General features: G+C 41.1%; 2 protein-coding genes across 2 annotated transcripts; one reads left to right on the forward strand and one right to left on the reverse strand.

Annotated features, from left to right (window-relative positions):
• Window positions 1-48,479: 48,479 nt before the first annotated feature.
• Window positions 48,480-142,905, reverse strand: LOC126418511 (peroxisome biogenesis factor 2). Its single transcript, XM_050085310.1, has 6 exons — window positions 142,692-142,905; window positions 93,251-93,391; window positions 86,908-87,078; window positions 74,484-74,678; window positions 59,498-59,713; window positions 48,480-48,639 (listed from the first exon to the last, which is right to left on the reverse strand). Exons 1-6 carry the CDS (start codon window positions 142,731-142,733, stop codon window positions 48,556-48,558), a joined length of 849 nt encoding a protein of 282 aa, XP_049941267.1. The 5' UTR covers window positions 142,734-142,905; the 3' UTR covers window positions 48,480-48,555.
• A 214-nt stretch (window positions 142,906-143,119) lies between these two features.
• On the forward strand, window positions 143,120-197,713 carry LOC126418512 (chromatin modification-related protein MEAF6). Its single transcript, XM_050085311.1, has 4 exons — window positions 143,120-143,211; window positions 176,991-177,194; window positions 190,200-190,236; window positions 196,348-197,713. The coding sequence occupies exons 1-4, from the start codon at window positions 143,134-143,136 to the stop codon at window positions 196,737-196,739; spliced, it is 711 nt and encodes a 236-aa protein (XP_049941268.1). The 5' UTR covers window positions 143,120-143,133; the 3' UTR covers window positions 196,740-197,713.
• Window positions 197,714-287,075: the final 89,362 nt, after the last annotated feature.

The following is a 287,075-nucleotide window of genomic DNA, read 5'->3' on the forward strand; positions in this document are numbered from 1 at the left end:
GTCTTATTACAGTTACTGCTTCCCTATTCCTCCAATATACATCAGTTGGCGATAAAAGCCACATCGATACATTGGAATCCTAACTCAGCAGTTCGCGTTGTAGCGTCCCTATAATAATCATGTCTGTACTATTTCCGTGTAGCAATCTTTATACCACTGCGTGGAAGATAACACCAAGAAGCAAAATTTGACCAGTATTTTCTCAGTTCACAATAGGACGGTAAACACGCGGTAAGACCGCGGTTATAAACTCGCTATTCGTGTTCGCAATACTGGATAAGCACCAACCGCCCACACATAACTGCGTCCACTCATTGTTATATCGAAACTAACCGCCTATCGACACGCATCGAAATTCTCGTAGAATATTATTACAGTTGAATCTTATTAAACGTTTTTCAGTTAAAACATACACAAACTATTTTAAAGTAAACATGCAGTATTTTGATATTGAATAGCAAATATAGCAAAATAAAACCCATTCATTTCCTCTTATAAAAGGTGCAGAAACTTTTATTCATTATATTATACATAGATATTAGTCTACGAATCAAATATATATAGTGTTATCTTTGCAAATACATTCCTTATTCTTTTTACTTTTCATGACAGACATCATTTAACATCTCTTCAAGATGCTATCTATTGCGTTTGATTGATCTTGCAAGTCCTTTGCCGCCTCTGGCTGAATTACAGTGACATCAGCAAATATCAAACTATTTATTTCTTTTCCCTGAACGCTAATTCCCTTTCCAAAAGTTCTCCTTCACTTCCGTTACTGCTTGCTAAATGTACAGACTGAATAACATGGGGAACAAGCAACAACCCCGTCTCACTCCAGTCTCAACAACTACCCCCTTTCATTTTCTACGACTCGTGCAGCAGCAACCCGGTTTCCGCACAAATTACCTCTCGACCCGTATGTTTTATTCCTGACACTTTCATAATTTGTGCTCCTCTGTAGCTGGGTGGTCAGCGCGCCTAACTGCCTTGTGGTAGGCCCAGGTTCGATTCCCGGTTCAAGCAGTATGCTGATCACAAGTCCCTCCATGCCGCATGGAGCCATTTGCAGAGAAAGACACGACGGTCGGTATGGTCCGATTGGCCCGTCTAAGGACAGAAAGCAGAACTTCACTTTTTACCTTAGCTTCATAATTAAAAAGTAAACGCCACTGACGGATTAAGTGCGGAATTTCACCATTTCACTTTACCTTCAGAATTTAGAAAGTAAACACCACTGACGGATTGGGCCTTCAGCCTGTTCCGACTGGTCGATTGCTGCCTACAAGTTATGACGAGTAGTGATCAATGATCGTTGGACAAGTGATCAGCACGTCACCAATCCCTCCAGTACTTAATGTAGGTAGATTCATCTACCTTCAGAACTTAAAAGCGATTATTCCAACCAACATTGTCACAAGCTTTCTTTAAATCTGAACCTGCTATAAATGTAGATTTCCCTTTCTTCAGTTTAAGATAAGTGGTAGGGTCAGTACTGCTTCGTGCATTCCAATCTATAAATGTAGATTTCCCTTTCTTCAGTTTAAGATAAGTGGTAGGGTCAGTACTGCTTCGTGCATTCCAACATTTCTCGGGAACTCAAACTGATCTTCGCCCAGTTCTGTTTATAACAGTCTTTCCATTCTTCTGCAATGAACTGTTCAGTGTGCAGCTGTTGCATATTGAACGGATGGCTCTGTAACAGTCACACCTGTCAGGACCTGCCTTCTTTAGATCTGAAATTATGACACATTTCTTGAAATCTCAGGATATTTCGACTGTCTCACCTTTCCTTCATTTCAAGTGAAACAGTTTTGTAGTCTGTTCTCCAAATAATCTAAAAACAGCGGCAATGGCTTCTACTCCATGTGCCTTATTTCGACTTACATCGTTTAGTGTTCAGCCAAATGCTTTTCGCTGTATAATATCTCCAATCTCTTCATTTACTTCGTCTTCCCGTTCCATAACGTTGTCTTCCAATCCATTTCCTTTTTACAGTCCTTGTGTATATTCTAAGTATTCAAAACACCTGAAAATGCAAACAGAAACATGTGTAGTCAGAAGATAAAATAATTCGAAAATTGGATGTAAAAATCTCGCGAAATTAAAAAATTCCTGTTACCTTTTGATCACACCTCGTATTGTTAAAAGTATGAATGTAAGAAAGGTGATTTTATTTAGAGAATTTTCTGTTTATGGCGAGCGGCATACCATTCAGTCTGTTATTAAGTAGTGAGAAAGCGTGTGACACCGGGGCCTCAGCGCGAGTTTCCTTCATCAGTGACTCATTCTCTCTTCCACATTATTGAGGTCGCCGCGGAACATAAGAAGATGAAAAAAGGTGTTCTCTTGCGGCTTAACGACTTCTTTTATTGCTGTCTTACACATGTTGTTGTCAAGCTGGCTACGAGACATATCCAAGGTGATGGAGTAATCAAGTTTCTTGACGAAGTTTTCTAACATAATCAACAATAGCTCACATGAATCAATGGTTGTCTTCACAGCAGACACACACAAATAGCTCCACTCTGAAATTTACAGCAACCTAACTTGAGCAACATTTATAGCTAGTAAACAATAGGCAAACATTTGGAAAACAAACATAAATACTGAAAAAAACTTAAGAAATTTCATTTATGAACAAGATAATTTCAGGTTATGTAAGAGTCACAAACTATATCGTTCCAGATAAACGTCCTAATTTTTTTATTAGTTCTAAAGTATGTTTATCGATGGAAGCCGTAATACTGACAGGGCTCAACAACTTTGGTCTTTCGAAGGTTAATTTTGAGATCTGCAGCCTATTAAGCGTCTTTGAGTTCTCAAATAACTTCTGACAGTTCGTTTGTGCCACTGCTAAAGAGTAGGATATCATCTGCAAAGTAAAGGTGGTTGAGAAATGTTCTGTGATGATACCTGTACACCCACAGAATAGACACTTTACCACATCCTCCAGGGCAAATATGAATAACGTAGGTAAAACTGTGTCTCCTTGTCTGACGCCACTTCTCACGGAAACCTTTCCATCTTCCTTTATTTTCACATGCCGAGTGGCATTCTTGTTGATGTAGCGTATCAATTTGGTATATCTATAGTCAACGCTTCTTCGTATCTTTCCCAACTGTAAGCATCTTGCACGTGATCTGATCTTCTCCTAGCGCCTTGCAGTTATTGAGTTGTTTCAGAGTTGTTTCCATTTCATTTTCATCGATAGGTTCCAGTTCTTCCGATGTCACACTCATAACAAAATCTTCGTGATTCGTCTTGCACCCTATGGCTTGACATTGATTGACTGTAGAACTTCCGATAAAAGTGCTCGACAGTTTTTGTAATTTCACATGTTCACATTCATTTTGATGTTCTCCTCGGTAAGTCTTGTCTTGTGCATTCACTGATCTCTTCTGATCGCCTTCTTTACGTTTTTGTTGAGGTCTCTGTATTTAGGTGCATCTCTGTCAGTGTTTCGCCTTTCTTCTACAAGATCTGTTTCGAGCCTGAATCTCAGAATTTTTTTTTTAAGTGCACTGACTTTCTTTATTGCTCTTCAAATACTGCCGGCAATTTCTGTTGCGAGTTCGCGCAGTTCCATTCCTCTTAACTTTTCTATTGGTAGTCTGTCTATGCATTGGTTGAACACATTTGTTTTCTCTTTTAACTCATTTATTGCTGGTCAGATCTTCTTTTCCACCATATGTTACTTTCGAGTTGAGTGTTAATATGGTTCCTGGCTCTAAACAGCCTATAGTTGCTACCTGTATAGACGCGATTAATGCTTGACGCATCTAAGCAAATCCGACTGTTTGATGTGACGATATAATCTACTTCATTCTTAAGCAAACCCCCATGGCTTCTCCAGGTCGATTTCCTTTTGGGATTTTTCCTGTATAATGCGTTAATGTAGTATGAAGTTCTTTACTGCTATTCGAATACTGCTGGTAGTTTCTGATGAGAGTGCATTCAGTTTCATTTCTCTTAACATTACGTTGGTTGATAAGGAAGTTCGCCATCATTTTTCCTCTCTGCTTTCGCGTTGGAAGCCCAAATCTGCAATGAAGAGATGGTCTTCTGTGGACTTCATTCCTACTTTAGTATTAAAATCATCAGATACTACGGAAAATTTGGTGGTTTCTAAATTTTTTGCTGTTGTCAGCTCTTTATACAATTGTTCTGGATCTTCATTGGCTGAGGTGGAAGTAGATGCATAGCCAAAATTGGTTTGAAGACTAATCTTAGTATTCACGCCAAGGATCATTTAGATCACTCTGTCTGAAATGGATATGGTCTTCACAATAAGATGTTCCATCCTATTGTGGAGTAGCAGAGCTACGCTGCCAATATCCAATACGCTGAGTTATTCTGAAACAGGAACTGCCCAGACTTTGAACAGTAATCGGTTCACTTTATAGCTTTGCCTCACTGGCTCCCGTTTGATGTTTTGTAATTCAAGTTCCAAACAGCCAAGATGTTCAAGTTTCATGGTGCAACTACAGGATGGCTACACCGAAATTCCCTGTTTCGTGAGACTATTTAAAAATAGTAAATCTCTCTTTGTTCACGTCTGACGTGTCCGTTGGGTGCAGAAAGACTTTTAAGTTGCTGTCTAAATTTTTTTCAACATCTGGCGCAATTTCATTGTTGAATTGTTGTCCGTAGAAGAGGAAATGGCCTCAGTTCAGGAGAAGGCACAAACTGTGCTTTGGTATGCAGAGTTTAAATCCACTGTTATGATGCAAAGAAAGTTTAGTGATGTTTACAGGAAAGCAACACCAGGCGCCAAGAGCATAAAAGCACGGCACAGTCGATTTCTGGAAACTGGCAGCAATGCAAAGGGGCATTGAAGAGGTCGAGTGGTCTCTGAAGAACAAGCTGAGAATACTCGCCAAATATTCCAACTAAGTCCACGAAAATCAGTTCGTCAGTCTTCACGAAAACTTCAGGTGGCTCGTGCAACTGTTCATGAAGTCCTCCGAAAGCGGTTGCGTCTGTATTCATACAAGCTCTATATACTGCAGGCCATAACACTTGATGACAAGCAGCGACGATACGAATTTGCATGTGAAATGCTTAACCGAATCGACCGGAATCCTGCGTTCCCATCTGTAATGTTTTCTGACGAGACCACATTCCATGTCTCTTGAACAGTGAACAAGCATAACGTTCGAATTAGGGGGTCGAAGAACTCACACAGTGTACGGGAGAAGGTACGAGATAGCCCGAAAGTGAACGTTTGATGTGGCCTCATGTATGACAAGAGAAATGGACCATTCTTCTTTACTGAAACAACCGTCACAGGAACAACGTACCTAGACATGCTGGAGATCTTTTTCTTTCCCCAGGTTGAAGACTTGCAACCAAACCTTTGGTTTCAGCAAGATAGTGCCCCACCTCACTGGTCGCTGGATGTTCGGCAAGCTCTAAATGCAACATTTTCAGGATGCTGGATTGGATGAGGTGTACTCATGAATTGGCCTCCACGTTCTCCTAACACCACACCGTTAGAATTTTTTCTATGGCGCTACGTCAAGGGCAGGATGTTCGCCACTGCAGTGCAGGACGTTCAGGATCTCCATACTCGGATTTTGGAAGTCACTGACACCATTCCTTCGGACATGTTGCAGCGGACCTGGATGGAAATTGAAAACAGACTCGACATTCTTCGCGTCACTGCAGGGGCTCACGTGGAAGCATTTTGATTTGTTATCGTATTTTGTTTTTTCAAAACTTATCTTCACATCGAACCTATTTTTGCGAAAAAAAATCAACTTATTTCATTTAGTTTTTTATATGGAACACATTTAGAATAGGGACTTTCGGTGTAGACACCCTGTATTATATGCACCTACAAAGAAAGTTTTGTTCAAGTTGGTCCTACTTTCTTTGTGCTTATTTTGGTTTTTAATTTGAGTAATCGATATTTTGCCCCCCGTCCCACCCCCATACTCCTCAACTCCTCCAGAAACCATGGAGCAGACTGACACTCTAGTGCGAGATTCTGAGCCTCCAGCTCAACTTGCCTGGGGTGTGCTTCATTCAGGGAAGATTTGGACCATATCTTCTCATGCTGGTCTAGTGTGGGTTGAGACAGGTGGAGGCTCGTATATGAGCTCAGAGATTTGAATGGATTAGGGTTTTTGAGCATGTTCCCCTCAGGATATAATTATAGGTGAGAAAGAACAAGGGCTCACTTCAGCTACAGTTGCCATTACCTGAGATCATTCTGCTCTCAACAGTCCATGAGAGGGAACCACCCACTATCACAGCCATACCAAACACTTCGATAATTCTCACATGAATGTTGTGAAACCTAGAGGCGTCATTTGCATCAGACCATCAGGAACTATTTTTTTAAATAAACTCTGTGCCAACTTTGTAGCGCTGCATAGAAAATTAGCACCATGCTCAGTTTGGTTCTCACTGCAAGCTGAAAAGCTCTTCAACATAGATGTTTTTTGCTTTTATTGACTAAGCACAAAAGAGTTAATACTTTAATCATTATCAGTAGATGTTTTTTGTTGTGCTTTCAGTATTTACACACTGAATGAAGATTCGCTTATTCAAGTCAATACCGTCAACATTCTGTGTTCCTTGTTCCACATTCTGGTGACAACAGCTTCTCCTTTCATGTCATCTGGTTTGTGTTTTTTCCATTTTTTTCGTTGTGGTATACAGTTCTTTGTACACAGTAAACTTTATTGATTTGGAACTTAATGTGATTTCTAGCTTACAAGGTCGTCTGTGGATGTTCAGGTTTTGCAGTCAATGCTGTGTTGTTATCTATTCATTTGTTTTCCCGTGTTTTGAGGATAGTGCCAATGATAGCATTCTCAAGAAAAATGTTTTCCAGGGCTATAATGATCAAAGGACATGTAGCCTATTCACAATGTTTACAGTATAACCCAGGAATGCGCCAAAAATGTGAATCCCATGTGGTGAAAGAGTTTTTTAGTGTGCAGCACGCTTAAGACAGAAAAAAACAACTAATTATTACAGTTTTTGATTTGTGATGCCTTTGAGTATTATCAGTAACAACGCTCTAGTCCCTATACCTAGTTACAGAAGAGCAACTAGGCACATCGACAGCCACATCTTTCAGACGTAAGTTGTAGTCACTTCCTAGCCCGCTTAAGGAACTCATCAGCTGGAATTTTTCTTGCTAGTAGTATAACTGAATCTTGGCAACAACACAATATGTTTGGCAGCTCTGTGAAAGACGAGCTACTTCCTGGTTAGCACGGAATTGTCCCTAACTTCATTTGATTTTTCGTGACTTTTCATTAAATACTAAGAGTAATTTTCACTTATGGTGTGGCATGGGGTTATCAATTGATGTCTTTGAATCCAGGAAAGTCATTCCACATGGAAACTGCAACTAATTTCGTCTTTTACATTACGATTTATCTGTCCTAGCCATCACTGGGACAGCAAGGGAAAGGTGAATATTGCAGCTCTTCGCTATCTCTGAAGTAGTATGGTCGCCTGGAAAGGCTGCTTTAGGTCATGGTTACAATCTCTAGATCTTTAGCCTTTCTGTGACAAAGTGACAAGCACCCAGATCGAAAATCAATAACGAAGCCTTAAGACATCTTCTTCATCAAAAGTTGCCTCACTACTTCCAGTAATCCATAGTGTAAGGCTGAAAAACTTTTGATACTGCACAACTGATAATGTCTCTTCTGCTTCCGCGTACAAAATTTTTGGTAACTCTGAATATACAATTTTATTTGTGAAGTATCACATTTTCATTGTACTTCAGTTTGACACCTGACAGAAAGTAAACAAAGACCATTTCGAAGCGAGTAACACGAGGGTGAGTCAAATGAAAACTTTAAATATTTTTTAAAATATTATTTATTGTGCAGAAGTGGTACAAAGCTGTATCACTTTTCAACATAATCTCTCCCACTCTCAATGCAAGTCCTACAGCGCTTACAAAGTGCACAAATTCTTTTAGAAAAAAATTCTTTTGGCAGTCCGTGCAACCACTCATACACTACGTGGCGTACCTCTTTCATCAGAACGGAACTTCTTTTCTCCCATTGCGTCTTTGAGTGGTCCAAACATATGGAAATCACTTGGGGCAAGGTCTGGTGAGTATGGTGGATGAGGAAGACACTCAAAATGCAGGTCTGTGATTGTTGCAACTGTTGTACGGGCAGTGTGGGGCCTTCCATTGTCACGTTGCAAAAGGACACCTGCTGGCAGCAATCCATGTCACTTCGATTTGATTGCATGCCGCAGATGATTTTTTAGGAGATCTGTGTATGATGTACTGGTGACAATGGTCCCTCTAGGCATGTAATGCTAAAAAATGACGCCTGTTTCGTCCCAAAAGAGAGTCAGCATAACCGTCCCACTTCTTTGGTTTTGGTGATGAGGAAGGGCGCCATTCCTTGCTCGCTCTCTTCGTTTCCAGTTGATGGAAGTGAACCCAGGTTTCGTCCCCAGTAACGATTCTTGCAAGGAAACCATCACCTTATCGTTCAAATCGCCGAAGAAGTTCTTCACAAGCATCAACACGTCGTTCTCTAATTTCAGGAGTCAGCTGCCATGGCACCCATCTTACAGACACTTTGTGAAACTGGAGCACATCACGCACAATGTGGTGTGCTGACCCATGACTAATCTGTCAACATGCTGCAATGTCATTCAGTATCACTCGGCGGGTTTCCTTCACTATGGCTTCAACTGCTGCAATGTTCTGTGGAGTCACAACTCGTTGTGCCTGACCTGGACGAGGAGCATCTTCCATTGAAGTCACACCATTTGCCAACTTCCTACTCCATTCGTAGACTTGCTGCTGTGACAAACATGCATCACCGTACCGAACCTTCATTCGTTGGTGGATTTCAGTAGGTTTCACGCCTTCACTACGCAAAAACCGAATAACAGAACGCTGTTCTTCCCTGGTGCAAGTCGCAAGTGGGGCGGCCATCTTTATACTGATACTGCGACGGTATGTGTGCATATGCAGTATGCTGCCATCTACAGGCCATTCTGCACGCTGTTTGTAACACGCTTACCAACTTGCAGGATAACGGCGCGAAATTTCGATTTGTTATTACAAATTTAAGGTTTTCTTTTGACTCACTTTGTTTTATTAAAATAGAATTTGATCATTAGGTTACTGTGGTACAGTAAATATTTTAAAAGCGTTTCCCATTTGTTTCTTGAATGGTAAACATCAGAGAGAAATTAACTATCAATAATACAGGAATGGTCAATATTCAGGGATACGGAAGGAACGATCAATTGAAGACAAGGAAAAGAGTCCAGTCAAGATTGGCTCCAAAGTGCATACCTTAAGAGCTATGAGCACTTGTTCTACTATGAAACACACTTCTGCTAAATAAGTGCTCATGTCTCTTAGGTATGCATTTTAGAGCCCATGTTTACTTAACAATCTTTTCTTGTTTTGGTCCACACTACATCCTTTCAAAATAAGTAGAACAGATTTGAATTACAGTATGGAAGATGAAGGAGTGGTTATAGCTCTAAAGGTATGCGTCTTACAGCCCATGTCTACACTTTTTTGCTTTGAATGATTGTTCTTGTCATACCCCTGACTACTGCCCATTCATCCTGGGACACTGCATATTCTTTCACGTTATCTATCTAAAACAGTCTGACAATGCTCAGGTAGTTTACCAGTTCCACACATATAGAAACCTAATGGTTCTGCGTTAAAAATGCTGCCCAACAAAGGTTTGAACTGCATTTTCTTCTGGAAAGAAATTTTTTTGATTGTTGTTCGAGAAGGAGCAGGAAAGAGAGACACTGGACAGCATAAGATCAGAAGAATAAATGCATGAGGAATCACTTCCTAAACAAACTCATAGATAGTTTTGTTTGTGACATCAGCAGAATGCGTTATCACGTAGTAACAACAACTGATACAGATGCATCGATTGTTTTTCTTAAACTACGACCAAAAGGTTTCTGTTACCAGCTAATAGCAGTTGCGACTGAGATACCTAGCGAGAAGTTTGTAGGGCACAACACCCTTTTTAAGCCAGCTAATGAAAAGTATTATGTTGATACGCCCTTTGCTCGAGTATATATATTTTGTTAGGGAGTAGCTATGAAGTTAATATACACACATCTTAACTCTATTACATGAATGCATGGTGTCTGTTCTTTCAAGATGTCCAAAAGAGCAGACAACACGCAGACATAGTGATTCGACTTGATGGGCAATGATCCAGCTTCTTCAGTGAGGATGCTCAAGTACGTCCGAACTTCTGCTGGAATCTCAGAGTAGCAAGCATGGAGAAAATGGACGGAGACTGCAGATAAGTGGTGCTCGGTGGGAATGTGTGTCGGCTGTGTGGTGTGCCGAGATTTTCCTCGCAGTTGTGATAACACTGTGTCCTAGATGGCACAATGGTTAACGCACCTGCCTAGTAAGCAGATCCCAGGTTCGAATTTCCACTTGTCACTGCTGGGTCCACGTAATATCCCGATGACCTGGCATCAGTAATCCCTCACCTTTCCTTTCCTTTCTCCTCCTCCCTCCACCAACAATTTACGTAACATTTTAATTTGATTTTAATTTGTCACCAGAAACAATATTACTTAGGAATTATCAGTGACTGAACTGATGATGTTCAAGCAAATTTGCCTTAATAATCACCCTTCTGTTTTTGTTGCTTAGAATTACAACACGCAATGCTCCAAAACCCAACGTCCGAACCTTGCCTATTGAGCGCAAATGCGCAACGGTTACAATGTCACAGTTTATCACATACATCATTTGTCAAGACTTCTTGAATGTTGAAAATCAGTCATGCCAGGACGATCTTTCCTGAAACAAGCAAATCTGTTTCTGACTTCTTTTGCCCAAAACCACTCCCCTCCACACATAGTACAAAGGATTCGAGCTGCCACCGCTGCCTTCTCCTCCCTATTAAACCCAAAGCAAAGAATATGTCACAAATGTTAGACTTTTTTCACTTGCGATTCCATTTTAAAACGTTTAAACAATATTCATAACTTTCACGTATGCAAAATGCAATACATAACGGCAATTTAATAGTTGATCTTCAAACAGGATAACACAGTGCCGCACTGCAGTCGTCTGGTCTGATGGGGCTTGACGTGAGACTTTGGGTGGCTTGTGTCTGGTAGCAGGTGGCCACAGTAGGGCGCAGAAATTTTTAAGCATAAACTATTCTGGTCTTGACGCAGTGACGAGTTGTTTTGCGGAATTGTTTCTGGAAATTTTTCCTATTACTGATGGGTTAGAAAGTGAGGTTCCCTTAGACTGATAACTTTAACATACACCCGAAATTCAATTTAAAAAAATAGGAGAGTATGTGGACTTGAACTCGCGAGTTCGTGTCTACTTTTTTCGATGTTTGTCACTAGACCTCGAGCTCATACAGTACTGGAGCAGCTAAGAGAGACAACTCTTCCGCCAGACAATTCCGCATTCCATGGCGTTATAAATTAGTGCGTGTGGCCGGACTTAGTGTCTACGGCAGCTGGCCGGTGGCCAGGTTTTGTGTCTTGAGACTGTACAGTGCGTGAGTGGTTGGTTGGTTGGTTGGTTGCTTTGACAGAGAGGACCAAACAGTGAGGTCATCGATCCAATCGGATTACGGAAGGATGGGGAAGGAAATCGGCAGCGCCCTCTCTAAAGAACCATCCCAGCATTTGCCTGAAGCGATTTAGGGAAATCACGGAAAACCTAAATCAGGATGGCTGGACACAGGTTTGAACCATCGTCCTCCCAAATTTGAGCCCAGTGCGCTAACCACCCCATCACCTAGTTCGGTATGCGTGAAAGCTGAGCAAATTTCATTGTGGTTTGCAGGTTGTTCGCAGAGGAAACTTGATTGATGCACTGACCCCAAATCAGCGATGTCACACTAACACCACCTTGCATTTAAATTCCGCAAGGAAACGAATGCTTGCACAACTCATTAGCAAAATCATTATATGCAAGCAGGACAGCACCATCCTAGTAATAATACCACCTGAACAAGACTTTCTTTTAGGACAATGGTCGGTGAAAAATACAGAGTACATGTGGTACTTTTCGATAATAATTTCGCTAATTTCATATGTAAGAGTAATGAACCTGTCAATAATTCAATGGATAATATGCACCACTTATAAATATCCTGTTAAACTATGAGAATAATTTTTGATAAAAAAGAAGTGATGTTGTTTCCTCTTTAAGAAACATCTGACAGAGATGAAACAACTTCTGATGTGATATAACTGAAAATCACCTGTAAACTACAAAAATTAATCAGATAAATTTAACTAATTATAGGACTGGCTCTTATCACTGCAGGATCAACTTAAGACCCGAGAGCATGGAAAGGATGGGAAGAGGGGGATAAATTTAAATGTACGATAGTTCTAGTTTAAAGGTCATAGATTTAACTCAATACTGCAATAAACAACATTTTGAAAGCTTTGCTGTCAAATCAGAAATGGACACTCAAATCCCTCATAGTTGTAGAAGTTTACATGGAACCTGCAGGGACAATAAAAAATTGCCAGCAGAAAAACAGGAAATGGTCACATTCTAGCTGAACATGTTCAAACAATAAATACTGAAGCTACTAGTACAGTTAAAAATATTTTATGGCAGGAACAGTGGAACAAAGTTTACTGGGCTGATATAAAGGGTGACAAATTCAGTTCGTTCTTGAACTTATTTCTCAAACACATTAAAGCTCACATTCCTCAAAACATAATTATGTTTGACATTACAAGTGGAAGGAAAGAGGGGTTAACAACTTGGAGTAAAATATCACAAGCCACAAAGAGGAATATGTGTGTGGAACACTGGACTAATACAAGCCTCTCAGTGTAATTATATTACAGAAAACATTGTAAACTCTTAACATGTTAAAGGTGCATACCAAAAGCATGTATTGAGCACAATAAATCAGCAGAACGACCAATTAAGTAAAAACCATGTGGAACATTATAAAATGTGAGACAAACAGGAAAACAAAATCAGAAGAAATAGGAATACCAAAGATCTCTGTGAATGGAATAGGCTAAAATAATCCAAAAGAGTCACCTTTGAATTCAATTAATTTTTTCTCATTGTAACTGAAAAAACAGTAAAGCACAAGAGCATCTTCTAACGAAACTGTAAATAATTCTTAAAATCGTACAATGATGACGATAAATAAAGTACGGTTTTCAGATCACATGTAAGTTTAACCAGTCACATTTTGCTATCTGTGTAACCAATCGATGAAACCTGTGGTATTTCCTGACAGACTGAAACATGTGGTAGTGTCGCCAAGCTGTAAGGTAGAGAGAGGCATATAATATCCAAATATCAGCCAATCTTTCTGTTGCCAATATTCACAAGCAAATTTGAGAGTATATTTTACTTCAACAATAAGAGACAAGAAATCGTCCTAACAGGCAATGTTGTAATAATGCATTAACAATGGGAAATGTAAAGTACGGATCCTCCTGGGCCCAATTCTTGGACCATTAATTTTCTTTCTCTACATTAACCCTTTACACTCCAACGCTGACTAGCGCTCGACATTTTCCACTTCGATGCCAAACCTCATTCAGTATGACTTTTCGTAGCTCTCACATGCCCCATTCTCGAATCTGACTGTTCTGTCATCAATGGTGCATACAGCATAGTACTGCCATCTACAGAAGCCTATATTAACTCGTTAAATTGTAGTGGTTGTGATGAAAGGCTATAATTATTATGTTCAAGTGAGTAGGAGCGAAATGGATAGTTCTTCGCACACTGTCCTTTCTGAGGTAAAGAGTGTAGAGCTTTTATAGTAATGTCTGCTAGTTGACGACGATACTACTGGAAATGTGAGTGACGGCGTTTCTGTCCGTATATCATGAGTCAGTGCGTTGACAACAGGATTGCCAGGTACCCCGATTTTGCTTTTGAAAAACCCGACTCCCATTTAAGTCTTGTCAGGATACATAAACACCGCGATTGCATCGGAATGGATAATATTTCATACAATATAGTCTGTTCATTATACGAGATAAGAGGCACTCTTGTAAACGTAACTGAACTTAAAAATGCATCTCTTTTTCCTAAAAGATTTGCATTCAACAGTCGTTCAGTCTAACTATAAGTTGGCCGATCAGCTCCCTATACCTCAATCGCTCTATGACCATGACCAAATGTCAATTTAGGACCAAAAAAAAGTCCTCAGTCGGTATAAGTCGATAGGATTCGGTCGGCAGTCATTTGTTTTTGGCTGCAGCCAATGTTACCAACATAGTTGACAGTACTGTGTGAGGCAACCATTCTCTGCTTTTTTAAGCCTAGTTTACATGACGACATTGGGTTGCGCCACTTGCTGCATGGAATGAGTTGCATGTAAGTGGTTTCATATATGACTGTAGACATGGCGACACCAGTATACACTTCAGTTTCGTCGTTTTGCATGTCCTTGAGTCATGTCTGAAATGAATGTTTTGGCAGCTGCACGTCGCACGAGTTGCGATGGAGTTAAAGCTTGTTGCGTGGAATCGCTGCACAAGAAAAAAATAAGAAACGTGTTTCGATTCATGACTGGATGAAGAAAAGACATCAATTCGGTTGCTCAGCATCCGTGCTCAAATAATTTATAATGGAAGATCCAAGAAGTTCTTTTAATTATCTTAGAATGTCACCAGAACTGTTTATGTTTCTTCTAAATTGAGTTAATTATGCGATAAGGAATAAAGTTACTGTAATGCACGAAGCACTGTCGCCAGAACTGAAATTACATATCATATTGTGTGCATTACAATCGAGAACAATCGGCATGCTATAAGATACAGTTTTTGTTGGTGATGTTATTTCATTAACACCAATAATTATTAACATTAACATCATCATCATCATCATTTATTGCCTTATCGGGCCTTTAAGGCCTACAGCAAGAAGAACAAAAGGACAAGTAAAGACAAAAAGACTTACAAAAGTACTCTATACAGTAGTAAAAGTTACATATGTACATTACAGCTTAAAGAAAAACGAAAAAATAAACAGGGCATTCAATCAAAGGTTTAAAAGGCAAGAGGGATACATTACAGAAACAAAAAAACAAAAAAAAACACACACGCAGTGTCTGTCAATTACACGAGAGGAGGGAGCTGTTGCAGATGGCAGTCCATCTCATCCGGTCGTTGGCGTCCTCCTCCACGGCTGCTGGTTCCACTTCTTTCAGGATCGTTGTTATCCTATCCTTCCATCGAGTTCTTGGGCGTCCTCTAGGGCGTTTTCCTGTGGGTTGAGAGTGGAGGACTCTGTTTGGAAGGGATCCGTCTGCCCGTAGGATGTGGCCAAACCATTGGAGTCTCTTCTGCGCCAATATTCGTCCAATGTGTGGCTTTCCATACCGCTGGTATAAATCTTCTTTTTTTCTTCGTTCCCATTTACCTTCCATGGCATTGTAGATGGGTCCATATATCTTCCGAAGTACCTTCCTTTCAAATGCACATATTGCTTCTTCTGCTGTTGCTGATGTTGCCCAAGTTTCACAGCCGTATAAAAGTACTGGTCTCACCAGTGTCGTGTATAGGTGGATCTTGTTCTTCTGCGATATCAGCCGAGATCTGAAAAGATTGTTCAGGCTAAAGAACATGCGATTAGCATTTGTTATACGTTGCTGTACTTCTTTCGTTACTTCACTTCTATTTGTTAGTTACATTAACAGTAATAATTATTAACATTATCAACAATAATTATTCGAGGCAGGCTGCATTAAGAAGAGAATGGTTTGCGAACTACTCTCTTGAAGATAGATCTGTACAGTGACAATATTTCAAAATTCTAACATATGGGAATGGGGAGCGCTGCAGCGACGTTTTAAATAGATGAATATTGAATAAAGAATGCGGCTTCTTGAATTTGTATAGCCTTCCCTCCTGTCAACAATATTCCTTAGCAAAGAGTTGGCCAACTCGAACGATGGGATTTTAGTCTTGTAGACGAGAGCATTGCCACAGCTAGAATTACACTTGCTTGTACTTTTCTTAATTCAGTTGTATATGTGCTCCTAACTCAATAAATCTTGCCCTGCAACTCAGATATTGTCAAACCATCTATGTTATGATCGCACATAACGGTCTCAGCGGCAGCAATACGTTGCTTATTTTTGTAATCAGCATCACTGAAATCCCACAAACACCTATGCAAAGCACAGACATAAAAAAAGCGAACATTATTCACCGTTCACCATTTCATATTTCGGTTTGTCTACACTCTGCGAACACACATAACCTCAAAACTCACGCAACTAGTGTCGCCAAAGTTGGAACATGGAGAAAGTGTTTAGTTTCACCAACAAGCTGCGCAAACGCGTGGCACACAAGCGCAGTGGACGGTGGCGCAGTTGCCTGCAACCTAGTGTCGTCGTGTAAACTAGGCTTTACTGTGTGTTGTACTTCACTCTATTTCAAATGTTTCCTGTCCTTGTGATAAGTGTACTAATTATTGCAGTTACGATCTTTATTAAAAATACCGATACATATGACGATTTTAGTTTCGATTGCGAAAATCATGTAGCTGATTTTTACCTCTGACTTCTATTTGCAGAAACAACTGTGGCTTGTTCACACCGCACTTTGGCGGTGAATGTGGAGACACAAATTCAGTAGCGAGTCAGAAATCGATCGTAATAGTTGGTTACTGTTACTTATGATGAAGTATTTTCACAATATTGTATTCGACGTCAGCGAAACTAATGAAGTATCATTGCCAAAAAGGAAGCAAAGAATGAAATTAAAAATCCAATTTTAATGACGAATGGTGTAAGGTTTGCTCATAGCTTCACAAAGGTAAAGACGATTAGCTAAAATGCTCAATTTATTGTATGCCTCTCACAGTTTAGTGTCTCACTGAGGCGAAACTGAAGTTTAAAACACATGTTAAAAATCCAGATTTTGTTCAGTTTAAAGGTATCGTAATCGACAAAAAAATTCCTACTTTGGTTCAGGAAACCTGCCAACCTGGCTGACAATACGTGCACAACTGGCCTGAAAGCATTGACAGTGCGATGGGTTCTCCTCAGTCAGCACTGGAATGTCACCGCGTGTTTCCACTAACAGCCAAGTGCAATAATATCATGGTTCAGTAGTAAGTGAAAACGAGAGTGACAATGATTTTGATGATGACAGTGATTCATTTGTAGACAATTCAGTGAAATGACGACGGGAACAGCCCGACCTGGAGTATTTCAAAAAATGTCACACAATGAAAACTTTTGTTTTGTAAATGTAAATGTATTTGAATGGAAGAGCACTTTTTGTTTTAACGTATGGTCAGTTGTCTCATACTGTCCATAAAGGGGCTCGCACAAATCTTAGTAGCGCGCCCAACCGCCCGGGCAGTGGCTGTTCAAATAAGAGTACATTCTGTGTCTGCTTACAGAGGGGAAATCGTTAATGATCTACCAGTTATAAAGTATTAACATAGCAAAAATAGTGATGTTTTCTGATGCACAAGTATTCTAATCAAAGAGCCCAACTCCACAGTGCAAGTTGCAACAAAGACAGACATAAACCAAGTATATAACACATCACAGCAAATAGCCTAACACTATTTTGTTCAAAAAAACTAATATCATGCGGTTTCGGATGATAAATAAAAAACTTAAAGCTCATACAAACAAACTGAAAATTAATGAAAACCTATATACGAAATTCCTAGTGATCTGGTCAGCCCATCAATTAAGATCCAACGGGCAAATCGATGAGTTACTCAAGAAACTTAACACTGCGTGTTTCCCATTGACTGTCATTTCTCTGTCATTTGACATATTTTTCATATCTCCATTCTATACTGTCCTGTCGCATAATCTGTTGAAATGCTGCATGAACTGAAAAAATGTTCAAACTTCAAAAACAAGCTCTTTTGGGATAAAGATGTGGAAATTGGTATCAGTAACCATGACACAATTATGATAACAATGATTAATAAAGTACAAAGGGCAGCGAAAACAAGGAGGATGATTTCCATGTTCAGTACGCTTGATAAATAGGAAGTCATGTCATATCTCAAAACATATTCTTCTGTCAGGAGCGTGCAGAGGTATTGTGACTTGACCGAGAGCTGGATAAATATGTTACTTGAAGAACAGTTCATGATGGGAGCGACCCTTCACAGCATACAGTCACCGTAAAGGAACTTCTGAAGAAACAATGACTGCTGTATAATATACATAAAACGAAGTGCGGTGCTCTAGAGACAGAGATTCTGAATGAAATACATTTTGCTGCCAGGAGGCGATACATGAAGTCTTGGTGTCTATCACAACAGAATCTTATTGAAATCTCTCTCACAAAACACAAAGAGATTGTGATCAAATGTAAAGGCTGTCAGTGGCACCGAAGTTTTGCCCAGGCACCCATGGATGTTACAGGAACTGAAATTGATATTAGCAAAGCAGAGAGATAATGAACTCTGTTTCCCAAACTTTATTTACAAGGGAAGTTACGACAGTTCTGGTGCAGTTTAATCTTCACTTCATTGCAAAGACGAGAAATAAAGATATTAGTGTCACTTACATTGGGAAGCAGCTGAAATAGCTTGAGAGGCACCCACATGCCTTGCTCATACTGTGGCATCCAGCAGTCAGGCCTGCAAGATGAGTGGTCTGCAGAGCGAGTGGATTCATTCTTATTTATCGAGTAACATGAACTCTCGTATTCACAATTAAGTTACAAATTATCCTCCTATATGAATAATACGCAACGGAAACGCACATCTGACTATCAGTAATTTACAGAACTCTGACTGTTCACTCTGCACTGGCAGTACCACATTTTCTTTTTTTTTTTTATTTAACGGCTTTTATCAACACGTGGCCATCGCACTGAATATGAGTGGCGCACACATTATAAATTCTGGATATCATGACAACATACAATTCGAAGGAAAAGGCTATCAACCTTTTTCTTTTCACTATCTTATTTATTCCGATAAATTCTATAACCTAAACACACAAATTCTATAACCTACAACAATAACACATGTGAAATTCCGCCCAGTGGGCATGGCTTTACATTGGTGATTCTCTATCTTATGGTCTCGTAATTATTTAACGCTACCGTGCACTTTCTGGGTAGGATGGTGGATCTTTTGCTATATCTCACACTTCGACTCTCACAACCATCATCACGAAACTTTCCTCCAGACCGAGCGGTACAAAAGGAACACGCATAACCCACTACCTCTGAAACTACCTTGCTACTCTCCCACGCAAACCACACATACTTAAATTACATGACATATACCACACTACAACATGAAATACAACACAGGGAATAGTCACAACATTATCACTTTCAGCTTTCCCACTTCAATTAATATTTATCCCAGTTTCACACGACATTGCCCCACTTCGTAATTCTACTTTCCTACTATGAACTCTGGAGATATATGCACGTCTTCCTGTGCAATGCAAGCCAAGTGACGTTGCTGGATAGACGGCTGACTCACCTTGTTTCTCTCTCAGAGTATTATAGTTTGAATCAAGCGTCACACGGAAACATATCTCACAAAGTAATATTAAAAACATATTCATCACACACACGAGTCCTCAACTGATACCATGGATGAGTACTTCTCTTTATCCTTTGTCTCATACACAGATTGAGACTCACACAGTACTCACCACGTGGAAGTACTCGCCTCTAATTTCAAGTCCTGCACACGCTATTTCTTAAATATTTCAACTTATAGTACACACACTAGTAATTCAGCTTAACTTAAGCACACGGAAGTGTTTCAACTTATTGCTACACGTGGTATCATTGTGACCGTTTGTCACTTCCGAAGATTACTACGATCCCATTAATATTACCTCCCTGACATTTAATTCTCCCCACAAAAGTTCCTGAAATAGAGAAATTATTATTTCAAACTACTCTTAAATATTCCACATGCATACCATGTCTCCACTCTTTTGTCTTTACGGAGCACACCTAAGACAGGTCTTAACAGCACAAGATCCAGCGGCAGAGTGCTGAAACATGGCCGAAGTGGGGGAGCACCTTGCTACCGTATTGGTCAGCCATATTTCAGGCGCTCAAAGCTCAGGTAAATTTCATCTCTTTGGTCCCACCAAAGGTGGCCAAAGGATCGTCTCAAAGATGATCATATATTCACATTCACTATCTGCGGTTAGCAGACGACCATACATTCATTCATTTCACAGATCTCACCGAACTGGATGTAGGGATTTATTTTGTGGGAGTGCACATGTGATCAATTAAATAAACAAATTGTCATTCTTTCCTACACTGGTAACCGGTTTCGCTGTATTAATTGAAATTGAGTTATTTTTACAAAAAATGTGTTGTTCTGACAAGAATAATGAAGTATGTTGTACCTATTTTCAATGTCAGGCGGTACTGTAGCCTTTCAAGCTAACTTAAAAAACGTTCTACAGTACAATTAAATCCCTGTCATATTTTGCGTAGGTTTTATTGCTTGCGTAGCTTCTTTGTTAACTTTAATATACAATATGTCCCTCGAACAAAAAACTGTGCCTTGTGATTGGAAGAAAGCACGTGCCACACGCATCTACAAGAAAGGTAGCGGAAGGGATACGCAAAACTACCGTCCAATCTCATTAAAATCCATCTACTGGTGAATCCTAGAACATTTTGTAAATGATCTATGAATAAATAAATACTAACTACTAACTAACATATTCTGTGCTCCAACATCGTGACAGATCTCGAACATAACGATCTCCAAGCCAACTAGCATTAGTTTCAAAAACACTGTGCACTGTATCGGAATAATACCTACTTCGTGCACCATTTTCCAAAAAGGGGATCTTGGCCGTGGTGACTAAAAATACATCATCCCAGAACAAGTTAAAGAATTTCTTAATTTTAATTCGGAAACAATAACGCAACGATCGCATCTGAGCTGCTATTGCTAATTTCCAAGGAGATACATAAACTACATAGAGTAGCTATCGGTGAGGTAACAGCGCTCCCAGCGGCAGCAAAAAGCAACACCGGCCGCCATTTTTTGAAACGTCTACATGTCAGTATATTTACATTTGGTGTATAGTACTGGCGTTAGAAAATCACTGTTTTCAGGTTGTAATTTGTTTTAAAAGTCTTATTGACCGATCACGAATCATGCCCAGTGTATGTGCAGCGTACAATTGCGCTAATAGAAGTGATAAAACAACTGGAATATCATATTTCAGGTGAGTATCTAAATGCGTGTTGTACTTACCATCTTGTGCATCATTTTCGTGTTTAAGCTGTATACAAAATGTAAATAAGCTACTGTATACACGTCTCTTTATTTTTAGATTTCCTCTGAAAAAGAAAGAGCTGTTAAGTCGGTGGGTAGCCAATATGAGGCAAGATAAGTGGCAGCCAACTCAGTATAGCTACATATGCTCGTTTCACTTTGAAGATAGATACATGTATAGTACAAACGAGAAAAGGCGACTTCTGGCAAACGCAGTACCGACAATATTTACGTTTCCTGACCATCTGCAGAAAACAGCTATAGTATAGATACAACCAAGGAAACGGCTTGTCAGTGAAGAATCAGCTTCCTTATCAAATGAACCAGGTAAAATAGTTTTCCCGTTATTTATTTGCTATATGGGTTATGTGTGAATTTTACTATTAATCAATGTATGTTTAAAGAAAAATAAAGCTTAATGATAATACTTCATTTTTGTACGTGAAAGAGTGAATCAGAATGATCATACAGATTATTCATATTTTTTGCCTAGCTCAAAAAAATTGAAACAGAATTATGAGGCACTACAGAAAAGGACTGAGAAGCTGAGAAAGCAAGCAAGGCAAAGTGTTTCAAGAAAGAAGAAACAAATTGTGACATATAAAACAGTGGTTGTAGGCCTAAATAAGAGACTTCAAGACTGTGCTTCTGAAGTGATAGGATGTGAACAAAAATAGTGATATTCTGAAGCACTTTTTGCAGTGCAAAACAAATGTTCAATTCCTGAATATCCTCAAGAAATAAGACAGTTTGCCCTTACACTCAATTTTTACTCCTCCAAAGCTTATAATTATTTGAGGAAGTTTGTTAAATTACCCCATCCTCAAACACTCCGCAGGTGGGCAACTACAGTAAATGCCAGTCCTGGATTTACAGAAGAAAGCTTAAAATAATTAGCAGATGAGGTTCAATGTAGTTCAGGACCTATTTTAGCTGCACTTATGTTCGGTGAGGTGGCTCTTAAAAAAGACTTAATAAGGGCTGGTAATAAGGTATGGGGTTATGTTGACTTAGGGCAAGGATGTGAGGAAAGTGATGATAGCCAAATAGCAAAAGAGGCACTAGTGTTTATGGTCACTGGGATTAATAGGAGTTGGAAAATTCCTGTTGGCTATTGTTTTCGTAATGGTTTAACAGCAAGTGTGAAACTTAATTTACTGCAGCAGTACCTCTGTAAATTGGAGGAAACTGATGGAAAACATGTTTCATTGTAATAAAATGCATCAAAAATAGTTTTTATACTGCTCCAAATGGTGTATTCAAATTGTTAACAGTGACAGAAAGGGTTCTCAGGGACTGTCAAACCTTAATATGGAAAAAGAACTTCCTTCTGTAGTTGTGTGTGGAATTGTTCAGAATGTTGTGTGACAGGCCGAATCTATTTCTTCGATTTTGACCATCTAATGGTGCCAGCTAAATTTGGAGAAGAGTCACATTACTCTTTTCTAGTCAGGATGCTGCTAAAATAGTATTTCAATTGTAGGTTACACCATTTGTGCAAAAACCAGGCCAATGGAATAAAGAGGGAAATATATTCTGCAAATATATACAAACTCATATTGTTTAAGGGACAATGAAAGGTCCTGCGCTGTCAATTGGTCGTTTTTGGACCTACTGATTTGAAATTGTTTTTGACCTAATCTATATGGCATTGCAGCAAAATGAACTGCAACATTTCGAAATAGACCTTTCAATTAATCGATGTCAGAAGTGAGCTTCATTTCTTTTAGCCTTCATCACTATATGTTTTATAGTAAAGAAATCAGATTGTCAGTGCAGATTGGCTATTTTTTTACGCCATGCGTAGTAAACAATAACAACATTCAGTATTAGCAGACGACGTGTAGGCTGCACCTTACGTTACAAGATATGGCGGCTCAGTTTTCAAGTTGCATCAAAGATGGCGGTGCCATAGCCAGTCTCTGTTGTTTAGGCTGGTATTACACTATCAAATTTCTTTGTCAAAGATTTGATCAAAGATGTGATCAAATATCCCATCAAATATATTTGATAAAGATCTTTGACGTAGCGCTAGAAGGGGTATTACACTGTCATCAAATTTTTTGTCAAAGTTCAAGATGGGTGACAACAACTTGTTATTAACTGCAGCAGTTGAATGTACCGCAATAAGATTGTGTGCACATGCGGAAAAGAAGTGGGGAAAAAAAAGGAACCATACATACAAGGCTGACAGTCTTAAATTCCTGGAATTACAACTTGATAATAAATTCAGTTGGGAGGAGCACACCACAGAACTGCAGAAACGCCTTAACAAATCTGTATTTGCAATTCGAGTGTTAGCAGACATAGGCAATATAAAAACGAAAAAGCTTGCATACTTTGCCTACTTTCATTCCATAATGTCATATGATATAATATTTTGGGGTAAATCTTCAAGTCAAACAAAAGTTTTCAGAGTCCAAAAGCGTGTAATACGTATTATTTGTGGAGTAAATTCACGGACGTCCTGCAGAAACCTCTTCAAATAACTAGGTATACTAACTACTGCCTCTCAGTATATTTACTCCTTAATGAAATTTGTCCTAAATAATATATCTCTTTTTGCAACAGACAGCTCAGTTCATACATACAATACCAGGAACAAAATGATCTGCACAAGGACTTAAAAGCACTTAGTTTAGTTAAAAAAGGGTTCCACTACTCAGGAACACTCATCTTCAATAATTTGCCAGCAAACATAAAAAATTTAGTTACAAATAAAGATCAGTTTAAAAGGAGCCCTAAAGACTTACTAGTGGCCAACTCCTTCTACCCCATTGACGAAATTTTTAATAGAAACAAATGATGTATTGTATTTATTCATACTATTAGTGTTGTTACTTCAGCTTTAAAAAAAATTGACGTGTTCCACATCCACGAGGATCTCCTCAGCACGGATTTATGGAACGAAAAACTAATATAATCTGGGTGAAGCCGTGGGTTTTACGACGACACGATAAAAGCATTCAACAAAACTTGTTACGTGAGCTTACAGTGGAAGACTTCAAGTCGTACATCCATTACTTAAGAATGGATGAGCATACATTTCTGTATGTGATCAGTGAAGTGTATCCTCACATCACAAAGCACAATATTCACTTACGAACTGCTCCATCTTCAGAAGACAGGCTCACTGTAACACTCCGATTCCTTGCTACAGGAGAGGGTTATGTTGGGTTAGGTTAGGTTAGGTTACGTCAGGTCAGGTCTCCGATCTTCTTAATCTATTTTTGTATTCAGGGTGCCTCACATTGTAAAGCGCCTCATCAGCTTCATACATCTCTATTAATTTTGTAGTTGTCGGCACACACAAATTATATTTACCGGCAATGTTTATAAAAACACTACAGACGACAGAACACTGCAGCGATGATAGCGCCCCATGTGGTAACATGTCACATTGCAGTGAACAGAAGACAAGCGATTTCTTTGATCAAATCAACAGCGAGGCCCTAGATTTGATCAAATATTGGGCGACATTTGACAAAGTTCCTATTACACCATCAAATATCTTTGACAAAGATTTTTGACAAAGATATTTGACAAAGAAATTTGATAGTGTAATACCGGCCTTATATAGGTCGTTGCTAAGGCCGGTATTACACTATCAAATTTCTTTGTCAAATATCTTTGTCAAATATCTTTGTCAAAGATATTTGATGGTGTAATAGGAACTTTGTCAAATGTCGCCCAATATTTGATCAAATCTAGGGCCTCGCTGTTGATTTGATCAAAGAAATCGCTTGTCTTCTGTTCACTGCAATGTGACATGTTACCACATGGGGCGCTATCATCGCTGCAGTGTTCTGTCGTCTGTAGTGTTTTTATAAACATTGCCAGTAAATACAATTTGTGTGTGCCGACAACTACAAAATTAATAGAGATGTATGAAGCTGATGAGGCGCTTTACAATGTGAGGCACCCTGAATACAAAAATAGATTAAGAAGATCGGAGACCTGACCTGACGTAACCTAACCTAACCTAACCCAACATAACCCTCTCCTGTAGCAAGGAATCGAAGTGTTACAGTGAGCCTGTCTTCTGAAGATGGAGCAGTTCGTAAGTGAATATTGTGCTTTGTGATGTGAGGATACACTTCATTGTTCACATACAGAAATGTATGCTCATCCATTATTAAGTAATGGATGTACGACTTGACGTCTTCCACTGTAAGCTCACGTGACAAGTTTTGTTGAATGCTTTTATCGTGTCGTCGTAAGACCCACGGCTTCACCCAGATTATATTAGTTTTTCGTTCCATAAATCCGTGCTGAGGAGATCCTCATGGATGTGGAACACGTCAATTTTTTTTAAAGCTGAAGTAACAACACTAATAGTATGAATAAATACAATACATCATTTGTTTCTATTAAAAATTTCGTCAATGGGGTAGAAGGAGTTGGCCACTAGTAAGTCTTTAGGGCTCCTTTTAAACTGATCTTTATTTGTAACTAAATTTTTTATGTTTGCTGGCAAATTATTGAAGATGAGTGTTCCTGAGTAGTGGAACCCTTTTTTAACTAAACTAAGTGCTTTTAAGTCCTTGTGCAGATCATTTTGTTCCTGGTATTGTATGTATGAACTGAGCTGTCTGTTGCAAAAAGAGATATATTATTTAGGACAAATTTCATTAAGGAGTAAATATACTGAGAGGCAGTAGTTAGTATACCCAGTTCTTTGAAGAGGTTTCTGCAGGACGTCCGTGAATTTACTCCACAAATATTACGTATTACACGCTTTTGGACTCTGAAAACTTTTGTTTGACTTGTAGATTTACCCCAAAATATTATATCATATGACATTATGGAATGAAAGTAGGCAAAGTATGCAAGCTTTTTCATTTTTATATTGCCTATGTCTGCTAACACTCGAATTGCAAATACAGATTTGTTAAGGCGTTTCTGCAGTTCTGTGGTGTGCTCCTCCCAACTGAATTTATTATCAAGTTGTAATTCCAGGAATTTAAGACTGTCAACCTTGTATGTATGGTTCCTTTTTTTTCCCCACTTCTTTTCCACATGTGCACACAATCTTATTGCGGTACATTCAACTGCTGCAGTTAATAACAAGTTGTTGTCACCCATCTTGAACTTTGACGAAAAATTTGATGACAGTGTAATACCCCTTCTAGCGCTACGTCAAAGATCTTTATCAAATATATTTGATGGGATATTTGATCACATCTTTGATCAAATCTTTGACAAAGAAATTTGATAGTGTAATACCGGCCTAATTTCCAAGAATGTTTGCCTATCGAAGCCGCACGGTACAAACAATATATATATTGAATGTGCGATCTAAATCGAACACGCGAATGTGATGGCGGGCGTTAAGATAAATTGTTTGTGAGATGCTAGGAAAACAGAACCGATTTATGACGGTAGTGCGTGGTATGTCTGGTATTGTAGACGTTTCTTCGGCCTCACGTGGAAGAATCAAAATCCATACTTCTGCAATGTAGATAATTGTTTGAATTTTTGTCGGAAATGTGACACTCTACCCATACTTTTGCGTGCCATTGGCAGAGTCTACCCAAATTACGGGAAAAGGGAATGCTTTTCATAGCAACACATCAAATGGACTTTCTCATGATGACAACGTCGACGATAAGTGAAGTAAGTCGTTTCCTTTGTAATTATAACTATTTTAGTAACACTCTTTTGTCGTTGCTGTAGTGACCGCTATAAAGATGCTCATTACGCCCGCCACCACAGTCGCGTGATCGATTTAGAATTGTACGTTCGGGTACCTATCGTTTGCACCCTGCGGCTTCGATTGGTAAACATCCTTGAAAATTACCTGCCTATTATCCCACCCATGAATCATGGACCTTGCCGTTGGTGAGGAGGCTTGCGTGCCTCAGTGATACAGATAGCCGTACCGTAGGTGCAACCACAATGGAGGCGTATCTGTTGAGCGGCGTGACAAACGTGTGGCTCCTGAAGAGGGGCAGCAGCCTTTACAGTAGTTGCAGGGGCAATAGTATGGATGATTGACTGATCTGTCCTTGTAAAACTAACCAAAACGGCCCTGCTGAGCTGGTACTGCGAACGGCTGAAAGCAAGGGGAAACTACAGACTTAATTTTTCCCGATGATGATGGCATCCTCTTGGGTAAAATATTCCGGAGGTAAAATAGTCCCCCATTCGGATCTCCGGGCGGGGACTACTCAAGAGGACGTCGTTATCAGGAGAAAGAAAACTGGCGTTCCACGGATCGGAGGGTGGAATGTCAGATCCCTTAATTGGGCAGGTAGGTTAGAAAATTTAAAAAGGGAAATGAGTAGGTTAAAGTTAGATATAGTGGGAATTAAGGAAAGGCAAACCTATGTTTATAACATTTGTAGACTTAGAGAAAGCTTTTGACAATGTTGACTCGAATACCCTCTTTCAAATTCTGAAGGTGGCAGGGGTAAAATACAGGGAGCGAAAGGCTATTTACAATTTGTACAGAAACAAGATGGCAGTTATAAGAGTCGAAGGACATGAAAGGGAAGCAGTGGTTGGGAAGGGAGTGAGAGAGGGTTGTAGCCCCTCCCCCATGTTATTCAATCTGTATATTGAGCAAGCAGTAAAGGAAACAAAAGAAAAATTCGGAGTAGGTATTAAAATCCACAGAGAAGAAATAAAAACTTTGAGGTTCGCCGATGACATTGTAATTCTGTCAAAGACAGCGAAGGACTTGGAGGAGCATTCAACGGAATGGACAATGACTTGAAAGGAGGATATAAGATGAACATCAACAAAAGCAAAACGAGGATAATGGAATGTAGTCGAATTAAGTAGGGTGATGCTGAGGGAATTAGATTAGGAAATGATACACTTAAAGTAGTAAAGGAGGTTTGTTATTTGGGGAGCAAAATAACTGATGATAGTCAAAGTAGAGAGGATATAAAATGTAGACTGGCAATGGCAAGGAAAGCGTTTCTGAATAAGAGAAATTTGTTTACATCGAGTATAGATTTAAGTGTCAGGATGTCGTTTCTGAAAGTATTTGTATGGAGTGTAGCATGTATGGAAGTGAATCGTGGACGATAAATAGTTTGGACAAGAAGAGAATAGAAGCTTTCGAAATGTGGTGCTACAGAAGAATGCTGAAGATTAGATGGGTAGATCACATAACTAATGAGGAGATATTGAATAGAATTTGGGAGGAGTTTGTGGCACAACTTGACTAGAAGAAGTGATCGGTTGGTAGGACATGTTCTGAGGCATCAAGGGATCACCAATTTAGCACTGGAGGGCAGCGTGGATGGTAAAAATCGTAGAGGGAGACCAAGAGATGATTACACTAAGCAGATTCAGAAGGATGTAGGTTGCAGTAGGTACTGGGAGATGAAGAAGCTTGCACAGGATAGAGTAGTATGGAGAGCTGCATAAAACCAATCTCAGGACTGAAGACTACAACAACAACATCAGTAGCATCAGGTGTCGTTACGCAGTTCTTAGTAGCTACGTTGTTGGACGTTTATGTACCGATAAGAGTTGATAATGTTGCTACCGTACAGTATCAGGTAATTACAATACCATCTTGATATGTGTGTAAACTTCTTATGACAAGTGATTTACTAAATGACAGAATTACTGTCATTCTTTCACTTTTGTGTCCAATAAGGAACACTGTAGGGCTACTGATACGCAATACAGGGCGAAGCGAAATTCGCGCACTCTGGCTTTCCAGCGCGACTCCTCACGTGCCAGCGATAAAGAAAATGTCTCTCACAAAATTTCGCCCGGCGAATACATCCGGCTCAAAAAGGACGTTAAAGAGTGGCAATCTGGAAACACAGTAACCACATGTTTGGTAACTACCTCTGTCAGCACGTTTTATCCGTGCTGTACAGTTTGTGCAGTGGATACTGTTTTAGGTTATCATGCAGGAAGTTAAGGGTTTGGTCCTGGGTTGGGGAGCATTATTTTTATTTGCTAATTTCATTCTGACATTTAATACTGTAATATACACCGTTTCTTAGGTCAAATGCACCCTAAATTTACTACCTTTTTTAAAGTTGAACATAACAAATACGTGATTAGACAAATAAGAAATAGTTGAAACAAATGACCTGTCATAGGACAGAATAACTACAAAAACAATATCAATTTCGAGATGCTCAAGATGATAGCACTGTACAGAAACACATCTACTTGTCATTTATACTACATGTAATATGAGCGCTCAGACGTCGCAAATTAGCAACCAGTGACAATAATAACGTCCATATTAATGATCGTTTGACCTTCACAGGCCGGCCATTGTGGCCGAGCGGTTCTAGGCGCTCCAGTCCGGAACCGCGCTGCTGCTACGGTCGCAGGTTCGAATCCTGTCTCGGGCATGGATGAGTGTGTGATGTCCTTATGTTAGTTAGGTTTAAGTAGTTCTAAGTCTAGGGGACTGATGACCTCAGATGTTAAGTCCCATAGTGCTCAGAGTCATTTGAACCATTTGAACCCTCACAACAGAATATGTTTTCCTCAGAACAACGGAAGCTCAAAGCGACCTCCCTGCACGCCCAAACATTGCGCAACGCACCGGATCATACAGCTCTGGACTCTTTGCAGTAAAGCTGGGTCCTCAGTGACAAGAACAGCATGAACACGCGCTACCAATTCTTCCATATTCGTTGTCGGAGTAGACTACACGTGGTCCTTCCACAGAAAAGAATCCAGGGGATTTAGGTCAGGTGAACGCGGTGGCCATACAACTGGACCTCCACGAGCGAGCCAATTCCCTGTTCTGTCCAAATACTGTCGCAGATTAATTCCAGGGGGTGAGGGTGCACCATCATGTTGGAACCATATCCTCCGGCGAAAATGTAGTGGAACATCTTCCAGCATCTCAGGCAGATAGATTGAGAGGAATACATAATGCCTTCGTGCAGTCAACCTGTCAGGCAACATGTAGGGGCCCGAACACCTGTCGCCCATTATTCCGGCCCAGACACTGATACCACAGAGAACTTGATATCCACGGTGCGGTTGACGTACGGGTTAACCTCACACCAATGGTGGGCATTGTGCATATTGAAGACAGCCTCACGAGTGAGTGCTGCTTCATCCGACCATGTTACGGTGCTCACGAAGTCGTCGTTGGCTTCCTGTTGTTGTTGGAACCATTCACAGAATTGCATCTGCTGATGGCGATCTACCGGATGCAGGTGTTGCGTGAAAGCATAATGATAGGGTGCAGCCATGCTCGTGCAAGCACGTTAACGAACGTGCGTTGCGAGACACGCAGCTGCCTTGCTAGCGCTATGTGTACTTCGCTGAGGTTCTTAGTGTATGACCTCCAGAATAGCTTTCTCAGTAGCTGGAGTACGGCGAGTCCGTGGATGACCTATCACGCGATGGTGGAAGGAGAGAACCTGACTACAACAGGCGCAGCTCCAGACGATGAAACACGGTTTTATCTGGATGGCGTAGACGACGATATCTACCAACATATTCACGAGCACCAACACCGGACCGGTTATCACATGCACCAAAGACAGTGGCATATCTGCATATTCATTGTTTGTGTATGCCATATATCTGCCACACTAGTTTAGAGGTCTACAGTGAGCAAATTCGATACGTGTACGCATGTATATTGGAGTCTATCATAGGCGCGTTACTCCGCTTGGCAACAATGCCCTCTGGTGGACAACGCATACCATATAAAAACGTCGTCAAGCCGGCGCGCTGTTCCATCTAACACGCATTACCCCTCTGACATATTTTTTTGCATAATTCATCCCGACACCGGCAATTGTGAAATGTTCAGTTCAAATTACACTGTTTCCGTAACGGTAATAGACGTGGTGTTACCACAATCTCATCGATAGAATAAGAATGATGATGATAATAATAATAATAATAATAACAACAACAATAATGCATTGAGGTACGTACTAAACAGCATACAGTTACCAGACTCAATGTTGAAAGACATAATTAGCGGGACTATGGTGATAACACATACAAATAGTAACAGACTGTTCCATTATGTTTCGGGTGTGCAGCCGCAAGAAATCTCCTTTTTCTAATATTTCGGCCGTATAACGTTCAGCCACCTTCAGAGTGAGCCGCAAGACTGCCGCTCCAGTGCTCGCTTCGTGCCTTTATAATCGTATACAGCGCGACTGCGCATGCGGCCACAGATGCAAATGCGCCAGAGACGTTGGTCGGCGGCAGAGACGTGCATAATGCGCGAGTTGTATCTATGACTTCGCAGTCGATCTGTGTTGGCATATCGATGTTTCATTGTGAGCTGCGCTGTGACGACGTCTTTGTGAGTTTATTACAGCAAGTGCCGGATTCCATGATTTATCAAGATTGAAACCACTATCTCTATTTATCAAATTCGTCGTCAAGCGAATTTCAATGGCCTTCTTCACTATCGAGTCCCAAAAGGATGATGTAGTTGCCAAAATTTCGACGTTGTCATACAACATACTGTGACCATTATCAATACAGTGCTCTGCCACTGCCGACTTGTTAGGTTGTACAAGCCCTGTGTACCTCCGGTGTTCTGTACATCTTTCCTGGACAGTACGAGTTGTTTGTACGATGTAAGAAAGGCCACATTCACATGGAATTTTGTAAACTCCAGATTTTCGGAGCAGCAAATCATCTTTGACGGAGCCCACGAGTGCAGCTGTCTTGGGTGGAGGACGAAAAATCATTTTTACTTTGTGTCTGCCGAGAATCCGTCCTATTTTTGATGAGAGGCTACCCACATATGGCAGGAGGGCCATCGATTTAAAGGTTTCTTCATCTTCTTCTGCTTTCTTTGTGGCCTCTTTCGGTTTCATTTTCATTGCCCTCTGTATTTGTTGTGGAGAGTACCCATTGTCTTCAAACACTCTTTGTAAGTGGGAAAGTTCATCTTGCAGACTGCTTTCGTCAGAAATAATATGCGCTATGTGGGTCAAAGTTCGGAGAACACTCATTGTCTGGGCAGGATGGTGGCAGGTATTTGCACGTAAATACAGATCGGTGTGCGTCGGCTTCCTATGCACTTCATGTCCCAAAGTGCCATTCTGTCTGTGCCGAACCAAAACATCCAAGAATGGAAGGCATCCCTCCTTTTCAATTTCCATTGTGAACTTTATTTGATCGTGGAGGGAGTTCAGATGTCTTAAGAAGTCTTGCAAGTTGTCTTCACCATGGGGCCAAACTACAAAGGTGTCATCAACATACCTCCAGAATACCATGGGTTTCAAGTCAGCAGATTCAAGCGCCTTCTTCTCGAAGTCTTCCATGAATAAATTGGCCACCAGAGGGGATAAAGGACTACCCATGGCGACTCCATCCGTATGTTGAAAAAATTCGTTGTTAAATAAGAAATATGTGGAGGTCAGAACATGTTTAAATAAAGCTGAAATCTCTTTGTCAAAACTTCTTTCAATAAGTTGTAGAGATTCTGGAAGGGGAACCTTTGTAAATAAAGCCACCACATCAAAACTAACTAATATATCAGACGGGTTCATTTTCAATGATTTCAGTTTACTACTGAAGTCAGCAGAGTTTCTTATGTGGTGAGTACATTTTCCCACAAGAGGCCTCAATAGTGATGCCAGATGTTTGGATCGGTGTGATTACTGAGCTCTTTGAGTTTTTTACTAAGGTGCCATGACCAGGGCATAATTCCGAACTTTGCCAGATTAGTGCATTTTATAAAAACGACATCTATGAATAAGATTTTAACAAACGCTGGTTTTGGCTGTTGTTAAGGAGAGGATCCACTTTACTCGCCGGAAATTAGACCTGGTTTCTGAAGAACTTTATCGCCTGCACCTGAAGATGTCTGTGGACATACCCTACGATTCTTGGAATTGGATTGATGGTACAACTTGGGCCAAATCAGACTGGATTCGTGAGGTGGCCACATCCCGACAGACTGCAAAATTTAGTTGACTGAAGACGACATCGCAGCGAGAAACTGTTATTCGACACCCTGTTATTAATATGACAGGTAGAGATTTGGACGATGCTATGATGATGGTTTTGAGTAAGGGACTGAATTTTGCACCCACGCCACAGGTTCTGCCATTGCCTTCGTTTATCAGAGCCATTGAAGAAGCTGTCCGACCACTTCCCTCAGATTCAGCAGAGGAAATAAGACGGGAAACATGCAGTGCAATTACGAAGGCTCGCCCACAAAGGAGCAATATATCTGTGGCAGAGAGGGCTGCTCTACGCAAGCTTCACCTGGATACTCAGACGGTGGTACTCCCAGCAGATAAAGGTAATGCTACTGTTTTATTGTCTCGGGACGAATACCATGATAAAATGTACAATTTATTGAATGACAGCATGTACCAGAAGATCAGCAGGGATCCCACTAATCGAGTGGCGAAGAAAACTGTTTCGCTTCTGAATGATTCTCCCTTTCCACCAGAAGTTGTTCGAAGATTGAAACCAAGTGGTCCGGTGCCTCCTAGACTTTATGGACTACCAAAGGTCCACAAAAAAGATGTTCCTCTATGCCCCATAGTGAGTAACATAGGCTCTCTGACCTATGACGTTGTCAAACATCTGGCATCATTGTTGAGGCCTCTTGTGGGAAAATGTGCTCACCACATAAGAAACTCTGCTGACTTCAGTAGTAAACTGAAATCATTGAAAATGAACCCGTCTGATATATTAGTTAGTTTTGATGTGATGGCTTTATTTACAAAGGTTCCCCTTCCAGAATCTCTACAACTTATTGAAAGAAGTTTTGACAAAGAGATTTCAGCTTTATTTAAACATGTTCTGACCACTACATATTTCTTATTTAACAACGAATTTTTTCAACATACGGATGGAGTCGCCATGGGTAGTCCCTTATCCCCTCTGGTGGCCAATTTATTCATGGAAGACTTCGAGGAGAAGGCTCTTGAATCTGCTGACTTGAAACCCATGGTATTCTGGAGGTATGTTGATGACACCTTTGTAGTTTGGCCCCATGGTGAAGACAACTTGCAAGACTTCTTAAGACATCTGAACTCCCTCCACGATCAAATAAAGTTCACAATGGAAATTGAAAAGGAGGGATGCCTTCCATTCTTGGATGTTTTGGTTCGGCACAGACAGGATGGCACTTTGGGACATGAAGTGCATAGGAAGCCGACACACACCGATCAGTATTTACGTGCAAATACCTGCCACCATCCTGCCCAGACAATGAGTGTTCTCCGAACTTTGACCCACAGAGCGCATATTATTTCTGACGAAAGCAGTCTGCAAGATGAACTTTCTCACTTACAAAGAGTGTTTGAAGACAATGGGTACTCTCCACAACAAATACAGAGGGCAATGAAAATGAAACCGAAAGAGGCCACAAAGAAAGCAGAAGAAGATGAAGAAACCTTTAAATCGATGGCCTTCCTGCCATATGTGGGCAGCCTCTCATCAAAAATAGGACGGATTCTCGGCAGACACAAAGTAAAAGTGATTTTTCGTCCTCCACCCAAGACGGCTGCACTCGTGGGCTCCGTCAAAGATGATTTGCTGCTCCGAAAATCTGGAGTTTACAAAATTCCATGTGAATGTGGCCTCTCTTACATGGGACAAACAACTCGTACTGTCCAAGAAAGATGTACAGAACACCGGAGGTACACAGGGCTTGTACAACCTAACAAGTCGGCAGTGGCAGAGCATGGTCACAGTATGTTGTATGACAACGTCGAAATTTTGGCAACTACATCATTCTTTTGGGACTCGATAGTGAAGGAGGCAATTGAAATTCACTTGACAACGAATTTGATAAATAGAGATAGTGGTTTCAATCTTGATAAATCATGGAATCCGGCACTTGCTGTAATAAACTCACAAAGACGTCGTCACAGCGCAGCTCACAATGATACATCGATATGCCAACACAGATCGACTGCGGAGTCATAGATACAACTCGCGCATTATGCACGTCTCTGCCGCCGACCAACGTCTCTGGCGCATTTGCATCTGTGGCCGCATGCGCAGTCGCGCGGTACACGATTATAAAGGGACGAAGCGAGCACTGGAGCGGCAGTCTTGCGGCTCGGGTAGCATTCATCTGACGCTAGGTGAGGAAAGCTCTACGTCATAGTGACGTTAGGCTACGTCATCATGGCGTAAATAAACCTAAATCGACTTCATGCGAATATCGATCTTTGCAGTTGTGCCACAGAGGTTGCACAGTAAAGTGAAAGCTAAATTTAAATACACGTGTACAAACGAAGTGAGCATTTGTGTGGTATGCTCATCCGAGTAGAATTACTTATTAAGCTGTAATCTCAACAGTTTTCGATGTTGTCTGTTTCTTGATGTAGTGAATGTCTGAACGAAGGAACCAAAACAATAACAAAAGTCAAAAATAGCGTCTAGTCATGTAAAAAAAAAAATCCGATTAATTGTGCATAAATAATGCGGATAGAAACGTGAAATAGAGATAAATTAAAGTGTTCCATATTTTTATAAAAGCCAATACATTATACATAATTCTTCTGGGCAGAAATGTTAAACTGAGAAATTAATGTGGTTCTAAAGACAATTCCGAATGTTGCTGGATTTTTAATTTTACCTTCATGCTGTAGATCAGCACAGACACTTTTGCTCTTCAGAAATAAGTTATTTCTGATGAATATAATGCACTGACCTGTTATAACACGTCATTATTTTTCTTCATACATTGTATACTGTGAAAAAAACAATAAATTGCAAGTCACATTTACCAGAATTTTAAGCAACTGAAAGTAGTGAGTGCTGTTGCCATTTTCAGCTACTTTTTGTATGACTCTTAGGCAATATGGAAATAGCTGTAGTAATCATGCCAAACACCCCCAACATTAATACCGTTTCTATTGAGAGAATTAACAAACACAGTATTCCACCACCGCATATGAAACATGGCTTAGTGCCGCTAAAACTGTGGGCTGTTGTGGTTATTTTGTGAAGTAGCTCACCCATTGTGACAGCCAGTGTTCCAACATCATTTGGCAACTACTAGGAGACTTAACTTTTTTTATAGTTGATACTGCTTACATATTAAAATGTAACAATTAAGACGAAATATCATTGTTTTTTCACAGTGTACAGCATATAAAGAATGAAGGCAAAACTAAAATTCCAGCAACATTACGAATTATCTTTGGAAGCACATTAATTTCTCGTTTTAACGTTTCTGCCCAGAAGAGTTATGTATAATCCACCAGCTTATATAAAAATACGAAACACTTTAATTTCTCCCTATTTCACATGTGTGTCCAAATGATTTATGCAGAATTAATCGGATTTTTTTAATGACTACTCGCTTTTTTTTTTTTTTTTACTTTTGTTGTGGTTATGGTTCCTTCGTTCAGATATTCTCTATATTCATGTAACACACAATAACATCCCACATTCTTGGGATTAGAGCTTAATAATTAATTATTTCACGTTTCTGTCGACACAATCATGCAGGATTCATGGGATTTTTCAAAGATAACTACAAGCTTTTTTTGACTTTCGTTATATTCATGAAATACTCAATAACATCCAAAATTCTTTGGATTGCAGCTTAATAATTAACTATTTCACGTTTGTTCCACATGATTTCTGGACGATTCACGGATTTAAAAAAATGACTGCAAGCGTTTCTTTGTTTCTTTCGTGATGGTTCCTTCGTTCAGACATTCATTATGTTCAAGAAACACACAATAACATCCAAAACTGTTTGGATTCCAGCTCCATAAGTAATTCAACTGGGCTGAACATATCACATTTAGCTTTCACGTTACCGTGCGACCTCTCTGGTGCAACTGCAAAGATCGAGACACGTACTCATGAAGTCGATTTAGGTTTATTTACGTCACGATGACGTTGCGTTACGTCACTATGACGTAGGGCTCTCCTCAGCTAGCGTGAGATGAATGTTACCCTTGCGGCTCACTCTGAAGATGGCTGAACGAACGTTATACGGTCGAAATATTAGAAGAAGAAGGAGATTTCTTGCGGCTGCACACCCGAAACTTAATGGAACAGTCTTTGCGCCGCCAAAACCAGAAGATTCACAAATAGTAACAGAGTTTAGACCTTATTCGCAAAGTACGTTGCTAGTGCTACTTGTAACGTAAGGTCCTAATGAAATGTAATGGACCTGAACGAGGCAAGAATAACAGTTAGTACTAATCTATGAGACCATTCGAGGAGGGTACAAAGAAAACAGATTTCGCACCTAGTAGAATAAGTGGTGCGAATAAATCCACGCCCACGACCTGGAAAGGGCTTCTTTCGTAGCTGACTAGCATTCCATGTCTACGATTGTATTATGTAAGTGGAAATGTTTTCTACGGGACCCGCTGCAGTCTCTGTTGACGATTAAGTGGCAGATACCGTACCACCTGGAGTACATTTACCAAATAAAAAACATATGCCTCAACCCAGGATCGAACCACCGAGCTCCTGCATGCTAACCACAACCTCTATCTACTGTACCAACTGTTCAGAACAACAAAACCTACTGACAGAAGTAATTAGCATACATGTTGTTACAGCGTTGCCAGATTGCCACTCTTTAACGTCCTTTTTCTGTCGGATGTACTCGTCGGACGAAATTTTGTGACATTTTTTTATCGCTGGCACGCGAGGAGTCGCGCTGCGAAGCCCGAGTGCGCGAACATCGCTTCAGCCTGTATATCGACAGGTTGATTCTCGAAAACATGCAAATATTTTAATGTGTTATTCTACAAGTGAAACTAAAGAAAGAAGTTTATAGAAACTTAGGTCCCCAAATGTCTGGTTATAGAGTTAAGGCTAAAAAAAGATTTTGCCTGAAATTTAGGAACTTCGCTAATATGAAGCCATCGCAAAACTGTACGATGTTAAAGCAAAGCACGATTTCCATTTATTGTGTTGTTATTGGTCTGGTGACTCTAATGAAACATGTCCCAGATGGGCATCGTAGTTTCCCAGAAGTCCAGAGAAGCAAAGTTTATTATACAAGTAAATTTGTTTACTTTCCATTAAGAATGTAGAAACGTGCAGCTAAATGCATTGAACTCGGTGGAGACAAATTGTTATGTACACTGTACAACTTCCTTAAGACTGAGCTTTGTTTTTTCCGGTCCAACATGAATTCACCTGTGCTAAGGTATTAATAAAAACAGATTTCTGACACATTCATACAGTTTCAGTTAACGTTATCACCATCATTTCCCCAAAATTAAATTCTCTTTAACTTCTGTTGAAAACTTTGTGCAATTGTCTGGAATTTAAAAAACAAATTGGGCCAAGTAGTTAATAAATTAAAAATTTTGTAAAATTACTTCTTTGCTTCTATGGATGTTCTGGAAAACTACTGCAGTTACACGTCTGGGACGCCTTTTATTAGGCTTTACTTTAACCTCGTAATGGCTTCATATTAGGGAAGTTGCTAAATTTCAGGCAAAATCTTTTATTTGCCGTAACTCGGTAACTAAACATTTGCACTCCTATGTTTATAATAACTTTTTTCTTTAATTTTACTTGTAGAATAAATATTTGCATATCTTCGTGAATCACCCTATATATCAGCTGCGTAGCAGCAACTAGCATTGTACTCAGCAGTGTTATTCGCGCATTACCTTTACGCTGATTTCGCGAAGATGAGTCTTAATTTAATATATTATTGTTATAAATAATTCAGAATTAACCTTAATATTGATTTTAGAACAGCGCGTCTTAATGCGCAGTTCAACCACGGTTGAACATAGCACAATTCAAATTACGTAACGATTACTCTCCCGAAACAAACATAGAATCCAACAGTCACCTATCAAACACCGTTAATCAATTCGGAATAAACCAACAATTTTAAGGAATTCGCTTTACTTACAGTATTTAACAATACGTAACAGCAAAGTGTCTCCCGCAATCAGAGGGATAAATCGACACAGAAACAGCGATAAAAGTTTGGTCCACCCTGTTTTATCACTGTTTTGTTTCAATACAAAGTAAATGTTTGTATACCTCCTACACGTGCTTTTCCAAAATATTTACTGTTGAAGGTAAATATTAAGCACATAGTAGGATAATATACTTGATTTTTTTTTCTTTGTACATAAACGTTCTACTCAGATAATACCGTCAAGTTGGACGATTAGTAAATAATTACAACTCTGAACTTTGTTTCTTATGTTCAAGTAACTGACAGCTGGCTAAAATATAACTCTTCATTTACATCTTTTAAGCTATGAACTTTCTTTCGGTTCTTTGCTTTAATTTTCTTATGTCTTTTCCTTTTGGGGCCAAGTTACTATGGGGATTACTCTACACTGCGTAACAGAATTAAAGGATCACTTTTTCGAAACCCCGTAACTCCCATCCATTAAGTTTCCTGTGTAATTGTGCAAAACCGTGGCGCCCTGTGACATCACCCAAAGGCTCGAGACACTTCAAACGACAAAGTATCAAAACTTGCGAAAGGAAGGGCCACAATGCAGAAGTTCATGTAAGATGGCTTGTTGTTGTTGTGGTCTTCAGTCCAGAGACTGGTTTGATGCAGCTCTCCATGCTACTCTGTCCTGTGCAAGCTTCTTCATCTCCCAGTACCTACTGCAACCAACATCCTCCTGAATCTGTTTAGTGTATTCATCTCTTGGTCTCCCTCTACGATTTTTACTCCCTGCGCTGCCCTCCAATACTAAATTGGTGACCCCTTGATGCCTCAGAATGTGTCCTACCAACTGATCCCTTATTCTATTCAAATTGTGCGATAAATTTCTCTTCTCCCCAGTTCTATTCAATACCGCCTCATTAGTTATATGATCTACCAATCTAATCTTCAGCATTCTTCTGTAGCACCACATTTCGAAAGCTTCTATTCTCTTCTTGTCTAAACTATTTATCGTTCACAGTTCACTTCCATACATGGCTACACTCCATACAAATACTTTCAGAAAAGACTTCCTGACACTTAAATCTATACTCGATGTTAACAAATTTCTGTTCTTCAGAAACGCTTTCCTTGCCATTGCCAGTCTACTTCGACCAACAACAGTTATTTTGATCTCCAAATAGCAAAACTCATTTACTACTTTAAGCGTCTCATGTCCTAATATAATACCCTCAGGATCACCAAATTTAATTCGACTACATTCCGTTATCCTCGTTTTGCTTTTGTTGGTGTTGATCTTATATCCTCATTTCAAGACACTGTCCATTCCAATTTCAATTGGCACAAAATTTCACCACAATTGTGCCCAATTCCACCATGAACTGTCACACGATCGGAAGATCGTCACACCCCCTCCTGCCCACATGTCACTCCTCCTTTTGACACTTCTACGATGGCGGTCAGAACTGCAATGCCCAGCGTTGAAATCACGCGGTTTTCTTATGAATGGTCTGGGAAAACATTCCAAACACGCAGCCGCTCAGAATCGGCGCGAAAAGGCTGCAGGGGGTGGCATAAATGGCGTCACTGAAACCGCGCCTTTCCCTCAGGCGTTGATTCCCACGCGTTTCGCAGTCGAAAACGACAGTTCGCCGTGCGATAAGCAACGGGAAGACGTTCTTCACAACCTCTGACAGTGCCTTGCATTTCAACTCTTCTTTAAGGACACTGTGGGGCTGCATCCCTTTAGAATGTGATTGCAACCGTTTGGAGCTCAACGCAACCGCAATTTTTGCTCTCTTGTGCAGGTTGGAACTACCACGGACTGTTCAAAACCATTCTGACAACATGTGATCGAGATCAGCGCTCCTGCTTTGAGTCCTCACGTGGCATGAAATGGGGTGAGGGGGAGGGGGGATACGGCATTGATACATACATGAATGAAATGGCAAAGGGTTCCTCCAAGACCCCTTCCCCAAGGTTCCTCAAAGACCCCCCGCCCAGTCAGCAAAACTCTCGGTGGCACCAGCTCACATTTATTGAGAATTTTAAAAATGCACCCATGCAGACACCACGATGAGATTACAGGGCACCTGCACGCTGTTGCTCTTTTGCCGCTACAGTGTTGCGCTTACGCCTAATAGTAGGCCATTCAGAATCGGACAGTGTCAAAGGGGTTGCCGATCTGCAAGTGCTTAGGAGAAGTCGTGGGTTCTGTATGTACAGGTGCATTTTTAAAAATCTCAATAATGGTGGACTCGCGACACAGAGGCTTTGCATGTGTCAGTATCACAACCCCTCTGTGATCAAACCACAAGAGGACACAAAATAGGAGTGCTAAAAAACCATAAGCACCTTTATCTGCTTTGGATTACGTACAGATTTTGTCCAAAAGTTTTGAACATCCCTAGTGATTCCAACCTATACTCAAGAACACAAACTGCGGTCTCGCTAAGCTCGAAACGGGTGTAATCACATTCGATGGGGATGCAGCTCCACAACATCCATAGAGAAGTGTTGAAGCGCCCGTGTCCGCAGTATCAAAGATTGAGTTGTTCCTGTTGCTCATCACATTTTGAACTGTCTTCTTTGACCGCGAGTTGTGTGGGAACTGACAACAGATGGAAATGGGTGGTTTCACCTTTATGCCAACCCCTGCGGCATTTCCGTGAAGATTCTAAGCGGCGGTTTGTCTTAAATCTTTTTCTCGTCCACTCATAAGAAAACAGGGTGATTTCAACACTGGGCGTCACAGTTCTGTCCTCCATCACAGGGGCGTCAAAAGAAGGGGTGGACTGTGAGTAAGAAGGGTTGTGGCAACCTTCTCATCATGAGACATGTCCACAGTGGCATTGGGCTGAATTGTGGTGAAATTTTGTGGCAGTGTGACAATGTTAATGCACGTGAACTTCTGAGCTGTGACCTTTTTTTTTTTTTGTTCCCCCCACCCCCCTCCACAAATATCGATACCTTGCCATTTAAAGCGTCATCAAGCCCGAGAGTGATGTGCAGGTCACCAACCTTTTGCACTATTACAGAAGAAAGTTGTACGCACCTGTGAGCCAAATTTATTTCAGAATGTGAAGACGAGATTAGACTGATTACAGTACTCAGATAGCTATTTGAGAAGCTATTATTCCTTTACTCATGCAGCTGGAACAGAAAGAGACCCTGATTTGTAGTATAACACTAGAACCCTCTACCATGCATTTCACAGTGGTTTTCTGAGTACACAGTAGATTTAGATGTAGAGCAGTGAGATTAATGTACTGGGTTACTCAATGAACATCCTGCAGTAATCTCTTCAGTTCTCCCAAGATATTTACACTTACAGGTCAGTATATACACTCACTGATGACAACAGAGGATGCTTTTGGACAAACTGAGACATTCTTAAATAAGACAAGTGAAAAATTTTCAACAAGGCTATGCAAACCTTACAAAGTTACACAAGGAAGTCACAAATAAAAGTATACAAGAAGCTTCATGTTAAAATAAAAATGAAATTAATAATGTACAATTATGCAAAACAAAACTAAAAACATCCCATATAGATCAACTTTTTACAAAATGTGATGGATCCTTGATCTGTAGAGTGATCAAAGACACTTTTAAAACAATACATTTATTAACAAAATGAAACAATTATAATATCCTTGCACGAATAGCCATACAGCTACACAGAACAGAAATGTCTCTCCTGTGACATTGTCTGTGCTGTGCCTACATAATGAACTGCAGAGATGTGGTAGGTGACAGAGTGAAGACCTGGGGCATTACTGGGCCAGTACTGCTGGTGTGACAACTGACATACTGCTGGTACAGATCAGAAAGAACTGGGTCAGATCTGCCAGTGTGGAACACTCAGATGTAACTGCTGGTCCTGCCAACTGACAGTACAGGAACTGAACTGCTGATACAGCCAGATGGAACTGCTGGTACTGCCAACTTGAGATGCATGGTGTAACTGAGTTTGCACGGTCCTTGGTGGCCCAAATAGTTGGGAGTGGATGGATATCCGTGTGACACTGAGGGCACGGGACCTGCCGACAACACTCTCTGCTGCAACAAGCACACTGTCTGTTGGTGACATTGGCACAACCAGACACAATGAAAGCGGTGTGTAACTCGGTGGTAAACAACCCAAACCACACAAGGACAATATTTCTATTTTGACAAGAGCCATTCATGCGTGTCCTCCTGGTGGTGTGGCTGTCCACACAGCTTGCCTAGTTACAGCTGCCAGAGACTGTGGCCATGTGTCTATGAGTTGCATTTGCATGAGCGTGTGCATGTGTGTATGTTGTCTAATTTTGATAAAGGCCTTGTTGGCCTAAAACTAATTGTGTGACAGTCTTTTTGTCATGCCTTTCTGTGACTCAGCATCTCCGCTATATGGTGAGTAGCAACTATCCTTTTCATTATATTGTTGAAGACATGAAAATTTAATTTATGAAGATGTAAATGTACTTTTATTTAGTTATGTCATGAAAATAAAACTGTAGTTTTATTTATTCCCTGTTTGAAGAATTCACATAAATTTATGCCAGTAAACTCCAGAGGGTAATGTTAAAAGCAGTTATAAGTAACTGAAATAGCATCTATATAACAACTAAAATTCAAAGAAAAAAATGTTCATGTAATATTTCATTCTTTCACTTCTCCTATATTCCATGTACACTCATTGTACAATATGTATCTCCAGGGCCAAATTCAAACATCAGACTCTCTAACCTGGTACTCCAAAGCAGAGTAAACATTGTAAGCAACAAAACCATTTATATTATGAAACCTGTAAAAAAAGGTAAATTCAGCACACTGTGTATGTGTAACAATGTGGATCACAACAGACAGACAGCTCCAAACTGTAAATGCAAGCTGTGCACTACAGATCTTCAGCACTTTGACTCATTTGCTTCAGACACCAGAGCTACGAGAACTTCATTTGTTTCAGACTTACGTGGAAACAGAGTTAAACGCATCAATGTCAAGCTAGTGTACATCTAAAAATACTATTAGCAGGAGATGTTTATATGGACAGTTTAAATCAAAACTGCCCACACAACTACCTTGTGAAAATTGCTAAATAAACAAAAAATAAATTTTAAAAAATAGTCAATCACTTAATCAATTAACCAAATAACTATATGTTGATAAGTAACTTTTATTTCTAAAGGACATACAATAATCATCTTAAATAAATTGAGACAACAGTGCCTGATACTGAAGTCATGTGTATTAGTTGTGTTTGGTGTGTGTGTGTGTGTGTGTGTGTGTGTGTGTGTGTGTGTGTGCTTCTTCTGAAATCATGATATTATAATAATCGATCTTTCTGCCTATTAATGTGCATTTCTTTATGGTGAGAGTCAAGTGATAATCTCTTCACCAGTGTCGATTTTCTGTATGTCTCCCTTCATGACACTACAGTATTCTAGCAATATGACTTTTCTGTACATAAAAGCATCATTTGCAAAAAGCTTCATCGAAATTCTGACATTTGCAGTAGTGTGTGTGTGTGTGTGTGTGTGTGTGTGTGTGTGTGTGTGTGTGTGTGTGGCTGTTTATCAAAGTAGTTCCAATATGAAAACCTACTACTGCTTTGTTTCATTAAAAGATGTCCCTGAAATTTCCAAATGTCCCATAACTAATTTTTGTTGTAAGTGAGAGCATGTTTTTCTTGACAAGTTTTTATTGCCACAAATGGAGTTACTCATTAATGACTATTCAAAGCTTGGCAAGAATTTACACTTTTAACAATTCTTTACATTAGAAGTTCCTCCCCCTGGAAATTCCTTAATTATCATCATCTGTCAGCATTCTGTGCCCTGACATGCCACTATGTGATACCGTCAAGTTCCTCACAGGAACACAATTCAAAATGTTGTCATTGGTGCGTAATATCAATAGACTTTGACAGCAAATGATGCATCCTGTTTCAAACTTTCAAACTGAATTGCATTGACACTTCAGAGATTGTTAACTTGATGACACTGCAAGCAAATCAGCAACATACTACTTTGCACTGAAATTAGTAAAACAGAACCAAAACCTGAATATTTATTGTTGGTTTACAAGACCTGTGTTTAAATGTGGATCCAAACTTACTTTAAAAAAAAAAAAAATTAAAATCCACCTACGTGACTGAGTCACAAGCACATTACACTCTTTCACAATCATAACTGTGCAGTAGGGAACTGATCTGCCTGAGAACCCAGTGGCATTAATGAGGATTCCCTAGGTCAGCAAGGGCTTCACAAGTAACTGAGCAACAAATATTACAACAATTCAAAGTACGCTCTCACCGTTCCTTGTGCAATTCCATAATCATTTCCAAACCAGATTCTCAGATTTGAACCAAAATTACATTTCTTTCTGCCAACACACTGGCCAGCTTTTCATAGAATCTCTAATACATCAAGTTTTTCAGAACTCTCTGAGATTTCTCGATTTCCAGACAAATCACTATCTGCCACACTGACACAGGACTTCTCAAATTTTGGAGGAGTTCGTGATGAAAGCCACGGACATGATTCATTCAACACTAGTTCTCAGAGAATTCAACTATGTCCAATAATGGTGATCAGAGAGTTTGCTTTTAGGCACCACCCTATCATTCAACACTTATCTCACCACTTGCCAACAGTTAAACTGTGTTACAAGTGTCTTGCTCTGAGCAACAGACAATGAGGAATGCCGGGTAGTCATCTTCCAGTTCTCTGCTAAAGCTCTTGGCCTTGCTATAAGTGGACCAGTGTGGGGTGAACCAGATGACAGCATTGGTCTGACATTATGGTTACAGGCCAGACATAGTTGTAAATGTTAAGCAAGTGGTACATATGTGCATCACATGTGGACGCAGCATATGGTACACCATTACAAAACAAACTTTGGCCATTGCTTCAACAACCATGAGAACACCCCCAAACTGTCAAAATTCTCATATGCAGTGCATATCACATTCACAAACAAGGCAGACAACAACTACAGCTATTAAGAAATTTGTTTTTCATTGAAAGAATCCCACAAATTGCCTCCAGCAATGAGTTAATTTTCAATCTTTTTGCTTCCAGAATTACTGGTGCCTGCCCATTTTATACTGCCTGAAATGAGGAGGTAAATGGTTTGTATGTACATTCAAAAATGGAAAGAGAAAAGCTGTATCACCTCTGCATGATAAAAATGGCCTCTTTTGCTTTTTGGCTTTTTACTAAGCTCATCAACAGCAAGTCTCCAATGGAGATATTTAAGTTGGTACCACATAATATAATGGGACTTCCTGAGCCCGACTTCACAGCAACAGCAATACAGTCACCCACAGTACATTACTGTGTGGCCCGTATCTATGGCTCGCACTGAGGTGGGTACCAGGCATCATCATATCTTGTATGGTCTACATGCTTTATGAGGTGACAGCCAACTAAATAAAAGAAGTACTACATGGTAACCAATTTTGCGTCTGCTGCCAGTAGCACCCATTTAGCATGTTAGTTGCCCCAAACATTAGCTGCTGATGGAAGTGCTTTGATCAAAAATACCAGCTTGTGTCATTTTTGGGATTACTTATCATTCTGATAATAGTCTAAAATGTAAAAGAATTACATCACTTGTAAGTGAACTCATTCAAGCGACATTTTCTTTTACATACATGAATTTTGATTGTGCTGTTTATTATTACTGTAGTGGTTTTATTTCTACCATTTGACTTCAGATTTCCTACCAGTCCAACCTGAAAAGCTCTCTGGGCAATCACTGTGAGAAGGAAATAATGGAAACCAACCAAATATAGCAAATTATGCTCTCAGCATTTTTGAAAAGAGAAAATAGCCTGCTCATCAGTTTCTTCAGTCTGTATTAAGGAAAATACTGGATTATGAAAGCAACTTTCTCACATTTTATACTTCTCTTTTTGGTTATTCAAAATGCAAAACAAAAATGAAGTTACATTAACCAGGCAAAATTTGGTGTTTTACTGGCTCAAATATGCATTTAAGACTAGAAAAATATCTGAAAATGCCTTTCTGAGATCGTGTCATTCACAGAAGCACTGTAACATTTACTCTAAGGCGCAGTCAAATGAAAACGAGACAGACATAAGGTAAGTAAGTAAACTGTTTACTATTTCAAAGGCAATTGCCGTAACTGTTGATACATTTATCCCACTATGAGACATGATGGTCAATGCCGTCATGGAAAAATATTTGCAGTTGTCCACGGAACCATGATTGTACCCGGGTGTGCACCTCTTCATCCAAAGCAAATTAACGACCCCTAATGTCTTTCTTCAGGGCTAGAAAACATAGGGACATTGCATGGGGAGAGATCAAGTGTAACAGCTTCCGAGCAAAACTTCTGCAGCACATGTTGCCAAGGTCATTTTGGATGCAGAAGTTCCGCTGGGAAGCTCTTACACATCCACCATACAATCCCAGTCTCTCCCCATGTGATTTCCATATCTTTTGGAGCCCTGAGGAAAAACATTTGGATTTGCTTTGGATAATGAGGTACACACTTGGGTACAATCATGGTTCCATGGACAACAGCCAATATTTTTCCATGAAGGCATTGACCATCTTATTTCACAGTGGCATAAACATATTACTTTTGAAGTAATATACAGTTTACTTACTTTTTTTACATTATTTGACTGCCCCTTGTATTTAAAACAACTGTTGTGTGCACTCGACAGAAACTAAGAACAAGCAGCAATCAAAACAGTAGTCTGATAATGTTTCAGTGCAGCTAACATGGCGGCGATAGCTTCAAAGGAACATACAGTGTAAATGTGTAGCATAATTTACTCTTATTACACTTGCCTGTTGGTGGTCAATAGAACTGGACCACTAGCTGCCCACCTTTTAGCCAAACCACCCACCCTTCTAAGTCTATGCACAACAACAAGCTTACACAAGAGCCATCTTTTTTGCAGTCACAGACAGTGTCTGCCTCCTTTGTGTTTCACTGGTTTGTGACTCCTGTTGCATTAGGAGCTAGGATACATTTTTCTATCTTAATTTTTGGATCCCTAAAAAAACTATTATAACTTCAGCTTTCACCAGTGTGATTTCCCTTATTGATAACCATTTCCCTCTCATTTTCATAGCTCTGAAATTAGTTTTTCAACAACTGAAGTAAGTTATCCAACTGCTTCTTTATATTGCAATCAGCAGAAATCAGTTTACTGGTAACATTATGGAACACGTCTCCTTACCTATGTCAGATTTTACAGATACACTGATCTTTACATGGATCCATTGTGGGTTTACATCAGATGGACAGTTCATATTTAGATTTTGAATGAAATTTTTTTCTTACAACAATATGAGCTGTAGAAACTTACAAAGACCACTTAGAAACAAGTAATCCTAAACCTTATCGGTGTTAAAAATTGATAATGCTGCTTACACCATAACAACATTGCGTTAAACCCAATATCAATCTTTTCTTCATAGAAAGAGGAAATTACTGTCTACAATACTTGAAAAAGCTTTATTGGAAAATATTTCCATTTTTGTACATTTTATGCTGTGTATCACAATTACAGTGGAACATTTCTGACAGTACCATCACTACAAAAACCGCAGAGTGGACACTCAAACTGTGGGTCTGCAAGCACATTAGCCTGTGAAGAGAAAAAATAAATCAGTTCACATAAAAAATTCAAATCCCATACCAAATTAATTTTAACAAGAAACTTTCCAAACTATGTGATCTTTAAACTATGATGTAACTGATGTCACTCACATTTTACAAGAGCCCTTCACAAAACATTTCAGCAAAGAGCAATGACAAGTTGATACTCTTGAATGTTACACAGCCATATTACTAAAATGCTATCCTAGAACACGGGATCAGTTGCAGTGCATGGAAAACAAAAATTCAATTTTCAATATTTCCTGGCATTTCTGACCAAATTAAAAAATTTAAAATGCTGTCAAAATCTACTCATTAAGAGGTATAATCTTATGTTAAAAGTTTAACAAAATAAGACGAGTACTACAATTAAAAATTTTGTTTGTCTTGAGGCAGCATAACTGATGGCATGCAAGTACATGGACTTCATTCATCCAATATTTGAGACTAACAACACTTAGCAACTTCCAGTAAAGTTTACACATTGTTTTCAGATAATTTCTCTTACTGATATCCCAGACAAAATGATCGAAGGTAAAATGTCTATTGCTTTCTACATTTTTGCTGTTCATCGTCAGGCAAGACATCAAGTCTTCTGACTGATTGTGATGCAGCCCACCATGAATTCCTCTCCTGCGTCAAACTCTTCATCTCAGAGTAGCATTTGCAACCTATGTCCTCAATTATTTGCTGGATGTATTCCAAACAGTCTTCCTCTACAGTTTTTGCCCTCTACAGTACTCCCTGGAACCATGGAAGACATGCCATGATGTCTTAACGGTCATCCCATCCCTTCTCCTTGTCAGTGTCTGCCACATATTCCTTTCCTCTCTGATTCCGCACAGAACCTCCTCATTCCTTAACTTATCAAACCCCTAATTTTCAACCTTCGTCTGTAGAACCACATCTCAAATGTTTGGATTCTCTTCTGTCCGGTTTTCCCACAGTCCATGCTTGGATTCTCTTCTGTCCGGTTTTCCCACAGTCCATGCTTTCTACCATACAATGCTGTGCTTCCAACGTACATTCTCAAAAATTTCTAGCTCAAATTAGGGCTATGTTTGATACTACTAGACTTCTCTTCGCCAGGAAAGCACTTTAAGCCAATGCTAGTCTGCTTTTGATGTCCTCCTTGCTTCATCCATCATTGTTATTCTGCTGTCTATGTAGCAGAATTCCTTAACTTCTTCACGCCCATCAATCCTGATGTTAAGTTTCTTGCCGTTCTCATTTCTGCTACTTCTCATTACTTTCATCTTTCTTCAGTTTATTATCAATCCATATTCTGTACTCATTACAATGTTCATCCCATTCTGTAGACCATATAATTCTTCTTCACTTTCATTGAAGATAGCAATGTCATCAATTAATCGTATCATTGCTATTCTTTCACCTTGACTTTTAATCCCACTCCTAAACCTTTCTTTCATTTCCATCATTTCTTCTTCAATGTATAGACTGAATAGTACATCCCTGTCTTACACCTTTTTTTAATCCAAGCACTTGGTTCTTGGTCGTCTACTCTTATTATTCTCTTTTGGGTCTTGTACATATTGTATATTACACGTCTCTCCCTATACCTTACCCCTATTTTTCTCAGAATTTCAAACATCTTGTACCATATAACACTGTCGAACATTTTTTCCAAGTCGACAAATCCTATGAACTTGTCTTGATTTTCTTTACTTTTGGTTCCATTATCAACCGTAGCATCAGAATTGTCTCTCTGGTGCCTTTGCTTTTCCTAAAGCCAAACTGATTGTCATCTAACACATCCTCAGTTTATTACTTATTTACTACTACCTCTCTTCGCAATTCACTATTCATGCAAAATCTAAATATATCACTTAATGTAACTGCAAAATCATCTCATTATATGACACATCAAAGACAGGGCTACCTGTAAAACCAGTCATGTGATTAACAAGCTAAGCTGCAACCACTGTGCTTCATTCTATGTAGGCATGACAACCAACAAGCTGTCTGTCTACAGGAATGGCCACCGACAAACTGTGCCCAAGAAACAAGTGGAGTACCCTGTTGCTGAACACGCGGCCAAACATGATAGCCCTCATTTCAATGACTGTTTCACAGCCTGTGCCATATGGGTCCTCCCCACCAACACCAACTTTTCTGAATTGCACAGGTGGGAACTTTCCCTACCATACATCCTGTGTTTCCGTAACCCTCCTGGCCTCCAACTTCATTAGTCACTGTCCTCACCCATCCAGCCCCCTCCCTGTTCCCATTCCAGCACTACACAGCCATTAATTTCACCGCCACACCCAGTCTTTTAATTTCTTTTTGTTTCCCTCCTTTCCGCAACTCCCCCCCCCCCCCCTCCCCCCTCTTTCTCTCCTGTCCTTCGTCTAAACTGCAGCACTTCACTGTCTGCTACCCCCACCATACTATCCTCCCCCTCTCCACTCCAGCCTCCTCCTTACTCCCACCCAGTTGCCACTAGCATCATGCACTGGTGCTGCTGCTCGCAGTGTGGTTTCAGTTGCTCGAGACTGCAGATGTGTGTGCAAGTTGCATTTGCGTGAGTGTGTGTGTGCGTGTGTGTATGTGTTTCTATTGTTGACAAAGGCCTTAATGGCCGAAAGTTACAATTGTGTGAATCTTTTTGCTGTGCCAATCACGACTCAGCACCTCTGCTATGTGGTAAGTAGCAACTTTCCTTCTCAAATATTGTTACATTTCATCTTGAATTTTCCATTGTTTGATTTGAGTTTAGGAGATATGATATCATATACATTGAGATGCATGAAAAACTAGCTTGTGCTTAAAATAAAGCACAAATTACCTATTTCATATCCATCCAGTGTTTCGTTATGAGAGCACTTAGCGACTTCCAACAGACCTTAAGCATAATTTGAAATCTTCTGTAAACTTTTTCTCATTTACATGGTTAAAGACAAATATTTAACACATGAACTCATTTGTAAAATAATCAGAGGTATGAAGATGTTTTGTACACAGGAGTTCAATTCTTTAAAGAATTGGAATTTACTAGTAATTTTAGAATAGCACTGACAATTTATTAAATACTAACAATAATAATACAAATGAACAGAAAAATTTGACATTAGATGTCAAAATTAGATTCTGTGCCTTGGTCCACAGCAACAGAAAAGAGATGGTACTGGGTTTTTAGTGCCAAACAGTAAGTACTAAATGGTAGTAATGGTAGTGGTAGTAGTAGTGGTGGTGGTGGTGGTGGTGGTGGTGGTGGTAATAGTAGTAGTAGTAATAATAATAATAATAATAATAATAATAATAAAAGCAGTAGCAGCACCACCACCACCAGCAGCAGAAGCAGTAGTAGCAGTAGCAGTAGTGGTTTTCTTCATACAGGACCACTTTTACAAGGATGTTGCACATGCAGACATTTACATACTTACATGTCTAGTTTGACAAGGATGGGAGACATATCACCCATGGTGTTAGAGTAAGAATCACCACAATCTTTGCCTAAAGTAATTTAAGGAAACCACAGGAAACCTAAATCAGGATGGGGAGTAATGCCTTCCAAATACAAGAACAGTGACTTAACTAGGGTGTATACGCAGACAAGAAAAAAAAATTCCCGGATTTCCCGGTTAAAATTACACTTTCTTCCGGGTGAAAATACACTTTTTCCATGTTACGTGACAGTATACTTTTCCTCGGAACTGTAAAACTCCTTTGAATAGTTATGGTTTTATACACCAGCGTAGAACTTCCCAGACCTTTAGAAAACCAAACTCAGTAAAAAAAAAACAACATACACAGCGTTACTACAAGAAAAGCAAAGCTTTCACATGCAATATTGGTCTCGAAGATTAATAAGCTGCAAGAGAAGCTAAGCTTTCACATATAATGTTGATTTCTTTTTTGCGTGTGTTACACTTTAAGGTACATCACACAAATGTGTCAGTAAAATTTTTAATAAAGACATAAATATCTGATCTTATGAGCTCAACATTTTTCTAAGTGTACGTCCTCAAAGACTTGATTTTTAAATGAGAGTCAAACGTTCTGTGATTTAAGAAATTCATCGCACATTCTCGCACATAAAAAGAAATTTACTTTGAAAGTAATGCTTTTCAAACAACCATTCGCAATATTTTCCCGTGACCTGTTAGAAATAGGTTCGTTTCAGTAGTTGTCAGAGAGCGCCAGAAACAGGCGTCACCGCGCTTGCGCAGCTACGATGATCAGAGAGCCCAAATGTTCGTAGGTGTAAAACATTAAAAGATCTTACACTATGTCATAAAAGAAACAAGACATCAGAGGATACTCCAAGAACATCGGAATTTCGTGAACCATACTACAATACATAATTCGGCTTAAAGTGCACATTCGTACGTCCAGATTCGGATGTAAATTTTCTTGAGTACCGGTACTGTATTATCTCATGTTTGGTTCTTTATTATGGCATAATGCCATACATGCTGGAAAATGAAAACATGCACTTTTGAAATGCAGCGAACAGTTGAAACTAGCCCATAGTATGGAATTAAACACTTCGTTTCAAATAAAATGACTGCCTCACTGGAAAAGATTAATAAAAGAGAAATTTCTTTAGAAAACCGACAAAAATAACTTCATTGTTCTGAAAGGCGATTAATGCTTGACTGTCAGAAAGGTGGAGATAAAACCTGAAACTAATAACATATTTTAGCCTTCCGTAATTATGCGAACACATTTTAATTCATTTGATAGCTCACGCCCATAGATATCCGTTTTGTTTTCATTTAATGTGAGAGCAATAAATGAAGAGGAAACAGCAAAATCACTAAACGTAAAAACGGGTCACATGGAGACTCCCCACTACAACTCAGACTGCTCTGTGGATCAGCCCTGGATCTCTGATATTTCTGAACCGGGCAATATTAGATAGTGGTGCCCAACCACACGTCTGTAGACAGAAGTGGGAGAAGGTACTTCTCATACGTGACACAACTGCACATGCACAAGAGCCCGCCCGTAACTGCTCAAACGAATCTAACGTAAACAGTTGTGACGTCACGCTCATCGGAGACAATTTGTTGCTAGGAAGCATTGCATAGTCGTCCCAAAGCCTTTGACACACTTTGCAGTTGGCAAACGCTTGTATGAGCACTGTGTCTTATTGTTGTATACAGCGTATTTCTTTTGCGACTTAAGTTTTATTTTCGTTTTTTCCTTTCGTTCATGTTTTGTTGCAGCAGTATTATTCTGCAGAAGCGGGATACAGTAATATCCTTCGTTAGAGTATTGGTTCTTACCCGTCAAAATCACAAAAATTTAAATTAAAACTAAAACAATTAAAAATTCCCAAAATTCCTGGGTTTATCCCGGTTTTCTCCCGGATGAAAAAATTCCCAGGTTTTCCCAGATCTCCCGGTTGTTCAGGGTCGTATACACCCTGCTTAACAGTATCACAGTTCAGTTTATCCCAACCCTATAATGCAATTTTGTTCATACATTCCTGCAAAGAAGTTAATGGGGTGAAAATCCCGTGTTAGAATGCGTGCAGAATAACTTGGGTGGTAGAGTAGATGTGCAGTCAGCTGGTAAAATGCAGGGAGAGAGGTAGTTGTGGGGATTGTGGGCAGGTGTCAACATGCTGTAGGGGAAATGCTGAGAGACAGTACAGGCTGAGAAGTAGGGAAGCCAGCTGAAATTTGGTTGGTGCTGTGACACTTTTGGGATTCAGGATAAGGACTGATTTCTTAGTAATGTTAGTGCGCATTCAGGAAGTATGTTGTTTCCACTGAACATGCATATAGAAAATTTTTCACTAGTGGTCACCTTATTGCACTCACTTGAATAGTGCTTAAAAAAAGAATCAGTTGGAAGCATACTACACCAGACACCCACAACGTAAATGAAATATCACAAAGCACATCCTTTACTGTTAATGGGGTAAAAGATGCAATGCTCAAAATGTAAAATAAAGAGCATGCAGAATGTTAATTTTTTGTCTACTGACCTTCCATGTATTCGTTGTCCTTAGAACAGGTCAGAAATTCATCATCATCATTATCATCATCATCACCACCACCACCACCACCACCACCATCAGCACTCCTCAGTATCACCGGCATGTATATCAATAACCATATCTTCCACTTTGTCTGTCAATTTTCCCTGATCTGTATGTGTTTTTAAACACTTTAGGTAAAATTCATTGCAGCCACCCAGCTCTTTACCAGTGCCCATACCATTTCTATGACATTTAGTTCAGGGTGATAAGGGAAATTACCATTAATGTGCACAAATTCATCTACAGTTAAAATCTTTGTAAGTCTGACGCTTTTTGTTAAGACAAGCACCAAAATCTTTGTGCTTTTGTGGTAAAATTTAATGTTACGAGAATTTAGCCAACAAGCCATCTCAGTTTTGCTGTTATGCAATGTTGGTGGTTTTTCTTGCAGAGCATTGTCAAGCACAACAGATTCTTTTTTTCAAGTTTGATATCAGTTTATATTCCAGCCACCTGGTAAAAAATATATTTGTTCAGTCGAAGTGTGACAGTGTTTTATGCATGTACTTCACTCAGATAATAAAAGGTAGAACAACTACCTTGAAAAATTTGCAGCATTCACCTTTCTACAGTAATCTCCCATTTCAGTTCATGGTTTGAAAACTAAAATTGCATTTGACACAAAACCTAATTTTCCTCCACTGGTCAGAAACATTTCATAAATGCATTAATAAAATGGAAGAAATTTTCAGTCATGGCTTGGTAGAACATATCTAAATTTAAAAGATATGCTCACTTTCTTCTGTTCTATGTATTGTAGTCCAAAAGAAAGTGTATTGTTTTTAACTTTAGATGTATTAATACCTTGCAGTCTGCAGAACTACATGGCTTTATCAGATTTTTCTGTTACCTGTGTGTCTGTAGTGAGACATTGTCCTTTTGAAATCGACACCTTTACTCACTAATTAGATCCATCTCTCCACTCATTGGGGTAGTATGTGAACTGTGAATATATGTTTCACCGAATTTTATGGACATGTCAAATTTCGGCGCAAATACAAAAGTTTTTCACAGACACATATCTCCAATAACCAATAACAGAAAGAAGGCAATCACCATAAACTCATATTAACAATTATTTTCACCTACAATGTCATTCTGACAAAAATTGCAGCTACTTGGTTTTGGTCAATAGTAGACATGACACTGAAGCACACGCAAGCAGAAAATCAGAACTGTGCTCCTCGAAGATGGTGTTTAGTTCAAAAACAAGTTTTAGATTAAAGAACAAAAAAAAGTAAAATAAAAAGAGAGAGAGAATGGCTAGCCAGTACTTATTTTCATGGGATGAAGTACTGGTGATAGAAATATTTAAAAGACAAAACATTACAAGTGACCCACATATTGGATAGATGAGTGGAAACAAAGAAAAAACAGTTTTACATGATAGAAAAAAATATAAAATAAAAAAGAGAGAGAATTTGCATGGGACGAAGTATTGGTGAAAGACACATTAAAAGCGAAAACATTATGAGAGCCATCCACCTGTTGCAAAGATGAGGGGAATAAAAGGAGGAGGAGGATGCTTTAGAAAGAGTAGAAGGTCAAAGAGCATTGTACCAGCTTCAGTCTACAGATGAAATAAAGACAGTGGTGACAAACAAAACCTGGATACAAGAAAACAAATGAGAATTCAATAAAGGGTGCAATTAAAAACTGGAAAGAAGATGAGGAAACAATGAGAAATTGGGTCTTGCCACCCTGTCACACATATCAATGGAAGATGTGGAATATCAATGAGTGCCATCATGTATACGTCGAGTGAGGGCACTATCAGCAACAAAAAAAGAGCATCTCTTACAAACTGACCACGTGAGACCAAATAGCCAGCCTATTTAACCCTAAGTGGGCACAGTCTCGTTCTCTATCTCTGTGTCTCAGCCAATGCTGTGTTCTGATCTTAACCAATGCTTCCCTAGATGACAATGTTGTATTTATGGACTCTGCTGGATAACAATTCAAACTGCTCTTACTGTTGTCCAAGTCATCTATGCCTGTGTGAGAATGCTACAGCGAAATTACACTTTGACAACTATGACCAGCCATATTTATTCAACTAAGCTAATTAAATAACTACTGCAGTGCATTCCACCACCATCTATCAGGAAACACCTGTGTTACTATCTGGCAACTTGCCCATATTCACTTTAATCTGGGAGGACAGTGAGTTAGTTACCCATGTTCTTTTAATTTTCTTGTAGCTAAGTAGAATTATTTTATTTTAGTGTAAACTTTTTGCTTCATGTTATGACGTACACATGCAAGTGTAACAAATAACTGTTGCCATGGCAGAGAAAATCACGAAACTGTTGACAACAATGGGATCAACTGGTAAAAGTTTTGACATTTTCAATGCTCACACATTCACAAGTGTTGCACAGCTTTTCCAACTTTTCAACCATGCACAGGAAGGTTGGTAAATGAACCACAAACAATTAGCACTGGATTTTCAGGCAAGTGATACTAAGTTTGTGGACTGTCCGTGGGCATTTATGTTGTCAACCAATCCGCAACTATATTACTTAGTACAAATGTTGGTTTCCCCATTGGTGATGTCCTCGTCAAATACTTCTGTCATACTTTCAGAATATTTTCCCACCAAGATGCATATAGTAGAAGCCCATTTAGAATCTGATTTCAAAAGCTGCACTTTGTGACTGCCAACTTTCAAGGTTCAAGCAGAAAGTGATAATTTATGTCTGTGTGTGGACAACCTATACTGAAAGTTAAATTCAATATGTGGTAATCCAGAACACACAGTCCACTGCCTGCATCAGTGGGCCTTGTATTTATCACACTATCAGTAAACTGTACTCTACTATCCACAAAATATTCCTGCAGACAACCTGTCTGAATTTCCTATGAGCCCAGACTCAGATTTCAACAGGACTCAAGCAGTCTGTTTCCAGATGGCTACCCATATCCTTGGAAGACATTCCAATCAATTCTAGAGATGTTGCAGCAGCATCCACCTTTGACCAAATTCTCCAGCAGCTCCTCCAGTATGTACGCAGAGGATGGTCCCTCAAGTTGTCAGCCACAGCACCATCAGGTCACCACTACTTCTCTGTCCAACGACATCAGCTTCAAATATGTCAACATCAGCTGCTGTTAATGCAAGAAGATGATAACTGCTGGGCTGAGGTGCCACATGCCTGCAGCAACAGTGTGCGCGAGCGCCCACACACACACACACACACACACACACACACATTTTCCCCCAGAGCTGTAAAACTTATCAGTCCCCTGAATGGTGAAGGATTTATATACCAGTATAGAACTTTCCAGTACTTTACGATATGTAATCAACAAAAAACAATGCCTTTTGGAGAGATCTTTGAAGTGCAGCAAAATCTACACTGCAAAATTTCATAATACAAAAGTATAAACTGGAATTCCAGCAATTATACCACGCTAGATTCTGCGGCACTGACATCAAGCTGGTGAGACACGCTTCTGCCAGCCAATCGTAGCTCATGTTACATGATCTCACCAACCAATGACAGCAGATATTCAGAGCATTGGAAATGTGTTGCAGTGAGCCAATAGCAACATCATGTTAGGTATACAAACCACAATTAGAGAAAGTTAATAGTTTAAATTAATATAAACACTGTATAACCACAAGAAAAGCTAACCTTTCACATATAATACTGACTGTCAAAACTTTTTGCTGTTTTTTTCCAAGGGTTTGGTTAGGCAGGGTCCTAGCAGCAACAGCTTAAATTGCACAGCTGAATATTTTCGACAAGCATGATTATAAATTTCACTATCTCTATTGCTTAGGAAAGAACTAAAATAAATATGAAAAACTAACCTGGAAACTTGGTCTTTTTAGCATATATTACCTTCTTAAGATGCATCAAAAACAAATGTCCCATTAAAATTTTACATAATGCCATAGATGGCTGGACTTGTGGGCCAGAAATTTTTCTAAGTTGCTGGTCCTCAGTGTTAAAGATACAATAGTTGACTAATGGGCTGGATAGCTTCTTCAGGTTGTGTAAAATATTCTGGTCAAGTATATGTCTGGCTTCAAGAAGAATTACACTGAATATGCTACCAGATACAGTGAAATAAAGGTTGAGGATTTTAAACATGGACAGCAGCTGTTGGGGGTGAAGGTTAGCAGAAGCAATGTTTTACTGGCCAGTCATGTTGTCCTTTGTAAATTTATAGTTTTCTCAAGTGAATTTTTCTTTTGATACAAACTATACACAAAATGTGATTGGAGGTATGTTAAGGTATTAAATAGTTAGGACCGCAGTAAACTCATAATCTAAATGTCAGTTAGTAATATGACTTTGTTTCACACTGCTTTTAGAGAAAATACCAATATTAAACCAGCCTGCAGAGATAATGACTTCAATATTTTGTGTAAACAGAATGAGAGACAATACTCAACAATTATAGCAATACTTAACTGCTGCACTGTTTACTTGCAAGAGATAATAAAACTGGATAATAAAACTAGATATTAAAACTGGATTCTGGTTTAAGGAGTTCAGAGCTAAAGATAAAGTGAACGAACAATACATTTGTGGCAGAAGAGTATTGGTTTCCCATTATTTCAAGGGCTGTCTTAACCTTCTCTACTATTAATTTTCTTTTCTTCTCAAAAACATTTAAAATTAAGTTTTTTATGTCAATGGATGTTGTTGTCTTTCTGTGTCAGAAACACTGCCAAAACCAGGGCCAAACACTTAGTACACTTACAACACATACTTATTCTACACTTACTAGTAATGCATGGAAAATCCTAGTCTACATACTTTTCTGCAAGGAAGCATTTAAATTAATAAAGAACAGAAGCAGAAAATGCAGTTATAGTCACCTGCACACAGTAGTAGCAGAAAACGTGAGTGCACCCAATACATTGTGGCTGAATAGGAGGCTCATTACAAACAGCACACCGTGTTGTTGTTGTAAAAACAGGGTTGACAATTGGCTGTTGATATCTTCCACTTGTACCCCGACTTCTTCTTAGCCAGTTAAACCATTGGCGTATTGTAATAGTGTTAATAAGTGGCAGTGCAAGGTTTAAAATCTCCTGTCAAAAGACACACATATAATACTTAGTATATGAAATTAACACCAATGAAACACAAAATCTTTGTAATAGGTAAATTATGTTCCATATAGTTCTATTCAACTACTGAAATTTGTGAGGGCTCTCATCAAAATATTAATGGATTTCAGTTTAAAAAAAAAAGAAGTCTCAAGCCTCTACAGTCAAAATTATATAGGCAGTAGAAATCCCTACACTGAGCGCTTTGTAGTATGAACCCAAGGGTAGAAATGAGTATTTAATTTTTTATACATACAAACAACTCACATCTTATAGCAACACATTGATCATAACAAGGGTTCAAAATGATGATTGCCAAATTCAATACATATAACTGTACAATTCCTGTTCACCAACTGACAGAGAATCATGGTTTGCGACCTGAGACAAGCATGAAATATATTCTCCATCACTCCCGGCTTTGAAAAAATCATCATGACTGAAAGACGCCTCATCCATGAATGATACAATCTGTAATAGGTTCAGCACTTAGAGTAGTGTGCAGGATAATCCTTTGACAGAACTGAAATCTGGGTTCAAAATCATTTAGCCCCATTGCTTGCCCACTTTTATGATTAGTGTGTAATCGATGCTCCACCTGCATTCTCCACATTTGTTGTTGCTGTTGTGGTCTTCAGTCCTGAGACTGGTTTGATGCAGCTCTCCATGCTACTCTATCCTGTGCAAGCTTTTTCATCTCCCAGTACCTACTGCAACCTACATCCTTCTGAATCTGCTTAGTGTATTCATCTCTTGGTCTCCCTCTACGATTTTTACCCTCCACGCTGCCCTCCAATACTACATTGGTGATCCCTTGATGCCTCAGAACATGTCCTGTCAACCGATCCCTTCTTCTGGTCAAGTTGTGCCACAAACTTCTCTTCTCCCCAATCCTATTCAATACTTCCTCATTAGTTATGTGATCTACCCATCTAATCTTCAGCATTCTTCTGTAGCACCACATTTCGAAAGCTTCTATTCTCTTCTTGTCCAAACTATTTATCGTCCATGTTTCACTTCCATACATGGCTACACTCCATACGAATACTTTCAGAAATGACTTCCTGACACTTAAATCAATACTGGATGTTAACAAATTTCTCTTCTTCAGAAACGCTTTCCTTGCCATTGCCAGCCTACATTTTATATCCTCTCTACTTCGACCATCATCAGTTATTTTGCTCCCCAAATAGCAAAACTCCTTTACTACTTTAAGTGCCTCATTTCCTAATCTAATTCCCTCAGCATCACCCGACTTAATTAGATTACACTCCATTATCCTTGTTTTGCTTTTGTTGATGTTCATCTTATATCCTCCTTTCAAGACTCTGTCCATTCCATTCAACTGCTCTTCCAAGTCCTTTGCTGTCTCTGACAGAATTACAATGTCATCGGCGAACCTCAAAGTTTTTATTTCTTCTCCATGAATTTTAATACCTACTCCTAGTTTTTCTTTTGTTTCCTTTACTGCTTGCTCAATATACAGATTGAACAACATCGGGGAGAGGCTACAACCCTGTCTTACTCCCTTCCCAACCACTGCTTCCCTTTCATGTCCCTCGACTCTTATAACTGCCATCTGGTTTCTACATTATATTCTTCAAAATCAGTATTTTAAGGGCAAGGTGACAAGTGTATTGTTATGAATATGTTCCCACATGATCCAATAACATCTCAAATTCTACCAAATGAACAACTCTTTACCGAGCATTGTCATCATTATCATCTCTCTGTGGTTGAACAACCTAATTTCTACCACAGCAATAAGTTTCTCTCAATTAGGAAGATACTTGTTCTGACAATTTTTTTACAGATAGTTTGGTCCTGCAGGTTATCTTGCAGCATCATACACTAAATCATATCTGCAAGTTCCTGTAATGTGTAATGGTCCATCTTCTACAACTAGTCACAACACGTAAAAGATGTAAACTCCAACTTGGACACAACTACGTACTGTTTTTCAAGGTGACACTACCAATACTGGTGTGTCAGGCACTTACTCATTAGCAAATGAAAGCAGGTTAAAAACTTGTTACCTACAAGTACAGAACATATCAGACCTTGTACAGCCTAAAATATTCACTATCGATAGCTTCCAATTGTACCGCCTAAAATATTCAGTATCGATAACTTCCAACACCAGCAGAAGTGGCTGGTTTCTGATGTACCTTCACTCATGATGCTTTTGATCTCAGAGATCACACATCCATATAGTTCACAGGCCCGCTTATAGAGGCGGGTTGGCCCCTGGCACACACTGGTGAGCCACCAAAGAAACAGTATTATTTACACAACTGCAAGTGAATGTTCAGCCTAGTCTGTAACCTGTATTACTGGTGTCCAGTTAATGTGTTTAGTGCTGTGTGCAACCTGTACTTCACTGTATCTTATGTTGGCTCTATAAAGAACTATGTTCCATAAATTGTGTTTGTTGCTGCTACAACAAACTTGGTGACGAGTGAGGGTCACACTTTCTCCAGGTCACATTTTCTCCATGTGTTAGTGTCAGTGCTACGTCACCTGACAAGCATCTTGAAGGAATACTCCAACGTTTCATTGCCCAGCATGGAACAACAGCGGGCTCTCACCACCACTGTCAATCAAGTGGTATCCACATGTTCGCGGCAGGTTACTCTCCCATCAGTGCAACCATTGCCCCTCCTGGCATATGATGAATTGGCTAAGGTTTGGGACTCCTACAAGATATGTTTACACCAACATTTCCAGGTTTTTCACCTGGGTGATGCAAATCTGTGGATTTCTTTCTTTCCTAGCTTATCTGCTGTTGTACCAACTTGCACTGTTGCATGTCCTAGAAGATATGGTTACACCAACATTTCCAGGTTTTTCACCTGGGTGATGCAAATCTGTGGATTTCTTTCTTTCCTAGCTTATCTGCTGTTGTGCCAACTTGCACTGTTGCATGTTCTGGCCAGCTTATCATTTGATGAAATGTGCAAGCTTCTCTCATTCTATTACTGTGACAGTACACATGTCACTGTGATGTGTGTGGAAATTTACCATTGTCAGAAACACCAAACCCAATCTTACAAAGCCTGGGCTGCAGAATTACATGGGTTGAGCCACCATTGTAAATTTGTCACTAGCACCCATCACGAATTCTATATTGATCACATGGTGCTTGATGTTATTATGCGTCTGGCCCAAGATGGGGAAATCCATCAAAAAGCACTTCAGTGTGAGAATCCGGTGTTTACGGATGTGCTCAATATAGCACAATGCGTTAAAGTGGCATGAGCTGCAGGCAACCAGAAAGCTGTATGGGGAGGAGGTAATGGAAGTTGCTCAACCAACCCCTATTAGGCACTCTGTAAGTGTTCAGGATGACAGGGAATCCATTGCAGCAGTACAACCTTCAACTCAGCGTCACATAGGTCAGTGTCGGTTATCGCAAAAGCAGCAACAGGCCGCATCACAACAGCAGCAGCCAGGTGCCCCCTTTACATCTTGCCTGTACTCCTTCACCCACCACGAGTGTGCTGCATGCCCTAAGCATTGGGCCGTTTGCAACAAGTGTCAAAAGTAAGGCCACACTGCATTGGTGTGTAACTCCTCTTCAAACATGGAGGACACAGTAGTACCATGGACATAAACACTATCTCTACTGGAAAGACCAAAACCAACTGCAGGAACGCCTTGGGCTGCGGATCGGAGCCGCCAGGCAGGGAAGCCACTGGCAGTGGAGCACGCACCACCGGGTAAGCACAAGGACGAGTCGGACAACAGACCAACGACAACCGACAACAACAGACAACGACCGACAAAACAAGGAAGAGATAAAACAACGGAGGATTGTAGAAACCACAACACCAAACACCAACAGTAAATCCACTTGGAACCAGAACCAGGCAAATGTCAACAACGAGCAACGACCAGAACGCAGTACCGCCGAGATAGAGATGCAATCCAGAATGAATACCAGACTGACTGGACTAGGGCAGAGCAGGTCACTATATACGAAACCGGAGGGAGCGGCTATTGGCCGCAGTCTGCACATGGTGTAGCAGTGGCGCCCTCGCTGCACGAGAGCCGCTGCGCGGAAGAGCCGCCGCGGACACGGAGCCCTCTATGGGCTGGCCACATCCATTTGTTCTGGCGCGTGTTCGACTTCCACGGCGGGAGGTACTAGATCCTTCCCCCCCAAAATTGGTGCATAGGCGCGGAAATGCTCCGGACGATGCCAAGGCGGGCGGAACGAGGGCACGGGTTGTTATACGTCCCGAGGGACCACTGGGGAAAGGGAGTGCCGACTGTCTGCAGCATCCATCAAGGTGTCACCAGAGGGCAGCAGGTAAGAGGGCGTCTCTATACCCTGGTGAGGCGGAAGGGGTGTCTGCAGAGCCGGCGAGGAGATGGAGGTTGAAGGAAAGGGCTCGAGGGACGTGTCTGCACCAGGAAGCAGGGAAGGCGGTGAGGGAGGAATCAAGGCGGGGGCCCGAGGGTGGAGTTGGTTATGGTGGCGACACTTGTGTCTGTACAGTCGTCACACGCTGCCCATGAGCCGCCGTCACTGTAGTGGGTGTCCATGCAGGTGTGCTGCCATAGGAGCAGGCCCACACGGCCATGCCCGGGGCGTAACGCTGGAAGGGGCGAGAGCGGGGCCCAGAAGGGGATGGTGTCAGCAGGTGGAGGAGGGTCCGAGGAGTTCGGCAGGACTATGACCAGCCACCGGCGTAATGCAGAAGGTGCTTAGAAAATAGGTGAAGGCTGAGGTGGTGGCTGACGGCTCCACTGATTCCATCAGCTGCTGTTTGAAAGTGCGGACCAGGCGTTCCGCTGCACCATTGGATGAAGGATGGAAGGGGGGGAGAGCGAATGTGTTTGATACCGTTAGCTGAGCAGGAGTTCTGGAACGAGGACGCCGTGAATTGGGGCCCGTTATCTGTGACCAACGTGTGAGGAAGGCCTTCAATGGCCAACACCTGGGCCAAGGCGATGAGGGTGGCGTCAGTGGTGGTGGACGCCATACGGACCACATATGGGTATTTGGAATAGGCATCCACAATGAGGAGCCACATGGAGCCTAAGAAGGGGCCTGCAAAATCTAGATGGATCCTGTCCCAGGGTTGGCTGGGTGTTGGCCACGGCGTGAAAGATTGTGTAGGACTAGCCTGATGACGCGCACACACTGTGCAACCACGGACCAGGTGCTCAATGTCTCCATCGATCCCTGGCCAATAGACATGTTGTCGAGCCAACGCCTTCATGCGAGACATCCCCCAGTGTCCGCGGTGTAATAAGTGCAGAACCCGGTGGTGGGCATCCGAGTCTGTGGACAACAGGAGGACGTCCTCCATTACTGAAAGTCTGTGTGAGACATGACGCCACGGGCTGAAGTCAGTTTTCAAACGTCGGGTAAGGTAGGGAGGCCAACCATGGGTCACATAGCAGAGAACTTGCCGCAGAATGGGGTCCATGCATGTGGAAGCGGCGATTTGCGTAGCTGTCAGAGGAAATCCATTGATAGTCTCCTGGCGGGCAGAGTTGATGTGGAAGCACAGGACTTCCTGCTCGTCGAACGCCAGATCGGGTCCTGCTGGGAGACGTCACAAGGCATCTGCATTAGTGTGTTGACTGGTGGGCTTATAGCGGATGGTGTAAGTGTAATTATGCAAGAACAAAGCCCAGTGCTGAAGACGCTGAGCCGTCTATTCTGGGAGGTGTGAATGGGGCCCGAAAAACGACACTAAGGGATTGTGATCCGTGAGGAGGGTGAACTGCACCCCAAACAGGTATATGTGAAATTTCTGAACTGCACAAATAATGGCAAGAGCCTCCTTTTCGATCTGAGAGTAATTCCTTTGTGCAAGAGTTAATGTCTTGGATGCATATGCCACAGGTTGTTCCGACCCATCCTCATTCCTGTGTGCCAGGACTGCCCCAATCCCGTACGCTGAGGCATCGGCCCTCACCACCAAGGGACAATCCAGAGAGAAAGGCGTAAGGCAAGGGGCAGTTTTCAGCATCGTCTTCAGGTGGGTGAAAGCCTGATCGCAGGCAGAAGTCCACGTGTAAGGTACCCCATTAATATGCAGGCGATTTAGGGGATGTGCGACGTGGGCGGATTGGGGTAAGAACTTTAAGTAATAATTGACTTTCCACAAAAATACCTGGAGTTCGGATAAGTTTTGTGGACGGGGAAGGGCATCGGTGGCAGCGACATTGCGGTCCGAAGGGTGAATGCCATCTTTACTAAGCCAATGTTCTAAGTACTCCACTTCCAGTTGAAAAAAACTGCACTTCTCCAGCCGACAACGTAAACCCGCAGCCTGCAGGGCATGAAATAAGGTGCTGAGGTTGCACAGATGTTCCTGGCATGTGCGCCCCATGACTAAGATATCATAGAGGTAATTGACACAAGCTGGTATTGGTTGCATAAGTTGCTCGAGATACCGCTGGAAAATCGCAGGGGCAGAGGAAATGCCAAACGGAAGATGCTTGTATTTATAGAGACCGAAAGGCGTGTTGATGACGACGATGGCCTGCGATTCCTCATCCAATAGCAATTGGTGATAGGCTTCTGCCAGATCAATCTTATAAAAGTGCTCGCCACCTGCCAGTTCAGCGAGAAGGTCTTCCTGTCGAGGAATGGGATAAGTTTCGACCAAAGACTGAGTGTTGACCGTAGCCCCAAAATCCCCACAAAGCCGAAGCGATCCATTGGGTTTCTTGATGACCACTAAGGGTGTTGCCCAGGCACTCGATTGTACTGGCTCGATAACCCCAGCAGCCTGGAGCCGATCGAGTTCCTGCTTGACGGCCACATGTAAGGCTACCGGAACAGGCCGAGCCCGACAAAAGCGAGGCCGTGCGGTCGGCAGTGAAGTGATGTGTGCCTCGAAATTGGAAGCACAGCCCAGGTCCACCGAAAACAGGGAGGAAAAGGACATGCACAGATCGTCTAGGTCCTGAAATGCAACCATAGTTGAAACGAACTGCACTTTGTCTTGAATGGAAAAGCCAAACCGTGTAAACGCATCTAGTCCAAAAATGTCCGAAGCCGACAGGTGGTCCACCACAAAGAGGGTAAGGGGCCGGGGAACGTTTTTGTAGATGGCTATAACAGAAAACTGTCCACGGAGAGGGGTGGAACAATCGCCGTAGGTGACCAACCTCCGAGAGGGTGGGGACAATTCTGGAGACCCGAGACATGCATACATTGTCAGATTGACCAAAGAAACGGTGGCCCCCGTATCAACCTGGAAACGGACGTCCTCGTTAAAGATGCATAGGGTGAGGAATAACTTTTGAGTCAATCTGTCAGTCCGAGGGGCGACTGCGTGTAAAGCATGGACGGCCTCCTGTTGTCCTGCAGGGGCGGGACGGGGACAGGTCGAGCGGCTACGACAGACTGATCGAAGGTGGCCTTCTTTCTCACAGAGCGAACAGGTCTTCCAGCGATGGGGACAGTCAGCTCGAGTGTGGGCCGAGAAGCACTGGGGGCACAACATCGAGGGGCAACCGGCGGTTCGGACGCCATAGAGACGTCAGACAGCGAGGAATCTCGACGGCGGTGCCCTCTGGAGACTGTGCCCCATCGACGGCGGGAAGGAGTGGATCGGGAAGTGGACTCGACCGCTGCCACCTGGGGCCGCGCCATGAGACGTTCGTTTGGCGCTTGAGGAATTTTGAAGGAATGGGCAATACGCAGAATGTCTTCCAACGAGGGGTTGTCCAACTTTATCGCCGCAGTGCGGACCTCTGGATCGGGTGCCAGTTGAATGACCACATCCCAAATTAACGAATCTGCATATGACGCCTTGCACTGCTGATTGGTGCATGTGAAGTTGCATTTGCGGCTGAGGCTTTGCAAATCCGTCACCCAGGAATGGTAGGACTGACCCGGCTGCTTGTGGTATTGATGGAATTCCAAGCGAGACGCAACCACATGGTATCGCTGGGAATAATAGTTAGTTAGCAACACACAGATCTCGTGAAAGGAGAGAGCCACGGGGTTGGCCAATGGTGCCAACTTGCGGAGCAAAAAACACGTGTCCGGTGAGGCCCAAGACAAGAATAACGACCGCTGCAGAGAGTCACCCAACACCTGAAAGGCTGTGAAATGTTGTTTCAGATGATGCAGGTATGTTTCCCAATCCTCTTTTGCGTCGTTGAACGGTGGGAACGACGGCGGACGTGGGAACGGGGCACCTGGGAGATGAGGGTGGAGGGAATCCCGCTTATTGAACCTGTCTGAGAGCAACTGCACCGATGTCTGTAAGACCTCCAACTGCTGCTGTCGTATGAGCTGCTGCTGTTGCTCTAAGAGAGTGAGCAATTTCTCTTCCATCCCATCCTCGTTGCCAATGTAGTGACCAAAACCAACTGCGGGAACACCTTGGGCTGCGGATCGGAGCCGCCAGGTTGGGAAGCCACCAGCGGTGGAGCACACACCACCGGGTAAACACAAGGACAAGTCGGACGACAGACCAACGACAACTGACAACAACCGACAACGACCGACTATGACCGACAAAACAAGGAAGAGATAAAACAATGGAGGCTTGTAAAAACCACAACACCAACAGTAAATCCACTCTGAACCAGAGCCAGGCAAATGTCAACAACGAGCAACAACCAGAACGCAGTACCGCCGAGATAGAGACGCAATCCACAGAGAGTACCAGACTGACTGGACCCAGAACTGTTGTGTTCCAGCTTGATCAGCTCCAAATGTTGCCTTTCCCTTTCGAATCCTTAAGAGAAGGATTCCTATACCATTACCAACACTTGCCTTGGGCACTGCAAGTGCACCCACAATTTTTCAGCACTTTTTAGAACAGCTGACAGCCTCTGTGCCCAGCTACATCACTTACCTTGACACTACCATTGTTTCGAGTTCTCCCACCGAAGGTCACCTTAGTACTCTTCAGTCGTTATTTTCTGTTTTGTGGTCTGTAGCTCTCAAGTGCAATCTTGCTAAATCTCAATTTTTTTAGCCATCAGTTGAGTACCTAGTTTTTCAGGTTTCTCACACAGGGGTCAAGCCGGTCAGCATGTTGATGCAATTGCAGCTTTGCTGCAGCCAACCTCCATTACAGAACTGTAGGCATTTCTAGGTAAAGTTGCGAACTACCATGACTTTTTACCAGACGCATCCACTGTTGCTCAGCCCCTGCATGCACTTTTGCATAAAAATGTGCCCTTGTTTTTGGTCCCCAGCTTGTGACAAAGCCTTCACTTTGCTTAAATCTAAGCTTCAATCTGCCCCATGTCTGTTCACATTTTATCTGGAACAGCATCTCATGCTGGCTCCAGGTGTCTGTCAGCATGGTCCTGGCATGGTGTTGGTGCACAAATACATGGCTGGGTCTTAATGACACTTTGCTTACACTTCCAATCGGACCGGACCCTGTGTTTGATCAGGACGAGTTGCTTTGTTTCTATTTAGATACTGAGAACCAGAATATGGTTGATGGTTTTCCCACCACTAGTGGCACTATGGCATTGGCTGTTACCACAGATCCTGTACTTAGTTGGGTCCTCTCTCCTGTGCAGCACAGGTGGCCAGAAAAACTAATGGGCCATGCCTTGGATCCCTTGCATATTACTTCTTCCTCCAGCACTGCCTTTATGTGTTTGACAGGGTTCTTTTGTTAGTTACGAAGGATGCTGCTGCCTGGGTTGTGATTCACACTTCCTTACACCGTAATGTACTGCGGTTTCTGCATGTTAGGCATTGGGGGACCTCTCGCATGAAAGCTTTGGCCCATCTGCATATGTATTGGCCAGTCATATATGGGACATTATGTGACTTATCCCTGCTTACACTCACAATGTTCAGCAACAGGCAGCCCCACACGCACCTTTTTCCACCTGGACAATGCTGCAGCCCCTGTGGGGCATCTACATGTCGATTTCGCTGGGCCTTTCCTAAATCAGTATTGGCTCATTGTAGTGGATGCCTTTTCCAAACTTCCCTACATGGCGCACTGTCCATGTTCACAGTGGCCACTATTTGGGCTCCATCTAAGATTTTTGCAATTGAGAGATTTCCGTATACCATGATTACTGATTATGGCCCCCAGTTTGTTTTCAAGAACCTGCATCTTTTTTGTCAGGCTAGTGGTGTTCACCATTTCACAGCTCCCCCATTTCATCGTCAATCTAATGCTAAGCCCAAACACATGGTTCAGAAGTTTAAAACTCGTATACGGAAGTATGTATCTGGCAAGTCCTCTAAAGCTGATTTAGATCTTTTTTGAGTTTGTAACATTTCACTCCAGTGGGAGACAAGACCCCGGAGGTGCTGCTACATGGATACCAACCATGGACCCTCCTTCATCTGCTACATCCATTGCCGGCTCAGTGATTTTTCCGGCATATGTGCCTATCTGGGCTAATGGTTTTGGCTGCAGGCTCAACTGGGTTCCTGCTGTCATCAAGCATCACCAGGGCTGGTGCCTGAGTGTCATTCACACTTCTGATGGGCAGACAACCTGTCACTTCATCCAGCTGCACCCATACATGGTGGGGTCTGTTCCGAAGGGCCCACCACCTCTCCTGCCCCCACCAATGCCTGTTCCTGTGTCGCAAATGGTCTGCTTCATGCCATAGTGCAGTCGCTGCCTGGCAGATTGCTGTCTAGAGTCCCTGCCGCCGCCCCCACTCCTGGACTGCCATCACCAGTGCAGCCCATATTGCACCAAATGCCACAGTCACCGCCACTTCTGTTTCTGGTTCCTGTGCATCCATTGTCTCTGACACCACCACTGACACCTCTGGCGCCAACCACTGACCTTGATGAGGACATCACTATATAGATGCTGTTCCCAGTTCTCCCCTACAGCCTATTACGAGAGGGGGAATGGCATGACAAATGCCCTCTCATCACTTCCACCATAACTTACCGCTGCCCGCCCACCACATGGCAGTGGTAGGCCAACGACAAGGAAAGGGTATGACAGGAGGACAAAAAGATTCTTACAAGCAAGTCACTTCAGAAGAGGTGTCACCAGATACAAACTGAAGCCATTCCATCCTCTCCAAAAAGTGCTCAGAATATCAAGATAGAAGCTGATGAATGACTTGTAAAACTTAAAAAGCCATGCACTGATCATTCCCCAGGATTTATGGCCAAAACACTTGAGGTTACTTATCGGCTTGAGTTGATCTTGCTACACCATTCACGCCCTTTAGTAAGCTTTCAGTCCCAATACGTTTGCAGGACAGGATTTGTGATGAATGGAAAGCACGAGAGAGAAACTGGTAAGATTGAAGATGTTAGTGCCTGTACAGCTCACTTGACAACAGCATTGACTGTGAAAGGCAAAGTTACAGGTTTACAAGTTTGATTTATGGGCTGGCACTTAGTTTTATTCTGGTAGAAATTTACAAGTTAGATTTTCATCGAATCTGAAGCATAAAAATTCATAAGATTCATGTACCTTGGAACAATGTATCACATCTGAAATTTTAATAAACATAAAAAATGGTAAGCATGATTAAAATCACCACAAACACAAGTACGTTTGTTGGTAGGTGATGGGGAGGGGAACTTGTAGTTGATGAGTAGTAGAAGAAGAATATAACATGAACAGGAAAATTAGATAATTTACCAATTGAAAACAATGGCCAGAGAGATTTAAAATTGTTTTATCTCAAGAATTTGACAATAAAATGATCAGTTGTATGGTGAGTCACAAAGATATTCTACATAAAATGTTTGTTATTGTATGTTTCTGTTTTTCATGTGCACTGTGGACTGTCAGTTGTATGAGTGATGTTCAATGTACATGAGTTTCCGCACAAGAAGGCAACAAGAAATCCTAAAGGCACCTCAATAATGCGGCATCACAAACATCAAGCATAAATATCATAATACACGAAAAATACCGTCAAACGGGGTGATTTTGGATGGTTTTGTTGTTATTTTGATTGTAACTTTAGTATATATCGTTAGATTAAATTGATTGTTATAGAAGTGGTAGGGTATATGTGTAATGAATAAAATATCCCAGAACCAGAAAGTGTATGTGTAGGTATATTTACCTGAGGCAGTTAAATAAAGTGTCCGAAGTCACCCCTGGATTGGGGTGATTTCGGACACATGTGTTTTTTAAATCTCTGTCCGAAGTTACAGTATATAGAGGGTGAATTTGGACAATTACTGCCTTTTTTTAAATTCTACATGCTTTTTATTTGATTTTGGTGACATTTTACACATTTTAAGGTAGCCCTTTGTTACGAATAAGTGATACGGAATGATGGTTTCATTATAGTGATCATGTTGCCAGGTGGGAGATTTTCCAGCTTTGCCTTGATATTGGGGAAAAACATCTTAACAGTCTCTCTGTTAACTTCTGCACGAGCTCGTTTATTATTTTCGCTTAAGCGAATGGAAAGATCTTCTGACTGTCGTTTGAGGAATAAACGCACCCATTCTTCTCCTGGCAAATTATTACCAAATTTCTTCTCTTTTTGGCCAGATTTATCAAGGTAAATAACTAATATCCAATTCAGTGAAGAGAAATCCCCAATGTGCAGTCATCAAGATACCTTGCTTCAACATTTCTTCTTCTTCTTTATTTACCACTGGCTGTACTCCCATTTTTTTCGGATGTGCTTCCTGCACTTTATTTTTTAGGGTTGATTTAGGTATACCATACAAATCACATGCTTTTCTGTACGATAATTTACCACTCTGAATATCACAAATAGCTTTATCTAAAAGTTCCAGGTCATAATTACACTGTGCTGCAGCACCTCTCTTGCTCTTATACATTCTTGGCATTGTCCAAAATCGCCCCACACAGTACACAGTTTTACAAAAATTGTCGTTATTTTATAACCTTGCATGAAAAACTCGACAAACTTGTACAGAAATTGTCTCAATGCTGTTTTCTACTGAGCGCGTTAACAATTACAGTTACAATAACTTCCCACTTGACACAACAACAGAAGGTTTCCACTTTACGATAATGCATGGGTTTTTAACACTGAGACTGTTCGTCAGTTATTCACCTAGGGAAACAATTTACGCAAAATAAAAGTTGTGGAAAGCGATAAATGCAATCTTGCGCTCAAAATAACTAGCGCATGGATGTTAAAATAAGTAACTCTTTGCTTCTATGCAGTGGCAAAGAGCAAATAAGCCATACTGTCTGAGTTCGCCCCGGTGTTCGAAATCACCCCATTTGACTGTACAGTTGAAAATGGAAAATATTTCCTAAAGTGCATCATGCAGGAGAAAAAAAAGAAAATCATGACTGACAGAAGCAAATCTTATTTTATAGCAAACAAAACAATTATTTCTACAGCCACACACTTTCATCAAACTTTTTTAAAGGAAAAAATTAAATTGCATTTGTAATGTGATTCACTGAATCCTGCATGCTGTTCTGATGTTCAAAAACAGCCTGCAACAGTGCCCATTTCGTCCTAGTGAGCATCTATTCTGCAACCTAACAGGAAATGGTATGTTTAGTTTCTGGATCCTGATTGGTCAATGGGCTCTGAAGTGGAGAGTAGCATCGACTTTCTACAAAATAGAATCTGACAGGTCAGGAGAGTGGAATGAGAGATTCATGGCTGAGGACAACACTGTGACCACACTAAAATGTATTTCATGTCCTGTTTCAGGCCATAAATTTCTACATTTCTCGGCCTTTAAGGATAGGTATAACTGTTGAATGAAAGAAGCAATCAGATAATCAGGTAGTCCACAGGCTCATTCTTCGCAGAAATATGAGCCCAAGTAAGAACTTTTCAGCCTGTTTCATAAATGGTCTTGATTTCAGCATTTTTTGTTTGCTTGTTATGTTATGTTGTTTTACTTAATAATTATGGCCTACAGCCAATTTCATCAGCTGACTAATTTTGTTTGAATACTTTATAAAAAGCAGTAACGTTAAGCACAATTTGTTTGAATGGCTAAACTGGACTGCCAGCCTGCCACAAAATTCTTCATCCAAAGCTGAAGCTTGATAATGAGTCTGCTTTTTTACTTTCAGTAATATGAAGCTAGATAGCTGAATTCCAAACTGAGTCATGCTTAACTTTAGGAATATCATTGTCAAAGATGTTCTAAAACTGGAACCACAGACGAAAGCTTCATAAAAGGACAGAATTTTCTACTGAGTGATTTATGACTAAATGAATATGAAACAGCTGATGATACAGGCATGGTAGAAGTAAGAGCACATCACATTTTACATGACAAGAAGGTAGGTGGCACAGCTGTTGAATATTGACCAAACAGTAAATGCAAAGAGAAAAAGAATTAATTTGTTTGTACAATTTAATAAAACATTTTACTCATTTTATGAGCCATTTTGTTAATTTAGATGGGTCATGGATCCATCACTTCATGTTTGAAATGAAAATGGCCACCATTTTTTGGTAGAAAAATGGTTTTTTCTTCTTGATTGCCCTGAAAAGACTAAAACAACTAGCAAATGATATGCAACTTTTCTGGCTTTACCACATACATTTTCTTAGGTAACTTGTTTATTCATACCCTTACATAAAACATAATATGAATGTGTTCTTTACAAAGCACAAATGGCATATATTTCACAGTCTGGAAGCAATAATCATATATTCCTAACAAATTACAAATAAATAGTCACTGGTGAGTTTCAATATATGTTTCTAAAATAGAGACCTTGTACAATATATCTCTAAAAGTTATCATTTATACTCTTTTGTTTTGCTTATATTTACTGCTGCATGATTAATCAAAGGTGCTGCTTGATACATAAATGCCAAAGAAGAAACAAAGAGCACTTACACTAAAAGAATGCCACAGCAGCTCACGGACCATGAAGGAGTATCCAACCCTGCGAGTCACCCTAACAGGTTCAACATGAAGGCCCAGCAGGCGTGAAGTGAGTGTCGGATAGCGACCTTGGTGTAGGAAAAGCAGTAAGTTTAAGAACTGCAGAATCAACACTGTTGTCTCTATCCAGTCTACTGCTCGCTGAGCCTACAAATAGTATGAAAATGCATCAGTCAATAATCTGTACGCACTAACCTTATAAGTAAACAAACAACTGTGTAACAGCATGTTAAATAGCCAGTAAACATCCAAAATTATCCAGAATAAATTTTCAATTTGCAGCAGAGTGTGTTCTGATTTGAAACTTCCTGGCAGATTAAAACTGTTTGGTGGACCAGCACACAGTTTTAATCCACCAGGAGGTTTCATTTAAAATAATGCTAGCGGTTGCTCAAATCTCCATCAAACTAGCTTCACCTATTTATGAATAATTTGCAATACAATAGCACACTTTTCCATTTTCCATCCCCTGTGTTTGTGCACTGCAAGACAGTGTTACATGGCAGTTGCACTTGAGCCACTATAAATGGCTGGATTCTTATTGCAAATATGGAATAAATGAACAGAGAAGTGATTCACTTCATCCTTTCAGATTATGCAATTTGCATCTAGAAATGCAATCATATATATAAGTAGATCTACCTCATCTTTCTGCCTACTCAAAATGTTGACGAGTGAAGCCTACTACCAATGTCTTTCTTTACCTACCTTCTGCTTAAATTCTACACTTCTTCTGTGCTTCCTGAAAAAGACCCCTTTTTTGTCATAAGACACATTTTTGTACAAATAAAAATTCCATTCAGAAAACGGTTAAATTCAGAAAGTGATAATACATGTGCTGGCCAGTACTCACCTTCAGGTGCAATAACTCACAGCAAAACACAAAATCACACATAAATGGATATTAGTATTACCAGTTTTTATAAACACAAGTTTCCTTCAAGTGACAGGTCACGGAATACAATCTAGGAGGGTTATGGGAGGAGAAAGGAAGGTAGCATGGTTTCCTTACTTCATCTCCCAATCCCAGCACTTCTACCATCCAGGACCAGTCAGAGCTTTAGCCAAGTACAAAGTCTCACTCAAACCTCTCTCTGTTCTGAAAACACTTTTATGGTCTATTGGCAATCATTGTTTGTGCATGGCCCTATTATCGTAAGTTTTTGCAAAGTTATTTTACTCTGCAGTCTATCAACTTTGGTCAGTTTTTCCCCTCTTCCTCAAAACCATGGCAAACCTGGATAGATATCCCAAATGGTTCAAATGGCTCTGAGCACTATGGGACTCAACTGCTGAGGTCATTAGTCCCCTAGAACTTACAACTAGTGAAACCTAACTAACCTAAGGACATCACAAACATCCATACCCGAGGCAGGATTCGAACCTGCGACTGTAGCGGTCTTGCGGTTCCAGACTGCAGCGCCTTTAACCGCACGGCCACTTCGGCCGGCATAGATATCCCATCTGAACATATTTTTAGTGTTATTATATGTAACAAATTCAAATCAGTAAACAGTATTCAGAATTGCACTTGCAACTCAAATAACTGCCTTCAACAGTCAGCAACAAGGCTCATGGACTGACTCAGTTTTTCAACTTGCTACTGGGTTCTGTCCATTTTGTCAAAGTCTGCATAGGCTCTCCTATATTCTAACAGCTTAGTGCCTCTGGGAAAACTGATAATCAATGTAGTGTTGATTCTGTTAAACAACTTAACAACTTAATTCTATTTCTGTCAATGGAAGAGCCAAACTCCCTACCACATTCATTTTTTCAGAAGTGCTAGTCCCACACAAAATGCAGGTTGCCTACTACTGTTAAAAAAAAATCATCCATTTTTTCCATAACAAAACAAGACAGAGTGCTACTGCAAACCCATTCCAGGAAAGAATTTGATCCTCCACTTCTCCTTTTGAATTTTACTGTACAGAAATGTTTCCGACAAAAAACAAAACACAATAATTCACCATTGTGAAAATTCATACATAACTATGGAGAAAAGAAGAGGAATCCACTTTCCTTAATACTTCCGGAGAGCCCTATTATGTCATTGGAATTTCTAGTGGATCAGTGATCACCATGTAGAAGTTGTCCTTTCTTTTCATTATGTAATCAGTGACACAGATATTGCCTAACAATTGACAAACATAGCATGTGTCCGTAAGACTAAAGATTTTTTCTGAAATCCAGGTATGTCACCCAGAGAATCAAAAATTGGTATTATCCTCTTAATACAATGACTAACAGTAACAGCACATACCTGCGAATTGCCCTACAGGCAAAATCCTTGGAAAGCTTATAACACTAGAACACAGTGCCTCACAATTACCAATTAATTAATTCTGTATTTTTTAAGTCACTTCTTAGCTATGTATCTACCTTGTTAATTTTGTCAGTGTTCACTATTTAAAAAACCATAATATGTTTATGAAAAACCACTGGAAAATAATATTGTGAAACTTTGTGGTGGACAGACTGGCAAAGTCAGGGATATTTGTATTGTATAAATTTCAAAAAAATATGGTTCAGGTATGGTAATAATAGAGACAGTAAGAGAAAGAAGGGGAAGGGGCTTGGAAGGGATTGAGTTTCTAACTGCAAGTTATCAGTGGTGAAGTATGCACCAAGCATGGCGACACTCAAGTGCACACTGAAGTGTGTATTGTCAAAATGGTGTTTTAAGTATGGCAAAGCACTGCAAATGGATGACCATGCACGTAGCTGGTCACAGTACTAAAAATGCAAGAAGAATTGGTAACTGAAGAATGAGAGAAAGAGTTTGGTGTGGCCAAAATTATTAAAAGCTGTATATATACAGACTGAAGAGATGAATGAAAATTTGTATCAAAGCTGGGATTTAAACCTTGGTCTTCCACTCACTAGGCAGAAGCACTGACTGTTATGTCACTCTGGCACATTGGCTTCACACAACTGCATGGACTACCCTAGCATGCCTCCCTCCTCAGTGTAAATTCCCATTCACATCTCAGTCTATTTGGTATTCGCCCTAAAATTGAACAGCACTGTAGAGGCTCTCCAGCTGCACTAGAATAGCACTTCAGCATCAAAAGAAACTGCAATCCTGCCTGACACCTACACACAGGTGCTTTAAATAAATGAAACTATGTGGCTACAGAGACCTTTTCAAGTCTCAAACGTCTATGATGTACATATGCAGACTGAAAATTTTAATTTGTCACTTCTCTTCCCATATATACCATACATTTTTGAGACTTGAAAAGATCTCTGGAACCATATAGTTTCACTTTACTAAAAGTCCCTCATTGTTGACGAAGAGCTTATTGTCGTTAATTACTAACCATAAGCACAATGTCATACCACCTGAAACTCACCTAAAAGTAAGATCACGCCATTTAGCTGCTTAGTTATGTAGAAGGCCTGCCAGCACAGACGCGACATTTTGAACACTGCAGTGTTTATAATCATTTAATTAACTTGATTTCTACAGATTATCACTATTCGCTAACCATCAGCAAGATCCTACCTTTTCATCATCACTTCCAAGTGAATCATAAGTGAAAGAGAGAATATTATTGCAACTGAGAGGAATTTGATTGCACTTGGCTGTTAATTTAAATTTAATCAGTTCATGAAACTAGATGTAGTAATAATTTACTAAAGCTCATTGCACATTTTAGTGCTTATACTGCATCTTATCAGTAGCTAATCAAAAGCAGTCCAAAATAAAAGCTACTTTAAATGACTGGTAAATTAAAATGAATATTCAGTTTTGACTGAAGTGACTTCAGATTTGTTGTGCATTTGCAAATGTGTCATGTATTTTTGACTTTCATATATTGGTTGCCCCAAAGTTTTTGTTGTTAGTTACTGCTCTGAAGACCAATCCTGAGCATAGCTTGTGCCACAACTTTGTGTTAAAAAGACTGTGCTCAAGTATAGGTTGGGCTGCAGTTTTCTCAGTGCCTCCCACTGATCACTCAAAAACTGGACTCATCTCATATGAGAACAAATTACAGACGTCTCGCTATCTGTCCCTTGACTGGTACTGCCTTATGTTGTCAATTTCTGGAATTATTTTGAAAGAAACATTAGCAAACATAACAGCTGCTGTCATGAATGGCTGAGCCAATATGATTGCTCTGACATAATTTTGACATGTACTCTTTAGGTTTCACAGTTTGCTGCAATTCTACTACAAATAAACCACACTTGTTCCATGAACAAAAAATTTTGGAAACTCAGGAGGAAGAAATTGCTCAATAACTCATGTCATACTTTTTCCTTGGGAGGATAATTATACTTTCTGCCATCACTATTTTAAAATTTGTAATCTATCAAAGAACTAAAGTCAATACGAAAAATAAATCTTGAAGCTTGTTTTCTTTTTTTTTTTAAAAAAAAAAAATGTGCATTACTCTTGAAACTACATCTACATAAGTTACAGTTATTCTTTAAATAACGGCATAAATGGCCGGTTTCGTAGGCCCAATGTTCTTCTAAGTGGCCAGTCTCCAAAATGTTAATGAAATTGTAGGTACTGAGTAAACAGTACACTTCATTTCAAGATGATAATGTTTCTATTAGTTAGCACAACAAGACAGACAACTGGTCTCACATGTAGTGTTATAGTCCCACTTGTTATTTTATGTAAGGCATTTTAAGTAACCACACAAACACACACGACATCGCTGACAGACAGATGTGGAATAACCTGGGAGCTGAGGTCACTAGACCACACTCCCACAAGGAAGAGAAAAAACAATATTTTTATGGAATTGAACTGTGAATGTCTTCTGGGTCGAAACAGAATCACACTTTCCTTCCATACTGCATTTCTGTTGTGACTGGATGATAATGGGTCGGCTGGTGTTACAAAGTGACTGCTACATATGAGTGGATGGTGGCTGATTGATTTCCAGGCAAGTGGCACTGTCCTGGATGACACTGCAGTTCTTGCACCTGCAGCATGGCCTGTGTTCTCCGTCCAGTGGTGACCTACATTTTGATGGCATCTTCTGTACTTAGGTAGGCTGGCTTGCACCAGTCAACTGACTGTGTCTATTCCTTTAAAGCAGAGAGTGAGTGTCCTATTATTGCATTCCATTACTGCATATGGGCCTTGGGCAATTCTCCGCACAGTGGGCTGCATCAGAGGAAAAAGTACTCCATCACTGCAGATCTTTAAAAATGAAGGCAGCCTGTTTTCTGTGCAGTGTTGTTCCACTTGGTCTCCTGGTCTCCATTTGCTTCCCGAGTTCTGTGAGAAAATCTTCATTAGAGCACGCAAGGCCAGGTTGTTGTTTGAAAAACTTTCCTGGTAGACACAGAGGTTTGCCATACACGCTCTCTGCTGGGGTGACATGCACGACTTCTTTTAATGCACTGTACAATCATAACAGTACTACCAGGAGTGCACTGATCCACAAATCTGTCATGTGCCGTACTATAGTTCCTTCAAGAAACTGTGTAAGTGCTCCAAAATGCCATTTGTAGCTGTGTGATTAGGGTAAGTCCATGCCAGGCGCATCCTATACAACATGCCATTGTACAAAAGATATCTGCCTCCCGCTGCTTCTCTGGTCGAAGGCACTTGTTGGGGACAGCCAAAATGTGAAATGCAACCACTGGTGAAGGTGCGCCTCAGGTTCTTGGCAGTTTGTGTTTCCATTGGGAATACCTGGTGTACCTGTCAATTGCCATGACACAGTACCAGTTGTTACACACACAGCTTGGAGTGATCCTCCCAAATCCCCAAATCCAGGTGAATGTGTAAAAATTGTGCCTCCGGGATGCCAAAACTTCTGTGCAGAGCTCACAGTGCCATGTTATTTTGTGCCTTTGGCAGGGTTACTAGCACCCTCGTAGCTACCATTCCAGGACAGTTGCGTGCATGTAGAGAATTAAAAACCTTTCATTGTAGAAGAGCAGGTACAAATGGCCACTGTTGGAATGCTGATTTGTTGCAGTATATCAACCCTGCAGTGCCTGGCAGTAGCATGTGAAGTAACTGCAGGCCAGTCTTTGCCTTTCAGCAGGTCCTTCAACTCCTCATCATCATTTCATGCTGCCAAAATTCACAGTTGTAGAAATGCTTTCCACTCTAGACAAGGTATTCGCAATTATGTTTTTGTTTGAGTGTCTGTTGTAAATTGCCAAATAAAATATGGGTTGTTGATTTGCACTGAGGATAGTCATTTTGAGGCTGCAAAAATAAAGTCAGTGGCCGATGGTTTGCACATATAGTGAAGGGATGCCCTCCCATCGTACATATGAAGTATCTAACTGCTTCATAGGCTGCTAAAACTTCTGTGTAAAATGGTGGCCAAGAGAACTGCCTCTCTGTAATCTTCTTGGCTAAGAAAGTGAGAGGCTGCCAGTGCCCATTGACATTCTGTTGTAGCATGGCACTGAAAGCACATGATGAAGTTCTGAGAAAATTGCTAGTGGGGTCTCAGTGAACAGGTGCGCAAGGAGTGTAGCTTGCTTGAGGCTTGTCTGGCAGGTCCCAAATGCTGCCTGGAGTTCATCAGTCCAAGTACAGGTGTGGAACCACACTCACTTTGCATGTTGCGAGAATGGCACAGAATGATGGCTAGACTTCAGCAGGTTGGGGTAAAATTTTTATAATCCCCAAGCAGCAACACACTTTGCACACAGTTACAAGGTAGACTAAGCTGTAAGAATAGTAATGCTCTCCACTGGCAGATACACACAGGTTGCAGAAAGCTGAAATCCAATGAATGTCAGCACCCGTGGCACATTTAGCCTGATTTATAAGGATTCTGTAGTCATCAAACCTCTGCAAAACTATGGGTACATTCTTTCGTGTTCTTCTGAGGATAATGATGCCACCAACATGTCATCGATGTATGCCAAGCAGAAGTCCAATTCCCACAAAACTTTATCAATAAAATACTGGAAAGCTTGTGATACATTCTGCAAGGTATATGAGATGTATGGGGATTCAAACGTGAAAAGTGCATGGTCATGACAGTTTTATGGATGTCCTGTGTTGCCAGGACTTTCACCAGATCTAATGTTTGTCCTGCCAACTGGCACAAGCAAAATCTCTGATATGGCACAAAGGGTACCTGTTGGCAATTGTCTGGGTGTTGAGTCCTCTACAATCACCATAGGGTCACCAGCCATCCAATTTCTCTGGTACCAAGTGAAGAAGAGAGGCCCAGTTGCTTTCTGATGGTTGTGCCATGCCTGCTCAGATAATTTATTCAAATTCTGTTTCTGCTATGGTCCTGATGTGTTGCGCTTTTGAGTGGTGAGGCAATTACAACACTCCAGCAGGTCATATCACTGATAGGAACTTATTTGGCAGAAGCACCAGAGGTGGTGGCATATTGAGGAAGTGTACCAAAAAGTCGCTGCACTCACAGTGCTGGCATGCAACATCCAGTGACTTAACCCAGCCCAAACTGGAGCTGTTCCTTACATCCAGAATAAAGTCACTGAACGACAGGACATCCAGCCTGATTATTGTGCCAGTTGTGCCTGTGACTATAAAACTAAACTTGACTGAACTTCATAAACCAATGTTCAAACTGAAAAGTGTACATATGTAGCTATGGGCAAACCATTTGCAGTGGCTAAGTAATCATTTGCATGCAGTCATGTCTGACACAATGAGCACTTTGGAAACACACTTACATCCAGTCTGGTACCCACAAGAGACTGCGCCTAAGACATCCTGTCTGTTACCAGTAAATGTTGCAGAAGTCGTCCAGGCCAGTGCTGCTGGCAGACTTTCCTGCCGAGCATGAGAGCATGAGCATGAAAACACAACGATCTGCACCTACATGTCCTGTTGCCAAAATGACATTAAAAACACCAGTTCCAATCAAGCAAGTGCAAGGAGTGACCACTAAGTCATCCATGTGATGGCATGGAGTTCCATCATTTGTATAAGCCAAGGGCTGTGACTTGCTGAATCAACTCATCAACCCACGAGATGATGTCGTCCAGTCTGTCTCTGGTGGGCATTATAGTAAACATCTGCGGAGTGGTGGCCTCAGTTACTGTGCCTGTGACTCTGCCATCTGACCCAAGTTCACTTCTTGCGTTACCAGGAATAGAATGTGATGTTTCTCTGGCAAGTGAGACCTCCACAGGGATTGTAGGAGTGGGTCCAGAACATCCGGTATGTCGAAGGTGGGAAGGTGTCACAGGCACTGTGATGCTTCCTATCGCCAATTTCCTCCCTGTGCAACAATTATCTTAAGCATTGCTTGTTAGAGAGGGAAGCCACTGAATGAGCTCAGCTTTTAGTACTCATACTTCCTGGAGGCATCAGTTTGTGGTTATGTCGCTAACCTCACTGGTAGAGCAGCTGTCAAGTAGAGCCACCACATGTGCATTTGGTGGAGTCTTGCATTATCCCAGCGGTGATGAAATAGCTTTCAGTATGTAAAACCAAAGTGAGGGAAAATCGCTCCAGAGGGCTGGTGCTATAAATGCTGTGTGGTTCACCTGCACTGTTGGGACAGTCCCAGAGAACGGTAGCAGGTAACCAGACTGGTCGACCTTGTGGGTGCAGATGGGTGCAGGCTGGGCTGCACCCACGGCACAAGTAGAACTGGTGCTGGCCGCCACCAGTGAGGGGAGCAGTGAATGTCGGGATGCTTGAACATGAAGTTTCCTGGCTGCGCAACTGCAGCGACTCTTGTAGTTTTGCCAAATGTGGTCTCTCTGCTTCTGGCCTTGTTCAAAGCTGTGTCTTGTGTCACTGTTGTAGCACAGCCATCTCACCCACTGATCACAGAGTAGCTGCTGCTGCTGTTGTACCAGTTGTTGCTAGTGTCGTAACTGGTACTGCAATTGTTCCATTTCTGCTTGTTGCTGCAGAAACTGTTTCATGATAGGTCAGTGTCACCACTTTGTAGGTACTTAACACATGGCACACTTCACTTCAAAATAATGACTTTTATTAGTCAGCACAACAAAAAGGTAAACAATTGATATCACATGTACTACTATAGCTTTACTTCTTATTTTATGTAATGTGCATCCCGTAGGTAGAGGCATATTGACTGCTGAAAGCATTGTGTTTCCCGTGTGGTTAGGAGTGGTTAGGAGTGGAGTGACCTCCGAGGTTGCTACAAAGCTATTACGAGCTTTTTTTGAAGTAATATCTATTATAAACAGTGATGAGTCATGGGAGTTTGCTTCACAAAACCTGATGACAGATAGCATTACAGTGAACAATGTCACTCAGTGCATCTCACATCATGTGTTACTAACACCTAATAACTAATGATAATATTATCAATTATATTATATTATATTGTATTGTATTATATTATCAATTATAAAGCTTTTCAATGCATTGAAAATTTACTCAAAGACATATTGTCATACATAACTTTTCCATTCAGCTCATGCATGTGCATTTTGTTCAGTTACTGTCTACCTTCACACTTAAGGATTAATAACTTTTGCTCACTTATGAACTGGCAACCTTTATTTATTACCTATAACCAAATGTCACACAGTTTCGGCTACATATAGCTAAGTACCATGAATTATTTAATTGTTTGTGGAATTCCTTTCTGATTGTTGTCATAACCGATGAATATCTGTGCGACATCAATCAAGGACCTAGATCACAGAATATTGTAACAGATTAGAATTACAATTGCAATTCTGAAAGGATTAGAGTCATATCCTCAATGAAAAAACTGTGATGATACCTAACGGTTACAGATAGTGTAGTTGCTCTTCCTGAACAGTATCCCATACGAGCATAACGGTTGCATCTTTACTTGTGGTTACTTGTACCTTAGGTACTTGGGTTATGCACAGCCCTGTTTGAAAAAATAGTTGAAATAGTCATACGTTCGAGCCATGCACATCTGCTTTCATGCCCAGTAGCTTATTCATTGCAAATAACAACCTGTAGCTGTGATCCTGCAGTCAAACAGTCTACGCATTGGTTAGAATTGCAAGTTAACAAAAGACACAGAAATACAAAATAAAAGTAAATGAATAATTTAATAATGAGGGTTATATTTTAACATCTGTAATTGCTATAGAAAACAGAGAAGTATGTCAAATAGGGTTTATTCAAGAAAGGACATCTCAAATAAATGGGAAGTGGTCCTACGATATTCAATTAAAATACGGCAGAAAGTAGCCTTATCAAATGGAGTAAAGTTATGTTGAGAGCATTACAGGAATGATAGCAAAATCCTCAAGCTAAGTAGTCATCAAAAATATGCAAAAACTAAGTCCATTTCATAATCACAGTACATGAAGTATTTACCAATTTAAAACACTTCAGGGTTCAACATGATGATTTATAAAGTAGCTCATACTCTGCCCATTCTCAGTTCTGTAAATCAAGCAGAAATTGCTAAGAGTTCTAGTCTGGAACATATTCAGACCTCTCGAAATATAAAGTCCCTTGAGAAATTTAAGTATGGTAGTGGCTATTCATCACCCATAATCGATCACTTATATGGCAAATCGTGCACGTTACTGCAGGCAGGTCAGCCTTCTTCAAGAACTCAACATAAAGTGTCTAGAATCGCTCTCTTGAGCTCTTCACATGAGAAGTCCCAGTCTCCACATGACTCCCCTAGTGTTCCGCTACTGTCTGCTTCTCCATTGTCTGAAGGCTGTCGCCACAAAAAATAACACATCATTCTTAAGTCTAAAGACACGATGTCACTCAATATGACCACTTTCCTCTACTGAAATAATATATCACAACAATATTTAAATAAACAAATGTTATAAATATTTAGTCACACTCAAAAAATTCAAAATAAATATAAATAAAGGTTTGTCCATAAATAAGTCAGTATTCTTGTACAAAGGTGCTCACAATAAATGGCCACAGATTGTCATTAAATATGATATAAACAATTATTTATGCCTGCTTGCCAGAAGCTTCTTTTGGTTCTCTTTACAAATGTGCTGTCCACTAACACACTGATCACTTTTAAATTAGCAACATTTTTTTAAAATATGACTTGTAACCAAATAAAGTTACTGACAAAATAATAAACTATTCATTAAATAAAAACACAGGTATGACAAAATATGAGGTATTGATGCTGTGTTCATTTGCTGTGTAAATGTGGAGAATACAATGTTCTGACAAAGATTTGTGTAATAAAAAGATATAAAAGACATTATAAACCAAGAAATAATATAGGTACAGCTACCTAGTTTTTGGAGATAATAGCTATAGTGCAATGCTATCATCCGAGATATCATGTGCTGAAATCACATGAAACAAAAGTTGTTAATTCATAGTTCATTGATTAAACGTTTATTTACTATGAAATTTCTGTTGTTTTACAGGTACTGGGATACTGTATCACTGGATGCACCTCATTTTTCTGAGATTACAAATGTATTCAGATTTGCATTAATATTTGACGTGAGTTATTGTTGAATCTCAAAGAGCTGTAATTCAGCCATCTTTAAGATTGCCTGACAACTCGGCGTTCCTCGGGGCATCTCCTGCACAAACACCATGTGAGTAACAGCCATCTAAATTCCCAGCTTCAGGATTTTCCCCATTTCCGCCAACACTGCTAGACTTTGTACCTCAACTCGTTCATGCTGATCACCTAGCCAGAGGCTGGAACTGCCACAATACGCCCTGAGACCTTCGCCTGTTAATGATCAGTCAAACATCAAATACACCTTACCTCATAGCAATTCTGGGCGGCCTATTAGCTCGCCTAAATGTGTGCCTAAATTAGCTCACCTAAAACATTACACACCATGTCCCCACACATTTCACAAGCAGCACTGCACCTTCGCCCAGCCACCCTGCTTATCCCCCCCCCCCCCCCAACTCGCCACCCCATGCTTCCTCCTTACCCCCACCAATCACAGCAGATTGCTGCTCCCATCAAGCACAGTCACAACTCACCCCAGCAACAGCGGCCAGAGAAGCGGTCATGTGTGCACAAGTTGTACCTGTGTGCTTTCACTTCAGACAAAGGTCTCTGAGCCAAAAGCTAAAATGTGTAGCAGTCTTTTTGTTGTGCCTATCTGTGACTCAACATTTCTTTTATATGATTAGTAGCAATATCTATCCTTTATCCTTGCCTTTTCATTGTTTAATTGTTGCTAGGTGTTTAGAACAAGAGCACTCTGCCAGATCATACAATGTCACCATCTCATTGTCTTCTCATACATAAACAAGAACATGCTGCCATTATGGCCTGGACTTCAGTTCACTTGCTGCTATGCTAGGCAGTCAACAAATACATCTGCTACTTTTCTGTTCCAGTTTGGTTTTCTTCCATCTATCAAAATCACAGTTAGTAGAACAATACCAACAAATTTTATTGGTCATTCAGTAAATTATCAATAGATATTATGGAAGGAAATTTAGTTATATTATTAGTTACATTATTTTCACCTGAGGTCCCAATTTCCATTGCCTGGAAATATCTGGCCAGCGATGCTTGAAGTAACGTGAGCCAATAGTCAATACGGCCAACATTACCAATCGCTGTCTGTTAGGTTGACCAGCAAATCTTGTTCCCAATAATTGCATACCAAAAGTAGTGTGATTCTTCTCAACAGATAGCTACAAACGGAAGATACAGTCAATAAAACATATTCAACCAAAATGACTCTCTGTAGTGATGTAAATATTCAACTGAGATATACAAAATATAGAACTTCATAATATACACAATTTTTTTATCAAAACTGCAACACCAAAGAAGATACATGAGTGTAAACTAGTTAGTTTAAGCTCATGTACCCTATATCAAAGATTACATACATAACAACACACAAATGATTACATTTATAATTGTAATGATCTGTGATTTTGAGAATTCAGTATTTAATGAAGAAATCACAAGCTGCAATTAGAGCTTCTAAAGAACATAGTGTGGCAACAAAGAGGGGCTGGATATAGTCCTGTCGATTTTGTTCCAGGTGGTATGCATGCAAGTACACAAAGCATCAACAGTATTTGTTGGATGACTATGTCAAGTTGCCAACCAATCACATCCCAGACGTATCAATGAATGAACATACAAGTAAAGGAGTCGGCAGTACCAGTCTGTCTTTGAAGATCGCCTGGCCATTGCTTACCACATGTGGCCAGACATTGTCATGATAAAATACGTCAAGTGGAGTTGTCTGAATGAGGAGCTCTAAAACCTCCATGGTATAGAGGTCGCTTTCAGTTTATTCTCGTTACATAGTAAAAGGGTCATGAATGTGTAAGTCATTTTCAGCCAGGTGTCTGGATACTTTTGATTGCATAGTGTATATCTGTATTTGAATATGCATGCCTATACCAGTTTCTTTGACCTTCAGTGTAGATGCCCCAAGTGGTCATTACTAATCGTTAGATATCCTGTAAAGAAATCTTGCAGCTGTGATGCTTCTGGCACCCCTCTCAGCTTGACAACCCAGGTGGCAGCTTGTGTCCATTGAGCCTTAAACTGGCTCTGCATATTATGCTTAGAGAAAAATCTGTGTTAGCTTGAAATAGAAGTCTGCATATAATATGTCAGGATCTACACAGTAGTGCAATGATTTGAGGAATCATGTTCTCACGTAATTTTAAGCATACAGATTGTTATAAATTACTTTATCTTTTAGATCTTGCTGACAGCCTCAGGTTTTTATTGCACACCTAGTGTTATACCTGTTGTAACTAATTATTCTTGCATAAATGTTGTGTCATTTGCAGTGGCCCGAAGTACTGAACAATGGCATTTTTTACTTCAGTGAACACTGTGTTTACATTCATAAATAAAATGATGATGTGAATACAGGTGAAGACATATCTCTGCACCCCTTCTTCACGTAAGTTTTTTCCCCCCCTAATGAGTGGTGGAAACTTGTGATATAAATTCAGGAAGACATCTGAACTGGTGGGAAGCTATACCGATCCATGACTGCTCAACAGCTGCCTGCAGTACATAGGAAACAGGCTGAGTGAGGTCCAAGTCATACACATCGATCTTGACGTCAATTCAGCTGTGTTGATTATGCCAAAGAGTCGTGAGTGAGACTAGGTATCAGGCAACTACCCTTGTGCCTGCGGAGCATTTAACAGACCCATCTTATGGTTCAGGAGTACTGCTACATTGCACACACCCTTCAGATAAGATGCAGTAGTCAACAATTGGGTGTATAAGCGATTTTCAAAGTGAAATGGTATCATTCTATCTGACATAAACATTCTCTGTACATGAAAGCCATCACCATCCTCAATCATACATTGCATTTCAACACACTCGTATATCATTCATGAGCAAGTACATTTATCATAACTTGCATCTGGCCATCCTGATTTAGGTTTTCTGTGACTTCCCTAAATCAATTCAGGCAAATGCTGGGATGATGCCTTTGAAAGGACATGGTCAATTTCCTTCCTCATCCTTCCCTAATCCGATGGGACCGATGATCTCAGTGTTTAGTCCCCTTCCTCCAAATCAACAGACAATCTGTTATCATTTATAAGATTTCTAATGACAATGGCTTCTCTATTCCACAGCATAAAGATACTGCTAGATAGTGTGACTGCTCACATGTTACTGTCATGTGTAGCATTTACAAGAGATCAGCTGCTCTGCAGCCTGCGTATTTGCTATTACAATCCAATCCAGCCAGTGACAGCGATTGTCATCCACATTTTGTGCATCACAGTGTTTGATCTTGGTGGTGATAGTTTAAACTGAATCATGACACAGTGGTCCATGTAAAGCCCAGTGTTCACACGAGTTTGAGGATGATGTGCCCCAGTATTTGGCTCTAACCAAAAGTGGTAAATGCCTGTGTGTTAAATGTCAATAACTTGACCAACTCTTAGGTGCCTAATGTAGTCTGGTGACAATTAGGCACTTGCCACATTGAACTCTTCTATTAACAGAAGATATAGATATGTGCCATCTTTAGCATGACAAACATCTCTTATTTGTTTACTCATTGTAATATAAGTGAGGAGAAGGCTGCACTTGTCAGAATCACTGATCTTAACAGCAGGCGCAAAGACAGCACTTTACATAAGCTGACACAACAGCTGCACAGTCTATTGGGCACCCAGAGGATACTGGATTGAAGAATCAGGATCACTATAGAAGACTAAATCATTTCCTGTCTTTTGACAAGATCAGTGTGTTGTACTTAGAATCAGATATATGCTTTAAAATTCTGTAATATCTCCGTGCTGTTTAATCCATATACAAACCATATCATCAACACTTAATTTACAGATACTTCTTGTACAGATACATAAAGCTTTATCCCTGGCAATAGATGTTGTTGTTTGTGTTGTGTGGCATGCATGCCATTATCCAGAAACGATGAATATCTCAGACTGTAATTGACCACTTGAGTGGCATGCTCTTGTGGGAATTTTCCAGAAGAGTCCTGTTTTAACGCCTGCTTCATAGGATGCCTACATCTGTGTTAGAAACTCCCATGGTGACTTCATTCAGGCCACCTTCATTGTTGAGGAGCATAGCGGATAAATGACAAGTGTGATGTTTTGGGCAGTATTGGATTCAAATACAGAGATACACTATGAATCAAAAGTATCCAGACACCTGGCTGAAAATGACTTACAAGTCTGTGGCGCCCTCCATCAGTAATACTGGCATCCAATATGGCGTTGGCCAATCCTTAGCCTTGATGACAGCTTCCACACTCACAGGCATACATTCAATCAAGTGCTGGAAGGTTTCTTGGGGAATGGCAGTGCATTCTTCATGGAGCATTGTACTGAGGAGAGGTATCGATGTTGGTTGGTGAGGCCTGGCATGAAGTCAGCATTCCAAAACATCCCAAAGGTGTTGAATAAGATTCTGGTCAGGACTCTGTGCAGGCCAGTCCATTAAAGGGATGTTATTGTCGTATAACCACTTCACCATAGGCTGTGCATTATGAACAAGTGCTCAATCATGTTGAAAGATGCAATCGCCATCCCTGAATTGCTCTTCAACAATGGGAAGCAAGAAGGTGCTTAAAACATCAGTGTAGGCCTGTGCTGTGATAGTACCACACAAAACAACAAGGGGTGCAAACGCCCTCCATGAAAAACATGACCATACCACCACCTCCGAAATTCACTGTTGGCACTACACATGCTGACAGATGATATTCACTGGGCATTCGCCATACCGACACCCTGCCATCGGATCGCCACATTGTGTACTGTGATTCGTCACTCCACACAATGTTTCTCCACTGTTCAATTGTCCAATGTTTACACTCCTTACACTAAGCGAGATGTCGTTTGGCATTTACCGGCGTGATGTGTGGCTTATGAGCAGCCGATCGACCATGAAATCCAAGTTTTCTCACCTTCTGCCTAACTGTCATAGTACTTGCAATGGATTCTGATGCAGTCTGAAATTCCTGCGTGATGGTCTGGATAGATGTCTGCCTATTACACATTACAACTTTCTTCAACTGTCAGTTAACAAATGAGGTCGGTATGTACGCTTTTGTGCTGTACATGTCCCTTCATGTTTCCACTTCACTATCACATTGGAAACCGAGGACCTAGGAATGTTTAGGAGTGCGCAAATCTCACATACAGACATATAACACTAGTGACAAAAAATCACTTGACCACGTTCAAAGTCTGTGAGTTCCGCAGAGTGCCAATTCTGCTCTCTCGCGATGTCTAATGACTACTGAGGTCGCTGATATGGAGTACCTGACAGTAGGTGGTAGCACAATGCACCCCCAAAAAACGTTATTAGATCAGTTACTGCTGCTACAACGGCAGGTTATGAAGATTCAAGTGAGTTTGAACCTGGTGTTATAGTTGGTGCATGAGCGATGGGACACAGCATCTCCGAGGTAGCGATGAAGTGGTGATTTTCCCATATGACCATTTCACGAGTGTACCATGAATATTAGAAATCCTGTAAAACATCAAATTTCTGACATTGCTGGGGCTGGGAAAAGATCCTGCAAGAATGGGAGCAATGATGACTGAAAAGAATCAGTCAATGTAACACAAGTGCAACCCTTCCACAAATTGCTGCAAATTTCAGTGCTGGGCTATCAACAAGTGTCAGGGTACAAACTGTTCAACGAAACATCATCAATATGGGCTTTCAGAGCCGAACGCCACACACGTACCCTTGATGACTGCACAACACAAAGTTTTATGCCTTGCCCGGGCCCGTCAACACCGACAGACTGTTGATGACTTGAAATATGTTACCTGGTCGGATGAGTCTCGTTACAAATTGTATCAAATAGATGGACATGTATGGGTATGGAGACAACCTCATAAATCCATGTACCCTGAATGTCTGCAGGGGACTGTTCAAGCTGGTGGAGGCACTGTGATGGTATGGGGCATGTGCAGTTGGAGTGATATGGTATCCCTGATATGTCTAGATATGACTCTGACAGGTAACATGTACATTAGCATCCTGTCTGATCAACTGCATCCATTCATGTTTATTGTGCATTCTGATGGACTTGGGCAATTCCAGCAGGGCAATGTGACACCCCACACATCGAGAATTGCTACAGAGTGGCTCCAGGAACACTCTTCTGAGTTTAAACACTTCCACTGGCCACCAAACTCCCCAGACATTAACATTATGAGCATATCTGGGATGCCATGCGACACCCTTGCACTCTTACAGATTTATGGACAGCCCTGCATGATTCCATCCAGCACTACTTCACACGTTAGTCGAGTCCATGCCACATCCTGTTGCGACACTTCTGCGTAGTCGTGGGGACCCTATACAACATTGGGCAGGTGTACCAGTTTTTTGGCTCTTCAGTGTAGCTGAAAGGAGCATCCTAGTGCAAGGTCTGTATATAGTGCATATCACAATTAGTAGGAAAAATTTAAGATGAGAAAAAGTGTTCCAGGGGAAAATATGAAGAAAGGCGGGGGGGAGGGGTGGGGGAGGGGGGGGGGGCAGAGGGAGCACCAAGTGATTAGTTGCTTATGTAGAAAAATGTCTCAAAATAATGGCCCTGATAACATGGTGCCTTCATCTCACAAGGCATTCCAGAAATCAGTGCTCCAGTTTCCATTGTCAGGGGCAAACTCAATACATGTACTTTTCTGTCAGTCCCTGTTGAAAGATTAATACCTTATTTAGTATTATGTATTTGTTCTTTCAAGAATAATTTTATGAGCATCAGGATCAAAGTTAAGAACAAGTGTAGTGAAGTCCAAGTAGGTTTCTCAAAACATCTCATAGGCAGGCAGGGTGTCATTTTTTTTTTCCGCTCAACTTCGTGCAGTTCATGGAAATTATGCCAGATGTTGTTGCAAGTTCATTGCTTCTGTTGTGTGTCCGCCATTTCAGTTGCCACGATGGTGGACAAAGTACGGTTGACTGTTGCACAAAAGATGAAGATTGTGTTACTGATCACGGCGACGAACAGCATTATATTGGCACAGAGAAGGACATTAAACTATGTGACTTCTTCCTTTGTGGGTTCCTCAAAGAGAAGGTGTAACACAGAAAACCCCATGCAACTTATGGCTGTCATTGTAGAGTTATTCCATGCCATTTGCGAAGATTTGTGTCGGAAAGTCGTCACAAATGCATGTGCGCGGCTTGAAGAAGTTATAAACCAAAACGGCAGTCATATTGAACATGTGGTTCATTAAGTTACATTTCCAAGCTGTATTCTTTACTTCTACATCAATAAATTACAAATCTTGTCACCAACAAATGTGTCATTCATGAAACAAATCAGGTGACTTATCCTGCGCCACCCTGTATGTTTGTAAATAACTGTACCTTCCAAATTATGTAGCTAAGAGCGGCCTCAATTTCTGGTTCCCATCGGCCAAGGAATCCAACCTTCATAAACTTTGTCACTGTCAAGATCTGATTTTTCATTACAGCTGCAATTTCTTTGTCAAGGTCCACAGCATCCAACTGTTAAATATGAGAAAGCAACATGAATCAGTTACAGGTCTTAAGTAGGTAGGCATAGTTGTGTAGTCTTCAATCATAAGTTATAATACATATTTTACTGTACTACACAAACAAGTATTATTTTAGAAGATCAAGAAACTTACACAGAATATAAGCACACACTGATATAAGAGACTTACAAGCATTAAACAGAAATGCAATTAAAACACATAAACATGTAAATAATGTGTCTTATTCATTAACTATAAAATCTGCCACTCCTAGTATATAGATGCACTAATCAAGCTATTGTGCAATTACAGGAAGTGTGTCTCCTAACTTCATAATAATTTCACAACAGAAAGAAATGCTCTTACATAGTTGACTACTGTGGTACAATAGTGTGTTCTATGCATATTATAAATGTCATATCATGTTCCACTTAGTTTTCCCTTTTAATAGCAGTTCAAACTGTTTGCACCGCTATGGTTTTGAGTTTGTTACTGAACATAACCTCAACAAAAGAAAATGTTTAAAACACAACGAACATGTAGCTTAAGGTGATCAGTAAATTTTATTCCAAGTTTTCTTTGTTTTTACAGAAAATCGCCCTTTCTTGAAGGGAACTTGTAATCTTTATAGCATAACAGATCCAGAAATTAAAAGAGAATAAGGAAGCTTATTTTAAAGTTATTTGTCTACTGTTCAGAAAAACATCCAGCCCCATTAGGAGCACCGCTCTCGGGTGTGGGATGTTCTTAAGTAGCTATAAATCACCCTTACTGCTGTACACAATTGCAGTTTGCTGTGGATGGGTGTGTTTGGAGGGCTACCGAGAGGCGTGTACCAGAAATACCAAATATACTTCAAATACTACCCTCTCCCTTGGATACTGTCTCGTCTCCAAGAGCATGACTGTTAATGATGTGTCAGTGGTAGGTCTGGGAGCTCTGTACTGGGCAGACAGGGACCACGAAGAACTCGGGGTATGACAACCATCCAGCTAACCAGTATATTTAAAGTGCTGTCTCCCAATTGAGATTGAGCCAGTGCAGCACACTTTGCTTGTTGATATGTCTGTTGTGTCTCATCTCAGTGGGGAGCAAACAAAAGAATAGAAGTCTGCTAATTATCAGCAGCTCAAACATGCAGTGAACAAGGGAATCCTTTAGCAAAGAGATGGGAAAGATCACTTTGTGCACTCTGTGTTTATGTCTGAAGACTTCATTCACCTTGCTGAAGAGGCTGTTTTAGCAGCTACTGAGGGAAAAGAATGCAACCAGTTGCAGATTATAATACAGTGGAATAAATTGTACCTGCTGTCTTGACTCTGATGTCATACTTGCATCATTCCAGTTAGTGGCAGAGAAGGTTGAGAACAACAGACTAGTTCATGGAATTTCACTGTTTCACAATCTGAAACATTGTCCCAGAATTGATAGCAGACCCCTAGTTCTCAGTCACATGAAGGAATGAACCAGAGACTCTGACATGCTAGGTTGCAACTTCCTAGACTTGCACCATAGGCTTAAAAATGTCTCACAATGGCTCAGAGGGGCAATTAAGATTCAAAGAAATGAGCCCCCCCCCTCACACAGACACATGGTGAGGCACAAAATCAGTGGGCTCACATAATACAAAGCACAGAAAGCCATCCAAAACCCAAATTGACAGCAGTGAGATTTTTGGGATAAATCTATAAGTATATCAACACGAAAGGCTAATGGGAAATAGATGTGGTGTATTTGTGACAGAAGACAAGAAACTCAAGTCCAAATTGAAGCTGCATAACTTCAGTCCCTAGTGCATACATTTCCCAATGATACTGTCATCACTGTAGCTGACAATCATCAAACATTCAACTGGGATCATTATGGTTCTGTAAGAGTGGGCACCACAGGACAATCTGTTAAACAATACTACATGCCTTCTATGAAAACAACCTAGAACAGATAGTTCAGAAACTCATTCATGATAAAAAGATATCATATCTAATTGTAACAAATAAGATGTCACCCACTTGAAGACATCTATACCGAAAATCCTAAAACTGACCATGAAGCAGATATAGCAGAAACAATTACCGATGCACAAAGGGCAACTAATAAAAGCAGAAAGATTTAAATTTTCAGTAAACTAGACATGGAGGAAGTATTATTGTTCTACACCTGTGCAGCACTTGAGACATTCAGCTCTCAGCAGGAGCATGTAGGGGAACTGTGGCTCAAGTTTAGAAGTTAAGTGACCCAACTGGACATGCAAATATAAAATATGGAGATATAGATATTTGTAACGTCATCCATGTCAAGCATGGCTGCTTGCGGTGAAGGCAGTGCTGATATCGCCAGCCAGGCAAGTGAAATTCTGTAGTGAGCAAATATAAGGTCACATGGTGGCAGTTTCTTTCTCACTTGCTGTTACTTGACTTGCCTCTACCTGCCGGCTCCAACCATCATGACTGTTTACTGTGTTCATAGTGATACAAATTATGAACTCGAGGTTTCCACCACTGACAGGCTTAATGGAACTTTGATTAATAAACATTTGCTTATTGGCTATGTAGTGTTTGGATTTTTTTAATCAATTTAATCCAGAACTGTCTGTGTTAATTTGTATTGTGGCTCAAATAAATATAGCACCAAGAACTATTACTGTTTGGTTGATGGACTAATAGACAATTTTAATTTGTATTACAGAAGTCACTTGTGTTCAGTAAATGTTGTTGGGCCATGTAACGGTTATAAAATATGAGGAGGTCACAGTACTGGTTCAACAAGATGTAAGGGTACAAATATCAATACTGCCCTAGACAGGTCAAATCTACCATTATGCATCTTTACTCCAGTGAGTAGATGTCATTGATGTGGAAGCTCCACTATGTTAGAAGACTGTGGCTTGGCACCACCATTTGATTTGGTGCTTAAGTAAATCAGTCAAGCCTGAGCACGCCAAGTAAATGAGTCGAGCCTAAGCAAGCCAAGTAAATCAGTCGAGCCTAAGCAAGCCTGCAGGGTAGATCTGGGTGCTCGTGTCCCACATGGTTGCATTTAAAAGTGAATTCGTTTTGTGGAAAGACTAATATTAGCAACATAATACCATTTCAGTATTAATAGAGGTAGTGCAGAATATTTGGTGACCCACCTGAGCCTTCATAAAGAGGGTTGTGTATAAAAGTTATTAATTTGCAAAACACAAGTTATTTATAAAGTCAAGAATGATTCTTAAAATCAAAGCGACCCTAAGGAATTTACCAGCTTTAACTAACTCGGTTCAAAGTGTTACGTGAATGAATGTGGAAACAGAGAGAGTGTGATTAGGCTCAAACCAAAATTTTTGCTTGTGTTTAAAATATAATAAAGTATGTGTTGTCAAATCAGTGTGACCTTCATTTAACCTCATAATATGAATGGCAGTATTTTGGTGGGAGGCACAGATGGACAAGTTCTGGGCCACCCACCCATGGGACCAGATACTCAAGGTGTTTTTCTCATCTTACTGCTCCTTGCCCAGGGACGGCAAGTCACAAACAGAACTACTTCATGGCCATTGTCACAGGACATTGTACCAACTCCTGTGTCATACCTCAGAGAATCTACATCCCACCAGCAAGGTTCCCAGATGGAAATGCAATGTATTGTCTGATGCACTTTTGTAGTCCACCCACACTGTCCAGAATCTAAAGGGGTTGCACCGGCGACATCAAAACCAGTTGAGACCTGTTACTTCTTGAGATTCTGCTACCAGCTTCTTATTCACAGACCTGGTTCATCACCAGGACCTGCAGGCCTCCTTCTGCAGCCCGGCCATTTCCTCAGTCAGAGACACCTATGAAAGCTGACCTGAAGCCACCTACGGCATTACAGTTGTGTTAGTAGCTTGCACTGCAGCCAGCAGAAGAGTACTGTTCAGTCATCCAGCTGGGCGCACCAGATGTTCCCATCACCATCTTCGGTATCCCACCTGCATCAATGCTGAAGTCATAAACATCTAAATCTGCACATATGGATGACAGCGTGCCCCCTGCTGCTGGTTTTCTGGCTGTGCTCAGCATGAATGATACCCCGGGTGCGCATTATTGAATACAGTCTCTGCTCCCACCACCACAACTGCATCAGTGTACCATCCCCTTCTCACCGTCAGGCTCCACCTCCTTTGATGATGCTAGTGCAAATGGTGGTGGGGGATTGGGGGGGTGGAGGGGGGGGACGGGGGGGGGGGGGGGGGGAGGGGAGGGGAATTCAGTATTGACAATCATCGATAATGTCACACCAGCAGTCGACCACAGCAAAGATGCTGTATGTCCACGCAGAGCCAACGGCAGTACCATTCTGAACAAGGCTTGAGCCATACCTCCCGGGAGTTGCAAGGCACCGCCACTGCACAGTGTAGCGGTTCCACCTACTTTTTTTTATTTCTTCGTTTGTTGTCCTCGGTGTAGACATATGCATTGCTACACTGGCTGAAAAATGGAGTTCGTAATTTGGACACTGACTACTGTAAATACTGTAGCCGACAGGTAGACATTTGCATTTCACAGCAGTTTACTTTCACTTTGCACAACCCTACAATAATACAGTTATATATGTATGGCCAGTGCACTATTGTTTAAACTTTCCACAAGCCTCATTAACAGTTTGCAGGCAAACCTCCACATACTGCTACAATAGTTTACTATTGAACATCTACGAGCAGTAAAAACCTACCACGAAGTTCACAGTTCTTGAAGAATAAAAAGGTACGTACAGAGCAGACACTGTCAGTGTTTTAACACACACCTATTGGTGTAACACTTATTCCACTGTTAAGTTGATACTTTGTTGTCATTCTAAGCAACACAGGTTCCCCATCTGAAACTCGACCGTGGACTGACTGTCTCATGACCAAAATTTGGGCCCTTATATATCAATATATCATCACAATAATAGGTACTGAAACTACACATTGTTTAAAGCTAAATTGTGAAATTAAAATATAGATATGCAAACAATACTTTTGACAAAACTGTTAATTACTTTGGAATTAATGAAGGGCTGGTTTTGCTAACATGTTTTTGAATAGAGCCAAATAGATACTCTAAGATTACTAGCATTACGTTTATAATTAGTGCAGAATTTATATTTTTGTTAATATGTCAACAATAGAATTTAAGTTATGAAACAATTATTGATTTCGCCCTATAATGAAAGATACTAACTAGGAATAGTCAAAATAAATTAGAAAATCAATTACATTACATAAAACTATGCACAAAATTAGATCTGGTGTTATTTACTTTAAAACTGAGGGCCAGTCTTTCTCTAGCATGAAAATACAGATTATACTCACGTACGTTAATGGTAATTAGTCCAAAAATGAAAAAATGAATTTAAGTAGGCAGATGGCAAAACAAGAGGGGAATTAAAATTATGCCAGCTCACTTTGTCACAACAGCAGTTTCACTATGGTTGCAAAGGGCAAGTGTGACAGTTCTTCCTTGAGTTCCATCTTGAGTACAGTTCAAGTTCTATAGAGTCGTCATGTCATTACTTGGCTGAGCTTATGTTGGGGTTATTCTAAGTCAAATCATTCAATAACTCTAGGACTTGTAATCCAGCATCTCAGATGTTAACAAAACTTTGCACATTTGCTTAGACTTATGACATAAGAACTTTGGCATTTTTTTCTTTTTTTGTCTAACACTAAAACTTCTTTTTGCATTGAATTTTCAGTGTAGTGATGTTCCTATAATTTGGCTGTGCAAGACTGTCCATACAAAATGATACTTGTCTAGAGAAACACCCATAACTTTGGTCTTTATGAAGGTTTTGATTTGGAATTTTTTTCAGAAGTTAAGGGGCATATAGTTAACAGAAATGCAATTATTTAAGCAGTCAAGTTACAAAGCCAATTGAAAAAAAATTAATGTATGTCATTTTCCAATTTCTGGAAAAATCACAAGAGCATTGGAAAAAACATATATCACATTTATCCAACCTGCTAGGATCCTAGTTTTGGTCTTGAATAGTTTCCAAGACTATATGCTTTCTAATAAAATAAAAATATTAATGTGTTTTCTATAAATGAACACACAAATAAATCATAAATCAAAATGCTTTTTTCTATGATGAAAAAACGGATCAGTCCAAGTTAAATTCATCGAAGCCTGACACCCACTACCTCAGATGCAGAGGCATCAAATTAATGTATTTAAATATAAATTATCCTAGGCAAACAAATTAACTTCAAGTGTGAAAAATTTATTCATTTTATTAATTCAGTAAGTTCTGAAAGCCTATAACATATCATATTTATATGGGCAGCTAACCACTTGTTCACAGTGATAAGAGAGTGTTCTGTGTGCATGCAGTAGCTTGTTTGGAACCTGTACAAATATGGAAACAATGCAACAATTGCTGACATGCAATGTTCAAATCATTGACATGCAACAACCAGTGTGTTTGGTCTCGGTTACTCTTTGTCGTTCTGAGAGACAGATCACATTTGTTTGTGGTGCAGCAATTTATCACTCTGTTTGTCATGAAGTATGTTTTTAAATGAAATAGTACTCAACTAATTACAATGGGGAGCATGAATTCATGTAGTGTTGAAAAATTACTCAAAACACCCATATCATGTGATGACCTACACCTAAAGAAAAAACGCTTCAAAAATTTCAGAGCTGAGTGAAGCCTGGCAAAATTTCATATTGCCATGATCCACAATAAACTTTCCAGAAGAACAAGAGAGAACTACTATTACTTAAAAAGTTTTGAAAACCATCAAAAACTTATTGTGATCTTCTCAAAATACAAAGACAAGTGAAGAGTCCTTGAGATCAGTAAGCTTGGCTTCATCCAGATCATAAATTGCTAGAAGAACCTGTGCAAAAGCATGCAAAAAACTATCTAGAACATATTATAAGATTTGTGAACAAAAAACTGAAATTATAAGATTTGTGAACAAAAAACTGAAATCAATGACAGAAATGAAAGTGATGGTGGTGATTCAGAGCAACATTCCATCAGTAAGTACTAAAAAAATCGAAGTATCAAGTTTGCAGATAAAGCTTCAGGACAAGGATGCAAAGACTGCAGCCCACACGTGACCTGTCAACAATCTGACAGCGGCCTGCCCCCTTGATCATTCATTCTTTACAAGCTAAAACAATTGCTACATTTATTTAGCAACCTTTCTACTATTTTTTGTGAAAATGTACCGGAAAAGGTACAGCTGGAACTTACCAACATGCAAAACAATGAGACATTGCGAATTAAGTTTGATGAAACAAATCTGTTGAATTTCTATTGTTGTGTAAATAGAAACACTTACAAGTTATTGGTAGATAATGTGTTACATAATGAATATAGACAATAAAAAATAGTAATTCCTCGATGAATGACAAGTTAGAGTCAATTTTGCACTGGTCTGTGATAAAAATTGAGCCGCTGCATCTTAAAACATCATTCCATTCCAAATCACAGCAAGACCTCATATGGCAAACAAATACCAGAAAAAGTGAAGCAGTAGGTTACAGTGTTGAAGTTTATGACAGTACGGAGAATAAAGTAGATGATGAAATTGTTAAGAGAGTCAAAGATTTTCATGCAATGATGCTGTTAATGAAAGACAAAATGGCTAACTGAAAAAGAAAAAGAAAATTTTTAACTTTAGTTCCTCCCTCTTAGTGAAAATAAAAATAAAATGTCAGATTTTAATGTTAGTGAGTATGCAGCTTGACAGCCAAGGAAACTGAAAACATAAATGGGTATTTTTATCAGTTCCTAAACTGAAAACCAAGGAAACTGAAAACAGAAATGGGTATTTTTATCAGTTCCTAAACAAAAAGAAGTAAAATAATAGCTGATAAGCTGTAAAATTTGTCACTGATTTTTACCACATGATGAATATACTCAAATGTGACCAGGAGCAAAAGACAAAGACTTATCCTCTGTGACCTAATGGAACAATATTCTTGTTTTGAAAGAGAGAACCCAAATATTAACAATGCTTTTTTCTAAATTTTGTTCACTAAGACCAAAATGGTGTGTTTTAGATGGTGCTGCGGGCACTCATTTGATGTATGTCTGCAGTATTCAGCAAAATATAAAATTGCTGTTGTATGTGCTACTTTTGTACGTGGAACACACTGAAAGAATATGTATAGAACTTATAAAATTTCTTGTATGTGGCTCATAAAAGTATGACTGCATGCTTAATTAACATGATAATTACCCTTGTGACGGCATATTGTCAGAATTTTTTGAATAAAAAAATTAGCTTATAAAGATACTGATGATGATCCAGTGGATTGCACAGACCATCAGACTGAATCAGTAAAGCAGTCTACAACTATTGATGAACACATTTACTTGTTTATAACAAAATTATAGGCACTTAAATCACACTCATTTATATCTAAGTGTCAGGTACACCCCTGAAAAATTTGAAAAAAAAATCTAACCCTCCAAAAAAGCAATTCTGTTAATGGACTTGGCTGAAAATCATAGCCTTGTAAAACTGATGATAACGTGCATGACAAAGAATTTATAAATGCTGCTCAGAAAGAAAGGGTTAACTGGTTGGCTGAACACTACCCACGAGTATTTTACTGATGGGTGTAGTATGCAATACAAATATAGAAAAAGCTTTAAAAACTTGTGTGAGCACAAAAATCATTTTTCTATTGATGCTGAACATTCATTTTTGCTACTTGGCACAGTAAATCTGTGTGTGATAGATAGGGAGGAATTGTAAAACACATACTGAGATAAGCTAGTCTTCAATTAGAGGATGATGCACAAACAACAACTGCATTTGATGTTACAATTTCTGCAAGGCTAATACTGAGAAACTTTTTATTTTTATTTTTTTCCAGTTCTTAGAGAAAATAAAACCAAACAATAGAAAATCCAGCACAGAATGTAACAATATTATAGAAAAGAAAGTTCCTACTCACCATACAGTGGAGGCACTGAGTCGCAGACAGGCACAACAAAAAGACTGTCACAACATAAGCTTCCAGCCAACAAGGTCTTTGTCGAAAATAGACGACACACACACACGCGCGCGCGCACACACACACACACACACACACACACACACACACACACACAAAAAGCACACACGCATGCGTGTGCAGGTATGAGAATAGCAACTTTCCCTTTTATAATACTGTTATAGACAATAAATGTAGATTTTCTAAGCAAGAACCTTGAGAAGAGATTTTTGACAGGCTGCACAGTACCTGGTACCAGGAATTTTAAGTTACAAGCCGCTTTCCTGTGATTCATTAGAAATTAGAAGAGTAAATTGTTCTGGAAAGCCTTCCTCGATTTTCTCGTTCAATGAAAATGCCCCGCAATGGACACTCACTCATCTTCAACAAAACTCTGTATATGATGACAGGTAGTACTTTGCCTTCAGCAAGAATGTATTGACGAAGAAGGAGATGCTGAACTACTGTTTCTCCATCCACATGGACCAGCAGTGTCATTCTTCACAGCTGAGAAGGAAGATTTTTGTTCTGTTCCTTTAGTAAACATTTTGTGTAGCATTGGTGAATCACTTTAGGAAGAATGTGTTACTTTAATGTAACTATATTATGAAAATGATAGTTGCTACTTGCCATATAGCAGAGATGCTAGAGTTGCAGAGCAGTACAACAAAAATACTATCAGAAAGTGAGCAAGGTTGTCACAACTTTCCCAAGTGAAATTCCCTGATATTTCCCTGATTTCCAGACAAGTTTTAGCTTTTTTTTCCTGACAAATTTTAAGATATCAAGGGTAAGTAAAGACATCCCCGACAAAAAAAAAAAAAAAAAAAGGACTTCTGTATTTCTAAACGTGTGAGCAAAAATCGTAAGTACTGACATCAACATCTTTTGTAATCATCTGTTTTCAAATGCAGAAAGTAAGCCAAGGTATCTGTGTTTCATTAAGACCACTGTTGTTATTTTATTTCAATAAAATGAAACAAATTTGTTGATGAAAATACACATTTCTTTGGAGTCATGAGACAGATTTAAAATACCTTTACTGGTTTCAGAAATAGCCTCAGGAAAATGTATAACTCTTGAAAGAAGTGTATAAGGTGGGGAAAAGTTGTGTATACCAACACTATTGGTGACAGCCAATAAAATGTTGGTTCTAGTATGTTTGTTATTGTCCATTATTACCCACTGTGTTATGTCTTATTATTTTACAGGTACTGAGTGATTTTTTTTGCAAGATATATACGAGTACATAGAGTACAAACTGCCAGTCAGTGCCACAACTTTCTTCTTCTTGTCATCCATACTTTCTAATACATAAACTACTTTTGAGGTGCCAAAATGTACTAGAATAAATAAAAGACTATAAAACACTGCACTGTACAATGTACTTCCAGTGAGACAGTCGCAATTCCTGAAATCCATTCCTTGTGACCTCTGGCCTGTCGAGGAGCACCGCAGTCCTGGGTCCATGGATAAACAATGAAAATCAACCGTATTATACCACACACAGACAGACCCAGCCTGTAGGCAGATTGGTGAGGCTAGATCCAACAGGTAGGGCCCGCACATTAGTGGGAAACTACGGGCTTCAGATCAACAGGCCTGATCCATTAGAGATATCCACCGAAAAGACCTGCGGTTTTGCCCCATCATGGATGTCCACTCATGTGACCAGCTATGCACATGTCACAGACATGTTGGTGAAATGAGACTGCGGTGACCACTCACTCAACAAATAACTTGCACAAGTACTCTGAGAATCAATACTAATGAGGATAGGTAGCAACTTACCGTAAATATGATCGCTGAGCCACAGACAGGCACATAGAAAAGACAATCACACCCTCACAACTAAATCTTTGGCCATAACCTTTGTCACAAAATGAGAGTGCATACACGTTCACACTATCACTCAGACATTTACACCATCACTCAGACACAACTCATGCACACATGACCATTGTCTCCAGCCTTCTCCAGCCCCTGCGTCAATAATCTCTGAGAATCAGATATAAACAAACCACTCCTCACACCTCCCTGCCTCTCATCTGCATCTGCTTGGCTAACAGCAAGTAGTAATGGCAGCGCTGACTCCAAGCTGAGGAGAGGGGTGGGTAGGGAAGAAACAGCAAGAATGAGAGAGTTTGGAAGGGACACACATACTCAGCTCTGCCCAGCCAGAGTCTCAGTAAACAAACAATTTAATGTTACCAAGACAAAACAAGATTTTTCCAGTGCTTTCTTTTTCCAGATTTCCCTGGTATTTCTCTGATTTCCGTGATACGTTTGAAATTCCATGGTATTCCCTGATTTCCAGAACTTGTGGTAACCCTGGTGAGCTTTCGGCCAATGAGGCCTTCATTGAAAAATTGACAAAACACACACACAAAGTGCAACTCACATGGACATGACCACAATCTCTGGCTGCTGAAGTGAGAAAGCCAGAAACCAATGACGTTATGAAAAGGATAGACACAAAATCTAATTTGTCACACTGGATTAAAAACAGGCACTATTAAAACTTTCGCCTGAGAGTGCCAAGCATCTGCACTGCTTAACATGTGTATTTTAAATTTAAACATTTGTCTTTCTAGAATAATAGTTATTTAAATATGCTTGTTTGATACCCCTAAATAAAGTTAATATTAGTAATGAAAATATTTCAGTTAAAATTATAACTTCTGCCTCTGTAATTTTATTACTTTAACAAAACATGAGACACATGTACTAAAGCTTATCAGTGAACATAATGTGTTTTAAATGACCTCCTGAACAATGATATCAAATACTTTAATGCATAAATTACAATCCCCTGTCTATCAAAACCTACACTTTTTTAAAAAAAAGCTTGCATCATATTTGAGCCTCAATAGAACAATTGGCTTGATAACAGCTCTGTCTGAAAGTATTTTGCATATTTAGTAAATCATTGTTTGGACAATAAAAACTTAAGTTGATTTTCTATATTCCCTGAAGACGAGCAGAGTTATTTAATATTTTTTCCCATGAAGATACATCCTTTTTCTGGTATCTGGAAAACTATGACAGTGATGTGCTGAAAGAAAGCCAATAAGTTATTCCTCCTGCCCCTGTCACTGAAGTAACGCAACCCAAATGGGAAGCTTCAGCCATGGCGTTTACAATTTTTCCTTCAAAACTATATGACATGTATGGAAGAAATTTCACAATGGTTATCACCAAGGTAAAAGTAACTAGTGAAAATAGTTCCATGAAAATATGGTGCACTGGGTATCAGCTTCAATAAACTTACTTAGAATGATCCTTTTTTCATCAAAGTAAAAAGTTTTTTGATTTTTTTGTTTTGTATGTTCATTCATAGAAAATCCATTAATTTTTTATTTTATTAGAAAGTGCACACTCTTGGGAATTATTTAAGACCAAAACTAGGCTCCAGCAGGTTGGAGAAATGTGATGTACACTTTTTTCAATGTGCCAGTAATGTTTCTAGGAACTGGAAAGTGAGGTACATTAAACTTTTTTGTAATTTTCTTTGTAACTTTGGTGCTTACATGATTGCATTTCTGTTAACTATATGCCTCTCCTAATTTCTGGAAAAAAGAATCCGTACCAAAGGCTTCATAAAAACCTGAGTTATGAGTGTTAAACAGCAGAAAATCCACGACAGACTAATGATAGTATTATGAAAAGGACAGAGTGCTACTCACCATACGCAGAAGATGAAGAGTCATAGAAACGCATAACAAAATGAATTACAGAAGTATTAGCAAATATATAAAGTTTCATGAAAATGTGAGACAGATTTACGCTTAGAACACCTACAGTGCGAGATCTACAGACATGCCAAATCATACAGCTCACCACCTTTGGCTGTTTCTTTGTTTACTTTGGAAATAAAGAGTAATGTTTGTATAAATAATCTCAAACACATCCTCTTCGGCCATAGCAGTGAGAGCCATAAATATAAGTGTATTTCATCATTAAACACAGAGTTGTAATATTTGACTGTATGGTTTAATTCAAAAGACTGTTGTCTTTGTCTACCTGCATGTATCGAAGGCGAACAACAGAGACAATGGAATTTCGAAGTACATAGAAGAATCAAAAGAAGATGAACTTTCAGAGATGGGATGTGCCATGAAATAATTGATATCACTATCTGTAACAGAACAACCCAAAAACACTAGCTCAAGTAATAAAGAAGTTTCGCTAATACAGACAGAAGTTACAGGAGAGCCACTGTAAAGAAAGTAAAACGAAACATCATAAGCTTATCTTTTACCTACATATTCTCTATAACAAGAAATGAAAGACAAAAGCACAAAGAAACAATGATGCATATTAGCTGCAAGACTGGTAAAAGATGACATAGAAAATGTTTTAAGGAAGTACAGTGAGACATGCCTCAAATTATGGTAATGAATAAAACTAAGTGTCAATACCTCTGATTAAGCTTAAGTATGCTTGTTTTTAAATCAGGGCTATGTGTTTATTTGGGGTTAGGTATTGTATAATGGAAAAGAAGTATTGTATGCAAATACTTGAAATGTGTAAAAATTAAATTGCTATAGACGTATTTATCTACACAGCAACTTATTTAGACTGTTGCCTTAAAGCACAGCGATGTATTAGTAAGGAAGTTTTGTGTCCAGGACTTGTGACACTCATTAGGTCATGAGGCAGGTGTGAGTGGCCATTCTGCTAACAGAAGTTGGCACCACACCTGGCATATCGCTTTCGTTATTAGTTGTGACTTGGAGGGGAGAGGGTGCAGCGCTCAGCCATTGCAGCAGAGACAGAGGAGCAGCATGCCGCAGGTCAATAAACCTTAACAGCTGAGCACAACAGATGTGGATCAGCCAGCCTGGGCCTTACTACATATTGTGCTCTACAACGCATCGCCATACAACTAGCAGCATGTGGCGAGAGCAAGTCAGAGGTGCATTACAGTGATTACGTGCTGTCTGTCCATGGCTCCCATAATACCTAGTTGAGTCTCCATTTGCATAAAGCTTTAAGTGAAAAGACATGCTATTAAATGAATGATATCATTGGTGTTTCTTTCTTACATTTCATTCCAACAATACTGAGCTTTTCGAAACCTTTCGTTTCGTCAAATTTTGTCTTTATGTTTACTTAATTTTCAACTCATTACACTAATTAAGGCTGTTTGGAAAGCAACAGACCACAGCCTTTCATACAAACAAAAATACTTTATTATTAATGTGAACAATATGTAAGCTTTGCTAATTTCATTGATGTCTGCACTTGATTTTTGGTATATTTGCTTTTAACATGCTATTTCCTTTAAGTTTTGAAGAGAATATTGCAAGGGACATGGAAATGGACTGATACTAAACAAGATTACACAATGCCATGATTTTCTTAAACACTTTATGTCACATATATACGAACTTTGCAAGAATTATAGACTAATAGGGGTGGATGAATGTGATGCACATTCTTTTAAAATATTGAAATTGAAATGGTTAACATGAACATGAGGAAATCATTGCAATGTGTGATTAGATTTCTATTTCTAGAATATTTCCATTCTGTTTCAGCCAACTTCGTTTGTTTTTCTTCTCTTTCTTTCCATTAAATTGGGGATTTATCTTATATTTCCGAAAATTCATTAATTCTCACATATTTAGGAAACATTTAATGATGGGATGTAAAGGTAAAGGTATCAGTCCTGTTCTGGACACACTGAGTATACCTTTATCCATCTTTGCTCCAGTGAGTTTCCATTACTGACTAGAAAATCCCATTGTACTAGAAGGATGTGGCTGGGTGCCCACAGTTCATTTTAGCACATAAGAAAGTCAGTCTAGCCTGAGCAAGCCTGAAGGGCAGCTCCCGTGCACCTATGCTCCACAAAATTGTGCTTATGAATTAGTTTTGTGGAAAGAATAACACTGGTGACATCATTTTAGTTTTAATAGAGTGATTGTAGAATATTTGGGAGTCCTGCCTGAGCCTTTATAAAGAGAGGATCATGAGCATGCACGCTGTGCATGATCTGGTACAAAAGTCATTAATTTGTTAATTTGTAGAACTGAGGTTATTTCAAAAGTCAGAGAATGTCTCTGAAATTAAAGCCGAGCATAAAGAGCTTACCACCAATTAGTAACTGCAGTCAAACGTTGTTAAATGAAGGAATGTGGAAACAGAGTGTGATTAGGCTAGTAGGAATAATTATGCTTGTGTTTAAAATTTAATGAATAAAGTGTTGTCAAATCAGTGTGAACTTCATTTAACCTCATCATATTAACAATAGTATTATGGTGGGAGTTACAAAGCCAAACATGGTTATCAAATTTCTTGAGCTTTCGCTAGCAGCTAAACCAGCAATAGGACTTGATAACGCATTCAACTAATTCACCACTGCAGCAGTCACAGACACAGACATATCCCACCATTCCAGCCATTTAATGAGGCTCAAGCAGATCAAAATCACATCATGCTGCTCTTTTAGGCATATAAGAATATATGGCCAGATCATCAATGGACCTTTTGCCACCTATGAATCCTCAGTAACAGTAAGTGGTTAAAAAGTTAGCCCTCCCCCCAAGGGGCTCACAGTTCTTTCGTGATACACATGAGTCCCGAGTTATTGCAGTCCATTCTTTCTTCCTGGGCTGAATTTCCTTCACTGTGCCTCTCCGTCCCCATCTCCACTCCTTCCCTCTCTCAGTATTCTGATTTATGTTGATCTAATCACCTGGTTCCCTGTATTCCTTGCAATTTTGTTCCTCTTGTCTATTCTCTTTCATCTTTTTTGGCATTTTGGTACACACTTGGGGTTTGACCTCCATTTCTAAATTTTCTGTCGTTAGTGTGAGACATTTGGAGAAGAACCTCCTCCCTAGCATCTACGACATGGACTCCTCTCCCCCTCTTCCTTCCCCTCTCCCTACCCCCCCGCTGCCCCCCCCCCCCCTCCGCCCCGCCAGGTGACCAGCATGTGTAGCCAGTCCATGTTGAGGGGCTGTTATGCACTCATACGGCTGAGCTCCCTGACAACACAGGGATGACATTACTAATACCTGAGCTGTTCCCCCCCTGTATGCCAAGGAGTGGTTGATTGTCATGCTGGAGCATCGGAACTCCCGGCAACAGCCCCTAAGCCAGACAGCCGTTGCTGTGGCTGGGTGGCAGCCATGAGGAGAGCCCCTGGCCAGAGTGGATAATATCAGGGTGGATTCTTGGTGCATGAAGAGTATCGAGCTGCAAAAATCTGGCCATTCTCAACAGCATTCTCTTTCAGCGGTAGCTGATCTCTGAAAAACTGCTTCGTACGACTAAACCCTGGGAGGAGGGTTGGGATCACTGTCTCGGAATGAAACACTTTCCCAGCTATCTGGTCTGTACTGGGATGTACGGGGACATGTTCACTGCCACAAAGCCACTGTTTTCTGTGGTGGATATCAAGGATAAGTTTGAAGGGGAGTCTTTCAGTAAGATGCAGTCGGGCTCCCTATTGATCAAAGCTTCTTCTGCTGCACAATGTGCAGCCCTTTGTGCTTGTGGTCACCTTGGTGATCTCCTGGTGTCTGTTATCCCTCACCAGTCACTGAATATGGTCCAGGAAGTGATTATTCATTGGGACCTCATCCTGCAAACTGATGATGAACTCCAGGCTAATCTGGAGCGATGTGGCATTCATTTTGTTTGATATGTGCAGCAGTATCGTACAGACAACTGCACCGATACCGCCGCCTTTATTCTGGCTTGCAAGGGGGATACCTTCCCAGAGAAGGTCAAGTTATGTGTTACCCATGTGACGTGAAGTCGTATGTCCTGCCATCCATGAGGTGCTTTTGACGCTTGTGTTTTAGACATATGTCTTCCCGCTGTACGAAGTGGAATCGAAAACTTTCGGGACTGGTGCTACCATCTTGAAAGTACGAGTAGTAGATGTTCGTACCGCTAGGTGGCAAGAGCTGCATATCTGATGAGTCAGTGTGCGGGGTGGCATTCAGCAGGGAGGACGTGTTGCGTGTCTACAGTGACTTCCGTAATACTCTGTGTTTGGTGTGTGGCAATTGTACGATGGATCCGCGAACAGAACAGCGCATGTGTATCAAATTCTGTGCGAATCTCAGGAAAAGTGCTGCAGAGACCCTTGGAATGATTCAACAAGTGTTTGGGGGACAGAGCATGAGCCGTACGCATGTGTTTGAGTGGCATGCTCGGTTCAGAGTCGGCCTTACAGACATCAAAGATGATGCTCACACTGTAAGGCCCATTAGCCACACAACGCCAGACACTGTTGCCAAACTTCAACAATTGGTTTGTGCGGTTCGACATCGAACCATTCAAGACCTTGCGGGTGACGTGGGTATTGGTTATGGGCCATGTCAACGAATGTTGATTGATGAATTGGGCATGCATCGTGTCGCTGCAAAATTTGTGCTAAGGATCTTGACTGCTGATCAGAAGGCACAGCATGTTGAAGCGTGCATGGACCTTCGTCAGACTGCATCTGATGATCCAACCTTCTTGTCACGGGTTATCACCAGCGACAAGAGCTGGATTTACAGTTATGACCCAGAGACAAAGTAACAATCGTCCCAGTGGAAGAGCCCGGGCTCTCCAAGATCCAAAAAAGGGAGACAGGTGAAGAGCATGATCATCATTTTCTTTGAAACCAAGGGAATCGTGCACAAAGAATTTGTCCCACCCAACAAAACAGTGAATTCTGCGTACTACTGTGACATTTTGCGATGGCTCTGTGAAAACGTGTGGTGACAATGGCCTGAACTTTGGCATCAAGGAAACTGGCCACACATCACAACAACATGCCCTGTCACATGTCCTGTCTCACCAGGACCTTTTTGGCAAAAAACAACATGGCAGTTGTACCCCACCCACCATACTCACCAGATTTGGTACCTTGTGACCTTGCGCTATTCCCAAAACTGAAACTCAAGATGAAAGGCTGTCTGTTCGACACTCTAGAGAGGATTCAAGAAGCATTGCAGGTGGTGATAAGCATCCTCAAAAAACAGGACTTCCAGCAAACGTTTGACCAATGGCAGAAATGCTAGGACCAGTGCGTACGTGCAGATGGGAACTACTTCGAGGGTGATGGTGACCATTAGTCCGAAGGTAAGGTTTTCAACAAATGACAGCAACAGTCCTGAAAATTTTGGGTAGCACCTCTGTGTGGTGACTGTGGTCACCCACTCCGTGAGGGAAGCCCCCTTGTTCTGTTTTTAAAAATACTGGGAATCTGATATGTTGATATTTTCAAAAATATCTCTATAAACCCTTGATATTTTGAAAAAAATTATTGACAAATTGAGGAAAAAAATATTGATGCGCCAGAAGAAAAAAAAAAAAAAAAAAAAAAACCATTTTGCTAACAACGGTAACTGCAGGTACGTGATGCAATAAAAGGTGTCCGATGGGTCTATCACTTGGTTTCATCACATACTGGATATGGTTGGAATGCTTCATGTTGACTTTCCTGTTTTCTCATTTCTGAAAACCCCAGTGACCAAGCAGTTGTAGTGTCAAAATTGCATGGTGAAGTTAAACATTGCTATTTCTGTTGGTAGCACTGAGCACTGATTATGTAAGCATTTCCTCTTACTCATCTCCGCCCCTTGCAAAGATCAGTCTTGTCATTTAGATATTTGCTCAATAGTTTTAGTTACTGTTTTTCAAGAATGCCAGTGTGAAGAAATAGCACACTAGTTGTATTAAAAATTGTTTTTTAATGCAACTGGTGTGTTATTTCTTCACATTGGAAATTTCTTTATTCCATTCACACCGCCGTCCTCCAGCGTAATCGAACTTCTTCTTTGTGCCATCTATACTTGCTTCACACAGTCATAGAGAAAGACGGGACATGATGAAAGCTCAAAAAGGAGTGAATAAAATTATGTTCTACCACAATTTCAAAAGAACAACTTCAAATCTTTAATGAAGACTGCAAAAAAAGAAAATATAATATAAAATAAAAATATCAGCAGTTAATATTGCCATTTCGATATCAAAATATAGCTGTACTGGTGAAAAAAATATCACCAATATATATCGATATTTTTTGGATAACAAGTGTTCGTGACGTCGCCTTTCCGGCTGAGATCTTTTTTAATATGTGACTTGTAAGTACTGCATCTTTTTGAGTCAGTACAAACTTTAATTTTACTAATGTACTATATACCTAATGTTTTAGAACAGTTAGTCTAATTCTGAAGGCGACGCTCATAGTAGCGTCGAAACAAGGTCAATTTTTGACTTAATATTTGTGACTGAAGGCTTATTTGTTACAATATAATCAATATACTGATAAAATATCAATATATTGATATTTTATCAACAGATCTACAGTGTTCTGCAGTCTATGTGCATCAACTGTCGTGACCGCTACCTTCCATGCTAGCCAGATTGCCCAGTTTACAAGAAAAAAAAGAAGATCTAACAGTACAAGTACCTGTATCGTCTATCTTATGCTGGGACTCACCAAAAATATGACTTCCACCCAGTGTCAATTTCTTCTACTTTTGCCTTTGTTACATCCTTTACCCTCCTACCCTCTACCTTACTACTGTACTGGTGAAAAAAATATCACCAATATATATACCCCGTCACCCTCCCATGTCCCCTCCCCAGCAATTTCCATGTCCTCTCCATCCTCCTCTATGGATGCCACTCTCCCTCCCCAGTTGAAGAAGTATTCCCCTCCAGTACCCACCAGTGATGGAGCCCCCCCCCCCGCCCCCCCCCCCCCAGGTGACCCCTTCCCCAGGCGTCTCTAAGGTCAGAGGCCTGCTCTCACAACTCAGCTACAGGACACGTTGTCTGGGAGCTCAAAGGTCACCTGCTCTCTTTTCGTTCTGGACCTTACAGAAGCCTGCTCTCTTTCTGTGCTCTGCCCTCCTCAACCTTTGAAAGAGAAGAAGAAAGGTAAGTTCCAGTACACCCCCCCCCCCCCACCCTGGAGATGTCATCTCCACCTTTGCAAGGACATCGCCCCATCCTTATCAGTGATGACCACTCACCCGGTGACATGACCTCCACTCAGTTTCTTTATGTGTAGCCTGGACCCCCACATGATAATGCAATGGAATTGCAACAGATATTACCATCACCTACTGGCAATACAACAATTTGTTTCCTCTTCTTCTGCATACTGTCTCGCTCTTCCAGAAATGCGTTTCCATGATGACCACTCTTCGATATTTTGTGGTTATCGGGCGTTCTATCAGAACCGGGCTGGCCCCGGGGGTAGCATCTGGAGAGGTCTGCACTTTGGTTCGCAACGATGTCATCAGTGACTGGATTCCTGTTCATACCAACCTCGAAGCAATAGTAGCACAAGTGCAAACGAGCCCAGCAATCACCAATTGTAATATCTACCTCCCACCAGGTAGGCCATTTCCTTACACAGATCTGCCTACCTTAATACAGTAACTCCCACCCCCATCTTTGGGACTTCAGTGCACATCATCCCCTGTGGGGAAGTGCCCCTTCGATGAGAAGGGCTCTTCTAAGTGACCAACTTTATTACAGACTTTGATTTGTGTCTCCTCAATAACGGTTCCCCTACCCACTTTAGTGACATTCCACCTTTTCTGCTATCGATCTCTCTATCTCCTCCACTGTTCTCGTGGCTTCCCTACATTGGTCACCCCATGAAGATCTTTGTGATAGTGACCACTTTCAGTGATTCTATCATTCCCCTGCCACCGCCAGGCAGACAGGTCCCCAAGTTGGGCATTCTGCAGAGTCAATTGGCTTTTACACGCTTCTTCTGTGACCTCTGTTTCAACTCCAACCAAGATGTACCCTGTAATGAAACCTTCACTGAATGGAAATTCTTGCAGGCTCTTACCTCTTCATATGACACAGCCTCCGGCTGGATTCCATCCAGAACCAGATGACCCAACACTTGGACGTTACCTGGAGGCAACATCTACTCAGCATTTTCAACCGCATTTGGCTCATAGATGCTTTCCCCTCGCAATGGTAAGAAAGCATAGTTATCCCCATCTTAAGCCCAGGAAGAACCCAATGTCTCTTGACAGCTACTGCCCGATTAGCCTGACCAATGTACTTCCCAAACTATTATGGTTAGCTGCCGATTACGTTGGGTACTCAAATCTCGGGGCCTTTTGTCCCTGTATCAGTGTGGCTTCTGGTAAAAACAATCTCTAAGTGGCCATTTACTAAGATTGGAAACAGCAATCCAATAGGCTTTTACTCAATGCCAGCACCTTGTCACAGTCTTCTTTGGTCTACATAAGGCATATGACACAGTTTGGCGTTGTCACATTTTAGTTACCCTCCATTATTGATGCTTTTATAGCCCCCTTCCAATTTTTATTCATGAGTTTTTATCTCACCAGCTCTTCTGGGCTCGAGGTGACACTTCACTCAACATCCCTTGGATCCAGGAAAACAGTATCCCACAGAGTTCTGAGTTAAGTGTCACACTCTTCCTCATTGCCATCAACGGGTTTGTAACCTCTGTTGGGACTATGTTTACCTCAGTGTTGTATGTTGATGATTTAGGCATCTGATGCAGCACTCACTTGGTAGCATCAGCTGAATGCCAGCTCCAAGGCGCCATCCCACGGGCCTCCACATGAGCCCTCTTGCATGGCTTCAAGTTTTCTCCCTCCAATTCGGGTTATGCATTTCTGTCATGGACCCACAGTAAACCTCAATCGTGAACTTTATTTAGGTGACCAGAGCCTAGATGTTATGGCGTAGTCACATTTGTTCAGCCTTATTTATGATTAAAAGTTGACGTGGCTGCCCTATATTTGCCCCTCAAGACTACCTGCATGCACAAGCTTAAGGCTCTCTGCATCCTTGCCCACTCATCTTGGGGTACAGACCATGCTACTCTTCTCCATCTTTATCACACTCTGGTTTTGTCCAGACTGGGTTATGGTTTTCAGGTTTATGGCTTGGTAGCTCCTCCCACTCTGAAACTATTTGACCCTCTTCATCATTAAGGGGTGCATCTGGCAATTGGTGCCTTTCACATTAGACCTGTCTACGGTCTCCTCGCAGAAGCGGGAATTGCCCTCTCTACAAATACAATGGAGCCAACTCCTGGTTTCTTATGCAATCACCATTCAATGATTCCCTGACCATCCCGTGTACCTCGTCCTCTTTGCAAATGAGGGGTGTCTCCCCCCGAATACTCATCTTGCCAGTTTGAATACCTCTCTCTTCCCTCTGTCGGGATCTCCATCTCCACTTCCTGGAATGTGCCCCGTGTATTTCCTCCCACCCCCACCCCCTTTGGATTGTGCCTCAACCATGGATTAGGACCGACATAATCTGCACAATCAAGGAGACTACTGCAGTTTGGCACTCTTCCTTCCACTCCTCTTGGAAGGATTCCACTGCTTTATGCTACCTATGCATTAATTGTACAAGGCTCACCCATTGTTTTCTCTTGCGCAATGAGTCACGCCCACGATGTGGTTGTGGAGCCATGGCATATGGTAATGGCGAGACTACAGTGTTCTGCAGTTACATCATCATAATTCTGACATTGTAAGTTATTCATCTTGGATTGGTGATTTGCAGGGATTGAGTCACAAGTGAGTGTTGTAAATAATATGTTGAATAGTCAATTCATGATGTAGTGAATCGCTTAGCCCCAAATAATAAGATCTGCACACAACCTTTGAGACAGTCGCGGCTGAAGTGCTGTGAATTGTGTGCGCATCTGAAATATCATAAAGGGTACAACAGACTTTTTCCATCAGTTCTACATTTCACAGGTGATCCAGAGCCATAATGATTCAGTGGAGCAAGTCTTTGTAACAGCCTTTAAAGTGGTAAACAAATTCTGCTCAGCAGCAGCCACCTGGCTGCATTTTTCCAAAATGCCAAGTTATTACTACGCACTGATCACAGTGATTCAATTTAATTCCAAGGTGCCCAGACTGCTTTTCCTGGCATCCCAGAATGTCCAATATTATAAGGGCCAGTAGTATAAATAAAATGTCAAGTCAAACACCTTTCAGCCATGTAATTTCCAAAATTATTTTTCTGAGCTACCAGTTTCAGCAATATATTGCGCAACTTTCGGCCCCTCTGACCGACATATGGGCAGATTCTAACCTTGGTTCTGACCAAAATAAGGGACAGCATTCAAAGACTGGTATCTATAGATTTCTGCTTGATATTGCAATCACTTCAAACATCATCTGTCGAGTCCGCAGTTGATGTTGGAAGTGATCACTATATTAATCTTTGAATGATAGTCCCTATTTTGACCAGAACCGAGATTGATATCTTCCAACATGTCATTTGGGATGCCTGAAGATGGTGTAATACAACACTGAAACTGGTAGCCCAATACAATAACACTTTGGAAATTAAGACAGCAGAAAGGTGTTTGACTTCACATTCTGTACTTAAAAGCAGAATCCCACAGCCATCTCTGAAAAGATGGACATACAAGGTACTATAAATGTTTATGTACAGGTAACATTGTAAAAGTATGCCGTAGCACAGCGGGCACCATGCAATGGCTCCAGCTGATTCACGTTAATGATATTTCAGGCAATGATCAGGTTCTGTCATCACATCAAATTTTGTCACACACAACAGTGCAAAATGTTTCAGTGACCTTTCTTTTTGATGCCAGCACACAGGTCTCCGTTATAAACCAGTCTACACACTCTACTCAGCGAAATGCCATCAAAGTTTTGAGCGTACAGCCACCATGAGGTGCCAGTTCTATGTTGTGTGCAACTTAGGGGCATTTATAATCAGTTGTTTTTTGGACATTGTTATTTTTGGCTGTGGTAGATCCATCAGTTGAGGATTTATTTTGTCTTGACATATATTTAACTTTTGGATTTTCATTACATCATGCATCAATGGTACCCTGTGCAGTTATTGATGCACTCTGTACACAGTCTGCACCACTGTTTGAATCTGGTTTGGGGAAAGCAACTGACTTTCAGCTTGATACTTCTTAATGCTGACAGCAATTTTGAGATTTTGCAATGCACACCCAATTCTGCTCGCCAACCATGCGTTGCCATATGGCAACATTTGTAACACTTTTTTAAAATTGTTGATTCCACAACATCAACGAAGCGAGAGTGTCAGCAACACTGGATTCCATTCTGCAAGATTGTAAATATCGCTAAAATGCAACAGTTTTAACAATACATTTAAATTCTGCGGTGTAAGCAGCGCTGGAAGTCATCGTTTGCTGAATGACAAAGAAAAATGGAGTATAAGTTCGAGTAAGTATGTTTTACACAGTAACTTACGATATATAATTTGGTTTTTTAGTATGGTTGTGCTTTAAATACTCAAATATACATTCTTTGGAGGTTACTGCTTGCTGTGAAATAAATTACATTCATTTAGGCCGTTTGAACGTTGGTGTTGCCATATGGCAATGCTAGGTGCTTGTACTCAGTAAAAGGACGAATTTTCTCTTTTTTGTTTAAGAAGAGGTTTCTCGCTTGCTGAGGCGCTGGAGATATTGAAGGTGATGTGTTTACTGAGCCCCTAGATCCGAATAGAGAAGAATGATGGAATATTGTATGTGCAGTGGCTGGACAACTCAGTTGTCACAATGATCTCTTCTTCATGTGGTGCACAAGAAGTTGGCCAAGTCAAGAGATTCTCGCAACTAAAAAAGCGAAATATGATGATTCCCAAACCAAAACTGGTAGCCAAATATAATATATATATGGGAGGTACTGATCAGACGAATCAGAATCTAGCATGCTATCGCATTGCAATAAGAAGCAAGAAATGGTACTGGTGTCTCTTTACATGGATGTTAGATGTCGCCATACAAAACAGATGGATTTTGTATAATAAAGCAAGAAACCAAACTATTTCTCAGCTTGATTTCAAGAGAGAAGTAGCAACAGTGTAGTTGCAAAGACACCAAGCTTTACCAAAAGGAACCGGGAGACCATCTGCATCAAGGGCATGTTCCGACAGCTGCATATCAGATTCAATTAGGTTTGATAAGACTGACCACCTCGTCCAGCACACAGAAGGAAAGAAGAAGAAAAGGTGGGCACACAAGGACTATAAATCTATTGTGAGAACAATGTGTTCAAAGTGTAATGTGGGATTGTGTATTGACTGTTTTATTCCATTTCATGTAAAATAATGCTGAGTTCAAGGTTTGATTTTTTATTATTAATTGTACTGTGTTATAAAGTATCAATTGTATGATGAAGACTGAATAATAAATTTGTACAAAACTTGTACATGTAATAAGAAATTTCAATAACCTACTTATTTTAATTGAAGTTGTAATCCATATAAATTTAGGTAGTGAAAGCGCCTAGCGTTGCCATATGGCAACATCAAATATCTCGCTAATGGCAGTAATGACTTTCATCAAAACGACTCTGTTGTGTAATTGATGCCTTTTACAGACATAATAACGCATTTTTTTTTTTTTTTAAATCACGAAAAAAGTTCACTGTTCCTTACAGTCAGTAGGCTTCAACATTAGTGGTTATGAAGCTCGGGATTCTCTTTGATTGTGTGGAGTCTTCAAACACACCATTAATGCTCAATTGGACATTTATTCTTATCCCCTTCCTCATCCAGATAGACTATTGTCTAAACTTCCAGGACGTAAAATATTCTGAAAAACTGATTTCTCAAAGACAAATTTTCAATAGTCTCTTGGTGAAGACTCGCAGAAGATATTAGTCTTGAGCATTCCAGAGATTTCTTGAACAGACTATTGCAGGGATTCTGTATTGTGTGCATTATGTTGATAATATTCGGATCATGTCATACAACAGACAAATATTTGTGCAGTCTTGTCTGGTTTCTATGACTCTTGCACAGGAAGGCCTAAAGTGTAACTGTTCCAAATGTGGCTCTTTCAAACAGCAGTCACTTATTTAGATCATAGCCTCAGTAAACAGGGCCTCTGACCCACTACAGGACATGTAGAGGCTATTCACAGCCTCTGCCTGTGCCTAAATCTGCCACGGACTTGGGAAAGTGAATTACTATGTGCAATTTATTTCCCAGGCAGCCTCTGTAGCCCACCCATTACATCATCTCTGTAAAAAGGTAATCACCTTTCACTTTTCAGCAGTTAAAAGCACCCTGCCTTGTGATTTTATCAGGGTTGCCGTTGGTGTTGGTGACAGATACATACTCACACGGTGTTAGGGTTGGTCTTTCTTATAATCTGGAAGATGTCATGGAGAGGCCAATCATGTTCATGTCAAAGACAATATTATGAAAAGAATAGTTGCTACCCATCATATAGTGGAGATACTGAGTTACAGATAGGCACAACAAAAAGACTGCCACAAAACAAGCTTTCAGCCCACAAGGCCTTTGTCAAAAATAGGCAACACACACACACACACACGCGCGCGCGCGTGAGCAGCTGAAGTCAGACTATGAACAGCACAGCAGCAGTGCATGATGGGAGAGGCAAGTGGGTGGGCGTAAGGAGGCTTGGGTGGGGAGGGGAAGAGATAGCTGGGTAGGGGTGGAGGATGGTAAAGTGCTGTTGGGGAGTGTGAAGGGGTGAGGTGGAGAGAGGATAGGTCAGTTAAATGCTGTCGAGAGATTAGACGGAGGACAAGGGAGAGACATGGGGTAGCGGACAAGGACAGTAGTAAAAAGACTGAGTGCATTGGTGGAACAGAGGGCTGTGTAGTGCCGGAAAGGGAACAGGGAAGAGGCCACATGGGTGAGGATAATGACTAACAAAGGTTGAGGCCAGGAGGGTTACGGGAACATAGGATATATCACAGGGAGAGTTCCCACCTGCGCAATTCAGAAAAGCTGGTGTTGGTGGGAAGGATACATATGGCACAGGCTGTGAAGCAGTCATTGAAATAAAGAATGTCATGTTGAGAGGAGTGCTCAGCAACTGAGTGGTCATGTTATTTCTTGGCCACATCTGTCAGTGGCATTTATGCGGACAGACAGCTCGTTGCGTGTCATGTCCATGTATAATGCAACACATTGGCTGCAGCTTAGCTTGTCGACCACATGAGTGGTTTCACAAGTAGCCTGTCCTTTGATGGGATAGGTGATGTTTGTGACTGGACTGGAGTAGGTGGTGGTGGAAGGATATATGGGACAGGTCTTGCATGTAGTTCTGTTACAGGGATATGAGCCATGAGAGGTTGGGAGCAGTGAATGTGTAGGGATGGAGAGGATGAGGTGTAGGTTCGGTGTATGGTGGAATACCAGTGTGGGTGGGGAGGGGGGAGGCAGGATAGCGGGCACAATATTTCTCATTTCAGTGCATGACGAGAGGTAGACGAAATTCTAGCGAAGAATGTAATTGAGTTGTTCCAGTCCTAGGTGGTACTGAGGTACGAGGGGCATGCCCCTCTGTGGTAGGACGGTGGAGCTTTGGGAGGTGTTGGGTAACTGGAAAGATAGGGCATGGAAGATTTGTTTTTGTACAAGGTTGGGAGGGTAATTACGGTCTGTAAAGGCCTCAGTGAGATCCTCGGTATATTTCGAGAGGGGCCGCTCGTCACTGCAGATGCAACAGCCTTGGTTGGCTAGGCTGTATGGAAGAAAATGGGTAGTAGCTGTCAAAGTGGAGGTATTGCTGGTGGTTGGTAGGTTTGATATGGACAGAGATACTGATGAAGCCATCTTTGAGGAGGAGGTCAACATCTAGGAAGGTGGCTTGTTGGGTTCAGTAGGACCAGGTGAAGCAAATTGGAGAAACGGTTTTGAGATTCTGGAGGAGTGTGGATAGGGTGTCCTCACCCTTGATCCAGATCACAAAGCTGTCATCAATGAATCTGAGCCAGGTGAGGGGTTTGGGATTCTGGATGTTTAGGAAGGATTCCTCTAGATGGCACATGAATAGATTGGCATAGAACGGTGCCATGTGGGTGCCCATAGCCATATCCTGGATTAATTAGTAGGTAATGCCCTCAAAGAAGAAGAAATTGTGGGAACGTATATAGTTGGTCATGGTGACTAGGAAGGAGGTTGTTGGACTGGAATCCGTCGGGTGTTGGGAAAGGTAGTGTTCCATAGAGGTAAGGCCTGTGGCATTAGGGATGTTAGTGTAAATTGACATGGCATCAATAGCGACAAGCAGGACACCGTGTGGTAAAGTAACAGGAACTGTGGAGAGTCGGTGCAGGAAATGGTTGGTGTCTTTTATATAGGAGGATAGGTTGTGGGTAATAGGCTGAAGGTGTTGATACACAAGGGCAGAAATTCTCTCAGTGGGGGCACAGTAATCGGGCACAATGGGGCTTCTTGGGTGATTGGATTTATGGACTTATTAGGAAGCATGTAGAAGGTAGGAATGTGGGGAGTGGTGGGGGTGAGGAGAGAGATTAACTCTGGGGAGAGGTTCTGGGATGGACCTAAGGAATTGAGGAGAGACTGGAAATCCTGCTGGATTTCTGGAATGGAGTTACTGTTGCAGGGTTTGTAGTTGGATGTATCTGACAGCTGGCTGAATCCTTCTGCCAGGTAATCCTTGCAATTTAAAACAACAGCAGTGGAGCCTTTGTCTGTAGGTAGGATTACAAGTTCGGGATCAGCTTTTAGGCAGTGGACTGTGGGTCTTTCTGTGGATGTCAGGTTAGTTTGCATGTTAAGGGAGTTGGAGAATGATGATGAGGCAAGGTTTGAGGTTAAGAAATCCTGGAAAGTTAACAAGGGATGATTTGGGGGCAGTGGAGTGGATCACGGTTGGATGGAGGATTGAACTGAGTCAAGCAGGGTTCAACATTGGTCTTTGGTTGAGTCTGATTAGTAGGCTTGGTGGTGAAAAAATGTTTCCATTGTAGGGACCAGGAAAAGGAGAGAAGATCTTTAACAAGTCCTGCATGATTGAATTTGGGAGTGGGGTAAATGGTGAGGCCTTTGGAAAGGACTGATATTTCTGTAGGGCTAACACTTTTGGAGGAAATGTTCATGACTTGTGTTTTGGGTCTGTTTAGGATTTGGATTCTGTGTGGTGGTGGTAGTGAGTCTTGGAGGGTAAGGTATATGTAGTACGTCTGTGAGACAGGGTCTGTCAGTTATGAGGGGATGTGGGAGAGGTTTAAAGGTTGTAGAGGTAGTGGACAGTGATACTCCAAGACAGGAGTAGGAAGTCAGCAGGGTGGAGAGTTTATGAAGTGGTGTTGTGCATGTTGCTGTAGTTCCTGGAGGGCAAAAGTTTCAACGTGTGTTACAGGTTCCAGAATTTTGGATTGCATAGCAGGAGAATTTTATGGATCGAGAGAAGGTATTGTAAGAAAGTTTGGGCTTCATTGATATTGTTTCTCATTGTTTGCTTATGTCAAAGACATTTACTTCAGTTCAATTCTCAGATCAGAAAGGAAGTGTTGGCCATCATCTTTGGTGTCCATAAATTTCACATTTTTTGTATGGTTGTAAATTTCATCTTATCACTTACCACGAACCACTTGTGTTGCATGTGGACCTAAGACTAAATTGCCAGAGTGTTTAACATGTTGCCTTCATAGATGGGCTCTCTTGCCTTACCTACATTCAGCATTCCAATGTGGATGTGCTGTCTCATCCTACAGAAGGCACAGATCCAACAGGAACAACTGCTCAATGAATTCCCTACAAATTCCCAGGGCACTGCTACAGCATCTACATGTGACCCACTTCTTCAAAAGGTCCTGAAATATGTTTGGTCAGGTTGACATCCCATGCAGTCAGATGTAGATCTACCTGGCCTTCACAGTTTTTCCCACTGCTGCATCAACTTTGGGTTTGCTAATGTCTGTTGCTCCTCACTGAAGACAACAAACAATACCCAGAGGTTGTGCCACCCCCTAAGTCAAGTGCTTCAGCTCATGCATCAGTCCAGCTGGAGGATTTCCTAATCACTGCAACAGGCTCACTGCTACATCCACTGGTTTTGTGTGGACGACAATGCTGCACAGGTGGTGTGACAACGTGCTTTTGGCCAGGAACACTAGCTTGTTCCACACTGGCTGTTCGCACTGTAACCAGACCTGACACAGACATGGGACCGTGTTCATGCCAACCTGGCAGGACCTTTTCATGGGGTCCATGTGGTTAATCACTGTGGACTTTTTTCCTCACTTCCCATATGTCATCCAACTACTGCAGACAATAGCAGTGGCCACAGTGGGGGCCTGAGAGCTAATATTCGCAACGGAGAATGTACCTCACACATTGGTGACTAATGACAGTCCCCAATCCACAGCAACCAATTTCAAGAGCTTCTGAACATCTTACCATATTTCCTTTTCATGCAGTCTCAAACGGGCTGGCAGTAAATTCACTTCACAAATGAGCTACAGTGTCCTAATGGTAACCACTGTATAGCCCTCAAATGAGTTTATACAGCTAAATTATATTTTCAGAAAATGTGAAATCTGAATGGTTTTAAGTGCTACTTTTGCATACACAACAGCTATCTTAGCACTTCACACTTCTCTGTGGGAAGTGAAGTTTGCAAATAACAGGCATTTCTGTTAGTTAACTTTGTCTCGACAACTCAAAGATTTGTCTGCAGATACTTTTTTAGCCTCAATATCTTGGAATCCCATGTTCATCAGTGTGATAAATTAAAACAATTTTCCAATGATACCACTATTCTCTTCTATACAAATTTTCTGAAACATATCAATTTTCCAATGATGCCACTAACATTTATTCTCTTCTATACAAATTTTCTAAAACATATCGTGGACTGTATAACTGACAGACATGAAACAATATTTACATCTTGCAGAAAAATGAAGTACAGATCACCCCCCTCTAAAACCGAAAGACAACTGATGACCTAACTGGTGTTCTTTTAATCCTTATACAATTTATGGCTTCACGTGCAAAAATCCTGGAAATTTGTTGTATCATAATTACAAAACTTTTCTAATTGAAAACTTGACTTTTAGAGATTTATTTTTTAAATTATTTTCAATTTATCAAGGAAGCTTCAAGAACTGAAAACTTTGTTTACATTATGACTTTTGATTATATTTCCTTAAACAAAATTTCTTTAATAAAACTAATTTCATAGTTATTCATAAAATTATTTAAATAGATAGAGAAAAAATCTACTCACCAAGCGATGGCAGAACACATACATAAAAAAAGAGTGTTGTGATTTGCAAGCTTTCGGAGCCGGTGGCTACTTCTTCAGGCAGAAGGACTTTTCCTTCACCCTTCTTCTTTCCCCTTCAACCTTTCTGATTGAAGAAGGAGCCACCAGCTCCAAAAACTTGCAAATCACAACAGTCCTTTATATGTGTGTTCTGCCGCCCCTTGGTGAGTAGATGTTTTCTCTATCCATTTAAATAATTTCACAGTTAAGACTAACGAGATATAAAATTAAGTATGAAACAGTAAAATTCTGTTTGGAAGCTTTTAATATATTTTCACAGTTCTACATGTTCATTACAACATATTTGACAAAATTTACAAAAGTAAACCCTTGTATTAATTGCCTGAATGTTTCCTCTTTATGAGTAATTATTCTTCTTATTCTAAACTAAGTGCTTCAATGACGAATCTTTTTCCAGTAAGTACAGTAAAAATAAACATTTTAGTTAATTACTTTCAAGTAAAAAGGAATATTTACTTTATATAACCACACATATCACATAAACAATCATGGATTGGATTGTGAATTTAATGCCCTGTATTACACACTTCACAAACAAAATTCAGTCTATCTCCTGATACTTTACAAGGTCCAGACTTGTCAATGGTCAACGCCTGGAAGAGCTGCTTTAAGGGCATCCTCACAGGACACTTACAGATTTCAGGTGTACACCCTCAAATCATGAAGCAGACAAGCCACACTGTTCCTTGTGGGTGTCCAGTGTGGGAAAGCATATTTGGGCAGAATCAGGGGTGAATGTGGGAATCTCTGGTGGAACACCAAGGGTGATTAGTGGTCTTGGAGGCTCAAATATGTGGTTTGCTGCACTGGCATTACAATCAGCTCCCACTGCAGCATTCCAGTCAATAGCCTGACTCCTCAGAGAGTCCACTATCGCCACCACCACAACCAAATCACAGCTCTCTCTACTCCTGGGTCACAGAGAATGGCTATCTGGTCACCTGTTCTTGCAAGCTGCCAGACACATCCATGAACAAAGATCCGACTTTCACCAATGGCTGAATCAATGATGCCACTATGTCCTGCAGGGTCACCTCTGCTCCAAAAAGGCCCTGGGCCTACACAGAAGCTCAGAAGCCAATACCATCCCTGCAGTACAGATGTCTTCTAGGAGCATTCCATCTTGACATCACCCAGCTCTTGGCCTATTCCATCATGGTGTCACATGACATTACATGGCAGGCAACTACAAGACAATCCAGTGGCAGTCTCTTCCTCAATTGCTATTACTGTACTCGCCTTTACCTGTGGACTACAACTGCTGTGACAGTTCAGTTCAATACATTCACAGTGTTATGAACTACGAACTTGTGGTTCGCACCACTGCTAGCATTAATGGAAATTTTATTACTAAGTAGTCGTTGGACTTTATTCCCAACATATTTTGGACAAAAGGCACCATCGTTGTTTATGTCGCACAACGTCTACTTAGTGTTGTGATTTTTTTCCATCAGTATAGTTCCCCCTGTATCTCTACAAGGCCTAGGTATTTAGAGTGGTGCACAGCTGCTCTGAGCAACTTCCAGGTTCTGTGCAAAGCACTGGCTGCATGCAAAATTCTTCAATCAGAGTCTCGGTCAGAGCCTTAGCTACGTATGATGCCATGTCACACCAGCCACTGCCAACTGACACGAGCCACCAGTGTCTGCCTTCACCATTACTGGGACTCTGCGCTGGAGACAAACAAGGAAATTTATATCAGCTGTCAATTTTCACTACATTATTTTGTTCTACTTCCAAATGTACATTAACTTCGACTGTTTCATCAGTAAAGCCTTCAAGTTTGGACTTGAGTAAATTCAGTGTAATCATGAACTTTGACAAACTACACCTATTATAGTGGTTCATTTCTCTCCAACAAAGGAGCAATTTGGTTTATGTACTTTTTAATAAAACCGTTCTATATTGTTTACTTGGGTCATATTCGCATTACACCACAACCACTGCAAGACTTAGAGAAATGAAAATATAAATCCTGGTGGAAAACAAAGAATATAATGAGGAAAAAGCAACCACAATAAACCCTCAGCTAAGGTCAAAAACATTCTTGACTCTAATGTTTTACATGCCACACTGAGAGTGATTGCTAAATGATAGTACAGAATTAAGATTTAAGGTCTCTCGTGACATGTGAGCAGCTGCATGCAAACTGACCACATTTATCCCAGAAGCATTCAGCTTTGAACTGAGACTGCTGTAAATGGTACTCTGCCATGGACTTGTTCATGCCAAATTCTTTAATTTCTGGCACACTAGTATACAAAAGGGAAGCTCATTAGAGGCTTTACTGACATGCATAAATTCCTTGCTGTGTAAGGTACAGAAAAGATGATTTAGGATTAGGATATGCGCAGCAGACTCTGCCTGTGAGTAGGAAGGTTAAGATAACACTAACATTAAGAACAGTTATGGCAGAGGTGTAGGACCTCTATTACAGGAGAAGTAAGCGGAGGAGTATCAGGTCACAGGCATTTTCAAGCCGAGCGCTGGGGCTGACCGGGTGATTTGAGGGTTTAGGGTCTTTGTGTAAGCATTTCATGAAAGATGATCAGATATGATAGAGGGTGGGGCAGGGAACAGCCTGGGCAGGGACATGGCATCTTAGGTGGTGACCTGAATAATATAGCTTCCCTAACCAGTGGCACCAATGTGAGCACAATGGGGCTATTCCAGTGGCATGATCATCCTTATCTTGACAGAGCTGTAACACATGACAGTGTGGAACTGCAAATGGCACCGATGACTGCTGTCTGGTTGCACACTGATGTGATGCCAGTGGGGACTATCGGGAGATGGGGCTACACTAGGCATGGTCTGCACCTTAACAGGTTTGGGAAAGGTAAGCTGGTGGAGTTGATCAGTGAGAGTATGGTGGATGGGTGTGGGGCCACACATGGTCAAATACCTGTTGTCATGGGTAGGAGAACCAGGCCTTTTATAGGATAAACCATGACAACAGGCTCCCCGCTTTTAAAAGTATCTCAACCAACTTAGATACTTCTGCACCATGTATGCCAGAAATAGAATGTACCACCCTGGAACATTCAGGCACCATGGAAATTTGCTCAGAATTTTCATTATTCAATCAAAAACTGCTGTCCATTAAAAATATAAAGTACATCAGCTTGCAGTTGAATAACAGTCTTTGAGCAGCATGGTACTGTGCATTAAAGAGCACTGGTGTAGAAGTGATGAATTACATCATATAGTGTTATCAACATATGAATGTGCAAGTTGCTATTGTAGGTCTGTCTTAAAGGGTGGAAGTCATGTATCTGTATCAGGGGTGGCACACAGTTTAAAGCTAGAGACGATCTCACCACAATTAGTGTAGATAAACATTTTGAACTGTCAGCTGTTCAAGTAACAAAACTAGCTGATTATAAGAAGCTAATCATTTTGTTTATTTATTGCTCACCTAGTGGTAATGTGAACACTTTCTTCAACAAATTAAATGAAATCCTGGAAAGGGTCTCCACCCCCAAAACTAGCATACCAATATATGGAAACATGAATATTAATTTAAGTGTTGAGGGTGAAATTAGTAACAATGCTACAAAGATTTCAAAAAGTTCAGCTTCAGTTTTAGACCATCAACATATGGATATTGACAGGTCAGATCATTATATAATGAAGCTAAAGACAGGCTCGATGAAACCTGCAAAACTGAAGCCCTATGAAAGGATTTTCTCAGCTCATAAGATACATGCTTTTTCTAGGGCAGTGGTAAATCAAACCTGGAATGAAGTGTATATGAAAAGCAATGTAGATGCTAAGTTCTCTAAGTATTCACATTTTTTAAATTAGTCTTTGAAGTGCCATTTCCAAAGGGAAACATTTCTACTGTAGCAGGTAGTAATGGAAATAGATGGATAACTGTGGGTATTACAAAGTCCTCACAGACACTTAAATTTCTCAGTTCTTGGCAAACATGCTGCATCAGTCCTTGAGTATTATCAAAGGTATAAAAAAAATATAGAAGAGGGTACCGCTTGTGGCAAAAACATCATTCAACGGCAAATTTGTTAAAAGACAAACAGGTGTAGAAAAGCTCCTTTATTTATTCCATTCATTTCATTTCTGTGATGTGATTGGATTATCTTAAGATTCTTCTTCTTCTTTTGCTGGTGTCTTGCTTAAGATTCTTCTTCTTCTTTTGCTGGTGTCTTGTCCTGCAGTTTCGTAGGGTCGGCATGGCTAGGACAGATCTGGCCAGGTTAATTTTTTATGGGTGGCCGGATGCCCTTCCTGCCACCACCCTGTACCTCTGGGATGGAATTGGTGTATCGAAGTTGTCTGCATCGTATGTAATCCATGGAATAGTGCGAACATGTTCAGATGCTTGTGATTCGTGTAACTGAGGCGGGACATGGGGACAAGCCCGGTATTCATCTAGCGGGATGTGGAAAACCGCCTAAAAACCACATCCAGGCAGACCGGCACACTGGCCGATGTCGGTAATTCGCTGGGCGGATTCAGTCCGGGGCCAGGGCGCCTACCCGAGGTCAACAAGCAGCACATTAGCGCTCTCGGCTAACCTGGCGGGTTATTAGATTATCTTAGATATTATTTAAAAAGAAAACAAAAGTGTTGTTACAGTGTTACTCTGTTACTGCTTTGATGGTGTATGCACTTTTTCTCTTAATAAATATAATGTGTATGATACAACAGTATTATTCCTCTACAAAGAAAACAGAAAACTGTGTTAGGGTGAATCAACTAATCTAAGTCATCCGTGTGGCAGGGTCAAAAAATCTACCAATACTGGCTGACAATTTTTATGCAATGCATTTGGAAAACCTTAAATGAGACCGAGCTGTGTTTGTGAATATCATAGAAATGAAAACCGACAATAAAATGAGTAGTTAAATGTTCAGAGAAAATGGAGAACAGACACGCAACTGAGAAACTAAACAGAGTGAATTATGCTTCAAATAGATTCTGATTTGTGGACTCTAATTCAGCCTTGCGAGACAGAACATGGTGAAGGTGCACCAGATGCTAATGAAAAGGCACATAAACTGATATGACAGGTCAGTGGACAATGATATGCACATACACAGATGGCAGTAGTCCAGTATCTTGTACATACGGTACAAAAGGACACTGCATTGGCAGAGCTGTCATTTGTCCTCAAGTGATTCACATGAAAAAGATTTCCAATGTGATTATGGCCACATGATGGGAAATAACAGTCTTTGAACATGGAATGGTAGTTGGAGCTATATGCAAGGGGCATTTCATTTAAAAAATCATCAGGGAATTCAATATTTTGAGATCCACAGTGTCAAGAGCATGCCGAGAATACCAAATTTCAGGCAACAAAGTGGCCAACAGCCTTCACTTAATGACCAAGAGCAGCAGCATTTGCATAGAGTTGTCAGTGATAACAAACAAGCAATACTGAATGAAAGACAGTGGAATTTGGTGTTAATGGGCTACAGCAGCAGATGACCATCACAAGTGCCTTCGCTAACAGCACGACATCACCTGCAGTGCCTCTCCTGAACTTGTGACCACATTGGTGACTAGAAATGCATGGCTTGGTCAGATGAGTCCCAATTTCAGTTGGTAGAGCTGATCGTAGGGTTTTCGAGTGTGGTTCCAACCCACAAAGCCATGGACTCAAGTTCTCAACAAGGCACTGTGCAACCTGGTGGTGGACCCTAAAAGGTGTGTTCCAGGTTTACACGGAATAGATTGGGTGCTCTGGTCCATCTGACCCTATCATTGGCTGGAAGCAAGTATGTCGGCTACTCTGAGACCATTTGCAGCCATTTGTGGACTTCATGTTGCCAAACATGTCACCAAGCCACGAGCATGGCTCAATACTTCTGCAGGGGACTTCCAATGACTTACTGAGACCATGCCACATTGAGTTGCTGCACTATGCCGGGCGAAAGGTGGCCTGACATGATATTAGGAGGCATCCCACGACTTTTGTCACCTCAGTGTATAACATGTCAAGATAAGGTACTAGCAAAAGTTGTACTCTGCATATGCAACAAGCAGTAAGTGCAAATACGAAATTTGCCAAATCCAAAAATAATATAGAAGAACTTCAAAAATTATACACTCCAACGGGCAGCAAGTTTTGCACTGTGCAACTAAGACAGAAGTTATATTCACTAAAAATGAAGAATTGTGAATCTAGCTAATATTGATGATGAAATGGAAGACGGAGATTTAGCTATGACTATTCTTTGTGAACTTTCAGGCGAATGGGATGCAATAGTTACAGCTTTGTGCAATTTGCCAGATAATGATTTTAAGCATGCTACAATGTCCTCGAAAGTTAATACTGGTGCCAGTACTCAAAAGTACTGAAAAATGCACTTATGGACCATGACAAAGGGCAGGAACAAATGAGGAAAGAAACAACACAGATAGGTACTTTTGTTTGTTACAACTGTCACAAAGTCCGTCACATATCCAGAAACTGCCCTGAAAAGGGGAAATTTAAAAAGGAACAAAAGAAACTAGGAGCTGTTAGTATATGTGCTGCCTGTGGCAGAGTTATATTGAACAGTGATAACTGGATAGTAGATTTTGGGGTAACTTATCACATGCCTCCAAATGAAAATTATTTTTTAGCCATTAGTAAAAATATTTTAGCTGAGATCATAACCTTAGCTGGTGGCAGAAAAACAGAAGCCATGGGTAAAGGTACAGTAAATGCAAAGGCAGGGCTACCTGTGAAACCAATCATGTGATTTACAAGCTGAGCTACAACCACTGTGCTGCAGTCTATGTAGGCTTGACAACCAGCAAGCCATCTGTCCATATGAATGGCCATTGACAAACTGTAGCCAAGAAACAAGTGGGCCACCCTGTTGCTGAACACGCTGCCAAACATGATATCCCTCATTTCAATGACTGCTTCACAGCATGTGCAATATGGATCCTTCCAACCAACACCAGCTTTTCTGAACTGCGCAGGTGGGAACACTCCCTGTGATACATCCTACGATCTCGTAACCCTTCTGGCCTCAACCTTCATTAGTCACAATCCTCATCCATCCAGCCCCCTACCTGTTCCCATTCCAGCACTACACAGCCGTCAATTCAACGGCACACCCAGTCTTTTAATTTCATTTAATTTTATTTCTTTCCTTTCTGCTACTTACCCCCTCCCCCCTTTCTCTCCTACCCTCCGTCTAAACTGCAACACTTCACTGTCTGCCACCCCCACCATACTATCCCTCCCCCTCTCCACTCCAGCCTCCTCCTTACCCCCCCACCCAGTTGCCACTCTCATCATGCACTGGTGCTGCTGCTCGCAGTGTGGTTTCAGCTGCCTGAAACTGCAGACGTGTGCGCGAGTTGCGTTTGCGCGCGCGTGCTTGTGTGTGTGTGTGTGTGTGTGTGTGTGTGTGTGTGTGTGTGTGTGTGTGTGTGTCTATTGTTTACAAAGGCCTTAATAGCCGGAAGCTATGTTTGTGTGAATCTTTTTGTTGTGCCTATCACAACTCAGCAACTCCGCTATATGGTGAGTAGTAACTTTCCTTTTCTAATATTGTTGCAAAGATAATTAGCAATACTTAGCTAAGGAATTTGTAGCTAACAATACACTACTTGGGCCTGAGACTAACCCTGCAATCTTAGCTGTGAGGCATCTCACTGAAAACAATAGAAAGTTCATTTTCAACAAAGAAGGTTGCAAGATCAATGTAAATCTGGAAGACTGCTCATTAAAATTCAGCAGGGAGGTTGTTTACATTACATAAATATGAAGCCATGTTCAAATCAAACGATGGAAAATCCAGGATGGAATGTAACAATATGAGAGGAGGGAAGTTGCTACTCACCATATAGCGGAGATGCTGAGCCGCGATAGGCACAATAAAAAGATTCACACAAACATAGCATTCGGCCATTAAGGCCTTTGTCAGCAGTAGACACACATACACACACGCGCGCACACACACACTCACGCAAGCGCAACTTGGACACACATCTGCAGTCTCAGAAAGCTAAAACTACACTGCGAGCAGCAGCACCAGTGCATGATGGAAGTGGCGACTGGGTGGGGGTAAGGAGGAGGCTGGGGCGGGGAGGGGGAGAGATAGTATGGTGGGAGTGGTGAACAGTGAAGTGTTGCCATTTAGACGGAGGGTAGGAGAGAAGGTGTGGAGGGGGGAGGGGGTAAATAGCGGAAAAGAGAGAAATAAAATTAAATGAAATTAAAAGACTGGGTGTGGCGGTGAAATGACGGCTGTGTAGTGCTGCAATGGGAACAGGAAGGGGGCTGGATGGGTGAGGACAAGGGTTATGGGAACATAGGATCTATTGCAGGGAAGGTTCCCACCTGCGCAATTCAGAAAAGCTGTGTTGGTGGGAAGGATCCATATGGCACATGCTGTGAAGCAGTCATTGAGATGAGGGGTATCATGTTTGGCAGCGTGTTCAGCTACAGGGTGGTCCGCTTGTTTTTTGGCCACAGTTTGTCGGTGGCCGTTCATGCGGACAGACAGCTTGTTGGTTGTCATGCCTACATAGAATTCAGCACAGTGGTTGCAGCTTAGCTTGTAGATCACATGACTGGTTTCACAGGTGGCCCTGCCTTTGATGTGAGAGGTAATGTTAGTGACCGCACTGGAGTAGGTGGTGACAGGAGGATGTATGGGACAGGTCTTGCATCTAGGTCTAATACTGGGGTATAAGCCATGAGGTACGGGATTGCGAGCAGGGATTGCGTAAGGATGGACGAGTATATTATATAAGTTCGGTGGACAGCAGAATACCACGGTAGGAGGGGTGGGAAGGATAGTGGATAGGACATTTCTCATTTCAGGGCATGACGAGAGGTAATTGAAACCCTGGCGGAGAATGGAATTCAGTTGCTCCAGTCCTGGATGGTACTGAGTTACAAGGAGAATGCCCCTCTGTGGCCAGACTGTGGGACTTATTACCATCGGTGAAGGCTTCAGGGAGACCCTCGGTATATTTAGAGAGGGACTGCTCATCACTGCAGATGCGATGACCACGGTGGCTTGGCTGTACGGAAGGGACTTCTTGGTGTGAAATGGGTGGCAGCTGTCGAAGTGGAGGTATTTCTGGTGGTTAGTAGGTTTGATATGGACGGCGGTACTGATATAGCCATCTCTGAGACGGAGGTCAACATCTAGGAAGGTGGCTTGTGGGGTTGAGTAGGACCCGGTGAAGCAAATGGGGGAGAAGTTGTTGAGGTTCTGGAGGGATGTGAATAAGGTGTCCTCACCTTCAATACAGATAGCAAAGATTTCATCAGTGAATCTGAACCAGGTGAGGGGTTTGGGATTCTGGGTTTTTAGAAAGGATTCCTCTAGATGGCCCATAGCCGCACCGCACATTTATTTGTAGGTAATGACTTCAAAGGAGAAGTAATTGTGGGTGAGGATATAGTTGATCATGGACACTAGGAAGGAGGTTGTTGGTTTGGAATCCATAGGGCGTCTGGAAAGGTTGTGTTCGACAGCAGTAACGCTGTGGGCATTAGGAATGTTAGTGTAGAGGGAGGTGGCATCAATAGTGACAAGCAGGGCACCGTGTGGTAAAGGGAGAGGAACTGTGGAGAGTTGGCCGAGGAAATGGTTGGTATCATTTATATAGGAGGATAGGTAATAGGTTGAAGGTGTTGGTCTATGAGAGCAGAGCTTCTCTCAGTGGGGGCACAGGGGCACAGTAACCGGCCACAATGGGGCCTCCTGGGTGGTTGGGTTTATGGACTTTAGGAAGCATGTAGAAGGTGGGAGTGCAGGGAGTGGTAGGGGTAAGTAGAGAGATGGACTCTGGGGAGAGGTTCTGGGATGGTCCTAAGGATTTGAGTAGTGACTGGAGATCGTGCTGGAATGGGATCACTGTGGCACGGTTTGTGTATAGCTGACGGGGTCCTTCTGCCATGTAATCCTTGCGGTTCAAAACTACGGTGGTGGAGCCTTTGCCTGCAGGTAGGATTATAGGATCGGGATGAGTTTTTAGACGGTGGACCGTAGTTCTTTCTGTGGATGTAAGGTTAGTATGCATGTTGAGGGATTTGGGGAATGATGGTGAGGCAAGGTTTGAGGATAAGAAATTCTGGAAAGTTAAAAGGGGGTGGTTTGGAGGCAGTGGGGGTGGATCACGGTTGGATGGGGGAGTGAAATGAGTTAGGCAAGGTTCAATGTTGGTCTTTGGTTGAGTCTGATTGGTCGGGTTGGTGGCAAAAAGTGTTTCCACTGTAGGGACCAGGAGAAGGAGAGAAGGTCTTTAACTAGTCCTGCATGGTTGAATTTGGGAGTGAGACAAAAGGTGAGGCCTTTGGAAAGGACTGATATTTCTGTGGGACTACAAACCATGCCACAGTGATCCCATTCCAGCAATCCAGCACGATCTCCAGTCACTACTCAAATCCTTAAGCCCATCCCAGAACCTCTCCCCAGAGTCCATCTCTCTACTTACCCCTACCACTCCCCGCACTCCCACCTTCTACATGCTCCCTAAAGTCCATAAACACAACCACCCAGGATGCCCCATTGTGGCTGTTTACTGTGCCCCCACTGAGAGAAGCTCTGCTCTCGTAGACCAACACCTTCAACCTATTATTACCTATCCTCCTATATAAAAGATACCAACCATTTCCTTGACCAACTCCCCACAGTTCCTCTCCCTTTACCACACAGTGCCCTGCTTGTCACTATTGATGCCACCTCCCTGTACACTAACATTCCTAATGCCCACGGCCTTACTGCTGTCGAACAATACCTTTTCAGAAGCCCTATGGATTCCAAACCAACATCCTCCTTCCTAGTTTCCATGACCAACTATATCCTCACCCACAATCACTTCTCCTTTGAAAGCATTACCTACAAAAAAATCCGTGGTACGGCTATGGGCACCGGCATGGCACCATCCTATGCTAACCTATTCATGGGCCATCTAGAGGAATCCTTCCTAAAAACCCAGAATCCCAAACCCCTCACCTGGTTCAGATTCACTGATGACATCTTTGCTATCTGTATTGAAGGTGAGGACACCTTATTCACATTCCTCCAGAACCTCAACAACTTCTCCCCCATTTGCTTCACCTGGTCCTACTTAACCCAACAAGCCACCTTCCTAGATGTTGACCTCCACCTCAAAGATGGCTAAATCAGTACCTCCGTCCATACGAAACCTACTAACCACCAGCAATACCTCCACTTCGACAGCTGCCACACGTTTCATACCAAGAAGCCCCTTCCGTACAGCCTAGCCACCCATGGTCGTAGCATCTGCAGTGGCGAAGCAATCCTCTCTAAGTATACCAAAGGTCTTACTGAAGCCTTCACTGACTGTAATTATCTCCCTATCCTTGTACAAAAACAAACCTCCCATGCCTTATCTTTCCAGTCTCCCACCACCTCCCAAAGTCCCACAGTCCGGCCACCTAGGAGCATTCCCCTCTTAACTCAGTACCATCTGGGAATGGAGCAACTGAATTACATTCCATGCCAGGGTTTCTATTACCTCTCGTCGTGCAGTGAAATGAGATATGTCCCACCCACTATCCCTCCCATCCTTCCTACCGTGGTATTCCACCGTCCACCGAACCTACACAATATACTCATCCATCCTTATGCAACCCCTGCTCCCAATCCATTACCTCATGGCTCATACCCCTGTAATAGACCTAGATACAAGACCTGTCCCATACATCCTCCTATCACTACCTACTCCAGTCCAGTTACTAACATTACCTGTCACATCAAAGGTAGGGCTACCTGTGAAACCAGTCATGTGATCTACAAGCTAAGCTGCAACCACTGTGCAGAATTCTATGTAGGCATGACAACCTACAAGCTGTCTGTCTGCATGAACGGCAACCAATAAACTGTGGCCAAAAAACAAGTGGACCCCCCTGTAGCTGAACACGCTGCCAGACATGATACCCCTCATTTCAATGCCTCCTTCAGAGCATGTGCCATATGGATCCTTCCCACCAACACCAGCTTTTCTGAATTGCGTAGGTGGAAACTTTCCCTGCAATACATCCTACGATCCCGTAACCCTCCTGGCTTCAACCTTCATTAGTCACTGTCCTCACCCATCCAGCCTCCTCCCTGTTCGCATTCCAGCACTACACAGCTGTCAATTCAACGGCACATCCAGTCTTTTAATTTCATTTAATTTTATTTCTCTCCTTTCCGCTACTTACCCCCTCCCCCCTTTCTCTCCTACCCTCCGTCTAAACTGCAACACTTCACTGTCTGCCACTCCCACCATACTATCCCTACCCCTCCCCGCCCCAGCCTCCTCCTTAACCCCACCCAGTCGCCACTCCCATCATGCGCTGGTGCTGCTGCTCGCAGTGTAGTTTCAGCTCTCTGAGACTGCAGATGTGTGTGCAAGTTGCGCTTGTGTGAGTGTGTGTGTGTGTGTGTGTGTGTGTGTGTGTGTGTGTGTGTGTGTGTGTGTGTCTACTGCTGACAAAGGCCTTAATGGCTGAAAGTTATGTTTGTGTGAATCTTTTTATTGTGCCTATCATGGCTCAGTATCTCCGCTATATGGTGAGTAGCAACTTTCCTTCTCTTGTATTGAAGCTATATTCAGTTGTACAGCTCAATAAACTTATTGTGAAATAAGGAATGTGACTCAAAATCACTTAACTTATGGCATAGTTGAATGATGCACGTCAGTAAGTGTACAACACAACATGATAAGAACAGAAGCAGACCGGATTAGACTATGAAAAAGGTAAAATAAACCCACATGATGACTGTTTGGTAGGTAAATCGCATGAAGATCATTTCTGAAAACTGTATCACAAGATTCTAAGGAATGAACAACCATTTTAGAACATGTTCATAGGGATCTCATGGAAACTATTGTGCCAAGTATCAGAGATAATACATATTTAATGAGTATTGTGGATGATGCAAGCAGATATATATTCGTTCTTTTCTTAAAAAATAAGGATGAAGTATTTGAAGAATTCAAGAAATGGAAGATGCAAATGGAGATACATACCAGAAAACACTTGAAGAGTATTCACACATACAATGGCCTAGAATTCTGTTCACATAAATGCTCGCATTTCTGTGAATCTCAAGGAATTTGGGATAAAATAACAATGACGTACAAGTGTACACCACAGAAAAATGGCATAGATGAAAGCCTAAACAGAAATTTAATGGACATTCTATAATTACAGTTATCAGGAAGTAATTTAGCAAAGAGTTCTTGGCTGAGCTGATGTTCACTGCAAGATACATAGGAAACTGTGTTACAAATAGCCACAACAACAAAAAAACAGCCACAACAACGAAAAAATGCCTTATGAATTGTGGGCAAGTGAGACACTTACATGTGACAGGAAGCAAAGTTTTTGTTCACGTATCCAAACAAAGATGTCGTTCTAAATTATCCAGAAGAGCAGAAAAATGTGTTCTTACAGGATATTCTCTATATGGCCATGGAAACAGGGTCTGGATGACAAGAATGAAACACACTGTGGAATCCATGGACTGTATATTTAAAGAATTTTTTTAATGGCAAATGCTCAACTGAAAATAAGAAACAGAAAGAATCTGTTGAGCTGTACAATGACAGCATATTATCATTGACAAGTACTTAAGATGGAATACAGAGTGAAAGAAAAGATTCTAACACTGAAGAGGAATTTTATGGTTTCTCAAATAAGGATGACATTTTGGAAGAAACTGAAGGTAATCAGGAGGTTGGTGAATATGATGAAACCACACAAAGTAGATGTAATGGATGAAAAAACATGTTTAAATAATGACACTTTGTACCAAAGACAAGGCTTTTACTGAAAAAGCATGAATAAACAATGAGCAAGGGAAGAATAGTGATGAACCATAACAGTATCATGAACCCATAAGTTATCATGAAACAGAAGAATGGATAGCTGCAATGAACAAAGAAATTAGCTCTCTGAAGAATCAAGATGCTTGGAAACTGGTTGAGCTACCATCTGGCATAACTCTTGAACAGAACAGATGAGTATTTAGATACAAAACAGTTGGTGAGAAGTAAATTTTTAAAGATTGTTTAGTCTCAAAGGGATTTAGTCAAGTAGAAGGTGTACACTACAAACAGACTTATGCTCCTGTTTCAAATTTCAAAACGATTCATTTATTGATAGCAGCCAGTGTTGAGAAAAATTGGCATATTGATTAGTATAATTTAAAGAGTGCATATCTGCACAGGAAATTAAAGGAAAATGTATTTATGCTCCAGCCACAAGGTTTCAAAAAGAGTCAAGAAAGTTTCGTTTGCAACTTAGACTACTCAATATATGGACCAAAGCAAAGTGGCATATGCTCGAATGATCATTTAAATAACTCACTAGAAAAACTGGGATTTATTCAAAATGATATACATCCATGTGTGCAAAAGCTAAGTGCAAAGGACGTGATAGCTATTCCATCTGTATATGTTTCCCCCGCCCTCCGTCTAACTTCCTGACTGCACCTGCCTGCCCCACTCTCCACCTCGTCCCTGCACTTTACCATCCGCCACCCCTACCAGCTATCCCTCCCCCTCCCCACCCCAGCCTCCTCCTTATCCCCACCAGTTGCCTCTCCCATAATGCCCTGCTGCTCACTGTCTGGCTCCAGCTGCCAGAGACTGTGGTCATGTGTGTGTGGGTTGCATTTGAGTAAGTATGTCTGTGTGCTTATGTTGCCTAATTTTGACGAAGGCCTTGTTGGCCAAAAGCTAATTGTGTGACAGTGTTTTCGTAGTGCCTCTCTGTGACTCAGCAGCTCTGCTATATGATGAGTAGCAACCCCTTTTTATTATATTGTTACATTCCACCCTAGATTTTTCATTGATCTGTCTGTATAGGTGGACAATACGCTTAAATTTGCACAAAATGGAGATATGAGGCAAAAAGTAAAAACTCTTTTAGAATGTCGCTTTGAAATCGAGAACATGGGCATTGTTTTACAGATATCAGGTGTGAAATTTGAGCACAGAGAAAATGGAACAATCTGTCTTTCTCAGGAGTACAGTAATCAACTAGGCCTACTTGATAGGACTAGGCTTCAAAATGCTAAGAGAGAGAAGATCGCAATGAAAATGAAACCTAATTTCCTTGATGAGAAGTGTGATGAGGAAATTAAAAATCTTCATCATCATTAGCTTGTCAGTAGACTCCTTTATCCTTCAGAGGACTCGACCAGACATAGCTTTCCCAGTAGCAAAGTTCAAAATTTAATGTGAACCATCAGAATGCAGCAAAAAGTGTTCTAAGATAGCCTAGATGAAGGAAACACCGCATTACAAACTCGCATATTATCCCCCTGGTCAAATACTTGTAGTAGTCGCTGATGCTGATTGGGCTACTTGTAGAAAAGATCACAAAGGTGTTATGGAATATGTAACATTACTGGCAGGATCTCCAGTGTCCTGGGAGAGTATGAAACAAACTGCAGTTGAACTGAACACGACGGGAACTGAACAAGTTACAGTGGTAGCCTAGGCAAGAGGGGGAGTAGGAAGAGAGCATTATTGAAGAGCCTGAACCTGAAGGAGGTGACGATGGAATCAACTCTTGTGTGGTGTGATAGTCAAGTGGCAATCATACACTACAGGAATCATATAGGCCTATACAAATCAAGATTGAAACATACGACCATAAAACATAATTTCATCAGAATAAAAGTAATGGATGGAATGACTGATGTTCGATACATTTTGACACATAAAAATCAAGCAGACTTGTTGACAAAGCCGTTGCATCCGAATTTTTATGAATGTCATTGTAAGAAAATGCTACACTCGGAATGATGTATGTGGTTACTTTTAGATATCATTTCAAAGGCGGTAACGTAAAGAGATAAATAGGTCAAGAAAAGCTCCTTTATTTATTTCATTTATTACATTTCTATTATGTGACTGGATTATCTTTGACATTATTTAAAAAGACAATCAAAATGCTGTTAACATGCTGCTCTGTTACTGCTATGATGGCTTACGCAGTTTTTCTCTTAATGAATATAACACATGTGATACAACAGTTTTATTGCATTATAACAAAATTGATACATAATGCAGGAAATAAAACTGAAGTGCTTATATCCACTCAGTTCTTAGTTATGGGATTCTTTTCTGGGGATCAAAGGCATAAAATATTGCAACAGTTTTTAAACTGAAGAAAATGACCATAAGAATAATAACTGGAAGTAGTAGCTGGGCTCATTGTAAAGAACTATTTAAAAAGTTGAGCATCCTTACTGCACCAAGTGAGAGTATACACCAATATGTGGTGTACATCAGAGAAAATATTAATAAACACTGCACTAAAGTTCTATACATAATCATGGAACAAAAGTCAGTCTGGGTTACATTTACCCAGAAAGAAACAAACAAAGAACCCAAAACAGCATTTTACATCAGGGAATATAACTGTATAATAAATTGCCAATGGAAATGAAAAAGATTACTAAAACAGGCGTGTTTAAAAAGGCAGTGAACACGTTCCTCACTAGTAATGAATATTACACTATTAAAGATTGCTTAGATGACTCAGATTAATGGACAGAAATGAAAGTGGATAACTACACCACCTTGTCCCATTTCAGTACTTTATCACGGTATACTGCAATCACGAGGATCATGTGTCAAGACATATAATACATGATAGTAATGTCCGATGGCTTAGTTTTTCAGGTGGATAGTAGTACATAGTCAAACAGGAGATCTGGAACAGAGTCAAACAGCACAGTCTTCTCAGTCCATGAGTCTTCAGTGGCTGTTTTAGTGTGAGTGGCAGAGAAGTATGGAACAATGTTTTATATAGCATGTGATGAGCAACAATCCAGGATTCATCAGTGGGTGTCCTCAGTGTGTGAGCTATGGAGAAGAAAACTATGTTTTATATTACAAGTCACATGAAACAATTTGGGTGGAAATGAAGAAACATTTAAAATTAGAGAACTAACAAAAGAGGCAGTGCAGCTGTTAGGACCAAAGCCTCATTTTCAGGAGGAACAAGCTGCTCTGTCCGGCCATCCTGATCTGGGTTTTCCATTATTTTTCTATATCGTTAAGGCAAGAGCAGGAATAGTTCCCTAATCAAGACCATGGTCGATCACATGTCTTGTCTCTGCAGGCTACCTGTCCTAACCTCTAAAGGCATGTTATGTATGCTGTATGTTATATTTTGGATGATTGATAGCATTGTATTACCTTTACAAATCCTGTATCATTGTGAGATGATCCTTGTATGAATAAATAAATACACAACCTTCCCCTTCTACAATTTTTAATTTAGGGACAAGAAGTTGTCAGATATACTAGCAGAATCCAAAGATGAATTAAATGAAGTATGGGTATCCAAGATTTGGTCAAATATAATCAACTAGAATTAAAATCAGGACATGTTATTATAGTTGAACAGTGTAGAGAAAAAAATCCGGGTAGGCATGAAGGAAAGCATGGTCCATAGTACGCTTATTGTTTTTATTTTTCATTAGGCCTAACTGTGCTATCACCTGACAGATAGCATTATAATCACTTAAATTTTTGTAGGAATACTTTAAAGTTCCCCCTTGGGGATCTGTATACTACTGTAAAAATTAGAAATGACATCAAATTCCTTTTGACATTCAAGGATCACATAAACATACAAGAAGTTTGTCAAGTTCGTTTCCGTCCGATAATATACATATTGGTATGGTTATCCAAGCAAATTTCTTTTGCATTCATTTATCTTGATCTTTTTTAAAGCAGTCTGCCTGAATGAGGTATTCAACCATAAAAAGGCTTTCCTCTCACACCTAGGCCTATATTAAAAGGAATTCTACAGATCGTGAACCACCTTGCCTCTTAATTTTCCGTTATCAGTTCAACTAATCTATAACTCCCCATGCTTATAAGGTGCATGCAACGTCTTTTGTATCCCCATCTCACAAAAGCAGCGCCCACTGATGTGAGCTCCGCTCGAAGTCACTATTAAACTGATCAGTTTCTGGTTAATTCGCCTGACGGCTCCGTTCGTTGGATCGTGCTGCTGCAAAATCTCAACAAGGTTCACACTTTGTGATGTTGCACTGCATTTTCTATTCTTGGCCACGCTGTTACCTGCTTCCCCTACTGTCAACGTCTGGTCCTTTTCATTCAGATCCCTAGCCAGAGCCTCAATGTCCTCTACTACCTAGTCAAGGCTAGAACTAGGTTACAGAATATTTGTGAAATGAACCTATACATTGACAGTCAACCGAAGTTTGTTTGATCAACAGCACGAACTTCTCAATATACGCAGTCATCAATAGATTCGTTTAAAAAACATGTTGTTTTCTTACTTGTGTCACTCTCGTAACATCATCTGAGCGGCCCGATCCCATGTTAACGCCTGTTTGCCTTAATTTACGGATATATCGCAAGAAACACTTCACTTAACACGAAATTAAGGACACGCTATCATACTGTATCTTATCGGACCACAACAAAAACAAGATATATAAACATAGGTGAGTCTGCTGTTTATTTTGTAACGCACTGACAAACACATCGCAAGATGATTTTTGGTAGTTTGACACGATGTAGAGAAATATTAGGGAGACTCTGTGTACCTATTTATGTAAGATATATATTTTCATATTAATATACGTGCATCCCGCAATACTTATGATCGTTAACTCTTAAAAATATATGTCGGACTATTTAAACTTTAAAGCCTGAGTTAAATTTTACGGCATATCGATACGCAATCGATAGATTACGTTAGTAAGTACAAATACAATAATGGCGTCCAGAAACATTGGTACTGTTGACACTAGAGCTGAATTAGCTGATTTAGTGAAGAGGAAAGCAGAAATCGCGGTAATTATAATACACAACGTTGAAAGTTACGGAACGATGTAGTCCTAGCAATGTGATTAATGTTTCAGTAACGATATTCATTGAATAATGTGACCAAAGTGATGTTGTGTACTTAGGTTATGTTTGTATGTAAACATTGTAGCCTTATTCGATTTCCCACTTAAGTTATTAAACTATTTGTTTTTCTTTTTGTTCTGTGGGACTTTTCGATGTATGACCATGGAATTAGTCCATAAATTGTAATTTGTCCCCAAACATAAAAATTTAGTAGGATATTATCGCAACAGCGTATGCATTTAATAGAACACACAAGATTTTTAAGCTCAATTGCACCTAAGTCCAGTAAATATTGATATAAAATAAAAATAAATGTTTGTTTGTTTAATATAATAACTTTAATAACTCAAACAAATATTTAATCTAAACTGATAAATAGGTTGCCTAACTGCTTTGTAGTTATACTGTCAAATACAGACAATGTAGTTAGAAAACTGATAAACAGTTTGCCATTAATATGGAGGTAATAATGTGATGTCCGTGTGCCTTTCTTCAGTTTTGGCCACCTATGGACCATATGAAGGAACTCTCTCATGATGTTGTCTTATTTCGTGATTTTAGTTCTTTCCAGTACTTTTTCAATCCTTCGCTATGTGCTTTTCTTCTTTCCTCAATCCATATAGTGCTCTGCTTTCTGACCACCTCCTGAAGACTCATGAACATCCTAATCTAGATTGTATCCTTTTGTAATGTTGACTTCTACTAAGTTCTTTTTCGCTTCCCGGAACCATAACACTTTTACCGTTGGAATTAGTCTAAGTTATTTGCAATACGTGAAGCAATCTTTTGCATTCATATTTCTTAAAAGTCTACTGCACTGTAGAGGAAACAGTGTGTGGCAGCCACCTCCGACATTTCATCTCTCCCATTATATTTGTAGTCACTACGTAGCTCCATTCTATTAATGATAGACTCGTTCGTATTCTTAATGTTCAACTTAATTGTGAAGCAATGAGTCAGACATTAACATAGAACATCTAAGACAAAAACAAACACAAAGCAAAGAGTAAATGATTATGCCCCTGCACTGTGCACACACAACTATTCGTCTGCATGCTCCCACACAGCTCCCTCCCTGAAGAGCGGAGCTCCAGGAATGTGCAGAAACTTGTACCGGACCTTTCGCCTGGCTCTTGTGCGAATTTTCGGCTATACTTCCTCCATCGTCATATCCTCTTGCGGCTTCATCTGGCTCGCTGTCCTACCATCTGTTGCACCCTGCAGGGGCCCGTCATCTTCCTGCAGGCCCTCCTCCTCTTCTTGTCTTACATCTTCTAGCAGTAAGTGAGCCGGCTTCACCCAGTCTGTTGACACAGCAACACTTTTATCGCGAACTAGTATAGTCATGGCCTGGTCCGTATGGTGTAGTACTTTTTTTTCCGGCTGCAATGGAGTTTTGACTGCGTCGGTTCGCAACATTACATGTGAGCTTTTGCTCAATTCTTGATGTACGAACGATGGCCTAACGCCATGCTGAGTCACTGGATGTGGCCTAAGCTTGGCCAGTTGAGCCCTTACTCTTGTTAACAAATACGGTAGGTCCGTCTCACCTGTACTCTTCTGAAAAAACTCTCCGGGTAGGCATAAGGTTTCCCCGTATACCAATGCCACTGTAGATGCTCCGAGGTCAGGTTTGAAAACAGTGCGTAAGCCTAGTAGCACTAGTGGCAGTTCTTCTGACCAATTCTCACCATGGCGCATTAATGCGGCCTTAAGTGTTCGGTGCCACCGCTCTACCATGCCATTGCTTTCCGGGTAATAACTTGTGGTACGGTGATGGCGGAACCCGCACATGTTTGCCAGCTCCAGGAACAAGGAGGATTCGAACTGACATCCTTGATCCGTCGTGACATGTACCGTACATCTGAACCGGGTTATGCACATCCTCAAGAACACTTGGCTGACTGTCTCTTATGATATGTCTGAAATGGGGATTGCTTCTGCCCACCTCGTAAATCTGTCAATTGCCGTCAGTAGATACCGATAGCCTTCGGACATTGGCAACGGTCCAACAATATCCAGATGCACATGTTCGAAATGACCAGTTGGCCCGTCAACTTTACCCACTGGCTTCTTCACATGGTGTCCCACTTTACATCGTTGACGATCTAGACACGTCTGGGCCCACTTCAGACAGTCTCTCTTAATTCCTGGCCACACGCAAAACTCTCTCATTAATTTTACACTCACCCAGGGTCTCGGATGAGCCAAACCATGTAACCCTTCAAACTTCCCTGCGCAAACTCTCTGGCACAAAAGGTCTATGCCGTCCCTGTGAGGTATCGCACCATAGCTGTATTGTCTCACCTTCCGGATACAGTTTTCTTAATTTCAACCCTGTGGGCGTGCTCTGCCGAAAAACTTGCAGTTGTGCATCATCCTTCTGCTCTCTCACCATTGTAGCATAGTTCACTGAATACTTTATTGCCGCAACTCGTGAGAAGTAATCTGCCACCATATTCTCTGCCCCATTAATATGTCGTAAATCAGTAGTAAACTGGCTTATATATTCCAATTGCCTGAATTGTTTAGGTGACAAAGTATCCGTACGCTTTCAGAATGCGAAAGTGAGCGAGTTGTAATCTGTAAACAATGTAAATGGTCTGGCTTCCATGTAAGGCCGGAAATACCTTATGGCTTCATAAGCAGCCAGCAGCTCTCTCTCATACGCACTCCAATTCTGCTGTGGGTCTGTGTGTTTCTTGGAGAAGAATCCTAAATGCTGCCACTGACCAGCAGTCCACTGATGCCACGCTGCCCCAATCGCCACCTGACTTGCATCAACAACAATAGCTAGCTTCGCATCTTTCTCTGGGTGAGCTAGTAAAACTGCTTGCTTTAGGCTTTCCTTGATCCGCTCAAACGCACACTGCATGCTTGATGTCCGTTGTAGCTTCTGATTTTTCCTGGTGTTCGTGCCCGCCAAAGCCTCCGTGAGTGGCGCTTGTAAAGCCACAGCTCCTGGCAGATGTCTGCGGTAAAAATTTAAAACACCTAGGAACCTCACCAACTGTTGCAAATCTAACGGGCGAGGCATCTGCTGTATAACCTCGACCTTCTCCTCCAGAGGACAGACGACAGCTGCTGAGACTGTGTGACTCAGGTAAGTCACCCTATCTTTACGCAAACTGCATTTGGTGTCATTCACCACTACACCGTAAGTACGTAGCCTCTCGAAAACTGTCCAGAGGTGCTCTTCGTGGAGGGCTGCTGTCGCTGAGAGAACACCAGTATATAGTCTAAATAGTCGAAAGTGAAATCCCTAGCCCTCACAGCACCTCATCGATGAAACATTGCCATGTCTGTGCAACGTTTTTTGAACCAAATGGCATACATAAAAACTCGAAAAGACCGAAAGGTGTAGTGACTGTTGTCTTCGGTATGTCACTGTCAGCCTCCGGTATTTGGTGGTATGCTTTTTTACAGTTGACTACACTGAAACATTCAACTCCGGCCAATTTATTTGTAAAGTCACGAATGTTGGGAACTGGATACCGATCAGGTATCGTACGTGCATTCAACAACCTATAATCACCACAAGGTTTTCAACTTCCGTCTTTCTTCCGCACTAAATGTAAAGGCGAGGCCCATGCACTATCAGATCTTCTTATCACTCCCATTTCCAACATCTCTTCGAACTCAGCTTTTGTGTCTCCAAATCTGTCTGGGGCCATCCTTCTCGGTCTGAGGGAGACCGGAGGCCTGGGCACGGTGTTTATGTGGTGAACTGTATGATGGGCCACCATGGCTATCGGTTGCGCTGACGGTCCTCTAAGTCGGCATACTTCTGTCACTCTAACCGAACCGTGTACCTTCTCTGTGATTATTCCTACATGACCCTGCACCACCTCTTTGCCCCCTCTAAGCTGTGATAACCAAATATCCACCACAATACCGAATGCATATAGAAAATCTACTCCTAATATGCACTATGCCACATCTGCAATTTCAAAAGTCCAACGACAAATAATACTAGGTCCTAAATTCACTTCTCAGACATAACTGCCATATGTCATTATGGGCTGTTTATTTGCAGCCTTGAGGCAAAACGATGTGCTGTCACTGAGGGAAGTACATTTCCCCTTTGGCCACGTGCTGAGATCAGACCCCGTATCTATCAAATAATAACAAGAGGTCGTCACATCCCGAACATCCCACTGTCCTTATGTGTCGGCAGGACCTCCGAACCAGTAGCTCTCAACACCTCCATTGCCTCTGCAGCCCGTCTAGCTGCTCCTTGAGTTTTTGAAGTTGTGTACCAGTAACAGCGCGCCGCTGCTTATTAATTGCCGCCGTTTCATATTCTTCCATCGTCGCCTCCACCTTTGCTGTACTGAGAGAATTTGTTGGTTCAACTGTCGCATGAACCCTGTCGGCGAGTTGGAGTAGTGCTTGTATATTGTATCCGTCATTCGCTGCCACAGCTGCTGTTACTGCAGATGGAAGATGTGCTGCCCAAATGGAATGAAGTGTAGTGTTTGAAAATTCATTTTCCGTCACAATTCCACGCAAATGCCTCCAATATTCGGAGGGAATTCTTTCATCTCTACATTCATCTCGCAACACCTGGCAGATTCTTTGATCTAGTGGTTTAGTAAGCCGGCTTGTTAAAAAAGCCCTTCAGTGTTGTATATTGCTGCGTTTCCGGCGGCCATCTAATTATCTCTTCAACCAATATCACTGCTCTGGCAAGCAGACTGTTTGCTGCTATCATGAACATTTCCCGGTCATCAGTTACCCAATTGGGCATGAATGCCAGTTCTAACATGGAGAACCAAAGTTCCGGTTTATCGGCCAGGAATGCGGCGGGCGTACTTTCATGCATTGTCCCAGCGAATCTTCCTCTCGTACGTGTGTTCCGGCCGCAGATTTTGTCCTGGTAATATCACTGTCCCACTCCGCTGAATCCATTCCGTGGTGTCGAATGTCGTTCCATAATTCCTGAACCTGACTGTGCAGTGTACCCTTCTGGTGTACTGATCGTGCTGTAGAGCTTCTGCCATTTGGCATATGTTGTAGTGTACCTTCGTTGTCCTTCTCCTCTGCCTCTTGCCATATGTGTTCTTTTGACTTTGGGATCACCACTTTGTAGCTCCACTCTATTAATGATAGACTCGTTCGTATTCTTAATGTTCAACTTTATTGTGAAGCAATGAGCCAGACTTTAACATAGAACATCTAAGACAAAAACAAACACAAAGCAAAGAGTAAATGATTATGTGCACGCTAGAGTCTTTGCCGCTGCCCCTGTACTGTGCACGTGCAACTATTTGTCTGCATGCTCCCACATATTGTCCAAATAGATAATTCTTTAAATGTACTGGTAAGATAAAATCAAAATCAGTGGGAACGAGATAAGTATCGTTGGATAGTTATCAAAGATCTGCCAATGTATTTGTCATAGTGGCTAATTACTTTCCTTTTATATCGGTAGTCACCATGCCCAAATTCTAAGGCTTTAATCTTATTATTGGATCTTTGACTGTAAATGATTTTATCCAGTGTTTACTAGTGTTGTTTTTAATGTCATTCACCCAAGGAAAATATTTGTGGTCACTAATAACCGAATGTTGAGTGCCCCAAATGACAAGAAGAAGAACATCTAGGCATAGTCCATATCAATTCAGGCGGGCTAGGAAAAAATCTTATCTTCATAGTCTTGGACATAATTGAATTTAGCATATGTTAAAATGAAGGACTAAGTAAGGTACACATATGTTTTTGTTTTCTCCAAAAAAATTTCTGCTCCAGGATACAGCCCTCCAAAGATGACACTTTGAATACCATTTTGAAGATGCAAATTTTGGAAAAAAGTTTAAAATGCTGTATCTGTGGAACAGTTCTAGATATTTTTTTAAAGCTGATTGCTTTATGATTACAAAGAAATCCTCGATTTGGACTTATCTGTCAAATTTCTTTTACTATAGCATTCTGAAGCTTTTTTTAATAATTTATGGTAATTTTTTTCCAAAAATGTGAATCCATAACATTTTGATTTTTTCTGTTGATTTGTACCATATAGTTCTACATTCTCTGAAAAGGAGAGCATCCAATTTTAGGTTGAACAGGTTTTACAAACAATTGAAATTTTTGCCATACATAAAACCTGCTTTTTTATCACATAACAGACTCATAAAAATCAAAACTTAGCCCAATTTAACATAATTTTAGTTTTAAAGGCTAAGTAACATACTCAATTTTAAAGCTTTTTATATCATTCTAAAATGTATGTGAAAGGTCCAAAGACTTGAAGTTTTCAATTTATTCAACTTCTGTGTACTTGTTTTGTACTGAAATTAGCCAGTCAATGAACTAAAAATGTGTTCCACTGCTTCAGTATCTTCCTTTGATATAGAGTAATGCCTTCCTGTTGAACCAATAGGAACTGGAGCACATACAATCTTCAAAACATTGTGAACAGGAAGTGAGAGCACTTATGACATCGTTGCTGTCCTTCAGCTGGAAACCTATATCCAGCAGCTAGTACATGTGGTAGCATAAAGTTCACTACAATTGCATTTAACTCATAACTGGCATCTATAATCTCTGCAATCCACCAGTCACAGTCACACACATGCCATAAACAACCCCCTTCTCTGGTTGTGAATCAGAATATTATCCTGCTGTTTCTGAGGTGTTAGTCGAACGAATGAAATTTCTTCTTCCTTGCTTGTTAAAGTGTGTGCAATATGAGTTTGCCCATCACTTTGGGTCCAAAAATATGTCTTCTTGAATTCCTTTCACAGGAGTAGTTTGTTTGCACCATTCTTCTTTTTTCTGCTCACGGAATTCTTAGATTTCACGGCTCTAATAAAATCCTCAGCATCCTGAATTGCAGCTGTATTTGGTCTGGAAAGATAATGTTTCATAGCATGCTGCTTCAGCAAGCCTCCTACACCATCACAAAGCCCCTTCCCATGACCAGTAGCACTGTGTACTTACTCAATTCAAACAGCTGGTAACGATTTTTAAAATGACTAGAAACACCATCCGAAATAATGATGATCTTCTCTGCCCCTGTTTGCAATTGAAGAATTTTGCGCATTGCTAGCAAAGCATGTGCTGAGTCATGTCCTGTGTCATCACTTATACCTGCAACACTTGTGGTCTGGTTTTGGAAATATGTCACTCCTGTAAAAATTGAAACCCGGTCATTACTCCAACGATACCCTTGTACTTCTCGTGAGAGAATTACAGACCAGTTCTCAGCAAAATCACAGTGAAGCATTAAACATATCCCACTGCAGGTCCAAGGGTTAGAATAGGCCCAAGGTATCCCTGCCTGTCGTAAGAGGCGACTAAAAGGAATTTCACTTTTTCGGCCCTATAAGTTCAGGTCCCATTTTATGGTTTGACCTGCCACTTTCCAAATTCTGCAGAAGTGCGGGCCATAAAGGGAAGGACATCTTAAGTGGTGCATGAGTTATCCATAGTCCCCTTAGATTCGATCTCCTGAACCTCTTGTCATGGCTTTGTATCTCCACCTGCAATTCAACTATTTGGGCGAGGACACTTTCCGGGGGTATGTCATCTTCTTCCATTGTCTCATGTCCTCTTTTGCCCCCAAGACAGTATTGGATTTCTCGGCACCGAATATCTAGCACGGTAGACAATCCATTGTGGTGGGGTGGTCATGTACCCATTTGGTGGTAGCCCCGTAATGACACAGGGGTCACACTGCTCATGCCTGAGCTGTAAACTCCTCATGTATGCCAAGGAGTAGATGCCTGTCTTCCTGGGGCATCAGGACTCTTGGTAACGGCCATCATGCCAGGTGGCCTTTGCTGTGGATGGGTGGCACCAGTGAGGAGAGCCCCTGATTGGAGTGGGTGGCTTCAGGGCGGATGACCCACAATGAAGTGGACTAAAGGCCTGGCCAGACAGAATGCGGCCTGGCCATCCGGCCTGTGGCCTTGAACCACAGCCGGCAGGCCGCACTGTTGAATTGCTTGTTGTTGTATGGCGGCAGTTCACACAGAGTGCGGCTCTCGATGCAGCCGACCTGCCGCACCGGCTGCCACCAGGTTGTCACGGATTACAGATTCGCCGCAAGCCAGAGCGGCTGCTTGGCTCTGCTGGCGCACTCAATTGCTCTGTGGTCAAACTGGAAGCAGCGGCGTGATGTGGTTTTTGTCTTGCAGCTTGTAGTGCACGCATCATGGACACAGAAAGACTTGTACAGGAGGTGAGACAACACAACTTTTTGTATGATACACGTGATCCTGATTTGGAGGTAGAATACTTTTGCGCTCGATATACTCTTGATAGAAAGCTGAATTCTCAGAAATAGTTTTGTCACTGTGACGTCCATAATTTCCAATGTCAACTACTGTAAACTCGTAGTATGGATCAACGATCGCCAGGAGAACCAGCGAAAAGAATTGTTTGTAACAGAAGAACTGGTACCCACTATCCTTCGGGCATTTTAACCTGATATGCTTTCCGTCTCTGCTTCCAAGGCAGTTCGAAAACCCCCAAAGTTCTAGAAATCCTTCTTCAGATTTCTTCCACATCTCTGTTGTAGGAGTAGGTAAATACTTGGGTTGCAGAACAGTCCATATTGCCTGGCACACTTGTTTCACAATTTCTGAGACTGTTGAACGTCCTAACCGAACAGAAAAAGCTATGGTCTGGTGACTGTCGCCAGTAGTCAAGTATCTGGAAAAGATTAAAATAAATTATACCGATGGAACGAATAGATAAGTTAACGACCAAATATATGTTTGTTTAAATTCAATGACAATGTTATGAATACAATGAAACAAAACAATCTATTAAGTAGAAAGTTCTCTCTAGCAGGACATACGGAACTAGATGTTACTATCGTTTGCTGTATTCCTAAACACTGCAGATAAATTTATCACTCCACTCGTAACTTCGTTGTGGGATAGCACTTTCTTCCACAGAACCTTTCATGTGATACAGCTAAACTGAAATGGAATAAATTATATGACTTCTTTGAAGCACAGAGAGGCCACAAACGGTAAAACTTACCTCAAACAAATGGCTAGTGTGTGCCTTGTATCAGTTGGCTTTCTCCAGTTCGTTGTGCACTTCTTGGTGTTACCTTTTTATCAGGCGATGCAGTTCTTCAAACATTCTCGCGACATACGAAAATATTTGAAGAACCTATCTCCGTCAGACTCTAGATCAATACACAGACCATGGTATTCTCCTAAGCTTTGTTTCTTGCTATTAATGTCGTGCACCCAACATCTCCTCTTCTTGGTGCCAATTCGTATCGCTAGTGCGAGCTACTCATTTCTGCACTTTAAAAATAAATAAATAAATAAATAAATTCGGACAAAGATAACAAGTCTCGCGTGAAGCTTCCAAATCGTATAACGCCAAGACAATCGCACTACGCATGCAAGCTTAATAATGGGGTTCAGCCCCTTCCACAGTGTAACAGCTGACGCATCGAGTCGCTGCGGCCGGCCGTTGCCTGTGTGGCGTCCCTGGCCGCTGAGTGGCCCGGCCTCCCGCTGCACCGTCCGTCTCAGCTGCAGGCCGGATTCTGTCTGGCCAGGCCTTAAATCATCTCTTGCTGGTGACCGTATGGAGCCAGCAGTCTTTAAGAAGGGCAAGATCGAGTACAGTGCTGACAGATATGACGCTAAATCATTTTTGTCCCTCACTACATCATGGGAGGAATGTAGGGCTACAGAAAGAAGAGAGCTATATTTACCTCGGTATTTAGTCTGTAGCAGAATGGACGGGGACTCCTTTCTACCTATGAAGCATCAGTTTTTTGTTGAAAATTTTGAGGATAAGTTTGGGGAAGTGAAAGCGCTGTCCAAGATGATAAGCAGTGCAGTCTTGATTCAGACAGCATCCCCGGCCCAATCCCGGGCGTTACTTGCTTGTGACTGGCTGGGTGATATTCCTGTTTCTGTCACTCCCCATAAAAGCCTCAACATGGTCCAGGGGATTATTTTCCATCGTGACCTCTTGCAGTGTGATGACGAGCTCCGCGCCAATCTAGAACGACAGGGTGTTCATTTCATCCGGCGCGTTTACATCGGGCTTAAAGACAACAGGGTTTCTACCAGTGCCTTCATCTTGGCCTTTGAGAGTGATTCATGACCTGAAAAGGTCAATGTGATGGTTTACCACTGTGAAGTTAAACCATACGTCTCTCCCCCTATGTGGTGCTTTAAGTGCTTTAAATTCGGTCACATATCTTCCCGCTGCACTTCCAACGCCACATGTTGAGACTGCAGATGGCCACTGCATCCAGATGGTCCCCGTGCATCTCCTCCCACTTGTATCAGCTGCGGAGAGCAGCACTGCCGCTGCTCACCAGACTGCATAGTACTCCAAAAGGAGCGGAAAATCATGGAGTACAAACTCTTAGTCCGGTTGACTTACCAAGAGGCTAAATGTAAATTTGAACAATTACACCCCGTTCGGTTGACGTCCACATATGCTGCAGCTACATTACCATTGCCATCACAAGTACCAGTTGTACCACACTTCGTGCCATGAACAGTGGGTCTTCCGGGTCTCCCGAATACATCTGTGCCCCATGTGGGTGTGGGGGTTAGAATAGGCCCGAGGTATTCCAGCCTGTCATAAGAGGCAACTAAAAGGAGTCTCTCACGTTTCGGCCTTTGTGTAATGAACCCCTGTCGAGTTTGGCCTCCATCTTTCTAAGTTTTCCTGAAGAGCAAGACAATTGGGAAAGGGCACCTTACAAGGTGCATCGTGTCCATCATGCATTGAGATCTTTAGCCCACTTTCTCGTCGTCGCATTTCAGTCCTGCTCATTCTCCATCTCTTGGGCGAGGACACTTTCCTGGGTACATTTTCACCTTGCACTATGCAGTGTCGCTTTCCGCGCTGACAATGACTATGGACTTCTTAGCACCTCATATCCGGCACAATATCCAGTCTGTTTTGGTGGGGCCGCTATGTGCCCTGTTGGTTGTAGCCCCATGACAACACAGGGATCGCTCTGCTGATGCCTGCACCGTTAACTCTTCACGTATGCCATGGAGTAGGTGCCGATCTCCCTGGGGCATCGGGACTCCCAGCAATGGCCATCCTGCCAGGTGGCCCCATGGGGAGGCCCCTGGTCAGAGTGAGTGGTATCAGGGCAGATGACATGCCGTGAAGCGTAGTACATCATCTCTTGCTGGTGGTCTGCCACCAGCAGTCTCTAAGTGGGCAAAGTCTAACTTCAGTGCTAGTAAATATGACCCCAAATCACTCCCCTCCCTGGCATCACCATGGGAGGAAAACCAGGCTAAGGATGGCAGTGAAGCTTATTCGCCCGTGTACGTCATATGTATGAGAGTTTATGGGGAATCTTTCGCGTCCATGAAGCCACAGTTTTTTGTGGAGCATTTAGAGGACAAGTTTGGAGAAGTGGAGGGCTTGTCCAAAATGCACTCTGGGTCAGTTTTGATAAAAACAGCATCCTCTGCCCAGTCACATGCTTTACTCACTTGTGACAAGTTGGGGGATGTTTCTGTTATCATCACGTCCCATAAGAGCTTAAATATGATCCTGGGTATTATATTCCACAGGGTCCTTCTTTTGCAGCCAATTTAGAGTGGCGAGGTGTTCATTTCATCTGGCGCGTCCATCTGGGTTTGAGGGATAATCAGGTTGCCACTGGTGTCTTCATCTTGGCCTTTGAGGGTGACATATTGCCCAAGAAGATCAAGGTGATGGTCTACTGCTGTTATGTTGAGCCGTGTATCCCTCCCCCAGTGCGGTGCTTTAAGTGCTGGAAGTTCTGCCATATGTCTTCCCACTGTACAGGGTTATTACAAATGATTGAAGCGATTTCACAGCTCTACAATAACTTTATTATTTGAGATATTTTCACAATGCTTTGCACACACATGCAAAAACTCAAAAAGTTTTTTTAGGCATTCACAAATGTTCGATATGTGCCCCTTTAGTGATTCGGCAGACATCAAGCCGATAATCAAGTTCCTCCCACACTCGGCGCAGCATGTCCCCATCAATGAGTTCGAAAGCATCGTTGATGCGAGCTCACAGTTCTGGCACGTTTCTTGGTAGAGGAGGTTTAAACACTTCACCATTAAGAAAAAATGTTGCTTCATCACTGAAAACAAGTTTCGCACTGAACGCATCTTCTTCCATGAGCTGTTGCAACCGCGCCGCAAATTCGAAGCGTTTGACTTTGTCATCGGGTGTCAGGGCTTGTAGCAATTGTAAACGGTAAGGCTTCTGCTTTAGCCTTTTCCGTAAGATTTTCCAAACCGTCGGCTGTGGTACGTTTAGCTCCCTGCTTGCTTTATTCGTCGACTTCCGCGGGCTACGCGTGAAACTTGCCCGCATGCGTTCAACCGCTTCTTCGCTCACTGCAGGCTGACCCGTTTATTTTCCCTTACAGAGGCATCCAGAAGCTTTAAACTGCGCATACCATCGCCGAATGGAGTTAGCAGTTGGTGGATCTTTGTTTAACTTCGTCCTGAAGTGTCGTTGCACTGTTATGACTGACTGATGTGAGTGCATTTCAAGCACGATATACGCTTTCTCGGCTCCTGTCGCCATTTTGTCTCACTGCACTCTCGGGCGCTCTGGCAGCAGAAACCTGAAGTGCGGCTTCAGCCGAACAAAACTTTATGAGTTTTTCTACGTATCTGTAGTGTGTCGTGACCATATGTCAATTAATGGAGCTACAGTGAATTTATGAAATCGATTCAATCATTTGTAATAGCCCTGTACTTCCAGTGTCACATGTCGAGGTTGTGGACGTCCATCACATCCCAATACTACATGTGCCCCACCTCCCATCTGTGTCAACTGTGGAGAGCACCATTCACCTTGCTCACCAGCCTGCAGGATTTTACAGAAAGAGAGGAAAATCAGGGAATATAAGACCCTGGACCGACTGACCTACACTGAGGCTAAGAGGAAATTTGAGCACCTATATCCTGTGGCTATGATCTCCTCTTGTGCTGCCGCTACAACAGTTCTAGTCCCATCAGCTCTGCCAATCCCAGTCACCTCTTAGAGTTGGAAGACTACACCTGCCCCCTTTTGATGGTCAGGGCACTACCCTCCCTGTTGCTCCTGCACCACCTACTTTGGAAGCAACATGCCTTCCCCCCACCCCCCACCCCTCCCCTCCCCACCCCACCCAACCATTGGGGATATCAGTCCTAACTTCTGAGCCAGAGAAGCGTAAGTCTTCTTCGGCTTCTCTCACTCGGTAGGATTCCCTTGGGTCACTCCCTTCCCAGGTTTCTGCTATTGGGAAATATGACACCCACCAATGGCTGAAGAGCCCAAATGCAGCTGTTCACAGGGCTTCATGGTCATCCTCAGTCCCAGAGATTGAATTAGTGGAGTCCTTGCAACCAGGGAAACCCAAGGAGCAGCAAGAGAAATGAAAAAAAGGTCCCCAAAACCGAGGGAACTGCGATGGCAACCACACCACCGCTACCTACAAGCTCTGCATCTGTGGATGAGGTGGAGATTCTGGCACATACAGAGGCCCTAGATCTTGCCAGACCCTCAGACACAATGGATAGAGACTGCTCAGGCAAAAAGTGATCCTGAGGTGTAAACTGTCTCACTGAATGTTCCATGGCTTCCCAGTCTCATGATGACATCATCCTCCGGTGGAATTGCTGTGGTTTTTCCACCGTCTGGCTGAGCTATGGCAACTGTTAATCTTTCTGCATTGCCCTCCAGGAAACCTGGTTCCTGGCAATGCAGACCCCTGCCCTCTGCAGCTGTAAGGGATACTACAGGAACCATAGCGACTATAATAGTGCGTCAGGTGGAGTTTGCGTTTATGTCCGAAACTCAATCTGTAGTGAAACTGTGCGCCTTCCAACCCCTCTTGAAGCTGTTGCTGTCAGAATAAGTTCGATGCAGGAAATAACTGTCTGCAATGTATATCTTCCTCCAGATGGTGCAGTATCCCCAAATGTATTAACTGCGCTGATTGATCACCTCCCTAAACGTTTCCTACTTTGGAGAGATTTTAATGCCCATAACCCCTTGTGGAGTGGCACCATACTTACTGGCTGAGGCAGAGATGTCGAAACTTTACTGTCTCAGTTCAACCTCTGCCTCTTAAATACTGGGGTTGCCACACATTTCATTGTGGCCCGAGGTAGTTACTCGACCCTTGATTTATCAATTTGCAGTCCAGGACTTCCATCTATCCATTGGAGAGCACATGATGACCTGTTTGGTAGTGACCACTGCCCCATCTTCCTGTCACTGCCCCGGCATCAGGCCCACGGACACCTGCCCAGATGGGCTTTAAACATTGTGAGTGTTATGTCTCGACCATACGTCATCTTTCCAAGTCCGGGCAAAGATCAAATGAGTTTTCGGGTACCAGACCAGAACAGGTGTTCCCAGTATTAACATAAATGATGTGTTATCTACCAACGTAAATGCAATTGCTGGGCACTATACTTGAACCTCTGCATCGGAGAATTACCCCCAGCCTTCCGCACTCTCAAGCAGTGGCTGGAAAGGAAAGTCCTCTCGTTCGCTACATGCTGCAGTGAACCCTATATGCCCCATTTACAGAGTGGGCATTGCACATCGACCCGACACAGCTCCTGGGCCAGATCAGATCTTCAGTCAGATGATTAAACATCTCTCATCTGACTACAAGCGACATCTCATTGCCATCTTCAACTGTATCTGGTGTGATTGCGCCTTTCCATCGCACTGGCGGAAGAGCGCCATCATTCCGGTGCTCAAACCTGGTTAAAACCCGCTTGATGTGGATAGCTATCGGCCCATCAGCCTCACCGACATTCTTTGTAAGCTGTTAGAACATATGGTAAGTCAGTGGTTGTGTTGGGTCCTGGAGTCACGTGGCTTACTGGCTCCATGCCATGGCATTTTCCGCCAGGGTCGCATTACCTTTGATGATCTGCTTTTCCTCGAGTCTGCCATCCTAGCTGCCTTTTCCAGACGCCAACATCTGGTTGCTGTCTTTTTGATTTACAAAAAGCATATGTCACGATCTGGCGATGTCCGCAACTCGTGGTCTCGCGCTCGTGTTCTCGCTTCCCGATTTCGGGATCCCGGGTTCGATTCCCGGTGGGGTCAGGGATTTTCACCTGCCTTGAGATGACTGGGTGTTTGTGTTGTCCTCATCATTTCATCATCATTCATGCAAGTGGAAGATTGGACTGAGAAACAGTTGGGAATTTGTATGGATGCTGATAACCTCGCAGTTGAGCGCCCCACAATCCAAACATCATCATCACGAATTGGCGATGTCATATCCTTGCCACTTTATACAAGTGGGGTCTCTGAGGCCCGCCGCCGATTTTTGTCCAAAATTTCCTGTCGCTTTGTACTTTCTGTGTCCAAGTTGGTGCCGCCCATAATTCCCCCCATATCTAGTAGAATGGTGTCCCGCAGGGCTCTGCATTGAGTGTATCACTATTTTAATGCCCATTAATAGTCTAGCAGCAGCTGTAGGGCCGTCTGTCTCACCTTCTCTGTATGCAGACAACTTCTACATTTCGTACTGCTCATCAGAATCCCAGGAAATGAACTTGCCAACAGGCTACACGGAAACCGCGTCTGGAGATCAGCATCCCTGTAACTGACCTGCGTTCATTATTAAGCGGCAAGGTTTTTCAGCTTTGGTAGAAGAAATGGCATAATCTAAGTATGCACAACAATGTCCGTGCCCTTAAGGAGACTACGAATGTGTGGAAGACCTCCACGCGGGCTTCTCGCAGGGACTCTGTGGTGGTCTGCCAGCTCCGCATTGGCCATACGTGGCTAACACATGGCTACCTCCTCCGTCGTGAGGACCCACCTCGGTGTCACTGTGACTCACATATGACTGTTGTCCACATCTTGCTGGACTGCCCCCTTTGAACGACTCTGCGGCGGACTTTTAACCTTCCCAGCACCCTATCTTTGGTGTTGGGTGACAATGCCTAAACAGCAGATTTAGTTTTACATTTTATTCCCAGGGGGGTTATCATACCATCTAAGGGTGGGAATTTAACCTTCTCTCTGAGGTCACCACCCTCCCTCCATTTTAACTCTGTCACACTTTCTTTGCATTTGTTTGTCTTGGTAGTCGTCTTTTCCTACATGTGTTCATCTTGCCTTGTCTTTTTGGGGTGGACATTTTAATGTGTTGCAGAGTGGCTGGCTCATCCTCTTTTCTTATTGTGATCACCCAGCCCAGACCATTTGCTCTATGGTTTTAATACCTTCTCCTACTTTTCCTTGTGGTGTATGTTTTCCCCATTTTGTGTTTGTTCCATTCGTTTTCTTTTTTAAGTGTGGTGTTGGGTGTTTTTGTACCTTGAACCTTGCTTGCAGAAAAAGGAACTGATGATCCTGTAGTTTGGTCCCTTTATACCCCAAACCAACCAACCAACCAAGTACTAAACATAGTTCTTCAACCTGTACTCATCCTTTCACTTCTACAATTTGTTGCAATTTCTTCAGATGCTGGTGTGTTAATGCTTTCACTGACCATTTACCAAGTTCGTCAATGAAACTGTCAAAGGCAACAGTTTTCTTAATTATTTTATTTTCCTCCCATGTTGCATATGTTCACTGCTACATCTTCTCCAGGCCAAGTGTCTGTAAAGACAGTCCTTCCTTTCCGGGACAGTCACCACATTCTTGAAACAAACAAGTCTCTCACTTTGTGTCACAGACTCCTAATGACTTCACACACCCAATCAAGGTGTCATATATCATGTGCTCCGGTAATTTACCACACAAAGTTCAAAATTCGCACAGTACACACATAAAAAGACATATTTAGGTCAGTGTGGAACTACCCACTTAGGTCGTAGTGCATAAAATTTTGATCTTCCAGTGAAGTTGTATGTCACTCCTATAAATTGCAGAAGTTTCTTTAATACTGCAAATCATGTACCTCTTCATTTTCACAACTTTTTGGCCTTCAACTGTTACAGTTACAGTGTCTTTTTTGTTGGCACTCTGGCAAGAGCACTCCCATTTATCTTCCAAGTAAAATAACTGCACTATTTGAACTTGAGCTGCTTCTACAGGATGACCATAATAGAGATATTTTCTTCCAAAGACTCCTTTTCCAGAATTCACATTTCTTGATTTGTCTACCATGTACTTTGGTACTGATGGAATGTGCTTCAAAATTGTTTTCTTTGAAAATGTATCTGGAATAATAGTTAAAACTTGCTCCTCTTCACTATAGGATGGATGCACAATATTCAACAGCTGAATTGATATTTGTGAAAAATTCCTGGCGAGAGGTGCAAGAGAGCTTTGGTTCATTTTCTTCTGAAGATGAAATTTCTACTTTGAAGAGTGTGGTCAGTTTTGCTGTAATGTATTCATCCATAGCTGTAGTAATTTCTCTGCCCATTTTTGGTGCATAGACCTTATGACTCGACTTCACCGACAACGGTTTCTTAACAGTACTAAACTCTGTAGTTGACTGATTCAGAGTATTTAATCTTCTATTGATGCAGAATCTGCATCATCTGCACCATGAGAGGCTTCACCTTGTTCATATACTATCATTGCTCTTATTCTGTCAAAACATTTAGCACACAAAAAGTCATTACTGGAAACATCTTCACTTAGAAACAAAGTCTTCAAATGGGAACACTTATTCCCAACCTGAACAAAGTCTGTTTTTTGTTTGTCTTATATATCACTCTTTTATGGATATGCAAAAAAGTCAGCACACTTCACTCTTCGGTGGCCCCAGTCAGAAGACATTTCAAACAGTCCTTTTCACAAAACACACTGCAACTGTGTCAACTAGCAAATTCCTCATGAAAACAAAAAACTCATTGGATGTTCTCAGATTTCTTAGAAGTCTCTTCAGTGAACAAATTAGCACTGAACAACTACAATACAGAAACCTGCAATTAACAACCACGACAAAGAAACTGACAAGAAACTACAACAAAGTATAAGAAATATCTGCAACAATGAAAGTGAAAAGAAATAACTGCAACAGAGACAATAGAAATAAACGTTGTAACAAAGAAATTAGTAAGAAACAACTTCAGTGAAGACATACATTACCTTTGAAAGTTAAAAAAAATTATTTTTTAAAAATAAAACCTGTTCAACTTAAAAGTGGAAGCTCTCCTTTACAGAGAATATAGTACTACAAAGTACTAATCAACAGAAAAAAAATTCCAAGTTTTCTGTCAAATTTTGTAAACAAAACCTTTGAAACGCGTCGTGGAGATACACAAACAGTGACTGGTAGCAGTTAACTTGTTTCATTTAATATCAATAACAGTTATGGTAAAGCCTAACCTAAAATGTTTGCATTTAAACTTTACAGTACGTTAATAGTTATATAACCTATCAGCATCAGCCTTCTTTAGAATTGGGAATATTACATTTTTCTTAAAGTTCAAGGGTATTTCTTTTATGCCAGGTGGAATACATTTGCCATGGTTGATTTTTTAAAGACGTCTGTAATTATGTGAGAATGTCTTCTATTCCAGGTACCTTTTTTTCGATTTTGGGTATTTTAATTCTGTCACATTCTTCATGCACTATAACATCCCTCATATCAACTACATTTTTCTTTCCTTTCTACAATAGTTTCTTCAAGTTTATTTCTTTTGCATAGTGTTTTGGTATCATCATTCCTCCTTGTAGCCATCCCTTCTTTGCTTGGTACTGCTTTCCCATTTGCACTCTTGGTAGTCATACAACTGTTTCTTAGAGAGAGAGAGAGATCGATTGATCTATTTGTCTCATTTTGCATTTCCTGTGCATTTTTTAGTGTCTGTATTTCATTTTGTTTGCTTCCTTTGCTGCATTTCTTAACATTTATCAATTAAATTCAATGACCTGTGACTTATCCACGGATTGCTAATGGGCCTTGTCTCTTCTCTTCACTGTTTCACAGTCCGCCCTGGTAGCTGAGTGGTCAGCGTGACAGACTGTCAATCCTAAGGGCCCGGGTTCGATTCCCGGCTGGGTCGGAAATTTTCTCCGCTCAGGGACTGGGTGTTGTGTTGTCCTAATCATCATCATTTCATCCCCATCGACGCGCAGGTCGCCGAAGTGGCGTCAAATCGAAAGACCTGCACCAGGCGAACGGTCTATCCGACGGGAGGCCCTAGCCACACGACATTTCCATTTATACTGTTTCACAGTTAAAGCTACCCAGTTGTCTTCTATTGTATCCCTTTCGATTCCTTCAATCAGCCGTTACCTTCCAGTCCCTTTGGAACTCTCAACAACCACTAGTTCTTTCACTTTATCAAGGCCTGATCTCTTTAATTTTGTATGTTTCTGCAGTCCATTGTGGCCAGGATCCACGTCTGCCCCTAGAAATGTTTTTCACAATAAAAATTGGTTTTGAAATCTCTGCCGTACCAATGTTCCAGGTGGTTATAATTAAAGTGCAGCTACTTACGGAGGTCCAGTGTGGACTGTTAATTATTGTATGGCAGCGGAACTTGGTAGATATACTAATGTGTCACCAATCTACACTGGAAAAAAATTAATTCCAATTTCAGCTGCCAGGTGCAAATCTTGCACTGTACACTGTTTGTATGATGATATGGCATGCATGCTGTTATTTGACAAGCCATAACATCCATGGGTGAGCGGTGTGGCCATCAAGAAGAGAGACCGTGTGCTGTTTGTGAAGCTGTTTTATATGAATGGCAGCAAGTACAGCGCTACACTGAGAGTGTGTCTCTGACTGAAAGATCTGAGGAGAGGCCCAGTATCATTAAATGGTTTAAAGTAGATTATAATGACTCCTCAGGGAGTCACACCTAGTGATACGTGGCTGGCGACCACGGGGCCCCGAGCTGAGTCCTGGCATTGCTTCCACTTACTTATGCCAGGCTCCTCACTTTTATCTTTCCTATCTGGCTACCCTCGGCCAGCTCTTGTTCTTTTCCGACCCTGACACTATTAGGTTTCGAGAGCTAGGGGTCTTTCATTTTCCAACCTATACTTCTCATGCAGCGTCTGACCCGGAGCGGGCGGCTGCAAAAGGTGTCTGTATTCCATGTTAGGGGCAGCCTCCAGAACTGCGGAAGGCAACGGAATACCACCGCAGATTATCTTCCCTGCATAATGCAGTCTCCATTTTATGCACAAAAAATGGCTTCCTCTCATGTTAAATCAGTGTCCGGAGGTAAAATAGTCCCCCATTAGGATCTCCGGGGGGGTGGGGGGACAACTTGAAAGGAGGCAAAAAATCAAAACGAGAATTGGTACCTGGAATGTCAGAACTCTGCTACAAGCAGGAAAACTAGAAAATCTTAAAAGATAGATGGAAAAGAATCATATGGACCTCGTAGGAGTTGCTGAGGTAAGATGGAATGGGCATGGAGAGTTGCAGTCAGATGAATATGTATTCTACTACTCAGGAGGAGAAGTAAAAGGAATTAATGGAGTAGGAATGATTATGACAAAAGAATTGGCTAAATGTGTGGAATATGTAGACTATGCAAATGACCGGGTTATTGGTGTAAGGCTGAAAGGAGCACAAAAAGATTTACTGATTGTCCAGGTGTATATGCCAACTTCAGAACATGATGACCAAATTGTAGAGGAAACGTACAATGTAATAGAGAGAATAATGGACGACAATAAAAAATGCTGCAAAATAGTAATGGGAGACTGGAACGCCATTGTGGGAGAAGGGAAAGAGGGAAACATAGTAGGCAGTCATGGTCTTGGAAAGAGAAATGACAGAGGTGAATGGTTAATTGACTTCTGCAGGGAAAGGCAGCTGACAGTGGCAAACACATGGTTCAAGAACCATAAGAGGCGGCTCTACACTTGGAAATCACCAGGGGATAAATACAGAAACCAAATCGATTTTATACTGATAGAAGAAAGATACAGGAATGGAATCAAGAAGGTGCACTCATTACCAGGTGCAGATATTAATAGTGACCACAACTTACTTATGGCAGAAATAGAAATAAGAATGAAAAAACTGAAAAAGGTGACAATGGTGAAGAAGTGGGATTTAGAGAAGATAAGGTCCAACAAAGAACAAATTACAGAAATGCTGTCTCGGGACTCTCTAAACACATTACGAGGCAAAGAAGCACCTGCCAACGAGTACTGGAATATGCTGAAAGAAGGAATCATTAAAGCAGGACAGCAAAATATAGGATATGTAAAAGGAAAAGGCAAAAAAAAACCATGGGTCACACAAGAAATGATTTCCAAGATGGAGGAGAGAAGAAAATTGAAAAACAAGAACACTGAAGATGCAAGAAAGATATACCAAAGGTTAAATAACGAACTGCGAAGAGAAACAGAGCAGCCTAGGAAAAAATGGCTAAAAGGGGAATGTGATGAAATTGAAGAACTGGACAGGAAGGGAAGATACGACTTACTATACAACAGAGTAAAGACTATGACATGGGAACAAAACAGAGCAGGAAGTGCTACTATGGAAATTTTGAGTAAAGACAAAGAGGTAGTGTACAAAGATTATGACGGTGTCCTCCAGAGATGGGAAGAATATATAAAAGAGCTCTATGACACAAATAGCAAACCAGAAACTCTGGAACTTGAATCACACAACAGTGTAAGTGACGAAGAGAAAGGACCGACTATCATAATGGAAGAAGTAAAGTCTGCCATTGCTGCAATGAAAAATGGCAAAGCAGTAGGTACAGATACAATACCGGGAGAAATACTAAAATGCTTGAACCACAATGGAATAAGAGAAATATTGGGGTTATGTAATAAAATATATGACAGTGGTGAATGGCCTGAGGACTTTTTGACAACAGTAATGATTCCATTACTGAAAAAACAAGGAACCAAGAAATGCAGCGAGCACAGGACAATCAGCCTCATTTCACATGCAGCCAAAGTGATGTTAAGAATAATTAATAAAAGACTTGAAAAAGTAATAGAGGAGAATCTCGGCGAGGAGCAGTTTGGCTTTAGATGGAATACGGGCACCAGAGATGCAATAGGGCTCCTACGAATCTTGGGAGAAAGGTTTATTGAAAAAGGAAGAGACCTATATATGTGCTTCATCAATTTAGAAAAGGCATTTGACAATGTGGTTTGGGACAAGCTGGCGACTATTATGAGGGGAAAGAGAGTGGACTGGAAAACCAGAAGACTTATAAACTCATTATACCTTAATCAAAAAGTTTCAGTTAAAGTGAGATGAGAAAGTACAAACTGGATCAGCCTAGGGAAAGGAGTAAGACAAGGATGCTGTTTATCACCTACTCTTTTCAACCTGTACTTGGAAAATATGATTGACCAATGCTCATTAGATGACAAAGGAGTAGAAATTGGAGGAAGAAGAGTAGGGTGCTTGAGATTTGCTGATGACATGGTCCTTCTAGCCACAGGGGAAAAAGAATTACAGGATTTGGTGGACACCATTGCAACTAATGGAAAAAAATATGGAATGAAAATTAACACAAATAAAACAAAAGTGTTGGCAATAGGAGGAAATAAGGAAATAAAAATTGTGCTGAATGGAGAAACACTAGAACAGGTGCAAAATTTTAAGTATCTTGGAAGCAGGATAGACACCGACTGGAAGTGCACCACAGAAATGAAAACAAGGATAGCAATGGCAAAAGAGGAGTTTTATAAGAAAAGGAGAATCTTCTGCAACGGTCTGGACAGAGAACTCAGAAAGAGACTCATAAAATGTCTTGTATGGAGTGTTCTTCTATATGGTGCTGAAACATGGACTATGAGGAAAAAAGACAGAGAAAGGCTGGAGGCTTCTGAGATCTAGACATGGCGGAAGATGGAAAAAAATAAGTGGATGGACAGAGTAAAAAATGAAGAGGTACTGAGAAGAGTGGGAGAGAAAAGACAGTTACTAGATGTAATAAAGAGAAGAAAAAGAAATTAGATTGGGCATATATTAAGAAAGAATGACGGACTGATAAAAACAGTTTTAGAAGGTTATGTAGAAGAGAAAAGGAAGCGAGGAAGGAAGAGATTCCAGATACTGGATGACATGATGGACGGTACAACATACAGCAGCCTTAAGAAGGAAGCAATGGATTGCAGAAAATGGAGAGGCAAAGGACCTGCTAATATAGCAGATAACTGGTGATGATGATGATAATGAAATTCTAAATGATGGGTGGACTTAGTGTGGCACTGAAAGGGAAGGAATTCTATCCTGATGGAAGCTACATACTGAGGTTGCTTTTACTGTAACTGACTAAGCAGCACATGTTCTAGTTAGAGCTAGTGCTTGTGTAGTGTTATGAGAATTGTCCATCCCAAAGTTTTGCAGTCTATTTTACACTGGCACCTCTACAAGATCCAGATGGTGCAGTGACTGAAACCTCATGATCTGCAGCAGCATTCTGAATTTTCTCTTCAGTTTCTGGCACAGATCCAAGTTGATAACATGTGGCCAGGTAATACAGGGTGTACATAAAGTCCGGGAACACTTTCAATAATTTATTGCACAAGAATCAAACATTGTACAGATATCATACATATGTCATTTTGAAGAGAAACCCTGAAAGTTTTTTTCATGTATACTGCCACGTAGTTTGGTAATTTGCCAATAGTCAGCACTAGTTACAAACATGGTGAGTTCAGGTGTGCAGCTAGCTTCCTGTGTGTTGGAGTTCGACAAAAACAAGTGTGCAACAGCTGTTCAACGGATGTTTAGAACCAAATGTGGTAAGAAGCCACCAACAAGGAAGGCCATTTACCACTGGTATCCCATTTTCATTGTGAAGTCCGTTGGTACCTGAACACGGAGCTACCGCATTGATGGATCGGCCGTGCTATAGAAGGGGACAGCTGTTTCATGAAATGGCCTCCCCAATCACCAGATCTCACTCCGTGTGACTTTTTTCTGTGGGGACACATTAAAGATCTGGTGTATGTACCGCCTCTACCATGTGATGTAGCAGAGCTCCAAGAGAGAATACAGGAAGTGACTGCCACAGTCGACGATGCCAAGCTGGGATGAGTATGGCAAGAATTGAATTTGATTACTATATTGATATCTGCCGGGTCACTCATGGTTTGCATATTGAATGTTTGTAAAAAACAACTTTCAGAGTTTCTCTTCAAAATACAGTATCTATAACAACTGTACAATCTTTAGTTCTTTTGTAATAAATAATTGAGTGTTCCCGGACTTTATGTACACCCTGTATTATATGGACTGACAAGGCACATTTTACATTGTAGGATGCAATAAGTACACAGAACTGTTGAATTAGGGGTACTGTCGAACTGCACATTGTCCACAAAGAGCCATTGTGCTCCCCATATGTGGCTGTTTGGTGTGGATTCACAAGCACCTTTATTTTTGGTCTGGTTTTCCTTGTCGAGAATATACCCAGTGGTCCTCTCAGGTGCACAATAACATCTGCACTTTATTGATACCTCTTTATAGAGCATGCAGGTCCTGCTATGGAAGAACACAGCTGTGTGGAAACTACAGTTTTCATGCAAGATGGGGCAACACCTTGTATCACTCACCCAGTGAAAGATCTGATACTTACAGCATTCCACAAATGTGTTATCTCCATAGGTTTTCCAAATGCATGGCCTGTGAGAACAACTGTTCCGAATCCATGTGATTTTTTGGCCTTGGGGTTTATCTAAAAGAACAGATTTAGCAGGGATGCATTCGGTCTCTACCTGATATGAAGGCCAGTGTACAGGAACATGTTGCTCAGATTCCACTGCCAGCAGTTGTTGATCATGTTGTTTTATGGGTGCAGCATCCCATCTACAACTCTGCTGCTTGTATTAAACAAATTGTGTAGGCAGTGGTTTATAGTAAAACCAGCATTATGTTCTCCTCATTGGTTTGACCTTTTTTGTGTACGTCTTATTCATAATCCATTACACATGGAAACATTTCTATATCTTTCTTTCACCTCCACTGTGAGATTTGCATCTGGTGGCCAAAATTGGAGCTAATTCTTTTCCAGTGTAAATCAGTCCTGCTTAAACACATTATAATATCTTACAAGTTTTGCTGCCATATGATAATTGCAGCCCACATTGGACCTCTGTGAATAGCTGCACTTTTAATTATTACCAGAATAATCTGTATTAAATCTTCTGATGTCCTCAAGATAATTTTAATCTACAGCCTTCCCTTGTGGTTCTTAAACCTAGTGTTTAGTGTTTGCAATGATTAATTTGTCATGAATGCAAAAAAAGAAGAAGAAAGAAAGAAAGAAAGAAAAAACTACTAGCAGGGGCCTTCACTTTTCACTCCCTTACCCCAGGCTGCCAGTGGGCTGACAACTCTTTTATGAGCATGGGGCCCAAAGCCATTTCAATATGTCTTCATTTCTTATGCTGCAATGTTACTCTCAGACTATATCTTTTCTTACAAGGAAACATCACCAACTTGGCCTCATATTTTGAGGAGAAAAAAGCAAATGTGCAAGATATTAGTCCCAGCAGTTGGTGTCATTCAAAAATTTGGAACCTAATTCTGATAATACAAAGTTATTACCTTCTGAGAGTGCAGCGTTTACACTTTCGTGCTTACCAATTGTTTCTCATTTGCTCCACCACATGGCAGCTGTCTAACACCTGATCACGAAGTACTGTGCAGTGGGATGAGTAAGAGATTTCTGATATACTTTTTTGATATTGGTAACACGCTCCTTTTGTTGTGTCAAAGTGCACAGTTTCTAAACTGTAGCTGATGTCTTGAAAGTTGTCTTGAAAGTTTTTACATTGTGATTCAGAAATGCAGTATAAATGAATGAAGAAAATGAATGTCTTAAATAAGTAGCATAATTCTATTCAATTATTAACATTGATGTTGTGCTTTTATTTCATTTCAATTTTAAAACTTGCACTATTAAATTGAAGTACGCTTGAATGGTAAAGTAAAAGGTAAATCAAAAATCATTGGCTTCATTTTATACTAATGTGTCCTCGAACTAGATTGTGAAACATATGGGGCAGTTGTGTCCATCTCTTCCCTCACCTACAACATCCTGTGAATAGGAGGCCTATGGTTGTTACTCTACTGTATAGTACTTCATGCTCAGGCATTAGGTGTCTGCAGCGTGGCGGAGCAAGTGGTAAAAAATGGATGTACACAAAAATTTAAAAGCTGCATTCAGATGGTCATAACTGTATGCTGTCAGAATTATGTCAAATTTTATTGCGTTTTTGATTGCTAGGGCTGAAATCTTCCAAGTGTGTTTTTTCTCCTTAAAATACAAGGTGCCAGCTTCTTTCATGCCATCTGATTCTGAACCTGTGATTCTCAATGTTGTTCCGTGTCAACCAATGACAAACAGTAATCCTGGAGTTGACTCATCTTTTTGGCCCTTTCACGTGTAACCAGGACATCCTTAATATGATCATTGAATGGAGCAGGAATGGACACTACTGTCACCGGCCAGAACTGCAGCAACCAGTGTCCTCTGTTCTGAGATCCATGTTCCTTTCCAAGAAACACATTTCACTGATAACCATTCTCCAACTCTTTGAGGTTAGTGTGCATTTACTCTGAGCCTTTTGCCCAGGGAGAGCATCTGGAGGGATCTGTGCATTGCTTCGCACATTTGTTATCAATGACTGGTCTCCCCAGTGTACCACATTGGAAGCAATGGCAGTGTGAGTGCTGACGACTCCAGCAATCACCGTTTGCAGTATTTATTTACTCCTGGGCAGGGGAATTTCAGTGTGCATCACCATTTGGGCAGTAAATCTTTGTATGGTAGTCACCATCTGATTGACCAACCTTTTTTCAATCTTGATCTGTTTCATTAGTATTCCTATCCACTTTAGAGCTGCCAATTGCACCTATCGACCTTATGACATTCTCTGTGATAATGACCACTTTCTGGTAATCCTGTCACTCATTTGTCATCACCTGATGGACAAGTTGTGGCAACTGATCTGTTGGGTGGCACCAAGGAAGTGACAGCTCTCTATAGAGCCAAGTGGCAGTTGCATACTTCTGCCATCACCTTTGTCTTTTCTCCATCAAATTGCATCGAAAAGCTTGTGTGAGACACCTCTGATACCCCACGTTGCTGGAACTGCTGTCCCTCTTTCCATGGGCCCCTTCACCAGCAGTCATCGTCATAGTGGACAAAAAACTTTACAACAGCTATTCAGGCCTGTCCAAGGGCCCTGCTATGTCTCCAGTGACATCTTTAATAGAGCGCCCTCATCACAGTTAAGCAGCTCTGTGCAAAGACCCATTATTGAATTCAGTGCATTAAGAGGGAATGCTGGGAGCACTATGTCCCCTTGGGAATGTATGCCTCTTTATCACTTGTGTGGGCTTAGCTCCATAGTCTAGAGATCGAAACCTGTTACGCCTTCACGGAGGTGCTTCTACCGATGTGTCAGTTCTTGCTGAACACTCCATGACCCATTTTGCAATGGTGTTGGTGTCCTATTACCTGGCTGTCTATCAAACATATAAAAGACAAACTGAAGATGTCCCGGTATTTGTTGTCCCAAATCTTCCTTCCTCCAACGCTGAAAAATATAATGAACCTTTCAGTGACTGGGAACTGGTACAGACTCTTGATTCATCACAATATACAGCCCCAGGCCCTCATTGCATTCATAGTCGCATAATGCAACATATATGATTCACAGATTTCATCTACTCACTGTCTTCAACCAATGGCTGGGTAGGTGTTTTCCCTTCACAGTAGAGAGAAAGTGTTGTTAGATTGTTACATGTTCCATTGATCAATCTCACAGGAACCATTATGGTGTGGAACATGTGAAATGCATAAGAAATGCACACATGAATCAAGATTCCATTTTTTTTCCCCTAAGGAACCTTAATACATGTTTGCATTTCTTATGTGCTTGAAACGCTCCTTTTTTTTAAAAAAAAATAATTTACCTGCCCCATTCTCTTAAATGGCACAAAATGTGTGTATTATACCTATAGATTTATTTATTTATTTTCAAGAATTCATCTATGGCACAGAAAGAGTTGTCAAGGAATTACTATTTCACTTTATTTTTGAAAGCCCTAAACCAGGCAAAACCCCAGTATCCATTGACAGCTGCCAACTGATTAGCCTTGCCAACACACTCTGTAAAGTATGGTAGCCCAACAATTATGTTGGGTTCTCAAATCTTGGTGTCTTTTGTCCCTCTATCAGTGTGGTTTCCAAAAGGGCTACCCACATCTAAGCATCTGGTGGTTAGGAAGCAGCAATCCAACATTCCTTTACTGAACACCATTATCTCATTGCAGTCTTTTCTGCCCTACATAAGGCATATATAACTTGATGCCATCACATTTTCCCACCCACCATGACTAGCTCCCTTCCAATATTTAAGTCATCAGTTTTTATCCTGTCTATTGTTTTAGGTAAGAGTTGGTAGATTCCTTAGCTCCCTGTTGGTCCAAGAGAACGGTGACTCTCAGGGCTCTGTGTGGAGTGCTACACTATCCCTCTTCGCCTTCAATGTGTTTGTGACCTGTATCAGACTAATAATGACCCTGCACTGAATGTCAGTGACTTTTGCCTTTGGTTTAGCTGCCAGTCTGTAGTCTTGGCTGAACACCAACTCCAAGGAGACATCTGAATGGTCTCCACTTGAGCCCTTTTCTTTGACTTACAGTTTTTGACCAAGAAAAGCAAATCGTGCATTTCTGTCTTTGGACCATGGTTCATCCTGATCCTGAATTCTACTTGTGTCTCTGGCTTTTGGGCATTGTTGCACAGGCTCTTGTTAAGGTGCCCCCAGCGAAAGACAGTCCCTTGGTGGTCGCCGGAAGTTGTTGAGGCAATTACAGAGAATTGACGAACTCTACAGTGACATAAGCGACACCCTTCCCTCGAGCATCTGATAGCCTTTAAGCGGCTCTGTGCCCATGTACGCCAGCTTATAAAATGACGGAAACAGGAGTGTTGGGAGAGGTACATGTCGACCATTGGGTGCCATACCTCACCATTATTTCTTTCAGTCTCTCCATCAACTGCAGAGCTATTAGACATATACATTTGTTCTGCTGTGGCGGGTCATGTCTATCTTGGGGTTGATAATCTGTTCACAATGTTGTTCAAAGTAGCTTACCCTGTTCCATTACTAGACCTACTTCTGCATTACTCCTGTTTGGTTCTGTGGTAATTACCATGTACCTACCTGACCAGAAATCCTGTTCTTCGTGCCAGCACACTTCATTAATTTATTTCCACTAATATTTTAACAACTTTAACGTATCCATGTCCCTAACTGAGCTACCCAGTTAAGGAATTTAACATTCTTCACTCTGACCCATATACCGCCAGACTTGTTTCTTCTAATGATGTTCTCCTGAGTTGTTCCAACTCTGAGAATCAAATGGGGACAGTTTTACCTCTTTTAATATTTTATCCAAAAAGGATGTCCTTGTTATTTAACCATACACAAGATCTGCATGTCCTTGGAAAAAATAATGTTAATACTAGCATAACAAGCTATGTTGACTATCAGTACATGGCCAAAATAGTCAATCATCCAGATAATTGCACCTGTGACAACCAACAATGATGCTACCCATTCTTCAGGAACTATTTGTTAGTCTGGTCTCTTCACAGATACCATTCCTATACATGTGATTGCAACTGCAATTCTGCTCCCTGTATTGTTGAAGCACACAAGACACCCAACTGTAGCATGGTCAATGTTTCATACTAGCGTGGTCAATGTTTCATACTATCTCTCACACCTGCATACTTGCTTATCACAGTCCACAGTTTTAACAAACCGTGGTGTTGCTTGAAACTTGAAACTGCATTTCAATTTATACCAGTGACATCACCTAGCACATCTTAAGGGCTAGGTTATGTTGGTAGGCCATAATTTGCATATTTCACAGCTATATATATGCCCCCAGTCGAAATCTCTCAACTTTTAATACATTTTTAAGGCTTTAATAACAAGATGTTCCCTACTTAAGACCTCCTGGTTCCTGCAAGAGTCTCCATACAGTGATGGCTAAAATACCCGATTGTCTGATGTCATAGTTCCTATAATAGTTGATAGCATTCATGATCACAGCTGATGGGTTGATTAGCCTTCGGTACTTCTGTGTTTGTTCCTTTTTTATTAAAATGATAATGTTTCAGGGTGGAATAGTTAATTATATGTTCTTACATTGATCACTGAAGAATATTATAAGACACACTGTGCTGATGGATTCATTGAACTTGTGTTAAAAACCCAGTCCATCTGCTGTCAATAGTATATTGAAATTTACTGGTACAACATAGCACATCATATGTTTGGAAAATGCTCAGGTCATTCCAATGTCGAAGAACTGATACATGGAGCTACAGTCCTATCTCACTGAGGTTAGTTAATTGTAGAATTATGAAACACATTTGTTTTAGCCACAGTATATTGTTCTTAAGGTGGAGGCATCACCAAAAGTTAAAGTGGCATCTATGACACCTCAGGTAAGTGTAATAAGTTTGCAACTGGTCGTGATAGATATCAGTTTTCCAACAGTTAGGACAGTTCAGTGAAATTTGGCATTAATGGGCTAAGGCAACAGATGATCGAAGCTAAAAGTATGACATCGCATTCAGTGCCTCCTGGGACTGGGTGTTTGTGTTGTCCTCATCATTTCATCATCATCATCGTTTGTGAGAGTGACTCGATTGGACTGTGAAAAGAAAATGGACTGTGTAAACATTGGAACTTTTTACGGGCGCTGATGACTGCGCAGTTGAGCGCCCTACAAACCAAACCTCATCAAACTTTCAGTGCCTTTCCTGGGCTTGTGACCGTATTGATTGGACCCTAAATGACTCGAAAACTTTGGTACTGATCAGAGAGTGCCATTTGCAGTTGGTAAGAGCTGCTGATAGTGCTTTGAGTGTGATGCAGACCCCATGAAACCATGGACCCTAGTTGTCAACAAGGCATTGTGCAAGCTGTTGGTGGTTTCTTAATGGTGTGTGCTGTAGTCCAACTAAACTGATCATCGACTGGAAATGGGTATGTTTGGCTACTTGGAGATCATTTGCAGCCATTCATGGGCTTCATGTTCCCAAACATGTTAGTGGGCCACAATTGCTCACGATTGGTTTGACAAACATTCTGGACAATTTGAGTGAATGATTTGGCCTCCCAGATCGCCCGACATGAATCCCTTTGAACATTTATGGGACATAATCGAGAGGTCGTCCTTGTAAGAAATCCTGCATCAGCAACACTTTCGAAATTATGAAGGGCTATATAGACAGCGTGGCTCATTATTTCTGCAGGGGAGTTTCAACAACTTATTGAGCCCATGCCACATTGAGTTGCTGCACTCTGAGCAAAAGGAAGGTCAACACAATATTAGGAAATATTGAATGACTTTTGTCAGATCAGTGTAATATTGTACCCATTGATCTTTCTATTTCATCCCTTCATTGCCTCAGCTCAGCAGATGACTGGCCTTTATAGTTACACAAGAGCATATGCCACTTGGTCTGTGTGTGTATCATCTCTCTTCAATTTCCGTCTGTTATTGTGGATACATTGTTCTAAACATCTTGTAACTGTAAGTTCATTGGTGAAAGTCTATCTAAGTATTACAATTTTCACAAACATTTAGAGCGTCTGCAATTCTACTCTAATGCAGGCCTGGAGTAAACCCCTTCATCTCCTCTATATTATCAGTCCAAACAAGTGTTGTTATCCTAACAGGGAAACAGAGTAACACTTGTCATTGTAATGCCAACTATTAGGCCAACTCCTCCATCGAAAGGGAAGTTTGTAGCGAGAAATTAACTGATGAATCAGGAGATAAACTACCTGCAGCGAGGTTTTAAGTTGATTTCTGTCTGGCAGAGGAAAAAGATGAAGGAAAGTTTCCATGTAGATTTAGGTTTTCCATGGTGTCACTAAATTCCTTAAAGTGAATTGTTCCTACAAAAAGAAAAGCAAATTTGTTTCCCCATCCTTGTCTAATTCAAACACACTCCATCTCTAATCACCTCAATTAGGTGGGAAATCAATCTCTAATCTTTTTTTCCATTCTGGAATGTAGTATCCCAGCTTAAGAATGATGTGTGTACAGATACCCTTAGAATTTTGTGCTGCAGCATCCCATTTAGGATAAATAGCTGTATTTGGGGGTGAAAATGTAAGAGAAGAGGGAAGGGCAAGAGGAAAGAACTTCTATGTATGAGATAATATTTGACCGAATCTCTCTTCTACTACCTGTGATCTGCCTGGCTAAGGCCAGCAGATTTCTAACTTGTAAATAACTTGACACTGGATGTAACTCTCACAACTAATTTTGCTTCACAAAAAAATAAAATACAAGAGGAGATCAAAAAGTTTCCATTTGAAAGCTGTATGGTCCAGAATCAGAATAGTAATCAGACAAAATCGCTGTGAGCCTTGGGGCAATCATCCCAGCAGTGTTCCGGTGCTCCAGGTTTAAGATACTTGTTTGCTAAAACATTGTGTCCTGCTGCATGGAATAGTCCATAAATGTTTGCCGCACATGCTCATCTGAGAGGAATTGCTGATCATTCAGACCCTTTTTTAAGGGATCAAAGGTGTGATAATCACATGAGGAGATATTAGGAATATATGATGGCTGCTTGAATGACTCCCACTTGCACTGACATAACTTCTGTGTTGTGGCATTACCAGTATGAGGGTGGGCATTATCGTGAAACAGCACGGAAATTAGTGTGCCATTCCACAACAGTGGTTTTCAACAGACTTGCTGCCCACCATACACATTCTTCATTCTCAGATGTATGTCTACTGGTGATTGTCCTTTAACAGAGGGGGGGGGGGGGGGGGGGGGGGGACCAGCACACTGGTCTTGCGTGGGTGCTTTTGGTAATAACATTGAGATAGTTCACATTACGGTATTTACCACACGGGCATCAGAAAGACACGAATGTGACACTAATCCCTTGCCTATATATTGGTGCTTATATACCTGTACTGGAGTTGCACTGCATTGCATATACACTGCAGCTATGCCCTCAAATAGAAACTTTTGGGTCACCTCTTATAATTAGAGCCTTTAAGCTTGCAGTTTACTTCAAACTGCAGTAAAAGACCAAATCTTCAGACAGCTAAAGTTTATTTACCGAAACCTGATGCCAGCTCGTGTTGCATTTCACGCCTGAGCTTGTTGAGTACAGTTATGATCCTCTCGCACGATGTAAAGAGCTAAAACAATAAGAGAAAATGTGAACTTGGAAGCACCAATTAAAAAATATCATATATCTCCCAGCTGGCAGCAGTCCTTTCGATTCAGTGTCACTTCACTCAGTCTGTGTGTCAGCTTTGCTGCTAATTTCATTAAGACACTTCTCAAGTGGCCTTGTAAAGTTAAAGTGACCCATTCCACTTTCAAGACTTTCCCAACTCCTAAAAATTCGAGGATGATCAGCAGGAATCAGAATGGGTGGGTAGCTTTACATCGATAACTAGCAACTCTATTACACTTTGTGTGTGTGTGTGTGTGTGTGTGTGTGTGTGTGTGTGTGTGTGTGTGTGTGTGTCTGTGTCTGTGTGTGTGTTTTGAAACTGCAGTTTAGTTAAGAAGACATTACTTCCATCCTGTGTTTTAAGTGCAGATCTTTGTTTCATTTTTATGGTTTTAGAAAGGGAGCTATTTAACTTTGTAATCACACCATCTCAGAATATTTGGAACAGATAGTAAAAGCCCCCTAACCATGCTTACAAAGTCATATCATCATGAACTTCGTGTATTTTTCTGATTTGTTCTTTTCCATTAGGCTAGATTAGTTTTTTTAAGGGGCATATTCTGATTATGGATTGGAGAAAATGTGTTTCTTTGTTGACAGGAAACTTTGGCGAATTTGGAGAGGCAGATATATGCTTTTGAAGGTAGTTACTTAGAGGACACTCAGCTTTATGGAAATATTATCCGAGGTTGGGATCGTTACCTTGCTAGTAACAAAAATACCAACAGCAAAGCAGATAAACGTAACAGAAAGTTTAAAGAAGCTGAACGTCTCTTTTCCAAGTCTTCCATTACCTCAATGGCTGTAAGTAGCTATTTAATTTTTAAAAATGTACCTATATGCTATTATAACAGTATGATTCATTCATAACAATGGGACCATAGAAAAGGATTTCAAAGTCTTCGAAGATTTCAAGACAGTTACCAACTTTGGGAATGAAACGAATGTAAAGATTCTTGAAGATTCTGTTCTTTATTTTCTTCTAATATCAATACTTTCAGTGGAACTGTACCAAAGTAGAACTTTATTGGGAAAATAATAAATTATGAGGCATAACCCGCTGCCATTACTTGTCTTCAGAAGGCAAAATGTGTCGTACTGCTGATACACACATATAAAAGTAAAAGCAATACACTACCTAGCTTTTTGAACTTATAGTCCCTTCATCAGGGGTGAGAGAGATATGTTAAGGAAGGTTCAAAAGGAAGGATGGGTCACTCATACCTCACAATGAGAGACCCACAACTGTAGTGAGGACCAGAGCAGACAAAAGATGAAGGGGGTGGGAGTTTCAAGATGACTTTTATATGGTGTTAGGAACATATTTTCAGTTTTGTTTCTGTAATATATTGTTGGTTAGTTAGGTACGTATTCTATGACTAACTTGCACAATATACAATGATGTATTAACAAGTCCACTTCTTTTTAAATGTGACTGCATTTGAGTTGAAATTACTAAAAAAGAATAGTAAAATAATAGAAACATGTACATATTTTTTGTGTTACAAAGCCTAAATTTTTAAAGTGGAATAGAGAGAGTTGCTAAGCAGATTTTTATATTTTTTTAAAATTTTTTTTATTAATATATACTTCAATTTTGATTTTTGGAGTTGAATTGTTCACCCCTTTCTGAGCAAACTCAATTTTGATGAAAATTAATGAAGATCATTCTCTCTTCTAGTATTACAAATATGGGCATCACTATTCTTTCTGGACTGAAATGGTTTATTTACAGGAAATCTTCATGAGAAGATGTATATTTACTGATGCTTGCTTAATATATCTGACTCCTTAACAATTGTCAACAACATTATCATTACAGCTTCACATATTTCTTACTGCATGCTACTGTTGGAAACCTTTTCCAAGATGATTACCCTAAAATATAACCCCATAGAATCTGGGTTCAATTCAAATAAACAGTGCTTATCAAATGTTTCAAATTACATTCCATATCAACAGAAAAAATTATTTTTATTACAATCAGAATTATGTGTAAAGTGTAACTTTCATGTATCTCATCAATAAGGCAACCTGAGATTAATATAGTGTGATTTTCTCTTAAATTATATTTTCTGAGAGTGGTGTCATAGGTCTCAGTGCAGCTCACCTGCCATACTTCATAGCTACTGGAATCACTTGATTATTCTTCATGTTTTGTTGCCATTTTTAGTAAATATCCTCAGACTGAAGATCACACAATACTAGTTTCATACCATCTGACGAATGGGCTTAAAAATAAGCAAGATTTTGTTTTTTAATGGGACACTAATTTACTTCTACAATGTAGGAAAAGACAGGCATAATTAAAAGACTTTTAATTGTGTCTGTCTGCAACTTAAAGTGTCTTCTTTATAGTAAGTAGCTATCTGTGTTTTCCTACATTGTTGGTATTCCTACATGGAGTTTCCATTGTTTGGCAAATTTACTTCTTTCACCAATGCTGGGCACCGCGGGGAACACCCTATCAGTGTTCTTTACCTGGGTTAGCTCCATCTGGTACCTTTCAGAACATCAGAGAAAACACCCTCGACAATTTTTTTGGAAAAGATAAATGAAATAGCAAAAGTAAATAAACCCCCATCACAGTATAGTGAAGCACTAACAGTGTTAATTGTTTCTAAAATGAGAGAGATGGTGGCAGAATTGGAACTGTGAATTTGGACATGAGTCATTTTTGAGCAGTCAGTGAGTGTTGCACACGAAAGGGGGAGGATATGTGGTTGAGTCGTAGTCTGGCACACAGTTTCTGTCTGTCACAAAGTTTTTGAGGTGCTTGAAGCTACACTGTTAGTCTGTGTTAAATATGTGTTGGTTCCTCAGTTCTAATTATACAGAATATGTCAGTTCAAAATCTCTGTCAACCAGTTCGCACCTATAACACATGCAGCTACTCAACATTTTTTGCCTTCATTATATGACTGTTCTTTTAATTTTATGCATAGATAGACCTAATTAAACCACAGCATATCTTTTTATTATTGATGTAAATGTAATACCATTGTTTTAACCTAAGTGTATATTGCTTTTTCACTTAGACAGGGGAAGCAACTTTCACTGGAAAGTGATGTCAAAATGATATAGCATATTTGTCAACTGCTAATCTAGTGCTCATTCCACTCGCAGCAATTTAAGCAGTACTCATTGGTTTCTGCCTAACCACACCTTGGAAATCATGACATATTTGGAGAAAAACAGCCCGATATTTGTGACCAGAAAGAATACATACTGAAGTCACAGGATCAAAGAAATTCAGCACTGAGCCGATAGTCCTCTTATATGTAAATAACATTAAATATTGCAGAATTGGATGACATTAATAATAAAGTCCCAGAATCTTTTAAAGTCACAAAGATGTATAAAAAAAGTATTTGAACATAGCAGTTCTATAACTCCGTGTCTCTGACCACTACACTATGGTGAACACATTCCGCTTTCAACAACAGTGTCTTTCGCCATAGGCTCTCCCAAGGGCTTTTACCACTGATGTGTAATTAACTGACATTTAACTGTAACAAACTGTATCAACACTTAATGTGTTTGTGACAAATCTTTACATGCCTTTGCCTTGAAGTGGAATACTGTCATAACACACTAGTCATGAAGACTGCTATTCATTTTAGCCTTTTGTCAAAGGCCTTCTTGTGAACTAGAAAACACACACGCACAACCACTGTCTTTGGCTGCTGTGGCTTGACTGGGTCGTAACTGCATATGATGGAGCAGCAATCTGGTGTTGCGGTAAGGAGGTGGCATGGGATTGGGGGGGGGGGGGGAGATAGCAAGGTGGGGTAGTTGAAGACATATAGCTGCTTGTGGGAGCATGTAGTGACATGGTGGGAACACAGTATGGGGTGCTAGGTACAGTCATGAGGTTTTGGTGTGTGTGTGTGTGTGTGTGTGTGTGTGTGTGTGTGTGTGTGTGTGTGTCAGGGGGGGAGTAGAAAAGGAGATAAGGGGAAAAAGACGAGAGGATGTGTTGGTGAAATAGAAGGCTGTGCTGTGCTCCCGAGTGAGAGTGAGGGTGGGATTAGATATGTGTAGAATAGGGACTAGCAAAAGTTGAAGCAGGGGGCAGGGATTCAGAAAAGCTGGTGTTGTTAGGGAGGATCCCGATGGCACAGGCTGTGAAGCAGTCATGGTCACAATTCATCAGTGGCCATTCATGAGGACAGACTGCTTGATAGTTATGATGCCCACATAGAAGGCAACACAGTAATTGCAATGTGGTTCGTGGATCACATGACTGCTTTCACAGGGTACCTTACATCTGCAGAAAGATCAGAAATCCATCACCTAAAAACTGATCCCAACATTATAATGCTACATGCAGACAAAGGCTCCAGTGCTGTGGTTTTAAACTGCAATGATTATCTGGTGGAGGGACACTGCCAGCCATCAAATTCATCCACCTACAAACCCTGTTGCAGTAACCCCATTCCAGAAATCCAACAGGATCTCTAACCCCTCCTCAATTTCATAGGCCCGTCCCAGGAGCTCTCCCTGAGTCTGTCTCTCCCTCTCTCTCTCTCTCTCTCTCTCTCTCTCTCCCTCCCTCCCCTGATCCATACACTCCCTGCACTCGTATCTTCTACATGCTTCCTGTAGTCCATAAACCTAACTACCCAGGATGTTCCATTGTGGCCAGATACTGAAAGAACATCTGCTCTCGTGGACTAACACCTTCAGCCTATTACCCATAACCTATCCTACACTAACCATTTCTTCCACTAATTCTCCACAGTTCCTCTGTCTTTACCACACAGCATCCTGCTCATTACTCTTGATGCCACCTCCCTCTACACTGTCACCCCCAGTGCCCGTGGCATTCCGTTATTGAACATTATCTTTTCCATTGCCTGGCTGACTCCAAATGTACAACCTTCTTCCTGGTCACCATGACCAACAATATCCTAACCCACAATTACTTCTCCTTTGAAGGTATCATCTGCAAACAATTCCAGGATACAGCAATGGGTATGTTCATGGCACCATCCTATGCCAGCCTACTCGTGGGCCATCTAGAGAGTTCTTAACTACCCAGATATTGATGACATCTTCATGATCAGGACAATAGGTGAGAGAGTAAGGACATTCTATTCACATTATTCCAGAACCTCAACACCTTCTCCCCCATTCACACTTCACATGCTTCTCCTCGGGTCAGCAAGCCACCTTCCTTGATGTTGACCTTGACCTCAAGGGTGACTACATCACTACCTCTGACCGTATCGGACCTACCAATTGCAAGCAATACATCCAGTTCAACAGCTGCCTCCCACCCATACCAATAAGTCTCTTCCATACCAATAATTCCCTTCCACACAGCCAAGCCACTCATGGTTGTTGCATCTTCAGTGACGAGCTATTCCTTTCCAAATATGCTGAGGGTCTCACCGAGGGCTTCACAGACTGAAATTGCCCACCCAACATTGAACATCGCATATCTCCCATGTCTGGTCTCTCTAGTCTCCTAACATCTCCCATGTACCCACTGATTGGCCGCAAAGGAGCCCACCGACTAACCACCAAGGAACATTCCTCTCGTGACTCAGTACCATCCAGGACTGGCAACAACTGAATCACATTCTCTGCCATGGATATGACTACTTCTCCCCATGCCCTAAACTGAGCAATATCCTACCCACTATCCTTGCCACCCCTCCCACAATGGTATTCCACTGCCCACCAAACCTTTGCAATATTCTTGCCTCGTATCCCAGCAATAGACCTAGATGCAAGACCTGTCCCATACATCCTCCCACCACCACCACCACCACCACCACCACCTACTCCAGTCCGGTCATAAATATTTCCTGTTACATCAAAGGCAGGGCAGTATATGAAACAGTCATGTGATGTACAAACTAAGCTGCAACCACTATAGTGGTTTCTACATAGGCATTACAACTAACAAGCTATATGTTCTCAAGAAAAGCCACCAACAAACTAGCCAAGAGGCAGCTGGACCACCCAATTGCTTAATATGCTGCCTAAAACACTGTTCTTCACTTCACTTCAAGGACTGCTTCACACCTTGCGCCATCTTCTGGATCCTCCTTACTGACACTAGCTTTTCTGAATAGCACAGATGGGAACTCTCCCTGAAATATATCCAATGTTCCCATAACCCCCTGGACTCAACCTTCACTAGTCCCTGTTGTCCACATACCTATCCCCTTCTCCACTTCCACTCCAGCACAATACAGCAGTCTAGTCTACCAATTCACGTAGAAGCCCTTTTCCTTTCTATACTTCTCTCCTTTTCTGATCCTCCCCCTCCAAATCTCCCAGATGTACCTAGCAGCTCCTATCCTGTTTCACCATGTCCCTGTCCCCTCCCACAAGCAGCACTATGCCTTTCCCTACCTCATCCTTCAACCCTCTCTCCACACCCTATGCCGCATCCTTACCCTCACCGCCAGATTGCTACTCCCATCAGGCAAAGTTACAACTCCATCCATCGACAGTGGCTAGACACAGTGGTCATGTGTATGTGAGATGTGGGTTGTTTGTGTGTGTGTGTGTGTGTGTGTGTGTGTGTGTGTGTGTGAGAGAGAGAGAGAGTGAGAGTGTGAGAGAGGGAGTGAGAGTGAGTGAGTGATTTCTACTTCAGAAGAAAGCCTGCAATGTATAGCAGTCTTCATGTTGTGCTTGTCTGTGTCTCAGTGTCTCCTGTATGCAGTGAGTAGCAGTCTATCCTTTCCATAATATTGTTGTTGTTCCATCTTGGACTTTGCATAAGTTATAATATGAAAACAACGAAATATGATGTGGCTTCGCCGAAGTTCTTCATTCATCAACTGCTATCAAAGTGCTCCTATCGAATTTCATGGAAGATACGCCATTTTCCTAGTAAGAATAAGGTGAAAAGTAAGTCGTCCTCATTTCTTTTAACTAAATTAAGCATTCTAATAGAAATCCAGTTTCCTGTGCCTATTTCAATATTGTGACATTAATGCCTTCCACAGGGGCAATTCTTGCATCAGGTGTTGTCTCCTATGACTTTTTAAAAAACCCACATCATATTCCTGAGAAAAATATTTGGTTTACTTGCCAAATACTACCCATACTTACATTGAGACAGAAGGACGCTTTACATTTTTAGATATTACCAAACAATTACTTGTGTATTTTATTTTCTTAGGGCATGAGTAATCTCACTAAAAGCAAATGAATAGTTTTTCTCTTGTAATAATCAGTTTTACAATCACAGTTGTGGTCTACCTTAATTAACAGCCAGCTTCAATTACAAAAGACAAATAATTTTTGAGGAGCCGTTTTTGAAAGTCCTTACATCCGAACAGTTGTGTGTGTTATATTTGTGTGCTATGGCTGGTAACTGTAGATGGTAGCTCCAACTTTCGCTAGCTTCCAGGCACCAACCTCCATTTCCACTCATGGAGATATTTCTAAACACTGCTTCTACTTTTGGGACAAGTAACCTCACATGAAACATATCTACATCCATACTCTGCAAACCACCATAAGGTGCAGCCTTACAATCCCTATGTGAGCGATACATAGGGGATTATTCTTAGAGCCATCATTAAAAGCTGATTCTTGAAGAAACTTTGTTAATAGGCTTTCTTGAGATAGTTTACGTCTATCTTCAAGAGTCATCCAGTTCAGTTCCTTCAGTATCTCTGTAACACTCTCCCACAGATCAGTCGAACCTGTAACCATTCGTGCCTACCTACTCTGTATACATTCAATATCCCTTGCTAGTCCTATTTGGTATGGGTTCTACCCACTTGAGCAGTATTCTAGAACACTCAACAGATTTGTAAGCTGTCTGCTTTGTAGACGGATTGCACTTCCCAAGTATTCTACCAACAAACCAAAGTCTTCCAACTGCTTTACCCATGACTGAACCTATGTGATATTTCTATTTCATATCCATACAAAGTCTTACACCCGATATTTTTATGAGTTGGCTGATTCCAGCAGGGACTCATTGATTTTGTAGTCACAGGTTACTATGTTTTTTTGTGAAGTGCACGATCTTACATTTCTGAACATTTAAAGCAAGTTGACAATCTTCACACCACTTTGAAATCTTATCAAAATATGATTGAATATTTATGCAGCTTCCTTTAGATAATAATTTATTATAGATAGCTGCATCATTTCTAAAAAGTCTGAGGTTCCTATTAATATAGTCTGCAAGATCATTAATATACAACATGAACAGCAAAGGTCCCAACACGCTTCCCTGGGGCACACCCGAAGTTAGTTCTACATCTGACAACTCTCCATCCAAGATAACATGCTATGTGCTCCCTACCAAAAAGTTGTAATCCAGTCACAAATTTTACTTGATATGACCAAACTTTTCACAATAACGATAGGTGTGGTACTGAGTCAAATACTTTTTGGAAAGCAATAAACATTGCATCTACCTGACTCTTTGATCCAAAGCTTTCAGTATGTCAGTACAAGTTGAGTTTCATATGATCAGTGTTTTCGGATTCCTTGCTGGTTGGCATGGAGGAGGTCAATCTCTTCAAAATACCTCATTGTGTTAGAGCTCAGAACATGTTCTAAGATTCTACAACAAACTGATTCAAGGATATTGGATGGAAGTTTTGTGGATCACATCTACTGCCCTCCTTGTAGATGGGTGTTATCTGTTCTTTCTTCCAGCTACTGGACACAATCTTTTGTTCAAGGGATCTACACTAGAAGAGGGAACATCTGAGCTGCAAATTATGATAGGGATTCCATTGGGCCTTGGAGCTTTATTCAATTTTAACGATTTCAGCTGTGTATTAACACCACTGACACTAATACTTATTTCATTCACCTTTCATTGGAGCAGTTGTCCTGGGTTTTCTTTGTAAAGGAACATTTGAAACAGAGTTAAACATTCCAGCTTTTGCTTTGCTGCCCTCGATTTCAGTTCCTGTCTCATTTGCTAGGGCTGGACACGAACATTGGTGCTACTAACAGCCTTTACGTACGACCAGAATTTCTTTGGGTTTTGTGAAATATCATTTGACAATATTCTGCTATGGTAATCGTTGAAGACATCACACATTGCTCTTTTGACAGTCAAATATGTTTTATTCAGCATCTCTCTATCTATAGCCCTATTTACCAGGCAATTACTACAAAAGCACCATAAATGTATGTACATATATTTTAAATTATATATAAAAACAAAGATGAGGTGACTTACCGAACAAAAGCGCTGGCAGGTCGATAGACACACAAACATACACACAAAATTCAAGCTTTCGCAACAAACTGTTGCCTCGTCAGGAAAGAGGGAAGGAGAGGGGAAGACGAAAGGAAGTGGGTTTTAAGGGAGAGGGTAAGGAGTCATTCCAATCCCGGGAGCGGAAAGACTTACCTTAGGGGGAAAAAAGGACAGGTATACACTCGCACACACGCACATATCCATCCACACATACAGACACAAGCAGCTATTGAAGTAATGGTGTGCCACAGTCAAGCTCATCTGGGGCATAAATTTCAACTACAATTTGCCACTGTGGCCTGGCAGCAGAATTGGAATGTGACTAATCAGTCTCAGCTACTGTCTTCCCAAATGATAGAGAATGTTTGTACTTGCACTGGAATAAAAAGTGAAGTGCAAAAGCTGGTAACAGTTTCAGATATTTTAAGTGCGTGTGTGTGTGTGTGTGTGAGTGTGTGTGTGTGTGTGTCACCAACCATGAATCTGCAGGCGAGTGCTTGCCTTTCCTCTTTTTTCCCCATCCTGGAATTTCCATTATTGTGAAAAAGTTTTATTTCTGTGTTTTATTACTGCACAACCAGTCAACCAACATAGAAAGTGAGAACAATTTTTTACATGATGATGATGTTGATGATGACGATCATGAAACAAAAAATGTTCTAAATTTTTTTTGGACTCAAATGCCGGTTCTCTAAATTTCCACAATAATGCCTCACAAAAAGGTCATCATCTTCCCTCCAGGGATTTCAGTTTGAATTCACAAAGCATCTCCGTAATACTTGTGTGCTGATCAAACATACTGGTAACACATCTAGCAGCGCACCTCCTAATTGCTTCGGAGCCTTCATTTTAATCAACCTGACGGGGATCCCAAACACTCTAGCAGTACTCAAGAATGGGCCACACTACCATTCTGTAAGCCATTTCCTTTATAGATAAACTGCACTTTCCCAAAATTCTCCCAATAAAATGAAATCGAGCATTTGCCTTTTGTACTACCAATCTGACATGCTCATTCCATTTCTTGTCACTTTTCAGTATTACACCTAGATATTTATTTGATGTGACTGTGTCAAGCAAGCAGCATATTATTAATACTGTATTTGAACATCACAGGATTGTTTTTCCTTCACATCCACATAACATTTTTCTACATTTAGAGCAAGCTGCCATTCATTACACTACTGGAAATTGGGTGTAAGTCGCCTTGTCTACTCCTACCATCACTTAACAGTGACACCACCCCTTAACCACAACAGCATCAGAAACAGCCCTTAACTGTTGTCCACCCAGTCTGTCAGATCATTTATGTATATCGAGAGTAAGAGTAGTCCTATCACACTTCCCTGGGGACGCCATAGAGGACAATGTACTAGGGTCTATTACTTAAAAAAAGTCTTTGAGCCACTCACATATCTGGGAATCTAATCCATAAACTTGGACCTTCATCAGCATTCTGCAGTGGACCACCGTGTCAATCATTTTTTGGAAATCTAGGAATATGAAAACTGCCGTTGCTTTCCAGCGATGGCTTGTAGGATATTGTATGGGAAAAGGTCAGGCTGACATTGCACAAGTGATACTTTCTAAATTCATGCTGATTTGCGGACAGAAGCATTCTGTCTCAAGGAAATTTATTATATTCGAACTCAGTATGTGTTCAAGCATACCCGTTTTAAGGACTTTTGTCTTTAGTTATGTGGCCCTTGCTTTTACCTTTCTTATATAGAAGATTCACCTGCGCTTTTTCCAGTCACTTGGGACTTCGCACTGGGTAAAAGATTCACAATGAATGCAAGCTAAGTAAGGAGCCCATTGCTGCAGAGTACTCTTTGTAAAACCGAATTGGAATTTCATCCATACCTGGTGACTTACTTGTTTTCAAGTCTTTCAGTTGCTTCTCTATGCCAGGGATGTCTCTTTCTATGTCCTGTATTTGGGCGTCTGTGCAGCAGTCAAATGATAGATGTTTGTATGCTCTGCTTGTGTGAAAGATTCGTTAAATGTGAAATATAAAATTCCGATTTTGCTTTTGCTGTTTCCTATTGCCACCTCAGACATCAATGAGTGACTGACTACAAGTCTTATACCCACTTAGTGATTTTACAAATGACCAAACTTTTCTCAGCAAGATCTTTTACTAAGATATGACTGTGGAAATTGTTGTATACTTCGCGCGTTGGATGCACGAAATTCTACTAACTTTTGCGTGTCGAGATTTGCACATTTTTGTTTTAAATGAGAGTGCAGCAATCTCTTTTCCCTCAACATTCTTCAAATTGGATTATGAAACCATCATTCATCTAGTATGACATACATGTCCAGAGCGCCATTTACAAGCAGTTTAAACTTTATCCATAATTCCTCTATGTCAGTCATATTGGAACTAAATGGTGTCCATTCATTGCTAACAATTGCTGATCTGTTTTTTTACACTAAAAACTCTCCTAACATTCTTGATTTGTTTATTAACTTCAGCAACGATCATTACCACGATGGCCTCATGATCCTTAGTCCCCGTCTCTGTACTGACACTGTTGATAAGGTCAGACTTGTTGTTAGCTACAAGTTCTAAAATATTTTCATTGTGTGTTGATTGCCTAACTAGTTGTGCAAGGCATTTTCAGAAGATGTGTTCAAAAGTACTTCACAAGACTGTCTCTGTCTGTACTACCTGCAGTGACTCCATAGACATCCCAGTTTGTGCTCAGTACATTAAAGTCGCCACCAAATAATACTAATACTAATTTTCCGCACTGCTAAGTGCTTCCCTTGAATGATTCTACAGCTATTACCGTGGAATCAGGTTACCAGTAAAAAATCTAATAATTAAGTTCATGTAGGCCTGCTTCTTGTGTCCAAATAACTTCACAGTCAGACTCAGTTTCGACCTGGTGTGTAATCTGTCTTTACACTATACATTCCATGCCTCACTAAATATTTCAGACCTTTCTGCTATGGGTTTCTACCAGCTCTTCCAAGAATAATTTGAGTGCAACTACTTTCCTGGAGGGCAGTAAGTTCAGGAAATTTGTTATGAATACTTTGACAGTTTTCTGTTGAACATAATATCTCAACTTTGTACATGATATGATTTTTCTCTGTGTGTATTGGCTGGTAAACATTCATCAGAGGACCTCAAACTATCACCTAACCTAAATACTACACAAGTACTGTGCTACTCAAGTAACTGCTTCTTTTGTAGTCACCCTGACCCATTAAGGGGAGTCTTACTACTCTCCACCCCATAATACTGGCCCATAAATCTGCAGCCATGACAATTACCAAATCAACAGAGCCTCCGCCACTTGGCTGCAAACCGTAGGACCCTGATCAATTCTGGGTACAGTACTGCAGAGTGTGAGCTCTGCTTGCACCCCGCAAATGAGGCCAGCAATCTTCACCACTTCTTCAAGCTGCCTGCAGGAACTGAAGATGGCCTGAAAACCTAAGAGAAATGCATCATTGGTGCTGACATGAGCAACAACTTACACATTAATTGCACCCTCAATAGCTACAGGCAGAGCTTTGTGCACATCTCAGACGATGGCTCCGAGCAGATGGGCTGAGTGCACATTGGAATTGTTTCAAGCTCTGGACACCGTTTCCCTAACGAGCTCCGTAAAGTGGCTAAAACAAAGGAGCTCCTGACAACTAGCAAACCCCTCCCCTCATGTGTCTGCTTGGACCCTGCTGAAGGAATGACAAGATGTCCACTCGCAGAGTGAATGGGCAAGGCCAGATGTCGAGCCTCCATATTGACTCTCCACCTCGAGGGACGCAACTGTAAACAACCTGCCACTCACCCTGCATTGTGTGCGGACACCCCCCACCCGTGCAACAGGTACCGCTGGAAGACGCTCCAACATCAGAATCCATGGGCAAAACCAGTGATACGTGACAAGTTCCACGTGTTGTGCCAGTTTATTCACTGCTGTCACACTGTGAGGCAACAGCCTGTAGATGGCTGGCAGCAGCCTGCAGCTAGTTGACTGTGGCTATAAGCATCTTCAGCTGTTCACAAACTGCAGCCAGATCCTCCAGTGTCTGCACACAGCAAGCACACACCCCACCCATCTTACAATATTAAAAATTAAACTGTGGAAACTAACAGAAAAAACTAAATACGTGACTTGTTGATCACCTGGCCCTTCACTAATGGAGGCTGGCAGTTGACTGAGCTGTGGTTATGCAACTGCACGAAAAATAGCAAAGAATTTAAGAATTAAACTTTGAAAACAGACAGACTTGATAGTCTCCTGGTGCTTCATCAGTGAAGACTGACTGCTGACTGACCAACCTTAGTTCAGTTTAGAATATAACTCTTTGGTGTTGCACATATCTTTCTCTTTCACATTTGAAAAATGTAGTGCTCTATAACATTATTTCTTGAAATGGTCATCATGAAAGTGAAACAATCTATCCTTAATAAGGCAAATAAGGGATTCACACTGTACCCTCCTGACCTAATACTGGCACAAATTGAGGTCCCAGGAGATTGCAGTTTGATGTCTCCTTATGGGTGTTTTGAATGTTTATTCTGTTTCTATTTAGTAATTATTTAAAGATTAAATCAATGTGTGACATCTCTCTTCTTATCTTTACAGGCTGTCAGTGGGCTAGTTGATCAAGGACAAGATAAAGGTAAGTTTGTGACCAAGATATGTCTTGAGTTAATGTATTTTTACTCTTTAGTGGAATATATACTTCTACAAATTGAAAATGTTTGCCAGATTGGGCAGTACCTTGCCAATTTCACTATCCAAGTATGCCTTAATGACTAACTCTTAACTTCAGCTTGCCAGTGATGACACTCCATACTTACCAGCCTTAACAGAACTTATATCACAGTGTTGCAATGGTCAGTTATAACTTAAAGTCAGCCTGTAAGGCAAATTTGAATAGTGAAAGTGATAGCACACTGCCAAGACAGGAATCTTCTTTCCAGCTCCTTACCTGCACACATTTTTTTATAGTAAGGGTCCTAAGGTGTGCTCTTGGTGAATAAATAAAGTGAGGTGTATCATTTACCATGTGAAAATCCCACCTGTGAAGCTTACTAGAATAATAATGAGTACATGAGAAATTATAAGAGAAAACCACAGGAACAGCGCTAAAGTCAATGAAAGGATTTTTTCCATTAGATCTCAGTTTTAAAAAATGTAAATAAAACATGATCTTGCTATTGCTGTAGCTAAGTCAGGTGAAAATTAATTGGAATTTTAATAGATAATTTGCTTGTTTTGCAATTGTAGTACCCATCTCCTTAAAGTGTTGTATTTTTTTCTGTGTTTTCCAGTGTTCAGGCTTCAATCTGTATAAATGGGATCCTTATAGGATAGCTTCATTGTCTGTATATCTGTTTGTCTGTCTTTCTGTCTGTCTGTCTGTCTGTCATGTGTGACTGTTAAAAACCCTTTTTCTCTGGAACAGTTTGCCAAATCGAGTTCACATATAGTCATGTACTAAGGTTTATGATGCCTTGGTGGTGTAAAAATTGTAAGCTTTTGTATCAGTGCAATCAAAAGACGCAGTCATTAATGTCACATATTTTGATACTTGCAAACTCACTCACCAAAACATAAAGGGTGCTTCCTGCTGACCTAGACTCATGAAATTTGGCAAGAAGCAAGGTTGCACAGTAAAAGTAAAGTAAAAATCTGAAACTTGTTAAATTGGAATTGTATCACAAAAAAATATCTTTTTATATCTAAACATGCATTGCATTCATCATCCATCAAAACCATGTTGATGAACATTACTGCATGCAAACGTAAAAAGTAAGTTGTAGTAATGTTTTAATAAAACTGATGTTAACTGCTCGCATATTTGTCTGCATGCCTGGACAAGTCTGAGGAACAAATGTAGTGATGTTTGTAGGGTCTTTGAATTCCCAGGACCAGGGCAAAAATCTTTGATGTTCTCAATCCCCATGATGGATGAAGTATAGCACTTGCCCTGCCCCCTTCTTTTGCCCATAATATGAGTTTTTGTGTATCTCACATTGCCATTTTGACACACAACAATTTTTAGGTAAAAGCTGTAATAGTAAATTACATAAGTTTGTTTTCTAGTGCATTTCTCATATCATGGCTGTTGAGTTCCAGCATTTTCATCACTACTCAGTTTTACTGAATTGCAAATCTACTTTTAATAATACCAACCGGTGTGATGCAGTGATGAAAGACTGGACTTTCATTAAGGAGTTTGGCGACTCAAATTCTCATCCAATATTTTCCTTAGTTTCCTTAAATCACTTCAACCAAAAGTCAGAATGGTTCCTTTGAAAAGGACATGGCCAAAAATTAAATACCGATGGAAACAACAATCATGTCAGAGAGATTCCAAATTACAACATTATTAATAGCAATGAAAAAAAAAAAATCAAGCACAACAATTGAAAAGTATGTTTACTTGAGGGACTTATAACTGACAATTAGCATGTCACAGTAATACCATATATGCCCCGGGTCAACTGGGAAATCCAGGAAATACCTGGGAATTTTTAAGATTCCTGGAATTTTTCAATTTTTTAGTTTTAAGTTAAATTTCTGTAATATTGCTGGTATGAAATGATAATCTAACAAAGAAATATACATACGCACTAATGCATAATAATACTGCAGAAATAAAATATAAATGAGAAAATAACACCAAAATAAAACTTTAGTTGCAAAGAAAAAAGTGCTATATACAACAACAAAACACAGTGCTCAAACAAGCATATGTCAATATCAAAAGGCTCTTGGACAGAGACTATGCAACAGTTCAAAATAAAAAAATTCCTTTCGATGAGCATGATGTCATAAGTCTTTATATTTATAACTGGTCACAGGAACATATTGCAAATGTTTTTTTGAGCAGCATTACTTTCAAAGTAGATTCCCTTTTACACAAGATGAATTATGTTCGATGTGAGATTGTGCGGTGAATTTCTTAAATCATGAAGTGTTTGACTCTCATTCAAAACTTTACACTTTGAGGATCAGCCATTTATGCCATTATTTAAAATTTTACTGGCACATTTTTGTTTGATATATCTGAAAGGGTAGCACATGCTAAAAAAGAGCCAGCTTCAAGATTCGTTTTTGATATTTGTTTTAGTTCTTTCATAGATGACAAATTATGCAATAATGATGGCAAAAAGTATAATTATCCTTAAAACAAAAAATTGTGAGGCCAGTTCTTGAGCAATTACACATATAATTGGCTTTTCTATGGAAAAATCGAAGTGCTCAACAGAATGTGTTCAGCCAGATAAGCCATGAAATGTTCGGTGCACAGCAGTGAAATTTACAATCGTGTTTGTTAGAAATATTCAGCTGCTGCAGTTTGAGCTGTGCTTTTAGGATCCTGCCTGACAACACACTCAGAAAAACAAAAATTTTTGATGGCCTGTATTCTGTGTGAAAGGCGAGTTAATTTCTCTCTTTTTTTATGAAAGATATCATCTAGTAGTCGTATATTGCAAAACAAGAATATATATTATCATACCATATTTTCTCAAATTCAGAGTTCACTGCCCGGCCACTTGGAGCACTATTATTTTCTCTGTTTCCGTGTTGTAGCATAGGCATCGCACTTCTTATACTTTGGTGTTCTGTGTTCGGAAAATACTGTGCAGTATTTGGTGACTTTCTATTTGTTGTTGTTGTTGTTGTTGTGGTCTTCAGTCCTGAGACTGGTTTGATGCAGCTTTTTATTTATAATTTCGTAATACTAAAATGTACAGTGTACATGTTGCTGTGTATTAAAGAAACCTTTACCATTCAAAGGATTGATACATTTTTACAGCTCCAAGGGAAAGTATAATGTCACTTAACATGGAAGAAAATGTACTTTCACTCCTGGGTACAGCATATTTTCACCCAGAGAAAAGCGCATTTTTAACTGGAAAGTCCGAGAAATATCCAGGAATGTACACCCTGATATTGTGTTTGTGCTTGCAGCAGCTTTATGTTAATGGGTAGCTTGTCTGTCTATACAGTTAACCTTTATTTCTCCTGAGATAGATTATTGTTATCTGCTCTGTAGGTTGCCTTTTGTTTTCCTTATGAACTCAGATTTGGAGAAAAAGTTGTTGTCATCACAAAGGTGCTACAACTGCACTGTCTGCAGTTGAGACTACTTCTCTCTGATTCTTTCATCAATTTCATATGGATTTTTGCCCAGGTATAAATCCATGGTTCCAGTGCCACAACGTTCAAAAATACCGTTTGTGATAAGTCTTGTCCATATGTCAGAGATAGTTATTTCAGTGTCAAGTACCATGTATTTTAATGAAAATCAAAAGACATTGCAGGACAATTGTTATTTGATCATTGGTCACCTGTCTTTCATTATGCACTTAAAAAAGATGCACCACAAAGCATGGTACAGAAATCAGTAGTTGTGATGTACGTTTACGGACAAACAAATGATTACGATATCAGAAAAATAGAATGATTTATTCAAGGGAAAGAAGTTCAGAAACAAGCCAGTAATGTGTTGGTCCACCTGCAGCACTTATACAAGCGGTATTTGGCTGGGCATTGATTGATGGCATTGTTGGATGTCCTCCTGTGAGATATCGTGCCAAGTTCTGTGCAGTTGACATGTTAGATCATCAAACTCCCAAGGTGGTTGGAGGACCTTGCCCATAATGCTCCAATTGTTCTCATTTGGAAAGATTGCTGGTGACCTAGCTGGGCAAAGGTAGGGTTTGAGAAGCATAAAGACAAGCAGTAGAAACTCTCACTGTGTATGTAGGCATTATCTTGCTGAAATATAAGTGCAGGATCACTTGCCATGAAGGTTGACAAAACAGAGCATAGAATATCGTCAATATACCGCGACACTGTAAGGGTTCTGTGGATTACAACCAAAAGGGTTCTGTCATGAAATGAAATTGCTCCCCAGACCGTCACTTCTGTTGTTGCCGTATGGCAGGCAAGAGTGAGGTTGAAATCCCATCACTGTCCAAGGCATCTCCACACATCTTCATGGTTCCCTGGGGCTCAGTCCTAAACAGGGATCACCACTGAAGACAATTCTACTGAAGTCAATGAGATTCCAGGCTGAAGAGATGTCAAGAGGAGCCCCGGACAGCAGTGGGATACCAGCTTGATTGTCACCTGCCACACGGTCCGAGAACCAAGGGTGAAGGTTGGAGGTACCATTTCTTTTCATAGCAGGACCCCTTTGGTTTCATCCATAGTACATTTACAGCACAGTGGTATGTCGACGATAAACTATATCCTGTTTTGTTGCTCTTCAAGCAACCCATCCTAGGCTTTCATTTCAGCAAAATAATGTCCACCTGCACACTGCAAGAGTTTCTACTGCTTGTCTTCATGCCTGCCAAACCCTGCCTTCACCAGCAGTGTCACTAGATTTCTCCCCAAATAAGAATGTTTGGAGCTTTATGGTCAGATCCCTGCAACCGACTTGGGAATTTTGACGATTTGGCACATTATCCCTCAGGAGGACATCCAACAACTCTATCAATCAATATAATTGCTTGCATAAGAGCTAGAGATGGGTCAGCGCATTATTGACTTGTTTTTGAACATCTTTCTCTTGAATAGGTCGTACAGTTTTTCTGAAACTGTTGTCAATTCATCAGTACATGTACGTCACATCTAAATATCTCTTCCAGTTGAATAATTCCTTTGTGATGCGTTGTTTCTTTCTGTCTTATAATGTACTCCACCACAGTATAAGACATTTGCAGCTTTTTTATTGCAGTGTTGTTGCATTTCTGTGCTGTTTTTCTGCCAATTAATCTCTGATAAGCATAAAAAAAACCTTTGCTTGACTAATATGATCATCGAGCATTTTAAGTGGATGACCTTACATTCCATGGAATTTTTTTCAGTCTTCTTCAAACATTTTTAAAAAGAACATGCCTTTTAAAATACCAGTAATTCATTGTGACACGTTTATCTCTCCCAACAATCGAGATGTTACATGCCAGTGCAGGTCAAAGAAAGTCCTTCACAAACAAGTTTTTTCTAACTGCTTGTTTAAAAATATTACTTTGTGTATTTAAAAGAGTAAAAAATGAATTCCACAAAAATATAGGCACTAGTATGAAATATTGGGGTAGTGCCAGGGCATGATTCTTTTTTCTTTTTAATCTATTTGATTTTTTGGCCATTTTGTAGGTATTAGAGAGCCATAACCTGAGAATTGACTGGGAGGCTGATGAGGTACTATGCAGTTGAAAGCCTAAAACCTCAAAAAAAATCCTGTCTATAATAGATCATTCAACTACAGTTAGAGACTAACTAGGTTGCTTTCACAAGTGTTGAAATTTGATCTAATGACTTTCTAATACATTCCTCATTTACATATAGGGTTGATAACTCTGCTGCCAGTTCATTTATTATTGAGACAACTACCCAACATTTTCAGACAGTCTCCAGCAACAACAATTTAAAAATTTCTGGCTGCTACTTTAAGAAAATATTGTGGGATTTAAACAAAGTGATCTGGCAACAAATTCATTTGAAAACGTGAAATGTCACATGTTTTACACTGTGAATGACAGTATATCACCATTCTTTGAGTGAATGTTCAAAAATCGTAACTACACTCGTCATTAAAATTGTGCACATGCATCAGAATATAACTTACATTTTGTTTTATTTAGTTATGTATGAATTTTTCTGTTTCTGTTACTGCTGTTTTTCTTGAAGGAAAGTGCTGTATAATGTAAATATACAAGAAATTCATTATTGTCAAGAAGCTATAAAGGCTTTTTTTTTTTTTCAGATCGCAACAGTGAAACAGAATCTCAGACAGGAAACAGTGGTAGTGAGGACAATGTAGCAGGAAAAGAATCCGGGAAGGCTACTGTTGCAACCAGTGCCCCTTCAGTAGTGAGTGTGCCATCTCCCGCCGTAACTGCAAGTGCGTCACCTGTGACACCTACAAGTACATCGGTAGCTGCAGTCAATGGCCGATCGACTCCTTCAGGAGAGAGGGATCGTCCAAGTACACCAGCAAAGGATAGTTCAGCTGCCAGCAAAGAGAATCGTCCAGCTCCTAACAAAACTCCAGCAGTTGGAGGAACTACAGTGAGCAGCACAAGTTCTGTCAATGCTGCCAGTTCTGGGAACACATCTGCCAAGAAACCAGTTGCAAAGAAAGCACGTCACCGATGACAGGCTGATGAGGAGGACTGAGAGAGACTAAACATCTGTGATGAGATGAAAGTAACTGGGCTTCTGGGTCATCACAGTTGACGAAAGAGTACAGCAGGTGCACATTTGTACACCTGCTCAAAATCTGTTTCTAGCACTCGGATCTATTGTTATTTGTCTCTCTTATCAACAACACAGATTGAAATTAAAATTATTTTCTGACAATGAAGAAATAATTTGAAACTGGGATTTAGAGCCACTACTAACTGCATTCAAATGGATATCAAGAGCTACTAAATGAATTTAAAATTCTTTGCTGTAATAATTAGTATAGAATACTTCCACAGTGAGAAATGGGTTAATTATTAATTGTGTAGTACAGGATATGCCAGAGAGTTGTAACTGTAGAGTATGTGACATTACTGAATGCGGCTGAAATGCGACATTAGATTTTAGCTAGCAGTCAGGTACAAGCATGTGATATCCATTTCTAGGGAAAAGAAAAAGTACTTATGCCGTATTTTATGTTCTTGTTTAACTGAATTTTATTTACATGATTCGAACATAGCTATGTTTACTCTTATTGACGCAATCAGATCTATCAAAATCATTGTAAAATGTTATGAAATTGTGTTTTACGTGAGTGCCAGTGTGCCTCTATTGTTCACAATAAAGAAACTTCAAATGTACATAGATATACGCTGAATTAGTGTACATTGTTAAATATTTCTACTTTTATAGTGACAACATACCAACGTAAATATTGAGTTCATAGTTTTCAGTGTGCTGTATCGTTAAATTTAGATACATATAGTATATTATAATTTAATATGTTACTAAAGAGCTGTGAGAACCCTACCTGAAATTATCCTGAATTATATTGTTAATAACATATTTGTGATTAATACTTTTCATGAATTGGGTACTTACACAAATAGAACTCTTCTTTTAAAATTTTATCATTTTGTGACATGAAAATGACTGGTATTAAATAAATTCAAGTTTTATATATTACACTCTTTCAAGAAGTCTAAAGAAATTGATGTAGTTATTGTTAAGTACATCAATTGGTTAAAAGCCTGAAATAAAGTTAGTGAAGTCTAATACCACCACTAAATATTATAAATTTTATTCTAATATATTCACTTAACTTGGTTCTTTCGATTCCTTTTTGCAATTACCTTGTGGGGAAAATCATTCCTGGCTAATACTGTTCATGCTTTGTTGAAGTTTCTCACTATTATCGAAAGGCACTCAGTTGTTTTGTAAAGAGAAATTTTAATTCCAGAGACAATTTGTTTCGTATTATAACAAACAATGGCTTGTGAAATAGAAAGTCAGAAAAAAATGTATAAAAAAGCATTTCAGGCAGAGTAATGTTTGTAACTAGTGGGCACTGCTATACACTTGAGATGTCTCGGTATGCTGTTCATCCACATAGCTACTGTGCCTACCTCTACCTTGCCCTTACAGCTTCCATTTGCATGAGACCCAATTTTAAAACTGATAACTGGTCTCTTGCAGAATGATACTTAAGTAATACAACAATAGCCATGAGGGTCACATTGCATCGTCAGGCACCAGCACTAACAGTTTTAAACTGTCAGAAACGTTGTAGAAAGCATAAATAAAATTAGGTCATCATTGGGGGTTCAGTTGTTTGCTGGCCTGTTCCATCTGTTAGCTTTTTATTTTTACCGAGTGCCAAGTTGTGTGTTGCCCACCATCTGCATGTGTTCATGACAAGTGTTGTGGTATTTAAAAGCAACTGTGAAATTCTTTGTTTTGATGCCAAAAGAAACACATCCATATTTGGTGAAGTTTTGCGACAGTCAAGAAATGGGCGTACAGTACTTCTCTTGACTGAAGGTATACAAAAAAACAGACAACATAGGATAACAGAAGAAAGAATATGGTATATGAAGAATTTACTGTAAGAATGATTCCTGTAAGGTGGGTGTGCCATTTTTTGCTAAGTGATGCCAGAAGTAAATGCAAAAGCAAATTTTTCAGCAATGTTTGGACCATCTTATAAAGAATCCAGCTCATAGAATGTCCAAGTTATTACTGTCAATGACTATACTATTTCATCAGAGCAAAAATACATGGGCTGGAGATTATTGGTCTAACACTAAAGTACAATAATAACTAAAAATAATCTGCACTTGGTTAATAACGTGTTATTTTTTTTATACTGTGGTGTATGCCAGTTTGCCTTTTTCCCTTAGTTTTGTGGCCTTATACATCATTCATATTTCTCTGCAGTTATGAAGTGCAATATGACACTAAGTTGACAAATGAAATAGCCTAAGTGAAGAATAAATAGAAAAAGTTGATCTACTTCCTCTCATACATCAACAAATGTTGAACACTGTTGTATCTCACCTGCACTCCACTGTTAAAGCACAACTAATGCTAGGTATGTAGCTACTTTACTCAGTCAATGAATTACTCTCTCAAGTGTATAAGATGTAAATTGCAAATAATAACTCCTCCAGGGCAGAGCTGATTGCCATGGCATTACCATATTTACTCGGCTACAAAGACGAAGCTTTTTCCCAAATTCATCATTCGAAAACTATGAGGTTGTCTTGTATTTGCATATTAAATTATTGCTGCTGAGGTCAACACTTTTATTGTGTTTAACAGATTGATATTGGGGTCATCTTATATTTACAGACAAAACTTGGGTTATTAAGGCGGGGTACAGATTCATTTGAAGAATTCTGAAGTGTAGGTAGGGGAAGCGGTACCCGTACTCTTAACAGGTTTGAGATTTCCTGATATACCAAAGTGCTCGATATAGTATTGACTGTGACATTTCAATCACATGGCACTAGTAGTGCAAAGAGTATACAGGAAACCACCAAGTAGCCACAGCAACAAGTTATTGTTCTGCTTAAAATTTGAAAATTTTGTGAAACAGGAGGACATAGCAAAAAATGTTACCACATTTTAATCATCTTTACATAAGATGGTGACATTCAGATGAACCAAGAAAGAAATTTAATCCAGAATTAAATATCTAAAAACCAAACTAAACCATATTAAATTGACTGTAATTGCTAGTGTGAGAATCAATTAAAGCAGCAAGACCCTCGTGGAAACAGTGCCAACAGACATCACTAGATCACAGGACGAGCAGAAGTTTGAGAATTTTACTGAATAGTGATTGCGACCTTTTATTTATTTATCAGTTGGTGTTGTTACCTATGGCCTGCACCCTAGAAGTTATTGCAATTCATGTTTTACAGCTGCTGAAACACAGCACTGCAGAAGGATTTGAGGGAGGTCAGTTAACAGTGATACCAGCTTGGCTGAGAACTAGGATGAGTGCCGGGAGAGGTGTGCTGAGTGGACAGCAAATTACGTTGTGTTGGCAACCATGGGAATCTATACTGAGTACTTTGTCTTTTTATGAACATCTACCATGTTTAAACTGCAGTTTACCTGAATCCATTTGAACTGACTTTAAAATTGGACAAATACACACCAATGTTATACATTTCTACAAGAGGCAGTAAAAGTCCAGATAGGGGCCAGTGGCGTACTTACGTGTTTCCTGTAACAATGTTGTCAACATTCACCATGAGGTACGATGTTAATGAGGGGGCGGGGGTCAGCTGCTAGTTATACTCAGCTAATGAGAGAGCGGCAGGCAGACAATATGTTTACAAGCAAGTAACATTCTCACATAAGTATAGAAGTGAAATCTGATATGTATCAGGTTGGTGCAAAAAGATTCCATAAGTTTAATAAACACAACAAATACACATAACAGAGATTTTAGTCATCAATGATATATTCTCCTTCACTATTTACAACAGTCTTGCAATGCTGGGACAATTTTTCAATTCCACAACTGTACAAATCAAGTGATTTTGAGGTGAAGAACTCATCGAACCAAGTTCAGTGCGCATTTTCACCTGGAAAAGAAAGTTCCTTGAAGGTTGTTCGATAGAGAGCAGAAATGATGAAAATCTGAGAGCGCAAGATCAGGTGATTAAGGTGGATGCGGAACAACTCCCCAACCCAACTCCTGTATAGTGTTTTTTTTGTCAGACTAGCAGAATGCGGTCAGGCATTATCCTGGAGTAGTATCACTTCACGCAGTCTTCCTGGTCATTGTCCATGAATTGCTTCTGCAAGACATCTCATTTGTTGACATAAATGTCACCAGTGATTGTTACACCTCGTGGAAGCAATTTGTAGTACACCACACCGTTGTCATTCCTCCAGATGTCTAACATGTGAATGCGCGCAGGTCTTTGTGTGGGGGTTGATGCTTTGTTTGGGCTCAACCATTCCTTTCTTTTCCATATGTTAGCATAAAGACACCATTTCTCATCACTAGTAGCAATAGAGGATAGGTACGGTTGGTGTTGTTCACAAACCAATTGAACATAAGGCCGCCCCCTGATTTTTGTGATTTTAGCTTAGAGCATGCAGTACCCATACACTCAATTTTTGGATCTTCCCCTTTGCATGCAAATGTCACATAATGGCGGAATGATCACAGTTCATCACATGTGCCAGGTCTTGAGTACAATGATGTGGATCATTGTGGATTAATGCATTTAAATGATCTTCATCACACGCCATAGGTCTTCCTGAATTGAAAGAGTCACTAATGTCAAAACAGTCCATGCTCTTGTCCAATAGCATTGTCCCCATACATGGCACAAATGTTTGTGGCTGCCTCCATTGCTATCATCTCTCTGTTGAAATGAAACGGAAGACTATGTTAGAAATGTTTTGATTTCACCACTTGGCAACCCACTTTCTAGCATTCACAACTCCCATCATTACCTCCAAATGACAATATGTAAACTCAAGTAGCAATAGTGAAGTACACAGAAAAAATGACGATCGATAAATAAACCTGTAGCAACCAGAATACCAACATGCAAAACAAAAGTGCTACAAACTTATCTACCTCTAATATTTGGAAAAGAATGAATACGTTCTCAGGTTCCACATAATCACAACTTCAGGAATCATAACATATTTGGAAGAAACAGAAAAATATTTGTGCCAACAAAGATATGAATTTCACATCTGTGCTATTGTATGACGGTGATGATTAAAATAGTGATACCATAGATAACTGGCTTAGTAAGCAAAAAATGTAGTAAAGATAAAAATTAATGTAAACCATTTGCTTTTGTTTTATTTTATTTCTCCTTGTGTTATCAATATGTAGACAATAAATGGCCTGAGTTTAAAATAGGTGTAACACTAACATTTTAGCCAGGTGCTTAATGTCAATAAAACAGTTTATAATTTTGAATAATCACAATATGTTGAAAACAAATTTTTCTCAAGGAGCCTCTTAAAAAAAGGGGGGGGGGGTCATATTATATTTAGGTAAATACGGATTTTAAAGAAGGACCCTAATATTCATCTGAAATGATCAGGCAAAAAAACTAAAACTATCTTAAGTTGGGCAAACGGTGTTCCATGAGCCTGTCGTTCAACTGAAAAATATTTTCATTGTGCCTGTCTGCAACTCTTGTGTGCTATTTTTGCAGTGAATAGCACTTTAACCTTTTTATAATCTTGTTGATATTCCAATCTGGACTTACCATTGTTTTATTTTGGCTAATGGCTTTTCTTCCATCTCACAACACACTAGAGCATTACTCCACTCTGTCCGTTCTTTCGCTTCTGTCCCATATTTTTAGATCACCTTCCAAACCATGCACACACTGAAATCCAGGTCACACTGTATCAACGGTACTCTCTGCGCACAACATATAGCTATGTGACCATAACTTGCACATAGTCCCATACTTCATCCATTCCATCTCCTTTTTTTTTTTTTTTTTTTTTTTTTTTTTTTGTACTTATTTTTGCGTATCTGTACACCAATGCCTTCATTTGCCCACTCCTACATTATTTCCTGTTTCCCCAATGTGCTTTCCCTGCTACAATGGATTGCGAAAACATTCTGTTGGCACCCACCTACATAGGGAGAAATGATCATCACGATATAAGAGAAATCAGGGCTTGCACAGTGTTCGTTTTCCCCGCGTGCTGTTCGAGCGTGGAATAGTAGAGAGACCACTTGAAGGTGGTTCATTGAAACCTCTGCCAGGCACGTTATTGTGAATAGCAGAGTTATCACGGATATGTAGAACCCTGCTCCACCTTTCTGCACCAGTTCAGAAATGTATCTCTTTCTCAGTCGTCCCATTCTGTTCCTTAAATGCTACCCAAACCACAGAATCTCCCCCGAGGACCTAACCATAAAAATTTCTTTTTCTGGCTCCAATCCTTCCTTTCACAATGGCTTTCACCTTTTCAGATTCTGCCAGTACCATACCCTCACAAACTTGGCACTGCAAACAGAACATCTCCCTGGCACAGGCATCCCAGAACCACCTCTGCTCCCTCCACAAGGTACTGTTACTATGCAATCCGTACTACATACATCACATCTCTAAAATTGAATCTCTTGCCCTCCAGCATCTGGAAGAGCATGCTAGACAACATCTCCATAAGTTGTCCAGCTTGCTGACATCCTGCTTCCACATGGGGGCACCACTATGCAATCCCATCCTATCCAGTGTTCCCCTTCATCAACCCTCACAGCATGCACATCTTTTCAATTTGCCACTTCAACCCAAAACCCCTGCCAACTTTCCACCAAATCCAGGGCCAAAAAATCCCAAAACACTGTTGTTAACCTTTTCACCAAAAGCCTCACCCCTAAAGAAGTTACAGTCCTGTCCAAAGGCCTCGCCTTCTGCCCTGCACCGAAATTTAACCGAGTTGTACTTGTCAAAGACCTACTCTCCTCCAGATCCCTGAAATGGAAACACTTCTGTGACACAAATACTCCCAATCACAGCCAACCTAATACCAACACTGAACCCTGCCATTCCCAGTTCATGGCACCATTCAACTACATTCCTGCCTCCCTCCCCCCTAACCATTCTCTCGTCACCTTGAAGGAATTTCTTACTTCCAACTTGACCTCAGCATCCTTCCCTAGGTTCCTTCCTGAGAACACCAACCTTTCAGTAGAAGAAAGAATGGCCATACACAGCCTCAAAACAAATCCTGACCTAATCATCCTAACTGCAGACAAAGATCCCACCACTGCCATTGTAGATCACAGTGACCACCTAGCGGAAGGTCTCTACCAATAGTCTGACTCCTCCAACTACAAACTCTGCCAAAGCAATCCCACCCCAGAAGTGCAACACAACCTCCAGTCCCTGCTTCAAGCCTCAGGCTCTTCCCAGAGCCTCTCCCCTGAATCCATTTCCCTCCTCATCCCTGTGATACCCCACATACCCACCTTCTACACGTTCTCTCTTAAATCCACAAACACAGAAATCCTGGACACCCACTTGTAGCTGGTTACTGTGCCCCCATTGAAAGAATTTTGGCGCTCGCTGGCCAACATCTTCAACCGATTGCCCAAAATCTAGCCTCCCATGTCAAAGATACTGACCACTTCCATCACTGACTCTCCACCATACCCAAGCCTTTACCTCCCGGGATCCCTACTTGTCACTGTCGATGTCATTTCAGTCTGCTCCAAGGGTTCCCAAACTTTTCCTCTGGGGAAATCGCTTTGAGAATTCTAGTACTTTTGATGGAATACCCTAATATTCTGAAGGTTAATAAAATTTTTAAAAATGACAAAAGACTTGTTTTATTTGGAGATTACTTCAATTTTAAATCAGAACTAATAACACCGAAATCATAATAAAATTTTAAAAAATTAGCATCAGAATGTTGAAAAAATTCACCAATTTATTAATATTTCTTTGAGAATCACTTATTCACTTCACATGGAACATCAGCATCTAACGCCACCTCTCCAAACGTCCTTCAGACTCCGAACTTACCACCTCATTCTTCATACACCATACTAACTTTATCCTAACGAACAACCACTTCTCCTTTGAATGGAAAGTTAACAAACAAATCTGTGGCACAGCCATGAGCACCAGCATGGCACTCTCCTATGCCATCTAGAGGATACCTTCCTAGCTTCCCAAACCTCTAATTTAGTTCAGGTTCACTGATGATATCTTCGTGATCAGGACTTGGAGCAAGACACCCTATCCTCCTGCCTTCACAACCTCAAGACCTTCTCTCCCATCTGCTTCACTTGGTCCTCCTCAACCGAGCATACCATCTTCCTGGATATCGACCTCCTCCTCTCTGATGGCTCCATCCACACCTCTGTCCACATTAAACACACCAACCACCACAAGAACATGCATTTTAATGTCTGCCATCCCTTCCACACCAAAAAATCCCTCCTGTACAGCCTCGTCATCTAGGGACAGCAGTGACAAGAACTTTCTCAGTACAGGTGACCTTTTCCATGCTTTAAGCATTTAGTGAAATTGTTCTTGCAAGTATGTTAATTCGTGTGCCCTGTGGTACACCCTTGACACAGTGGCACTTGAAAAGCCCTAGCTCCATTGAACCTTGCGACTATATCCCAGTTGCGAGAATGCCAAACAACTATTCAGTCACTGTAGTGTCACAAGTTCTTTCTCTAACACAATTGCTATCTCTGATTCAACTGACCATGAATGTATCATGATCAAGGATATCGACAAATGAAAATGTCAATTTTGCTGCACCCATGGGCAGTATTTACTTTTATGGAAAAACTGGGAAAAAACAGTCATTCCGGAGCAACTACAGTATTATTTTTCTGTTTTATTTTCTTATTAGTATCTGCGTCCTGAAGTTTGAATATTATAATCTCTTTACTGATATTTGTTTGTGCACAACATTTGCTATTGCTCTTTTGGAAAACAAAAATCAAAGAAGCCCTGTCTCTATAAAAATTCAACATCATTCATGCCCCCTCTACTGCATCCAATGATATCATATGGCAGAGGATGACAAGATGTCTGATCAGTATTGTGTGGTCGTCTGAACATGATCAAGGAGTGTTTATTTTATTTATTAATAGTAGATATTACACTGCTATACTGTCCCAGAAGCTGTATAGTTGGGTGATGGCCAAATTTAGCTTTGGATGTTGTTACTGTACCAGTCTAGTTTGTACTATAGACTGTATTGCCAGATTATGTTAAATGTCTTTGCTACATGAATAAACACAGCTTGCATGCTGTGTTTGATGATCTTGATTCAACAGGTGTGCTCCACAACATCGACAAGTTATGCTCATTGTGGAATCTGGCCAGTTTGGCGGTGGGGATGATAATATCGGACAGGGGATTCTAGGATAAAGTACCCTATAACTAGGCTCATACTATTTTCTAGAGGGAAAAGTTAATATTTCTCAGCTAGAACAGGTTCTTTCCAGGTTTTGAAAGTGTGAATACTTTATTAGCCTTCTGTACCAAAAGTAAGTATGGTAGGAAGAAACAGCTGTTGTAAACCTTCGAGACATAGGTGCTTAAAGGGAAAAGTATGGATTCTGCCCCTGGTGACCAACACAAGTCCTAGGCCCTCGTTGGTGGATATGAATTCACATTCAGCTCTGAGCTACTTGTTCAAGATCTATCATTTTCTGCCATTCATCCTTGACACTGACAGGTTTGGCATGGGAAGTGCATCTTCACTCATTCAGTGTAGACAAGACAAATTTTGCTATGGTTGGTTGGTTGGTTGTTTTGTGGAAGGAGACCAGACAGCGAGGTCATCGGTCTCATCGGATTAGTGAAGGACAGGGAAGGAAGTCGGCCGTGCCCTTTGAAAGGAACCATCCAGGCATTTGCCTGGAGCGATTTAGGGAAATCACGGAAAACCTAAATCAGGATGGCCGGACACGGAATTGAACCGTCGTCCTCCCGAATGCAAGTCCATTGTCTAACCACTGCACCATATCGCTCGGTAAATTTTGCTATGGATTTGCCCACATACTCTGGTGCTTGCTTTCTGCTGCTTACTTAAAGTCCAAATGGTTTCACTTACCACTTGGCTCTTTAGAAAATCTTAATTTTTCTGGGTTCTTGTAACTGACTTTGTTATCAATTTGCCTTAGCTGCCACTGACCAGTAGAGTTGTAAAACTGCTGCCACTACCCTGAGCGTCTGATGAACGTGCAGTCTCAGAAGGCAGGGGATCAAGTTAGTACCAGATTCAGTAGTCAGCCTGACACTCACTTCTTGACTTTAGTATGCAGGACATTCATAAAAGACCTTATAGAAAAGTCTGCCCCTCTTTTATCATGGATCTGTGGAACAGCCTCCAGATTTTCATCCCCCATTGTGCCGTATCTCTTCCATTTAATGATACATCGTTCGCTATCCTCCCAGCATTGTGTTTTACAATGGCTAATTCCTAGATAACCATGTTGTAGTCATAATCTAGATCATGATACACAGCTGAAGGGATGATAAACGTCAAATTCTGCACCACAAAGGTGTCAATAATATTGGGTTTGTTGCTGTGACTGTAGTGTTGTGCTACAGCTTGTTTGAGGACATAATCACATCTAAATTGACAATCTCCTTCCATTCGTGTTTGTAGCACCACATACTGTCATTAGATTCAAATCCCATTACATTACATCACACCACACTATAAAGCACATGTCTCCTTGAGGTTCCTTCCAGAGGTGTGGTGGCCAAATGGAGATGGAGGGGGAGGGGGGTTGCAAATTACAATGCTGTTTCTGATGTTACATTCTATGCCCATTTCAATGCCAGTAGCTTCAGGATGACAAAATTTTTCCAAAAAGGTAATGTGGAGGAGGGGATCAGTGCCCATAAGGTAATTATAGCATCAATAACTAAAGATGTTACAAGAAATATTATGAAAGGAAGGAAAATATTTTTGCTTGGTCAGTTGACAAATAAAAGCTGAACTGACACAAAATATGCTAAGGAGAAAAATTCAATAAATGTTCCATGAATTCTAAAGTAAAATTTTGCCAACCAATCCAGCCAGTAATCCTAAGATGTTTTAATTTTTACATAAAATCAGTAAGCAAATCAACATCATCTATTCAGTCAGCCTGTAGCTGTGCTGGCTCAAATTGTCATGCAGAATCAAACTCATACTTTCCTCTCATGACGTCTTGAAAGCCATGCATCAAGAGAGTTAGGTAGACACGGTATTTCTTGACTTCTAAAGAACATTTGACTCAATACCACACTAACACTTATTAGTAAAACTATGGTCATAAGGAGTATCAAACAAAATTTGTGACTGGGTTGACAGTTTCATGTTAGCATGCCACATGTCATTTCGGATGACGATGATGACAGAATTGTCTGCTCGCACTATTTCAAGATCTTTACCACCTGTACTGAAATATGATGCACTGGGTTGCCGACACACACAATAAAAGACTGTTACACATTTAGCTTTTGGCCATAGCTTTCTTGAGAAAGGAAAACAGCTCCAGGCAGATATAGAGGTGAGACGTGCTTGCTTATGAGATTGAATGTTTGTTTCCTTTTCTGGAAAAGCTAAATGTGTAACAGCCTTTTCATTGCACCTTTCTGTAACTCGGTATGTCAACTTTACAGTGTGTAGCAATCTATCAATTTCGTAATATTTTTGATATTCCAACCTGGACTTTCCATTGTTTGTACTAAAACACAAGTACGATGAGACTGTTGCAGTTAAGATAGCTAAAAGTTAAAAAAATATACTGAAATGAAAATAAAATAATTTACCTTTGCGTAAAATAGCTCCATACCTCTGTTAGTGACTGTCAAAGAAAGGAAAGGAAATTATGACAAACATTCTGTGCTTGTTGATGGCTGGAACAGCAAATAATGCTGTAAAATGACATGAAATATGTACTAGGAGAAGTTATTAATAAACTCAATTGAATCTTCATCCCATTTTCAGTTTTAAATTGAATGTATTTAAAGTATAGTATCTCATGTCAGATTGTGCATGAATAATATGTATAGTCTCAATTTTTTTACATTGACTGACATCACATAGATTTCAAGATCAACATGTGTTTCATAATTTCATTTGAAGAGGATATTTTTTTCAGATCTGCTTACCATCAGTGCATAAGATATTTACCAGCACGATATAAACATGAAGCAGTCCATAAAACCAAGAGATAGGTATATATATTTTACACAAAGTTCCATAATAACAAGAATTTCATGTGTTTACTTTCCGACACAGACCAGCAGTTACATTAAGATTTGTGGCAACTGTGGAAACATTCCAGTCACTGGCCTTTGCAACAAGAATTGCAGCAAATAATATTGACTACCACAGGTAATACTTCTACTGAATTAATGAGAGAGACCCAGAATCGTTTAGAAAACAAAAGGTGGAAAAAAATGGAAGGAGGTAGATGCAATCCTGCTACCTATCTCTACACAGCTCATGACGCTTTCAATGAAGGTACAGCTTCAACATGGCAACCAGGCCTCCATACATCAATGTAATGATAACAATAGTTGCTTCTCACCATATAGTGGAGCTGCTGAGTTGCAGAGAGGCACAACAAAAAAACTGTCACACAATTAGCTTTCAGACAGCAAGGCCTTTATCAAAATGAGACAACATACAACACACCCACGCAAACACAACTCACACACACAGTCACAGCCTCTGGCAGGATCCTGTCCCATACATTCTCTCACCACAACCTAATCCAGTCCTGTCACAAACCTCACCTATCCCATCAAAGGCAGGGCTGCCCATGAAACCAGTCATGTGATCTACAAGATAAGCTGCAGCCTCTGTGATTCTGCGTGGGCATGACAACCAACAAGGTGCCTGTCTGTATGAATGGCCACCTTGTTGGTGGCCAAGAAACAACTGGACCACCCTGTGGCTGAGCACACCGCCAAATAGGATGTCCTTCATTTCAACGACTGCTTTACAGCCTGTGCCATCTGGATCCTTCTCACCAATACCAGCTTTTCTGAATTGTGCAGGTGGGAACTCTTCCTGCAGTATATCCTACATCTCTGTAACCTTCCTGGTCTCAACCTTCATTGGTCATTATCCTTGCCCATCTAGTCCCTTCCTGTTCCCATTCCAGCGCTACACAGCCCTCTATTCTACCAACACACTTTTTACTTCTCTTCTTTTCCGCTAACCCCTCCCCCCCCCCCTTTACCACTGCTACTCCCTGTCTAATCTCCCAACTGCACCTGTCTGCCCCACTCTCCAACTCATCCCTGCCTGCTTCCAGCAGCATTTTACCATCTCCCACCCCGACCCTGTATCCCTCTCCCTCCTCACCCCCACCTCCTCCTTATTACTCCCCCCCCCCCCCCCAAACCAGCTATATCTCCCATAATGCCCTGCTGCTTGCAGTCTGGCTCCATCTACCAGAGACTGTGGTCATATATGAAACATTCCATGTGGTAAAAATATATCTAAAAACAAAGATGATGTAACTTACCAAACGAAAGCATTGGCATGTTGATAGAGACCCTAACAAACACAAACACACACACAAAATTCTAGCTTTCGCAACCAATGGTTGCTTCATCAGGAAAGAGGGAAGGAGAGGGAAAGACGAAAGGATGTGGGTTTTAAGGGAGAGGGTAAGGAGTCATTCCAATCCTGGGAGCGGAAAGACTTACCTTAGGGGGAAAAAGGACAGGTATACACTCGCACACACACACACACACACACACACACACACACATATCCATCCGCACATACACAGAAGCAAGCAGACATTTGTAAAGGCAAAGAGTTTGGGCAGAGATGTCAGTCGAGACGGAAGTACAGAGGCAAAGATGTTGTTGAAAGACAGGTGTGGTATGAGCGGCGGCAACTTGAAATTAGCGGAGGTTGAGGCCTGGCGGATAACGAGAAGAGAGGATATACTGGAGGGCAAGTTCCCATCTCCAGAGTTCTGACAGGTTGGTGTTAGTGGGAAGTATCCAGATAACCCGAACGGTGTAACACTGTGCCGAGATGTGCTGGCCGTGCACCAAGGCATGTTTAGCCACAGGGTGATCCTCATTACCAACAAACACTGTCTGCCTGTGTCCATTCATGCAAATGGACAGTTTGTTGCTGGTCATTCCCACAAAGAAAGCTTCACAGTGTAGGCAGGTCAGTTGGTAACTCACGTGGGTGCTTTCACACATGGCTCTGCCTTTGATCATGTACACCTTCTGGGTTACAGGACTGGAGTAGGTGGTGGTGGGAGGGTGCATTGGACAGGTTTTACATCGGGGGCGATTACAAGGGTAGGGGCCAGAGGGTAGGGAAGGTGGTTTGGGGATTTCATAGGGATGAACCAAGAGGTTACGAAGGTTAGGTGGACGGCGGAAAGACACTCTTGGTGGAGTGGGGAGGATTTCATGAAGGATGGATCTCATTTCAGGGCAGGATTTGAGGAAGTCGTATTCCTGCTGGAGAGCCACATTCAGAGTCTGATCCAGTCCGGGAAAGTATCCTGTCGCAAGTGGGGCACTTTTGTGGTTCTTCGGTGGGAGGTTCTGGGTTTGAGGGGATGAGGAAGTGGCTCTGGTTATTTGCTTCTGTACCAGGTCTGGAGGGTAGTTGCGGGATGTGAAAGCTGTTTTCAGGTTGTTGGTGTAATGGTTCAGGGATTCCGGACTGGAGTATGTGTGTGTTTGTTTGTGTTTCTATCGACCTGCCAGTGTTTTCGTATGCTAAGTCACATCGTCTTTGTTTTTAAATATATTTTTCCCGCGTGGAATGTTTCCCTCTATTATATATATAATTCAGTAGTTGATCTTTCCTCCAAACCTCTCTCCCAATCCGTAACCTCTGTCCTATCCAAAGGCCTTACCTTCAGCCCTACTCCCAGATTCAACCAAACAGCCCTCGTCAAAGATTTACTGTCCTACACTCATACTCTCTGCTGGAAATATCACTTTGCCACGAAGAAAAATAACCCTGATCCTACTCCTAATGATCCAACTCCCCAAGACACTATCCAAATTGAACCCTGCCTGGAACAGTTCCGTCCTCCGTCACAGCGGGACCCACCTCCTCTTCCTCAAAATCACCCTCTCCAAACCTTCCAGGAATTTCTCACTTCCAGCCTTGCCTCTCAATCCTTCTTGAAAAACCTTAATCCTATTCTCAACATCACCACAGCTGAAGCCCAGGGTATCCGTGATCTCAAGGCTGACCGATCCATCGTCATTCTTCCGGCGGACAAGGGTTCCATGACAGTGGTACTTGATCGTCGCGAGTATGTGGCTGAGGGACTGCGTCAGCTTTCAGACAACACCACATACAAAGTTTGCCAAGGTAATCCCATTCCTGATGTCCAGGTGGAGCTTCAAGGAATCCTCAGAATCTTAGGCCCCCTACAAAACCTTTCACCTGACTCCATCAACCTCCTGACTCCACCGACACCCCGCACCCCTACCTTCTACCTACTTCCTAAAATTCACAAACCCAATCATCCCAGCCACCCCATTGTAGCTGGTTACCAAGCCCCCACATAACGTATCTCTGCTTACGTAGATCAACACCTTCAACCCATTACATGCAGTCTCCCATTCTTCATCAAAGACACCAACCACTTTCTCAAACGCCTGGAATCCTTACCCAATCTGTTACCCCCAGAAACCATCCTTGTAACCATTGATGCCACTTCCTTACTCACAAATATCCTGCACGTCCAGGGCCTCGCTGCGATGGAGCGCTTCCTTTCACGCCGATCACCTGCCACCCTACCTAAAACCTCTTTCCTCATTACCTTAGCCAGCTTCATCCTAACTCACGACTTCTTCACTTTCAAAGGCTAGACATACCAACAATTAAAGGGAACAGCCATGGGTACCAGGATGGCCTCCTCGTAAGCCAACCTATTTATGGGTCGCTTAGAGGAAGCCTTCTTGGTTACCCAGGCCTGCCAACCCAAAGTTTGGTACAGATTTATTGATGACATCTTCATGATCTGGACTCACAGTGAAGAAGAACTCCAGAATTTCCTCTCCAACCTCAACTCCTTTGGTTCCATCAGATTCACCTGGTCCTACTCCAAATCCCATGCCACTTTCCTCGACGTTGACCTCCATCTGTCCAATGGCCAGCTTGACACATCCGTCCACTTCAATCCCACCAACATGCAACAGTACCTCCATTATGACAGTTGCCACCCATTCCATATCAAACAGTCCCTTTCCTACAGCTTAGGTCTTCATGGCAAATGAATCTGCTCCAGTCCTGAATCCCTGAACCATTACACCAACAACCTGAAAACAGCTTTCGCATCCTGCAACTACCCTCCCGACCTGGTACAGAAGCAAATAACCAGAGCCATTTCCTCATCCCCCCAAACCCAGAACCTCCCACAGAAGAATCCCAAAAGTGCCCCACATATGACAGGATACTTTCCGGGACTGGATCAGCAGCGATATGACTTCCTCAAATCCTGCCCTGAAATGAGATCCATCCTTCACGAAATCCTCCCCACTCCACCAAGTGTCTTTCCGCCGTCCACCTAACCTTCGTAACCTCTTGGTTCATCCCTATGAAATCACCAAACCACCTTCCCTACTCTCTGGCTCCTACCCTTGTAACTGCCCGCGGTGTAAAACCTGTCCCATGCACCCTCCCACCACCACCTACTCCAGTCCCGTAACCTGGAAGGTGTACACGATCAAAGGCAGAGCCACATGTGACAGCACCCACGTGATTTACCAACTGACCTGCCTACACTGTGAAGCTTTCTATGTGGGAATGACCAGCAACAAACTGTCCATTCACATGAATGGACACAGGCAGACAGTGTTTGTTGGTAATGAGGATCAGCCTGTGGTTAAACATGCCTTGGTGCACGGCCAGGACATCTTGTCACAGTGTTACACTGTCCAGGTTATCTGGATACTTCCCACTGACACCAACCTATCAGAACTCTGAAGATGGGAACTTGCCCTTCAATATATCCTCTCTTTCCGTTACCCACCAGGCCTCAACCTCCGCTAATTTCAAGTTGCCGCTGCTCATACCTCACCTGTCATTCAATAACATCTTTGCTTCTGTACTTCCACCTCGACTGACATCTCTACCCAAACTCTTTGCCTTTACATATGTCTGCTTGTGTGTGTGTGTGTGTGTGTGTGTGTGTGTGTGTGTGTGTGTGTGTGTGTGTGTGTGTGTGTGTGCATACCTGTCCCTTTTTGCTCCCAAGATAAGTCTTTCCGCTCCCGGGATTGGATTGACTCCTTACCCTCTCCCTTAAAATCCACATCGTTTCGTCTTTCCCTCTCCTTTTCTCTTTCCTGATGAAGCAACCGTGGGTTGTGAAAGCTTGAAATTTGTGTGTGTGTTTGTGTTTGTTATCATTTCTATCAACGTACCAATGCTTTCATTTGGTAAGTTACAGAATCTTTGTTTTTAGATATAGTGTATATTCTCTCATTTTGACATAGGCTTTGTCATCCAAAAGCTAATTGTCTCATGGTCTTTTTGTTGTGCCTTTCTGCAACTCAGGATCTCTGCTATATGGTGAGTGACAACTATCATTTTCACTATATTGTTATACAAGATGCGGTCAGAAAGTATCTAACCGAGATAGTTACCATAATGTCTCACACAGACACCACCACCCATTTTTATGGGTATGCAAGTCAAATTTCGTGGTTCCAGCTTTGATAGATTTGCCACTAGGATGGGTTGTATACCATAGTGTGAGCAAAATGGTGAATATCGAGAGAATCAAGAATGGTGCTGTGATTGAATATCTTCATTTGAAGGGAATGACACCCACGGAAATTGTGGAGGACCTGCAGAACACACTTAAGGACAGTGGTCCGTCTTAGTGAAAAACTGGGTGTCCGACTTAAAACGTCGAAGATGTGCCAAGCTGCGGAAGGCCTGTCAGTGTTGCCCCTGATGAAACAGTGACTGCAATTCATGATACAATTTTAAAGGCTCATCAAACAACATTGCAGCACATTGAAACCACATTTGGAGTCTCCCATGGGCATGCTCATGACATTGCTGAGGAGATTTTGGGAATGTGGAAAGTTTCATCTTGGTGGTCCCCGAAAGACTTGAATGCAGATCAGAGATGGGAGCATGTGCAGTGTTGTGATGAAATTGTCCGCCCAGATGAAGATGGCTTTCTTGCAAGGTATGTGACAATGGACTAAACATGAGTTCACCACTTTGATCCTGAAACCAAACAACAGTCACAACAATGGAAACATCCTTCGTCCCCCATCCCAAAAAAGTTCCGGGAGCAAAAATCAGCCTGTAAGGTGATGACATTGGTCTTCTGGAATGCAGAAGGGGTAATTATGGTGGATTCTACAAAAGGGTGTACTATTGCACCCTCCTGTGCCATTTGAGAGAAGAGAGAAAGAATATAACACATGGAAAATTGGCATGCGGAGTTCTTATGCATCAGGACAACGCACCGGCGCACAAGGCCCTCGCAACACTGAAAACTTCGCAGAAGTTATATGTGTGTGCCCACATGTGTATTAGTGAACAAGGGCACTATATTGAAAAATGAATTGGTATTATGAAATTTCTGTCATTATTTATTTGTTAGGGCAGAAACTTTTCGTTACTCCCTTGTATTCCATCCTGGATTTTCTATTGTTTGATTTAGGCCTCCATATATGGTGTACAATGTGTAAATACTTAATCTACAAATATCATTTGATATTTAACTATAACAAATTGCTTCAAAATGATGTTCTTTTGATTCACTACCATTGTGCCATAGCACTGATATCACATACTTTCAAAGCACACAAGTTAAAACATTAAAAACATCAAATATAGGATGCCTTTACCCATTGATATGCAGTTGCCTCTCATTTTATTATAAAAAATCATAGCTGAAGCAAAGCGTTTTTGAGAGATCCTCAAACTGATGATGCTTTGAAAAAGCTTACACTGATACCACATGCTCTTTTTCCAAATACATACAATTACAGCAAATGTCATGGGGTAGTGGGGCACAGGCATGTTGAATGCACACCACACTCCCCCTGTGCCAGATTATAACTCTCTTTTATGTGTGTGTTCTGCCATTGCTTGGTGAGTAGATTTTTTATCTATCCAATTCAATAATTTTGTCAATAATGGATTATTTTTGAATGTATATAAAGAATGAATTACTGTAAGTGTGTGTGACTCACAGGAGAGCGTCGTGGAAGTGCTGGAAAGCATGTACTGGCAGACATTTGAAGATATCAGCTATCATTTGAATATCAGCTTAAGAAGTATCAAAAATTCCATTATTCCTTCCCTGCCCAAACTCTGAAATACTGTACCAAAAGATATAAAATATTGGGAGAATATAACAAAAGCAACTAACAATGGGAGCCCACAATATTGGGATCACTGATTTACTTACAACTTTGTACACCTTTAGTAGGCCATTAAAATAACAAAATGTGCAGGTAGTAAGGAGCACTCCTCTGGAAATTCAGAGAAAATCACAAGATGAGTTTTACGTGTCTATTATGTAAGTGATGTGTCTGTGCAAAAGTGCTGGCTTTAAGAAGTTATTGTGGGTAAGTTGTTAGTGTTCGTGTATACAAAGAGGGTTGTGGAATAGGCAACAATTGAGTCCAACTAACACCTATTTTTTTAATCCATATTTTTTCATCACTGCTCACATTATTTAATTTATAAGACTTTGAGAGGTAATGTAACAGGAAAAAAGAAAAAAAAAGTATTTTCATGAAGTTGTAGTGAATTTTGTATGTTATTTGTATATTTACTACTTTTAGTTAAATTTTCAAAGACGAGGGACAGGCTTGGAAAGCCCAAGTCAAAACTCGATAAATAATTATGCAAATGCCATTATTCAGTCACAATGTGCCAACCACAAGAGCAATGTGCAATTACTTGTCGAGTATGCTCTCAACATAACATGCTGCAGGGTGGCATTTGTCACACAGTCATGGAAAATATAATTTCAAATGACATCTACTACACTGAATGCAGTTCTTCCTACATTTACATGGAATGTTCAGAGTTTCTAAGGGAAAACTTGCTGGCATTTCAAAAAAATTCTCTTTCTTCTGACAGAACAGATTAAAAAGTAAATTTGAGTGGGAACTGAACCCTCACTTCATCTTACGTACCTCGAACACTAATCACTTGACCACCCTGAACTCTATGTCTGTCACTTACTCAATGATACATCTGTTACAAAACAGATGTTTAAAACATCTTTTGTGATTTTCTCAGAGTTGCCAGAGTAGTGCACCTTACTACTTGCACATTATGACATTTTAATGGCCTACTAAACGTGTACAAATTTTGAAGTAAATCTGTGATCCCAATGGCATGGTCTCCCCTTGTAAGACCAGAATATTGTGTTGTAATAAATATATATTTTTCACTCATGTATTAAACTTAGGTGGTATTTCTGAGTCCCATCAGGATATAATGACTGTAGCTGATGAGGTGAATTACTTAGTAATATTTATAGAGAGCAGATAACAAGCATCAAAATCCCAAAAGGACACAAGTGTGTGAATAAAAACTTTATGTTGTTTTATGACACGAGAAATAGGAAGGGACTTTTAAATCTTATTAGGCAGTAAAGGGTTAATTGAGTATATTCCAGTGCCCTATATACTGTTCCCATAGGGACAACAAAAGTGTCATACAACCTCATTTACAGACATACATTAAGCTGAATACTAATGAAGTATTTTACTGTCTAAATTATTTTAACTGTGATTTTTATATACTGTGAATTAATGTGAAGATTTTTGTTGTACTGTTATAGAAATTTGCAATGGAGGAAAACTCTCTCAACTTATCTAAAATGAGAAATACTTATGTACACACCATGGGTGCCAAGCAATGCCCATGGCACTGAGGTTGGCTGCTGCTCCACAAACCGACGGCCACAAATAATATTAACGAATATTGTGAAAAAGTGTGAATAATGCTGTTCCCTTCCTTTATTTACTGTTTGTACAGAGAGAAAGAATGGCTTTTTAGGTCAGTTGTATAAACTATAAAGAGAGCACATTTTGCTGTTTTCCATAGCTGAGTTCCACTTCAGATTTTATCCAGTTAATGGAGTATTACATTTGGGAAGAGATACTGATCATTAGTTAATCATGAAGTGAATTAATACTTGAATGGGTTTGAAGATATGACTGAAGTAAAGGTGTTGGATTGGTTAACTTTTTAATCACTATTCAGGATTTGTGGCTGTATCCATAGGCATCACCATAACTATTAAGAATAGTGGCAGTTTTTCCCTGTTGGTATTGTCATTGTATGTGATTTGAGTTCTAACACTGATTCAGTGGTATGTAGAGTGATATAGTTCTACATCAAATGGTTCCTGGATAGTTTAAGATGTCATAAGACATCTTACTAAAACCTATTTGGGTGCAGATGTCTTAGAGCTATAAGAAGCAAGGAGCAGCATTATTTACTACCTAATGAAGAGGCTGCTTTGAGTGTCCACACATTTTGTAATCAGTTATTTGGGATGTTTCTAAGTACTGAGATGCCAATGCCTGATGTGGGTGAGTTTGTGTGTGTGTGTGTGTGTGTGTGTGTGTGTGTGTGTGTGTGTGTGTTACACAATAGGATAAAAGTGGCAGTGAAAACTAGATATCTTTTTTTTTTCAAGGGTGCCCAATAGTGTTAAGAGAATACTGTGTTATTTGAAGAGAGCAAATTTATGCACTCTACAGACAGACAATAAAAAGAAATTTGTATTACAGAATACTTCTTACTTATCCCAAAAAGTAGTTTTGGGAGAGGGAATGGGAGTGGGATGGGGAGGGGGGAGGGCGAGATGGAGAAGGGGAGACGAAGAGCGAGAGCAACAGTTTTTACCACAGATAATTTAGTAAGCAAGAGAGTGTTATGGTGATGCTGAACAAATTCTAAGGAGAAATGCTACATGAGAAGCATTATGCGTCATAAAGAGGTTTACAGCTGAAACTCTGACAGTTTACACTCCTTAAGAAGACCTAAGCAACATATCACTTTCTCTCAAATATGTTATGGAAATGATGGTGATGAGAAAATCAGAAAAATTAGAGCTCATATGAAGGTTTACCACCAGTCATTCTTCCCACACATTGTTTCCAAATGACTCGAGAAAGAGGTGAAATGATATTGGTACCAGAGGTGCCCTCTGACACACACTGCACAATGGCCTACAGAGTGTAGATGCAGATGTAGATACAGATTTTACTGATGCAAATAGTTTCTATTGTGTGCCAACTGAGGGGCTGTTCTAGTATGTAATTCTGATTTTATAATGCTGCAGACTTTCCAGTTGGGGATCTTGGAAGATCAACATTTACATTCATCCACCATCCCTACAATATCATCATGGTCTCTCAGTGATGACCTTCACATGTTGTATTGTTTTCAAGCTGAAAGATTTCCTTTGTTATACAGACGAAAATAGGGAGCACATTTTTTTCTTTATCTTCACTGTCAACATTAGGGTCAGCAAGCAGCTGAAACCTATCGCTTTTGGGATGTTAGAAACTTCCATTTCAGTGATTTAGATATTGAGTGTGGATACCTGCTCGTTCACATCAGTTTAAGTGTTTATCATCAGTGGTATAGTTGGCTCACTCATCTGTGTCTTGTTTCTTCTTGATTTTCTTTTTCCCAAGTAAGGACATGACATCCTGGAATGGATGGTGTCTTGAGGTTACTCCAGCATGGTATTAACAATCTAAGAAGTAAAAAATTGTAGAGCTCTGTGGCTGGCTGCATCTTGGTAACCATAATCATGCAGTACACAAAGAGCCAGTCCTAAGAGGCACAAGCATCTAGGTGCACCACAAGCCTTGACATGTGAAGATGCAGGAAGTGGGGAGGCTGCCTCACTGGCAGTTGGTATTAAAGTGAAAAGTGACACACGTTCAGCTGTAAAAGCAATACCATCCTTACCAACACTTGTTGCTGGGTGACTGACAAAAAAACTGCAGAGCTGCTTATTGGGCCTGTGATTGTAACACAGCTTTAGCAGAAAAGTTTTAAGGCCAGTTGACATTTGGCTTTCCATTTGCAAATAAATCCCTAATAGGCTCATGAGCTTCCTTGTTCTCAATTTAAATAGCTTTGGCCAATTCTCACCATATTTTAAGTCAGCAACACCACATTCACATGTGAAAATATTTAACTTTGTGACAAAAATAGATATGGAAAAACTAAATATATGGTCGGCATCACTACAAATTTTGATTTTACAGATACCAAATAATATAACAAAATCTTAATAACTGATGGGAAGTAGATTTAAAACTATGCCACTTCGTAAAAATACTTCAACACAAAAGATACACCTTGACAACAAATATAATATACAAATGTAGCACAGTAATCTGTGCTGTTTTAACATCAGCTTCTGTGTAATGCTTGAGAAACAGCTATCTCAATTATCATATTTTTTCATGAACCTCTGATCATGTACATGATACTGTATGGGTTTGTACAACTGCACTTGTTCAGTTATACAAGCATTTAGATAAGAACTTTAAATTAAAAATTTAGTATCTTCTTCTTCCTGGCCCAGTCCTGTCTCTCCATGGGGTCAGCTGTTATTTTGGATTTGGCACTGATGACGTTAAAATTAGTAGATGAGTTTTGCTATTTGGGCAGTAAAATAACTGATGATGGCCAAACTAAAGAATATAAAATATAGACTGGCAATGGCAAGAAAAGAGTTTCTGTAGAAGAGAAATTCATTGTTTAGAGTTAGGACTTTCTGATCATTATGCTCTGTTTATGGAGTTACCAAAAACAATAGAACCTTGCTCGAAAAAAACCTACACCAAACAGCAGTTCAGCAAAGAAAATATGAACTTATTCCATCATAGATTAAATATCGTGGAATGGGCTTTAGATCATAGTATTTTATGCTCTGAAAATTTTCCTACTTGCTTGGGAAACTTCCTACACACTTTAATGAAACTTTCCACCTTATTGTACATCATACAAAAGTAGGAAATAAAGTGGATTACTGAAGGAACAAGAATCTCTAGTGCAAGAAAAAGACGGCTATGTACATAACTAAAATGTAACAAAAATCCTGATTTTGTTACTATGTAAAAAATTAAAAAATATTTTTAAAACAGTTGTAAATGCAGCCAAAGAACTGGCAAATAATAGATTTATTTTGGATAGTGAAAACAAATCAAAGGCATTATGGTCAGTGATCAAAGTTGAAACAGGTGCCACAGGTATAGGCCATGATGTTTCTGCAATCAAGATAGAGGACAAAACTGTTGTAAATCTGCTCAAATTTCTAAATTATTTAATGAATTCTTTATAAATGTAAACAAATCAAACATCAATGTAAAAGATTACCCAGACAAGGTAAATTTCTTCAACAGTGAGCAATTTGAAGGTGAACTTTTCAGTATATTTACCAAAACTACTGTAAAAGATATAGAAAATGTGGTACTATACCTAAAAAGTAAAACATCAGCAGGGTGGGATGGGATAACAACAAAAGTGTTAAAAACAGTCTCTAAAATAACTGCACAGCCACTAACTACAATAGTTAACCAGTCCCTTCAAAAAAGTTATTTTCCAGACACACTGAAGTATGTAGTAGTTAAGGCACTATTCAAAAAAGGCACAAAAGAACATAGGGAAATTATCACCCAGTCCCTCTTCTTCCATCACTATCAAAAATATTTGAGAAGGTAGTCACCATACAAATTCAAAATTTCATAGAAAAATTTAAAATAATCTCAAAAAATCAGTATGGATTTCAAAAAGGCAAAAGTATCTGCTATAAATATTTTTGTTGATAAAATTAGCTCATCTCTAGACAACTCACTGCATGCCACAGGTGTTTTTTGTGACCTATCAAAGGCCTTTGATAGTGTGAATCACTAATTGCTACTCTGTAAATCTTGAAAAGTATGAAATTAGGGGCATAGCATTAGAATGGTTTAAGTTCTATCTAACCAACCAAAAACAAAGAGTAGCTATATCATCAGAGAGAGGAACATATACTTCAAAATGGAAAACCATTTCACATGGGGTACCCAAAGGTACTGTCTTAAGTACCATTCTGTTTCTGTTCTACACAAATGATCTCCACTTAATATTGAGAGTCACTCAGTTTTATTTGCAGACGACACATCTGTAATCATTGAAAGTAACAGTACTGCCCAAATTCCACAAACTGCATTAAATATTTTAGAAAAATTGGACACTTGGTTTGATTTAAATGTGTTAAAATTAGATACAGAAAAGACTCAGTAACGCAGTTAAAAAAATAAAAATAAAATAAAATGATATTCAGATCAATCACAGAAACCAGGATTTTCAGGAAGCTAGCTGTGAGAAATTCCTAGGAATGCAACTAGATAAAAATCTATCATGGGGATCAGATACACAATAACTTGCAAATAAATTAAATAGCCTAGCATTTGCAATGAGGATATTGTACAATGGTACCAGTATGGGCATCAGAAAAATAGTATATCACAGCCACTTTGAGTCAGTATGGAATTGTATTTTATGGTACCTCAAACCATATGTGCCGTATACTAAAACTTCAGAAAACCATCATTAGAAATATGTACAACATAGGGTGAAGAAAAATGTGTTACCCACTCCTAAAAAATATAAGTATATTAAATGTGTCCGTAGCTCGTGGTCGTGTGGTAGCGTTCTCGCTTCCCGCGCCCGGGTTCCCGGGTTCGATTCCCGGCAGGGTCAGGGATTTTCTCTGCCTCGTGATGACTGGGTGTTGTGTGATGTCCTTAGGTTAGTTAGGTTTCAGTAGTTCTAAGTTCTAGGGGACTGATGACCATAGATGTTAAGTCCCATAGTGCTCAGAGCCATATATTAAATGTTTCCTCACTATACATATAAGAATTGATTATTTTTGTACACAGTAACACTGATCTATTTGTAGCAAATCATTTTCAACATGATTACAACACCAGAAGTTACAATAATTTTATGCTGCCCACCCACTGTTTACAACTTTATGCTCATACTCCAAATTATATGGTTATGAAAATTTATAACTGTGTGAAAAGAAGAGAACTGTTCAGCATAAATTTAGAAACACTGGAAAAAAACCTTATATGAGAAACTAGTGCTGAAATGTTGCTATTCAGTAGAAGAATTCATAAACAACAAACAACCTGAAAATTTGAGCAGAAGAGAGAAAGTATCTAGGACTGTCAATTTTTAAAAGTTTGTTACTTTTGAAGAAAAATTATTAATTGCTTAATTAATTAATTATTTTTGTACCATATATTTTTTTACTGATATTATAAGGAAAACTGTAAACCAGTTTTTTTGTTTTGACAAGTGTCCTGTACATTAAGTCAATGGCTTGAAATTGTACGTTACGGGACAGTAAGCTTCTGTTCTGTAATACAGATTTAAGTATTTGGAAGGCTTTTCTGAAGGCATTTGTTTGGAATGTAGCATTGTACAGAAGTGAAACATTGATGATAAATAGTTCGTACATAGAAGCTTTTGAAATGTGGTGATAAAGAAGAATGCTGAAGATTAGAGGAGTAGATCATGTAAGTAATGAGGAAATACTGAAATAGAACTGGGAAGAAAATAATTAGTGGCATAATTTGACTAAAAGAAGGGCTCAGTTGATAGGACATATTCGGAAACATCAAGAGATCCCCAATTTAGTACTGAAGAGAATCGTGGGTGGTAAAAATTGTAGACCAAGTGATGTACTCTTTCTACGGGGTCAATCAAACTATTCTCCCAACCAGTTTCAATAACAAGCAACAAACAATCAGTTATCTTTAACAGTAATGATAAATGTTACAGCATTAGGGACAATCATTCATTAAGAATTATAGCCACAAATTAAATAAGATTCATTTAAGGCAATTAACATCAATAGCAAATAATTAAGTCACATATTAGTAAATTTATCAAAACCAAATCTTTCAGTTCTTTAACAATGTTTGATCGTGGAATATGCCGGGTTACCAACACAGAAGGCTAAATTTTACCAAACAGCAATTTCTCCAAACCTAGAACTATCTTAATAGTGTACAATACTTAGGTTATTCAGAACTACTCTAATTCTCCTTTCTTGAGCATAATGGTGGAGTAGATAATTAACCTCTTATTTCACTCTCCTGGAACATTGAGCGGCAATAGACACTCAGGCAAATCTTACCCCAGCATGGCTCGGGAAAGAGGAGGGCTCCACCAAGAGGAGGAAACATTTGCCTGAACTGGAAAGGGAACTCGTCTAACATGAGCCACTAGGTTGGACGAAGACCAGTTGGCAATTTTTAATCATTAACCAAAGCTTGCTGGCCAGCAAACGAAAATTACAGAGGCAAAGGTAGCTTTATTTGTGTTCACAAGAATTGATAACTTCTGCAAATGAGATTCCAGCAGAACTACCGCCATAGTATCAATACAGGACTTTGGAGCTGAGGAGAGCAAGTCAACAACGGTCTCTACCCAATAGGCTCAACATTTCAGACAGACCGAGCAACCGACATCAGTCACCGCTAGGCAGATTACCAAATAGAAACACTAGCACTACCTTAAATATAATTAAATAGAGCACTTAAATGCCATGAGGACTAAACTCCTTAACACAAGAATGTATACACAATAATGACTAAAGTTAAATATCTAAGAATACAAGAGAAGGAAAGTTGCTACTCACCATATAGTGGAGATGCTGAGTCGCAATAGGCATAATAAAAAGATTCACACAATCATAGCTTTTGGCCATTAAGGTCTTTGTCAGCAGTAGACACACACACTGGAATACTCTCTTTCAAATTCTGAAGGTGGCAGGGTAAAATATAGGGAGCGAAAGGCTACTTACAATTTGTATAGAAACCAAATGGCAGTTATAAGAATTGAGGGGCATGAAAGGGAAGCAGTGGTTGGGAAGGGAGTGAGGCAGGGTTGTAGCCTCTCCCCTATGTTATTCAATCTGTATATTGAGCAAGCAGTGAAGGAAACAAAAGAAAAAATCGATGTAGGTATTAAAATCCATGGAGAAGAAATAAAAACTTTGAGGTTCACACACACACACACACACACACACACACACACACACACACACACACACACACACACACACACACGCAAGTGCAACTTGCACACACACACATCTGCAGTCTCAGAGAGCTGAAACTACACTGAAACTCTCTGAGACTGCAGATGTGTGTGCAAGTTGCGCTTGAGCGCACGTGTGTGTGTGTGTGTGTGTGTGTGTGTGTGTGTGTGTGTGTGTGTGTGTGTGTGGAGCTCGCTAACATCTCCTGAATTTTGTTCCATAGAACACACTTTCTGTGAGGTGATAACCGATAAAGAGCTTGGCGTACCAGGATATCATCAACCAGCTGAATTTTATTGTGGATTCAGTCAGTAACCCCCAAACTATTAGTAAGAACCTGGGGATAGCACTCCAACAATTGGAGCAAACTATCTCGCTGTGAAGCAGACAAGTGACCGACATCGAATTCGGAGATAATATTATTAACAGGGTTCAAACCGAGGGATTCCTTACAAGAACAAAACGCGAATTTCTTGTGGGGACAAAACCGAAAACTGAAAGCATTACCACCAAGATCAATGATCAAGTCCACCTTTTGGACAAAATCACATCCAAGAAGCAGGTTTACTGACAAATTTTTAGCAACTAAATGTTGGATGGGCTACGAAAAACTGCCTACAGCAAAACTCCCTCTTAACTCCCCACCAGAGGCAACGAGTTCACTCGACCTGAGAATCGTGAATTAAGTGCTCGAGTGATCCACACCTGTAACATTTACGTTGAGGTACTAATAAGGAATGAGCCATCTCGGGGAGTTTTGCGATCCTGGTATTATCGGAACCTGCAGCTGTTTCCTGCCGACACTGATCAGAAAAACTAAATGCCTGAATAGAGTTGATGAGATCGGTTAAATCTGTATAAGATCTCGGTTCTTGGACAAACTGAGTGTGTGACCAGTCCTCAGGTGTCATTCCTTGGGCGATTACCAAAACAGTATCTCACTCCCCCACCGCCATATTAAGGGTATGCACAGCCATCTGCACCCGCTCCACGTATTGAGCTAATGTTTCAGTCAGGCCTTGGACCCTCCAGTAATACTGAGTTTCCAAATTCTGACAAACGCGCAGAGATAACTTGCGTTTAATAATACACTCTCTAAATTGGCGCAAGGTGGCTTATCCATGCAAGACTTCCAAGAGAATCTCAGTAAGCACCCCCTTACACAATAGGTATAGCAAACATAAAATAACTAATTGGAAGACATGCAGAGCATCTGTGTGGATTTCAAGACTTACGCTCAACCACAAGACCTTCTGCACTTGGTCCAAATCATCAATAGTTAGTTAGACAATCCTGTGGAACAAATGCATAATGGGATTTGGGAACTTGGCAAATATACTCGGACTTTGGATCTTAGGCCCTTGACCATTCAAACTCTGCTCATTATTCCCAGTAGAGCTCAGACTTTACTCATTATCATTACAAATTTGTTTCAATCCTAATATACCCGCCTTGCTCTGCAAGTCATTGATCTTCCGATCAAGTTGCTCGAGCAAGTCCTGTTGTTCCTTATTCAAGGAGAACACCTCCAGATTTCCTTATTCAAGGAGAACACCTCCAGATCTTGAATATGTGAGGACCAGTGGCATAACTGGTCCTGCATCTGCCCCCTCTGTTTGGGAGTCACATTGGTCCCCTGGAGAAACATAACATTTCAGAGCAAGTCCTCAAATCCCCCACTAATCACACTTATGGCTTCACTAACTTGCCCTATGACCTCCCCAGATATTACAACCGGGTTATGCAATGCCCTGCACAATCTAGCTAATTCGGGCACACCACCCTGCATGTGTTGCTGCCGAATCCCGAGTTCATAAATCAATTGATCCTTGTTTAACAGACCGAGCCCTGGGCAATCACGTTGTCCCATGCTGATGGAAGTCACCAAAATATAACAATCAGGAAATATCACAAACTGCGACACTTGAACAATAGAAGGATCAACAGCAAATGCAAAAGAGTGAAGCAGTTATGAAACTTCCTGGCAGATTAAAACTGTGTGCCCGATCGAGACTCGAACTTGGGACCTTTGCCTTTCGCGGGCAAGTGCTCTACCAACTAAGCTACTGAAGCAGGACTCACGCCCGGTACTCACAGCTTTACTTCTGCCAGTACCTCGTTTCCTACCTTCCTTTCAGTGAAGCAGTTAGTTTAAAATCCTCCCACCCCCCCACCCCCCTTCACCCATTGATCAAAGGGGAACAACCACGCTCTGCTACCATCTGATGTACTCTTTCTACGGGGTCCATCAAACTACTCTCCCAACCAGTTTCAATAACAAGCAACAAACAATCAGTTACCTTTTAATGGTAATGATAAGGGAAAGGATTAATTCGCCCCAACACTTCACTTTAGATTTTGCATTTATTGTCACGCCCTTCAGTGCAAACCACAGAACAAGCAAGTGTAACAATGACAGAATATCTGCACTCTTAATATTTGCTATATGATTTAAGGACTACTTAATAAACAATAGGAATCTAAAAGAAGTCCTTTTTAACAAACATTTTTAAGACCATAAACAATAAAGGTCAACGGTAAATGAAGTCCCATAAACTCAAGCAAGGATCACCTTTTCAGTCTCTAAATGAAGTCAGCAGGTGACATAGGGGACAATAAGACGTACATTAAATGTTACACCATTACGGACGATCACTCATTAAGCATTATAGCCACAAATTAAAGAGTATTCATTTAAAACAATTAATATCAATAGCAAATAATTAAGTCACATATCAGTAAATTTATCAAAACCAAATCTTTCAGTTCTTTAACAATGTTGGATCGTGGAATACACCTGATTACCGACACATAAGACTAAATTTTACCAAACAGCAATTTCTCCAAACCTAGAAATATCTTAATAGTGTACAACACTTAGGTTATCCAGAACTACTCTAATTCGCCTTTCTTGGGCACAATGGTGGAGTAGATAATTAACCTCTTATTTCATTCTCCTGGAACACTGAGCGGAACTAGACACTCGGGCAAATCTCATCCCAGTATGGCTCAGAAAAGAGGATGGCTCCACCAGGAGGAGGAAACTTTTACCCGAACTGGAAAGAGAACTCATGTAACATGAGCCACTAGGTTGGACGAAGACCTGTTGGTGATTTTTAATCTTGCTGGCCAGTGGACGAAAATTACAGAGGCAAAGGTAGCTTTATTTGTGCTCACAAGAATTGATAACTTCTGCAAATGAAATTCCAGCACAACTACCGCCGTAGTATCAATACGGGACTTTGGAGCTGAGGAGAGCAAGTCAACAATGGTCTCTACCCAATAGGCCCAACATTTCAGAAAGACCGAGCAACCAACATCAGTCATGGCTAGGCAGATTACCAAACAGAAACTCTAGCACTACCTTAAATATAATTAAATAGAGTACTTAAATGCCACGGAGACTAAACTCCTTAACACAAGAATATATACACAATAATGACTAAAGTTAAATATGCCTATGTACTAAAACATATCAGATATTGGCGAACATTAACATAATCTCGCATTTCACACATCCATAAAATTAATCAGCTCTATCTCTCCGCCAGGCAGTACAAGGTTATTTAACATTTTACAATGTGCTTATCCAAACAGTGACCTACACCGTCGATGGGAAAACAACGGTTTGCAGAAGGTTCACAGCCAAAAAAATTTTTCCTTTTTTTATTTCTTTAAGACGCGCGCCTTAACTTACACTCCTGGAAATTGAAATAAGAACACCGTGAATTCATTGTCCCAGGAAGGGGAAACTTTATTGACACATTCCTGGGGTCAGATACATCACATGATCACACTGACAGAACCACAGGCACATAGACACAGGCAACAGAGCATGTACAATGTCGGCACTAGTACAGTGTATATCCACCTTTCGCAGCAATGCAGGCTGCTATTCTCCCATGGAGACGATCGTAGAGATGCTGGATGTAGTCCTGTGGAACGGCTTGCCATGCCATTTCCACCTGGCGCCTCAGTTGGACCAGCGTTCGTGCTGGACGTGCAGACCGCGTGAGACGACGCTTCATCCAGTCCCAAACATGCTCAATGGGGGACAGATCCGGAGATCTTGCTGGCCAGGGTAGTTGACTTACACCTTCTAGAGCACGTTGGGTGGCACGGGATACATGCGGACGTGCATTGTCCGGTTGGAACAGCAAGTTCCCTTGCCGGTCTAGGAATGGTAGAACGATGGGTTCGATGACGGTTTGGATGTACCGTGCACTATTCAGTGTCCCCTCGACGATCACCAGTGGTGTACGGCCAGTGTAGGAGATCGCTCCCCACACCATGATGCCGGGTGTTGGCCCTGTGTGTCTCGGTCGTATGCAGTCCTGATTGTGGCGCTCACCTGCACGGCGCCAAACACGCATGCGACCATCATTGGCACCAAGGCAGAAGCGACTCTCATCGCTGAAGACGACACGTCTCCATTCGTCCCTCCATTCACGCCTGTCGCGACACCACTGGAGGCGGGCTGAACGATTTTGGGGTGTGAGCGGAAGACGGCCTAACGGTGTGCGGGACCGTAGCCCAGCTTCATGGAGACGGTTGCGAATGGTCCTCGCCGATACCCCAGGAGAAACAGTGTCCCTAATTTGCTGGGAAGTGGCGGTGCGGTCCCCTACGGCACTGCGTAGGATCCTACGGTCTTGGCGTGCATCCGTGCGTCACTGCGGTCCGGTCCCAGGTCGATGGGCACGTGCACCTTCCGCCGACCACTGGCGACAACATCGATGTACTGTGGAGACCTCACGCCCCACGTGTTGAACAATTCGGCGGTACGTCCACCTGGCCTCCCGCATGCCCACTATACGCCCTCGCTCAAAGTCCGTCAACTGCACATACGGTTCACGTCCACACTGTCGCGGCATGCTACCAGTGTTAAAGACTGCGATGGAGCTCCGTATGCCACGGCAAACTGGCTGACACTGACGGCGGCGGTGCACAAATGCTGCGCAGCTAGCGCCATTCGACGGCCAACACCGCGGTTCCTGGTGTGTCCGCTGTGCCGTGCGTGTGATCATTGCTTGTACAGCCCTCTCGCAGTGTCCGGAGAGAGTATGGTGGGTCTGACACACCGGTGTCAATGTGTTCTTTTTTCCATTTCCAGGAGTGTAGTATGGCATACAAATGCATGACCATGTAAGGGGACAGTAACACACATGCAAAGCAATTTCCGATCACAAACTCAAAGCAGAGAAATGTTGCCACACAGTTATTAATAGCTCCCACAACACCAGGAGACTGGCCCTGCCAGGTGACAGCCATTGCACTAACTAGACGAAAAATCTTACTTTCAAGAACAACACCACCTTCCGGAGGTTATTGGCAGCCGCAGACAAACTTTGTATCTTCCCCAGCCCATGAACGGAAACCAAACATTGTTCACAGATCTATGGCCTCTTGTGTCCTCACGCCCCAGGTTTTTGGGCCCATCCAGACTTAGCATAGAAGGACCGAGCATCCTGCAGCAGAACGGCCATCCAGGGCCAAACACTCATCTCAACTGCCTCCTCCACCCTGGACATGGCACACAGCACCTCCTCCCAGCGGGCGCACTAGTAGCGCACTTTCGGAGGCCTCGCAACGCCCTCTAGGAAAGCATGGAAACTCCAAGCAGGGGTAAACCAAGGGAAAAACAGGAACCATGTCAAACAACATGGTTCACCATGACATGAATACAGTAAGCCGATTCAAAAAGGTGTATTTTGTAGTAGTTATTCACAGATGATGAGACTTGCACAGCTTGTGAACGCCCATCCATCTGTGTCTAGTATTCTCGCTGAGTATGCATAAGAACATTTTCTAAATGTTTGTGATTCATGTAACTGAGGTGGGACAGGGGTACCAGACTGCTATTCACCTACTCAAGAGTGGGAAATTGCGTAGTAACCACATCCGGGCTTGCCAGCACACCGTCCCTCCTCACTAATCCATCAGGTGAATTTGATCCAGGACCAGTGCATCTCCCTGTGTCTTGGCAGAGAGCGCTTTAACACATTTAGCTATCCAGATAAGTCACATTATAAATTTAGGATAGCATACTACTATATACCCCCCACCCCCTCCCCCACAAACCATGGACCTTGCCGTTAGTGGGGAAGCTTGCGTGCCTCAGCGATACAGATAGCCATACCGTAGGTGTGACCACAACTGAGGGGTATCTGTTAAGAGGCCAGATGAACGTGTGGTTCCTGAAGAGGGGCAGCAGCCTTTTCAGTAGTTGCAGGGGCAACAGTCTGGATGATTGACTGATCTGGCCTTGTAACACTAAGCAAAACAGCCTTGCTGTGCTGGTACTGTGAACGGCGGAAAGCAAGGGGAAACTACAGCCGTAATTTTTCCCGAGGGCATGCAGCTTTACTGTATGGTTAAATGATGATGGCGTCCTCTAGGGTAAAATATTCTGGAGGTAAAATAGTCCCCCATTCGGATCTCCGGGCGGGGACTACTCAGGAGGATGTCGTTATCAGGAGAAAGAAAACTGGCGTTTGTCGGATTGGAGCATGGAATGTCAGATCCCTTAATTGGGCAGGTAGGTTAGAAAATTTAAAAAGGGAAATGGATAGGTTAAAGTTATATATAGTGGGAATTAGTGAAGTTCGGTGGCAGGAGGAACAAGACTTTTGGTCAGGTGAATACAGGGTTATACATACAAAATCAAATAGGGGTAATGCAGAAGTAGGTTTAATAATGAATAAAAATGTAGGAATGCGGGTAAGCTACTACAAACAGCATAGTGAACGCATTATTGTGGCCAAGATAGATACGAAGGCCACGCCTACCACAGTAGTACAAGTTTATATGCCAACTAGCTCTGCAGATGATGAAGAAATTGATGAAATGTATGATGAGATAAAAGAAATTATTCAGATAGTGAAGGGAGACAAAAATTTAATAGTCATGGGTGACTGGAATTTGGTAGTAGGAAAAGGGAGAGAAGGAATCGTAGAAGGTGAATATGGACTGGGGTAAGGAATAAAAGAGGAAGCCACCTGGTAGAATTTTGCACAGAGCACAACTTAATCATAGCTAACACTTGGTTCAAGAACCACGAAACAAGGTTGTATACATGGAAGAAGCCTGGAGATGCTAGAAGGTATCAGAAAGATTATATAATGGTAAGACAGAGATTTAGGAACCAGGTTTTAAATAGTAAGACATTTCCAGGGGCAGATGTGGACTCTGACCACAATCTATTGGCTATGAACTGTAGATTAAAACTGAAGAAACTACAAAAAGGTGAGAATTTAAGGAGATGGGACCTGGATAAACTGACTAAACCAGAGGTTGTACAGAGTTTCAGGGAGAGCATCAGGGAACAATTGACAGGAATGGGGGAAAGAAATACAGTAGAAGATGATTGGGTGGCTTTGAGGGATGAAGTAGTGAAGGCAGCAGAGAATCAAGTATGTAAAAAGACGAGGGCTAGTAGAAATCCTTGGGTAACAGAAAAAATATTGAATTTAATTGATGAAAGGAGAAAATATAAAAATGCAGTAAATGAAGCAGGCAAAAATGAATACAAACGTCTCAAAAATGAGATCGACAGGTAGTGCAAAATGGCTCAGTAAGGATGGATAGAGGACAAATGTAAGGATGTAGAGGCTTATCTCACTAGGGGTAAGATAGATACTGCCTACAGGAAAATTAAAGAGACCTTTGGAGGAAAGAGAGCCACTTGTATGAATATCAAGAGCTCAGTTGGAAACCCAGTTCTAAGCAAATAAGGGAAAGCAGAAAGGTGGAAGGAGTATATAGAGGGTCTATACAAGGGCGTTTGACAGAACACTGAAAGACCTGAGTCAAAACAAGGCCTTGGGAGTAGACAACATTCCATTAGAACTACTGACAGCCTTGGGAGAGTCAGTCCTGACAAGACTCTATGAGACAGGAAAAATACCCTCAGACTTCAAGAAGAATATAATAATTCCAATCCCAAAGAAATCAGGTGTTGACAGATGTGAAAATTACCGAACTATCAGTTTAATAAATCACAGCTGCAAAATACTAACGCGAATTCTTTACAAACAAATGGAAAAACTAGTAGAAGCCGACCTCGGAGAAGATCAGTTTGGATTCCGTAGAAATATTGGAACACATGAGGCAATACTGACCCTGCGACTTATCTTAGAAGATAGATTAAGGAAAGGCAAACCTACATTTCTAGCATTTGTAGACTCAGTGAAAGGTTTTGACAATGTTGACTGGCAGGGGTGAAATACAGGGAGCGAAAGGCTATTTACAATTTGTACAGAAAGCAGATGGCAGTTATAAGAGTCGAGGGACATGAAAGGGAAGCAGTGGTTGGGAAGGGAGTGAGACAGGGTTGTAGCCTCTCCACGATGTTATTCAATCTGTATATTGAGCAAGCAGTGAAGGAAACAAAAGAAAAATTCGTAGTAGGTATTAAAATCCACGGAGAAGAAATAAAAACTTTGAGGTTCGCCAATGACATTGTAATTCTGTCAGAGACAGCAAAGGACCTGGAAGAGCAGTTGAATGGAATGAACAGTGTTTTGAAAGGAGAGTATAAGATGAACATCAACAAAAGCAAAATGAGGATAATGGAATGTAGTCGAATTAAGTCGGGTGATGCTGAGGGAATTAGATTAGGAAATGAGACACTTAAAGGAGTAAAGAAGTTTTGTTATTTGGGGAGCAAAATAACTGATGATGGTCAAAGTAGAGAGGATATAAAATGTAGACTGGCAACGGCAAGGAAAACATTTCTGAAGAAGAGAAATTTGTTAACATTGAGTATCGATTTAAGTGTCAGAAAGTCATTTCTGAAAGTATTTGTATGGAATGTAGCCATGTATGGAAGTGAAACATGGACGATAAATAGTTTGGGCAAGAAGAGAATAGAAGCTTTCAAAATGTGGTGCAACAGAAGAATGCTGAAGATTAGATGGGTAGATTACATAACTAATGAGGAGGTACTGAATAGGATTGGAGAGAAGGGGCGTTTGTGGCACAACTTGACTAGAAGAAGGGATTGGTTGGTAGGACATGTTCTGAGGCATAAAAGGATCACCAATTTAGTATTGGAGGGCAGTGTGGAGGTTAAAAATCGTAGAGAGAGACCAAGAGATGAATACACTAAGCATATTCAGAAGGATGTAGGTTGCAGTAGGTACTGGAAGATGAAGAAGCTTGCACAGGATAGAGTCCCAGGACTGAAGACCACAACAACAACTACTACTATATAATTGTTATACCTTGTAAACACAGGTATTGATTAAAAGGGACTTTAGGTACACCTCAAAGTAAGCGTACGATAGGTCTCTCACGCTCAGTAGTAGTTTATTATACAGCTTTATGCAAGTATATTCAAAACTGTTTTGGCACTTACTTAATCTGGTGTGTTCCAAATCCATATTGCTTCTGTTTTTTGTTCCAGAGTTGTGGCTAGCACTTCTGCAGTTGAAATTTTCTGGTTATTTTTTCATTGAGAGGAGACAAGACTTAATGTAGATGGAAGATATAGGATAAGTGAGAGTGGATGAAAGCAGAATATGAAGATGGAAGTTGTTTCTTACTAATAAAAGGTTTTGTGTTGTCCTAATCATCATCATTTCATCCCCACTGACGTGCAAGACACCAAAGTGGTGTCAAATCAAAAGACTTGCACCTGGCGAACGGTCTACCTGCCGGGAAGCCCTAGTCACACGACATTTACATTTTTTTTAGACGATCACTCACAGAGTTTAATGCAAAACACTTCCATGTTGGCATGCCATTTCAACTGTGGGTCAAAATGGATCACTAGTGTACTGACAGATGCACACTCATTTACTTTTTGTACCCAATCTACAGATAAAAAAGTAAACAATTTTTAAGCTCTCATTAATTTAGTATTAGTTCATTTTTGTGTAGCTACTCTGCAGACCTATTAAGCATTGTCAGTGTTTGCCTTTCCACGTTGTCTCCTTCTCTCTGAAAAAGAATGACTAACGGTGCTCAAAATGAAGAATGGCTATATTTTCTGTAACATCTGAGGTACCATCATCATCCAAAGCTAAAGGAATAAGAGGGAAGGAGGAACTAAATGTTTTGATGAGAGAATTTACAACACTGTGTTGATCATATTCTGAGACTTAAAAAAATTATTTAGCATGGTAGAGTTTGAAGTACAACTCAACGCAGATTACCAAACCATAAATTGTGCACACAAGTCTTGCACCTTACCCATTTTCAACATGTGACATATATTATTTTCTCTCTCTCTCTCTCTCTCTCTCTCTCTTTCTTTCTTGATTATATTTTGAAAGTGGCATTATGCAGGAGGTAATGCATTTACTGATGCTTTGTTTTCCATTTCTTTGTGTCCAGAAAAACCTTCCTCTCATTTTTTTTTAAACAAAATTTCTTCAAATGTCTGATTACTTTATAAATGAGTCAAGATGTTAAATATTTGATGTTAAACATGTATGTGAGAAGAAGCTGAGAAAAGGTTTGAAATTATGTGTAAAGTTTCTTGGAAGTTTTAAGTTGGTGGGAAGTCACTAAGTACTCTCATTATCAAACAGTGGACAAGTACAGCCTGGGTAATTTGCACTCTGTTTCAAGCAAAAGCTGATTTTTTTCATCATGCCTCTAAATGTTTATGATGTTGCAGTGACAATAATATCGACTAATCAATTAACTTCAGTGAAATGACTGTCTATGATTTCTTTGAGATGTATTCATGACTTCTTCAACATGCGTTGATTGTATGTGTATGCATATCCATGCTTCTCGTAGGTGTCTTCATGCTTAATAAATTATTTGTTGACTCTATAACAGAGTTTTTTTGATCATTGTTAAGATAGTTCAGAAATTCCTTTCTTTATCTCCTACACTGTTGACCACCAATTAGAACATGCATAAAACAGTGACAACAGAGTCAGATCCATCACCATTGCATCCTACTTTGGAGCCATTTCCAACATCAATCAAACAGGAACATATACCAGTTTCTATACCAACAGCTTCTGCTTCAACCACAGCTGAGCAAAAATCGTCCCGCCAATCGGGACCTGCGTCGTGCTTTATCTCCACCAAACATTGGTAATGTGAAACTGTCACCATTTTGATCAACAAACAGTGAACTCTGGTATATTAACATGCAAACAGTATTTTACAAACACCAAGTGCACCTTAACTTCGACAAATATGCATTAGTGTCAGTGCAACCAGACTCTGATCACATCAAAAGTGTGAAGCCTATGCTACACGAACAATCGTAGGCTGACCTCAAACAGGCTCTAACTGAACATTATTCTCTACCGCTCCATGAACATTTTAAAAACTTGCTCTCATCTCAAACCTATGTACATCTGAAGTCTTCAGAATTGCTATGAGAATTCCGTTCATTTGCACACAAAGACCTCCTGACTGAGACTGCTTCCTGCACAGTTATGACCTGTATTAGCTGCTTAAACTAATCTGTCACTCGCAGATTTAGCTAAGAAGCTACTTACCTGGACAACAGTGTTCATTATGATCAATTACCGTGTGCATCCAAGAGTGGCCTCGGACCAAGCAGGCCTTGCAATTTACCAACTAATGGCCCCGTATCGCACATGACTACAATGGACAAAGCTAGCTCTTACGCATGCTGCACCACAACATGTACACAACAAGCAAGTGATACCTGTGTTGAAATTCAACGTGAATTTGCATCCCCCAACAAATCCCTAGGATGCAAAAAACGAAATTTCACTAGTAACACAAGTGAATCTTCCACCTGATGTTGATTTCACAGAACATTTGGCACCAATGAAAAAAAAAAAAAAAATTCTGCACTGTGTGCATATCCAAACGCAAGTGACAAGCATTAGTGGGCATTCCTGCTTATCATTAAAATTAAACATGTCCAACCACAACCAGTGCCCTACATTGCAGCAATGCAATGGTCGCACAACATTCCAGCAGGCTGTTTATCAATGACAGGAACACCGGTTGCAATTTTCTAGTCAATTCTGGCTTGGATATTAATGTTTTCCCATGGTATCTGTGCTCTGAACCAAGTTTAGACACACTGCATAGGTTGACTGCAGCAAACAATACTACCTCCATCAACATGTATGGTGAATGTAAAATTTCGTTACATTTCTGCCCTTCCTTCTGCCCATCATGGAAGTTCATTCTTGCTGATGTTAGTAGTCCAATCATTAGAGCTAATTTCCTAGTATTTTACAAGGTGACACCAGACTTAGTCAAAGGCCATTTAGTAACAGTAGGTACTGTAATACGTCTGACTGCGGCCACTTTTTCCAACTTACTGTGAGTGGCCGAGAAGGAGGAGGGAGCCGGACACCCTGGGGCGAGCCCCTGAGGAGAGGACACTGCCATTCTGCTCGTACACAGTGAGAAGCCGGGCAGATGTCCTTGCCTTGCTCAAGGAGGGACACGCTGTAAATCACCTGTCTGACAACGAGAAGTGCGCCGAGAACTGATGGACATCTGCAGCCATTACGACAGAATGCCAAGAATGTATGCGTGAAAGCATCCAAGTTATTCTAGCCTGGCAGCAGTCATTTTACCTGCCTTAGAAAGCACGAATGTGACGACAATTCCAGCACCCCACAGGTACAGTGAAGAGTATACAAAAAGTGGGGGAATCGGCACAGGGAGGCATGTGAAAGAAGTCAGTATTCTTAAGAAGATGTTTTTCTCAACAGTGAGGACATTCCTTATGAATCACGGACGCCAGCATATTTTGAGACAGAGGTCATTTGTAGCTGCTTTCCCAACAGCCTTGGAATGCAGCAAAACTCTTAAGAATGTGAAATTGTGAGAAAGGTGCTGATTCATGAACCACATATCAGCTCGTGCCAGGTAGGAAATTTCCACCCCATGTGGAGAGGCGTGGCTAGGAAAAGGCTGCATTGAATATTTTGTCCACCAATGACAACACCAAAAGGAAGAATATTTCTAAGAGAAGTTGACCTGAGAGGTGGAAGAGAAGCAATTGGGAATTGTCGAGACACTGCAGAAGTGAGAGGACGTGGGTGCTCTTCCGTCATTGCCAACATCCACCTTCCAACACTGTGACAGCACAGCTCCAGCCACACAACCGACACTGGGCAGATAATGAGGAGATCACAGCTGCTGATGAGGGCAGCCGACTCGAGCCGCACAGTCCCGAGGCGATGCACCGTACAGACAAAGCATCTGCCACTGACAGCAGTACACAATGAACGATGACGAAGAATGGTGAGACGATTCATCTCCTCCTCCTTCTCTTAATGACTGAGTTGTGTCCACGTCCAGTCAAATCAGCCCTGAGATTTGTAACTTTGTTTTGGTTTTGGTTTGTGTAAACAGCACGAAAATAAATACATTTCTTTCATGTTCGAATCATATAAGCAATCTTTTACATCCATATATGAACAACTTAATTTTGTACTCTTTTGTCTGATTTCTTTTAATTATTTATAGTAATTAATTGTTGGCTCCTAACATGGGGCAATCTCATCAGACATCTGCTCGGCATTTCACATCTGGCAGCAGAGAGAAGAATTCACAATTCACTACATTTTTGGCGCCCAACGTGGGGTGACCTGACTGGTAATTTTCATGGTATCTGACATCACAAAATAATTTTTTCAGAGTCCACAACATTTTGATGCCCAACGTGGGGTGATCTGATTGCTAATTTTCATAGTATCTGATATCACAAAATAATTTCTCGAGTTCACTACAATACTGACTATTTTCCATCAGTCATGTCACCTGTGCAGGTTCATGATAAGTGGTCTGAGTTCACTTTGGCTTGTATGAAGACCTCCTCAGTGTCCTGCATTAAATGTGGACCACAAAGATGTGCGGAACAAGAGAAGCAACCTGTTCCTTCTAATACTGTATCCCTGTCAGGCAATGAACTCTATGCCATCTCTAACAACAGTATTGGTCCTCAATTACTGTGTGAATTTCCCGCACTGACAGACTCTGCTAAAGCACATGAAAAACATTCAACACCACACAGCATCACTTCAAAACAATGCCTGGACAGCCTATCTTCTCCCATGCATGTTGACTGTCACCAGATAAATTCAAAGCAGCACAACAGGCAATGAACAAAATGTCAGCAGAAGGCATTGAGTCTGTGTCAGACAATGATTGGGCATCATCGCTCTGGACAGCAAAAACGAAAATGGTTCATGGAGACTATGTGAAAACTATCGAGTTCTAAACACTCACACCACACTGGAACTGGTCTCCACTACAGCAGACTTCAACTACATACTTTGTGATGCTTCTGCATTCAGTATCATTGATTGTGCCAAGGAATTCTCCCAAATTCCTATGGAGAGAAAAAAAAAATTGCCATCATAACACCATTTTGACCATACCAGTGATCCACATGGTCTAATGTGCTTCTTGAGCGAGAAGGCATACCAGTCCCCAGCACAAATCTGCCTGGCAGATTAGTGTCAAGGTCCAGTGTGCTGGGCATCCTGTGGATGGTTTTTAAGGTGGTTTTCCATCTACCTTCGCAAATGCTGGCTGGTTCTCCTTATTCCGCCTCAGTTACATTGTGTTGATGATTGCTGTGCAAACACCATTTCCGCGTATGTGTACACCATAATTATTCTACCACGCGAACATCTGGTGTTACACTCCTCTAGTATGAGACATTCCCACAGGGGTCCACTGGGGCCAAACTGCACAATAACCCTGGGTTCGGGTGGGGCGGCAGTGGGCTGGGTGGACTGATGTGGCCTGCTGTGGGGTTGTGAATCACTAACAGCTACGGTGGGACGAAGCCTCTTCGTCATTTCTAGGTCCCCAGTTTAATACATACATGCATACGTACATACCAGTGATACTTTATGTCCTATGAATTACGTAACGCCACGACGTGGCAAAGGTTTATACATTGTGTTTTATGTCATCTCTCTTTTGTCTTCTGCTATGTTGATGACATTTTGATCTTTTTCCAAATCGCTGCAAGATTATTTTTAACACCTTCATCTTTCAATGCCTTGAGGATTATAATACTCTCAGCCATCTCAAGAAGTGTGCGTTCACCAAACCTGAAGCCTCCTTTTTGGGCTACAAGGTTTCCCATTCTGGTCTAGCCTCAATGCAGGAAAACATTTCTGCCATTCAGGATATACCACGCCCCACAACATACATAGAACTCTGTCAATCCATTGGAATGACAATTTATTATAGTCATTATCTACCAAATGTAGCAGTGACACAACAGCCTCTCGATCAACTTCTCTTGGGCAAAAATATATCTGGCAACAGGAAGGTATCATGGAATGCAGAAGCAGCTGCAGCAGTCGAAAATTTAAAAACAGCACCATCTGAGGCTACATTGTTCACACGTCCAAAGTCTGGGGTGCCGATCTGGTTCTTTGTCGATGCCAGTCAGGCAGAAGTGGGCGTTGTCTTACAAGTGCACAGTTCATGGCACCCTTAGTATTTTTCTCCAAGCATCTGAAAGAAGCACAAACAAAATGGTGTGCCATAGACAAGAACTGCTGGTCATGTACCTCACCATAAAAACACTTCGCAGTGTTTACTGATCATTGAACTCTCACATCAATTCTCCAGTGGCCAACGGAACACACATTACCATGTCAAGCCAGACATGCACACTTAATGGCTCAATTCACAACCGACATTTGTCACATCAAAGGCAAAGATAACACTGTCACTGACTGCCTCTCATGAGTAGTGTGTCAGTGGTGGCAAACAATTAAATCCACTCATCCCACAAAAACACCATTGAGGTGTCATCAATGCAATCCATAGCATGTCACATTCCACATCTCTCAGCATTTGTATGCCGTTACTCAGGACTTCCCTCTACCATTGGCATGCTTTGCCCACATCCACTGGTTGGTCCACTACAAAGCACTGACAGTCAACGTTACCTTCTAACAATTGTTGATCGTTATACCAGGTGGCCCAAAGCCACACCTCTCACCAGCATCACCTCTGAATCTGCTGCCACAGCACTGATCGACATATGGTTTTCTTGCAGCGTTATTCTTCTCACTGTTACAACTAACCTCAGCCATCAATTTGAAGCATCATTATTCAATGACTTATTCAACTTGTGTGGTACCCATCACCTTCATACCACAAGCTACAACCCTGCTAGCAGTGTCATGATTGAACACATACACTGGTCACTCAAATGTATCATCACGTGCCACAAAGAGCCAAGGACTGATACTCTGGCCTTGGTGCAGCTTGGCCTCCGGACAGCATTAAAAGATTATATGTCCTGTTCTCCAGCACAACTAATCTCTGGTGAACAATTGCGGGTGCCACGTGACTCCATCACACCTTCACCAGCAGAGATTCTTGGGGACCAGCCGAACTTTCTTTAAAAATTGGAGCAACATATCAGTCGTCTACACCCACACAACCCACAGCAACATGGTCAAAGTGATCAGTTCATCTTCCAAGAAGTACACACATCAACGGATGTTCGGGTGTGTGATGATGCTGTCTATCTGCCTCTCACTTCCCCACACTGTGGTCCATTGCTCTCGGGGGGACCTAACACTTTCATCATCTGCAAGGGAGGAGGTGCTGGGACAATATCAATAAAAAGACTCAACCTGCCTTCATTGCTCCTCCCCAAGATGAACTACCATGCAACCCACCTGTGCTGACACCTGCACCACACGCACCTGTGGCCACGCTCCTCTCCACTTCATCTTGAGTGACACTCTCATTGGGGAACACAGATGTAGTTCTGCTACACTACTATTAACTCACACTGGCATACACACAAAATGCAAATTCCCAGAGAGTCCTGGCACATCAGGCTATCATTGTTTTGGTTGGCAGGAGAGCCAACACCGTGTTACTAGAGGAGGCCGAAAGGCACGCGTTTTAGCTCACGCAGGCTGGCGTGAGGTCTGGAACAGGACAAGGAAATTAGAATTTAGAAAAACGGACGTAGCTGGTGAAATACTTAACTTTAATCCATTAATGATGAACGTCGGTCTTGATGGTACATGATTCACAATATCAATAGTAACTGATAATGGTGCCTTGCTAGGTCGTAGCAAATGACGTAGCTGAAGGCTATGCTGAACTATCGTCTCGGCAAATGAGAACGTAAGTAGGCAGTGAACCATCACTAGCAAAGTCGGCTGTACAACTGGGGCGAGTGCTAGGAAGTCTCTCTAGACCTGCCGTGTGGCGGCACTCGGTCTGCAATCACTGATAGTGGCGACACGTGGGTCCAATGTATACTACCGGACCGCGGCCGATTTAAAGGCTACCACCTAGCAAGTGTGGTGTCTGGCGGTGACACCACAATCATGTACACAGTAAAGGAGGGGGTGAGATGGCTTCGCTCTCCAAAACTCCAATGGCACTGCCAACTTATGGCCAGTTGCTCACTACAGCTCCTGCTGTTTCCACCTCAGTCGAGAAATGGCTCAGCCATGCCTCTGCCCAGGCGGTCTTCCACTGACACGAGTTGGTCACCTCATCCTCAAGTCCTCGGGGAGGTTACACGTCAGATGGAGCACAACGCACCACCAATCGAAGCTGTGGTGAGCCCAATTTAGATTAATCGATTAACTCCAGTGAAATGACTGTCTACGAACTTCTTTAAGATGTATTCATGGCTTCTTCAATGTGTGTAGAGAGTATGTTTATCTGTGCTCCTTGCAAGTGTTCTGATGCTTAATAGATTATCTGCTGTGCTCTATGACACAGCTGTTCATTCGTACTCCAGATAACTCAGAAATTCCTTTCTTTCTCTCTTACATTGTCATATCTCCTCAACTGTGTGTCATACAAAGGAATATTGTCTGAAATATGTGTTGCCAGTAGAGTTAGTAGTAAAGAAGTAATGAATTAAAACATCATGCCACATGCTGAACTTTTACTGCATGATCAGTGTGTGTGCAGTTACATGGTGTTTTTTTAATTATTCGTCCATGTGTGGGGAAGGGGGGGTAGGGGGGGGGGGGTGTGCCATGTGGGGAACAGAAGCAAAATGTTTCATAAACATTTAAAATTATGTGTGTAGTTTATTGGATGTTGCCAAGTGCTCTCATTTTCAACCACTGGATGAATACAGTCCAAGTAATTTGCTCCTAGTTGAGTTACACTGCCTTAGAACATAGACACAGTTTCTAATGTCTCACTGTATTAAACCATTAACAAAAGATATACTTCTTAATCAGTAGATTAGACAGCATTTTAAATTCACTCAGTAACATGACATTTTGGAGATCAGATTTTTGTTGTAACTGCAAGCCATTAGATAGGTAACCTGTAACTAGGACCAAACAACTTTTCAGTCATCTGTTTGGTAATATAGGTTAGTTCACAAAAAGGCTTTAACCAGACAAAGGCAAAATTCAACACGTATAGTTTTGTCCTATAATGTACATGTGAAAGTGATCACCCATCAGTATATATGAAAGAAAATTATTTTACTGGCCCGCCATACAAGAGATCTCATGATGTGAGCACATTATAAATGTCTTACCATAGAGAGGTCTCATGCTTAAAATTGAGGGATAATGTCCTTTTTAAGTAGTGCCAATGTAGAATGTTCATAGCTTAGAACAGATATTGAGTTGATCTCACTAAAACTGTTTTTATTATAATGAAACATGTTGAACAATGGGATAAATCAGTGTCAGCTTGACCTGCAGAGTACTTTTCTTTTAACTGCAATGGATAAATGAAGACTTAAACTGTGGAATATTTTTAGATCCGTCCGAGGCATTTGACCTCATCAGCCATGATATTTTGCTAGAGAAACTGTATTCCTATGGAGGATGTGGAAAAGCATGCAGCTGGTTTCAATAATATCTATGGAACAGATATAAAAGTGTTGAAATAATACATAATGGCACAAAATATTACTCAACATATCTGAAAGTCAACTGTGGTGTAACCCAGGGTTATGTTCTAGGCCCTCTGCTCTTCTTAGTTTTTATTAACGATTTTCCTAACCATCTATCAGAGCAGAATCAGTACTTTTTGCAGACAATATGAGCCATTTTATCAAGGGAGTTAGTAAAGCTGACCTACAAGAAAAAATAACTTCAACAATGAATGAGGCAGCTGAATGGTTCAAGGACAATTACTTAATTATAAATGACAAAAAAACCACTTTGATGATTTTAGGCACAAAAGGAACAAAGTAAAAAATAACAAGAGCAAAGATTGGGAAATTTCTGATAGAACAAATTTCTTTTACAAAATTTTTAGGGGTATGGCTGGACAATAACTTGATATGAGAAAAACATGATGAACTATTGAATAAAAGACTCAGTAAATGCTGTTATATATTAAGAAAACTTAATGAAAACTGTAATTTTGAAACAGTACTATGTGCCTACTACTCTTACATACATAGTCACCTAAGATATGGTATTATATTTTGGGGGAATACAGGTTTCACAAAAAATTGTTTTAAGCTGCAAAAGAGAGCTATTTGTAATCTGAAGGGTGTTGCCTACAGAGATACATGTAGAGGACTCTTTAAGGAGTTAAAAAGTTTGACCCTCCATAGTTTATTGATCTATGAATCAGTACATTTCTTGAAGTCAAATCAAGAATTGTTTTCTCTAAACAGTGAAGTACACGCCTACCAAACCAAAAACAGGCATGATTTCCATAGAAACATACATTCAAAATCCCTGTACCAAAATAGTGTGATGTATCTACCCAAAATAGTGTTTAATGCCTTATCAAAAGAAATAAAAAGCATATAAAAATTAAATATTTTAAAAAAGAATTAAAGAGGCTACTATTAGGTCAAAGTTTCTATAATGTTCTTGAATTTCTTTGTTATCTAAACAGATAGTGCTCATCTTTTGATTTTTCTGCAAAAACCTTCGTTTTCTCCAACTTGCATGTTAAAAGAAGACAAAAGATGTAAATTGTAATTAAGAAAATATTAACAATACCAGAGAAGGAAAGTTGCTACTCACCATATAGCGGAGATGCTGAGTCGTGATAGGCACAATAAAAAGATTCAAACAATCATAGCTTTCGGCCATTGAGGCCTATGGCAGCAGTAGACACACATACACACATGCACACACACACTCATGAAAACGCAACTTGGACACACGTCTTCAGTCTCAGAGAGCTGAAACTACACTGCGAGCAGCAGCACCAGTGCATGATGGGAGTAGCAACAGGGTGGGGGTAAGGAGGAGTCTGGGGCGGAGAGGGGGAGGGATAGTATGGTGAGAGCGGCAGACAGTGAAGTGTTGCAGTTTAGACTGAGGGCAGGTGAGAAGGTGTGGAGGAGGGAAAGGGTAAGTAGTGGAAAGGAGAGAAATAACAAGAAATTAAAAGACTGGGTGTGGTAGTGAAATGACGGCTGTGTGGTGCTAGAATGGGAACAGGGAGGGGGCTGGATGGGTGAGGACAGTGACTAACGAAGGTTGAAGCCAGGAGGGTTATGGGAACATAGGATGTATTGCAAGAAAGTTCCCACCTGCGCAATTCAGAAAAGCTGGTGTTGGTGGGAAGGACCCATATGGCACAGGCTGTGAAGCAGTAATTGAGATGAGGGAAATCATGTTTGGCAGCGTGTTCAGCAACAGGGTGGTCCACTTGCTTTTTGGCCACAGTTTGTCGGTGGCCATTCATGTGGACAGACAGCGTGTTGGTTGTCATCATGCCTACAAAGAATGCAGCACAGTGGTTGCAGCTTAGCTTGTAAATCACATGACTGGTTTCACAGGTAGTCCTGCCTTTGATGGGATAGGTGATGTTAGTGACCAGACTGGAATAGGTGGTGGTAGGAGGATGTATGGGACAGGCCTTGCATCTAGTTCTATTACAGGGGTATGACCCATGAGGCAAGGGATTGGGAGCAGTGGTTGTGTAAGGATGAACAAGTATATTGTGTAGCTTCGGTGGACGGCAGGATACCACGGCAAGAGGGGTGGGAAGGAGAGTGGGTAGGACATTTCTCATTTCAGGGCATGACGAGAGGTAATCGACACCCTGGCGGAGAATGTGATTCAGTTGCTCCAGTCTCGGATGGTAATGAGTTATGAGGGGAATGTTCTTCTGTGGCCGGACTGTGGGACTTTGGGAAGTGGTGGGAGACTGGAAAGATAAGGCATGGGAGATTTGTTTTTGTACAAGGATGGGAGGATAATTATGGTCAGTGAAGGCTTCAGTGAAACCCTCAGTATACATAGAGAAGGACTGCTCGTCACTGCAGATTCGATGACCACCGGTGGCTAGGCTGTATGGTAGGGACTTCTTGGTATGGAATGGGTGGCAGCTGTTGAAATAGAAGTATTGCTGGTGGTTAGTAAGTATGATATGGACAGAGGTACTGATGTAGCCATCTCTGAGGTGGAGGACAACATCTAGGAAGGTGGCTTGTTGGGAACAATTCTTCTAGATGGCCCATGAATAGGTTAGCATAGGATGGTGCCATGCGGGTGCCCATAGTTGAACCGCGGATTTGTTTGTAGGTAACGCCTTCAAAGGGGAAGTAATTGTGGGTGAGGATATAGTTGGTCATGGAGACTAGGAAGGGGGTTGTCGGTCTATAGTGAGTCTGGAAAGGTAGTGATCGATAGCAGTAAGGCCATGGACATTATGAATGTTAGTATATATGGAGGTGGCATCAATAGTGATGAGCAGGGCACCGTATGGTAAAGGAAGAGTTGGTCGAGGAAATGGTTGGTATCTTTTATATAGGAGGATAGGTTTTGGGTAATAGGTTGAAGGTGTTGGTCTACGAGAGCAAAGATTCTCTCAGTTGGGGCACAGTAACCGCCCACAATGGGGCATCCTGGGTGGTTGAAGTAGAAGTATTGCTGGTGGTTAGTAAGTATGATATGGACAGAGGTACTGATGTAGCCATCTCTGAGGTGGAGGACAACATCTAGGAAGGTATTGCGAATACATAGAAAGAAGGATCCTTTATTGTATGATTATATGATAGCGGAACAAACACTGGTAGCAGTTACTTCTGTAAAATATCTGGGAGTATGCGTGCGGAACGATTTGAAGTGGAATGATCATATAAAATTGATTGTTGGTAAGGCGGGTACCAGGTTGAGATTCATTGGGAGAGTGCTTAGAAAATGTAGTCCATCAGCAAAGGAGGTGGCTTACAAAACACTCGTTCGACCTATACTTGAGTATTGCTCATCAGTGTGGGATCCGTACCAGATCGGTTTGAAGGAGGAGATAGAGAAGATCCAAAGAAGAGCGGCGTGTTTCGTCACAGGGTTATTTGGTAACCGTGATAGCGTTACGGAGATGTTTAATAAACTCAACTGGCAGACTCTGCAAGAGAGGCGCTCTGCATCGCGGTGTAGCTTGCTCGCCAGGTTTCGAGAGGGTGCGTTTCTGGATGAGGTATCGAATATATTGCTTCCCCCTACTTATACCTCCCGAGGAGATCACGAATGTAAAATTAGAGAGATTAGAGTGCGCACGGAGGCTTTCAGACAGTCGTTCTTCCCGCGAACCATACGCGACTGGAACAGGAAAGGGAGGTAATGACAGTGGCACGTAAAGTGCCCTCCGCCACACACCGTTGGGTGGCTTGCGGAGTATCAATGTAGATGTAGATGTAGATGTAGATGTTGTGTTTATGGACTTTAGGGAGCATGTAGAAGGTGGGAGTGCGGGGAGTGGTAGGGGTAAGTAGAGAGATGGACTCTGGGGAGAGGTTCTGGGATGGGCCTAAGGATCTGAGTAGTGACTGGACATCCTGCTGGATTGCTGGAATGGTATCACTGTGCCATGGTTTGTTGGTGGAAGTATCTGACAGCTGACGGAGTCCTTCTGCCACGTAATCCTTGTGGTTCAAAACATTGGTGGTGGAGCCTTTGTCTACAGGTAGGATTGTAAGATCGGGATCAGTTTTTAGACGGTGGACTGCGGTTCTTTCTGCAGATGTAAGGTTAGTATGCATATTGAGGGATTTGGGGAATGATGGTGAGGCAAGTTTGAGGGTAAGAAATTGTGGAAAGTTAACAGGGGGTGGTTTGGAGGCAGTGGGGGTTAATCACAGTTGGATGGAGGAGTGAACTGAGTTAGGCAGGGTTCAATATTGGTCGTTGGTTGAATCTGATTGGTCTCATTGGTGACAAAAAAGTGTTTCCACTGTAGGGAATGGGAGAATTAGAGAAGGTCTTTAACTAGTCCTGCATGGTTAAATTTGGGAGTGGGGCAAACAGTGAGGCCTTTGGAAAAGACTGATATTTCTGTGGGACTAAGGATTCTGGAGGAAAGGTTCATGACTGTGTTGTGGGTCTGTTTAGTTTTTGGGTTCTGTGTGGTGGTGGGAGTGAGTTTTGGTTGGTGGTGTAGGTGCAGTAGGTCTGCGAGACAGGGTTTGTCAGTGATGAGGGGGTGTGGGGGAGGTTTGGAGGTTGTTGTAGAAGTGGTGAACAGTGGTACTCCGACACAGTAGTAGGTAGTGAGCAGGATGGAGTGCTTTTTGAGGTGGCATTGTGCATGTTGCTCAAGTTCCTGCAGGGCAAGAGATTCAATGTGTGTTATGGGTTCCAGGAATTTGGGATTACATAGCAGGAGAATTTTGCTGATGGAGAGAAGGTACTGCAAGGAGGATTGGGCTTGGTTGATATGGATTTGCAGGACTGCGTTGGTGAGGGCTAAGGATTGGCGGAATCTGAACAGGTGGAGGTCATTGTGGAAGGAGGGGTGGCAACCAGAGATGGGTAATTTGAGGGTAAGGCCATTAGGGGGGATTTCAAGAGCCAAGCAACAAAGCAAGAACAGTATGTGGGACTGGGATCTGGCTAGGGATGAGGAAACTTTTCTGTATTGACACAGATGGAAGGAGCAAGGATCCATGGTGGTACAAAAATGCGAAAAATTACGTGCGAAAGTAGAATCACGTCCAAAAAATTACTCCAAAATACACCCAAATACGTGTAAAAAGTACGAGTAGGGCGAAATGGATGCAGAGAGATGCAATCTGAGGAAGATGACGATAGTGGAAAGCAAAAACTCACTAAAATTGGCGAGAAGTCACAAAAGTCAAAGTAGTGAATAACTAATCATTAGTAAATATATGTATATATACTGTACTAGGTTTGAGGGCGGATAAGCGTAAAGAAGGGGGACAGCAGATGTGACTGGATGAGGTGGATTTAGTGGGTGTGAACAGGGACAGAACAGAGAAAGTGTGGGGGGTGGGGAAGGGTTCATAGTTAGAGATGTAAGATAGTGTGGCACTGGGAAAGTGCGGGAGATAACACACAAAAATACGGGAACTGACACATGGAGCGTGATCAGTTTGAAGGTATAGGCTTAATTATATCGGCGGGAGTAATGTGGGACATAACATGCTGCACCAACAATCAGCGTGGTCTTGAGGCCGACTGTTGTGCGCTGCCAAGTCAGTTGATACAGTGCGGTTCATAAGCAGAGTGTGCAGTGTGGTTCATAAGGCAACAAGAGAAACACGGGAAAGAAAAGAAAGAAGGATGGACATTGAGTATAGCAATGCAAAATATGGTAGTTACAAAGGGAAACAGCACAGGTATAGGATAGGAGAAAAACTGTCAGGCAAAAATCAAACAAAGGAAAATCCAGGATGGAATGTAACAATTACAGAGAAGGAAAGTTGCTACTCACCACATAGCGGAGATGCTGAGTCATGATAGGCACAATAAAAAGATTCACACACTCATAGCTTTTGGCCATTAAGGCCTTTGTCAGCAGTAGACATGCATACACACGCGCGCACGCATGCACGCACGCACGCACACACACACACACACACACACACACACACACACACACACACACACACACAAACGCAACATGCACATATGTCTGCAGGCTCAGAGAGCTGAAAACTACACTGCAAGCAGCAGCAACAGTGCATGATGGCAGTGGTGTCTGGGTGGGAGTAAGGATAAGGCTGGGGTGGAGAGGGGGAGGATTAGTATGGTGGGAGTGGCAGACAGTGAAGTGTTGCAGTTTAGACGGAGGGCAGGAGAGAAGGTGTGGAGGGGGGAAGGGGTAAGTAGTGGAAAGGAGAGAAATAGAAAGAAATTAAAAGACTGGGTGTGCCAGTGAAATGACAGCTGTGTAGTGCTGGAATGGGAAAAGGGAGGGGGCTGGATGGGTGAAGACAGTGACTAACAAAGGTTGAAGCCAGGAGGTTTATGGGAACATATGATGTATTGCAGGGAAAGTTCCCACCTGCACAATTCAGAAAAGCTGGTGTTGGTGGGAAGGATCCATATGGCACAGGCTGTGAAGCAGTCATTGAGATGAGGGGTATCATGTTTGACAGCGTGTTTAGCAACAGGGTGGTCCACTTGTTTTTTGGCCACAGTTTGTCGATGGCCGTTCATGTGGACAGACAGCATGTTGGTTGTCATGCCGACATAGCGCAGTGGTTGTAGCTTAGCTTTTAAATCACATGACTGGTTTCACAGGGAGCCCTGCCTTTGATGGGATAGGTGATGTTAGTGTCCGGACTGGAGTAGGTGGTGGTAGGAGGATGTATGGGGCAGGTCTTGCATCTAGGTCTATTACAGGGGTATGAGTGATGAGGTAAGGGATTGGGAGCAGAGGTTGTGTAAGGATGGACCAGTATATTGAATAGGTTTGGTGGACGGCAGAATACCACAGTAGGAGGGGGTGGGAAGGATAGTGGGTAGGACATTTCTCATTTCAGGGCATGACAAGAGGTAATCGAAACCCTGGTGGAGAAGTAATTCAGTTGCTCCAGTCCCAGATGGTACTGAGTTACGAGGGGAATGTTCCTCTGTGGCCAGACTGTGGGACTTTGGGAGGTGGTGGCAGACTGGAACGATAAGGCACGGGTGATTTGTTTTTGTACAAGGATGGGAGGATAATTACGGTCAGTGAAGCCTTCAGTGAGACCTTCGGTATATATAGAGAAAGACTTGTCATCACTGCAGATGCAATGACAACGGGTGGCTAGGCTGTACGGTAGGGACTTCTTGGTATGGAATGGGTGGCTGGTGGTTAGTAGGTATGATATGGATGGAGGTACTGATGTAGCCATCTCTGAGGTGGAGGTCAGCATCTAGGAAGGTGGCTTGTTGGGTTGAGTAGGACCAGGTGAAGCAAATGGGGGAGAAGATGTTGAGGTTCTGGAAGAATTTGAATAAGGTGTCCTCAACTTCAATCCAGATAGCAAAGATGTCATCAATGAATCTGAACCAGGTGAGGGGTTTAGGATTCTTGGTTTTTAGGAAGGATTCCTCTATATGGCCCATGAATAGGTTAGCATAGGATGGTGCCATGTGGGTGCTCATAGCCGTACCGCAGATTTGTTTGTGGGTAATGCCTTCAAAGGGGAAGTAATTTTGGGTGAGGATTTAGTTGGTCATGGAGACTAGGAAGGAGGTTGTTGGTCTGGACTCCATAGGGCGTCTGGAACGGTAGTGATTGATAGCAGTAAGGCCATGGGCATTAGGAATGTTAGTGTACAGGGAGGTGGCATCAATAGTGACGAGCAGGGCACCGTGTGGTAAAGGGAAAGGAACTGTGGAGAGTCGGTTGAGAAAATGATTGGTATCTTTTATATAGGAGGATAGGTTTTGGGTAATAGGTTGAAGGTGTTGGTCTATGAGAGCAGAGATTCTCTCAGTGGGGGCGCAGTAACTGGCCACAATGGGGCGTCCTGGGTGGTTGGGTTTATGGACTTTAGGAGGCATGTAGAAGGTGGGAGTGCGGGCTGTGGTAGGGGTAAGTAGAGAGATGGCCTCTGGGGAGAGGTTCTGGGATGGGCCCAAGGATTTGGGTAGTGACTGGAGATCCTGCTGGATTGCTGGAATGGGATCACTGTGGCATGGTTTGTTAGCAGAAGTATCTGACAGCTGATGGAGTCCTTCTGCAATGTAATCCTTGTGGTTCAAAACAACAGTGGTGGACCCTTTGGACTTTTTAGATGATGGACTGTGGCTCTTTCTGCGGATGTAAGGTTATTATGCATGTTGAGTGATTTGGGGAATGATGGTGAGGCAAGGTTCGAGGATAAGAAATTCTGGAAAGTTAACAGGGGGTGGTTTGGAGGCAGTGGGGGTGGATCACGGTTGGATGGGGGAGTGAACTGAGTTAGGCAAGGTTCAATGTTGGTCTTTGGTTGCGTCTGATTGGTCGGGTTCGTGGCGAAAAAGAGTTTCCACAGGAGAAGGAGACAAGGTCTTTAACTGGTCCTGCATGTTTGAATTTGGGAGTGGGGCAAAAGGTGAGGCCTTTGGAAAGGACTGATATTTCTGTGGGACTAAGGCTTCTGGAAGAAAGGTTCATGACTGTTGCAGGTCTGTTTAGGTTTTGGGTTCTGTGTGGTGGTGGGAGGGAGTTTTGGAGGGTGGGGTAAGTGTAGTAGGTCTGTGAGACAGGGTTTGTCAGCAATGAGGGGACATGGGGGAGGTTTGGAGGTTGTTGTAGAAGTGGTGGACAGTGGTACTCCGAGGCGGGAGTAGGAAGTGAGCAGGATGGAGAGCTTTTTGAGGAAGTGTTGTGCATGTTGCTCAAGTTCCTGCAGGGCAAGAGATTCAATGTGTGTTATGGGTTCCAGGAATGTGGGATTACATAGCAGGAGAGCTTTGCGGATGGAGCAAAGGTATTGGTTGGTTGGTTTACATGCGGGAGAAGGGACAAAATTATGAGGTCATCGGTCCCTTGTTCCTAATAAAACAGTGCCACAAGTTTGAGAATAAAACGAACAAAAGGGAAAGAAAGGAAAAACCACAAGAATGAAGGGAAGGCAACAAACACTAAAATGAACAAAAGAGGACAAGAAAATAGTTTCTAGTAACAGAAGAGAGTTAAGCATGAAAGCAGATTCAAGTGGTTGGCCAACCACAAGAATAAAAAGGGAAAGCCAGCCACTCTGCAACACATTAAAACCTCCACCCTAAAAGCACTAGGGTGGAAGAGACAGAGGGACAAAGGACATGCGCTAAAACGTACATAGAAGTACAAAACCCACTCTCACGGAGAAAATGTAAAACTAAAGCTGCTGTGGAGGCATTGTCACCCAACACCGAAGGCAGGGTGCTTGGAAAGTTAAAAGTCTGCCACAGAGCAGCTAAAATTGGGCAGTCCAGCAAGAGGTGGACGACTGTCATTTGGGAGCCCCAGTGACACTGAGGTGGGTCCTCATGATGGAGTGGTAAAGGGAAAGGAACTGTGGAGAGTCGGTTGAGGAAATGGTTGGTATCTTTTATATAGGAGGATAGGTATCCACGCATTAGCCACGTATGGCCAATGCAGAGCCGCCAGAGGACAACTGATTCACTGTGAGAGGCCCGCATGTTGCCTATCTCGCGAAGCGGTTATGCGTCGCCTGTTTGGCCAGCCTGTTGGCAAGTTCGCTGCCGGGGATCCTGATTTGTCCTGGGGTCCATACAAACACCACAGAGTAGCGGGACTGTACCAGGGCATAGATGGACTTCTGAATGGATGCTACCAGAGGGTGGCGAGGGTAGCACTGGTCAATAGCTTGTAGGCTGCTTAATGAGTCAGTAAATAGGAGAAATGACTTGCCAGGGCATGAGTGGATGTACTCAAGAGCAAGAGATATGGCAGCCAGCTCTGCAGTGAAAACACTGCAGCCACCTGGCAAGAAGTGCTGCTCAATATGTCCTCCATGAACATATGCGAAGCCTACATGACCATCAGCCATTGAGCCGTTGGTGTAAACCACTTCAGAGCCGCAGAACACATCAAGAATCGAGAGGAAGTGACAGCGGAGAGTGGCGGGGTTAACGGAGTCCTTAGGGCCATGGAAAAGGTCCAAATGAAGCTGTAGCCGAGGCGTACACCATGGGTGCGTATGTGAATGGGCCACAAGCAGAGGTGATAAAGGGTAGGATTCCAGTTCAGAGAGAAGGGGCCGCACACGAACCGCAATTGTTAACACTGATCTGGGCCGCCGATGTGAGAGATGGACTGCCACGGGCAGAAAAAGCAGACAGTTATTCAGATGTGCAGGGGAACTATGAATGTGTACTGCTTAACTGGGGAGCAGTTGCGCATGTCTGATCTGTAGTGGAGGGACACCAGCCTCCACCAGTACGCTGGTCACTGGACACGTACTAAAAGCTCCTGTCACCAATTGAACCCCACAGTGGTGCACAGGGTCGAGTAAATGCAATGCTGAAGGCACTGCCGAACCATAAACCACACTCCCACGGTCAATTCTGGATTGGACAAGGGCTCTGTGGAGCTGCAGCAGCGTGCAGCGATCTGCACCCTAATTGGTGTTGCTCAGGCAATGGAGGGCATTGAGGCACTGCCAGCACTTCCGCTTAAGCTGATAAAGATGAGGGAGCCAAGTCAATCAAGTGTTGAAGACCAGTCCTAGGAATTTATATGTCTCCACGACAGAGAGTGGATCGTCATTAAGCTAAAGTGTGGGTTCCGAACTGTCTGACACCGACAGAAGTGCATGACACACGACTTTGCGGATGAAAACTGGAGGCCGCAAGCTAGAGCCCATGACTGCGACTTGTGGATGGCTCCCTGAAGGCGCCGCTCAGCAACAACAGTACTGGAGCAGCAGTACAAAATGCAGAAGTCATCTGCATACAGAGAAGGTGAGACAGAGAGCTTGACTGCTGCTGCTAGACCGTTAATGGCCACTAAAAATAGAGAGACACTCAATACAGAGGCCTATGGGACCCCATACTCCTGGATATGGATGGAACTATGGGAGTCACCAACTTGGACATGGAAAGTAAGGAGCAGCAGGAAGTTTTGGATAAAAATCGGGAGTGGTCTCTGGAGACCCCACTCATACAATGTGGCAAGGATATGATGTCGCCAAGTCGTGGCTTATGCTTTATGTAAGTCAAAAAAGATGGCAATCAGGTGTTGCCATCTGGAAAAGGCTGTTCGCATGGCAGACTCAATGGTCACAAGATTATCAGTGGTAGAACGACCCTGGCAGAAGCCGCCCTGACATGGAGCCAGCAAGCCACGTGACTCCAAGACCCAACCCAACCGCCAACATACCATACGTTCCAGCAACTTACAAAGAACGTTGGTGAGGCTGATGGGCCAATAGCTATCCACATCAAGTGGGTTTTTGCTGGGTTTGAGCACCGGAATGATGGTGCTCTCCCGCCATTGCGATGGAAAGACGCCATTGCACCAGATCTGGTTGACGATGACGAGAAGATGTCGCTTGTGGTCAGATGAGAGATGTTTCATCATCTGGCTGTGGATGCGATCAGCCCCAGGAGCTGTGTCATGGCAATGTGCAAGGGCACTGAGGAGCTCCCTCTCTGTAAATGGGGCATTATAGGATTCACTGCAGTGAGTAGTGAATAAGAGGGCGTTCCGTCCCAGCCACCGTTTGAGTGTGCGAAAGGCTGGGGGGTAATTCTCCGATGCAGAGGCTTGAGCAAAGTGCTAAGTAATCGCATTTACGTTAATACATAACTCGCCATTTATGGTAATACCAGGCACAGCTGTTGGGGCCTGGTAACCGAAAAGATGTTTGATCTTTGCCCGGACTTGGGAAGATGTGGAGATGTATAAGGTAACTAGCACTGGCACGGAGCCATTTAAAGGCTATGAGGTGCTCCAGGGAAGGGTGCCACTTATGCGGCTGTAGAGCTCGCCGATGCTCAATTACTTCAGCGACTTCCAGTGACCACCAAGGGACTGCCTTATGTCTTGGGCACCCTAAAGAGAGAGGGATAGCATTTTCTGCAGCAGAAACAACTGTGCTAATCACCTGCTCAACCATCACATTGATGTTACCGTGTGGGGGAGATTCAGTGGTGACTCCAGAGGTGAAAGCTCCCCCGTCCGCCTTGTTCAAAGCCCATCTGGGCAGATGTCTGTGTGCCTCACGCTGGTGCAGTGACAGGAAGATAGGGAAGTGGTCACTACCACACAGGTCATCATGTGCTCTCCAGTGGATAGAGGGGAGAAGTCCTGGGCTGCAAAATGATAAATCAAGGGCCGAGTAAATAGCAAGAGTCACATTGAAATGCGTGGCGGCCCCAGTATTTATGAGGCAGAGGTCAAATTGCGACAGTAAAGTTTCGACATCTCTGCCTCAGCCAGTAAGCATGGTACCACCCCACAAGTGGTTATGGGCAATAAAATCACCCAGAGGTAGGAAAGGTTTAGGGAGTTGATCAATCAGTGCAGCTAATACATTCAGGGGTACTGCACCATCTGGAGGAAGATATACATTGCAGACAGTTATTTCCTGCGCCGTCCTTAATCTGACAGCCACAGCTTCAAGAGGGGTTTGAAGGGGCACTTGTTCACAACAGACCGAGTTTAGGACATAAACGCAAACACCACCTGACACTCAATTATAGTCACTATGGTTCCTGTAATATCCCTTATAGCCATGGAGGGCAGGGGTCTGCATTGCTGGGAACCAGGTTTCCTGGAGGGCAATGCAGATAGCAGGTGTAAAGCTTAAAAGTTGCCACAGCTCAGCCAGGCGGTGGAAAAAACCGCCACCAATTCCACTGGAGGATGACATCATGAGACTGGGAAGGTATGGAACATTCAGTGAGGCAGTTTATGCATCATAGTCACCTGCTGCCACCGATTTATTGCCTGAGCAGTTCAAATGGCTCTGAGCACTATGCGACTTAACTTCTGAGGTCATCAGTCACCTAGAACTTAGAACTAATTAAACCTAACTAACCTAAGGACATCACACACATCCATGCCCGAGGCAGGATTCGAACCTGCGACCGTAGCGGTCACGCGGTTCCAGACTGAAGCGCCTTTAACCGCATGGCCACACCGGCCGGCCGCCTGAGCAGTCTATATCCATTGTGTCTGAGCGTCTGGCATGATCTAGGGCGTCAGCAGACGCCAAAATCTCCACCCCATCCTCAGCTGCAGAGCTTGTGGGTTGCGGTGGTGTGGGTGCCACCACAATTTCCTTGGTCTTAGGGGTTTTTCTTTTTGGATTTCTCTCGCTGCTCCTTGGGTTTCCCTGACTGGGAGAACTTTACTGGCTCAGTCTCCGGGACTGAGGATGAGCGTGAAGCCGTACGACCAGCTGCTTTTGGGGCTCTTCAGCCACTGGTGGGTGTCATCTTTCCCACTAGAAGAAACCTGGGAAAGGAGTGACCCAAGGGACCCCTTCCTAGCGAGAGAAGCCGAAGAAGACTTACGCTTCTCTGGCTTAGAAGTGGGGATGGATGTCCCCGATGGTTTGGGTGGTGTTGCTCCCAAAGTAGCAAAGTAGGTGGTGCAGGAGCAACAGGGAGGGAAATGACCCCCCCCCCCCCCCCCCCTGCCCCATCAAGGGGGCAGGTGTAGTCTTCCGGCTCTGAGAGGTGAGTGGGTTGGCAGAGCTGATGGTGCCACAACTGTTGTAGCAGCGGCGTAAGACAATGTCATACGCACAGGAGGCAGGCATTCAAATTTCCTCTTAGCCTCAGTGTTTGGCAGTCTGTCCAGGGTCTTGTACTCCATGATTTTCCTTTCTTTCTGGAGAATCCTGCAGTCAGGCGAGCAAGGCGAATGGTGCTCTCCACAGTTGACACAGATGGGAGGCGGGGCACATGGAGTATTGGGATGTGATGGGCGTCCACAATCTTGGCATGTGATGCTGGAAGTACAGCGGGAAGACATATGGCCAAACTTCCAGCACTTAAAGCACCGCAGCATGGGAGAGATTTGGGGTTTTACATCACACCGGTAGACCATTACCTTTACCTTCTCAGGCAATGTATCACCCCTAAAGGCCAAGATGAAGGCACTGGTGGCAACCTGATTATTCTTTGGACCCCAGTGGTCTCTATGAAATATGATGCCCTGGACAATATTTAAGCTTTTATGGAGCGTGATGGTTACAGAAACATTCCCCAGTTCGCCACAAGAGATTAACTCCTGTGACTAGGCAGAGGATGCTGTTTTGATCAAGACTGACCGAGATCTCATTTTGGACAAGCCCTCCACCTCCCCAAACTTGTCCTCTAAATGCTCAACAAAAAACTGTGGCTTCATTGTCATGAAAGATTCCCCATCAGCTCTTGAACATACAAGGTACCGGGGTGAATAAGATCCGCTGCCATCCTTAGCCTGACGTTCCTCCCATGGTGTGGCCAGGGAGGGGAATGATTTGGGGTCATACTTCCGTGCATTGAATTGAATTCATGATCACTTAGAGACTGCTGGTGTTTCACCACCAGCAAGAGATGATGGACTACACTTCATTACGTACCATCCGCCTTGATGCCACCCACTCCGATCAGAGGCCCTCCCCACGGGTGCCACCCAGCCACAGCAAAGGCCATCTGGCAGGGTGGCCTTTGCCAGGAGTCCCGATGCCCCAGGGGGCTACAACCAACAGGGTACATGGAGGCCCCACCACAATGGACTGGCTACCGTGCTGGATATCAGGTGCAAAGAAGTCCATGGTCATCGTCGACGCAGAAATCGACAGTGCATAGTGCATGCGTGAAAATGTACCCAGGAAGGAGTCCTCGCCCAAGAGATGGAGAATGGGCAGGACTGCAAGGCGACAATGAGAAAGTGGGCTAACGATCTCAATGCACGATGGACACGATGCACCTTGTAAGGTGCCCTTCCCCAATTGGCTTGCTCTTTGGGAAAATTTTGAAGAATGGAGGTCAAACCCTACAGGGGACCATCACATAAAGGCTGAAACATGTGAAACTCCTTTTAGTTGCCCCGTATGACAGACAGGAATACCTCAGGCCTATTCTAACCCCCAGACACACACTCGTGTGTGTGTGGGGGGGGGGGGGGGGGGGGGGGCGGGGGGTACTGCAAGGAGGATTGGGCTTGGTGGATATGGTTTTGCAGGACTATGTTGGTGAGGGCTAAGGATTGGCAGAATCTAAACAGGTGGAGGTCATTGTGGAAGTGTGGCGGCGCGGTTCTTTCCGTCCCTTTACGACGAATCTGCACCTAGCTGTGAATATTGTCTCAGCAGATCATCAGTAGGGAAGCCGAGCGAAACCTACTGTACTTCGACATGAACCAGGCTGCAATTTATGTCACTAATCTACATTTCAGGAGAAACATGAAATGAAAGTTTAGAATTTTGTCCTCAATTAATAAATTCTGAAACTTAGGTGAACAAGTATCACTGCCAAGCCCATGCTAGTCTTAACACAGTCACTCACAATCCTTTTCACTCACGTCAGCGAGTTTATGGTGTTTCATTTCCCGAAAATGTAATAGCTACAAAAATACATATTGTTTTTGGTTGAGAATGCTTGCCAAATATTAAGTCTGTCGGTACCTGCTCAATACGCCATGCAGAATTTATGTCTTTTCTCATCACAATATTCACTTAAAAATTCTTAAATTTCTACACATCCATCGGAATTATTATGCCGTCACTTTACGGTACAACACTTTTGATGTATGAAACTCTGCTAGATCCTGAAACTTATCATTTCCATCGGAACTACTACTACGCACATCCGAACTGTTTCATGGCTAGGCTCCGACTCCTCCTTGTAATACTCTAAGTCTTCTCTACCAGCAGAGAGAGGTACGCGAAGAGTATTGCTTTACCATTGGTCAGTTTACTCAACAGCCAATAGCAAAACAACATTCTCCCGCATCAGTCTGCACTTTTCATCAATAACCAATTGCAAATTAGTAAACCTAAAGACTGCATTTTTTACCGATGTAATTATCAAATATGCTGAAGTTTTGTTTATGCATAAAGTTATTTACTATTGTTATTTATAATTGAATTAACTTTTCCTTTACCAAAAACTTACTTTACAAACCTATTCTATAAAAATCCCATTTTCCATATTCATACTTCGAAATGTTACCACACTAAATAATACTACAAAACTCGTTAAACAATTATCTTCATATTAACCTTAAACCACACCCATACATCATTCATACTGCTCAAACACATTTATAAGATTTTACCAACACAAAAAGACATAATAACACTTTATGAAAATACTGGAACAGTTTCTGAAAAACATTCTGATACTTTAGTGCACTCTAGTGGGGACAATCAAAACGAAATCAGTCCCCTATCCAATATTGTCCTCTATTGGCTGATACATAAACTACGTGCGCGTCCAGTCTCGCGTCACCATCTGTCACTATCCAGCTCTGAGACACATCTCCCACTTAACCGCCTCCACGGCAGGATCGAAAAATTACACAAAAATACACCCAAATACATGTGAAAAGTATGAAAAGGGCAAAATAGATGCACAGGGGGGAAAAAAGAGATGCAGTCTGAGGAAGACAACGATAGTGGAAAACGAAAACTCACTAAAATGGGGAGAAGTCACAAAGGTCAAAGTAGTGAATAACTAATCATTAATAAATGATCGTCGCATCCGCAGTGACGAGCAGTCCTTCCCTAAATATACCGAGGGTCTCACTGAAGCCTTCACTGACTGTAATTATCCTCCCATCCTTGTACAAAAACAAATCTCCTGTGCCTATCTTTCCAGGCTCCCACCACCTCCCAGAGTCTGGCCACAGAGGAGCACTCCCCTCGTAACTCAGTACCATCCAGGACTGGAGCAACTGAATTACATTCTCCACCAGAGTTTTGATTATCTCTCGCCGTGCCCTGAAATGAGAAATGTCCTACCCACTATCCTTCCCACCCCCTCCTACCATGGTATTCCGCCATCCACTGAACCTATGCAATATACTCATCCATCCTTACACAACCCCTGATCCCAATCCCTTACCTCATGGCTCATGCCCCTGTAATAGAACTAGATGCAAGACCTGTCCCATACATCCTCCTACCACCACCTACTCCAGTCCGGACACTAACATCACCTATCCCATCAAAGGCAGGGCTACCTGGGAAACCAGTCATGTGATTTACAAGCTAAGCTGCAATCACCGTGCTGCATTCTATGTAGACATGACAACCAACAAGCTGTCTGTCCATATGAACGGCCATCGACAAACTGGTTAAAAAACAAGTGGACCACCCTGTTGCTGAACACGCTGCCAAACATGATACCTCTCATCTCAATGACTGCTTCACAACCTGTGCTATATGGATCCTTCCCACCAACACCAGCTTTTCTGAATTGCGCAGGTGGGAACTTTCCCTGCAATACATCATATGTTCCCATAAACCTCTTGGCTTCAACCTATGTTAGTCATTGTCCTCACCCATCCAGCCCCCTCCCTTTTCCCATTCCAGCACTACACAGCTGTCATTTCACTGGCACACCCAGTCTTTTAATTTATTGTTATTTCTCTCCTTTCTGCTACTTACCCCTTCCCCCCTCCACACCTTCTCTCCTGCCCACTGTCTAAACTGCAACACTTCACTGTCTGCCACTCCCACCATACTATCCCTCCCCCTCTCCGCCCCAGCCTCCTCCTTACCCCCACCTAGACATCACTCCCATTATGCACTGTTGCTGCTGCTTGCAGTGTAGTTTTCAGCTCTCTGAGCCTGCAGACATATGTGCATGTTGCGTTTGTGTGAGTGTGTGTGTGCGTATGTGTATGTGTGTGTACTGCTGACAAAGGCCTTAATGGCTAAAAGCTACGATTCTGTGAATCTTTTTATTGTGCCTATCACGACTCAGCGTCTCCGCTATATGGTGAGTAGCAACTTTCCTTCTCTGGTATTGTTACATTCCATCCTGGATTTTCCATTGCTTGATTTAAGAAAATATTAAAGTGTAGTTAAGAAAATGTTATTTCCCTTAATTGCTAAAAATATTAATCATGCCCATGCCCATGCTCATGCTCATGCTCTCTCTCTCTCTCTCTCTCTCTCTCTCTCTCCCTTCCTATACGATAATTCCTATATCATGTATTTGATCACACTATAGCGAGTACAGTATGGTCATAGCAGTAAATAACACCTGTAACTGTATGACAATCAGCATGAAGGATGTGTTGTGGCCACATGTAGTAAGCGTTGCTTCACGCAGTGGAAAATGGCAAAACAGAGGCAGCCGGCGATCGCGGCATTGCGAAGTAGGCGTGGCACAGATAGCCTTGCTGACAGTTGCAGTCTACCAACCGGCTGACGCAAGGACGCATGCAGACCGAGCACAGAGCAAAGCTGGGAGAGTGCTGAGTAAGGGAAGTGAGGCCAGCACGCTAAGTTATGCTGCAATATATTGCGGGAGTAATAACAAGAAGCTGCCACCGAAGGTAAAAAACATCCTCCTGCCGGATATATATAGTGGAGCGCAGGCAGCAATGGACAGAAGCCATTAGGAAGGAGTTCAAATCTGATGATGGATGTGGTCCGTGTCTGAATGTTCAATCTTTGTAGGTGACGATTCCGGAAGTCTTTTCCAGCTCGCAGGAGTCATCCGTTCTCCGCCAGATATCAACTTCAGCTCTGGGCGTCAGCCCGAGTTCGGTCGGCACCATGGCTGGCTAACTACAGCAAGAACTACCAGCAGGACCGGCCGCAGTGCAGTCTTGGTTACAGGCGCTGCCGGGGACTGACGCCTGGACTTCACGGCAACCCGGCCCCACGGTGCGTGGTCCGTCCGTGACAGGACGGGACGGGACCTCGCAGACATCGTGACTGACAGCTTCCCAGCCTCCGGTGCAGCAGGCATCGGCAGCTGACCTCACGGTGATGTGGCTCCATGGGGGTGCCATACTGGGCTGCCGAGCGGCGACTAGTTCATTTCAACCACAGGGCATCCTGGCTCCATCGGAGCACTGGTGGCACGCGTTGCACGCATTGTTAGAGAATGTACACAGCAGCAGCCAGGCGGAAGGATCCGCAGGGCTGGGCAGTGACGACGAGGGAGAAATTGTAAAGAAAGCTCAATAAATAATTGCAAAACTCCACGCCGTTTCAGTCTTTTCGCAGCCACTGTGTCTGCTGCTAACAAGTACTGCAGAAGTCGTAACAAGTGGCAATCTGACATAACAGATGCAATCTTCACAAACACTCATGAAAACCTACCCTGTCCAATTGGAGACCTCAAAAAGGTCTTGTGCTGATTTGGTGTCCAGGACCATAATGTTGAAGAGGTCATTGTAATCTGTTCGCATCTCTACAGATTGGTCAGTAGGCTGTCATACATCTGAACAACCCAATGGCTAATTTGAGTTGTAATTTATGCATTTTTTGTTACACTTTCAATTTCTTTAACATGTTGAGCAGCCACAACAGAACCACACTCTTGATGCCGGTTGCTGGTGATCGACAGAAGAGCCTCACACCTGGTGCTCTGTGCCTGGTCTGATGTGGGAGTGAAACATTCACCAGCAAGTGTTTGGCAGTCACTGTGACAATATGTAATAAACACTACACTGGCACAACAGATGGATCTTATTGCCACATTTTGTGACGTCAAAGGCAATCTGCATCCTTTGAGGAAGGATAAATTACTCGTTTTTCTATCATCATTTCCCACACACATCGGGTACAGTCATCTAAGGTTTTAGTGAGCAATCAGACCAGTGTCCTCAGATTGACTGATCCATCTCCACCCAGTGAGCAATCAGACCAGTGTCCTCAGATTGACTGATCCATCTCCACCCACATGTTTTTAATGGGGTTGAGGTCTAAGGTATGATGAAAATGGAGTTCAATATGTCGTTAAACCAACCAATCAGCCAGTTCAGCAAATTTTGCTTATATCTCATTGTGTTCACCTACTTGTCAAATTCTATTCTAAGCCAGTCCACCTAAATAAAGCAATAATGTAAGTGTTTATTCAGAAGCAGCAAGCAGTACAAATATTGTTCGAATTAGGCAACTCTAGATCTTCACAGAGGCTTCTAATTCTTGCACTCACTCCTCAGCACGTTTATTTCTTACTGGTATTTGTTGCTGAAATGTGACTCCCGTAGTCACTATAAAAGGACATAAAAATAACTTTTACATATACTTCGCCTCTTTGTAAAGGATTCAGAATGGAGCTACATACTTGAGGGTGCATAGGTATTCAACAAATTGCCATTTAATTGCATTAAAAAATAGGCCACTTGAAAGGAAAATTAAAAACTTGCCACATTAGCCACACATACCACAAATTATCCAATTATCAGGGTTCAAGGATTGCAAATTCCTGTAGCTACATGGCAAGTAACAGAGTTCATTGTAAAGCTACATCAAAAATAGTAAAGTATTAGATAAACCTCTGTTGTCACAGACGCAACTAACTATTTTGTTTGAAAAATACCAATACCCGGTATATTCATATCAAAATTAATCTATCAACAGTAGGTAAACAGCACAATATCAAAATTAAGCTGCCAACAGTATATTAAGCAGTATGGTGATATATCCTCAGAGCCCGGATTTATATGAAAATGCACAGTTTTTGAATAGTCTAAATGCATGCATTAGCATAAGTCTTTACCATTCTCACCTTAAGGAAGTCACTGGTGCAGTTTTAAAGTGAATATAATTGCATATTTTGAGAAAAATTGGTTTTTCATGTATATTTATTAAAATTTACGAGTAATGGCATATTTCCCTTTTTCTAGTAAAAATAAAAATTCCCATTCATAGTCCAATTATATTTTTACAATAACATTATAAAGTACTGTAGGGTATTTAAAGTTCTAGTTCGTTGACACATGCAACAGTACTCTTTATTGTCTTGAAACGGCAACTAAAGATAAAGTTGTGCTATTTCATCATATGAGTTAATTGTTTAGCCATGCTGCAACAGCAGCGGGGTGTCCGTTTCTTCATAGTGTGATGATGAATAATCTTTAGTATGCCGTAAGATCAAATCTGCTGAATGTGTTACAAGCATTTACTTGCAATTGCAATCACAGCTCAGAGGCAAAAAGATGGAGTGAATAATAATTTGCTCCATTACACCACCAGTAAACTGTCGCAATCATCTGTGTTACGAAAATGAGTTATGGAGTTCAGGAGCGATAACTTCAGTGAGGATGGGTGAGTATCATTTTATCATGTTAACGAAGTATTGTTTCTGACAAAATGTTAGAAATCATACAGCATTTGAACACATCGAAACACAAACGAAATGGGACCAGGAAATTTGCTTCATGTCAAAAACATTTAACAGGAAAAGCCGATGTCCCCAGCAGTTCACATGACTCACTCGCCAAGGAATTCGGCTGAGCATGTAAAGTGCAGACATTCCTCTGTGGAAAACAAATATTCATTTTAAAATTTTCCTGTAAATACATACTAAGAAGAGAGTGCCTGACGAATCAATCCTTTGTGAAACGTGTGTCCAAGTGTTTCAGCTAAGTTACTCATGATATTCAGGAAGCGTTAAAACATTCGGGTTGCAATAGCCAAGACCACAAGACACAGACACTGCAGGTCAGTGTGTACGCAGTGCCACATACTACGTTTACACATGACACATCTTCTGAAAGATGAAAACCGAATTTTGGATACCATTCTATGCTACTGTAAAACAGGGTTACTTTGCACCTTAAGGGGTAACTTTGCACCGGTTCTGAGAAAAGATTCAAACCTCCCTAACGCTAAAGACACTAAATATTTTCATAGAATTTTGTTTCTACACAATAGTTGGCACCCTTGGCAATGTAGTCTGTTGGAATGTCTTTGCCCTCCGTCATCTTAGGTGCCTTTGTAAAACATTAGTTACATGTTGCATTTTTGCTCAAATTTTTGTGACAAAAAAGGTTAGTAACATTTATTCATGTGAAGAAAACAGTTGTCTTTTAAATCACACCTATATTCTAGTTATCAGTGCATGAGTATATTTCTGAAAGTAGCCTTGGAGGTTATTTTCTGAGCAAATGGGGGTAACTTTGCACCGTTAAGTAGGTGGAGCAAAGTAACCCCACAGTGTTTTGTTTTCTTAGTTTTAGATATAAATTAGCACAAAATCTTCAGAAACTGAATTTGGACAACAGATTAATGTTTTTTTAGCATGGGATGAGTGTATAAATGGAAACTTGGAGCACGGAGATACGTAGATTTCAAGCGTGCACATCTGGAAGAATGTCTGGAGTCCGTAAGAAATGGAACATTTTCGCAACGCAAAGCTGCAGAACATTATAAAATTCTCAGGAAGACTATAAACAATAAATTGAAATTACATCATGTTAGGAAGCCAGGTAGGTCACCAGTGTTCTCGAGAGAGGAAGCGGAATCCTTTGTTTCGTATATTCAGGCCATGAGTGACTTCGGTTCCCCATTGATGCAAAAGGCTCTTAGCTGTATAATAAGCAGTTGCTTGATCAAAATTGATAGGCAGGTGAAGTTTTTTTACAAATAGTACTCCTGGGGTTGACTGGATGAAATCCTTTATGTCACGTTACCCCATATCGAAGGAACAGTTTGCGTCAAATATAAAGCATAGCAGAGCTGCACTAGATGAAGGTACAGTGAGAGCCTTTATGGAAAATTTGAAGGATGTGGTGAAAGATGTGCCTCCAGAGAACATTTGGAACCTGGATGAGACTAACTTAACTGATGATCCGGGAAAGAACAAAGTTATATGTCGCCTTGGAACCAAATATCCAGAAAAAAATCTGCAATTTTTCTCAATCCAGCACTTCATTAATGATGTGTGGAAGTGCAGCTGGGAAAGTACTGCTCCCATTTGTGGTATATAAAGCTACCCAACTGTGGAATACCTGAGTGGAAGGAGGACCAAAGCAGTGTCGCTACCAAACCTTTAAATCAGGTTGGTTTGATACATGTACTTTCAGAGACTGGTTTGAAAGTCTCATGTTGCCAAGACTGAAAAAACTAGAAGCAAAAATATATTCACATTGCTGACAATCTGTTGACACATTTAAACGTTAACATATTTCAGAAGTGTATAGATGAAAATATTGCATTTGTATTCTGCCCCCAACAGCATACATCTAACTCAACCATTAGATGTTGCTTTTTTTAGGCCCATGAAAGTGGCACGGAGGAGGGTTCTGACAGAATGGAAAAGGACTCCTGAAGGTATGAGTTGTTCTGACTTACCCAAACATCATTTTCCACATCCACTCAAAAAACTTCTTGAAACTCTTGGACCAACTTTCAAACAAAATCTCCAAAGTGGCTTAAGGAAATGTAGGAATTATCCTTGTGATGTCCAACCATTACTGGACAGAATTTCCAATAAACAAATTGAGCCATCAGCTACAATCGCACCAAAAAGTATTGGTACACATGCGTACTTATCGTTGCTGGTTACAAACGCCGCACCTTCCGGTACACAGCACATGTACGTGCTACCTCACATAGCAGACATTACAATTCTGCACACAGTGCCTACCATTAACAAAGAAATGCAGTGTTAAGGGCAAACATGTATCTCCTCTGCACACAAGAAGTGTTGGCACAGAGCATGGTTTCTCAGTATATTGCTGGATTTTCAGGTATCAGAACGCCATCTGCTGACGCAATAGACACTGCGTGTTGTTGACGGCCCAATCACTAGTATGTTGCTGTATTGTGCGATAGTGGTCAGCATTGGGCCGAAGAAGAAGGAACATTCAGTGGCATTGCGTGAGAGAGTGGTATTGCTCCACTCACAAGGTAGAAGCTATCGACAAATCGGAGCAGAGGTGTCTGTTAGCTACACCATGGTACGAGTCATCATTCATAAATATAAAGAGACTGGAACAACAGTGAATAAGTGTCATCCTGGACATCCAAAAGGGTTTACAACCCGAAAACGTCGCCGTATCATCGCACTTGCTCGGAAGGAACCTGCTACAAGTGCAGCAACTATTGCTGAGGTGGTTCAGACAGCATCCGACAAGATGGTTAGTGTTCAAACTATATGAAATGTGTTGAATGAGGCTGACATGCATAGACGTTCTCCCAAGAAAAAGCCATACACATTGTAAATTAACTGGCAGAAACACCTGCAGTTTGCCAAGAACTACATCAGCAAGCCGATGGAGTTTTGGAACACACTGATATTTGGCGATGAATCGAAGTTCACAATGTGATCGGATCCGATGCAAGAAAGTAAGTTCGGCACAAACCGAATATGCACCTCAACATCAAGCACATGCATCCCACAGTCAAACACAGTGAGGGCGGTATCATGGTCTGGGGCTGTATGGAGGCGTCCAGCGTTGGAAATCTAGCTGTAATCCACAGTACAATGGATCATATGAGATACATCGACGTGTTGTGAGGTAATTTACACGCTAATGCACAGACATTGGGCCTTGCTGGGGTGTTTCATTTCCAGCAAGACAATGACTCAAAACATACCACCATGAAAACCTGGGAGTGGTTACTGCACAATGCCCCCGGAAGGGTTCTAACACCATCTAAGAGCCCTGATTTGAACCCCATTGAGAACCTACGGCTCATCTTGACACACAAGTCATAAAAAGGCGTCCATCAGGTAAAAACGACCTGGAGAAAGTGCTCCTGGAGGAATGGTCAAAAATTACCCTTGATATCACCCGGAATTTAATATAAAGCATTCCTAAGCGTTTACTGCTGTTATAGATGCTAAAGGGATGCACACTAACTATTAGAAGGTGAACATCAATGAAGAAAATGAACACACTGTCCAATTCATATGCATGTGCCAATACTTTTTTGAATGCAGAAGAGCGATATTTAGTTTCATAACACTGTTTGTTACTTTACGGACAGGTGATATAGACATATTTGTAACCTATGTAATGTAAGGTGGCACATGTCTGGGTTCTGTTCTGAAATATATGTCTCGTTTAACCTACAACCACTAAAATGTAACTGTGCCAATACTTTTTGGTGCAATTGTATATCCGCAGCTTTCTTGGATGTACTTAAGTGCACAAAACATGCGTGTGCAGTAACTCCAAAGGTTCCAAGGAAGAGGAAGATTAACCTAGCTGCAGGAAAGAGTCTATCTCATGAAGAACTGGTGCAGCAACAGGAAGGTAATAATGAATCACTGCATTATACCAGTGGCATTAGGAAACCTGGAAGAAGACAAATCCTGGATGTTCTTCTGATGAGCCAACAATTGTGGAATCAAGTTCTGACGAAGGCTTGAAATCCTTCAGTCAGAAATATATTGAAGAGATTTCTAGTACAACAAAATTTCAACATGAAATTTAACCACTTGTAAGGAGATTGGTGAATTTGTTGTAATACAGTATGGTAACACATACTATCCAGGAATCGTAGAGGATTTCAATAAGAGGCGGCTATGATACAACCTCCCAACAATTGGAGAGTTGGGTGAAAGTGTGTATATATAAATAAGCATGAATATTACCATGCAATTACATTTTCACATATAAAGATCAAATTATCATTACATTTCATGTGAAAATTAGATTTAATTATGCAAAATGTTTTTCATATTTCTTAAAATTTTCCATGTAAAATAAAAAAATTGCATTCCTCATTATTTTTCATTTTTTCCTTTCAGTTATTTAGAAAATTTAACTTATGTTTGTTTCCTGTGGTGCTGCATACCACAGATATTATTCATGTATGTATGTTTGTATGTGAACCGGGGACTTAGAAACAACAAAGGGGCTCCGTCCCGTCCCCACCGCAGCTGCCGTGGTCCACAACCCCATGATGACTACAGCAGTCCACTTCACCCCTCTGCCACCCCACACCGAACCCAGTGTTATTGTGTGGTTCAGCCCACAGTGAACACCCCCTCCCCCCCTCCTCCAGGGAGGGAATGTCTCACACTAGACGAGTGTAACTGCTATGTTTGTGTGGTAGAGTATTGATGGTGTATGCGTACATGGAGAATTTGTTTGCGCACCAATCGCTAACACAGTTTAGCTGAGGTGGAATAAGGGGAACCAGCCCACATTCGCCAAGGCAGATGAAAAACCGCCTAAAAACCATCCACAGACTGGCCGGCTCACCGTACCTCGATACAAGTGCACCGGGTGGATTTGTGCCTGGGCCTTTAATTTTAGTGGTTCAAAGTTACCCTCCCATATGAGATACTTTACAAGAGTTTTCAAAAAATCATACAAATTCAACAGTATATCTCTAGCATCTTATTGTAGTGTTAGAATGGATTAAGTCAATTTCCCAAAGCTATTTTTTTAAATTACTATGTCTTGCATGACTCCATAACTGTAGAAAAGTCATTCCATCCATATTAGCCGAAAAATTTTAAAAACAAAGATAACCTAACAGTCCAAGCACTTTTCAAAACTGATTACTTTTACATGGGAGTGGAAATCGATTGTAGAATTGAAAAACTGGCAACTAAAAGTGGATTTCCAGAATGGATTTTGAAGTGTTCACGTGACCACCCAGAAGTGGTATTGGAAAATGGCTTTGAGAAATCCTATTTTGAGAGCCTCAAGTAAACAGGGTGATAGTCGGTGCAATGAAATCAGATAACAGAACTTAGCTGTTAAATATTCAAGTATTAGGAATTACAAATATTACAATTGCAAATTTTTTTAATGATTCCCTTGCTTTTTTGAGGTCATATTTTATAAAATACGAGAGTGTGCTGTTCGTAGTGCTAAAGTCTAGATCAGAACCAATGGTATCTTCGGCAGCTCATACATTGGCAAAGTGTCAAATTTGAGTAGCCAATGACATGGTACTTTCACATAACCAACGAATAGCAAGAAAACAAGCAAGGAAATTACACTGGCGAAATTGAAGCAATTGTCTAGTTTGATATTTTTGCTTTTCCTGTGATTATAGTGGGCCAATTGTATGAAATGGACTGAATTAACTGAAATGCTTTTGCATGGTGACGACATTTAGCGGTGTATGTCACGGTTTGAAAGTGCCAACAAGGAAATGTATGAAATGCGGAACAGAAATGTCTCTTAAAAAAAAAAGACAAATTTCCTGGTTTAATTTAGAAATGTAGCAAAAACTGGCACTTCTCAAAGTGCTCAATCAGGAAGAATTCATGGTTTGCAGGGATTAATATGAGAATTACTTATTGGTGAATGAATGAAAGCTGAATTTACTGCCTGAGAACTTGACTTGGCAAAACAAACTGTCGTCAATTGTGACAATTTTGTTGTGAGGTTTGCTTGGAAATGTAACTCCGACAGAACGACAAACTTGGTGGTGAAGGGGATGTTGTCGAGATAGACTGTAGAGGTACATAATGCTAATAGACTGTAGAGGTACATAATGCTACAAAGCACAGCAATACATCTCACTTTATTTTTACTAGACCGGTGAAAGAGGTGGTTGTGAAAAATGTGAATTTAATTAGCAGTAGAGTAAAGAACATCTGATGTGTCTGAGTTTGTTTGAATTTATGTGCAATATGAGGCAGGAAAATGCAGGCACAACATAGAAAGTGGACGTGTAATTTGGACTGGTCAGGGAAGGGTCACTTTCACTTTGCAGTAGTGCTTTGGGGGTGCTGTGGACTCCAAAGAAGAAAGGGACTTGACGACAATGGTCAAGCACTATAAAGGAAAGTGAATATTATTGCACACTATGCTGTCCTATCTCAAGTTAAGTATGAACTTATGGCTTTGGTGAAGAATCATGTATGAACATGTTGCCTGTAAAGCTTTGTTAATTATCAATTGTTGCGAGATGATAAGTTACCTGAATATAGAACAACTGTGGAAACAGTGTATTGTGATTTCATATTGAGTTATTTAAATGTAGAATTTCCCTTATAGCCCTCGCCCCTCTGTAATCGGAAAACAAATGAACGGTTAAATACATAGCAAGACCATAACATAAAAAAAAAGAAAATGGCAACTGGGAAATTTGGAAAAAAAAGGTAACTGTTATTACATGGGGACAAGTAAACACCTGGCACCTCACAATATATCGAGCACTTAATGTCAACCCTTAACAGGAAAGCTACCTCAAGAAGAATTCCAGTGAGAAGTACTAGTTTGGCAGAGGTGAGAAGAAATCGGGTGGTGCCTAAGTGTTCCAAACTTTTTCTATTAAAGCTCACAAAGGACAATATTTTGCCAGGAACCATTATGAGGTCAGATTGTTTCTCCTACTGCATGCAGGTTTCCAGCATCTCACAGTAAACCATGAAGGGCTCGGTCACATGTGCCCATACAAATGCCAGAGAAAGCACATGGGCCAGTAATAATTGCTTTCTGCATGGCACTACACAGTAAAAAAACATTTTTTTTTATTCTTGTCTCTTTCAATGTGTCTGGAGGAACCAGCATCCACGTGAGGCAGATTTATTTTTATGTCTATTGCAGGCTGCAGCAACAGTCTACTATCAGATTCAATAAAACATAATCCACTTTTTACATTTTATCCTTGGTAACTGTTGTTCATAATATTAGTAGTGCTTTCATCGCTTTTGCTTGTTGTTGCAGATATCTCACTATCTCCAGCACTCTATTCTGTTTTCTTCTGAATACGTCGTCATTCTCCAGAACATGCTAAGGCAGGTAGCTAGTAGTACAGCTTTAACTGCTGCAAGTGAAACAAACACAAATCACATTCATAATCTGATGTGTCAGAAATACTTTGCAGTTTTGTACCACACTGTACCCAGGTAGCTGACAGCATGTGGAACGCACACAAGGATTTTTTAGATTAGGCGACTCTCCAGCCAATCCAGTTAATGATGGCTGTTGGAGTCCCAGAACTATCAGTGTAGGACCGAAAGAAATCCCTCCCACTGGTGACAGTATTAAAATTCTAGAGGTTAACGGCCAAAGCATTCACAACAAAGTGCCCAGTTAGAAGTAATCCTGAAAAGCAGCAAAGCTCACGCAACACTAGGTACAGAAGGTTGATTTAAACCTGAAATTGACAGCAGGGAGATTCTTGGGGAAAATTTCAGTGTGTACTGAAAGGATAGGCTAATGGGAAATGGAGGTGTTGTATTTGTCACAGTATACAAAATACTCAAACCCACTGAGGTAGAAATTGAAGCTGCATGCAAGACTGGGCAAGATTCAGTATCAGGAGGGGGCATAAAATGCTAACTACATCCTTCTCTTGTCCACCAGACTCATCTGGTGTGACTAGAAGCGTTAGAGACAACCTCAGCTTGCTTATACATAAGCACCCCAGTCACTCTCTAATCACTTGTAGAGATGTGAATCATCCAAGAATCAATTGGGAAAACTACAGTTTTGTTAGTGGTGGTCATGGTGCAACATCCTGTGAAACATTACAAAATGCCTTCTCTGATAACTGTCTGGAACAGATAGTTCGGAACCCCACTCATGATGAAAATGTGTTGGATCTGATGGCAGGAAATAGACATGGTTGTGGCAACGATGATTACCAAAGCACAACTATAAGAAGCAGAAAGATATGTACATTCAGTAAACTGGATGAAAAACCAGTAGTGTCAACTCTCAAAGAGGAGCTTGAAACTTTCAGCACAAGGCAGGAGCATGTAGAGGAACTATTACTCAAGTTTATATGAATAGCTGATCATGCACTGGATGCAGTTCATAATTGGAGGGAACCTCCATGGTAAGTAGTCACTGAAAATAAACTTTGAAAGAAACGGAGATTACAGCACAAGAAGTGTAGAACAAAGTGTAGAACTATAAATAGAGAGATGCTGAATAAAACATGTGTGGCTGTCAAGAGAGCAAAGCACGAAGCCTTCAGTTGCTACCATAGAAGAACATTGTCAAATGATCATTCACAAAACCCAAAAAAAGTCTGGTCATACATAAAGGCTGTTAGTGGCACAAAGGTTCCCAGTACATGTACCCAGTACATAGCGAATGATACAGGAACTGAAATTGAAGGTAGCAAAGTGAAAGCTGAAATGTTTAATTCCATTTCCAAATGTTCTTTTACAAAGGAAAACCTGGGAGAATTGCCTAAATTTAATCCACATACCATTGAAAAGATGACTGACATCAGTATTAGTGTCAGTGGTGTTGAGGAACAATTTTGTTAAAACTGAACAAAGCTCCAGGGCCCTGGTGGAATCCCTATCAGATTCTATATTGAATTTGCACCTGAGTTACTCTCTCTTTCAACTATAATCTATCACAGATACCGTGAACAAAAAACTATGCCCAGTAACTGGAAGGAAACACAGGTGATACCTGTCTACAAGAAGGGTAGCAGAAGTGATCCACAAAACTACCATCCGATATCCTTCACATCAATTTGTAGCAGAGTCTAAGAAAATATTCTGAGCTCTAACATAATGAGGTATCTTGAACAGAATCTTCTCAATGCCAATCGGCATGGATTCCAAAAAGATTGATCATGTGAAAATCAGCTTTTACTTTTCTCACAACATATATGAAAGCTTTGGATCACAATAGTTAGGTAGATATTTCTTGCTTTCCTAAAAGCATTTCACTCAGTACCACACCTACACTTATTGTCAAAAGTACGATCATATGGAGTATCAAGTAAAATTTGTGACTTGATTCAAGACTTTTTTGCAGGGCGAACACAGCATATTATCTTGGGTGGAGAGTCGTCGTCAGATGTAGAAGTAACTTCGGGTGTGCCCCAGGGAATTGTGTTGGGACCCTAGTTGTTCATGTTGTATATTAATGATCTTGAGGACAATATTAATAGTAACTTCAGACTTTTTACATATGATGCAGTTATATATACAATAAATTACTATCTGAATGAAGCTACATAAACATTCAGTCAGATCTAGATAAGATCTCAAAGTGATGCAAAGACTGGCAACTTGCTTTAAATGTTCAGAAACATAAAATTGTGCACTTAACAAAAAAAGAAGAGAGAGAGAGAGACAGAGAGAGAGAGAGAGAGAGAGAGAGAGAGACAGAGAGAGAGAGAGAGAGATAGAGAGAGACATGGTAACCTATGACTATAATATCAATGAGTTACAGCTGGAATCTGCCAACTCATATGAATATCTGGCCTGTAAAACTTTGTAGGGGGGTATGAAATGGACTGATCACATGAGATCTGTTGTGGGTAGAAAAAATGGAAATGATTGTATGGCATTGTTGGCCGGGAGGACCCATGCCGGGGAGTGCGGCCACCTTATTGCAAATCCTTTTTAGTTGAGGCCACTTCGGCGACTTGTGGGTCAATGATGACGAAAATAATGATGAAGGACACAGAACACCCAGTCCCCTCCTGGGAATCGAACTCGGGGCTCTTGCGTGATAGGCGGATTGTTGTGGGTAGAGCAGGTGGCATACTTAGGTAGAATACTGGGTGAGTACAGTCAGTCAGTCTACAAAGAAGACTGCTGACAAATCACTCATGCGATCCACTTCAGATTATTGCTGAAGTGTGTGGGACTCATACCAAATAGGACTAACTAGGGATATTAAATCCATACAGATAAGGGCAGCATAAATGGTCACAGGTCTGTTTGACCCTTGGGGGAGTGTTACCATGATGCTGAAGAAAACTGTCAGACTCTTGAAGATAGATGTAAACTATCCTGAGGAACTCTGCAAAGTATCAAGAACCAGCTGTGCTCCATACATGAATGGAATGAGAAGAAACCTTAATAAATGGTACAATAGGGTGTACACTCTGCCACACACTTTGTAGTGGTTTGCAGGGTACGGATGCAAATGTGTCAGGATATTTTATCATATGGTTAGGCAGGCACCATATAGGACAGCTTTAATAGCTGAGAGTGAAGCAAGTACCCACCACATTCATAATCAAGACAGTCAAAAATTAATTTCTTGTTTCTATGAACATGTCACAATTTTCGAGGATGTGGTTAGGCAGGTACACAGGTTTAATTGCTGCAAATGAAATAAGCACCAGTCACATTCATAATCTGATTTGTCAGAAATACTTTGCTGATTAGTACCACTACCTCACAATTGTTGAGGATGTTGCTATGCATTCCATGAATATGTCATGATTTTGGAGTATATGGTTATGCAGAAACTTGAGAATACGGGAGAGTAGTACAAAGCGAAACATAGTACCCAGTGAAATGTATCATTTCAGCTATTTCTGGTAATAGCTGTTCTCTGTGTTGATATCAATGAGATTTTTTGACATGATTCTGCATTCTTCATGATATGTTATTGCCTTCTGGATGATCAGAAATTAAAGTCAACATCTACTTCAAAATTTTAATATTTTCCATAATACATACAGGTAAGATGAATTTGCTATTTTGTGCTCAAATGTACACTTTTAGCTATTTGCTGACTGGTTTTACACATGTTGGGTATGTAATTTATGAAAATGACTATTTTTTTCTTATGGTATCTTTAGTACACAGTGAAACACTTTTAGATAGTGAAAAAGAGTGTAGAGATGTGGATGGTGAGAAATTCAAGCCGATACAATTTATCAAGTTGCAGAATAGCACCAGCAAATCAAGTCTCTTACTGAAGGATTTTTATGGTACCTCGAAAGCTCCTCCCTGAAAAACGACAGGACACATAAAAGGGAGAAGCATCGTACTGAAGTCAACATCCGCAAAAGCGGCTACTGAAGAAAAACCTTTAAGGAAATGGGTAAAGTTAGTAGAAATGAAAAAGGAAGTGTGAAGAGCACCAATAAGCAGATAACTACGCAACACAATAGTAAAGGGCTTCAAATGAAAATGACAAAGCGATAAAGATGAGATGTCATCCAATCAACCAGAGGGGAGTTCATCACTAGAACTTTTTAATTTGAACTGGGTTGTTGAGATGGGGTACTATATTTTGGTAAAATTTTCTCTTTTTTTTTAAGCGAAAATGTAGAAAGCAGTAGATGGTAGTGATAAATAAAAGTCTCATATCTTTTTTTAAAAAAATAAAAAAAAAAGGTTTTGTATTCACAGAAGCAGAAGACATAGCTTGCGTATCAAAAAGGGTATTTTGATATTCCTGCCTGCGATGTTGTCTATGGCTCTAGGAGACTATCAAATTATATACTCTGTCCAATCAATTTTGGGAGGCTTGATATTCACTGAGCAAAACTTGTCTTAATGTTTACAATTGTTGTTAACATATATATTAATGTTTTATGCACAATAAAAGCTATTATTACTAATAATGTAAAATTACCTGCCCATTTAATTTTGCTTTATTCCAAAATTATGGCTAAGAATTGTTCTCTTAAATAAATATGAACATTTTGTTCTATAAAGCTAAGTTTACACTGTGGGATTTGTCATGGAGATTTGTACCCGGCACAAGTTGCAGAGAAAAGTATCTCAGCACATGTATATCATGACTTAGTTCAGGGTGATGTGCCCGGCACAAGCAGCCACATAGTGTGTTCTCACTGGTGACATGTAGTGAGTCATTTTCACGGAACATGGTTTCTGGCGCAGAACTTTTATTTCTATGCGCTAGCGCTGTGAATCTAATTGTAAAACGAGAGAATAAAAATCAGAGAAAGGAACACAGATGGTGGGTGCATAATTTTCTCAGTTATCATTGTAGTCACGGAGCTTACAGTTCAGTGACGAGTGACCTAAAAGTTCAAGACATACAGGGTTTCAAAAATTTTGTTCATATGTCTATGACGGACTTTGAAGTATTGCTAGATATGACTCTAATTTTGCCATCTCGAAATCCGCAAACTGTGTGATACAACATTCTACTCAATACAACACTGAACAATAACTAGGAGATATACAACAATGAAACTTCAGGCTGTTACACATTAAACACAGGCACATGCAGGGATGCCCACTGCATTTCACTCCAACACACCACTGGCACAAAGCTAAGAATGTTCCGGAACTTTTTGAACAGATCTTGTACAACAGTTTTAAGAAGTAAACTGCTGGAAAAAAATTAGTACACCTGGAAAGTCGACAGGGGATGGTAGATGTACTGATAGTAGTTTCAATGTCGTCCACCAACAGATAGTGTAATGGCATAGCTACCAGAGCACCATCTGTGTCTACACTTTAATAGGGAATGCTCACAGCCAGAATGCTCAGTGTGATGCTAACATATGAGACAAGCATGCAACCATGCCACAGTCTCGCATTCATGCTTCCTACAACCAACTGAGCAAGTCTGAAAGGGGTCAAATTTTAGCCTTCTGAGCAGCAGTGTGGTCCTTTTTGTAGAATTGCAACACACAATGAGATTTTCACTCTGCAGCAGAGTGCGCGCTAATATGAAACTTCCTGGCAGATTAAAACTGAGTGCCAGACTGAGACTCAAACTCGGGACCTTTGCTTTTTGCAGGCAATTGCTCTACCAACTGAACTTCCAAGTACGACACACAACCCGTCCTCACAGCTTCAATTCTGCCAGTACCTTGCCTCCTACCTTCAAAACTTCACAGAAGCTCTTCCGCAAACCTTGCGGAACTATCAACTCCTGGAAGAAAGGATATTGCAGAGACGTGGATTAGCCATAGCCTGGGGGAAGTTTCCAGATTGAGGTTTTCACTCTGCAGCAGAGTGTGTGCTGATATGAAACTTCTTGGTAGATTAAAACTGTGTGCCTGGCCAAGATTCGAACTCCGGACCTTTGCTTTTCATGGACACAACTGAGCTACCCAAGCACAACTCCCCCAGGCGGTGGCTAAGCTATGTCAGGGGAGGAACAGCCACATGTACAAAACATAATGGTTCTGGAAAACTTTAACTGTTATGCGGGATGTGGACTTCTTGGCAAAAGTGTGAGAACAGATCAGTGTTGGGTGCACCATCATGTATTTCCAGGCCATTACATTTACCTGTATCATCTGCATGCAGCATCTGTGACCTAACTAAGAAGCAAAAAAATGCAATATGTAAATTTTCTGGCTGGGAAAACACAGTATTACAGCTGCAAAGACGGAAATAGGTAATTAACTTAAAGGAACATGGAAAGTTTGACTATTTCATCATGAGTAAGTCATTTCTTCCTTTATCAAGCTACTGGTTTCTGAACAGTAGAAACAGGGAAACAAGCAATTTAAAACTACATGCACTATTTGAATAGTCTCCACCACTAATGTGTCTTACAACCAGATCTGTTTTTAAAAGTTCCAACAATATTGAAAAAAAAAAGACATTTAAAGGTGAGAGTGTAGCAGTTGCAGTGACGAAAGAACAACTATCAGCAATGTTACAGAATGGTTCTACATGGGATGATGTCATACTAGTGTCTCAAGAGGCACTTAGGACTATATGCCTGAAATCAAATCCCAATAGTTGTTTCTTTTTCATGAAGGCCAAATTATACAATATGTACATAGTATTTAGATGCAACAAGCTTTGAAAAACTCAAGCAAACTCATTACAGAACCAAACTAGTCTCACGTAACTGCTTCACTAAGAATTCAGAGATTCTGTAGAGAGAGAGAGAGAGAGAGAGAGAGAGAGAGAGAGAGAGAGAAGAGGGGAGGGGGGGGAGACATCTATATAAAATACTGAGCTAAATTTCATTAATTTATTAACAATTAGGGAACAACTTTAAATAAATGGTATCTCTTTTGCGTTTAATAAATACAGCAGAAATGTATGTGTTGTCTATTCAAACTCTAAACCAACAACAATAGCAAAAGAAATCCATAAACTTTAATATTCTTTACAAAATTATACAAGAAAATTTAACTGAGGAACTTGCTCACTTACTAAACAGAGATATCTCATACAAACTGTTCACTCTATTAAGACTCTTGGTTCAGCGGCTGACTGGAGTGGCTGCATTGTTTGAAGTCAAATGGTCTCAGTAGGTATCAAAAGCTTTCTCATTGGAGCCAACAACCCAGTCAGCACGAGTAAGCAGTGTGTCAAAGTGATCATAAATGAAAGCAGGCATAATATATGTAACAGGAATGGAAGTTCCTGAATGGATAACACACAAAACAAAGGAAAAGTAACCACTCACTTATAGCACATAGAAAATGTAATAGAAAACAGTATTTACTCTAGCTTACAAGATCTAGCTTCTTCTCTGGTAAAAGTACACACACAAACACAATCAAACACACAAAACATACACACCACGGACACAGTGGGAGTCTCACCATGACTACGATGTGTGTGTGTGTGTGTGTGTGTGTGTGTGTGTGTGTGTGTGTGTGTGTATGTGTGTGTGTGTGTGTACTTTTAGTACAGAAAGAGCAAGAGCTCAAAAGCTAGTGTAAATAATGTTTTCTGTTACATGTTTCTATTCGCCATGCATCAATCAGCTAAAGGTCAGTGGTTGCCTTTCTTTATTTTACATATTATGTGTAACAGAGTTTGAAACAGTTTAAATGTACTGACATATTCTTTGCACACAGTATTGAAAGCTACAGTTGGTAGCGAGCGCAGACAAGTGAATATCAATCTAAATTGAAGTATGATCTTACTATTTCTATATGTACAGCTACACCAGTTAGCCGCTGTGCTAAGAGCCTTCTTAGAGCATGTGATTAATAACTGATGGCATATCACTGCAACTGTATAACAATGTTTATACATTTCAAACTATTATAAACGTAAAATCTTTGTACAATACTCTTTATGTCTCTCTTAAAAAATCACATTTCTCTTATTTCTAGTAGCAATTATTTTAAAGTCGTACAACATTTAATTTGTTTTTATACACTCTATGTATACTCTGTGTTCTTGTACGCCTTACTTCATAGGTCAGCTGTGTTCATAACATTTTCTTCTAATTTAAAATAAATGGATCTTATTACAGCTTCTTCAAAAATGTCATACCAATTGTTTATTAAGCACTACCCAACAAAACATTTTACTGAAAGTACAATTTGTTGAAATTTGTCACAAATATAAAATTTAATTACTGTAATGTTTCTTTAATCAGTTAAGAGTTTCAATACATTAATTCACACTTAAAATTAAACTCACTAAAAAATTCTCTCTTAAATCTAGTACTGACTTTATTAATTACTAAAAAGAAAGAAGTAAGTGCAAAACTTAAATCACACTATTCACAAAGAATCTTCATCTCAGCCTCCTTAGACAAACATTTTTCTTTTTCCTCAGGCTATGTTACTATAAATCCATACTACTAAGAACATCAAATGCAAGTATTTCCTCAACTGTATAAAGCAACTGAAAACTACAGACAGAAATAAAATCAGAAATCTGCACTAGCTGATGAAGACTGCTGAGTTTCTATAAGAAAAAAATAAAATTTTCTTTTCCAGAAGAAAAAAGACGATCGAAAAGTTCTACAAGTACTGCACTTGTGAGTAAAAGACAAAACCAATAAATATTGTTTCTGCTAGAGAAATGAATACTAAGAATGTGAACAAAATCTAAACTGCAAACAATGCAAGCTACAATTCACATTACAACTGCTGTACAACATACAACAAACACACCAAAAAAAGGTTATGGAAGTCAGTTTTTCTTATTCAGTTTTTGTGCTTAGGGCAGCTGAAGATGGCTGGATGGACAGAAACAGAAATAAATAGATCAATTATAGTAACATAAATAAGGTTTTGAAACTAAGTTTCGGGTGTGCCAGAAAAGGAAACTTTACCATAACGCTGAGAGCAAATCGAGACATGTATAGCACGTGTGATGCGACACGACACTACAGCGCGACTCGCACATTCCTCATGTGTTGCACTGGTCTGTGCATATTGAGATGTGTACACAATCTTTGCATGCACAGGTTGATGAAGCTCTGCGCCGACGAAATTTAAGAGCCCTCGCTCTGTAATCTATCTCAAAGTATTTTACAAAAACTATTCAGTAAACATATTTGATTTTTGTTTTATCTGTAGTGTTATATGTTAGCTTCATGGTGAAGTGCCCATCATCTCACTACATATTACGATGTACCCATTTAGGTAAGACACTGCGCAAAAATTCTGAAAAGAGTGCAAGGAAAAATAGCGGTCGCTATGATTCTGCGTTTGGTGCACGTTACACTATACGATGTTGCATGTGAAATTTAGCTAACAAACTGAATTTTTCTTTAGACTTGGGATGAGGCCTCTATCGGCCTCTGATCTAGAGAAAAAGGATTGTACGTAGTGAGTTCACTCCAGATTGCAAACCCATGAGAATATAAGATTCATAACACCCCTCATATAGAAATGAAATTTGGTCAAATTGTAGTACCAAAGGAGAAGAGCATTTTGCCAAATTGTTAACACCTGGACCTACCTTATCTATGGTGATATATAAGAAGTTATAGTTTTTATTTAATTTATTTTTTTCACTTCTGTGACTATAATTTTTTAAGAGTCATCACTAACTAGAGAAACGGAGAATTTCCTAGCATGAAAATAAACATGAAATTTCTCTTACGTTACTGCAAACTGACACATTGAAGTTTTCTGTAAGCTATTGAGCTCTCTCATCATCAATTGCCGTTTCAGAATTCTGTCGAAATAGCTACTGCAAAGTGAGTTTGTGCAAATTATACTGTGTTTTGCCAAAAGAAGTACAATGAAACCTGTCACCAAGAGAAATGTAGCTGTTAATCATAAATGGTGATGCTTCTTACAATGAAGAAAGCTTATTAATTCACACAAAAATAAACTGTCAATTCTGTTGCAATTTTGGTTAATTCCTCATAACCCATTTTATTTTTACCAATGAAATGACTGGAATGGAAATTTACCAAAGGGTTTTATTCCTGTTTCTCATCTGACCAGTATTAAAATGACGATGAGCATACCATTAAGGCGGAGTGACACGCCCATGTCAGACACTGGTTACTTGCCTACGGCTGGTCACAATGACAATGTGTGATTCGCGAATAGGATAGTTATTGAGAGAAGAAAACAACACAATGGTCAGTGTACTGTCAGCAGCTGAGAACAATGCGTGTGACAGGAATATGGAAACTAGCCAGGTGGGCCTTGTGTGGGGAAGAGTTCACGTTGTTCGAAAAAACGCTGTCATGAAAATAGGACTGTCTTGTCAGCACCACATTTCAGTAAATTAAATATATATCATATCATCAGACTCTTCCAGGCCACCCATACTTTCGAAATAAAGCCTATTGCATTCGTCATTCGTGTAGCCTTTTGTGTAACTAGTTAATTGATGATGATACCATGTACGCAACCACTGAAATGCTTTTTCTCTAAATTACGCACCAGTTAAAACAATGTCATTCAGGGGGCTTCCTCGACTGTTCCTAGATTACAGTGAAAATGTGATGTCTGCATGAATGCAGTATGAAGTCCCTTATCACATTCATATCCAAGCAATCAAAGTGAAACTCATATACTTCAGATCTTGGACACTTTTTACCAGGAGTGGATAGCAGATACATCCACGGGAATTTCTACTTTTCAAATTTTTGTAATGGATTGTACAGATATGTTAGCATAGGCAGCACATACACACCCTAGTCTCACAGTATAACATTTAGAATTTCTGGCCTTGCTTTTTGGTCACATGATTTTATATTATTACTTTCTACTTCATTACCCTCGTCATGAATTGTCTGTCCCTTCTTGCAATTTGAAAACATTGTGGAAACAGAAGATATAATCCCAGTGGCTAATGGTTCACCAGTCAATGAACTGTGAATGGTTCATGACAAAAGAAACAATAATGAAATGAAACAGCAAAACTATATAGGTATAAATAACTGAAAAATATAATGAACTAATGAAAAAATGAAACATCACTCAATGACAATAATGTTCAGTAATAAGGCAATATTTTTCAGACGCCCAACACTACCACTGGCCATGTGTGGATTGCCTGACGGAGGACATGCGAGGATAACTTTTCCACCCCCCACCTCACCCCTCCCATAATGCTCGCATGGTGTGATGATTTGTGCCTCAAACATGCCGCCACACGACCTGGCGCAGGCGCATGTCACGTCGCCATGCGCCACATCCCAATTTGGACAGTTGCACTTGGACCTGCTGAGTTACAAAAATGGAAGCTGCGCCACACATGCTATATGCATCTCAATTTGTGCCTGGTGTTAGTGTGTATTACTGGTTTGAATTATGGCAGCTGAGACAAGAAATTCGAATGAAAAAAGTCATTAAAAAACCAAGGATTGCTCAGCAAGCAAGGGAGAGATGCATGTTCAGACGAGACAGGAAAACAAATGGTCAGAAAACAGACTGGAAAAGGAAGGCAATCATGACTGTAATGAAAACTGAATGTGAATGGGTAGTTCATGTAGCCATACAAATGAATGATAGATGGACCACTTAAGTTCTTTGCTGCAATCCAACAGCTAAAAGAGGACTGCGATGACAACTGAACAAAAGATGGGTAAGATGGCATTTTAAAATGTGAAGAAGTACCAGAAATGCTTTTAACTGAAGACTGCATTGCTTGAAAAAGCCTAGCAGGAGCCTCCATCCAGAAGTGTATGTTAAATTGATGATGATGATGATGATGATGATGATGATGATGATGATGAAGTGTTATTTAAGAGCATAGCAAGTATGAGGAAAGGTACGCTATAGTTGTCATCACTTATTATCATTTTTTATAATATTCTCCTTCCACTCTTTGATCTGTCAATGAAGAAGCTAATCCTGATATTAACACACCACCCCCTCCTCTCTCTCATGACATATTATGATTTTCTGTAATTAATATATTTATTAGGTCTGTTGTTGCTCAATTTCTATCTGCAATGTTTGGGGCAAATTTAAGTAGTGTATCTTAATACCACCTGCAGCTCTACAGTCTCACAATTTGAACAAAAACTTAAAAATAACAATCAGAAAATGAGGCATATTGCTTGAATTTGATTTTGTTTTCAGTGCAGAGTAATTTACTTAGTGTGTTACATTAGTTACTGTTACTGCCATCACCAATGTTTGGGCACTTTAAGAGAATGGATAAAACTATGAAGCCTAGAAAGATGCACCAGTTGAAGAAGAGAATAAGAGACCATTGGGAAGGTCAAGGAACAAGTGCTTAAATGGGGTGGAAGAAAGTATGCATACGCGCTGGAGAAAAGTCTGTGCCAGAGCAATAACACAGAGGTGGTGGGAAGACCACAGCAGATAAAGAAGCCTGTGTTCCACGCAGACCCTGACACTGATGGGAAACTGAAGAAGAAGAAGAAGAGGAAGGAGATGATGATGATGAATATGGAGAACCTAAATGGTTTGCTGACACATGATTTGTGAAAACCATTTGCACAGTGAGATGAGTAGCCAGAGGGTGGGATAGTCATGCATTATTACGGGTTGCTGCCAAACAGATCGTAGTGGACCACTTATTTCAGCAGTGACTGGTTACGGGACTGGTCCTGTAGGAGTCTACAGCCAGGCAAATCCTGTCGTGGTGTATAGTGTTAGGTATCTCAGTATGTGCAGGCCCATTGATTTATATAACCAGCACCTATAATTGGATTGGGATTGCATACATGTTTTATAAAACTGAAACAGGTATTCTTTGAATTGTGATTAAAGCACTGAAGAATATTTAGTTCCTTGCAGACCTTAAAGATCCCTGAGGTGTGCTACCCAGGAGAAATTTCAATTACATTTTAGTACTAAGAAAACTGTTCCTTATTTGTAATGCCACTGGTTTCTATTTATGCCGTTAAAACTGAATACCTAAACACTATTTATGCCGTTAAACCTGAATATCTAGACTAATGTTTTTCTGTTGATAAACCAACCCAAAACCATAGCATAGTGCCCACTTCTCCAAACTCCTGATATTGACTAGAAGCTGATGTGTTGCTGTTTAGAGACTGGAAAAAAAGCAAAATATATGTGAAAACAAGTGATATATTCTGAGCAATGTAGTGGTCTCCTAAATATGTCTATTATGCTACTGATGACAACAGCAAAGGCAAGACACTCTCCCTAGGAACACTGTTCTAAATGCTTGGAACTGATAGTGAACATGAAACCACACTGATAACGTTATACGAAGATATCACAGATGAAATACTTCTAAGTAGTGCTGTTTTGTCTGTGCAAGCCTGCTGTGCAGTAATCTCCTGCAGAATGAGATTATTAACAGTGGAATTTATATCACCTGGATCTGCTCTAGAAGCAAGAAGGTGCTTGGATTCAAAACCCACACGAGACAGCAATTCACCATCCAGCCGAAGGTATAAGTCTAGTAAGGGAACACTACGATAACTCTATGACCAAATGCAAAACTACCAGATTTCAAGAGAGTTAGTAACACATATCTTAAAGAATCAGAGAAGACTCCAATCTCCCAAATGTGATTAAAGAGGGAAAAGAGGATTCCTTTAGCTGAAGCATGGCGCCATTGTGTAAAGGACCTCTACGTGAACAATGATTGTAAAATGACTTATTCTGAATCCATATTCCACATGGATAAATTGCAGTTACTAAGTTTGTCGTCATCTGAATAAAGTAGCAAGTACTCCTTTCACCAACAGCTACGTGCTGGCAGATGAAGTGTTATTTAAGAGCATAGCAAGTATGACTGAAGGTACGCTATAGTTTTCATCACTTATTACCATTTCTGATAATATTCTCCTTCCACTCTTTGATTTGTCAATGAAGAAGCTAATCCTGATACATTGCCAGCTATGTGCTGACAGATGTCTGGATCACAAGTGACAGAGACAGTCACTCCGATGAAATGTCCAAGCACCATTCCTATGATAAAGCACTTGATCCTGAAGATAGGTCAGATTCTCTGGTTGCCACAGTGTCACATACAGGCTTCTGCCGGGATCTCACTTTTTATTCATTGGCTCAAACTACTGGATGACGAACTAGGGAAGCCGCTTTTGGGTAGCAAAGTGTGCAAGATGTCCGTAACAGAGCTATTATACACACATTTTCATACAGAAAATTCATATTTTTATAGAGTAGGTATGGAAGAAGGAAATATAATCATAACTACAGATGAAGAAAATATCCACCTCACATCAATAAGGTACCAGAGCACTTGTGGAAGGGTTTTACAGCAATCAATCGCAACAAAACGTGGTCATTTCCAGATTATATTGCCTTGAAGACACTGGCTCTGAGGGAAAGATATCAGAAAGACAAGCCAGAAATATGTATGGCAGAATATTTAATGTTTCAAAAATCAAGCTATACTGCTATGGCTTTTGGTTGTAACACAAACTACATAATGGAAAGTAGTGAGACACACATTCCTAGAAGAGGCATGCAGTTTACAATGAGTTGAATGATACTATTATGAACACAACAGATTGCTACTCACTATATAGTAAAGATGGTGAGTCACAGATAGGGACAACAAACAGACTGCCAAAGAAAGGACACTTTCGGCCAACTCTTACTTTTTTGACACACTTTCAGTTGTGACTATCCGCGACTTAGCATCTCCGCTTTATTGTGAGTAGAAATCTATCCTTTTCATAATAATATCCTTATTCCATCCTGGATTTTCCATTACTACAACGAGTTTACTTTTTTCACATGGAATAACTACAAAAATACCCAACATACATAACATGATTGGTAACAGGTAACAAAGAGAAGTGTAAAAATATTACTAAACTTACAAACGTAAAGACATTAGTGCACTTACAAGTAGTCTAATTCACCACCCAAGTTTCATGAATGGGATATGAAGAACAGGTAAGGGGAGGGCTGTAAGAAGCATTTTAGGTACATTCATTCTACTGTACTTATGACACTGATTATTGTGTGACCCATTTGTCGTAGATGTACCCAAAAACTGTCACTTACAGCAATAATTTAATGTTTATTCCTGTGTTATTTGATGCAAGGTTCCTCCCTGCCATCTAATTACTTCAAATACTAGCAGATCTGTACCATCATCAAGTGGCCCAAATATATAACTCTAGCATACAAACAATATAAAATTTAATATTCAGTTGTGTGTAAGTACATT

The sequence above is a fragment of the Schistocerca serialis genome, chromosome 9 (genome assembly GCF_023864345.2).
Source record: "Schistocerca serialis cubense isolate TAMUIC-IGC-003099 chromosome 9, iqSchSeri2.2, whole genome shotgun sequence".
Taxonomy (NCBI): Eukaryota; Metazoa; Arthropoda; class Insecta; order Orthoptera; family Acrididae; genus Schistocerca; species Schistocerca serialis.

Coding starts and splice junctions, on each gene's coding strand:
- LOC126418512 (XM_050085311.1), top strand. CDS start 143,134: ATGGCGTCCAGAAACATTGGTACTGTTGACACTAGAGCTGAATTAGCT. Junction 143,212..176,990: donor AGAGGAAAGCAGAAATCGCG/GTAATTATAATA, acceptor CTTTGTTGACAG/GAAACTTTGGCGAATTTGGA. Junction 177,195..190,199: donor CTTCCATTACCTCAATGGCT/GTAAGTAGCTAT, acceptor TTATCTTTACAG/GCTGTCAGTGGGCTAGTTGA.
- LOC126418511 (XM_050085310.1), bottom strand. CDS start 142,733: ATGGGATCGGGCCGCTCAGATGATGTTACGAGAGTGACACAA. Junction 93,392..142,691: donor ATGTTACGAGAGTGACACAA/GTAAGAAAACAA, acceptor CATATTTAACAG/TTGGATGCTGTGGACCTTGA. Junction 59,714..74,483: donor TGCTGTGGCATTCTTTTAGT/GTAAGTGCTCTT, acceptor GTCTTTTGACAG/GAGATTTTAAACCTTGCACT.